Consider the following 288,358-nt stretch of genomic DNA (forward strand, 5'->3'; position numbering starts at 1 on the left):
ATGGTGGTCATGAGAAGGACATCCCTCTTGTCCTTGTACTTGACCACCAGCAGGTGGTCGCTACATTGGGCTCTGCTCTCACCTTTTCTGAGCATCTGCCCAAGTAGCGTCTTTGGGAGGCCTCTCTGATTTTTGCGGACAGTACCGCAGGCTGCGGTACCTCGCGCAGAGAGGGATTTGTAGAGTGGGATGCTGGTATAAAAGTTATCAGTATAGAGGTGATAACCTTTATCCAGCAGTGGGTGCACCAAATCCCACACTATTTTCCCACTCACTCCCAGGACAGGGGGACACTCAGGCGGTTCAATCCTGCTGTCCTTCCCCTCGTAGACTCTAAAGCTGTAGGTGTACCCTGAGGTACTCTCACACAGCTTGTAGAGTTTGATTCCGTACCTGGCCCTCTTGCTGGGCAGGTATTGACGGAATCTGAGCCGCCCCTTAAAATGAACCAAGGACTCATCCACGCAGATGTCCCTTTTGGGCACGTACACTTCACCGAACTTTTTGTTGAAGTGTTCGATGACAGGCCGAACTTTGAACAGACGGTCAAAGTTGGGGTCATCTCGTGCGGGACACTGTGCATTATCGGAATAATGCAGGAATTTATGGATGGCCTCAAAACGCGTTCGGACCATGACCATTCGGAACACTGGAGTGTTGAATAAAATATCAACACTCCAATATTGCCGAACTTCTGGCTTCTTCAGGAGCCCCATATGAAGCATCAGGCCCCAAAACTGCATCATTTCAACTGCGTCTACAGGAGACCAGTTAGAATATGATGAACTGGTGTTTTGCTCCAAAAATTGACGAGCATACAAATTAGTTTGCTCCACCATGAGGTTAACAAAATCCTCAGAGAAAAAGACTTTGAAAAAGTCTATTTCTGTGAGGCCGGTGGTGTCAAAACTGATTCCTGATTCTGCCACAAAATCAGGAATCAGTGGCTCGTAATTTTCGGGGGGCGAGGTCCATACGGGGTCCGAAGAGGGGCGCGCTGGTTCATCTTCAGGAGTGGGCCCTGCCTCATCTTCATCTTCATGAATGATGGGCACTTCTTCTGTCCTGCGGCGTCTGCGTGGCGGTTCCGCAGGGCCGGAGGAGGAAGATGAGGAGGAGGAAGAGGATGAGGAAGAATCAGAAAAATAATGAAAAGTGGGATCCTCTCCCTCGCTATCAGTGTCGGAGGCAAGGAAAGCATATGCCTCCTCCGCTGAATAGCGCTGTTGGGACGAACGGGACGAGCGGGACATTTTTTTTATGAGTATGGTGCTTGGGTGTAATTTATTGGGAACTATGTGTACGTGTGGGGGGATAGTGTTTGGTGCAAACTATTCTTAAAAGAAAAAGCTAAAGGGAAAGAAAAAGTAAAGGGGAGAAAAAAATACCTGTGAAAGGAAAAGTCTAAAACAGCAGGCCCTAGCTCTGATAAGTGAACCGCGTCAAATTTCGGCGCCTGCTGGGTGTACGAACGGGGATGTGGAAAAAACGCCAGGCACGAGAGCTCTAAGTGACACGGTTCACTTATCAGAGTTCGGTGGCTGCTGGGTGTGCGAACGGGGATGTGAAAAGGGAAGGCACAGATTAGACGCGGCGGCTGGGGGAGCGCAAGGGGATGGGGGAAAAAAAAAAGAAAAGGCACGGATTAGACGCAGCGGCTGGAGGAGCGCACGGAGATGGGGAAAGGAAAAAAAAGAAAAGGGAAGGCACAGATTAGATGCGGCGGCTGGGGGAGCGCAAGGGGATGGGGGAAATAAAAAAGAAAAGGCACGGATTAGACGCAGCGGCTGGAGGAGCGCACGGAGATGGGGAAAGAAAAAAAAAGAAAAGGGAAGGCACAGATTAGATGCGGCGGCTGGGGGAGCGCAAGGGGATGGGGGAAAAAAAAGAAAGAAAAGGCACGGATTAGACGCAGCGGCTGGAGGAGCGCACGGAGATGGGGAAAGAGAAAAAAAGAAAAGGGAAGGCACAGATTAGATGCGGCGGCTGGGGGAGCGCAAGGGGATGGGGGAAAAAAAAAAGAAAAGGCACGGATTAGACGCAGAGGCTGGAGGAGCGCACGGAGATGGGGAAAGAAAAAAAAAAGAAAAGGGAAGGCACAGATTAGACGCGGCGGCTGGGGGAGCGCAAGGGGATGGGGGAAAAAAAAAAGAAAAGGCACGGATTAGACGCAGCGGCTGGAGGAGCGCACGGAGATGGGGAAAGAAAAAAAAAGAAAAGGGAAGGCACAGATTACATGCGGCGGCTGGGGGAGCGCAAGGGGATGGGGGAAAAAAAAGAAAGAAAAGGCACGGATTAGACGCAGCGGCTGGAGGAGCGCACGGAGATGGGGAAAGAGAAAAAAAGAAAAGGGAAGGCACAGATTAGACGCGGCGGCTGGGGGAGCGCAAGGGGATGGGGGAAAAAAAAAAGAAAAGGCACGGATTAGACGCAGCGGCTGGAGGACCGCACGAAGATGGGGAAAGAAAAAAAAAAGAAAAGGGAAGGCACAGATTAGACGCGGCAGCTGGGGGAGCGCAAGGGGATGGGGGAAAAAAAAAAGAAAAGGCACGGATTAGACGCAGCGGCTGGAGGAGCGCACGGAGATGGGGAAAGAAAAAAAAAAAAAGAAAAGGGAAGGCACAGATTAGACGCGGCGGCTGGGGGAGCGCACAGGGATGGGGAAAAAAAAAGCGAGCACGAGTGTTGATAGGTGAACTGCGTCACCAATCAACGCTCGGCGGCTGCTAAATTTGGGCACGGATACGGCGCAAGGAGGGGGGATTGGAGAAGGGGGGATGGGAGAAGGGGGGATGGAAGAAGGGGGGATGGGAGAAGGGGGGACGGGAGAAGGGGGGATGAATAGAGATCGGGCCGGGATCGGGGTATCAACACTTACGGTTTGTAGTCTCTCTTCTTTCTTCTCTCTTCTTTCTTTAGCTAGAATTGTGGTGTCACAGGCTACTATAGTAACGCACAGCGCAGGCCCTATTTAACAGTATTTATATCTCAATCTCAAAAAACGGGGTGACAGGTTCCCTTTAAAGTTAGAAGATATTCAAAAAGTCAGAGATCAATATTTTAAAGACAATGACTGTAATAAGGACAGTTGGTGGGCAGACACCTTCTCCTTTCTTAATCCAGCCAATTGGTTTGAGGGACTTGCGGCTGGATAGCTGGAATCTTGCAAAGTTTGTTACACATCGCTGCCTTTATCCTTGTCATGTATGTAATACTAAAATTTGTTCTTTGGTGTATTTCTGTATGTATTAGGAAATTCTGTACTAAGACAACTAATGATGAAACCAAAAGCGTTGCCACCCCTGCTCTTCTCTACACCGATTTCACAAAGTTACCTGATGAAGATGTTGAAGCCAAGCGTATGGCTATCTTCAAAAGATCCCCACCACCGTCATCAATAATTGTTATTCGTAAATTCTAGCACACAGGGGGGATGGGTACGCCGCAACAGCCATGGCTGGTAACATGGCACCAGTCATGTGAAGACCAGTACCCCTCGAGCTTATAGCTTGGGATAGTACCTCTGATGCTGGACATTAACAAAATTTATCTAGGGGGGAATGTGAAGGAACAAATTATGAAAGATTCTCCATTTTGTGCTTTGACTCCATTTTGTTGTTGGTTAAAGATAAATTCTGTTATTTACTTAGGTAGAAGGTTACAGCTGCTATGAAGTAACTGTCCTGTTTCTCACGAAGATAATATTTTGTTATTCAGCTAGTCTATGGTATAAAGACCTTGAGTGTTCTAATTGGAGCCGAGCCAGATAAGAGACTCGTGGGTGTATCGCTATACAAGACTGAGGCATCTGTTAATATGTTTTTCTATGCCAAAAAGACATGACCATATCTGTAGTTTCCATTTTTCCTGTATCCTCATGGGTTAAGTTTTTCCTGTATTCTTATAGGTTAAGAACTGTGAGCGTATTCTTATGCTGATTGGTTGAAGTATAATTTCTATGACTATGAAAACTCATACACAATAAACGGGGGCCCAGAGATCTGCTTGATCCCCCACACAGAGGCACGAGTCTCCGTCTGGTCATTTTCAGTTGCCGGCAACGCCCTTTAGATTAATTTGGAAATCACTGAGTCAACCGTGAGGGATCACTTTAGATCCTCCCTCAACAAAGCCAATGTCGCCACTCCTCAAACGCCCACTTCATAGCCAACAACTCCCGATTGCCGACATCATAATTGCGTTCCGCAGGTGAAAACTTTCTGGAAAAAAAAGCACACGGTTTCATCAAAGAACCATCAGAATCCCTCTGAGACAAAACGGCCCCTGCCCCAATCTCAGAAGCGTCAACCTCAACCTGAAAAGGAAGAGAAACATCCGGCTGACGCAACACAGGGGCAGAAGTAAATCGGCGTTTAAGCTCCCGAAAGGCCTCAACAGCCGCAGAGGACCAATTCATCACATCAGCGCCTTTCTTCATCAAATCAGTAAGGGGCTTAACCACACTGGAAAAGTTGGCAATGAAACGGCGATAGAAATTAGCAAAGCCCAAAAATTTTTGAAGGCTCTTCACAGATGTGGGTTGAATCCAGTCATGAATAGCTTGGACCTTAACAGGATCCATTTCCATAGACGAGGGAGAAAAAATAAAACCCAAAAAAGAGACCTTCTGAACTCCGAATAGGCATTTAGACCCCTTCACAAATAAAGCATTATCACGAAGGATCTGGAATACCATCCTGACCTGCTTCACATGAGACTCCCAATCATCGGAAAAAATCAAAATATGATCCAAATATACAACCATGAATTTATCAATATAATTGCGGAAAATATCATGCATGAAAGATTGGAACACAGATGGAGCATTAGAGAGCCCGAATGGCATCACGAGGTATTCAAAATGGCCTTCGGGCGTATTAAATGCAGTTTTCCATTCGTCACCCTGTTTAATACGAACAAGATTATATGCCCCTCGAAGGTCAATCTTAGTAAACCAACTAGCCCCCTTAATCTGAGCAAACAAATCAGAAAGCAAAGGCAAGGGGTATTGGAATTTGACCGTGATCTTATTAAGAAGACGATAATCTATACAGGGTCTCAAGGAGCCATCCTTCTTAGCAACAAAAAAGAAACCCGCTCCCAATGGTGACGAAGACGGCCGAATATACCCCTTCTCCAAAGATTCCTTAACATAACTCCGCAAGGCGGCATGCTCTGGCACAGACAGATTGAAAAGTCGGCCCTTAGGGAACTTACAACCAGGAATCAAGTTAATAGCACAATCACAGTCCCTATGTGGAGGAAGGGAACTGGACTTGGGCTCATCAAATACATCCTGGAAATCCGACAAAAACTCAGGGACCTCAGAAGAGGGAGAAGAGGAAATTGACATCAAAGGAACGTCACTATGTACCCCTTGACAACCCCAACTAGTCACAGACATAGTTTTCCAATCCAGCACCGGATTATGTTCCTGTAACCATGGAAAACCCAGTACAACAACATCATGCAGGTTATGCAACACCAGAAAACGGCAATCTTCCTGATGTGCTGGAGCCATGTACATGGTCATCTGCGTCCAGTACTGAGGTTTATCCTTGGCCAATGGTGTAGCATCAATGTCCCTCAAAGGAATAGGGCTCTGCAAAGGCTGCAAGGAAAAACCACAGCGCCTGGCGAATTCTAAGTCCATTAAGTTCAGGGCAGCGCCTGAATCCACAAATGCCATGACAGAAAAGGACGACAATGAGCAAATCAGGGTCACAGATAAAAGAAATTTAGGCTGTACAGTACTGATGGTAACAGACCTAGCGACCCTCCTAGTACGCTTAGGGCAATCGGAAATAACATGAGCAGAATCACCACAGTAAAAACACAGCCTATTCTGACGTCTGAATTCCTGCCGTTCTGTTCTAGTCAAAATCCTATCCCATTGCATAGGCTCAGGACTCTGCTCAGAGGACACTGCCATATGGTGCACAGATTTGCACTCGCGCAGACGCCGATCAATCTGAATGGCTAGAGACATAGATTTGCTAAAACCAGCAACATCTTTAAGGGCTTCAGAAAGACCTTTTCTGAAAATAGCAGCCAGAGCATCCTCATTCCATTTATTGAGCACAGACCATTTCCTAAATTTCTGGCAGTATAATTCAGCCGCTTCCTGACCTTGACACAGGGCCAACAGGGTTTTTTCTGCATGATCCACAGAATTAGGTTCGTCATACAATAATCCGAGCGCTTGAAAAAATGCGTCTACATTCAGCAATGCCGGATCCCCTGATTCAAGGGAGAATGCCCAGTCCTGAGGGTCACCACGCAGCAAAAATATGATGATTTTAACTTGCTGAATGGGATCACCAGAAGAACGGGGTTTCAAAGCAAAAAACAATTTGCAGTTATTTTTAAAGTTCAAAAACTTGGGTCTGTCCCCAAAAAACAATTCAGGAGTAGGAATTTTAGGCTCCAAAACCGGAGTCTGGACAACATAATCTTGGATACTCTGTACTCTTGCAGCAAGTTGATCCACACGAGAAAACAAACCCTGAACATCCTGGCCAGAGCATAAATCCTGAACCACCCAGAAATCAAGAGGAAAAAAAAGACAAAACAGAGCACAGAAAAAAAAATGGCTCAGAATTTTTTTTTCCTTCTTTTGAGATGCATTTAATTCATCTTTGGCCACTTGTACTGTTATGAACTGGTGGTTTAGGAGCAACATGGGACGAGCTCTGAAGGAGGTGGTACCTGTACTGACCGCAGTCCCTAAGCTCAACACAACACTAGAAGTAGCCGTGGCATGCTCCTGTCACTCCCTAGGCACCTCGTCACCGCCTGAGAACTAACTACCCCTAAAGATAGAAACAGGAAAACTATCTTGCCTCAGAGAAAATCCCTAAAGGATAGATAGCCCCCCACAAGTAATGACTGTGAGTGGAGAGGGAAAAGACATACGTAGAATGAAACCAGGATGTAGCACAGGAGGCCAGTCTAGCTAGATAGATAGGATAGGACGGAATACTGTGCGGTCAGTATTAAAAACTACAAAAATCCACACAGAGTTTACAAAAATCTCCACACCTGACTAAAGGTGTGGAGGGTAAATCTGCTTCCCAGAGCTTCCAGCTTAACTGAATTAATCCAAACTGACAAGCTGGACAAAACATAGAATGCATAGAACGAATAAGTCCACAACATGTGGACAGAAAAGAGCAAAGAAAGGACTTATCTTTGCTGAACTGGTCAGGATATCAGGAAAATCAAAGAGAGATGTGAATCCAACCAGGAACCAATGACAAGTGGCACTGGCTGAAGGGAAGAGCCAGGCATAAATAGCCGAGCAGAAAGACAATCAGTGGAAGCAGCTGCAGGCTGCTAAATCCAAGGAGCAGCCATTCCACTTAAAACCACCGGAGGGAGCCCAAGAGCAGAACTCACAAAAGTGCCACTTACAACCACGAGCAGCCCAAGAGCGGAATTCACAACACCCTGCACCTATCCCTAAGTAGGGAATTGGCAAGTGTGGACACTGGTCCCACTGCTGCACTAATACAACACAAAGGGAAGGTATGACAGACAAGGTAAAGGGAAAATAACACTTGGCTCACTGCTGCAAAGCACAGCAGGAATGAAACACCAGATTCACCGGACTCAGCTGAAGAACAATTGCTCCCAGCAAGCTCCTTCTCCCAGTTTGGTCACTGCAGAATGAACCAACACCAACAGTCAGCTGATGCATCAGTTGACCTCTTGAAAGACGGTGGGAGTGGTCGCCACCCACATCAGCTGACCCAGCAGCAATGCAACTACACCAGCCGGCCACCGGGGGAAAATGCATTAACCCCCAATGACCTGAAAGGAAAAAATTTTAATCTGAGGGAAACCAGATCTGCAACAAATCCCAAAATAGATCGTGACATTAATTTACTGTGTGACAGGTGAAAGCATGTATCCTTCATGCATTCAGTCACCAGTCAAGCATTAAAAGGGTTTTCCCATCTGTAAGATCCTATTTCAATATGTAATAGGTGTAATAATAGCAATATTAGCAAATCCTCCACTTAGAAATATAGTACACACTGTGTGCAGAATTATTAGGCAAGTTGTATTTTGATCACATGATACTTTTTATACATGTTGTCCAAGCTGTTCAGGCTTGAGAGCCAACTACCAATTAAGTAAATCAGGTGATGTGCTTCTCTGTAATAAGGAGGGGTGTTGTCTAATGACATCAAAACCCTATATAAGGTGGGCTTAATTATTAGGCAACTTCCTTTCCTTTGGCAAAATGAGTCAGAAGAGAGATTTGATGGGCTCTGAAAAGTCCAAAATTGTGAGATGTCTTGCAGAGAGATGCAGCAGTCTCGAAATTGCCAAACTTTTGAAGCGTGATCACCAAACAATCAAGCGTTTCATGGCAAATAGCCAAAAGGGCCGCAAGAAGCATGCTGGGCAAAAAAGGCGCAAAATAACTGCCCATGAATTGAGGAAAATCATGCATGAAGCTGCCAAGATGCCATTTGCCACCAGTTTTGCCATATTTCAGAGCTGCAACGTTACTGGAGTAACAAAAAGCACAAGGTGTGCGATACTCAGGGACATGGCCAAGGTAAGGAAGGCTGAAAAACGACCACCTTTGAACAAGAAACATAAGAAAAAGCATCAAGACTGGGCCAAAAAATATCTTAAGACTGACTTTTCAAAGGTTTTATGGACTGATGAAATGAGAGTGACTCTTGATGGGCCAGATGGATGGGCCAGAGGCTGGATCAGTAAAGGGCAGAGAGCTCCACTCCAACTCAGACGCCAGCAAGGTGGAGGAGGGGTACTGGTATGGGCTTGTATCATCAAAGATGAACTTGTGGGACCTTTTCGAGTTGAGGATGGAGTGAAGCTCAACTCCCAGACCTACTGCCAGTTTCTGGAAGACAACTTCTTCAAGCAGTGGTACAAGAAGAAGTCGGTATTGTTCAAGAAAAACATGATTTTCATGCAGCACAAAGCTCCATCACGTGCTCTCAACTACTCCACAGCGTGGCTGGCCAGTAAAGGTCTCAAAGAAGAAATAATGACATGGCCCCCTTGTTCACCTGATCTGAACCCCATAGAGAACCTGTGGTCCCTCATAAAATGTGAGATCTACAGGGAGGGAAAACAGTCCACCTATCGGAACAGTGTCTGGGAGGCTGTTGTGGCTGCTGCACGCAATGTTGATCGTAAACAGATCAAGCAACTGACAGAATCTATGGATGGAAGGCTGCTGAGTGTCATCATAAAGAAAGGTGGCTATATTGGTCACTAATTTTGGAGGGTTTGTTTTTGCATGTCAGAAATGTTTATTTCTACATTTTGTGCAGTTATATTGGTTTACCTGGTGAAAATAAAAAAGTGAGATGGGAATATATTTGATTTTCATCAAGTTGCCTAATAATTATGCACAGTAATAGTTACCTGCACAAACAGATATCCTCCTAAGATAGCCAAATCTAAGAAAACCCCACTCCAACTTCCAAAAATATTAAGCTTTGATATTTATGAGTCTTTTGGGTTGATTGATAACATAGTTGTTGATCAATATTAAAAATAATCCTCTAAAATACAACTTGCCTAATAATTCTGCACACAGTGTAGTTCTTCAGATTCGCTTTGTTGCTAATCAATATAGAGCATTGCAGGAGCTTAGATATCAATAGTTATGACCACTTCTATAATGACAGTTAGAAAGCCCTTACTGGTCATAACCATGGATACCTAAGGTCCTGCAATACCTGTACATGGGGTAAGCAACAAATCGAACCTGAAGAACTATACTACATTTCTAATTGGAGGTACTGTATTTGTTAATATTATTATAGCACCTACTACATATCCTGTCAGCTGTGCCATCAACTTTGGTCAGTGTTGTGCACCCTGACCTGTGGCTTAGGGAAGCCATCTTATCGTAACAAAAATATGTTTCTTTTAAATATCTTTTGTTTGATTTTTGTTTTATTTGACTTTATTTTTGACCGGTGTAATGGGTGTGACGCCCAGGAGACCGGGATACCCAGCACCGGACCAATGGAGTCTGTCTCTTGAGGGGGATGTCACGGGTGGCTTGACCCGGTGCTGTGGCCTCAGGCAATGCACAGTGTAAGGGGTATCATGAGGGGACAGGCACTTACTTGATCAGCAGCAGGTTCTCCCAGCGGTGACGATCCCGATCCTGGATAGATGGCTATTGTCCAAATGAAAGACTGAGGCACTGAAACGTTTAACCAGTTTACTTTAACATAAAAGGATTTACAACCAGTCCTGTCACCGGAGTCTGTATGGGAACTCTGAGTTACTTTGATCCTGCCGGGGTCTTCGCCTCTTATTGTGCGCAATTTCTGTGTGGCCCTGCTGCTGTATGTGAACTGGCTGCCGGCCCAATCTGTCCCCTCCGGGTCCTGGTTCGACGGGCAACCCGAGTCCTTTTATCGGTTTACCCCCTCTGGGAGTACCGCTGAACTCTGTGTCTGTTGCTGCGTCCGGCCCTAGTGAAGCTGATATCACCTCACGTTTTTCCGGTTGCTGTATTATATATAATGAATACAGCCACGGATCCGGTATCCGTCTTTGCGCCTGTTCTGGGTAGTGATTAATGCTACCCGGTTCTCACAATGTCCTTTTTCTCTATCCCTCTTCTCCTCAGGCCGGTGATTTAGGCCTGGTAACAGTCACAGGGCTGTTAGAGATTCAATTGCATGACCTCTCACTTTCAGCTCCTTAGCCCAACTGCCATTTCTTCTCTCAGACCAGAATGGATCAAGGGGAGTCTCTGGAGCTCCCCCTTCTGGCCGGAGGTGGTAGTGCAGTCTTGCTATTTTAGTATTTGTACTTACTGTCAGTAACTATTTTTGTGGCAAATACCCCTAGGGGTGCCACATTCCCCCTTAGTTAAGAACAGTACTCCGGGACTGTGGGACAATAACATTTTGAAATAACAATTAATATGTACAGAGTCTTAAAAATTAAAAGTTACAAAAACCACTCAAGGAAACAAAAATAGAGTTCTGTAAAATGTCACTTCAAATAGCGTCCATTAATACAGTTCTATCCTTGAAGGTATTAGGAAAGGCACTGTACTTAGTGTCCAGGAATTTAGTTCCATTTTTCCAACGGAGTTATCAATATAAAGTCTAAAGAAAGTTCAAAAAGAGCAAAAAGCAAAGTTCAAAAAGCAGTCTTTCCGGAGCTTTGATTTAGTGCCTCCGGGCTGATAAAAAGTTCAAGAATATGCAATAAGTTCATACAGACAAGTCTCTGTAGGCACTGGGCTTAAACGTTGCAGACTGATAACAATGACTATACTACATTTTCTGTTTAACTATATACGGCATAACATATATACAATTCACATTATGAGCTTTATAGTTGGTAATCTGCATACCTGGCCGGTAATTGACCCTGGGTACTACGCTGTGATCTACGTAATAGCGGTGTCTCTTCATGTGGTGTACTACTGTCTACTGCGGATGTAGTATCTGCCCGCTCTGCTAAAGATAATTCCACGACTATGGAGTTGGCAAGTCCACCGTGAATGGGATTACTCTGACCAGGAATCTGTTCTTCCTGGCCTGGAACCTCCTGTAGTACGGGGTCAGCCTCTTCCTGTCTTGGGACTTCTGGTATTGGGTTCGGTGTTGGGTAAAAGGCCACCATGGGAACCACTACTGCACCATGGTATGTTAGTAGAGTTTTGGGAAAGTCTCCTATACAGGTGTGATACACTTCCTCTTCTTTTTCCTTTACTGGTTGAACCTGTATGGGTTGAATAACTTCTGGTTCTGGCTGGACAACGTCTGGCTCTTTCAATGCTTCCGGACATAATTTAAGATTGTCTCTTGACACTAGTACAGATGTTAAGCCTCCGTTTTTGCTAATGAGACACATTTTAGGATTATCCACTCTTGTTGGTAAAACTGTGTAGGGTACGGCTTCCCACTGATTGTCCAGTTTATTGGTTCGACGATTTCTCTTGAGCACTTGGTCACCCGGTCTTAATGGGGTCGCTAGAGCATTCTGGTTGAAAGTTCGCTCTTGTCTTTCTCTAGTTTGCTGAAGGCTTCTTTCCACACTCTCTTGCACTTGGCGATACTGCTTTTGCCGTATGATATCCCAATTGGAGTCTTGTACTTCTGCGTCTGGTTTCAGAATTCCCATTTCTAGATCGATTGGTAATTGGCCGGGTCTTGCACGCATAAGGTAAGCTGGGGTGCAGTTGGTGGAGCTCACCGGGACATGATTATACAGATCCACCAAGTCAGGCAATTTCTCTGGCCATTGATTCCTTTCTGTCTCAGGTAAAGTCTTTAGTAGGTCTATTACAATATGGTTCATCTTCTCGCATAAGCCGTTTGTTTGTGGATGATAGGCCGTCGTCCGGATCTTTTTGCAACCATACATATTACAGAATTCTCTGAAGATCTCTGATTCAAAGGCTGTACCTTGGTCGGTGAGAACCTGTTCCGGATATCCATGGGGTCTACAAAAGTACGTTTGGAACGCTTTGGCTGCTGTTTTTGCTGTCAGATCTTTTACGGGTACTACTACCAAGAAGCGTGAATAATGGTCCACGATGGTCAAGGCATAGACATAGCCGGACCAGCTTGGTGTCAACTTCACATGGTCCATGGCTACAAGTTCAAGTGGTTGTTTGGTGATTATGGGCTGCAGTGGTGCTCTTTGGTTCTTTTGATCGTTTCTTCTGAGGTTGCACGGGCCACAATTTCTGCACCACTGTTCGATTGATTTTCTCATCCCGACCCAATAAAATCTTTCTCTTAGAAGTACTTCTAACTTTTTCCAACCGAAGTGACCAGCACCATTATGGTAAACTTCGAGGACCATCTTCACATCTTGTTTAGGCACAATAATCTGCCAAACCAATTCATGTGTTTTCGGATTGGTGTATCTTCTACAGAGCTTCCCTTGATACAGGAACATTTTGCCTCTCTCTTTCCAGAGTTGATGCGTCTCTTCTGGGGCATCCTCATCGGGATATGCACTTTGCTCAGTCAACAGTCCTTTCACCAACTTCACAGCCGGATTGCTGTCTTGGGTGTCAGCCCATCTATGGTGTGCTAACGGATTAAAATTCACCTCTTGTTGTTTCTGATAGGTACTTGACTGATGATGTTTTGCCTTGGGACGATGGAAGGCTGGTAGTTCAATTTCTTCAAGCTCCCCCGTTTCCTCTTCTACATCTCTCAAGTGTGGCATCCGGGACAGGGCATCGGCATTTCCATTCTTACGACCTGCTCGATACTTGATTATGAAGTTGTAATTAGATAACCGGGCTATCCATCGCTGTTCTAACGCACCTAATTTAGCTGTGTCCAGGTGGGTCAACGGATTGTTGTCAGTATAGACAATAAATTCTGCAGCGGCCAGATAGTGTTTGAAACGCTCCGTCACAGCCCAAACTACTGCCAGTAGTTCCAATTTGAAGGAGCTGTAATTTTCTGAATTTCTTTCAGTAGGCCGGAGCTTTCTACTTGCAAAGGCGATGACTTTCTCCCGACCTTCTTGCTTTTGTGACAGCACCGCTCCTAGTCCCACATTACTGGCATCGGTGTAGAGGATGAAAGGTTTATGGTAATCTGGGTATGCCAGAACCTCTTCTCCGGTTAGTGCCTTCTTTAGTTGTTCAAAGGAGTCTTCCCTTTCGTCGTTCCACTGAAAAGGAGGGTTTCGGTTTGAAGGTTTCTTCGTCTGCCCTACCAAGGTGTCTTGCAAGGGTGCTGCCAACTTGGTAAATCCTTTTATAAATCTGCGATAGTAACCCACCAATCCCAGGAATTGTCTCACTTCTTTTGCGCTGGTAGGTCTTGGCCAATCCCTTATGGCGCTTATTTTCTCGGGATCTGGTGCTACTCCCTCCGAACTCACGATGTGTCCCAGGTACTGTACCTTTGGCTTGAGAAGGTGACATTTGGATGGCTTGACTTTCATGCCATACCTGGATAAGGCTTCGAACACTTCTGCCAGGTCTATTAAGTGTTGTAAGTCTTTGAGTAGACGATCACATCATCTAGGTACAGGAGGATGGTCTCGAAGTTCTTGTGTCCGAGGCAGCATTCCATCAGCCGCTGGAAGGTACCGGATGCGTTGCAGAGTCCGAACGGCATGCGATTAAATTCACATAGACCCATTGGTGTGGTGAATGCCGTCTTTTCCTTATCTCTCTCAGCCACAGGGACTTGCCAATACCCGCTTGTTAAGTCTAAGGTGGAAAAATAATTAGCAGATTTCAAAGCAGTTAAGGACTCTTCTATCCTAGGCAAGGGGTAGGCGTCTTTATGGGTGATGTTATTAATCTTCCGGTAGTCTACGCACATTCTCATGGTTCCGTCCTTTTTTTTGACAATCACTAGAGGGGCCGCCCAGGGGCTACAGCTGTCTCTTATTGCCCCGGCCTGTTTCATTTCCCTCAGCATATCTTTTGCACATTGATAGTGAGCGGGCGGTATGGGTCTATATCTTTCTTTTATTGGGTGATGGTCACCTGTGGGGATTGTGTGTTCTACCCCTTCTATCCGTCCGAAGTCCAATGGGTGTTTACTGAAGACTTGTTCATATTCCGCCACTAGCCTATACACCCCTTGTTTTTGATGGGTAGGTGTTGAATTTATGCCCACATGTAGCTGTTGGCACCAATCCTCCATTTCTCCATCTGAGCCATTGCCTTCCACCTGACAGGTTGGTTCTAAGGGCTCAATGGTTGTGATGGCATTGTTGTCAACAGTATATAGCTTTGCCATTGTAGCATACCTTGGCAAAGTGACCTCTTCCTCTCCACAGTTCAAAAGTCGTACCGGCACTCGTCCCCGGTGTACCTCGACTATCCCTCGTGCTGTGAGTATAGTGGGCCTGCTGTCGGTGTACACTGGTTCTATTAAGGCTTGATAATCTCGTCCCTTAGTACCAATGGCTGCTCTACACCATACCAGCATTTCTGTTTTTGGTGGGATTACAATAGACGTTGGATCACTTACCCTCACACCAGGGCCGCCATCAGGGCATGACGGCCGTGACTGGCGTATGGGGCCCGGTGAGCAGAGGGGGCCCGCATCGGGCCCCGTCTTATCTGCTCACCGGGCCCCTACCGGCAGCCGCAGGCTGAACCGGGCCCTTAGCGCCGACGCTGCAGCTGTTTAAAGCTATTGACGTGCGGGCGCGGGCCCGCACGTCAATAGTTAACAGCCGCGGCGCCGCCAGCCAATCTGAGGCTGGCAGGCGCTGACGTCAGCCGCACCGTGCGTGCATGTCGCCGGCGTCTGACATCATTGTCAGTCGCCGGCGAGTGCATGCACGCTGCAGCTGCGTGGAGACTTCGCCCACCGCAGGACCGCGGCAGGTAAGAAGAACTTTTTTTTTTTTTTTTCTTGAGAGCGGCGATCCGGGGGCCCAGGGAAGAACACTGGGGCAGAGTGTGCTGGACGCAGAGGGGGCAGAGTGTGCTGGACGCAGAGGGGGCAGAGTGTGCTGGACGCAGAGGGGGCAGAGTGTGCTGGACGCAGAGGGGGCAGAGTGTGCTGGACGCAGAGGGGGCAGAGTGTGCTGGACGCAGAGGGGGCAGAGTGTGCTGGACGCAGAGGGGGCAGAGTGTGCTGGACGCAGAGGGGGCAGAGTGTGCTGGACGCAGAGGGGGCAGAGTGTGCTGGACGCAGAGGGGGCAGAGTGTGCTGGACGCAGAGGGGGCAGAGTGTGCTGGACGCAGAGGGGGCAGAGTGTGCTGGACGCAGAGGGGGCAGAGTGTGCTGGACGCAGAGGGGGCAGAGTGTGCTGGACGCAGAGGGGGCAGAGTGCGCTGGACGCAGAGGGGGCAGAGTGCGCTGGACGCAGAGGGGGCAGAGTGCGCTTGACGCAGAGGGGGCAGAGTGCGCTGGACGCAGAGGGGGCAGAGTGCGCTTGACGCAGAGGGGGCAGAGTGCGCTGGACGCAGAGGGGGCAGAGTGCGCTGGACGCAGAGGGGGCAGAGTGCGCTGGACGCAGAGGGGGCAGAGTGCGCTGGACGCAGAGGGGGCAGGATGGATACGATGGAGACAGATGGGGCAGGATGGGGAGATCATATGGGGCAGAATGGATACTCATGAGGGCAGGATGGGAGAACATATGGCTGGAGCCTGCAATGAGACACACGGGGGCTAGGATGGCGAATATTACCATAGGGGCTAATTAAGGGATATTATTATTGCAGTGATGTATTTATTTTATTTTTTGAGTATACTGTTTTAAATGGGGGGAGGTCCTGTTACTGTGCAGAGTGATACTATGTCACCTTCTTTATGTGGTGTAATGTAGAGGCTGTGAAAATTAAGTAATGTATTCTGCAAGTGGAACTCAAGATAACTGTGTTATTTCTGCAGAGACGAGTCCTGGCTGGCTGGAAGAAATGATGGCGGTCTGTGCTGGATGAAAGATGAAGGACTTCACCTAGAGATGTCACTGGTGAGTCAGTGTTAACTATACACTGACACTATACACTGTATACTATATACAGAGCTCCTGTGTATAATGTCACCGGTGATCACTGTATTACCTGTAGACACTGCTTACTAATTACAGATCTCCTGTGTATAATGGCACTGATGGTGATAGTATTGTGTTTTTTTTTTTTTTATTACTGATCAGTATTGTAGTATTCAGTCACTATGTGGTGGTAATATGCGGTCTGGTCATGGTGTTGTGGTATTTGTTCCTTGTGTTTGATATTATTCGGTCACTGTGGTGGTAATATGTCATCTGGTCATAGTGCTGTGGTATTTGTTCCTTGTATGTAGTATTATAGGTCATTTTAAAAATTGAAAAATAAATAAAAATATACCTAAATTGTATTGCATATTTTAACAAATATTTAGTAGGTTACAGTAGAGTAGGAAGAAGAAGAAGACACAAAAGAGAATAGTAAAACCAAAAACACTCAGTTTGAAAAAATGTTGCAGTAATCCGCAAGTGCTAGTAAAAGATGTAAAAAACAGGGTATTTGGTTGATACGTTTTTTGCAAAAAATGTATACTAAGCTGCTCTACCAATCTTCACGGTATACCCTTATCAGAGCAGTCCTAACTAATGTATGCAATCCCTATCTGATGTATTTAAAAACCTGATCATCTGTATATAACCTGTGTGAACAGGGTTCAGAGAGGAAAAATCCATGTGTGCATACAGGGTAGAACAGCTTTTGTGCAGATAGCCCAAGAGGAGTGGTGGAACTCCCCAGTCTTGTAAACACAAGAGAACAATTATGGAAACAGGAACACATGGGCTACAGTAGAGTAGGGCACGGCCAAAAGTGTCTACCGTGTTCTGGTGGCGGCTTAAAAAATCTTTTGGCCAAAACAAAAGCTGCTGGCTATATGTGTGATCTGGTGATGGGAACTGTTAATGTGTGATAGGTGAGAAGTGGAGATTTTCCAAGAGATGGCGGTGGCACTGTGGACAGTTCGAGGGGTGGAGCCTGGAGGCGGGGCTGGGGTGGAGCCTGGGCGGAGTCTCAAGGGGGCCCCGAAAATTTTGCCAGTATGGGGCCCCGAAATTTCTAGTGGCAGCCCTGCCTCACACTGCCGATTTCTCCACCTGCAACTTCTACCTGTTGCCTTAACATCAATACTTTTATTTCCCTCCGGAGAACTCTCTGCTGGCAGGATTGGGCAGTTTCAGCAATTTGCTGTAAGACAGAAATGACTTCGGAAAAGCAGTTCTCTAACACATTCATTCCTATCAATACAGTTGGTTCACAGTTCCGCCGGTCAACATCAACAACAATTATACCCTGTTTCTTCAGTTCTACTTTACCAATCTTTATGGTCATCTCCCTGAATCCTAGTTTCGGTACCAACTTACCATTACTGGCCCATATATCTAGTTCAACATCAGAGGGCCCTTTATCAATATCTGCATCAGCCCAGTACCTCTTATAAAGGATATACGGTATAGATGAAATCTGGGAACCTGTGTCCAGCAAAGCGTTGAGGGGAATTCCGTCCAGCACGATCGGGATAATGGGTCGTCCTCCGATGTACCTGTCGTGCCAGGGTGTTGGGCCTTGAAAGTTCATTCCTGCGAAGCGGCCCGCATTCCCAGGGGATTCCCGTTTAAATCACAATCTCGTGCAAAGTGGCCTGGCTGCTGGCAACGGCAGCAAATGGGCTGTCCATCCGGTTGGTAGCGGTCGCGGGGTCGTCCTCTCCATGTCGGGTATCTCCGGGGTCTCATCCATGGAACATCCTCTCTACAGTTTGCCAACTCCATCTTGTGTCCTCTCATCTCCTGCATGGTTTTAGCCATTGAAGCAACAACATCAGCTAAAGAGTCAAGCTTTTGTTGAAGAGCCTCATTAGTACTGGGCCCCAGGGGCTTAGCAATGGCCCCAGACATAGCTGATGTCACTGGCACTCCCTGTTGTTGAGGTGCCTCTGCCATGGGTTGCGCAGGATCCTGATCCCGAGGTGCCTCTGCCAGCTGGAGACGTATAGCGCTCTCCTTTAATTGGGCAAATGTCAATTCAGGGTTCTTAAAAACAAGCATGCTCACATGCCCCCGGTGAGAAGGGGTGTAGAGTCCCTCAATAAATTGATCTCTTAGCAGTTTATCCGCTCCGGTGTTAAAAATGGGTTCAGCCAGTGTAAGTGATTTAAGGGCTTCCTGCAGGTTTAAGGCAAAGTCTCTCACGCCCTCATTAGCTTTTTGTTTGCAATTAAAGAATCGTATTTTAGCTTTGCTGCTGGCCGTGGTTTCAAATGTAGCTTTTAATCCAGCAAATATGCGTTCAACAGTGCCTTTTAGATCAGCTGCCCATGCTGTGACTTCTCGCTTAGCATGGCCACTTAACTGCATCATCAGGAGACTAACACGCTGAACTTCACCCACAGGGAACATGTCAAAATGGGCCAGCATCTTTTCTCTGAAATCGTCAAGGGTATTAGGCTCACCTTCATACATTGGAAGCCATGGGCCACCCGGGGTATATGGCATCAGCACCGGCATGATGGGCGCCACTCCTTGCACCGCTGCGCTGCCGGACTCTCTATTGACACTCTGTCTTTCAGCTGCATTAGCGTTGCCGGGTGCTGCGGCGTCTCCGTGCTGCGACATACTGTGCCCCCTTAGTTAATCCGGACCCTTCCGGTCCTCCGCTTCCGTCGGGATAGTGTAGATTCGTTCCGCTGTGCAGCAGGATCGATTTTCCCCTTGCTCTGATGTCAGAGCGCTCAGCTTGGTGCCGCCCACAATGACACGCCCCCTGCTGCTCCCACCCACCGCGCTCTGTAATGGCGGATTCTGAAGTTTTTCAGTTAGACTGGGGCTCAGGTGATGACGTAGCTCAATTAACAGTCTCGTGCCTAACGGTTATGAAGTGATTACCTCAGGGGATGGCGGCCATCTTTACTCCATTATAACCAATGGGGAAAAGTCACTTTCAATAGTTTTCAATGGGGAATAAATTTTTCTTTAATAAAGTCAATTTTCAAGATTTTTCATCCCAGTTTTCATAGTTTTGGGCTCCAATCACGGCACACAATACCCGGTATACGGGCTGGCTAGATCCTGTTCGTGACGCCAATTGTGACGCCCAGGAGACCGGGATACCCAGCACCGGACCAATGGAGTCTGTCTCTTGAGGGGGATGTCACGGGTGGCTTGACCCGGTGCTGTGGCCTCAGGCAATGCACAGTGTAAGGGGTATCATGAGGGGACAGGCACTTACTTGATCAGCAGCAGGTTCTCCCAGCGGTGACGATCCCGATCCTGGATAGATGGCTATTGTCCAAATGAAAGACTGAGGCACTGAAACGTTTAACCAGTTTACTTTAACATAAAAGGATTTACAACCAGTCCTGTCACCGGAGTCTGTATGGGAACTCTGAGTTACTTTGATCCTGCCGGGGTCTTCGCCTCTTATTGTGCGCAATTTCTGTGTGGCCCTGCTGCTGTATGTGAACTGGCTGCCGGCCCAATCTGTCCCCTCCGGGTCCTGGTTCGACGGGCAACCCGAGTCCTTTTATCGGTTTACCCCCTCTGGGAGTACCGCTGAACTCTGTGTCTGTTGCTGCGTCCGGCCCTAGTGAAGCTGATATCACCTCACGTTTTTCCGGTTGCTGTATTATATATAATGAATACAGCCACGGATCCGGTATCCGTCTTTGCGCCTGTTCTGGGTAGTGATTAATGCTACCCGGTTCTCACAATGTCCTTTTTCTCTATCCCTCTTCTCCTCAGGCCGGTGATTTAGGCCTGGTAACAGTCACAGGGCTGTTAGAGATTCAATTGTATGACCTCTCACTTTCAGCTCCTTGGCCCAACTGCCATTTCTTCTCTCAGACCAGAATGGATCAAGGGGAGTCTCTGGAGCTCCCCCTTCTGGCCGGAGGTGGTAGTGCAGTCTTGCTATTTTAGTATTTGTACTTACTGTCAGTAACTATTTTTGTGGCAAATACCCCTAGGGGTGCCACATGGGGAAAAGGGATGATGAGCTAACATTTTACATATATATATATGTATATATATATATACAGTATATATATACAGTGGGGCAAAAAAGTATTTAGTCAGTCAGCAATAGTGCAAGTTCCACCACTTAAAAAGATGAGAGGCGTCTGTAATTTACATCATAGGTAGACCTCAACTATGGGAGACAAACTGAGAAAAAAAAATCCAGAAAATCACATTGTCTGTTTTTTTAACAATTTATTTGCATATTATGGTGGAAAATAAGTATTTGGTCAGAAACAAACAATCAAGATTTCTGGCTCTCACAGACCTGTAACTTCTTCTTTAAGAGTCTTCTCTTTCCTTCACTCATTACCTGTAGTAATGGCACCTGTTTAAACTTGTTATCAGTATAAAAAGACACCTGTGCACACCCTCAAACAGTCTGACTCCAAACTCCACTATGGTGAAGACCAAAGAGCTGTCAAAGGACACCAGAAACAAAATTGTAGCCCTGCACCAGACTGGGAAGACTGAATCTGCAATAGCCAACCAGCTTGGAGTGAAGAAATCAACAGTGGGAGCAATAATTATAAAATGGAAGACATACAAGACCACTGATAATCTCCCTCGATCTGGGGCTCCATGCAAAATCCCACCCCGTGGGGTCAGAATGATCACAAGAACGGTGAGCAAAAATCCCAGAAGCACGCGGGGGGACCTAGTGAATGAACTGCAGAGAGCTGGGACCAATGTAACAAGGCCTACCATAAGTAACACACTACGCCACCATGGACTCAGATCCTGCAGTGCCAGACGTGTCCCACTGCTTAAGCCAGTACATGTCCGGGCCCGTCTGAAGTTTGCTAGAGAGCATTTGGATGATCCAGAGGAGTTTTGGGAGAATGTCCTATGGTCTGATGAAACCAAACTGGAACTGTTTGATAGAAACACAACTTGTCGTGTTTGGAGGAAAAAGAATACTGAGTTGCATCCATCAAACACCATACCTACTGTAAAGCATGGTGGTGGAAACATCATGCTTTGGGGCTGTTTGTCTGCAAAGGGGCCAGGACGACTGATCCGGGTACATGAAAGAATGAATGGGGCCATGTATCGTGAGATTTTGAGTGCAAACCTCCTTCCATCAGCAAGGGCATTGAAGATGAAACGTGGCTGGGTCTTTCAACATGACAATGATCCAAAGCACACCGCCAGGGCAACGAAGGAGTGGCTTCGTAAGAAGCATTTCAAGGTCCTGGAGTGGCCTAGCCAGTCTCCAGATCTCAACCCTATAGAAAACCTTTGGAGGGAGTTGAAAGTCTGTGTTGCCAAGCGAAAAGCCAAAAACATCACTGCTCTAGAGGAGATCTGCATGGAGGAATGGGCCAACATACCAACAACAGTGTGTGGCAACCTTGTGAATACTTACAGAAAACGTTTGACCTCTGTCATTGCCAACAAAGGATATATTACAAAGTACTAAGATGAAATTTTGTTTCTGACCAAATACTTATTTTCCACCATAATATGCAAATAAATTGTTAAAAAAACAGACAATGTGATTTTCTGGATTTTTTTTTCTCAGTTTGTCTCCCATAGTTGAGGTCTACCTATGATGTAAATTACAGACGCCTCTCATCTTTTTAAGTGGTGGAACTTGCACTATTGCTGACTGACTAAATACTTTTTTGCCCCACTGTATATATATTTGTACTATTTTCATATTTTCAATCATTTTTTCATTTGTGCCTTTTTAGTCCCTTTAGCAGACTTGTAACAATTGTTTTCTGCAGTATTATAGTTTACAGTGTAAATGATGGTCTCCTATGAAACCAGGAGTATCAAAATGGCAGCCACTGAGGCCTTCAGCAAGCCCACTGCTGCCTAAATAACCCATTGGTCCCTCTGCTGTCATCACTAGTGTGCATGGTTGTTCCATTTAAATGCATTGTCAATGACAGCAGCATCTAAATAGTAAAACAGCAGCATTAGGAGCTAGCTTTGGTTGCTTCTGTTACAGGCAGATGCAGGCTGTGTGACTCAGCCAGCATCTGAGACGTATGACGATGGCTCAGTACCTGAGCCTGCTCCATACACCCCACATGCAATCTGTGATCAACATATATATCAGAGGTCATTAAGAAGCGAAAGCAGTTGTCCGGGCTTAGAGTATTGATGACCTATCTTTAGAATCTGTGCTGCACTTGGAAGCAGTGAATCTCTGTTTTTAGGTCACTTCACCTTTCAAAAATAAATTAATTAATAAAAAAAGGTCAGAAAGCCATATGGATCCAAAAATTGTACTAAAAAACATAAAATATGCCCTGCAAAAAAAGTCAAGCTCTTGTCTTCCCAGGGTTCAATCTCGTGAGTTACAATCTGAGTGCATAATTGTTAAGCCGAACACTGTACAATTTTACCTAGTGTAGAAAAAAGTAAATATCCCACTTCACTAATGGTGCACTTTGCTAAATTGTTATGGCTGCACCCTTTGACAGGCATTTTGACTGTTTCCAGTGGCAACTAGCCAAATCTGTCTGGCAACCAGCAGAGATCTGTCTGGCAGCCTATATGTATAATTAAAATATATGTCTTAAGGCCCCTTCACATTAAGCGACGCTGCAGCGATACCGACAACGATCCGGATCGCTGCAGCGTCGCTGTTTGGTCGCTGGAGAGCTGTCACACAGACCGCTCTCCAGCGACCAACGATGCCGGTAACCAGGGTAAACATCGGGTAACTAAGCGCAGGGCCGCGCTTAGTAACCCGATGTTTACCCTGGTTACCATCCTAAAAGTAAAAAAAAACAAACGCTACATACTTACCTACAGCTGTCTGTCCTCCAGCGCTGTGCTCTGCACTCCTCCTGTACTGTCTGTGTGAGCACAGCGGCCGGAAAGCAGAGCGGTGACGTCACCGCTCTGCTTTCCGGCTGACCGACGCTCACAGCCAATACAGGAGGAGTGCAGAGCACAGCGCTGGAGGACAGACGGCTGTAGGTAAGTATGTAGTGTTTGTTTTTTTTTACTTTTAGGATGGTAACCAGGGTAAACATCGGGTTACTAAGCGCGGCCCTGCGCTTAGTTACCCGATGTTTACCCTGGTTACCAGTGAAGACATCGCTGGATCGGTGTCACACACGCCGATCCAGCGATGTCAGCAGGAGTCCAGCGACGAAATAAAGTTCTGGACTTTATTCAGCGACCAACGATCTCCCAGCAGGGGCCTGATCGTTGGTCGCTGTCACACATAACGATTTCATTAACGATATCGTTGCTACGTCACAAAAAGCAACGATATCGTTAACAATATCGTTATGTGTGAAGGTACCTTTACTGAAAAGAAATCTCAAGCTGCTCCTTGGTTTCGAAGGTCACTTGGCTAGAGGTCACTCTTTTCTGGAGTCCCAGGGAGCAGTGTAGAGCTCTGTTGTATCATTCTAGTCGCTCATCTTCATCCAAAGGGATTTTTGTTGTTGTGGCTGAAACAAAACCAACACACAATCTAGAATAAACCAAATGTCAGGCTGGCTACTCTAACACATCCTTTAGCGACCACAACAAAACATGGTTTCTCAGTATTGTTGAAGCCAATGTAACAAGCTTAAGATAATAAATTACAATCCATTTAGGGATTTTCATTTTTTTTAAAGATTCTTTTGACTTTAGCAAAAATTATATCTTTTTTTTCTTCAGTGTCGAAAGTGGCTGTTCAGCTGGACAGTTTATTTCACAGATCATTACTTTGGAAGAGTGAACAGAAATTGCAGTGAGGAGAGTGACATTAACCAGCTGAAAAGCAGGCACAAATATAGAAGACATAAATCTCAACAGACACATCCAGGCATAAAACACAAACTGGAATAAAAAAAGCTACACAAGATGAAAACTAGAGATATTCAACTTTGTAACTTTGTCAACAAGCACTACATGGAGAGAAGATCCTTAATTAGGATATTTTAAAAGGGTTATCTAAGTTAGAAAACCCATTTTAGAGATTTTTGTGTACATAAAAGGGCAAAACATTTACAAAGTGCGTGTCCCGTTGCAGAACCCAAAACGATATCCCATTCATTTCTGTGGGCGTGATGCAATTTTTCTGTGGTGGCAATGTTAGAGGATTGAGCACCCCCTCCAGATTACAACTAATCAAAAAAGGTGAAGGATACTCCATGGCCAATTTGTCGTCTAGGTACCCTTTGCACAAAAAGGAATTTTAATCTCATTGGCTGTTATAGGCAACGCTGCTGTTTTGACGCCATAGAGCTGCCATTTCCCGACCTCAGGCAGTCACAAATGTTGGAGACAAAACGACATGGCTACAGGGGGTAAAATTTAACAGTCACACTATGGTCCTGGTGACTGATTTGTCCCACAGGGCATCAATATCGGAAATGGAAAATGGTAGGGGAGGCCCTGTTATAGATTTTACGCTCTGCTTTATGCCTCGCAGGGATAATTACGCAGAAAATTAGTATAATAAAAATAAGTGAAAAAAGTGGATTGCTCAGAGGAAACCAATGTTAAAACCTCTCAAAGGACAATATCGACCAAGACAATCACGTTTAATTTATTGCCCAGTGAAAGATAATTTTATTAGGTTATTCTTAACATTGTACATTGTACGCACAGTTATTCTTCCTAGATATTAGCTGATCAGGCAAAATTTTGCCGTTTTTTTATTTTTTCCAGGGAAATTCTATTTGTTGAAAAGTTATTCTTCGAGAATTTAATGTCTTTTACTATGTTGGGTGTTTCCCCCGACACTTGAGCATAATAAAGATAATATGTGAAAATACAATTTTTATACTCACATTCCACTCACCTCTCTGACACCTGCACTATTCACTGCTATCCATCTGGTCCTCTTCACATCTTCTGATCCTTTGCCACTCAGGTTGGATTCTTCTGTCCTCTTTCACTATGTCGAACTTCTGGATCTCAAGGCACAGGCGCGGGATGTCAACAGCATGCTCCGTGACCTCCAGCTAGCCTGCACATAACCCACCAGTGCTGTGCACCATGACACCCAGAAGTCTGCACAGTACGAGAGGCTGAGGATTCTAACACGAGCGCTGGTAGATCAGAAGATGTGGCCAGGACTGGACAGGTGTCACTGAACAGCAGAAAGACTGAATAGGCGAGAGGTGAGGTGAATATAACGATTTTTTCAAAACCTTTTGATGGCCCATTATGGTTTAGGAAAAGGGCAGCCAACAAGTCTAATCCATGCGGAAGTGCATGACAAATAATCCGCATTTTAGCAAATGCAGATTTTTATCGAATTCAATTCCACTTGAATTTGCTCATCTTTAGTGCCTCCTTTTTCCTGCATTCTCGGCAAAGTCATTGGCTAAGAATACGCAGCATCTACCAGTACAACCACCAATAGTTCGGTCAGGCAGTCTGCTGAAGAAGGGATACACATTTCGAATGACCGTATACATGACTATATATGATCAAATAAAAAATGAGCTTTATTCTCCTTAACCATCTGTGACATTTCCTGATCTGGGAGCACGACCCTGTTGATTGTTTTTCTTCTGGGTCTAATTCGGAGTCACCTTAAGGGCAGCACAGGAAATGAAAACACTGGAAACTCGAAATATAGTGAAGAGGAAAATGTAATGTAATGGAAGAAAAAGATGTCTATATTATGTATGTACCTAATCATGTACAATATAAGATAAAATATCAAATAATCTGGGATGTTTTGCAAAGGTATCACTTTATAATTTGTCTGCAGTGCCTCTTTATTATGTTCCCTATTCTATCTATGTTAAAAACATTATTCACACAAAATTCATGAGTACAATTAAATCAAATACACCCCAAACAGCTTATCTAAGATCCTATATGAGATTATATAAAATAAGTATCATGATTACCATACAGTTTGTGATGGTATAAACATATTTCCACTGCATAACACAACTGACAATGAGGGGTTATGTATACTGCCAGGTATCTGGCTCAACTGTGTTAAAGAAAAATGCTGTTCTCCATGTAATTTTTGCCATTATTTCCCCACCCGTTTTCCCTATAGAGAACAGAAAGATGGTATGATCCGCCCAGTAATTATTCGATAGGGTTGGCTCTATCACTTTTGCTTGCAGCTGGAGTCCTACTCAACTGCCAATTAAATCAAATAAATCTAAGGAGTGACGGGATGCTGCAGCCATTGAAATATAGGGGAAGGTCTATATGTGTATCTATAATGCCTTGAGGGTGATGGGTAGTGTTAGTTTTCTGCGACACATAGCACTTTTCATTTAGCCCAATAAGTTCTAATTTGGTTTAATCTGACCAGAGCACCTTTTTCAACATGTCATGTTGGGGACACAGCTAGTATGTTGAAGATGAGACCAAAAGAGAACTTTGGGGGCTAAATGCAAAAAAAACCAAAATGCTATGTGAGGCAAAAATTAACACTGACCATCACCCTAAAAACATCATCCCCACTGTCAAACATGGTGATGGCAGCATCATACTTTGGGGATGCCTGTCTTCAGCGGGGATAGGAAAGCTGGTCAGAGATAATGGGAATATGGAAGGTGCAAAATGAAGGGCAATCCTGGAGGAAAACCTGTTAGAGGCTACAAAAGACTTGAGACTGGGGCATAGGTTCACAATCCAGCAGGATACGGACCATAAACATACTGCCAGAGTTACAATGCAATGGTTTACAATAAAAGCATATTCATGTATGTGAATGACTCAGTCACAGTCCAAACCTAAATATCAATGAAAATCTGTGGCAAGACATGAAAATTACTGTCCATAGATGCCTCCATCCAATCTCACTGAGGTAGAACGAGTGTGCAAAGAAGAATAGGCAAAAATGTCAGCCTCTAGATGTGTAAAGCTGGTAGAGACATACCCCAAAAGACTTGCAGCAATGATTGCAGCAAACAGTGGTCCTACAAAGTACTGACTTAGGGGGGCTGAATATAAATGCGGGACACAATTTTCAAATTTATCTTTTTAATTAATAAATAGTTAGAAAACCATGTATAATTTCCTTTACACTTCACAAATACTTGCTACTTTGTGTTGGTATATCACATAAAATCCCATTTAGGTTTGTGGGTGTCACATGAAAAAATGTGGAAAAGTTCATCTATTTTAGTCTAGAACAGTGATGAATAAAAGTGAGAGAATTAGATCACAAAAGTGGGACCTCACCTATCAGACATCGATGACACCCTGTTTATTTGTCTAAAAATGTTTTAAAAATTTAACTTAACCCCTTAGTGACAGAGCCAATTTGGTACTTAATGACCGAGCCAATTTTTGCAATTCTGACCACTGTCACTTTATGAGGTTATAACTCTGGAACGCTTTAACGGATCCCGCTGATTCTGAGACTGTTTTTTCGAGACATATTGTACTTCATGTAAGTGGTAACATTTCTTCGATATTACTTGCGATTATTTATGAAAAAAATGGAAATATGGCAAAAAAAATTTAAAATTTTGTAATTTTCAAACTTTGTATTTTTATGCCCTTAAATCAGAGAGATATGTCACGAACAATAGTTAATAAATAACATTTCCCACATGTCTACTTTACATCAGCACAATTTTGGAAACCAAATTTTTTTTTGTTAGGGAGTTATAAGGGTTAAAAGTTGACCAGCAATTTCTCATTTTTACAACACCATTTTTTTTTAGTGACCACATCACATTTGAAGTCATTTTGAGGGGTCTATATGATAGAAAATAACAAAGTGTGACACCATTCTAAAAACGACACCCCTCAAGGTTCTCAAAACCACATTCAAGAAGTTTATTTACCCTTTACGTGCTTCACAGGAACTGAAAAAATGTGGAAGGAAAAAATGAACATTTAACTTTTTTTTGCAAACATCTTAATTCAGAACCATTTTTTTTATTTTCTCATGTGTAAAAACAGAAATGTAACCATAAATTTTGTTATGCAATTTCTCCTGAATACGCCAATACCCCATATGTGGGGGTAAACCACTGTTTGGGCGCACCGAAGAGCTTGGAAGTGAAGGAGCGCCGTTTGACTTTTTCAATGCAGAATTGGCTGGAATTGAGATCGGACGCCATGTCACGTTTCGAGAGCCCCTGATGTACCTAAACAGTGGAAACTCCCCACAAGTGAGACCATTTTGGAAACTAGACCCCTTAAGGAACTTATCTAGATGTGTGGTGAGCACTTTGAACCCCCAAGTGCTTCACGGAAGTTTATAACGTAGAGCCGTGAAAATAAAAAATCGCTTTTGTTTACACAAAAATGATCTTTTCGCCCACAAATTCTTATTTTCACAAGGGTAACAGGAGAAATTAGACCACAAAAGTTGTTTTGCGATTTCTCCTGAATACGTCGATACCCCATATGTGAGGGTAAACCACTGTTTGGGCGCACCGCAGTGCTTGGAAGGGAAGGAGTGCCGTTTTACTTTTTCAATGTAGAATTGTCTGGAATTGAGATTGGACACCATGCCGCGTTTGGAGAGCCCCTGATGTGCCTAAACAGTGGAAACCCCCCAGAAGTGACACCATTTTGGAAACTAGACCCCTTAAGGAACTTATCTAGATGTGTGGTGAGCACTTTGAACCCCCATGTGCTTCACAGAAGTTTATAACGTAGAGCCGTGAAAATAAAAAAATCACATTTTTTCTACAAAAATGATCTTTTTGCCCACAAATTTTTATTTTCACAAGGGTAACAGGAAAAATTAGACCACAAAAGTTGTTGTGCAATTTCTCCTGAGTACGTCGATACCCAACATGTGTGGGTAAACCACTGTTTGGGCGCACCGCAGAGCTTGGAAAAGAAGGAGTGCCGTTTTACTTTTTCAATGTAGAATTGTCTTGAATTGAGATCGGACGCCATGTCGCGTTTGGAGAGCCCCTGATGTGCCTAAACAGTAGAAATCCCCCGCAAGTGACCCCATTTTGGAAACTAGACCCCCCATGGATCTTATCTAGATGTGTGGTGAGAACTTTGAATGCCCAAGTGCTTCACAGAAGTTTAGATTGCAGAGTCGTAAAAATAAAAAATATTTTTTTTTTCCACAAAAAAGATTTTTAGCCCCTAAGTTTTTATTTTCACAAGGGTAACAAGAGAAATTGGACCCCAAAAGTTGTTGTCCAATTTGTCCCGAGTATACTGGTACCCCATATGTGGGGGTAAACCACTGTTTGGGCGCACGGCAGAGGTCGGAAGGAAGGAGCGCCGTTTTGGAATGCAGATTTTGATAGAATGGTCTGCAGGCGTTATGTTGCGTTTGCAGAGCCCCTGATGTACCTAACCAGTAGAAACCCTCCACAAGTGACCCCATTTTGGAAACTAGACCCCCCAAGGAACTTATCTAGATGTGTGGTGAGAACTTTGAATGCCCAAGTGCTTCACAGAAGTTTAGAATGCAGAGTCGGGAAAATAAAAAATATTTTTTTTTCCACAAAAAAGATTTTTTAGCCCCCAAGTTTTTATTTTCACAAGGGTAACAAGAGAAATTGGACCACAAAAGTTGTTGTCCAATTTGTCCCGAGTATGCTGGTATCCCATATGTGGGGGTAAACCACTGTTTGGGTGCACGGCAGAGCTCGGAAGGAAGGAGCGCCGTTTTGGAATGCAGACTTTGATAGAATGGTCTGCGGGCGTTATGTTGCGTTTGCAGAGCCCCTGATGTACCTAACCAGTAGAAACCCTCCACAAGTGACCCCATTTTGGAAACTAGACCCCCCAAGGAACTTATCTAGATGTGTTGTGAGAACTTTGAATGCCCAAGTGCTTCACAGAAGTTTAGAATGCAGAGTCGTGAAAATAAAAAATATTCTTTTTTTCCACAAAAAAGATATTGTAGCCCCCAAGTTTTTATTTTCACAAGGGTAACAGGAGAAATTGGACTGCAATAGTTGTTGTCCAATTTATCCCGAGTACGCTGATGCGCCATATGTGGGGGTAAACCACTGTTTGGGCGCACGGCAGAGCTCAGAAGGGAGGGAGCACCATTTGACTTTTTGAGCGCAAAATTGGCTGTCGTGTTTGGAGACCCCCTGATGTACCTAAACAGTGGAAACCCCCCAATTCTAGCTCCAACCCTAACCCCAACACACCCCTAACCCTAATCCCAACCCGATCCATAATCCTAATCACTAACCCTAACGATAATCACAACCCTTACCCCAAAACAACCCTAATATCAACCCTAACCATAACCCTAATCATAACCCCAAATCCAACACACCCCTAATCCTAATCTCAACCCTAACCTCAAACCTAACCCTAATCCCAATACACCCCTAATCACAACCCTAACCTTAACGCTAATCCCAAACCCTAACCCTAATCCCAACTCTAACCCTAACTTTAGCCCCAACCCTAGCCCTAACTTTAGCCCCAACCCTAACTTTAGCCCCAACCCTAGCCCTAAGGCTACTTTCACACTTGCGTCATTTGGCATCCGTCGCAATCCGTCGTTTTGGACAAGAAACGGATCCTGCAAATGTACCCGCAGGATGCGTTTTTGCCCATAGACTTGTATTGCCGACGGATCATGACGGATAGCCACACGTCGCGTCCGTTGTGCACTGGATCAGTGTTTTGGCGGACCGTCAGCACAAAAAAAGTTCAATGTAATGTTTTTTTGTACGTCGCATCCGCCATTTCTGACCGCACATGCGTGGCCGTAACTCCGCCCCCTCCTCCCCAGGACATAGATTGGGCAGCGGATGCGTTGAAAAACTACATCCGCTGCCCACGTTGTGCACAATTTTCACAACGTGCGTCGGTATGTCGGGCCAATGCATTGCGACGGCCCCGTACCGACATAAGTGTGAAAGAAGCCTAACCCTAAATTTAGCGCCAACCCTAACCCTAAATTTAGCCCCATCCCTAACCCTAAATTTAGCCCCAACCCTAACCCTAAATTTAGCCCTAACCCTAGCCCTAACCCTAGCCCTAACCCTAGCCCTAACCCTATCCCTAGCCCTAACCCTAGCCCTAACCCTATCCCTCTGCTCTTCTCCTGCCGGCTGGCAGATGGAGACAGATGGAGGGCGCACTGCGCATGCGCCCGCCATTTTCTTTTCCCCAGAAGATGCCGGCGGCCAGATGGAGCAGCAGGAGGACCCAGGGACACCGGTAAGTATAATAGGGTCTCTGAATCCCCCTATTTCTCTGTCCTCTGATGTGCGACCACATCAGAGGACAGAGAATTACACTTTGCTTTTTTTTTTCTTTTTGCGGTCGCCGGTAAACAGTTAATTACCGGCGATCGCAAAACAGGGGTCGGTAAAACTGACCCCGATCATGCTCTTTGGGGTCTCGGCTACCCCCGGCAGCCGAGACCCCAAAGATTCTCCCGGGGCCAGCCGGGCGGCGCCCACCGGGAGCCACGAGGAGCACCGGGGGAGATAGGTGAGTATCGGGGGGCGATCGGGGACCCCTTTTCTCTGTCCTCTGATGTGCGATCACATCGGAGGACAGAGAAATTCAAAAGAGATCGCGTTTTTTTTTTTTGCGATCGCCGGTAAACGGTTAATTACCGGCGATCGCAAATGCGGTGTCGGTACAAAACCCCCCGAATCATGTTCTCTGGGGTCCCGGCTACCCCCGGCAGCCGAGACCACGCATAACATCCGACTCTGGGGGGCGCTATTTACTTTTTCCACAGCGCCGTTAATTAACGGCGCTGTGGTTTAAGTACCCTTAGCGGCCGCCGTTAAAAGGCGTATCGGCGGTCGCTAAGGGGTTAAGGTTATGTAACAATAACAACCCTTTTTGTTCTTACAGGTCAGAAGTAAAGTTGTGTCCTTAAGCTATTAGGACCTAATACAAAATCTGTTAGGGGGTCCTCCACTTACCTCGGGAACCACCTGACTACCATTGTCTTCTTTGGGACCCGCTAAGGATCCTGTTCCCATGTGCAAATGCCGCCTTGGAACCCTTTATAGTTATACCGCGGTCAGAAGCGCTGCACCTGTTCTGGACAGACCGTGGGCGCTACATTCACTATACATACATGGACACAGTTAACAAATGAGTGCAGTCAATTAATACAAAAATATGCATCTAAAAATAATTGTTAAGTGGATTAACGGTGACATGTCAATAAATATGCAAATAGAAGTATAAGTGAACTTTGCTTTTTAATTAATTTTCTTCAGAGCGTTAAATAAATTATCTGCCTACATGCAGAGTTTAAAGAATTAGAGTTCTGCTTCTGGTTGCTAAGATAGAGATGCTCAGCAAAACTTCATTAAATGGGGACAGAAAATGATTGAAAGTTCTCCCAGTACATGACACAATACACACCTGTATATTAAAAGGTTCTCGATCTAGGTTTCACTGTGTTTGATTATGATGGAGCAACTCATGCCCCCCATAAGTGTTTGATGGACTAACCTGTCAAAAGTCTACCCATTTTTCTTTGAGTTTAATGTGTATCAATTGAGAACCCATTAGAAGATCAAAATAAAGTTGACTTAAGAGACTAAATGCCAAAAAATAACAACAAAAATAACACGCGCTATACGTTCCCTGCCGATCCTATGGCACCACCTTATTATTATCTGCCTGTCCTTGTTTGCTGTGCTGCATCGATAGCATGTCTATCTACATACACTGCATCTAATTACTGGCCTTTGCAGCATATAACTACCAATAGAGCCAGTGATTCCAAGAGGTACAGTAGGTGGGCACGCATGTTATTGCTGCAGCACAGGAAATAAAGATGTGAAGCAGCTGGGGTAATGGGGGATTTAACAGGTGAATAACGGTTCTCTTATCATTTTACACCATTCCCCACCTACTTATTTTCTGTAAGTACTAGAAATCTCTAAATATTGAAGAAGACTCCACTGCCTAGAGTAATTTACAGCTATTCGTCATTAATTGAATTCATAATGTGTAACGTTATTTTCAGACAGATATATATAATACTAGATATTCATAAAGTATCAACAGAAAAGCAGCACTCACCCATATCCTTAGCCTAAAAGTCCTTTATTGCATTTATGTGGACATCTTCCCAGTGATGTGCAGGTAACAACAACATAAATTCGATGCAAATATGGCACATTCGGATTCGAGATCGGAAACACGAACAAAATTTTAAAAAATTGGTAACATTTGGTAAAAAGTGCGGGAAAAATATTTGTGTTGCCACAAAAGTATTTTCAGCACTTTTGCAACGATAATGGTGGTGTATTATGAGGGCTTTGCATGTGTTTGATGAGGGGAGAGGGTTTGCAGAGCTCAGAGGAGCGGCATTCTTGTAAACTGTTTTTTGTTTGTTTTTTGCTTTTTTTTTCCTAATTTTATGTGTACACATTGCGGCTAGCCAATGAGAGCGCAGGAAACTTCCTAGTGTCATACAGTAGGGGATCTGACTTTAAAATAGTTTGTAGCATTTAGTGTGTTATAGAGGCCTGATCCAGAGGCCACCAAACAATTTTTCTGTTCCTAATGTCGTACAATAGAGGACATCTGACTTTCAAATTGTTTGTAGCATATCTTCTTTGTCATACAGGCATCATCCAAACTTAAACAATTCTTTCTTCTGTGACTAACGCGATACAGCACTCCATATTTCACCTTGGAATTTACTGTCGCTAAAATTCAGCTGTTTGCAGGGTGGTGCAGAGTTTAAAATCTAATTTTTTGTAGCAAATACTGTGCTCCTATCACACTATCTGAGCAACATGCCTGTGTAAAAGAGAGGTCATGGTGGAAGGGGAATTAGGCTTGGTGTTCAAGGTGAATGTGGGGTAGGTGGTAAGGTTAATGAAAGCACTAGTGAACCAACAACGTCAAGTCCTATGCAAAGGCATCTGACAACGTATGTTACTGGACGAGCTACTCCCCTACCTATCTTTGGCAGATGCAGTATGCCTTGCTGATGAGGCCTAGAAAGAGCATGTGCTCGAGTGGATGGCAAGGGCAGCTTCAAGTAGCCAAGCCTCCTGGGGGGAGGTGATCCTGATGAGACTAAGATATCTGAGGCTCATGTGGACTGTACTGTGATGTCAGGGCAGGAAGAGGAGAAGGGGCGACTCCAAGGGCCCAGGGATTCAAGCTTCAGGAGGCTAATTTGCATATTCCAGGTGCCTTCTGGGAGAAGCGAAGTCTCCCTAAGCTAGAAGATCGTTGGGTACAGCCGGGACCAGCTGCTTTGAAAGCATCACCAAACCAGGGATTCAAGCTTCAGGAGGCTAATTTGCATATTCCAGGTGCCTTCTGGGAGAAGCGAAGTCTCCCTAAGCTAGAAGATCGTTGGGTACAGCCGGGACCAGCTGCTTCGAAAGCATCACCAAACCAGGGATTCAAGCTTCAGGAGGCTAATTTGCATATTCCAGGTGCCTTCTGGGAGAAGCGAAGTCTCCCTAAGCTAGAAGATCGTTGGGTACAGCCGGGACCAGCTGCTTCGAAAGCATCACCAAACCAGGGATTCAAGCTTCAGGAGGCTAATTTGCATATTCCAGGTGCCTTCTGGGAGAAGCGAAGTCTCCCTAAGCTAGAAGATCGTTGGGTACAGCCGGGACCAGCTGCTTCGAAAGCATCACCAAACCAGGGATTCAAGCTTCAGGAGGCTAATTTGCATATTCCAGGTGCCTTCTGGGAGAAGCGAAGTCTCCCTAAGCTAGAAGATCGTTGGGTACAGCCGGGACCAGCTGCTTCGAAAGCATCACCAAACCAGGGATTCAAGCTTCAGGAGGCTAATTTGCATATTCCAGGTGCCTTCTGGGAGAAGCGAAGTCTCCCTAAGCTAGAAGATCGTTGGGTACAGCCGGGACCAGCTGCTTCGAAAGCATCACCAAACCAGGGATTCAAGCTTCAGGAGGCTAATTTGCATATTCCAGGTGCCTTCTGGGAGAAGCGAAGTCTCCCTAAGCTAGAAGATCGTTGGGTACAGCCGGGACCAGCTGCTTCGAAAGCATCACCAAACCGAATTTTTGCCTGTAGGACATTATTGCAAGAGAGCTTGGCTGAGTAGATTACACAAGAAGGAAAACACACAGCAAGTCAGCAGGATCTAGGAGCAACATGGCAGATGTGACAACCTACATGGTGAGCTGCAGCATGTGCTACATGTTCACAGATCGACCAGAAGAAGAATCCAATTTCACCTGTCAGAAGTGTAGACTAGTGGCCCTTTTAGAAGAAAAGGTGCGGGGTCTGGAAGAAAGAATAGCAACTTTGAAACTCATCAAAGAGAATGAAGACGTTCTAGACAGAACAGAAGCATCTCTACTGGTCACAGAAGGTGAAAAAAGTGTCAGAGAACCTCCAAAAGCAGATGAGTGGAAGCATGTGACCAAAAGAAGCAAGAAGACCATGGAGAAATCACCAACCACACAACTGAAGAACCGATATCAAATCTTTGTAGAGGATGAAGATGGCACACCTAAGAATGAAGCAATACCAGCAAGCAAAAAAGAAAAGGGCACACAGCAACAAGTGACAGCAAAAAGTACAGCCAAGAAGCAACGAAGAGTGGTGGTGGTGGGAGACTCACTACTGAGAGGCACAGAAGCAACCATCTGCAGACCGGACATAACTGCAAGAGAAGTATGCTGCCTTCCAGGTGCGATGATCAAGGATGTGACCGATAGGATACCAAAGCTCTTCAGCTCCAAGGACGTCCACCCATTTCTTCTGATACATGTTGGCACCAATGACACGGCAAGGAAGGACCTACCGACAATCTGCAAGGACTTTGAAGAGTTGGGGAAGAAAGTAAAGGAACTGGATGCACAGGTAGTTTTTTCTTCTATCCTTCCAGTAGACGGGCATGGCACCAGGAGATGGAACAGGATCCTTGATGCAAACAACTGGCTAAGACGATGGTGCAGACAACAAGGATTTGGATTCCTGGACCACGGTGTGAATTACTGGTATGATGGACTCCTCGCCAGAGACGGACTACACCTCAACAAACCTGGGAAACACACATTCGCCAGAAGACTCGCTACACTCATCAGGAGGGCGTTAAACTAGAAGAAGAGGGGACGGGAAGAAAAACATTAGACTCGAACAAAGACGACCCAGGAAAACATATTCAGAAGGGAGGTAAGAACATTTCTAAAACAATCCACAGTGAGGAGATTGGAACAAAACAAAATCCTCTAAACTGCATGCTCGCAAACGCCAGAAGCCTGACAAACAAGATGGAAGAACTAGAAGCAGAAATATCTACAGGTAACTTTGACATAGTGGGAATAACCGAGACATGGTTAGATGAAAGCTATGACTGGGCAGTTAACTTACAGGGTTACAGTCTGTTTAGAAAGGATCGTAAAAATCGGAGAGGAGGAGGGGTTTGTCTCTATGTAAAGTCTTGTCTAAAGTCCACTTTAAGGGAGGATATTAGCGAAGGGAATGAGGATGTCGAGTCCATATGGGTTGAAATTCATGGAGGGAAAAATGGTAACAAAATTCTCATTGGGGTCTGTTACAAACCCCCAAATATAACAGAAAGCATGGAAAGTCTACTTCTAAAGCAGATAGATGAAGCTGCAACCCATAATGAGGTCCTGGTTATGGGGGACTTTAACTACCCGGATATTAACTGGGAAACAGAAACCTGTGAAACCCATAAAGGCAACAGGTTTCTGCTAATAACCAAGAAAAATTATCTTTCACAATTGGTGCAGAATCCAACCAGAGGAGCAGCACTTTTAGACCTAATACTATCTAATAGACCTGACAGAATAACAAATCTGCAGGTGGTTGGGCATTTAGGAAATAGCGACCACAATATTGTGCAGTTTCACCTGTCTTTCACTAGGGGGACTTGTCAGGGAGTCACAAAAACATTGAACTTTAGGAAGGCAAAGTTTGACCAGCTTAGAGATGCCCTTAATCTGGTAGACTGGGACAATATCCTCAGAAATGAGAATACAGATAATAAATGGGAAATGTTTAAGAACATCCTAAATAGGCAGTGTAAGCGGTTTATACCTTGTGGGAATAAAAGGACTAGAAATAGGAAAAACCCAATGTGGCTAAACAAAGAAGTAAGACAGGCAATTAACAGTAAAAAGAAAGCATTTGCACTACTAAAGCAGGATGGCACCATTGAAGCTCTAAAAAACTATAGGGAGAAAAATACTTTATCTAAAAAACTAATTAAAGCTGCCAAAAAGGAAACAGAGAAGCACATTGCTAAGGAGAGTAAAACTAATCCCAAACTGTTCTTCAACTATATCAATAGTAAAAGAATAAAAACTGAAAATGTAGGCCCCTTAAAAAATAGTGAGGAAAGAATGGTTGTAGATGACGAGGAAAAAGCTAACATATTAAACACCTTCTTCTCCACGGTATTCACGGTGGAAAATGAAATGCTAGGTGAAATCCCAAGAAACAATGAAAACCCTATATTAAGGGTCACCAATCTAACCCAAGAAGAGGTGCGAAACCGGCTAAATAAGATTAAAATAGATAAATCTCCGGGTCCGGATGGCATACACCCACGAGTACTAAGAGAACTAAGTAATGTAATAGATAAACCATTATTTCTTATTTTTAGTGACTCTATAGCGACAGGGTCTGTTCCGCAGGACTGGCGCATAGCAAATGTGGTGCCAATATTCAAAAAGGGCTCTAAAAGTGAACCTGGAAATTATAGGCCAGTAAGTCTAACCTCTATTGTTGGTAAAATATTTGAAGGGTTTCTGAGGGATGTTATTCTGGATTATCTCAATGAGAATAACTGTTTAACTCCATATCAGCATGGGTTTATGAGAAATCGCTCCTGTCAAACCAATCTAATCAGTTTTTATGAAGAGGTAAGCTATAGGCTGGACCACGGTGAGTCATTGGACGTGGTATATCTCGATTTTTCCAAAGCGTTTGATACCGTGCCGCACAAGAGGTTGGTACACAAAATGAGAATGCTTGGTCTGGGGGAAAATGTGTGTAAATGGGTTAGTAACTGGCTTAGTGATAGAAAGCAGAGGGTGGTTATAAATGGTATAGTCTCTAACTGGGTCGCTGTGACCAGTGGGGTACCGCAGGGGTCAGTATTGGGACCTGTTCTCTTCAACATATTCATTAATGATCTGGTAGAAGGTTTACACAGTAAAATATCGATATTTGCAGATGATACAAAACTATGTAAAGCAGTTAATACAAGAGAAGATAGTATTCTGCTACAGATGGATCTGGATAAGTTGGAAACTTGGGCTGAAAGGTGGCAGATGAGGTTTAACAATGATAAATGTAAGGTTATACACATGGGAAGAGGGAATCAATATCACCATTACACACTGAACGGGAAACCACTGGGTAAATCTGACAGGGAGAAGGACTTGGGGATCCTAGTTAATGATAAACTTACCTGGAGCAGCCAGTGCCAGGCAGCAGCTGCCAAGGCAAACAGGATCATGGGGTGCATTAAAAGAGGTCTGGATACACATGATGAGAGCATTATACTGCCTCTGTACAAATCCCTAGTTAGACCGCACATGGAGTACTGTGTCCAGTTTTGGGCACCGGTGCTCAGGAAGGATATAATGGAACTAGAGAGAGTACAAAGGAGGGCAACAAAATTAATAAAGGGGATGGGAGAACTACAATACCCAGATAGATTAGCGAAATTAGTATTATTTAGTCTAGAAAAAAGACGACTGAGGGGCGATCTAATAACCATGTATAAGTATATAAGGGGACAATACAAATATCTCGCTGAGGATCTGTTTATACCAAGGAAGGTGACGGGCACAAGGGGGCATTCTTTGCGTCTGGAGGAGAGAAGGTTTTTCCACCAACACAGAAGAGGATTCTTTACTGTTAGGGCAGTGAGAATCTGGAATTGCTTGCCTGAGGAGGTGGTGATGGCGAACTCAGTCGAGGGGTTCAAGAGAGGCCTGGATGTCTTCCTGGAGCAGAACAATATTGTATCATACAATTATTAGGTTCTGTAGAAGGACGTAGATCTGGGTATTTATTATGATGGAATATAGGCTGAACTGGATGGACAAATGTCTTTTTTCGGCCTTACTAACTATGTTACTATGTTACTATGTTACTATGTAAGGGCGAGGAATGTGATAACACAGAGGATGATGATGATGAGGTGTTAGATTCCAGTTGGCTTGAACATAGAGGCACACAGCTGAATACGTGATCTGAGGAGGAAGATGAGGAGGTTAAATTGCACCATACGTCGCAGACACATAGTGATGCAGCTACAACGAGCAATGCATCCTCAGCCACAACTGTGGTTGTGACCAGCAGGGTCCGTGGGTCTGCAGCTTGCAGGGGTGGCAAGGTTTGCCTACCCTGGGCCTTTTTTGACACTGCAAAGGATGAGGCAACTCACGTAATGTGCCAACTTTGAAAAAAAACTGACTAGAGGTAAAAAGTCAGTTGAGCGGGGAGGCCATATCGAATTTTAGGGTGCCAACCTCCGCTGCTAGGTAGGTCATCAGTGTATAAGTGACTCCTTAGGGCCACTGTAGGACTGCTAAACTACACTGTTTTTAACCCCCTGCCCAGTATCTAGGCAATATTCCTCTATTTCAAGGGCCTGGGAGGTGCTACTTTTATGTCTATTTTCTAGAAAATTGTGAGTGTATTGTTCTTAATAACCTTTAATATTAAATGTTACTTTTTAAGGGTTTTTTTTTTTATTTTTGATTTTTGATCAAAATCACAACCAATATATGCTGGTTTTGGTTTAGTGGACTTCAGTAAGGGCAGTTTCTGTTGAGTGTAAAAGGGAAACCTGATAGTAAAGGGTCACGAAGAGAGTTATCAGAGGGATGCAAGATTAGATGAGAATGGACCAAGTGTTCCAGGAGTTAAGAGATGATACATTAGAGACCGGTCTGTAGTTGGCAGTATAGTTCTGTTTGAGGGCTGATTTTTCTAACAATTGGGCTATGACAGCATGTTTGAAAGTGGAGGGAAAAATACTGGAAGAAACAGATAGGTGAAATATTTTGGTTGGGTAGCGATGGAAAGGGAGAGAGACTGGAGGAGGTAATAAGGTCTCTTGTGAAGGTAATAGGATGAGAAGAAGTGAGGAGCCTGGTAATTTCTTCTTGTGTGACTGGTTCAAAAGCAGAAAGAGCACTGGATGAAGTGCAGGGGGAAAGTGATCCATTCTATTAGGGGTTTGGGAGATAATTTCCTGCCAGATATGGTCAATTTATTCTTAGAAATCAGTAGCAAAATTGTCAGTGCTGAGGTTGGTGATAAGGGCTTGCACATTATGAATCAGGAGGGAGTGAAAAGTGCCAGATAGTCATATTGGATTATTGGATAACGGGGTTATGAGGATGGTAAAGTTGGCTTGTTTGTCGTGTATATAGTTACAAACATAGGTTGTAAGGTCAAAGAAAGAAAGGTAAAAGATTTTGCAAATCTGTATTTATATGAGCTAGAGAGTCAGTAGGGCTCTAGCAGAACAAACATGACCATGCATCAGCCAGATAGCCTATTGTTATCCAAGTTTAACATAATGCTTTATTACTCACTGCTGGGAAATTGAAGACTTGCTGACAAGTATTCACAAAGATAAAAGGTGATTAATGGGAGATTCAGTGGTGACAAATCTTCTAATTAAACTTGAAAAAATAAGCACGGTCACAGGAGCGCAGAGATGAAGCCAGGACAAAAATATTGGTGTAAACCACAACGCGTTTCAAAGATACCCCGTCTTCATCAGGTGGAAGTTCAAGTTTCATTTGTTCCTTCTCGAAGGTGCACAGCTGGAGCTGCATTAAATCCTGCTTTCCCTTTTCAATTCCCTTGCTGCCCTCACAGCACTCCTAAGAGACCGCTATTTTCCTGACTTACAAATCTTCTAATTACCGTATATACTCGAGTATAAGCCGAGATTTTCAGCCCAAATTTTTGGGCTGAAAGTGCCCCTCTCGGCTTATACTTGAGTCACGGTCTGTGGCAGGGTCAGCGGGTGAGGGGGGGAGAGGTCTGAGGCATACTTACCTAGTCCCGGTGATCCTAACGCTCCCCCTGCCTGTCACACTGTCTTCGGGTGCAGCAGTTCTTCCCCTGTACAGCGGTCACGTGGGACCGCTCATTAAACTTATGAATATGGACTCCACTCCCATAGGGGTGGAGCCGCATATTCATTTCTCTAATCAGCAGTAACGGTGACCGCTGATAGAGGAAGAAGCTGCGGCACCCGGAGACCAGCTGTCCGGGAGAAGGAGCCAGGGACGCCGGGAGCAGGTAAGTATGTCAAATTTACCTGTCCACGTTCCACACGCCGGGGCGTCGCTCCATCTTCCCGGCGTCCTGTCCCGGCGTCTCTCCGCTCTGACTGTGCAGGTCAGAAGGCGCGATGACGCATATAGTGTGCGCGGCGCCCTCTGCCTGATCAGTCAGTGCGGAGAGACGCCAGACCGGACGCTGGGGAGCTGCAAGCAAGAGAGGTGAGTATGTGTTGTTTTTTTTTTATTGCAGCAGCAGCAGCGTTATATATGGCACAGATTTATGTGGAGCATCTATGGGGCCATAATGAACGGTGCAGAGCATATATGGCACAGCTTTATAAGGAGCATCTATGGGGCCATAATGAACGGTGCAGAGAATTGTATATGGGGCACAGCTTTATATGGAGCATCTATGGGGCCATAATGAACGGTGCAGAGCATTGTATATCGGGCACAGCTTTATATGGAGCATCTATGGGGCCATAATGAACGGTGCAGAGCATTGTATATGGGGCACAGCTTTATATGGAGCATCTATGGGGCCATAATGAACGGTGCAGAGCATTCTATATGGCACAGCTATATATGGATAATCTATGGGGCAATAATAAACGGTATGGAGCATCTATTTTTATTTTTGAAATTCACCGGTAGCTGCTGCATTTTCCACTCTAGGCTTATACTCGAGTCAATAAGTTTTCCCATTTTTTTGTGGCAAAATTAGTGGGGTCGGCTTATACTCGGGTCGGCTTATACTCGAGTATAAACTGTAGGTGTTTTTGGGAGAGTCATTTTAGAAAAAAGGAATTTCCAAAGCAGATAATTTTTTGTAATATTATGCAACGAATATAACTCAATTCTCAATTTAACCCCACCGGAGGCAAAAAAGCATTTAGAATAGTTCTTTGGTCCATCTCTCAATTGGAATGTGAGTAGTGAATCTTTTGGTTGAGCTTCATTTGAGGAATACGTAATTAATAAGTTATGGAAACCAATCCATTCCCATCCCTTGGTGATATTGTTGTAACATGAATGATTTCATCACTGATCTCCTATAAATTACTCAGCATATGGCCTTGTATTTTTATTTTGTCTTGATACAGGAAAGATATATATCTTGGTACTGTGTTAGCCAGTAGATAGAAAAATATTTAGATTTAGAATTGAGAGGACTCTCAATTCTAAATATTTTTCTATATTGTCTTCATAATTCTGGAGAAATTTTATTGAGGTTGTGTTAGGCCATACATTAAAGAGAAGAGTAAAAGTCAATTCATAGCGATCACTGAAAGCAACAAAAACAAAACTATGTGTATCTCACCCTGTTTTACCTTGGTTTGTACATCTGTGCTTTCTATACTGCAGGGGCGAAGAATGTTTCCATTCAGATGAGGCCCGGTTTGGCGCATGGAGAGGTAGGACATTAGTAATACAGACCATTCATAGTTAGGTACACCTTGATGTGGCTCGATGGCTTTTTTGTTCTTTGATCAAAAAACGCTTAGTATATTTTAATATTGATATCAATAGTGGATTGACTGCCATACATAGGAATGCTGTAGTCATGTTGGTTGCTGGCATTATTGTTATTGGCCAGCAGCAAAGCGTCATCAGGTCTTGTATAAGAGACCGGTGATGCGATGCTCGGCACATTGTCCTTTGGAAGCAGTTCAGGGAGAGTTGATCTAGGGGAGAGAGCTTACATAAGAACAGGCATATAGGCAGTGTTTAATTGATATTGCAGTACTATTATATCGCTGCTGCACCATTAAAACAAGAGTCCTTTTCAGGGATACATACTGTCCTTTCTCTAGTAAAAGCGCTGTTACCTGCATTTAGTATAGGGATAGCTGGTGTAAGAGGGATAATTTTGAATTTGAGTCAAAAAGGCATGGTTTATTGCCTTAGTGCATTTACGCATGTGTTTTTAGCCTTGTTTTAATTAATAAATAATTTAATTAAAAAAATTAAGTGGGGTTCCTCCTATTTTTAATAACCAGACAAGATAAATCAGACAGCTGCAGGTTTATATTATCAGGCTGGGAAATTCCATGGTTATTGGTAGTGACGAGCGAGTATACTCGTTGCTTGGGTTATCCCGAGCACGCTCGGGTGGTCTACGAGTATTTGTAAGTGCGTGGAGATTTCGTTTTTGTTGCCTCAGCTGCATGCCTTACAGATGATAGACAGTCTGAATACATGTGGGGATTCCCTAGCAACCAGGCAACCCCCACCTGTACTCAGGCTGGCTAGCAGCCATAAACCTGCAGCTGCATCAACAAAAACTAAATCTCCGAGCAGTTACAAATACTCGGAGACCACCCGAGCGTGCTCGGGAAAACCCGAGCAAAGAATACACTCGCTCATCATCATAGATATTGGGCCATTCCAAGCATAAAAATACAGGCTTGCAGCCACCCCAGAATTGGCACATCACATTAAATGCACCAATTCTGGTGCTTTTGCCCTGCTCTTCCCGATTGCCCTGGTGTGGTGGCAATTGGGATAATAGTAATAGTAGTTGGGGTTGATGACAGCTGGGATTTGTCAAAAATCACAGCTGCTATCAACCCCTGGGGTTAGTAATGGAGAGGTGTCTATCAAACACCCTTATTACTAACCGGGTAATGAAAAATAAAAACACACACAGAACAAAACAATTTATTTCAATAAAGATTCCTCCACACTATCCCTCGTTCACCAATTTATTGAAAAAAAAAATCCCATGAAGGTCCGAAGTAATCCAACGAATCTAAAGTATACGGGAAAGATAGAAAAAAAAGCAATAGACACTTCCTTGTTCACCACTTTATTACCCAAATTGTTGCCATGCAGGTCCGATATAGTCCACGTTCCCCGATTCTGTCTCCGGTGCCTGTGAATAGCAGTAAAGTGACCGCTATTCACAGGCGCCAGGTAGTGACTATGAATGTCATCAGAGAAGCCGGGTCTCGCTGCACTCAGTGTACTGACATGATATAGACACAAATCTGTTGCAGATTTTACTGTAAATTCCACATCAAAACCTGCATGCTTTACGTATGGATTTGGGGGCGGATATGCCACAGTTTTTAGTTATGTATTGATAACAAAGAGTTGCATCTCAAACCTTATTCTGTCTCACACCGTATATCATTTTACATGCACATATTTTTCAATAGAATGCGGATGACATTTGTGAAAGTCTCCACTTTCTGCAGTTGTAATCTGTTGCTGTTTTCCTCTTACTAATCAAGATGAAAAAATCTGCAGCATTTCTGCCGCGTGTGAATGTAATCTAAGACGGTCATGTCCTTTCTCTAGTTATCAAAGGAGAGGATGTAAAAAAAAAATCAACATTATTTGCACTGCGCTATATTAAATTGGTTGCTAATATACTTTATTTTGCAAGAACCTACATTATTTTATAAAATAGTGAGACAAATCTTACTGGCATTTATTGACTGAACTAGAACCTACCGTAGCAAGTACCACCACCAATTAGTTAAGTGGTAGCGTGGCGGTAAACTGGTAAACTGATTACCGCTGGTAACAATGAAGCTCAATTTCAACCAACAGGGAGTTTTGTGTGTTCTCCAATGTTCCCCACGGTCCAAACACGTAATGGAAGGTTAATTAAATGTCCATTAAGACGACTTTAATTTATGTAAATTGGCCCTGTTGCAGTAACTGTGTGTCTGTGACGGGTAAATTATATTGTATGCTCCTCCAAGGTAACCACCTATGCATTAGAAGAAAATATAGTTTACAAAGTGATGATATTAATTGAAATATAACAATGATGTTAAAGAGGTGGTCTGAAAGTAACATTTATTTTAATCCTAAATGTCTGTCTATTTAATGTAATAATCTAATTTTTTTTTCTAATATACTTTAATTAAAAAGTCTTACTCTAACTGCTTTATTTTTTTTTACCTACTTCCTAAATTATGATGCTTTGTTTGAGAATGGCCAGTGCATCAGGGGGCAGAGGCTGCAGCAGTAACCCTGAAATGAAGGGTCATCAGTGACGTTCGTTTCATTGGCCTGGTCTAGTTCCAGCTGTACTGAGCATGAATCAATTCTTATGTATGCTCAGTCGGATCTTGTCTCTGTGCACTATTCTTTTTAATGCACAGTGACAGTGCACTCCCTCATCAGCTCTAATGAAAAGTGAATAGCTGGCAAGAGAGCGCACTGTCACTGTGCATTGTAAGAAGAAAACCTGGCAAGCGGAGACTAGCCCCAACTCCACAAGTGATGTCACCAAAGTATTATCAAACAGGAAGTAGGTTAGAAAAAATACAATAAAGGAATTAGATAGCACAGTGAGGGAACAGCAGGATTAGAAAATATATTAGATTGCTACATTGAAGAAACAGACATTTAGTATTAAAATAAATGTTAGTTTTATACCCCTACTTTAACTGTATTGAGCAACTTGGTAGATTTATAAAACAGAAAAACATTTGGGCAGAGTTACTAACTTCGTCTAATTTGTTAACAACCTAAACATAAAGTGCATTTATACTCGCAGGTAGAAGTTGACTGGTCGTCCTTTAAAAGCCTGTTTAGATAGACCAACAGCACTTCTGATGCACACAAAACGATCAGTAATATGATAAACTGTCATTGTTCTTGGCAGCACATGTCCTGTTTACACAGGATGAGCATAAAGGAAATCTATCAGCAGGATTTCACACACCAAACTTGGAACTGATATGCAAATAAGGCTCAAGGGCTATGGCAGATCGGAAGCCAATGTCACTTTGGCCCTATTCTCCTGCCAGCGCCGCCTCTTCCTATTTGACTGACAGGCTATGATCTGTGACTTCAGGCAATGGAGCCATCAACCAAGTAGGAGTAGGCAGAGCTGGGTGGGAAATAGAGCCAGAGTGATGAAGGCTTCAGATCTACAAAGATCCCTTCAGCCTTATTTGCACATCAATTCAAACACTGATTTTTCAGTAATGGAGGAACAGATTGGCCATGTAATGGTATTGCTGGACTTATCTTTGAAAGAGCTCCATACACATAGAAATAATTTGAGGTGTGAAATCCTGCTGACAGATTCCCCAATGAGAGGATTGATGGATATTCATTTAATTCGTTCTGCAGCCAGCAGTGTAAACAGCCTATAAAAGCAAAACGTGGCAAATTTTTTAACAAAATCCAATTTCAAAAATTACTTTTATCTGAAAATACATGCACTTAAAAGGAATCTGAAAGTAGGTTTTAGCTATGTAATCTGATGATAGCAGGAGATAGAGTCTGAAACACAGAATTCAGGGATGTGTCACTTGTTAAAGTGCATGCTTTTACTAACTGTGAAGGATTTATCACTAAGAGATTAACATTACTGGACTACATTAGTCTGGCAGTGCCCCCTCCCTCTGTGATAAGCAGCTCACTGTCTATGGACTTTGTACATGGCGAGCCTGGTGTGGGCGGGATTAGCTTTCTCAGCTCTGCTTCGCTCTATATCTATAAGATCTGATTGTGTGAGAACGGCTGCACCCAGTAAACTAAGTGATATATCAATGAATTCAGTTTCTCTCTGCCTATGTTTTGCAGCTCTCAGATGAGGTAGCAAAAACCTGATGACAGATTCCCTTTAAGAAATATAAAAACCTGCCCCAAAGTTGTCTAAGTCTTTTAGTTGCTACCTTTGTGTTTTATCAGAAATACACTATGCACCTTAGGAATTCCCAGAAGCAAATATCGGTGTTATCAAAATATATTTGCCTAATAATCCCACAGACAAAGGAAACATCTTTATTTGAAGCCATTAAAACTTCCCTTTTTAATGAATATTTCTGCTATTGCGAACTATTCTCGGTAGAGCACTGCAGGTATGCATTCTCTCTTCCTTTTTACTGCCATAATTGTGTGTGCAAAGGAAATATTAATGTCACTGGTGCTTTAAATTAGCTCCTTGGAGATAGATATTCCTTACACAGTCCCATATTAACTTTTTTTCTTCTCTCGAAAAAAAAACCCAACCTGTTATTCTGTTGATATTAGATGTATTTATCATTAAATTTCATGTAGGTTCAGAAAAGAACCTTATAAACAGTCCCAATGAGGGCACATTATAATATTTTAATTGAAACATGTTCTTTACACCCAGAAACACCATTCCACATCATAGCGCTTCATATTTTTATTTTGATGGTCCTCCCTTTTGATATCTCACCTCAAGGAGTTAATGCAGTTCCTGAATATATTGTTATAAGCCTAATTATTTTTCATGTCTTCATTTCATTAATGAATTGATTTTTTTTTTTTTTCCGTGCGTCCTCTTCCCTGTTGGTTTTGTTTAAACCTCCTGGTGGGAGAAAAGAGATTCATTTTGTAGTGCCTTAATGAAACTGTATGCTACATTAGATGTAACCATTTGGTACGCTCTGCCAACATCACCATTATGCATAATGAGAGTCTTTGTTGCTATTCCCAAACTAATACCGTCCTTTAATATCTGTAGCACTCATAATATTTGTAATACGTAAAAGCATTTCATAAACATGCCAGTCCAATAACCGCACGATGGACAATGGTACCATACCGATCGTATAGACGTTATCCATGCACTTGCAAACGCTAAAACCTGCAATTGGCTGCAGCGGTTGCATTGGTGTGATGTCATTGCAGGAGGATGCAATGGAATCATGGAAGAAATGTCAGCAGAAGTGACTATTGCATTAACATTTGGGCTACACTAAGGCCGGCGTCACACACAGCGTATGAAAATACGGTCCGTATATTACGGCTGTAATACGCTGAAAAGTCCCGAAAATAGTGGTCCGTAGCTCCTCCGTAGGCAGGGTGTTTCAACGTTTTTTGCGCATGGCATCCTCCGTATGTAATCCGTATGTCATCCGTACTGCGTGTTTTTATCGCAGGCTTGCAAAACCGACATACGGCTATACAAGGGATCCATGTGTTAAAAAAAAAAAACATATATACTGTCTATGTATATATATATATATATGTCAGTAGACACATATATGTATATATAGTAATATTTCATCCAGCGCGATATAGCAGAAAGCCGGTAATTCAATTACCGGCTTTTGCTTTCTCCTTCCTAAACCCGACATGATATGAGACCTGGTTTACATGCAGTAAACCATGTCTTCTCCCCATTTTTTTTTTGCATATTCCACACTACTAATGTTAGTAGTGTGTCTATGCAAAATTTGGCAGTTCTAGCTATTAAATTAAAGGGTTAAATGGCGGAAAAAATTGGCGTGGGCTCCCACGCAATTTTCTCCGCCAGAGTAGTAAAGCCAGTGACTGAGGGCAGATATTAATAGCCTGGAGAGGGTCCATGGTTATTGGCCCCCCCCCCCTGGCTAAAAACACCTGCCCCCAGCCACCCCAGAAAAGGCACATCTGGAAGATGCGCCTATTCTGGCACTTGGCCACTCTCTTCCCATTCCCGTGTAGCGGTGGGATATGGGGTAATGAAGGGTTAATGCCACCTTGCTATTGTAAGGTGACATTAAGCCAAATTAATAATGGAGAGGCGTCAATTATGACACCTATCCATTATTAATCCAATACTAGTAAAGGGTTAAAAAAAAAACACACACACACATAATTAAAAATTAATTTAATGAAAAAATCACAAAGGTTGTTGTATTAATTTATTCTACTCTCAATCCACTCACTGAAGCCCCTCGATCTGTAAATAAAAAAAAAATAATAAACCAACAATATACATACCTTCCTAGGATCTGTCACGTCCAACGATGTAAATCCATCTGAAGGGGTTAAAATATTTTGCAGCCACGAGCTTTGCTAATGCAGCTGCTCATGTCTGCAAAACCCCGGAGAATGTAGGTAAAGTAGGTAATTGACCTATATTTACCTGCATTTGCGGTGAGGCGCCCTCTGCTGGCTGTTCCTAGATCGTGGGAACTTTCCTAGAAAGCTCCCTGGCTCGAGATCATAAGAGGGCGCCCTCTGCTGGTTGTACACCGCACTGAATTGCCGGCTTTTCTCTCTAACACCGCTGCGTATTTCTCGCAAGTCACACTGCTGGTCCGTGTGTAATCCGTATTTTTGGGGCTTCCATAGACTTTCATTGACGTTTTGTTTGCGCAATACGGTGACAAACGCAGCATGCTGCGATTTTCTACGGCCGTAGAAAGCCGTATAATACTGATCAGGAAAATACGCCAGATAGGAGCAGGGGCATAGAGAATAATTGTGCCGTATTTTATGCGAGTTTTACGGACGTAGTTTCTGCGCTCTTACGTCCGTAAAACTCGCTAGTGTGAGGCCGGCCTCAGGGTGTATCAGGTTTGGATTGAACACGCTTTATGTCCTGACAGCATTGGCAATGCTAGCGCCAAAGATCTGGGGCATGGGTACAGGACTTCTTGTCTAGTGCCCTGGATCTCTGGTGAACTGTATCGCCACCAGCATGATACTAATACAGTGAGATCCCTTAGTATCGCAAAGCATAGAGCAACGGACTCCCTGCCCTACGAGTTCCTGCCTGCAGCCTACAAGATGTCAGCATCCTGGCACAGGATGTCATGGCATTGTACCGCCTGTACAAGCATGCTCTTGAGTGTAGAGCAGAAGAGGACAGAGTGCATCAAGGGATCTGATTCGGTGAGCGTAAACTTCATATTATCGAACGATGTGGCACATGAGGCATTATTACTGAAGAGAAAAATATTTAGAATTGAGAGTCCTCAGTGGTTGATACCTTTTAATGGCTAACTGAAAAGATGGTAACAAATTGCAAGCTTTCGAGACTACTCAGGTCTCTTCATCAGGCAAAGACTAAAAGAAATTCTGAAGAATCACATATTTATGCGCAACATAGCACAGAAAAAAAACAAAAACAACAAAAAAAAAACATGGATAAGACAGGTGACATGAAGCAGAATTACCATGAGTGATAAACAGTTATGTCCATAAATATTGGAGCAGTTCTTAGATAAGGAATGTTTAGTAGTCCTCTAATTGGGGTTTGGTTCTGTTGTGATAGTTGTGTAAGTTCCTTATTTCTCTATCTATTGGCTAACACGGTACCAAGATATATATATTTCCTGTATTACTGAAGAGAGCACTGTTGGGGGCATTACTACTGAAAGGAGTAGTCGTAGGGAGCATTATTACTGAAGGGGGCATTCTCGGGGAAGGGGAGGTCATACTGTAATTACTAGAGGAGACACTAGAGTCCTAGAAGAGAAACAATAGGTGGCTTGTCTTCGCTGCTGATGGAGATCTGAAAGAATGGTCAAGGAAACAAAGTAGACTTGATGCGGTTTTATCATCAAAGCGTTAAAATATTCAGATTTATTCATCAGGATCCAAACTGATGTGGTTTTATCTTGATGAAGAAGTGTAGTGTACTGGTATTATTGTTAATAATGGTCTTTTATGTAGTGTGATTTGTTCAAACCAGTATGTAATTAATATTTAGTCCTGGTATAGCAGCAACAATGTTACTAGATATTAAATAAAATTATATACATCTATATAGTTATGTGATGGGGGAATGGGTGTGTGTGGGGGACATCCCCTGGGGCTTGGGCTTAGACCTATAAATACCTTAGCAACACTCCTGACAGACTCACGTTAATTTTGGAATGTTGGTTTCTTAAGGTATCGTCACACTAAGCGACGCTGCAGCGATACTGACAACGATCCGGATCGCTGCAGCGTCGCTGTTTGGTCGCTGGAGAGCTGTCACACAGACAGCTCTCCAGCGACCAACTATGCCGGTAACCAGGGTAAACATCGGGTTACTAAGCGCAGGGCCGCGCTTAGTAACCCGATGTTTACCCTGGTTACCAGCGTAAAAGTAAAAAACAAACAAACACTACATACTTACCTTCCGCTGTCTGTCCCTCGGCGCTCTGCTTCTCTGCCCTGTGTAAGCACAGCGGCCGGAAAGCACAGCGGTGACGTCACCGCTCTGCTTTCCGGCCGCTGTGCTTACACAGGGCAGAGAAGCAGAGCGCCGAGGGACAGACAGCGGAAGGTAAGTATGTAGTGTTTTTTTTTTTTTTTACTTTTACGCTGGTAACCAGGGTAAACATCGGGTTACTAAGTGCGGTCCTGCGCTTAGTAACCCGATGTTTACCCTGGTTACCAGCGAAGACATCGCTGAATCGGCACCACACACGCCGATTCAGCGATGTCAGCAGGAAGTCCAGCGACGAAATAAAGTGCTGGACTTTCTGCAGCGACCAACGACATCACAGCAGGATTCTGATCGCTGCTGTGTGTCAAACTGAACGATATCGCTAGCCAGGATGCTGCAACGTCACGGATCGCTAGCGATATCGTTTAGTGTGACGGTACCTTTAGCCGAATATTAACACATTTTTCTGTTTAACCTCTTTACCCCCAAGGGTGGTTTGCACGTTAATGACCAGGCCAATTTTTACAATTCTGACCACTGTCCCTTTATGAGGTTATAACTGTGGAACGCTTCAACGGATCCCAGTGATTCTGACATTGTTTTCTCGTGACATATTGTACTTCATGATAGTGGTAAAATTTCTTTGATATTACCTGCGTTTGTTTGTGAAAAAAATGGAAATTAGGCGAAAATTTTGAAAATTTTGCAATTTTCCAACTTTGAATTTTTATGCAATTAAATAACAGAGATATGTCACACAAAATACTTAATAAGTAACATTTTCCATATGTCTACTTTACATCAGCACAATTTTGGAACCAAATTTTTTTGTTTGTTAGGGAGTTATAAGGGTTAAAACTTGACCATCAATTTCTCATTTTTACAACACAATTTTTTTTTAGGGACCACATCTCATTTGAAGTCATTTTGAGGGGTCTATATGATAGAAAATACCCAAGTGTGACACCATTCTAAAAACTGCACCCCTCAAGGTGCTCAAAACTACATTCAAGAAGTTTATAAACCCTTCAGGTGTTTCACAGGAATTTTTGGAATGTTTAAATAAAAATGAACATTTAACTTTTTTTCACAAAAAATTTACTTCAGCTCCAATTTGTTTTATTTTACCAAGGGTAACAGGAGAAAATGGACCCCAAAAGTTGTTGTAAAATTTGTCCTGAGTACGCCGATTCCCAATATGTGGGGGTAAACCACTGTTTGGGCGCATGACAGAGCTTGGAAGCGAAGGAGCGCCATTTGACTTTTCAATGCAAAATTGACTGGAATTGAGATGGGACGCCATGTTACGTTTGGAGAGCCACTGATGTTCCTAAACATTGAAGCCCCCACAAGTGACACCATTTTGGAAAGTAGACCCCCTAATGAACTTATCTAGAGGTGTGGTGAGCACTTTGACCCACCAAGTGCTTCACAGAAGTTTATAATGCAGGACCGTAAAAATAAAAAATCTTAATTTTTCACAAAAATTATCTTTTCGTCCCCAATTTTTTATTTTCCCAAGAGTAAGAGAGTAAATTGGACCCCAAAAGTTGTTGAACAATTTGTCCTGAGTACACTGATACTCCATATGTGGGGGTAAACCACTGTTTGGGCGCATGGGAGAGCTCGGAAGGGAAGGAGCGCCGTTTGACTTTTCAATGCAAAATTGACAGGAATTGAGATGGGACGCCATTTTAGAAAGTAGACCCCCTAAGGAACTTATCTAGATGTGTGGTGAGCACTTTGACCCACCAAGGGCTTCACAGAAGTTTATAATGCAGAGCCGTAAAAATAAAACAAAATTTTTTTCCCACAAAAATTATATTTAAGCCCCCAGTTCTGTATTTTGCCGAAGGTAACAGGAGAAATTGGACCCCAAAAGTTGTTGTCCAATTTGTCCTGAGTATGCTGATACCCCATATGTGGGGGGGAACCACCGTTGAGGCGCATGGGAGGGCTCCGAAGGGAAGGAGCGCCATTTGGAATGCAGACTAAGATGGAATGGTCTGCATGCGTCACATTGCATTTGCAGAGCCCCTAATGTACCTAAACAGTAGAAACCCCCCACAAGTGACACCATTTTGGAAAGTAGACCCCCGAAGGAACTCATCTAGATGTGTTGTGAGAGATTTGAACCCCTAAGTGTTTCACTACAGTTTATAACTCAGAGCCGTGCAAATAAAAAATATTTTTTTTCCACAAAAATTATTTTTTAGCCCCCAGTTTTGTATTTTTCCAAAGGTAACAGGAGAAATTGGACCCTAAATATTGTTGTCAAATTTGTCCTGAGTATGCTGGTACCTGACATGTGGGGGCGAACCACAGTTTGAGCACATGGCAGGGCTCGGAAGGGAAGGAGCATCATTTGGAATGCAGACTTAGATGGATTGGTCTGCAGGCATCACCTTGCATTTGCAGAGCCCCTAATGTACCTAAACAGTAGAAACCCCTCACAAGTGACCCCATATTGGAAACTAGACCCACCAAGGAACTTATCTAGATGTGTTTTGAGAACTTTGAACCCCCAAGTGTTTCACTACAGTTTATAACGCAGAGCAGTGCAAATAAAAAATATTTTTTTTCCACAAAAATTATTTTTTAGCCCCCAGTTTTGTATTTTTCCAAGGGTAACAGGAGAAATTGGACCCTAAATATTGTTGTCCAATATGTCCTGAGTACACTGATACCCAATATGTGGGGGGAACCACAGTTTGAGCGCATGGCAGAACTCGGAAGGGAAGGAGGATCATTTGGAATGCAGACTTAGATGGATTGGTCTGCAGGCGTCACATTGCGTTTGCAGAGCCCCTAATGTACCTAAACAGTAGAAACCCCCCACAAGTGACCCCATATTGGAAACTAGACCCACCAAGGAACTTATCTAGATGTGTTTTGAGAACTTTGAACCCCCAAGTGTTTCACTACAGTTTATAACGCAGAGCAGTGCAAATAAAAAATATATTTTTTTCCACAAAAATTATGTTTTAGCCCCCAGTTTTGTATTTTTCCAAGGGTAACAGGAGAAATTAGACCCTAAATATTGTTGTCCAATATGTCCTGAGTACGCTGATACCCAATATGTGGGGGGGAACCACAGTTTGAGCGCATGGCAGAGTTCGGAAGGGAAGGAGCATCATTTGGAATGCAGACTTAGATGGATTGGTCTGCAGGTGTCACATTGCGTTTGCAGAGCCCCTAATGTACCTAAACAGTAGAAATCCCCCACATGTGACCCCATATTGGAAACTAGACCCCCCCAACGAACTTATCTAGATGTGTTGTGAGAACTTTGAGCCCCCAAGTATTTCACTACATTTTATAACGCAGAGCTGTGAAAATAAAAAAATAAAAAATTCCCCAAAAAATAATTTTTAGCCCGCAGTTTTGTATTTTCCCAAGGGTAACAGGAGAAATTAGACCCCAAAAGTTGTTGGCCAATTTGTCCTGAGTACGCTGATACCCCATATGTGGGGGGAAACTACCGTTTGGGCGCATGGGAGGGCACAGAAGGGAAGGAGCGCCATTTGGAATGCAGACTTAGATGGAATGGTCTGCAGGCATCACATTGCATTTGCAGAGCCCCTGATGTACCTAAACAGTAGAAACCCCCCACAAGTGACCCCATATTGGAAACTAGACCCCCCAAGGAACTTATGTAGATGTATTGTGAGAACTTTGAACCCCCAAGTGTTTCAGTACAGTTTATAACGCAGAGCCGTGAAAATAAAAAATCTTTTTTTCCCACAAAAATTATTTTTTAGCCCCCAGTTTTGTATTTTCCCAAGGGTAACAGGAGAAATTGGACCCCAACAGTTGTTGTCCTATTTGTCCTGAGTACGCTGATACCCCATATGTTGGGGTAAACCCCTGTTTGGGCACACGGGAGAGCTCGGAAGGGAAGGAGCACTGTTTTACTTTTTCAACACAGAATTGGCTGGCATTGAGATCGGACGCCATGTCCCATTTGGAAAGCCCCTGATGTGCCTAAACAGTGGAAACCCCCCAATTATAACTGAAACCCCAATCCAAACACACCCCTAACCCTAATCCCAATGGTAACCCTAGCCACACCTCTAACCCAGACACACCCCTAACCCTAATCCTAACCCATTCCCAACCGTAAATGTAATCCAAACCCCAACCCTAACTGTAGCCTTAACCCTAGCCCCAACCCTAACCCTAGCCCTAACCCTAACCCTAGCCCTAACCCTAACCCTAACCCTAGCCCTAACCCTAACCCTAGCCCTAACCCTAGCCCTAATCCTAGCCCTAACCCTAATCCTAACCCTAGCCCTAACCCTACCCCTAACCCTAGCCCTAACCCTAACCCTAGCCCTAACCCTAATGGGAAAATGGAAATAAACCGGATTACATACCGGTAATGCTCTTTTAATGAGTCCACGACAGCACCCCACATGAGAGAGAGGGATCCGCCCATAGGAACAGGAAACCTACAGAATAAAAGGAGGCGGTCCCCTCTCCTCCTCAGTTTAGTTTACAGAGTATAAAAAGGGAACCGCAAAAGTGTTAGTATTCATTCTTATTCAGTAACATAAAATTCTTAACCCTATACAACCATTACTTTTTGAACTTAAAGGAAAGAACTGTGCAGAATTTAGGGAGGGTAATACATGGGTGCTGTCGTGGACTCATTAAAAGAGCATTACCGGTACGTAATCCGGCTTTTTACTCTTCGCCACGACAGCACCCCACATGAGAGATTTTCAGAGAGTCATTATTTGGGTGGGATTACTGTACTAAGAACAGCTCTACCAAAGGTCAAATCAGAGGAAGCAGAAAGGTCAAGTCTGTAATGGTTGTAAAAGGTAGAAGGTGTGGACCAGGTTGCGGCCTTACATATCAGATGGATTGGTACATCCGCATGCTCCGCCCAAGAGGAAGCCATGGCCCGCGTGGAATGCGCCTTTATCCCCACTGGCGGGATTTCGCCCTTCGATGTGTAGGCCAGACAGATAGCTTCTCTGATCCATCGAGAAATGGTAGCCTTTGTAACCCCATGTCCTTTCTTTCGGCCCTGAAAGGAGACAAGCAGAGCCCTACTCTGCCTCCATGTCTGAGACCTTTCTATATACGTCAGGATGGCTCTTCTGACATCTAAGGTGTGCAACTTATGTTGTTCTGGGGTTACAGGTGTATTAAAAAAGGAAGGCAGAATTATTTCCTGAGATCTGTGATAGATGGATGCTACCTTAGGGAGGTATGAGGGATCAGGTTTTAGGACAATTCTATCCTGAAATACCATTAAGAAAGGTAGGTCTACCGATAGGGCCTGGATGTCACTAACCCTTCTAGCTGAGGTTAGGGCTACCAATAAGGCGACTTTGTATGTTAGGACCTTTAGAGGTATGGCATCTAGTGGCTCAAATGGGGAGTCAGTTAAGGCTTCTAAGACTAAATTCAAATCCCACGGAGGTAGACGGGGAATATGTACCGGATTGGAACGTTCACAGGATTTGATAAACCTGGAGACCCACTTGTTAGCTGCTATGTTGTCTCCATACAAGGCTCCTAAAGCTGAGACTTGAACCTTTAGGGTGTTCACCGATAAACCTAATTCTCTACCTTTTTGTAGGAACTCTAGAATCGGAACTATCGGAATCTGCCTAGAGAATGGTCTTGTATGAAAATCTAAGAACTTTTTCCATACCCTACTGTATAATAGGGTGGTAGATCTTTTCCTACTCAACATCAGGGTGTTAATCAGTTGTTCTGAGAACCCTCTTGACTTTAATAACTGCCTCTCAAATTCGACGCCGTCAAGTGAAGACCTTTCACTTGCGGGTGGAAAAATGGGCCCTGAGACAGCAGTTCCTTGTGTAAAGGAAGGATCCATGGATCGCATAGAGACATGCTCTGGAGACATGAGAACCATGGTCTTTTTGGCCAGAAGGGCGCAATCAGGATTACTCTGGCTTGGTCCCTCCTGATCTTCCTGATCACTAGAGGCATCAGAGACATTGGAGGGAAGGCGTACGCTAGCTTGAAGCTCCAAGGATGGTGAAGAGAGTCCAACATGTCTGGGTGATCCATGAGATTCAGGGAAGCAAATCTCTTTACTGTCTGTTGTCTCTTGTGGCGAACAGATCTATTTGGGGTACGCCCCATGCTTTTGTTATCATGTTGAATATGTCCTTGTTTAACGACCATTCCCCTTGTCGTAGCCTGTTTCGACTGGGGTAGTCCGCCTTGGTGTTTTCTGCCCCCTTGATGTGCAGGGCTGTTAAGGATGGAAGATGAAACTCTGCCAACTGGAGGATGTTTGCTGCTACGTTCATCAGGGTTCCTGATCGCGTACCTCCCTGACGGTTTATGTACGCCACTGTGGTGGAATTGTCCGACAGAACTCTCACCTGCATTCCCTGAACCTGTGGAAGAAAATGACTTAGGGCATATTCTACTGCTTTTAACTCTTTCCAATTTGAAGAACACACCAGCTCTGCCTGATTCCAGGTGTCTTGGATCAGACTATCTTCCATATGTGCGCCCCAACCCACGGGGCTGGCGTCAGTGATAATTGTTTTAGAGGGATTTATCATCCATGGTACACCCCCTGAAAGGTGATCCATGTCTAACCACCAGCTTAGGGATTCAATCACGTCACTGGAAAGAGTAATTTTACTCTCTAAATGTCGTACTTCCTTTTGGATGGATAATATTTCATACTGCAATTGACGGGTATGATATTGAGCCCACAGCACAGCTGGTATACATGAGGACAGTGATCCTAGTAAGGACATGGCCTTTCTCAGGGTCATGCAGGGTTTTGACATTGCCTCTGACACCTTTGATTGTATAATTATTCTCTTTGACTGTGGCAGAAAACTTCTCTGACTTACTGAATCTAGTTGAATTCCCAGAAATATCTGGATGGTGTCTGGATTCAACCTGGATTTTTCGTAATTCACGATCCAACCTAGATCCTGCAAGGATGAGATCGCATTAGATAACCGCATTTCACATTGGGATATGGAATTTCCGATAACAAGAAAATCATCCAGGTAGGGTATTATGAGACTGTTCTGCTGGCGTAAGTGAGCCATCACTTCCAGGATCACCTTTGTAAAGATGCGGGGAGCCATAGAAAGCCCAAAGGGCATTGCTACATACTGAAAGTGACGAACCTGTCCTGCCAGGATGACCGCTACCCTTAGGTACTGCTGGTGTTCGGCATGTATGGGAAGATGATAGTAGGCATCTTTTAGGTCTATTCCGGCCATGACACACCTAGGAAACAAGAGCTTGATGGCAGAACTAATAGATTCCATTTTAAAAGTTCGATTATATAAAAAGGAATTTAATTTTTTGAGATTTATGATGGTTCTGAATGAACCATCTGGTTTTTTGATCAAAAACAAAGGGGAGTAGAATCCCTTTCCTCTTTGATCTTGGGGAACTTCCACCAACACCTTTTTAGATAGAAGAGATATGATCTCGGACTCTAGAGCCTCTTGTTGTTCTTGTCCCTTTGGTGATGTTATTATAAAAGAATCCCAAGGGATTCTAAAAAATTCTAATTTTAGACCATCTCTTATAATGTCCAGAATCCAACGGCTGGATGTTATATGTTCCCACTTGGATAGAAAAAATTTTAACCTGCCGCCCACTTCAAGGTTAGCGGTACTTGCCACGTTTTGAGTTGTAAGATCCGGTAAACAGAGCTCCTTTTTGCTTAGGGTCTTTCGCTTCCCAGCGATCCCTTTGCTCAAACGGTTTCCTGGAAAAGGGTCGTCTCTTGAATGCTCTCCCTGGCAGGGGAGCGCACAAAGCTTTGCCTTTGCTTGTGCGTCCCCTTTCCAGTTCTTCAACCAGAGTGCTCGCCGGGCTGTATTTATTAAGCCGGCTGACCTGGCTGCTAGGCGTAGCGAATCTACTGAGGCGTCTGCCAGGAATGCTACAGCCTCCTTCATTAGAGGGATCTTTGGTAGAATGGAGTCTCTTGCAGTTCTACCTTTGATCTGCTCCTCCAGTTGTTCCATCCAAACCAGCAGCGATCTCGCCGTACAGGTAGCAGAGATGGCTGGTCGGAATGCCCCTGTATTGGCCTCCCAAGATTTTTTAAGCAAGGCTTCTGCTTTACGGTCCAATGGGTCAGTTAGCATCCCTGAATCCTCCACAGGCAAGACCGATTGCTTCGAGGTTGAGGCTACGGCTGCATCTACTTTTGGCACTTTTGCCCAAGTATTCAGCTCCTCGTCACTAAAGGGATATCGCCTTTTAGAGGATGATGGTAAAAATCCTCTTGCGCTCTGTTTGTCCCACTCCTTTTTAATTAACTCCTTTACAGTGGTAACAACGGGGAAAGACCTACGTTTCCTTTGTCCTAACCCCGCGAACATAATATCCTGAGCTGACTTTTTCCCTTTTTCATCCGGACACCCCATCGTGTTTCTGACTGCTTTCACCAAGTTGTCCACGCTGCTGTTAGGCAGACATAACCCTCCTTCATCTTCGGATGAACTTGGCCGAGATTCTGACTCATCTGAGGACTTATGCACCTCCTCTGATTCTGGATTTTCCGGAGATGGGGACTTGCTAGGTTGGCGGGAACTGGTGCTACTAGCCTGCGTCAGTCCCTGCATCTCTTCCCGAATCATGGCTCTAACGTCAGATGGAGTCATAATGTTTTCCTGACGTAGGGTCAGTATGATGCAATCTGAGCATAACCTCTTCATATAGGAATCTGGTAGGGGCTGTATACATAAAGCACATTCTTTGTGCTTGGATTTGTGTGCCTTTTTCCTGGACTAAAGGAAGGGGACATAGGAGGAACATACATCAGCATATAGGTAGAGAAGTCTTTAAACTCACCCAGAGAAGCTGACAGGTACCGGATCTGGAGGCGGATTCTTTGAGGGATCTTTTTGTTTGGTGGAAGATCGCTCCTGTCGACCACCATCTTTAATGCTGCTCCTGGTACTTTTCTCCTAACTGGGAGAACGCTCTGGCACAGCAAGGTGCGTTTCGTCGGCCGGTGAAGCCATACTCACATACACACCGGCCGACGCTAGCGCTGCAGTTTTAAATATGGCGCCGAATCTCCTGCCTCCCCGGCCTGAACCCGGAAGTGCTCCAGCGACTTTCGGGTTAGACGCGCCGCTCATCTCTCCATGCGGCGGCTGCGTTCATTTAGCCGGCCGCTTGAGCGCGCGCGCCCTCATGGAGCCGGGCGGACCAGCGGTGACCGGACCCGGACCATGGCTACCGACCAGACGAGGGGGGAGGCTGAATAGAGTGGCTCCCCCGCCGCTGCTTCTGGAACCGCAGCCCCTGCCGTTACCACAGATACCGACGCAGGCGGGTGCATGGCCCAGGGATCCTCTTCATCTGTAGGTAAGCTGGGTCCCTGTAGGAACAGGAAACCTAAACTGAGGAGGAGAGGGGACCGCCTCCTTTTATTCTGTAGGTTTCCTGTTCCTATGGGCGGATCCCTCTCTCTCATGTGGGGTGCTGTCGTGGCGAAGAGTAAAAAATACATTTTTTTAATTTTTCCCTAACTAAGTGGGTGATGAAGGGGGGTTTTATTTACCTTTATAGCGGGGTTTCTAGCGGATTTTTATGATTGGCAGCCGTCACACACTGAAAGACGCTTTTTATTGCAAAAAATATTTTTTGCGTTACCACATTTTGAGAGCTATAATTTTTCCATATTTGAGTCCACAGAGTCATGTGAGGTCTTGTTTTTTGTGGGACGAGTTGACGTTTTTATTGGTAACATTTTCGGGCACGAGACTATTTTTGATCGCTTTTTATTCCGTTTTTTTGTGAGGCAGAATGACCAAAAACCAGCTATTCATGAATTTCTTTTGGGGGAGGCGTTTATACCGTTCCGCGTTTGGTAAAATTGATAAAGCAGTTTTATTCTTGGGGTCAGTACGTTTACAGCGATACCTCATTTATATCTTTTTTTATGTTTCGGCGCTTTTATACGATAAAAACTATTTTATAGAAAAAAGAATAATTTTTGCATCGCTTTATTCTGAGGACTATAACTTTTTTATTTTTTTGCTGATAATGCTGTATGGTGACTCGTTTTTTGCGGGAGAAGATGACGTTTTTAGCGGTATCATGGTTATTTATATCTGTCTTTTTGATCACATGTTATTCCACTTTTTGTTCGGCGGTATGATAATAAAGCGTTGTTTTTTGCCTCGGTTTTTTTTTTTTTGTTTCTTACGGTGTTTACTGAAAGGGCTAACTAGTTGGACAGTTTTATAGGTTGGGTCGTTACTAGTGTTGAGCATTCCGATACCGCAAGTATCGGGTATCGGCCGATACTTGCGGTATCGGAATTACGATACCGAGATCCGATACTTTTGTGGTATCGGGTATCGGTATCGGATCCATAGGGATGTGTAAAATAAAGAATTAAAATAAAAAATATTGATATATTCACCTCTCCGGCGGCCCCTGGACATCACGCTGGTAACCGGCCGGCTTCTTTGTTTAAAATGAGCGCCTTTAGGACCTGAGAATGACGTCGCGGCTTCTGATTGGTCGCGTGCCGCCCATGTGACCGCCACGCGACCAATCAGAAGCCGCGACGTCATTCTCATTCACTAAACTCCTAATTCTAGGAATTGAGGACCTGCGAATGACGTCGCGGCTTCTGATTGGTCGCGTGGCGGTCACATGAGCGGCACGCGACCAATCAGAAGCCGCGACTTCATTCGCAGGTCCTAAAGGCGCTCATTTTAAACAAAGAAGCCGGCCGGTTACCAGCGTGATGTCCAGGGGCCGCCGGAGAGGTGAATATATCAATATTTTTTATTTTAATTCTTTATTTTACACCTCACTATGGATCCCAGGGCCTGAAGGAGAGTTTCCTCTCCTTCAGACCCTGGGAACCATCAGGATACATTCCGATACTTGATGTCCCATTGACTTGTATTGGTATCGGATATCGGTATCGGCGATATCCGATATTTTTCGGGTATCGGCCAATACTATCCGATACCGATACTTTCAAGTATCGGACGGTATCGCTCAACACTAGTCGTTACGGACGTGGCAATAATAAATATGTGTACTTTTATTGTTTTTTTATTATTTAGATAAAGAAATGTATTTATTGGAATGATTTTTTTTTCTTTATTTAGGATTTTTTTTTTTTTTTTACACATGTGGAAATTTTTTGGGGGACTTTTTTACTTTGTCCCATGGGGGGGACATCACAGATCAGTTTGCACAGTTTGCACGGCACTTTGTCAGATCAGCGATCTGACTTGCAGCAGTGCAGGCTTACCAAGCGCCTGCACTGAGCAGGCACTTGGTAAGCCACCTCCCTCACTGCAGGACTCGGATGCCGCGGCCATTTTGGATCGGGCCCTGCTGCAGGGAGGAAGGTAAGAGACCCTCGCAGCAACACGATTACATCATCACATCGCGTTGCTGCGGGGGTCTCAGGAAAGCCCGCAGGGAGCCCCCTCCCTGCGCGATGCTTCCCTATACCGCCGGCACACCGCGATCATGTTTGATCGCGGTGTGCCGGGGTAAATGTGCCGGGGGCGGTCCGTGACGGCTCCTGGCACATAGTGCCGGATGTCAGCTGAGATAAGCAGCTGACACCCGGCCGCGATCGGCCGCGCTCCCCCCCATGAGCGTGGACGATCGCGCTGGATGTACTATTCCGTCCGTGGGAATTAAGGCCCACCCCACATGGACGGAATAGTACCTCCAATGACTGAAAGGGGTTAAGACCCAATTACTGTTTAATGAAATGAGAAAAGTTGTTTTGGAATATTATCACCAGATACGCACTATTGTGCATCATGGGCTATGTAGTATGTGTATGTGCATGCTATATGTGCAGTAATTGGAGCTATATAGACCTCAACTATGGGAGACAAACTGAGAAAAAAAAATCCAGAAAATCACATTGTCTGTTTTTTTAACATTTTATTTGCATATTATGGTGGAAAATAAGTATTTGGTCAGAAACAAAATTTCATCTCAATACTTTGTAATATATCCTTTGTTGGCAATGACAGAGGTCAAACGTTTTCTGTAAGTCTTCACAAGGTTGCCACACACTGTTGTTGGTATGTTGGCCCATTCCTCCATGCAGATCTCCTCTAGAGCAGTGATGTTTTTGGCTTTTCGCTTGGCAGCACGGACTTTCAACTCCCTCCAAAGGTTTTCTATAGGGTTGAGATCTGGAGACTGGCTAGGCCACTCCAGGACCTTGAAATGCTTCTTACGAAGCCACTCCTTCGTTGCCCTGGCGGTGTGCTTTGGATCATTGTCATGTTGAAAGACCCAGCCACATTTCATCTTCAATGCCCTTGCTGATGGAAGGAGGTTTGCACTCAAAATCTCACGATACATGGCCCCATTCATTCTTTCATGTATCCGGATCAGTCGTCCTGGCTAGGGTTGAGCGACCTTAACCTTTTTAGAGTCGAGTCGTGTGGAATCGGCCGATTATGGCGAAAAGTCGGGTATCGCCCGAAACACGAAACCCAATGCAAGTCAATGGGGGAGCATAGTCGGCAGTGAGTGGAGGCCAGGAAAACACCTACACTGCCCATTTTAATGGCAAAAACATCCATTCTTGTTACAGAAGCTTGTCAATCGTAATTTAGCTTATAATAATTGGAAGGCATTTGAAATTGGGGGTCATTTGGCTAAAGTTGTGGGGGGTAGGGCTGGTTCAAGTAATTAGTGGGCCCAGGAAATCTGGACCACGTCACGGCAGTGGAGCAGGGAGAGGTAAGTATTTCAACTTTGCAAGTGCTGTGATCCTGAGCAAGCAGGGGGGGCCCACTCGTTGGCATTGGCACTGGCACAGGGCCCCTCAAAGTACAGCGGTGTGTTTGCACGGCGGGGGCGCCTCCCACCGGCAGCAACACTTTTGTGTACTATGAGAGGCCCTGTGCCAGTGACGTCGCCAACTAGTATTCCTCCCCCCACCTGATGAAGGAACCTGCACTTTCATCTGCACCTTCCTCTTTGTCCCCGTGTAAGGTGGTATGGTATGCGGGAAGAGGAACCTGACTTTCAGCAGGGTCACAATCTTGCTGTGTAGCGTGCACGGGGAATTTTGCATTATGGGTCAATGTACCAGCAGACTCATCTATCACTGGCTGGGCAATGGGCAGGATGAGGAGGAAACACAGATATAGGCCCAAAGAATAAAGTTGGCTAAATGCAGTTCAAAATTGGTAACACAGGACTAACCAGGGGGCATTGCAGTGGAGGACAACTGGAATGAGAGGCTGACACAGAGAGTAGGCCCAAATCAGTAAGTAGTCGAAATGCAGTTCAAAATTGGCAACCGTAGTAAACAGGCGGCACAGCTTTGTTCAGTGGAGGAGAACAGCAAGGAGTGGCAGACACCGATAGTAGGCCCCAACCCAACTAGTAGGCCAAATGCAGTCTAACATTAACAACTACTTAACGAGAGCCTGAAAATGGAATTTCAGGACAGGAAACCAGGAGAACAGCAAGGAGTGGCAGACACCGATAGTAGGCCCCAAACCAACTAGTACGCCAAATGCAGTTGTTCCATTTAACCACAATTTAATGAGAGCCTGAAGATAGAAGTTCAGGAAAGGCAACCTGGAGAACACCTTGGAGTGTAACACACTATCTCTCTACACCCCATACCCAATTTGTAGGCCTAATGCAGTGTAGTTTTCAACAACTACTAAACGAGAGTCGGAAGATCGAAGCAATGTGGACGAAACCTGGGGAACACCTTGGAGTGTAACACACCGTCTCTCTACACCCCATACCCAATTTGTAGGCCTAATGCAGTGTAGTTTTCTACAACTACTAAACGAGAGTCAGAAGACCGAAGCAATGTGGACGAAACCTGGGGAACACCTTGGAGTGGAACACACCATCTCTCTACACCCCATACCCAATTTGTAGGCCTAATGCAGTGTAGTTTCCAACAACTACTAAACGAGAGCATGAAGATCGAAGCAATGGACAGGAAACCTGGGGAACACCTTGGAGTGGAGCACACCATCTCTCTACACCCCATACCCAATTTGTAGGCCTAATGCAGTGTAGTTTCCAACAACTACTAAACGAGAGCATGAAGATCGAAGCAATGGAGAGGAAACCCGGGGAACACCTTGGAGTGGAACACACCATCTCTCTACACCCCATACCCAATTTGTAGGCCTAATGCAGCGTAGTTTCCAACATCTACTAAACGAGAGCCAGAAGATCGAAGCTCAGGAAAGGCAACCTGGAGAACACCTTGGAGTGGAACACACCATCTCTCTACACCCCATACCCAATTTGTAGGCCTAATGCAGCGTAGTTTCCAACAACTACTAAACGAGAGCATGAAGATCGAAGCAATGGAGAGGAAACCTGGGGAACACCTTGGAGTGTAACACACCATCTCTCTACACCCCATACCCAATTTGTAGGCCTAATGCAGTGTAGTTTCCAACAACTACTAAACGAGAGCCAGAAGATCGAAGCTCAGGAAAGGCAACCTGGAGAACACCTTGGAGTGGAACACACCATCTCTCTACACCCCATACCCAATTTGTAGGCCTAATGCAGCGTAGTTTCCAACAACTACTAAACGAGAGCATGAAGATCGAAGCAATGGAGAGGAAACCTGGGGAACACCTTGGAGTGTAACACACCATCTCTCTACACCCTATACCCAATTTGTAGGCTTAATTCAGTGTAGTTTCCAACAACTACTAAACGAGAGCCGGAAGATCGAAGCTCAGGAAAGGCAACCTGGAGAACACCTTGGAGTGGAACACACCATCTCTCTACACCCCATACCCAATTTGTAGGACTAATGCAGCGTAGTTTCCAACAACTACTAAACGAGAGCATGAAGATCGAAGCAATGGAGAGGAAACCTGGGGAACACCTTGGAGTGTAACACACCATCTCTCTACACCCCATACCCAATTTGTAGGCCTAATGCAGTGTAGTTTCCAACAACTACTAAAAGAGAGCCGGAAGATCGAAGCTTAGGAAAGGCAACCTGGAGAACACCTTGGAGTGGAACACACCATCTCTCTACACCCCATACCCAATTTGTAGGCCTAATGCAGTGTAGTTTCCAACAACTACTAAACGAGAGCATGAAGATCGAAGCATTGGCAAGGAAACCTGGGGAACACCTTGGAGTGGAACACACCATCTCTCTACACCCCATACCCAATTTGTAGGCCTAATGCAGTGTAGTTTCCAACAACTACTAAACGAGAGCATGAAGATCGAAGCATTGGCGAGGAAACCTGGGGAACACCTTGGAGTGGAACACACCATCTCTCTACACCCCATACCCAATTTGTAGGCCTAATGCAGTGTAGTTTCCAACAACTAGTAAACGAGAGCATGACGATCTAAGCAATGGCGAGGAAACCTGGGGAACACCTTGGAGTGTAACACACCATCTCTCTACACCCCATACCCAATTTGTAGGCCTAATGCAGTGTAGTTTCCAACAACTACTAAACGAGAGCATGAAGATCGAAGCAATGGAGAGGAAACCTGGGGAACACCTTGGAGTGGAACACACCATCTCTCTACACCCCATACCCAATTTGTAGGCCTAATGCAGTGTAGTTTCCAACAACTACTAAACGAGAGCATGAAGATCGAAGCATTGGCGAGGAAACCTGGGGAACACCTGGAGTGGAACACACCATCTCTCTACACCCCATACCCAATTCGTAGGCCTAATGCAGTGTAGTTTCCAACAACTACTAAACGAGAGCATGAAGATCGAAGCAATGGAGAGGAAACCTGGGGAACACCTTGGAGTGGAACACACCATCTCTCTACACCCCATACCCAATTTGTAGGCCTAATGCAGTGTAGTTTCCAACAACTACTAAACGAGAGCATGAAGATCGAAGCAATGGAGAGGAAACCTGGGGAACACCTTGGAGTGGAACACACCATCTCTCTACACCCCATACCCAATTTGTAGGCCTAATGCAGTGTAGTTTCCAACAACTACTAAACGAGAGCATTAAGATCGAAGCAATGGCGAGGAAACCTGGGGCACACCTTGGGGAGGCAGACACCGTTAGTAGGCCCTACCAAAGTTGTACCCCCAATGCAGTTTTAAAATTCCTAGAGGCTGAAAACAAGACTATTGACGCTCAGCTTTTTTCAAAGGAACACAGCTGAATTGAGTGGCGCAGACAGACACAGGTAGTAGGACTTAAACCAAAAATGTGGCTCACTGCAGCTTAAAAAAGTTACAGGGGTACACAAGCAGCAGTGCTCTGGGCAGTGGAGGACAATTTCAATAGTGGACCGCAGACAGACTTTGTACGCCTACTATTAAAAAAAGGATGCTCTATGCAATTAAAAATAGGTTCCAGGGGTCCACGGGCAGCAGTGGTGTGGTCAGTGGACGAGTTTTGGAAGGAGGGACCGCAGACAGGCGTAGTAGGCCTAACATAACAAAATTAGGCTGTAGACACTGTAAAATTGGTTCCAGGGGTACACGGGCAGCAGTGGTGTGGTCAGCGGAGGAAAATTGGAATTAGGGACTGCAGACAGACTTTGTAGGCTGTCCCCTGTGGACCATGCATCCAACACATTAACCCAGTGCGCCGTAATGGACACGTAACTTTTTGTGGACATGCCTACTGGTCCATGCGTCTCTTGTCAGGTGCACCTTTCTACTGTTTGATTGCCTGAGTGCTATGACAATGCAGACTTTTTCATGCCGCTGGAGGGCTGGGATGGCTTTTCTCGCAAAAGAAATGTCGACTGGGTAGCTTGAACCGTTGCACAGCGTAGTTCATCTGGGCTTTCTAAATATAAAACAAAGAAAAAAAAGGAGGCTACATGCACTTTCAGCTGGGTTCCAGGGGTACACGGCCAGCATTGGTCTGGTCAGTGGAGAACTATTGGAAGTAAGGACCGCAGACAGGCTTCGAAGGCCTAACATAATAACAGATGGCTGTAGGCAATTTTAAATTGGTTCCAGGGGTACACGGGCAGCAGTGGTGTGGTCAGTGGAGGCCTAGTGGAAGGAGTGACCGCAGACAGGCATCGAAGGCCTAACATAATAACAGATGGCTGTAGGCAATTTTAAATTGGTTCCAGGGGTACACGGGCAGCAGTGGTGTGATCAGTGGAGGCCTAGTGGAAGGAGTGACCGCAGACAGGCATCGAAGGCCTAACATAATAACAGATGGCTGTAGGCAATTTTAAATTGGTTCCAGGGGAACACGGGCAGCAGTGGCCTGGTCAGTGTAGTAGTAGTAGAAAGAACGGACCGCAGACAGGCTTCAAAGGCCTAACATAATAAAATTGGGCTGGCTGTCGGCAATTTTAAATTGGTTCCAGGGGTACACGGGCAGCAGTGGTGTGGTCAGTGGAGGCCTAGTGGAAGGAGGGACCGCAGACAGGCTTCGAAAGCCTAACATAAAAAAATAGGGCTGTTGGCAATTTAAAATTGGTTCCAGTGGTACAAGGGCAGCAGTACAATGGTCAGTGGAGGCCTAGTGGAAGGAAGAACCGCAGACAGGCTTCGAAGACCTAACATAAAAAAATAGGGCTGTTGGCAATTTAAAATTGGTTCCAGGGGTACACTGGCAGCAGTACAATGGTCAGTGGAGGCCTAGTGGAAGGAGGGACCGCAGACAGGCTTCGAAGGCCTAACATAAAAAAATAGGGCTGTTGGCAATTTAAAATTGGTTCCAGTGGTACAAGGGCAGCAGTACAATGGTCAGTGGAGGCCTAGTGGAAGGAGGGACCGCAGACAGGTTTCGAAGGCCTAACATAAAAAATTAGGGCTGTTGGCAATTTAAAATTGGTTCCAGTGGTACAAGGGCAGCAGTACAATGGTCAGTGGAGGCCTAGTGGAAGGAGTGACCGCAGACAGGCATCGAAGGCCTAACATAATAACAGATAGCTGTAGGCAATTTTAAATTGGTTCCAGGGGTACACGGGCAGCAGTGGTGTGGTCAGTGGAGGCCTAGTGGAAGGAGTGACCGCAGACAGGCATCGAAGGCCTAACATAATACCAGATGGCTGTAGGCAATTTTAAATTGGTTCCATGGGTACACGGGCAGCAGTGGTGTGGTCAGTGGAGGCCTAGTGGAAGGAGTGACCGCAAACAGGCATTGAAGGCCTAACATAATAACAGATGGCTGTAGGCAATTTTAAATTGGTTCCAGGGGAACACGGGCAGCAGTGGCCTGGTCAGTGTAGTAGTAGTAGAAAGAACGGACCGCAGACAGGCTTCGAAGGCCTAACATTAAAAAATTTGGCTGGCTGTAGGCAATTTTAAAATTGGTTCCAGTGGTACAAGGGCAGCAGTACAATGGTCAGTGGAGGCCTAGTGGAAGGAGTGACCGCAGACAGGCATCGAAGGCCTAACATAATAACAGATGGCTGTAGGCAATTTTAAATTGGTTCCAGGGGAACACGGGCAGCAGTGGCCTGGTCAGTGTAGTAGTAGTAGAAAGAACGGACCGCAGACAGGCTTCGAAGGCCTAACATAATAAAATTGGGCTGGCTGTAGGCAATTTTAAATTGGTTCCAGGGGTACACGGGCAGCAGTGGTGTGGTCAGTGGAGGCCTAGTGGAAGGAGTGACCGCAGACAGGCATCGAAGGCCTAACATAATACCAGATGGCTGTAGGCAATTTTAAATTGGTTCCATGGGTACACGGGCAGCAGTGGTGTGGTCAGTGGAGGCCTAGTGGAAGGAGTGACCACAAACAGGCATCGAAGGCCTAACATAATAACAGATGGCTGTAGGCAATTTTAAATTGGTTCCAGGGGAACACGGGCAGCAGTGGCCTGGTCAGTGTAGTAGTAGTAGTAGAAAGAACGGACCGCAGACAGGCTTCGAAGGCCTAACATAAAAAAATTGGGCTGGCTGTAGGCAATTTTAAATTGGTTCCAGGGGTACACGGGCAGCAGTGGTGTGGTCAGTGGAGGCCTAGTGGAATGTCATGATCCCAATGGCAGGGGATCACAAAAGGACAAGCACAAAAAACAAAACAAGCTCTAGGGTGATGGAAACTGAGCTGACCGCGATCCTGAACCTAAACACACAACTAGCTGTAGCCGGGGAACGTGCCTACGATGATTCCTAGACGTCTCGCGCCAGCCGAAGGACTAACTTCCCCTATTAGAAGAAACACAGACCTCCCTTGCCTCCAGAGAAACACCCCACAGAAATAGCAACCCCCCACATGTAATGACGGTGAAATGAGAGGAAAGCACATACGTAGTTATGAAAACAGATTCAGCAAAATGAGGCCCGCTAAAGCTAGATAGCAGAGGATACAAAAGTGAACTGCGCGGTCAGCGAAAAACCCTACAAAAAACCATCCTGAAATTACTTGAACTCATGTGCCAACTCATGGAACATGAGGAGTAATATCAGCCCACTAGAGCAACCAGCAAAAAGGAATCACATATCTGCAAGCTGGACTAAGACAAAAATTAAGCAAAACGTGGAACAGGAAAATCAAAAACTTAGCTTGTCCTGAAGATTACAGAAGCGGGAAGCAGAGGTAACAAGACACACTGATTACATTGATAGCCGGCGAGGAAATGACAAGAAAGCCAGGTTAAATAGGAAACTCCCATATCCTGATAGAACAGGTGGACACCAGAGACCGCAGAAAACACAAGTCACCCAGTACCATCTGTAACCACCAGAGGGAGCCCAAAAACAGAATCCACAACAGTGGAAGGAGTGACCGCAGACAGGCATCGAAGGCCTAACATAATAACACATGGCTGTAGGCAATTTTAAATTGGTTCCAGGGGAACACGGGCAGCAGTGGCCTGGTCAGTGTAGTAGTAGTAGAAAGAACGGACCGCAGACAGGCTTCGAAGGCCTAACATAATAAAATTGGGCTGGCTGTAGGCAATTTTAAATTGGTTCCAGGGGTACACGGGCAGCAGTGGTGTGGTCAGTGGAGGCCTAGTGGAAGGAGTGACCGCAGACAGGCATCGAAGGCCTAACATAATAACACATGGCTGTAGGCAATTTTAAATTGGTTCCAGGGGAACACGGGCAGCAATGGCCTGGTCAGTGTAGTAGTAGTAGAAAGAACGGACCGCAGACAGGCATCGAAGGCCTAAAATAAAAAAATTGGGCTGGCTGTAGGCAATTTTAAATTGGTTCCAGGGGTACACGGGCAGCAGTGGTGTGGTCAGTGGAGGCCTAGTGGAAGGAGTGACCGCAAACAGGCATTGAAGGCCTAACATAATAACAGATGGCTGTAGGCAATTTTAAATTGGTTCCAGGGGAACACGGGCAGCAGTGGCCTGGTCAGTGTAGTAGTAGTAGAAAGAACGGACCGCAGACAGGCTTCAAAGGCCTAACATAATAAAATTGGGCTGGCTGTTGGCAATTTTAAATTGGTTCCAGGGGTACACGGGCAGCAGTGGTGTGGTCATTGGAGGCCTAGTGGAAGGAGGGACCGCAGACAGGCTTCGAAGGCCTAACATAAAAAAATAGGGCTGTTGGCAATTTAAAATTGGTTCCAGTGGTACAAGGGCAGCAGTACAATGGTCAGTGGAGGCCTAGTGGAAGGAAGGATCGCAGACAGGCTTCGAAGGCCTAACATAAAAAAATAGGGCTGTTGGCAATTTAAAATTGGTTCCAGGGGTACACGGGCAGCAGTACAATGGTCAGTGGAGGCCTAGTGGAAGGAGGGACCGCAGACAGGCTTCGAAGGCCTAACATAAAAAAATAGGGCTGTTGGCAATTTAAAATTGGTTGCAGTGGTACAAGGGCAGCAGTACAATGGTCAGTGGAGGCCTAGTGGAAGGAGGGACCGCAGACAGGCTTCGAAGGCCTAACATAAAAAAATAGGGCTGTTGGCAATTTAAAATTGGTTCCAGTGGTACAAGGGCAGCAGTACAATGGTCAGTGGAGGCCTAGTGGAAGGAGGGACCGCAGACAGGCTTCGAAGGCCTAACATAAAAAAATAGGGCTGTTGGCAATTTAAAATTGGTTCCAGGGGTACACGGGCAGCAGTACAATGGTCAGTGGAGGCCTAGTGGAAGGAGGGACCGCAGACAGGCTTCGAAGGCCTAACATAACAAAAATGTCAATACAATGGTATTGTCAGTGCCAGGCATTGAAGGATGTCAGCGCATAGATTAAACATTGGTGGAGCTGTGAGAGATAATTTTGCAAGTGGTAGAGCACTGTTTGAGCTGGGGGGGGAACTGTCTTGTGGCCGGCGGTACAGGCCCAGGGCCCCTCATATTACAACGGTGTGTCTGACGTTGGGTGCGCACCACTACCGCCAGAGACACTTTATTGTACTATGAGGGACCCAGTGGCAGTGCCATCGACCAAAAGCGGGCACACCCACCTCTTCAGACAAACAGCACTCTCACGGGTGCTGGCGCCAAGTGGCGATACCACGGCCCCGTGTGGGGAGTTTGGCCATTTAGTGAGGTGTAAACATGTCGTATGCTGGACAATCAGGTGCAGAAAATTACGAGATTGGAAAAGTCATTCAGAATAGTCCACAGGCAAGACCTTTTCATAGGAAATCTAGGTGTCAGCCGGGCAAGGTGGGGCAAAAGATTTAGAAATCCAGTTCTGGTTCATTTTAATGAAGGTTAGATCATCTACATTTTGGGTAGCCAGACGAGTCCTTTTTTCTGTTAGTATTGAACCTGCAGCACTGAATACTCTTTCTGATAGGACACTAGCTGCCGGGCAAGCAAGCTCCTGCAATGCATATTCTGCCAATTCTGGCCAGGTGTCTAATTTGGATGCCCAGTGATCAAATGGGAATGACGGTTGAGGGAGAACGTCGATAAGGGATGAAAAATAGTTTGTAACCATACTGGACAAATGTTGTCTCCTGTCACTTTGAATTGATGCTGCAGTACCTGTCCTGTCTGCGGTCATAGCAAAATCACTCCACAACCTGGTCAGAAAACCCCTCTGGCCAACGCCACTTCTGATTTCTGCCCCTCTAACACCTCTGGTCTGCTGGCCCCTGCAGCTCGTGTGAGAACGATCACGGGCGCTGTGTGCAAGGGAATGCCAGAAGCAAACGGTCAACAAGAGTTGATTGTTTGATTGCTAATATTATTTCCAAGTTGTCATGTGGCATTATATTTTGCAATTTGCCTTTATAGCGATGATCAAGGAGGCAGGCCAACCAGTAATAGTCATCGTTCATCATTTTAGTAATGCGTGTGTCCCTTTTGAGGATACGTAAGGCATAATCCGCCATGTGGGCCAAAGTTCCAGTTCTCAAATCTGCGGTTGTGCTTGGTTGAGGGGCAGTTTCAGGCAAATCCACGTCACTTGTGTCCCTCCAAAAACCAGAACCCGGCCTTGCCGCGCCAACAATTTCCAGTGGCCCCGGAAAAGCTTCCTCATTAAAAATATAATCATCCCCATCATCCTCCTCGTCCTCCTCCTCCTCTTCGCCCGCTACCTCGTCCTGTACACTGCCCTGGCCAGACAATGGCTGACTGTCATCAAGGCTTTCCTCTTCCTCAGCTGCAGACGCCTGATCCTTTATGTGCGTCAAACTTTGCATCAGCAGACGCATTAGGGGGATGCTCATGCTTATTATGGCGTTGTCTGCACTAACCAGCCGTGTGCATTCCTCAAAACACTGAAGGACTTGACACATGTCTTGAATCTTCGACCACTGCACACCTGACAACTCCATGTCTGCCATCCTACTGCCTGCCCGTGTATGTGTATCCTCCCACAAAAACATAACAGCCCGCCTCTGTTCGCACAGTCTCTGAAGCATGTGCAGTGTTGAGTTCCACCTTGTTGCAATGTCTATGATTAGGCGATGCTGGGGAAGGTTCAAAGAATGCTGATAGGTCTGCATACTGCTGGAGTGTACGGGCGAACGGCGGATATGTGAGCAAAGTCCACGCACTTTGAGGAGCAGGTCGGATAACCCCGGATAACTTTTCAGGAAGCACTGCACCACCAGGTTTAAGGTGTGAGCCAGGCAAGGAATGTGTTTCAGTTGGGAAAGGGAGATGGCAGCCATGAAATTCCTTCCGTTATCACTCACTACCTTGCCTGCCTCAAGATCTACAGTGCCCAGCCACGACTGCGTTTCTTTCTGCAAGAACTCGGACAGAACTTCCGCGGTGTGTCTGTTGTCGCCCAAACACTTCATAGCCAATACAGCCTGCTGACGTTTGCCAGTAGCTGCCCCATAATGGGAGACCTGGTGTGCAAAAGTGGTAGCTGCGGATGGAGTGGTTGTGCGACTGCGGTCTGTGGACGAGCTCTCGCTTCTGCAGGAGGACGAGGAGGAGGAGGAGGGGGTGCGAACGGCTACAGCCAACTGTTTCCTAGACCGTGGGCTAGGCAGAACTGTCCCAAACTTGCTGTCCCCTCTGGACCCTGCATCCACCACATTCACCCAGTGTGCCGTGATGGACACGTAACGTCCCTGGCCATGCCTGCTGGTCCATGCATCTGTTGTCAGGTGCACCTTTGTGCTCACAGATTGCCTGAGTGCATGGACGATGCGCTCTTTAACATGCTGGTGGAGGGCTGGGATGGCTTTTCTGGAAAAAAGTGTCGACTTGGTAGCTCGTAGCGTGGTACAGCGTAGTCCATCAGGGCTTTGAAAGCTTCGCTTTCAACTAACCGGTAGGGCATTATCTCTAACAAGATTAGTTTAGCTATGTGGGCGTTCAAACCCTGTGTACGCGGATGCGAGGCTAAGTACTTCCTTTTTCTAACCATAGTCTCATGTAGGGTGAGCTGGACTGGAGAGCTGGAGATCGTGGAACTAGCGGGGGTGCCGGTGGACATGGCAGACTGAGAGACGGTGGGAGATGGTATTGTTGCCACCGGTGCCCTAGATGCAGTGTTTCCTACTACGAAACTGGTGATTCCCTGACCCTGACTGCTTTGGCCTGACAAAGAAACCTGCACAGATACTGCAGGTGGTGCGGAAAATGGTGGCCCTGCACTGCCGGAAGGGATGTTGCGTTGATGACTAGCTTCATTGGCCGAGGGTGCTACAACCTTAAGGGACGTTTGGTAGTTAGTCCAAGCTTGCAAATGCATGGTGGTTAAATGTCTATGCATGCAACTTGTATTGAGACTTTTCAGATTCTGCCCTCTGCTTAAGGTAGTTGAACATTTTTGACAGATGACTTTGCGCTGATCAATTGGATGTTGTTTAAAAAAAATGCCAGACTGCACTCTTTCTAGCATCGGATACCTTTTCAGGCATTGCAGACTGAGCTTTAACCGGATGGCCACGCTGTCCTCCAACAGGTTTTGGCTTTGCCACGCGTTTTGGGCAAGATACGGGCCCGGCAGATGGAACCTGTTGCGATGTTGATGCCTGCTGCGGCCCCTCCTCCTCCGCTTCAGAACTGCTGCCGCCTGCACCCTGTTCCCCCAATGGCTGCCAATCGGGGTCAAGAACTGGGTCATCTATTACCTCTTCTTGTAGCTCGTGTGCAACTTCGTCTGTGTCACCGTGTCGGTCAGTGGTATAGCGTTCGTGATGGGGCAACATAGTCTCATCAGGGTCTGATTCTTGATCATTACCCTGCGAGGGCAATGTTGTGGTCTGAGTCAAAGGACCAGCATAGTAGTCTGGCTGTGGCTGTGCATCAGTGCACTCCATGTCAGATTCAACTTGTAATGGGCATGGACTGTTAACTGCTTCACTTTCTAAGCCAGGGACGGTATGTGTAAAGAGCTCCATGGGGTAACCCGTTGTGTCGCCTGCTGCATTCTTCTCTGTTGTTGTTTTTGCTGAAGAGGACAAGGAAGCGACTTGTCCCTGACCGTGAACATCCACTAACGACGCGCAGCTTTTACATTTACCAAATTCACGAGAGGAGGCAAAAGAGCTAGAGGCTGAGTCAGCAAGATAAGCCAAAACTTGCTCTTGCTGCTCCGCCTTTAAAAGCGGTTTTCCTACTCCCAGAAAAGGGAGCGTTCGAGGCCTTGTGTAGCCAGACGACGAACCTGGCTCCACAGCTCCAGACTTAGGTGCAATATTTTTTTTCCCACGACCACCTGATGCTCCACCACTACCATTACCCTCATTACCAGCTGACAATGAACGCCCCCGGCCACGACCTCTTCCACCAGACTTCCTCATTGTTTTAAAAACGTAACCAAACTAACGGTATTTGTTGCTGTCACACAACTTACACGGTGAGCTATAACTTCAGTATGATTTAGCTACCCCTTTACAGGTGGGTGAGACCACAACGAAAATCAGGCACAATGTTACACACTCTGTTTTTGGTGGCACCAAATGAGAGAGATGCCACACATGCAGGACTGTCACTGAAGCACAAATGTTAATATTAATTAATTAATTTTTTTATTTATTTATTTTTTTTTTCAGGGAGACTTTAGAAACAAAATAAAATAAAATGATTTTTTCAGGAAGAATTTAGAAACCAAATAACATTAAATGATTTTTCCAATGACAATTTAGAAACCAAATAAAAAAAAAAAAAGGCTTTCTATGCCCCACTGAGTGAGAGATGCCACACACAGGAGTCAGGAGTGGCACACAAGCCCAGAGGCCAATATTTTTCTCCCAATGATTGATGTAGTGATTTTTCAGGTAGATTTTGGAACCCAAATCAAGCTATAAAAATAATAGGCTTTCTATGGCCCACAATTGGAGAGAGAGAGAGAGAGATGGCACACCCAGGAGTCAAGACTGGCACACAAGCAGAAAGGGCAATATTAATCTCCCACTGATTTTTTTTTTTTTCAGGGAGACTTTAGAAAAAAAAAATAATAGAATAAAATGCTTTTTTCAGGAAGAATTTAGAAACCAAATAAAATAAAATGATTTCTTCAGGGAGAATTTAGAAAACAAATAAAACAAAAAATAGGCTTTCTATGGCCCACTGAGTGAGAGATGACGCACACAGGAGTCAGGAGTGGCACACAAGCCCAGAGGCCAATATTAATCTCCCACTTTTTTTTTTTTTTTTAGGGAAAATAATACAATGATTGATGTAGTGATTTTTTCAGGTAGATTTTGGAACCCAAATCAAGCTATAAAAATAATAGGCTTTCTATGGCCCACTGAGTGAGAGATGACGCACACAGGAGTCAGGAGTGGCACACAAGCCCAGAGGCCAATATTGTTCTCCCAATGATTGATGTAGTGATTTTTTCAGGTAGATTTTGGAACCCAAATCAAGCTAAAAAAATAATAGGCTTTCTATGGCCCACAATTGGAGAGAGAGAGAGAGATGGCACACCCAGGAGTCAAGACTGGCACACAAGCAGAAAGGGCAACATTAATCTCCCACTGATTTGTTTTTTGTTTGTTTTTTCAGGGAGACTTTAGAAAAAAAAAATAATAAAAAAAAATGATTTTTTCAGGAAGAATTTAGAAACCAAATAAAATAAAATGATTTTTTCAGGGAGAATTTAGAAAACAAATAAAACAAAAAATAGGCTTTCTATGGCCCACTGACTGAGAGATGGCACACACAGGAGTCAGGAGTGGCACACAAGCCCAGAGGCCAATATTAATCTCCCACTTTTTTTTTTTTTTTTAGGGAAAATATATAAACCCAATAAAAAAAATTATAAATAGGCTTTCTATGGCCCACTATCTGAGAGAGAGAGATGGCACGCTTAGGACTGGCACACAAGCCCAAAGGCCAATATTAATCTCCCTTTTTTTTTTCAGGGAGAATTTATAAAACCAAAAAAAAAAAAAAAATAGGCTTTCTATGGCCCACTATTTGTGAGAGAGATGGCACGCTCAGGACTGGCACACAAGCCCAGAGGCCAATATTAATCTCCCACTTTTTTTTTTTTTTTCAGGGAAAATTTATAAACCCAATAAAAAAAATAATAAATAGGCTTTCTATGGCCCACTATCTGAGAGAGAGAGATGGCACGCTTAGGACTGGCACACAAGCCCAAAGGCCAATATTAATCTCCCTTTTTTTTTCAGGGAGAATTTATAAAACCAAAAAAATAAAAATAAATAGGCTTTCTATGGCCCACTATTTGTGAGAGAGATGGCACGCTTAGGACTGGCACACAAGCCCAAAGGCCAATATTAATCTCCCACTGATTGATTTATTGATTTTTTCAGGTAGAATTTAGATCCCAAATAAAGCAAAAAAAAAAATAGGCTTTCTATGGCCCACTGAGTGAGTGATGATGCACACAGGAGTCAGGAGTGGCTCACAAGCCCTGAGGCCAATATTTTTCTCCCACTGATTGATGTAGTGATTTTTTCAGGTAGATTTTGGAACCCAAATCAAGCAAAAAAATAAATAGGCTTTCTATGGCCCACTGACTGAGAGATGGCACACACAGGAGTCAGGAGTGGCACACAAGCCCTGAGGCCAATATTTTTCTCCCACTGATTGATGTAGTGATTTTTTCAGGTAGATTTTAGAACCCAAATCAAGCAAAAAAATAAATAGGCTTTCTATGGCCCACTGAGTGAGAGATGGCACAGACAGGGATGGCACTCTAGCAGAAATGCCAATCTTAATCTCCCACAAAAAAAAAAAAAAAAAGGAACTGTCCTTCAATTACTATCTCCCTGCAGTAATCTCAGCCAGGTATGGCAGGCAGCAATAAGGAGTGGACTGATGCACAAATTAAATAAAAAGTGTGGACAAACAAACAAGATAGCTGTGCAGAAAGGAAGGAACAAGAGGATTTGTGCTTTGAAAAAAGCAGTTGGTTTGCACAGCGGCGTACACACAGCAATGCAGCTATCAGGGAGCCTTCTAGGGCAGCCCAATGAGCTACAGCGCTGAGGAAAAAAAAAAAATGTAGCTTCCACTGTCCCTGCACACCGAAGGTGGTGTTGGACAGTGCAAATCGCTACAGCACAAGCGGTTTGGTGGTTAATGGACACTGCCTAACGCTATCCCTGCTTCTGACGAAGCGGCAGCAACCTCTCCCTAAGCTCAGATCAGCAGCAGTAACATGGCGGTCGGCGGGAACGCCCCTTTATAGCCCCTGTGACGCCGCAGACAGCAAGCCAATCACTGCATTGCCCTTCTCTAAGATGGTGGGGACCAGGACCTATGTCATCACGCTGCCCACACTCTGCGTTTACCTTCATTGGCTGAGAAATGGCGCTTTTCGCATCATTGAAACGCGACTTTGGCGCGAAAGTCGCGTACCGCATGGCCGACCCTGCACAGGGGTCGGATCGGGTTTCATGAAACCCGACTTTGCCAAAAGTCGGCGACTTTTGAAAATGAACGACCCGTTTCGCTCAACCCTAGTCCTGGCCCCTTTGCAGAGAAACAGCCCCAAAGCATGATGTTTCCACCACCATGCTTTACAGTAGGTATGGTGTTTGATGGATGCAACTCAGTATTCTTTTTCCTCCAAACACGACAAGTTGTGTTTCTACCAAACAGTTCCAGTTTGGTTTCATCAGACCATAGGACATTCTCCCAAAACTCCTCTGGATCATCCAAAAGCTCTCTAGCAAACTTCAGACGGGCCCGGACATGTACTGGCTTAAGCAGTGGGACACGACTGGCACTGCAGGATCTGAGTCCATGGTGGCGTAGTGTGTTACTTATGGTAGCCCTTGTTACATTGGTCCCAGCTCTCTGCAGTTCATTCACTAGGTCCCCCTGCGTGGTTCTGGGATTTTTGCTCACTGTTCTTGTGATCATTCTGACCCCACGGGGTGGGATTTTGCGTGGAGCCCCAGATCGAGGGAGATTATCAGTGGTCTTGTATGTCTTCCATTTTCTAATTATTGCTCCCACTGTTGATTTCTTCACTCCAAGCTGGTTGGCTATTGCAGATTCAGTCTTCCCAGCCTGGTGCAGGGCTACAATTTTGTTTCTGGTGTCCTTTGACAGCTCTTTGGTCTTCACCATAGTGGAGTTTGGAGTCAGACTGTTTGAGGGTGTGCACAGGTGTCTTTTTATACTGATAACAAGTTTAAACAGGTGCCATTACTACAGGTAATGAGTGGAGGAAAGAGGAGACTCTTAAAGAAGAAGTTACAGGTCTGTGAGAGCCAGAAATCTTGATTGTTTGTTTCTGACCAAATACTTATTTTCCACCATAATATGCAAAAAAAATGATAAAAAAACAGACAATGTGATTTTCTGGATTTTTTTTTTCTCAGTTTGTCTCCCATAGTTGAGGTCTACCTATGATGTAAATTACAGACGCCTCTCATCTTTTTAAGTGGTGGAACTTGCACTATTGCTGACTGACTAAATACTTTTTTGCCCCGCTGTAAATGCTCGCCACCCGGGCGTAGAACGGGTTCAATAGCTAGTATATATATATATATATATATATATATATAGTAGTCTGTAGGGAGAGTTAGTTAGTTGCCGGCTGAGCTCTGCTCAGTTATTTCCAGACAGCCGTCTGAGGAGGACAGAGGGTTATATAATGGAATGTACGACATGTCATCTTAAATACGTTGGTAGCACCATACGCCCACTAAAAACTAGAATACGTGAGCATATTTATGATATAGATAATGCCAATACTCACAGAAATATATCCCAGGTGTCACAACATTTTATTAATTTTCATCAATCCAATCTTGATTCCCTCAAAGTCTATGCAATTGAAAAAACACATAGACCCCTCAGAGGAGGGGACACTGAAGTGACCCTGAGAAACAGAGAAACATGGTGGATATTCAAATTGGGAACCAGAACACCTAATGGTCTCAATAAGAGAAAAGACATCATGCTTTTTTATTAGTTACATCATTTCTTATATTTACCTTATCCCCTTGAATGTCTTCTCTTTATTGGCACATCATGTGTTCTCGTGCTGGCCCGATCATGTATGACGTTGCACTGCCCAGCATACACGACTACCCAGTTTTTTTTGGGGGGGTGTTTTTTTTTTTTTTTTTCATAGGTTATCGCTCTTGGGATGTACTCCAATTAATAAATATTTAGTAGCGTTACAGTCTGCAGGTTTTTCACCCTTCTCATGTAACTATTTGTCCATTGCTCCTGAAGGGTATCTGAGTTATTGTATGTATACATCGGAGCCTGCAAACTCTTTAGTCAGCAGACTATCCTATTGTATTGCATTGTCTTATTCGTTATGTCACTTTTATGCTTACGTTATGTTTATGGGTATACACTTTTTATAGTCATTTAGTTTCTCTGTTCACCAACCATATCATATTTGTGTTTGCATATATGCTTCTCAGATTTGTGTTTGTATATTATTTTTACAGGTTTTGGATTAGTTAATTATTTCGAGAAATTTGTTTGTTTAGAAGAAAAAAAAAAAAAGAATTTTTTTTTTTTTCCTTTTCTCTTGTGATGGCATCTCCTAACACTGATTAAGGTGACATGCATGCTGATTATCCAATGAAGTCTTCCTCTTCGGATTCCGCTCAAGTTCTGCTTTTTTCCAACTCAAGAAAAATTTACCATCATGCAGTTTGCGTATTTATGCATTTTGGACATTTGTCGTTGCATAAGATCATCATTGTTACATTATTTAGTGACAAGATTTGTTGTGTTCCATATATTCTTGTATTATGTTTAGTTAAAGTACATATGTGTTTCCTTTTTTTTTTTTTTTTTTTCTATTTCTGCCTATTCCGTGAACTTTTTGTTTCATGTGGCCAATTGCTGGTTCACATTCACCACCAGGTGTTTTCATTCTCAGTGGATTACTTTTCCACCTGATCATTGCACCGGTGTGTTCAATGGATTCTTACATAAAAAGCACGTAACAGTCTAGACACTAGATATCATGATTAAGGGTGCTTTGCCACCTGAAACGCGTAGATAGATAGTGTTTTTATCCTTATTGTGCTGATGTTTTTATCCTCTGCTTCTATATGAAGTGAATAAAGTACCAAGTTTTTACTTTTCACTGTCTCGTTGAGCTGGATATTCTTTTTTTGCTTTTTGGATTCCCCACGCCTTGACACAGCGTTTCCGTGCTCCGAGTGGAACTGTTACTATGGTGAGCTGGATTTTCTTTTTCGTTACTATGTATACCAGTGTCTCCGTGCTCGCATAGTTTCTCCCCAAAAAAACTTTTTTATTGTTATTATCAAGAGGATATAGTATTTATTTTTCATCAGCACAATCAACTGTGGCTTATAAATATGAATACATCTGGAAGACAAAATAAAGCCGAGAAACTGTTTGCGGCAACAGCCACAGAGGATATTTCACCGCCCGGTAACGAGGATGCATTGTTGGACAATTTGTTATCATTAATGCTGAAAGAAAACCGTGTGTGGTGGGATCTCAGCTCACTTAAGAACTATAAAGACAAAAATGTGATCCCGAGAGGGCTGAGATTAAAGAAAATCCCTAGTACCATTTATTCAGATACATTTGTCAAAGAATGGAACACAATTTTATCTGATTGCTCTTTAAAGCTTATTGCACTAATCATTCATCATGAGGAAGAAATGTTACTAAATCTGCAAAAGGACATTGAAACTGCAACCAAAGACGCTAAAGAAAAAATGACATCTGCCCAATTTGATGAGTTTATGAACACCAGCAACTCTAAAATTGTGAAAGCAGAGGTAGACATCATGGACATGAAAAAACGTAAACTGGATCGCGATTTATATGACTATGCTCACGAACAGGTCTACGAGTGGGGAAGGTGGGATAGGACGACTCAATCCCAAAGACCTATCCTTAAATACCATAAACGTCGTGCATCGCAAAATCGCATGCAAAGACAGGTTACTTTTAGTTCATCTGAATTGGACACATCCACTGGAGTCACTGAAGATTCAGACTCAGAACCTTTACAGGCATCAAAAAACTCTTATTTCAAAAAAAGCAAGCCTCCACTGAACAACAACAGAAAAAGGTTTATCGGAGAAAGGGAAGGAAACATCGATGCCAACAAAAATCCTCCAAGATATCATCTCAGACATCAACGTTAGGACAATTTGATGTGATTAATCTTTCCTCGTCTCCTCTAACAAACGATCAAAAAGAACTCCTGTCTTATGGTTTGAATTTTGTGCCTAGCTGTAACTTCAATCTTTTTTCCACTATTTGTGATGTAAACAGGTTTATTAGGAACATTGCGCTCAAGCTACACTTTAAGGACGATTTGGCTGAGACTGAAGGTAATTCATATGAATGTGATAATGTTTTTAAATCCTTCAATTTTGCTGACCAATTGTCACTTATTTGTTTATTAGAACTACAGGAGGATAGTCTAAGTTCTAGCAATAGTTCTAATCCTTCCAGGAATCGCATTAAGGTATCCAATCCCTATTATTATCCTATACAAGCACGCAGATCTGTGATGGACAGGTTTCAAACTGTCATGGAAACACAGCTGAGGCTTCTTTCCGAGACCACCTCTGATGCACGCTTTTGTAACAGCAATCTAAAACCCAAATTGCAACGGGCACTACGAGAACTACGTGACAATGATGATCTTGTCATCAAAAACGCCGATAAAGGCGGTTCCGTTGTAGTTATGGACAAAAATAACTATATAGCTTGGGTTGACAAAATGTTATCAGATTCTGCTGTATATAAATGTCTATCTGCCAATCCCACTTTACCTATCAGGGATAAAATCTTTGGACTTATTGATGAGGGCTTTAGTCTGGGCTTTTTCAACAAAAAAGAGAGTGATTACCTCAAGGTTGCGACCCCCATTACCCCAGTACTATACGCTCTGCCCAAAATGCATAAAAATGCATATCCTCCACCTATGAGACCTATTGTTTCAGGTATTGGGTCCCTGGGTGAAAGACTGGGGGAGTGGCTTGACCAGCTCCTTCAGCCTCTCGTCCGGAGAACACCTGGCTATCTGGGTGATAGTACAGATGTACTTAATGTTATGAAAGATCTTATATGGCAGACTGACTTCTCATGGATCACCTCAGATGTTGTCTCATTATACACGTCCATACCTCCTGAAATAGCACTTCATGCATTGAAATTTCACATGGAAAAATACAGTGATTTTCCCTCAGATCTCCAAACCTATGTAATAGAAGTTACTCAATTCCTCATCACTACTAATTTTTTTTGCTTTAATCAAACCTATTATATGCAAATCAGTGGTGTTTCAATGGGGGCCAAGTACTCACCTTCTCTCGCCAATTTGGTTATGAGTTGGTGGGAGGAGTCTTATATTTACAATGTGGAGAATCCATTTAGGGATCACATATTTTGGTACGGTAGATATATCGATGATATGATATTAATTTGGAATTCCGATGTATCTACCGTGCACAGACTAATTGATTATTTCAACAATAATCCCTTTAATCTCAGTTTTACTGCTCGTCAAGAACATACATGCATAGAGTTTTTGGATTTAAAACTTAAAGGTGTGAATAATTTTCCTGTAGTCACAACTACATTCAGAAAAACTACAGCGGGGAACACAATCTTGAGGGCAAACAGCCATCATCCAAAACACACAATTAAAAGTATACCTGTAGGTGAAATGACCAGAGCAAAACGTAATTGCAGTATTCAGGAGGACTATTCTAAAGAAGTCGAGGACATTAAAGATAGACTCACACAGAGAGGTTATAGCCAATGGTGCCTACAAAGGGCAGAAAAAATAGTTGACAAAAAACCTCGGTTCAAATCCCCACAAACGAAAACAACATCTTCCATCAATCCTATTACTTTGGTTTTTCAATACAGCAATCAATTTTCTTCTATAAGCAAATTAATTAGAAATAATTTAACTATCTTAAGAGAAGATCCTGACATCGCTGCTGTACTTAAACATGGATGTAGAATCGTATCTAGAAAAGCACCATCTTTAGGTAATAGTCTCTCCCCTAGTTCCCTCAATATCCCTCATGTGCAATCCTCCAATTGGCTCAGTGTAAAGGGCTTTCACAAAGGTGGTGCTGCAGTATGCAAAACCTGCAAATTTGCACAGAAGCGTTCCGATTTTACGGACGCAAATGATCAAAACACATATCAAATAAAAACATTCCTTAATTGTAATACCAATAACGTAGTTTATATAATGGAATGTACGACATGTCATCTTAAATACGTTGGTAGCACCATACGCCCACTAAAAACTAGAATACGTGAGCATATTTATGATATAGATAATGCCAATACTCACAGAAATATATCCCAGGTGTCACAACATTTTATTAATTTTCATCAATCCAATCTTGATTCCCTCAAAGTCTATGCAATTGAAAAAACACATAGACCCTTCAGAGGAGGGGACACTGAAGTGACCCTGAGAAACAGAGAAACATGGTGGATATTCAAATTGGGAACCAGAACACCTAATGGTCTCAATAAGAGAAAAGACATCATGCTTTTTTATTAGTTACATCATTTCTTATATTTACCTTATCCCCTTGAATGTCTTCTCTTTATTGGCACATCATGTGTTCTCGTGCTGGCCCGATCATGTATGACGTTGCACTGCCCAGCATACACGACTACCCAGTTTTTTGGGGTTTTTTTGGGGTGTTTTTTTTTTTTTTTCCTTTTCTCTTGTGATGGCATCTCCTAACACTGATTAAGGTGACATGCATGCTGATTATCCAATGAAGTCTGCTTTTTTCCAACTCAAGAAAAATTTACCATCATGCAGTTTGCGTATTTATGCATTTTGGACATTTGTCGTTGCATAAGATCATCATTGTTACATTATTTAGTGACAAGATTTGTTGTGTTCCATATATTCTTGTATTATGTTTAGTTAAAGTACATATGTGTTTCCTTTTTTTTTTTTTTTTTTTTCTATTTCTGCCTATTCCGTGAACTTTTTGTTTCATGTGGCCAATTGCTGGTTCACATTCACCACCAGGTGTTTTCATTCTCAGTGGATTACTTTTCCACCTGATCATTGCACCGGTGTGTTCAATGGATTCTTACATAACATAGTAACATAGTAACATAGTAACATAGTTAGTAAGGCCGAAAAAAGACATTTGTCCATCCAGTTCAGCCTATATTCCATCATAATAAATACCCAGATCTACGTCCTTCTACAGAACCTAATAATTGTATGATACAATATTGTTCTGCTCCAGGAAGACATCCAGGCCTCTCTTGAACCCCTCGACTGAGTTCGCCATCACCACCTCCTCAGGCAAGCAATTCCAGATTCTCACTGCCCTAACAGTAAAGAATCCTCTTCTATGTTGGTGGAAAAACCTTCTCTCCTCCAGACGCAAAGAATGCCCCCTTGTGCCCGTCACCTTCCTTGGTATAAACAGATCCTCAGCGAGATATTTGTATTGTCCCCTTATATACTTATACATGGTTATTAGATCGCCCCTCAGTCGTCTTTTTTCTAGACTAAATAATCCTAATTTCGCTAATCTATCTGGGTATTGTAGTTCTCCCATCCCCTTTATTAATTTTGTTGCCCTCCTTTGTACTCTCTCTAGTTCCATTATATCCTTCCTGAGCACCGGTGCCCAAAACTGGACACAGTACTCCATGTGCGGTCTAACTAGGGATTTGTACAGAGGCAGTATAATGCTCTCATCATGTGTATCCAGACCTCTTTTAATGCACCCCATGATCCTGTTTGCCTTGGCAGCTGCTGCCTGGCACTGGCTGCTCCAGGTAAGTTTATCATTAACTAGGATCCCCAAGTCCTTCTCCCTGTCAGATTTACCCAGTGGTTTCCCATTCAGTGTGTAATGGTGATATTGATTCCCTCTTCCCATGTGTATAACCTTACATTTATCATTGTTAAACCTCATCTGCCACCTTTCAGCCCAAGTTTCCAACTTATCCAGATCCATCTGTAGCAGAATACTATCTTCTCTTGTATTAACTGCTTTACATAGTTTTGTATCATCTGCAAATATCGATATTTTACTGTGTAAACCTTCTACCAGATCATTAATGAATATGTTGAAGAGAACAGGTCCCAATACTGACCCCTGCGGTACCCCACTGGTCACAGCGACCCAGTTAGAGACTATACCATTTATAACCACCCTCTGCTTTCTATCACTAAGCCAGTTACTAACCCATTTACACACATTTTCCCCCAGACCAAGCATTCTCATTTTGTGTACCAACCTCTTGTGCGGCACGGTATCAAACGCTTTGGAAAAATCGAGATATACCACGTCCAATGACTCACCGTGGTCCAGTCTATAGCTTACCTCTTCATAAAAACTGATTAGATTGGTTTGACAGGAGCGATTTCTCATAAACCCATGCTGATATGGAGTTAAACAGTTATTCTCATTGAGATAATCCAGAATAACATCCCTCAGAAACCCTTCAAATATTTTACCAACAATAGAGGTTAGACTTACTGGCCTATAATTTCCAGGTTCACTTTTAGAGCCCTTTTTGAATATTGGCACCACATTTGCTATGCGCCAGTCCTGCGGAACAGACCCTGTCGCTATAGAGTCACTAAAAATAAGAAATAATGGTTTATCTATTACATTACTTAGTTCTCTTAGTACTCGTGGGTGTATGCCATCCGGACCCGGAGATTTATCTATTTTAATCTTATTTAGCCGGTTTCGCACCTCTTCTTGGGTTAGATTGGTGACCCTTAATATAGGGTTTTCATTGTTTCTTGGGATTTCACCTAGCATTTCATTTTCCACCGTGAATACCGTGGAGAAGAAGGTGTTTAATATGTTAGCTTTTTCCTCGTCATCTACAACCATTCTTTCCTCACTATTTTTTAAGGGGCCTACATTTTCAGTTTTTATTCTTTTACTATTGATATAGTTGAAGAACAGTTTGGGATTAGTTTTACTCTCCTTAGCAATGTGCTTCTCTGTTTCCTTTTTGGCAGCTTTAATTAGTTTTTTAGATAAAGTATTTTCTCCCTATAGTTTTTTAGAGCTTCAATGGTGCCATCCTGCTTTAGTAGTGCAAATGCTTTCTTTTTACTGTTAATTGCCTGTCTTACTTCTTTGTTTAGCCACATTGGGTTTTTCCTATTACTAGTCCTTTTATTCCCACAAGGTATAAACCGCTTACACTGCCTATTTAGGATGTTCTTAAACATTTCCCATTTATTATCTGTATTCTCATTTCTGAGGATATTGTCCCAGTCTACCAGATTAAGGGCATCTCTAAGCTGTTCAAACTTTGCCTTCCTAAAGTTCAATGTTTTTGTGACTCCCTGACAAGTCCCCCTAGTGAAAGACAGGTGAAACTGCACAATATTGTGGTCGCTATTTCCTAAATGCCCAACCACCTGCAGATTTGTTATTCTGTCAGGTCTATTAGATAGTATTAGGTCTAAAAGTGCTGCTCCTCTGGTTGGATTCTGCACCAATTGTGAAAGATAATTTTTCTTGGTTATTAGCAGAAACCTGTTGCCTTTATGGGTTTCACAGGTTTCTGTTTCCCAGTTAATATCCGGGTAGTTAAAGTCCCCCATAACCAGGATCTCATTATGGGTTGCAGCTTCATCTATCTGCTTTAGAAGTAGACTTTCCATGCTTTCTGTTATATTTGGGGGTTTGTAACAGACCCCAATGAGAATTTTGTTACCATTTTTCCCTCCATGAATTTCAACCCATATGGACTCGACATCCTCATTCCCTTCGCTAATATCCTCCCTTAAAGTGGACTTTAGACAAGACTTTACATAGAGACAAACCCCTCCTCCTCTCCGATTTTTACGATCCTTTCTAAACAGACTGTAACCCTGTAAGTTAACTGCCCAGTCATAGCTTTCATCTAACCATGTCTCGGTTATTCCCACTATGTCAAAGTTACCTGTAGATATTTCTGCTTCTAGTTCTTCCATCTTGTTTGTCAGGCTTCTGGCGTTTGCGAGCATGCAGTTTAGAGGATTTTGCTTTGTTCCAATCTCCTCACTGTGGATTGTTTTAGAAATGTTCTTACCTCCCTTCTGAGTATGTTTTCCTGGGTCGTCTTTGTTCGAGTCTAATGTTTTTCTTCCCGTCCCCTCTTCTTCTAGTTTAACGCCCTCCTGATGAGTGTAGCGAGTCTTCTGGCGAATGTGTGTTTCCCAGGTTTGTTGAGGTGTAGTCCGTCTCTGGCGAGGAGTCCATCATACCAGTAATTCACACCGTGGTCCAGGAATCCAAATCCTTGTTGTCTGCACCATCGTCTTAGCCAGTTGTTTGCATCAAGGATCCTGTTCCATCTCCTGGTGCCATGCCCGTCTACTGGAAGGATAGAAGAAAAAACTACCTGTGCATCCAGTTCCTTTACTTTCTTCCCCAACTCTTCAAAGTCCTTGCAGATTGTCGGTAGGTCCTTCCTTGCCGTGTCATTGGTGCCAACATGTATCAGAAGAAATGGGTGGACGTCCTTGGAGCTGAAGAGCTTTGGTATCCTATCGGTCACATCCTTGATCATCGCACCTGGAAGGCAGCATACTTCTCTTGCAGTTATGTCCGGTCTGCAGATGGCTGCTTCGGTGCCTCTCAGTAGTGAGTCTCCCACCACCACCACTCTTCGTTGCTTCTTGGCTGTACTTTTTGCTGTCACTTGTTGCTGTGTGCCCTTTTCTTTTTTGCTTGCTGGTATTGCTTCATTCTTAGGTGTGCCATCTTCATCCTCTACAAAGATTTGATATCGGTTCTTCAGTTGTGTGGTTGGTGATTTCTCCATGGTCTTCTTGCTTCTTTTGGTCACATGCTTCCACTCATCTGCTTTTGGAGGTTCTCTGACACTTTTTGCACCTTCTGTGACCAGTAGAGATGCTTCTGTTCTGTCTAGAAAGTCTTCATTCTCTTTGATGAGTTTCAAAGTTGCTATTCTTTCTTCCAGACCACGCACCTTTTCTTCTAAAAGGGCCACTAGTCTACACTTCTGACAGGTGAAATTGGATTCTTCTTCTGGTCGATCTGTGAACATGTAGCACATGCTGCAGCTCACCATGTAGGTTGTCACATCTGCCATGTTGCTCCTAGATCCTGCTGACTTGCTGTGTGTTTTCCTTCTTGTGTAATCTACTCAGCCAAGCTCTCTTGCAATAATGTCCTACAGGCAAAAATTCGTTTGGTGATGCTTTCGAAGCAGCTGGTCCCGGCTGTACCCAACGATCTTCTAGCTTAGGGAGACTTCGCTTCTCCCAGAAGGCACCTGGAATATGCAAATTAGCCTCCTGAAGCTTGAATCCCTGGTTTGGTGATGCTTTCGAAGCAGCTGGTCCCGGCTGTACCCAACGATCTTCTAGCTTAGGGAGACTTCGCTTCTCCCAGAAGGCACCTGGAATATGCAAATTAGCCTCCTGAAGCTTGAATCCCTGGTTTGGTGATGCTTTCGAAGCAGCTGGTCCCGGCTGTACCCAACGATCTTCTAGCTTAGGGAGACTTCGCTTCTCCCAGAAGGCACCTGGAATATGCAAATTAGCCTCCTGAAGCTTGAATCCCTGGTTTGGTGATGCTTTCGAAGCAGCTGGTCCCGGCTGTACCCAACGATCTTCTAGCTTAGGGAGACTTCGCTTCTCCCAGAAGGCACCTGGAATATGCAAATTAGCCTCCTGAAGCTTGAATCCCTGGTTTGGTGATGCTTTCGAAGCAGCTGGTCCCGGCTGTACCCAACGATCTTCTAGCTTAGGGAGACTTCGCTTCTCCCAGAAGGCACCTGGAATATGCAAATTAGCCTCCTGAAGCTTGAATCCCTGGTTTGGTGATGCTTTCGAAGCAGCTGGTCCCGGCTGTACCCAACGATCTTCTAGCTTAGGGAGACTTCGCTTCTCCCAGAAGGCACCTGGAATATGCAAATTAGCCTCCTGAAGCTTGAATCCCTGGTTTGGTGATGCTTTCGAAGCAGCTGGTCCCGGCTGTACCCAACGATCTTCTAGCTTAGGGAGACTTCGCTTCTCCCAGAAGGCACCTGGAATATGCAAATTAGCCTCCTGAAGCTTGAATCCCTGGTTTGGTGATGCTTTCGAAGCAGCTGGTCCCGACTGTACCCAACGATCTTCTAGCTTAGGGAGACTTCGCTTCTCCCAGAAGGCACCTGGAATATGCAAATTAGCCTCCTGAAGCTTGAATCCCTGGTTTGGTGATGCTTTCGAAGCAGCTGGTCCCGGCTGTACCCAACGATCTTCTAGCTTAGGGAGACTTCGCTTCTCCCAGAAGGCACCTGGAATATGCAAATTAGCCTCCTGAAGCTTGAATCCCTGGTTTGGTGATGCTTTCGAAGCAGCTGGTCCCGGCTGTACCCAACGATCTTCTAGCTTAGGGAGACTTCGCTTCTCCCAGAAGGCACCTGGAATATGCAAATTAGCCTCCTGAAGCTTGAATCCCTGGTTTGGTGATGCTTTCGAAGCAGCTGGTCCCGGCTGTACCCAACGATCTTCTAGCTTAGGGAGACTTCGCTTCTCCCAGAAGGCACCTGGAATATGCAAATTAGCCTCCTGAAGCTTGAATCCCTGGTTTGGTGATGCTTTCGAAGCAGCTGGTCCCGGCTGTACCCAACGATCTTCTAGCTTAGGGAGACTTCGCTTCTCCCAGAAGGCACCTGGAATATGCAAATTAGCCTCCTGAAGCTTGAATCCCTGGTTTGGTGATGCTTTCGAAGCAGCTGGTCCCGGCTGTACCCAACGATCTTCTAGCTTAGGGAGACTTCGCTTCTCCCAGAAGGCACCTGGAATATGCAAATTAGCCTCCTGAAGCTTGAATCCCTGGTTTGGTGATGCTTTCGAAGCAGCTGGTCCCGGCTGTACCCAACGATCTTCTAGCTTAGGGAGACTTCGCTTCTCCCAGAAGGCACCTGGAATATGCAAATTAGCCTCCTGAAGCTTGAATCCCTGGTTTGGTGATGCTTTCGAAGCAGCTGGTCCCGGCTGTACCCAACGATCTTCTAGCTTAGGGAGACTTCGCTTCTCCCAGAAGGCACCTGGAATATGCAAATTAGCCTCCTGAAGCTTGAATCCTAAAAAGCACGGAACAGGCCAGACACTAGATATCATGATTAAGGGTGCTTTGCCACCTGAAACGCGTAGATAGATAGTGTTTTTATCCTTATTGTGCTGATGTTTTTATCCTCTGCTTCTATATGAAGTGAATAAAGTACCAAGTTTTTACTTTTCACTGTCTCGTTGAGCTGGATATTCTTTTTTTGCTTTAGTGGCACACAAGCCCAGAGGCCAATATTAATCTCCCACTTTTTTTTTTTTTTTAGGGAAAATTTATAAACCCAATAAAAAAATTATAAATAGGCTTTCTATGGCCCACTATCTGAGAGAGAGAGATGGCACGCTTAGGACTGGCACACAAGCCCAAAGGCCAATATTAATCTCCCTTTTTTTTTCAGGGAGAATTTATAAAACCAAAAAAAAAAAAAAAATAGGCTTTCTATGGCCCACTATTTGTGAGAGAGATGGCACGCTCAGGACTGGCACACAAGTCCAGAGGCCAATATTAATCTCCCACTTTTTTTTTTTTTTTCAGGGAAAATTTATAAACCCAATAAAAAAAATAATAAATAGGCTTTCTATGGCCCACTATCTGAGAGAGAGAGATGGCACGCTTAGGACTGGCACACAAGCCCAAAGGCCAATATTAATCTCCCTTTTTTTTTCAGGGAGAATTTATAAAACCAAAAAAAAATAAATAAATAGGCTTTCTATGGCCCACTATTTGTGAGAGAGATGGCACGCTTAGGACTGGCACACAAGCCCAAAGGCCAATATTAATCTTCCACTGATTGATTTATTGATTTTTTCAGGTAGAATTTAGAACCCAAATAAAGCAAAAAAAAAAAATAGGCTTTCTATGGCCCACTGAGTGAGTGATGATGCACACAGGAGTCAGGAGTGGCACACAAGCCCTGAGGCCAATATTTTTCTCCCACTGATTGATGTAGTGATTTTTTCAGGTAGATTTTGGAACCCAAATCAAGCAAAAAAATAAATAGGCTTTCTATGGCCCACTGACTGAGAGATGGCACACACAGGAGTCAGGAGTGGCACACAAGCCCTGAGGCCAATATTTTTCTCCCACTGATGTAGTGATTTTTTCAGGTAGATTTTAGAACCCAAATCAAGCAAAAAAATAAATAGGCTTTCTATGGCCCACTGAGTGAGAGATGGCACAGACAGGGATGGCACTCTAGCAGAAATGCCAATCTTAATCTCCCACAAAAAAAAAAAAAAAGGAACTGTCCTTCAATTACTATCTCCCTGCAGTAATCTCAGCCAGGTATGGCAGGCAGCAATAAGGAGTGGACTGATGCACAAATTAAATAAAAAGTGTGGACAAACAAACAAGATAGCTGTGCAGAAAGGAAGGAGCAAGAGGATTTGTGCTTTGAAAAAAGCAGTTGGTTTGCACAGCGGCGTACACACAGCAATGCAGCTATCAGGGAGCCTTCTAGGGCAGCCCAATGAGCTACAGCGCTGAGGAAAAAAAAAATGTAGCTTCCACTGTCCCTGCACACCGAAGGTGGTGTTGGACAGTGCAAATCGCTACAGCACAAGCGGTTTGGTGGTTAATGGACACTGCCTAACGCTATCCCTGCTTCTGACGAAGCGGCAGCAACCTCTCCCTAAGCTCAGATCAGCAGCAGTAACATGGCGGTCGGCGGGAACGCCCCTTTATAGCCCCTGTGACGCCGCAGACAGCAAGCCAATCACTGCAATGCCCTTCTCTAAGATGGTGGGGACCAGGACCTATGTCATCACGCTGCCCACACTCTGCGTTTACCTTCATTGGCTGAGAAATGGCGCTTTTCGCGTCATTGAAATGCGACTTTGGCGCGAAAGTCGCGTACCGCATGGCCGACCCCGCACAGGGGTCGGATCGGGTTTCATGAAACCCGACTTTGCCAAAAGTCGGCGACTTTTGAAAATGAACGACCCGTTTCGCTCAACCCTAGTCCTGGCCCCTTTGCAGAGAAACAGTCCCAAAGCATGATGTTTCCACCACCATGCTTTACAGTAGGTATGGTGTTTGATGGATGCAACTCAGTATTCTTTTTCCTCCAAACACGACAAGTTGTGTTTCTACCAAACAGTTCCAGTTTGGTTTCATCAGACCATAGGACATTCTCCCAAAACTCCTCTGGATCATCCAAAAGCTCTCTAGCAAACTTCAGACGGGCCCGGACATGTACTGGCTTAAGCAGTGGGACACGACTGGCACTGCAGGATCTGAGTCCATGGTGGCGTAGTGTGTTACTTATGGTAGCCCTTGTTACATTGGTCCCAGCTCTCTGCAGTTCATTCACTAGGTCCCCCTGCGTGGTTCTGGGATTTTTGCTCACTGTTCTTGTGATCATTCTGACCCCACGGGGTGGGATTTTGCGTGGAGCCCCAGATCGAGGGAGATTATCAGTGGTCTTGTATGTCTTCCATTTTCTAATTATTGCTCCCACTGTTGATTTCTTCACTCCAAGCTGGTTGGCTATTGCAGATTCAGTCTTCCCAGCCTGGTGCAGGGCTACAATTTTGTTTCTGGTGTCCTTTGACAGCTCTTTGGTCTTCACCATAGTGGAGTTTGGAGTCAGACTGTTTGAGGGTGTGCACAGGTGTCTTTTTATACTGATAACAAGTTTAAACAGGTGCCATTACTACAGGTAATGAGTGGAGGAAAGAGGAGACTCTTAAAGAAGAAGTTACAGGTCTGTGAGAGCCAGAAATCTTGATTGTTTGTTTCTGACCAAATACTTATTTTCCACCATAATATGCAAAAAAAATGATAAAAAAACAGACAATGTGATTTTCTGGATTTTTTTTTTCTCAGTTTGTCTCCCATAGTTGAGGTCTACCTATGATGTAAATTACAGACGCCTCTCATCTTTTTAAGTGGTGGAACTTGCACTATTGCTGACTGACTAAATACTTTTTTGCCCCGCTGTAAATGCTCGCCACCCGGGCGTAGAACGGGTTCAATAGCTAGTATATATACAGTATATATATATATATATATATATATATATATATATATAGTAGTCTGTAGGGAGAGTTAGTTAGTTGCCGGCTGAGCTCTGCTCAGTTATTTCCAGACAGCCGTCTGAGGAGGACAGAGGGTCGACGGAGCTGTGCATGCCCTAAGAGCTGCAGCTCGCAGAAGGAGACATTTCAGAAAGCAGAATACGTTGCAGTGAGCATGAGGGAGGTCAAAATAAAGTAGAGGATACCAGAAGGGGACCAGCCCCGAACATGCTGCCTCCTTCTGAGGTGCAGAACACCCGTAGCCGGAACACCGAGGGAGTAAGGACCTCTACGCCTTATTTCAGAGACTGGCAGGACAGCTAATTGCAGGTTACCTGTCCGCACCTATACCCAGGAGGCATGGTGACACCGCACAGAGCCGGGTTATCTAAGAGGACCCTATAAACAGGCTCAAGTCACCAGTCATATGGGTTTTGTCCTATCCTATATGGGGGACAGAGAGAGAGAAACTCCACATCTGTGAGACCCTTATGTGAAGCCATAGGCAGTAAGGGACTACACCACTGCAGCGCAACGGAAGGCTATTGATTTCCACCTGGACAAGGGGACTCTGGACTAATAATAATAATCTTTATTTTTATATAGCGCTAACATATTCCGCAGCGCTTTACATTTTTGCACACATTATCATTACTGTCCCCGATGGGGCTCACAATCTAAATTCCCTATCAGTATGTCTTTGGAATGTGGGAGGAAACCGGAGTGCCCGGAGGAAACCCACGCAAACAACTCTTTGCAGATGTTGTCCTTGGTGGGATTCGAACCCAGGACTCCAGCGCTGCAAGGCTGCAGTGCTAACCACTAAGCCACCGTGCCGCCCAGGACTAGCCTCCGACCCGGCTGGACTCTGCCTGCCCTGTGATCTGGTGCTCTGGACTGTGGATGCTGAAGTCTTTAGTAAAAGGTAAAGAGAGTGCAACCGTGTGTCCTCGTTCTTATCTGTGCCTCTCACCATACCACCATCTACACACTGGGAAGCCCTGGGGATGTACTTCACCTGTCGGAAGGTATAACATCCAGCTGCCATAACATCACCCCAGCGGACACCTTAAAGCAGCGTTGGTCACCCTGACCGAATGCCACAGGTGGCGTCACGAACATAAACTTTATCCCTTTAAAGACCTTTCCCTTTTATACAGACGTCCCAGGGCCACGGACTGGGTCAGTCACTGTGACATCCCCTTTTGAGCCGACCGGACCCGGTACCGAGTACCCCACGGCCCCTGGGGGCAATCCATGGGGACCACAGACCACATCTCAGTACCAATGCTTTCTGGCTGATGTTTTGGTCACTTTTGAATGTTGGTTGTGCTTTCACACTCGTGGTAGCATGAGATGGACTCTACAACCCACACAAATGGCTCAGGTAGTGCAGCTCATCCAGGATGGCACATCAATGCGAGCTGTGGCAAGAAGGTTTGCTGTGTCTGTCAGCGTAGTGTCCAGAGGCTGGAGGTGCTACCAGGAGACAGGCCTGTACATCAGGAGAGGTGAAGGGGCCGTAGGAGGGCAACAACCCAGCAGCAGGATCGCTAACTATGCCTTTGTGCAAAGAGGAACAGGATCAGCACTGCCAGTGCCCTGCAAAATGACCTCCAGCAGGCCTCAAATGTGCATGTGTCTGTACAAACGGTTAGAAACCGACTCCATGAGGATGGTCAGAGTGCCCAACGTCCACAGATGAGGGTTGTGCTCACAGCCCAACACCATCCAGGACACTTGGCATTTGCAACAGAACACCAGGATTGGCAAATTCACCACTGGCGCCCTGTGCTCTTCACAGATGAAAGCAGGTTTACACTGAGCACATGTGATAGACGTGACAGAGTCTGGAGACGCCGTGGAGAGTGATCTGCTGCCTGAAACATCCTTCAGCATGACCGATTTGGCAATGGGTCAGTAATGGTGTGGGGTGGCATTTCATTGGAGGGCCGCACAGCCCTCGATGTGCTCGTCAGAGGTAGCCAGACTGCCATTAGGTACCGAGATGAGATCCCCAGACCCCTTGTGAGACCATATGCTGGTGCGGTTGGCCCTGGGTTCCTCCTAATGCAGGACAATGCCAGACCTCATGTGGCTGAAGTGTGTCAGCAGTTCCTGCAAGATGAAGGCATTGAAGATATGGACTGGCCCACCAGTTCCCCAGACCTGAATCCGATTGAACAAGTCTGGAACATCATGTCTCGAACCATACACCAATGTCACATTGCACCACAGACTGTCCAGGAGTTGGCGGATGCTTTAGTCCAGGTCTGTGAGGAGATCCCTCAGGAGACCATCTGCCGCCTCATCAGGAGCATGCCCAGGTGTTGTAGGGAGATCATACAGGCACATGGAGGATCATGAGGCATCATTTCCTTGTCTTGAGGCATTTCCACTGAAGATGGATCAGCCTGTAACTTCATTTTCCACTTTGATTTTGAGCATCATTCCAACTACAGACCTCCGTGGGATATTAGTTGTGATTTACATTGATCATTTTTAGTTTGTATTGTTCTCAACACATTCCACTATGTAATGAATAAAGATTTACAACTGGAATAGTTCATTCAGTGATATCTAAGATGTGGGATTTTAATGTTCCCTATATTTTTTTGAGCAGTGTATGTATATATATATATATATATATATATATATATATATATATAAATATATATATATATATATATATATATATATATATATATATATATACAGTACGGACCAAAAGTTTGGACACACCTTCTCATTTAAAGATTTTTCTGTATTTTCATGACTATGAAAATTGTAAATTCACACTGAAGGCATCAAAACTATGAATTAACACATGTGGAATTATATACTTAACAAAAAAGTGTGAAACAACTGAAAATATGTCTTATATTCTAGGTTCTTCAAAGTAGCCACCTTTTGCTTGGATGACTGCTTTGCACACTCTTGGCATTCTCTTGATGAGCTTCAAGAGGCAGTCACCGGAAATGGTTTTCACTTTACAGGTGTGCTCTGTCAGGTTTAATAAGTGGGATTTCTTGCCTTATAAATGGGGTTGGGACCATCAGTTGTGTTGTGCAGAAGTCTGGTGGATACACAGCTGATAGTCCTATTGAATAGACTGTTAGAATTTGTATTATGGCAAGAAAAAAGCAGCTAAGTAAAGTTCCCTATACAATTCCCCAAACAATTTTGCCCCTATCTACATAATGGGGAAAAAGTGAAAAGAAAAGTGTTGGGGGCGTCGCAGCTACAGCCACAAAATTTTGCACAGTCACACGTCTGGACCCCGAGAGCGTCATAGGCTATGTTGTGAGGTGAAATTTTAACCCCACGCTTTACAATTCACCAAACAATTTTGCCCCTATCTACATAATGGGGAAAAAGTGAAAGGAAAAGTGTTGGAGGCAAATTGACAGCTGCCAGATGTGAACAAGGGGGACTTAAAGAGTGAGAGCGATGGCACCAAAGAGTATATGCCGTACAGATGCTAAGGTGGGGCCCCGACATGGGATACTCACCACACACGGGGATATGAACACACACACAAAAGGTGCCACAAACTACCACGTGCTTGAACGCATATACCACCCTTAGCACACATTTCACCACACATACACCAACCTCGCCACATAAAGGTCGAAACACAAAAGTCGCCGCTCAAAACTCGCCACATGCAAAACTAGGCTCACGCAAAACTCGCCACACGTGCAAAACTCACCTCATGGAAAACTCGCCACACGCAAAACTTGCACATACTCAAAACGCACCACACATAAAACTCGCCACGCGCAAAACTCGCCATGCGTAAAACTTGCTGCACACAACTTGCTACACTAACCTGTCACATGCAACTCGACACACAAAAAGTTGCTACATGCATGTCGCCACACAAAACTCATCTCACAAAAGTCGCTACATGCATGTCGCCATATGCAACTCAACACACACAACTTGACACATGAAACTCGCCCTAAAACACACACAAGTCTGGTATTATCCTTCAAAAATAAAAATCTGATTAATAAGCAGACAAACTACAAGAGCAACAAATGTACCATATAGGAAATACGGCAGCGGTCAGTCACATGACATGTCTATTATGTGTATGTGTGAGCTAATATATACTGCCAGGGGGGAGGGCTTCCTGTTGGCTGGGGATTTATCAGGCTGACAATTTAGTACTATATACAGGAGAGATGACACACAGGTATATACTATATACAAGAGGATGACACACAGGTATATACTATATACAGGAGGAGATGACACACAGGTTTATACTATATACAGGAGCAGATGACACACAGGTATATACTATATACAGGAGCAGATGACACAGGTATCTACTATATACAGGAGGAGATGACACACATATATACTATATACAGGAGGAGATGACTTACAGGTATATACTATATACAGGAGGAGATGACAAACAGGTATATACTATATACAGGAGGAGATGACACACACATATATACTATATACAGGGGAGATGACACACAGGTATATACTATATACAATAGGAGATGACATACAGGTATATACTATATACAGGAGGACATGACACACAGGTATATACTATATACAGGAGGAGATGACATACAGGTATATACTATATACAGGAGGAGATGACAACCTGGTATATACTATATACAGGGGAGATGACATACAGGTACATACTATATACAGGGGCGATGACACGCAGGTATATACTATATACAGTGGAGATGACACACAGGTATATACTATATACAGGAGGAGATAACATACAGTTATATACTATATACAAGAGGAGATGACACACAGGTATATACTGTATACAGGAGCAGATGATACACAGGTATATACTATATACAGGAGGAGATGACTTACAGGTACATACTATATACAGGAGGAGATGACACACTTATATACTATATACAGGAGGAGATGACATACAGGTATATACTATATAAAAGAGGAGATGACACATAGGTATATAGAGGAGGAGATGACATACAGCAGGTATATACTATTTACAGGGGAAATGACATACAGGTATATACTATATACAAGAGAAGACATACAGGTGTATACTATATATAAGGGAGATGACAAACATGTATATACTGAGGTGAAAATGAGGGGTGTGAAGTGAAAATGAAAAGGTGTGAGTGCAAAATGAGAGGAGTGAGGGAAAATAGTGGAGTGATCGGAAAATGACAGATGTGAGGTCAAAATGACAAGTGTTAGGGGGGAATAAGAGGAGTGAGGGGGAAAATAAGAGGAGTGAGGGGGAAAATGAGAGGTGTAAGGGAGAAAATGAGAGGTGTAAGGAAGAAAATGAGAGGCATGATGGGAAAATAAGAGACGTAAGGTGCTGTAACTAACCACAGATAATTACTATGCCCAGGCAACGCCGGGCTCTTCAGCTAGTATAAAATATAAAGCTAAATGTGTGTGTGTGTGTGTGTATGTATGTATGTATGTATGTATGTCCAGGATTGGCATCTGCACCGTCGCAGCTATAGCCACAAAATTTTGCACATTCACACGTCTGGACCCCGAGAGCGTCATAGGCTATGTTGTGAGGCAAAATTTTAATCCCGCGCTTTCCAATTCACCAAACAATTTTGCCACTATGTACATAATGGGGAAAAAGTGAAAGGAAAAGTGTCGGAGGCAAAGTGACAGATGCCAAATGTGAACAAGGGGGACTTAAAGAATGAGAGCGATGGCGCCAAAGAGTATATACCATACAGTTGCTAAGGTGGGGCCCCAACATGGGATACTCACCACACACGGGGATATGAGCATACACACAAAATGCACCACACACCACCCTCAGCACACATTTCACACATACACCAACCTCGCCACATAAAAGTTGAAACACAAAAGTCACCGCTCAAAACTCGCCTCACGCGAAATTCGCCACATGCAAAACGAAGCTCACGCAAAACTAGCCACACGTGCAAAACGCACCTCAGGGAAAACTCGCCACATGCAGAACTTCGACACTCGGAAAAATTGCCACATGCACAAAAGTTGCAACACATGCAAAAGTTGCCTCACACAAAACTTCCACATACTCAAAACGCACCACACATAAAACTCGCTACGTGCAAAACTCGCCATGCGCAAAACTTGCTGCACACAACTTGCTACACTAACCTGTCACATGCAACTCGACACAAAAAGTTGCTACACGAATATCACCACACAAAACTCATCTCACAAAAGTCGCTATATGTATGTCGCCACACGCAACTCAACACACACAACTTGACACATGAAACTCGCCCTAAAATACACACAAGTCTGGTATTATCATTCAAAAATAAAAATCTGATTAATAAGCAGACAAACTACAAGAGCAACAAATGTACCACATAGGAAATACGGCAGCTGTCAGACAAATACAGAGGTAAAAATACTGATCAAATAATGTGTGAACGAGGTCTAATTACAGGAGGAGATGACACACAGATATATACTATATACAATAGGAGATGACATACAGGTATATACTATATACTGGAGGCGATGACATACAGGTATATACTATATACAGGAGGAGATGACATGCAGGTATATACTATATACAGAAGGAGATGACACACAGGTGTATACTATATACAGAGGGAGATGATATACAGGTATATACTATATATAGGAGATGACACACAGGTATATACTATACACAGGAAGAGATGACATACAGATATATACTATATACAGGGGTGATGACGTACAGGTATATACTATATACAGGAGGAGATGACACACAGGAATATACTATATACAGAGGAGATGACATACAGGTACATATTATATACAGGGGAGATGACACACAGGTATATGCTATATACAGAAGCAGATGACACACAGGTATATACTAATATACAGGAGGAGATGACATACAGGTATATACTATATATAGGAGGAGATGACACACGTATATACTATATACAGGAGGAGATGACATACAGGTATATACTGTACAAAAGAGGAGATGACACATAGGTATATAGAGGAGGAGATTACATACAGCAGGTATATACTATATACAGGGGAGATGACATACAGGTATATACTATATACAGGAGATGACATACAGGTATATACTATATATAGGAAGAGATGACATGCAGGTATATACTATATACAGGAGGAGATGACACATGGGTATATACAATATACAGGAGGAGATGACATACAGCAGGTATATACTTTTTACAGGGGAGATGACATACAGGTATATACTATATACAGGGGAGATGACATACAGGTATATACTATATACAAGAGATGACATACAGGTGTATACTGTCACGGGGCTACCGCGACAGAGAGGTTCCAGAGAACCGCATCGCTCTGGGCCTCGTTCACACACAGTGAACAGAAGCTCTTCACCTGTATTCTGACCTGGCTGCTTTGTGCCAGCAGTGCAGGAGTTAACCTTATTACTGAGTTGCTGAGAGCTGGGTCTCTCTCAGCTGAAGTGGATTTTGTAATCTGATCCTCTATATAGACCCAGTCCTGACTTCAGCTATTGTCAGTGATCAGTTCCACTGCCTGGCTTGGAGGTTGAAGGGGCGTAGTGTTGGTGTTGGAGGTTTATTTACAGAGATTGGTGTCTGCTGTTTTGGTTGCATGTTTAACCTATTTTCCTTCCTAGTTTATTTCTTCTCTTCCCTTCTCTGTGTTTCCTCTGTGGTTGTGTGAGCATTTGCTGAGTTTGAGACTTTCATTTACCTTGTCTGTATACCCTGTTATTTGTTGTATTATTACACTGGTGCACTCCACCTCTTTTGGGGGGAGAGGGGGCCACTGATAGGGCCTGCACAGGAGACAGGGAAATGCTGGCGGCTCGGGCCTCCTAACCATCATAGGTACCCCCGAGATAAGGGAAAGCCAGGGCCCCATTAAAGTGGTAGGGACAGGTGCGGGTCCCAGTACGCTGTCCTGCCCGTTTAACGCCGCTTACGGCGTGACAGTATCACTGACCTTAAAAAATTTTCTTGGTCCAATATGGACCCCATTACTGCTTTAGCTGGACAAATGCAGCAACTCAGTCTAGAGGTGGCTGACCTCCCCTCGGCGGTTGTGCAGCACACTCCAGTGGCCACTGCATGGGTTGCTACACCTCCACAAGCTTCGCTGGAGCTGAAAATTGCGTTACCTGACAGTTTCTCAGGGGGCGTGACAAATTTGTTACATTCAGGGAGGCCTGTAAATTGTATTTTAGGTTGCGTCCTCACACTTAGGGTTCAGAGGAGCAGAGGGTTGGAATTATAGTATCGCTCCTACAAGGTGACCCTCAGGCCTGGGCATTTTTACTTCCCACTGATGCTTTGCCGTTACGGACTGTGGAGGAGTTTTTTCGAGCCTTAGGTCAGGTGTATGATGATCCTGACTGCGTCTCCCTCGCTAAATCCACAATACGCCATCTTACACAGGGAGAGCGGCCAGTAGAGGAGTACTGCTCTGAGTTACGGAGATGGGCTACTGACACATTGTGGAATGACCCTGCACTCCGTAGTCAATTTTATCAGGGTCTATCTGATAAAATAAAAGATGCCTTCGCCCTACAGGTGACGCCAACCACACTGGAGGCAGCAATGTCTCTTGCGATCTGTGTGGACCGCCGCCTGCGCCAGAGACTTAATTAATCGCCGCTATTCAAGGGTAATTCAGATTTGAACTCACCAGAATCTGAGTCTCTAGGAGAACCTATGCAGTTGGGTGGTGCTTCTCGTTCTAAGGGGGCTGTAGTAGTACGGCGTAAGGAAGGTGCATGTTTTTTTGTGGCAGAAGGGGTCATTATGTGAATGTGTGTGTTAAGGACAGGCGGAACGCACCAAGTACAAGATGAAATGGAACTAGGTGCATTCGCAGTCCGAGGTCCACCGTGCAGGTAAAAACCCTGCTGCTAGTAAGACGGACTATATGGTGGTACTATAAGTATACACGCATGGGTTAACTTCACCCTGCGTGAAGGAAGCGATCCTGTTGCGTCACAGGACCACGGTACCGCACATAGAGCGCGAGCAAAAAGTCAGCGAACTCAACCCCAACTAGGATTGAAGTCCGATTAGACACTTGCTGGCACAACACCGCAACTGGGTGTGTAAGGAAACTAAATAATAATATAAAGGCACAAGAGTGCGTGCGGTGCCGCACTGACGGACGCCACTAACCACCCAGGCTGGGGTCAGGAAAGCGCAGAGCAAGCGCACGGCACCGTACAGGCGGACACAGCAACTGGTAGCTGTAATGTGTGTTACGTGCTGTTGGATAAGTCGGGAGCTAGATAGCAAACATACACCTTCCGCGAACAATCATTCAATAGGGAGGGTTATTTAAAGAGCGACTTTCACTCACAACACACACACATATTTACAAGACAATACTAGTGCATGGCCGTGCGGTCATGCGCAGTTTATATAGCTGCAGCACAGGAAACAGCTACAGACGTTTTGCCCTTTCAGGACCTGCCAAAAGGACCAATGGGATGTGCTGCAGTACCTGAGCATGTGACCCTCGATCTCCAACGGGAGATTCTGCCTGGGCATGCTCAGACAGAGAAAAGCAGGCCTTAGATCCAGAAACGTCCACTCACCGCTGCCCAGCACTGGCTTCAATGGCAGAAGCAGGAAAAGCAGCAGTAACTCTTCGCACAGAGTCAGACTGAGCGAGACGCTGGGATCGACGTCCCTGCTGAGCAGACTCCACTGCGGCTGGAGAAGAATGGGAGACCGCAGCGGAGACGGATCGAGATTCCCCCTGTGCAGCAGAGGAAACTCGACTCCTAACATTCCCCCCCCCTCCTTGGGCCTCGCTACGTTCGAAGGCAGCAATGAGCTGCGGGGCCCGAATGTGCTCAACAGGCTCCCAGGACCTGTCCTCGGGGCCATAACCCTTCCAGTCTACCAAATAAAATTTTTTGCCACATACCACCTTGAACCCCAAAATAGCGTTCACCTCATAATCGTCCGTAGACGAACCCGATGTCCCAGCAGATGACTCAGAAAACCGGGACATATACACGGGTTTCAAGAGGGACACATGAAAGGTGTCGGTGATACCCTGGCGTGGCGGAAGGGCCAAACGATAGACCACAGGATTAACCTGCTCGAGGACCTTGAACGGACCCAATTAGCGAGGAGCAAATTTAGTGGACTCAACTCGCAGCCTGATGTTACGGGCGGAGAGCCACACCAAGTCGCCAGGAGCAAAGGTCGGAGCGGGGCGCCGATGAGCATCGGCGGAGGACCTCATTCTCTCCTTAGAGGCCCGAATGGCATCCTGAGTGCGGTCCCAAATATCCCGTGCCTCCACAGCCCAGTCTGCCACCCTGGAGTCGGCGGAAGACACGGGCATAGGCACAGGTACCCGTGGATGCTGACCATAGTTGAGGAGGAATGGGGTTTGTCCAGTGGAGTCGGCTACGGCGTTGTTCAGTGCAAACTCTGCCCATGATAGCAAGGATGCCCAGTCATCCTGCCTGGCTGAAACAAAATGTCGCAGGTATGTGACCAAGGTCTGGTTGGCCCTCTCTACCAACCCATTCGTCTCGGGATGATAAGCGGAAGAGAGATTCAACTCAATACTGAGAAGACGACAAAGCTCTCTCCAGAACCGAGACGCAAACTGGGGACCCTGGTCACTGACAATTTTGTCAGGCATACCATGTAGGCGGAAGATGTGTTTAATGAACAACGCTGCCAAGGCCCGTGCAGAAGGTAACCGTGGTAGCGGCACCAAATGCACCATTTTTGAGAAATGATCGGTGATGACCCAAATGATGGTACAGCCGCGAGACTTGGGTAAACCCACAACAAAGTCCATCCCGACCATCTCCCAGGGCCTACCTGCCACCGGCAAGGGATAGAGCAACCCAGCTGGCCTTTGACGCGGAGATTTATTTTTGGCGCAGGAGACACACGCCAGAATATAATCCCTGACCATATGCGGCCACCAGTATGTCCTCGCCAGTAGCTCAGATGTCCTCTTTGTTCCAAAATGTCCACCCACCCTGGACGAATGAGCCCAAGAGAGAACCTCTGGTCGCAAATTAATGGGCACAAAAGTCTTGCCCGGAGGCACAGACTCTAGCGAAACCGGCGCTATGGTTCTCAGGCTCTCGGAAGGGACAATTAGCCGAGGCTCCTCTTCCTCCTCCTCAGTTGACATAAGGGAGCAAGAGAGAGCGTCAGCACGGATATTCTTCTCCCCGGCGACATAATGAAGGGAAAAGTGGAACCGGGAGAAGAACAGGGACCATCTGGCCTGGTGAGAATTTAGCCGCTGGGCTGTTTGCAAATAGACCAAATTTTTGTGGTCCGTGTAAACTTGGAAGGGAAACCGCGCACCTTCCAGAAGGTGTCTCCACTCCGAAAAGGCCAACTTCATTGCTAGCAACTCCCTGTCCCCGATGGAGTAGTTTCTCTCCGCTGGCGTGAAGGTCTTAGAGAAGAAGAAGCATGGATGCTTCCGACCTTGAGCATCCTTTTGATAGAGGACTGCTCCAGCACCAACGGACGAGGCATCCACCTCCATTAGGAATGGCTTATCCACATCGGGACGATGTAAGATGGGAGCGCTAGCAAAGTGGGACTTAATAGAAGTGAAGGCCTTGGAGACCTCTTCCGACCACAATTTGGGATTCGCTCTCTTCTTGGTGAGGGCTACCAAGGGAGCTACCAGAGTTGAGAAGTGGGGAATGAACTGTCGGTAATAGTTTATGAACCCCATAAAGCGCTGCACCGCTTTAAGAGAATGGGACTCTTGCCAGTCCATCACAGCCTGTAGTTTGGCAGGATCCATAGCCAATCCCTGGGCGGAGGTGATATAGCCCAGGAAAGGTAAGGACTCCTGCTCAAACACACACTTCTCCAACTTTGCATAAAGAGAGTTTGCCCGTAGGAGGTCGAAGACTCTGCCAACATCTCTCCGGTGGGAGTCAATATCTGGAGAAAAGATGAGAATATCATCCAGATAGACTACAACCGAGGTGGAAAGCATATCCCGGAAGATGTCGTTGACAAAGTCTTGGAAAACGGCAGGTGCATTACAGAGCCCGAAGGTGGAAAGCATATCCCGGAAGATGTCGTTGACAAAGTCTTGGAAAACGGCAGGTGCATTACAGAGCCCGAAGGGCATCACCAGATACTCATAGTGCCCATCTCTGGTGTTAAATGCCGTTTTCCATTCGTCCCCCTCACGGATGCGAATCAGGTTATAAGCACCCCGCAGATCTAGTTTAGTAAACACTCTAGCTCCCCGAAGCCTATCGAAAAGCTCAGATATCAAAGGCAAAGGGTACTTGTTCTTAACTGTGATAGCATTAAGACCCCTGTAGTCTATGCATGGACGTAGTTCTCCATTCTTCTTCTGCACGAAAAAGATCCCTGCCCCAGCAGGTGACACTGACTTCCTGATGAACCCTCTTGCCAGATTCTCTTGAATGTACTGAGACATTGCCTCCGTTTCCGGGAGAGATAATGGATAGACTCGACCCCGGGGAGGCTCAGCACCAGGCAAGAGATCAATAGGACAGTCATAGGGGCGATGGGGCGGAAGGGTCTCCGCTGCCTTTTTGGAGAACACGTCTGCATAAAACCAATATTGCTTGGGGAGAGAGGAAAGATCTGCGGGTACCTCTGTAGTAGCAACCTGAACACACTCTCGATGACACCTGTTCCCACAAGATTCACCCCATCCCAGAATTCTGCCTGAGGACCACTCGATGTGAGGAGAGTGGTACCGTAACCAAGGTATCCCCAAGAGAACCTCATCAATTCCCTCAGGAATGACGAGTAGAGATATAATCTCCTGATGAGATTAGTACAGCCTGCAGTGATCCTCAACCTACTGAACAGCCGTACAGCCAGCTCTTCCCTCTCCTAGTGTATCCTCACCCACCCCCTGCAGACTGTGAGCCCTCGCGGGCAGGGTCCTCCCTCCTTATGTACTCGTGTGCCTTGTTATCTGCTCATGTTTAATGTATTTGTCTATATTTGCCCCGTATTCACATGTAAAGCGCCATGGAATAAATGGCGCTATAAAAATGTATAATAATAATAATAAATGAGATGGTGACATGGACAGAGTAAAAGGGATAGTTTGATGTGTAATCTGTGCAGGCAGTGTCGACCCATTCACCACTCGTACCGTTACTGGTTGAGATAGCATGACCAGAAGAATTGCGTGACATTGGGCGAAGGCTGAAGACATAAAATTGCCCTCCGCCCCAGAATCCACGCAGAGTTCTACCGAGTGAGAGGATGAGCCCAATGTTATTGTCCCCTTAAAGGACAATTTGGAGGCAAACTTCGCCGTGTCTAGTGCACCTCCACCAACTACCACTAGACGCTGACGTTTCCTCGACCGCTGGAGACATCTGGAGGCAAGATGTCCTGTCTGTTGGCAAAGATGACAAATCTGGAGTGCACGAGCGGTCCGGGACTTAGATCCCGCTCGTGACTCTACCACAGGCTCATGGGGCTCAGGAGCCTGGTCTGGAGATTCCAAAGGTTTGGCGAAGGTGGGAGCCAGCCGAAACCTCTGCTTACACTGGGCTCGCTCTAACCTCCGCTCGTGAAAATGGAGATCAATACGAGTGGATAGAGTTATTAATTCCTCCAGTGTGGCGGGAATCTCACTAGTGGCCAGGGCGTCCTTAACGTGGTCAGCCAGCCCCCTCCAAAATATTGGAATGAGGGCTTTATCCGACCACTCCAGCTCAGATGCTAAGGTGCGGAAGTGGACGGCAAAATGACTGACCAAGGACGAGCCCTGAGTCAATGCCAACAATTGGAGCGCCGTATCATGGGTGACACGAGGTCCTAAAAAGACCTGTTTCAGAGTGCTCAGAAACAACGGAGCACTCTGCACCACATGATCGCTACGCTCCCATAGCGGCGTAGCCCACTGCAACGCCCTGTCCGATAGAAGAGACACTATAAATCCCACCTTAGCCTGCTCTGTAGGGAAACGAGAGGCCAGAAGCTCGAGATGGATAGAGCACTGACTCACGAAACCCCTACAAGACTTACTGTCACCAGAGAATTTCTCTGGAACTGGGAGGCGAGTTAGAGTCGGGACAGGAGCGGCAGTGGACAAGGTGGCTGCAGCAACACTAGCAGCCTGAACAGCAACAGCAGTGACATCCACAGCTGAGGTTGAACGCTCAAGAGCCACCAACCTTCCCTCCAGCTGCTGGATGTACCGCTGTGAACGCTGATCGTCCATCATTTACTAGCCAGACCTTGGCGCTAGTATTATGTTAAGGACTGGCGGAACGCACCAAGTACAAGATGAAATGGAACTAGGTGCGTTCGCAGTCCGAGGTCCACCATGCAGGTAAAAACCCTGCTGCTAGTGTCGGGATCACACTCAGTCGGAGCAGCCTTTGGAAGTGGGGAATCACGAGAAATAATACACAAGACACGTCTTGTATAGTGTATCACTGGGAAGTCTCTGAAGCACGCCTGCCTTCAAAGTGCTATCCCTTCTTTATATAGTTGTTAGTGGTTATACAAGTTTTGCATGTTTAAACAAAGAGACAAAACAGGAAAGAAAGAAAAGAAAAGAAAACAGTTTCGTGGGCGGCAGTTTCACAACAAACAGTACAAAGGCAATTCCACAGACAAGAAAAACAGGATTTCATACTATAGCTAAAATGTCCTTGAATGGACAGGTCAATGTTTATCACAAATTCTTTTTTTTTTTATTTTTGTTCATTGAGGTAATCATTTTTGTTCTGCTCTTCACAATCCCCCCTTTGACATATTCCATTCAAAACCTTGTCGATCATTTTAGTCATTCTTTTTGTGATATTACAAAAAAAACTTTATATTCTCGCATCCATTACACAAAATTTATTTGTGCATACCGAGATACCCTTGAGTACAACCTTGAATAATACATATATAATTACAATAACCATAACTGTATGTATTAGGCTTTGCATAATCCCGGTAACCCACCCACCGATCCCTGAGTCGTTGTACGTCTTTTAATTTAAATCTCATACTCATAGTACTATTCGGGTCTATATAATGACAGCAGGTGGGTCCGATGATTTGACACATACCCCCTTGTGAGGCAGTTAGGTAATCCAATACCAGGGTATGTTGGTTAGTGACTATTATAAGCTGATTCTGTACAGCTATACTAGTATTTAATATGTCCAATATATCCCAAATCTGATCATCTAGATAATCCGTGGCTCTAACTAATTTATCCCACATCTGTGTTAACATAGGATAAATAAAAATGGTACTAGCAATTTTGTTGGGAATTCCCATTTGTACTATATGCGGCCTCCCCGAGGGACGTGGTGAGTTATCTGCAGCTCTTTTATACAGTGTGTGCTTGGGCACGGCTTGCATATTCACTTGTTTATTTGAAATTATGAAAGTAGCCGGGGTTAGGCGTCCTAATGTACAAGTACCCTTTATACCTACGGGAAGCCATTTATATGCTCCTTCTCCGCATATCCAAAATGTACCCTCAGGCAGATCCCACAAAGCTGAGTGCTGCAATACCAATCTGTGAGCCAAATCCACAAAACTAGATACATTCTGAAGCATACACCAAGAGGGTTTTTGTCCCAAGGGGCTACAGTACCCGGCTGCGGGATTCCCACATACATGCATTCCGTTGACATACTCATTGGATTCATTACAAACCAGGTTCCCCGGCTTACTTGTACAACTGTCTGCATCACCTTGGGGGAACAACTCAGAATGTTCCCATTTTCTATTATGTATGTATCTTTCCAATACTGTAGGTTTGAAAGCATCAGAGGAAGGGGTGGTTGTACTGAAACTGAGCTGTAGATTTTCAGTGGGGACCTGTCCTAAATCAGTTAATCCAGTCTTATTCCTAGGTACCCATTTTCCTCCCTTGAATGCTAAATATTGTAAGTTGTCTATTTTTCCTGTAAGATTGCCCTGCCACCAAGGAAATTCTACCCATCCCACAATTGGTATGGCGATTGTAGTATTCCATAGTCTAGTATTGCCAGGTTGGTTGTTGGCCAGGTTGTCTGAACAATTAGGCCAAGCGAATATTTCTTCAGCTGACACGGGAACTGCTAGAAAAGGTATACTTGTGGCTGATACTGGTGAATGGGTACAGATCCAACAATCTGCCAGGGGTTGCGTATTATTTAACAAGTCATGCACTAATTTTCTATGATGTTGTACGAATCTATTGTTCAAAGGGGCTAGAGAATTCAGTCTTTCCCATGCCTCCGTTGAGGTTAACATTATTAACATCAATATCATGAGTCTTATACTGCTTTTTTGCAATGGCTTGCATGTATCCATGATGCCTTTCCTTCAAGCTTGACTGCTGTTGGAGTTGTTAACAGGACTTGGAAAGGTCCGTCAAATCTCGGTTCCAGAGTCTTTCTGGTGTGTCTTTTCACGTAGACTTGATCACCAGGTTCCAACTTGTGGCCTCCTTCGAGATTTTCTGGATCTGGAAGGGAAGCAAAAACTTGCGAATGCACTTTAGTTAAACGTTTTTGTAATTCTTGTACATAAGCAGTTAAAGTCTCAGTATTCAACATCAGTTGTTGTGGAAAATAACAACCCAAATTTGCTGCTCTACCAAAAAGAATCTCATGTGGTGACAGCTTAGCCTTCCCCCTTGGGGTGTTTCGGATGGAATACAGGGCAAGTGGTAGACACTCGGTCCAAGGCTTTCCTGTTTCTGCCATGGCCTTCTGGATTTTTAATTTTATTGTCCCATTTAATCTTTCCACTTTACCTGAACTCTGTGGATGATATGGAGTGTGAAACTGGTTTTCTACTCCCAACATTTTCATAACATTCTGGAATATTTCCCCAGTAAAATGGGTACCCCTATCTGACTCGATCACCTCAGGCATGCCGTAACGGGGTATCAGTTCATGTGCTATTTTAATGGCAGTAGTTTTTGCTGAGGCTTTACGAACTGGATAAGCCTCTGGCCACCCTGAGAACATGTCCACACACACAAGCACATATTCGTATCCATTGTACCTAGGAAGTTGGATGTAGTCGATCTGGAGTCTTTGAAAGGGATACAGTGGTCTTACATGATGCTTGGTTGGGGTTTTAATGGCCTGACCTGGATTGTGTGCCAGGCATATAGCGCATGCAGCACACATGTTCCGAGCAAAATTACCAAAACCTGGAGCCAACCACCTTTCTTTTACCTTGAGCGTCATACCATTTGCCGACACATGCGTGGGTAGGTGGAGGTCACTTGCCACTGCGGGGTACCAGGCTCTGGGTAAACACAACAAAGTTCCTTTTTTCCATAATCCTTGCTGATCTTCTGCCCCTTTTTTCTGCCACTGCCCTCGTTCTTCGTCGTCTACCTGTTTCTGAGCTTCCTTCAATCTTTCCTCATCATCTTCAGAGCTATCTAGTGTGTGGGCATGATGTAAGGGTTTACGTGCTGCCTGTTTTGCTGCCTTATCGGCTTTATTGTTACCCCTGGCTTCCTCGGTGTCGAGTCTCACATGTGCAGCTACCTTTATCACCGCTATTTCTTTAGTTTCTTGTGCTGCCTCCAGAATCTGTCTAATGAGGGAGGCATGTTTAACAGGTTGGCCTGAAGCAGTCATATAACCTCTGGCTCTCCATATTACGCCAAAATCGAAAATAATGACATGTGCATATCTAGAATCAGTGTATATGTTTGCTGTCTGATCTTTGGCTATTTTTAGAGCTTCAACTAATGCCGTAAGTTCTGCTTCTTGTGCAGACTGATTAGCAGGGAGAGGTTCTGCTTTCAGCACTTCATGCTGAGTTACTACCGCATAACCTGTATGAAATTGTCCATTCATATCTGCATATCTACTGCCATCTATGAAAAGTTCAAATGTAGCATTACAGAGTGGCTTGTCACGTACATTACATAAGCCCTGAGTCTCTTGTTCCATTAATTGTACACAATCATGCATTGACTTTGATGGGTCAAAGGAGTTGGAGAGTGCAGTTTCCTCAGGTATGGTACCCCCCTCAGACTCTAAAGGGAGCAAAGACGCGAGATTAAGAGTCTGAATCCTGGCAAAGGAAATGTTGGGCGGCAGTAGTAGGGAACATTGGAGACGGAGGTGTCTGGCCATTGAAATATGTTTAGGTTGGACCTGGTTAAGAATGCCATGTACATCATGAGTGGTCTGAACTAGAAGTGGGTGATCAAGAACAATCTCAGAAGCTTTATCTAATAACAGTGAAATTGCGGCTACTACTCTTACACAAGAAGGTGCGGCTCTAGCTACAGGGTCCAGATGAGCTGATATGTATGCCACAGGTCTCTGTTTGTTTCCATGTTTTTGTGTGAGCACCCCTGTAGCATGTGAGGATATCTCAGCTGCCATCAATTGAAAAGGTTTAGTGTAGTCTGGGAGTCCCAAAGCCGGAGCTGATACCAGTGCTGTTTTCAAAGAGGAAAATGACTGTTTAGCCTCTTCACTGAGTGAATATGGTGTGTTGGCAATACAGTCATATAAAGGCTGCATGAGTTGACTTGCATGTATGATCCACTGTCTACAGTGTGAAACAATACCTAGGAAAGCACGCAGCTGTTTGTGATTCCTGGGTTCAAGCATGTTACGTATGGCTTCCGTACGTTGAGGTGTGAGGTGTCTGATGCCCTGTGATATGCAGTGACCTAAAAACACGACTGTTTGTTGACAAGCCTGGAGTTTCTGTCTATTTACTTTACAGCCTTCTTGCGCTAGGAAAATTAAGAAATTAACAGTTGAGGTAACTGCCGTCTGCTCATCAGGGCAACAAATAAGTAAGTCATCTACATACTGTAGAATGACTACTCCTGGTTCTGGGATGAAATTTTTTAGCACGGTCTGCATTGCTTCAGAGTACAAAGTTGGTGAGTGTACCATACCTTGTGGCAATCTTGTCCATGCTAATTGTTTACCCTTGAATGTAAAGGCAAACAAATGCCAACAGTTCTTATGTAGTGGCACAGAAAAAAATGCGTTTGATAAGTCAATTACCGTAAAATATGCAGCAGTGCTGGGAATTTGAGACAGTAAGGTATGAGGATTCGGTACCACAGGGGTGACCGGTGCCAAAACCTTATTGATTTCCCATAAGTCGTGCACCATGCGATATTTCACCATAGTTTCTTTGGAGGACACTTTCTTTTTAACAGGATATAAGGGTGTATTGGCGGGTGACCTGATTTCTACCAAAACACCTTGTAACACATAATCCTGAATTTGTTGAGAAATCGCCTGTTCTTGCTGGGCGCTGATGGGGTATTGCCTAAGCTGAGGTAATATGGTTCCCGGGGCAGTTTCTAACAGTATAGGAGCTACTGATAAAAATCCTACATCAGTGTCTCCTTTTGCCCATAGGCTGTCAGGAACCCGAGACAAGTCAATTTTTGCTTGTTGAGTGTAAATTTCGGGAAAATCCTCCATTGCCTGTATTCTAACATATGGTTCCAGAGTTTCTGCATCTTCAGGGATGGTCAGCATAACTGTGCCATCTTCTCTAAAATGGATGTTTGCATGCATTTTACTTAAGACATCAGTACCCAACAAGCAGGTAGGTGCACCTTTAGCAAATAAAAATTTGGATACAAAAGTTTTAGGGCCAAAGCTCACATTTAAAGGTTTTGTAAAGGGCAACGCCTGAATTTTACCATCATACCCTTCTGCATATGTAACCTTTGAGGATATATTGTCAGGATATGGTAAAAAGTCCTGATTTAAAATGGAGGATGTTGCTCCCGTATCTATCAGAAAAGGTACATTTTTACCCTCAACTTCAACTTGTATTATTGGTCTTCTAGAAGGAAGAGAGACCTGCATAACTTTCAGTCATTCTGAGCTGTCTGTTTGATCAGGCACTGGGTTATTTATCCTATTTTTGGGTACAAAGGTTCCTGAATCTATATCTGCTTTTCTCTTCCTACATTCCCTTTGGAAATGTCCTGGCTTCTTACAGTAATGACAAGTAAACTTTTGATTAGCAGAGCCAGTATTAGCCTGTGCAATTCTTACTGGCTTAGAATTTTCTCTTAAGTCCATTTCTATCCCTACAGCTTTCTGTCTAGCCAGGTGTGGGTCTTCCAAGGTTCTCCAATCAGGGGTTGCGGCCTTAAGCTTTTCCTTCACTTTTGGAGACAATCCATCTATAAAGGTTTTTGTAACTAACCTCATCATTCCTGGAGCGGTTAGATCCATGCCTTCATCTCTGAAATTATTTTCTACACTTAGATAATATTCGTCTACTGATTGTCCAGATTTCTGAGCCACCACTCCCGTTGTTCCTCTCTGCCTCTGTCTCTCCCTCATGAAAACCATTAAGTGATCTACAAATTGTGTACCTGATTCTATCGTTTGTAAGGCACCATCTCCTGCTTGGGGCCTATGTACCTGTAGATTTGCTAATAGCTCCTGGAAGAGTCCAGGAGTCATTTTCATTCTACATAATTCTTCTCCATCTGCCCAAACTCCAGCGTGAGTCTGCATAATTTGCTGTATATATTGTGCAAATCTAACTGGACACTGGGTGGGATCTGGTGCGTTATGCAAGAGAGACATGCCTTCAGCGGGGGACCAAGGGAAATATTGTCGAGTTTGGTGATATCTAGTTCCCATTACTCCGTCAGCACCAGGTTCCCTAAAGGGTCTTGGTACTACCCTAACAGGGGCAAGTACAGCGCCATGTCTAGGTGTACCACAGGCTAGGCAATCATTTCTCCAGTCTGGATTTTGTTGTCCACAGTGCGGACATACCCATCCTCCTGGTCCGGCTAAACTTTGAGGTGGTGTTTGGAGAAAAGATGGGGCATGTGGGTTAAGGTATGGGGGTGGGGTATTTTTAGATTCCACATTTTGTTTTTCTCCACAGCCTGTGGGTCTAATACACCACTTTTTACTTTTGATTATATGTCCATCCCTCATTTTCTGCTACCCTAGAGACATCAATCAATGCTTGGATCTGATCTATCCATTTCTTGTCTCTGATTATGCCTTTTTTCCTTTCCTGAATTCCTTCCCATAGTTTTCTACTAAAAGCTTCTGCCCTAGTAACTCCAAACTTACTAAAAATCTTTTTCAGCCCCTTAGTGGCATCTTCACCACTTCTCTCCTTTATGATAGTATAGATATCTAATTCTTCTGGTTCCGACTTTGTTTGCTTATTCCCCATTTTCTTATCCTGAGCTTTCTTGCCCTAGGTGGCGTTTGGGTATGAGAATACCTCGTTACCTTCTTCCTAAGGAGCTAGGATGTCTTTTTCTTGCCCTAGGTGGCGTTTGGGTATGAGAATACCTCGTTACCTCGTTACCTTCTTCCTAAGGAGCTAGGATGTTTAAACTGTGTTGATGTAAGAAAATCCTGATTCCTACACCTATAGCAAACAACACAAATGCAACCAGACAGAAAAACAAAAAGAACATACAACGTATCTTGTCCCAGGCTAATTTATCTGTCCTGGGCTTATACTATCACATACAACGTATTCTTGTCCCAGGCTAATTTATCTGTCCTGGGCTCATACTATCATACACTTATCCGTCACCAGGTTTTTGTCAAAGACAGGATCAGAGATTGAACATAGGCGCGGAGGTCTCTCCGAAAGGACGCAACCACGTTGCCCAGTGGGACAGTCACTTCTTCTGTTTCAACCCCCTGGGCGGCTTATAGGGCTATTCCCAACTTCCACACACCTTCTATTCACATTCACTCTCATTCAATGCCGTACTCCGTGAGGTGATCAATTCCTAAATAGTTCAAGAACCCGAGCTATAGGTATCCTCCTCTACTAGAACTACCCGCTAAAGAACACGACACAGAAAATCTTACGGACAGTGCAGGGCAGATATAAGAGATCTAACAGTGTCTCTTACCTGGCCAGGTTTTTGTTCATCTGCCGTCCATTATCCCAGATTCTCTTTTCGTTCGTATTCTGCCGGTGTTCTTGAAGGAATACACAGACCTCGGGTCCCTGTTCAGGCGCCAGGTAATGTCGGGATCACACTCAGTCGGAGCAGCCTTTGGAAGTGGGGAATCACCAGAAATAATACACAAGACACGTCTTGTATAGTGTATCACTGGGAAGTCTCTGAAGCACGCCTGCCTTCAAAGTGCTATCCCTTCTTTATATAGTTGTTAGTGGTTATACAAGTTTTGCATGTTTAAACAAAGAGACAAAACAGGAAAGAAAGAAAAGAAAAGAAAACAGTTTCGTGGGCGGCAGTTTCACAACAAACAGTACAAAGGCAATTCCACAGACAAGAAAAACAGGATTTCATACTATAGCTAAAATGTCCTTGAATGGACAGGTCAATGTTTATCACAAATTCTTTTTTTTTTTTTTTTTGTTCATTGAGGTAATCATTTTTGTTCTGCTCTTCACACTAGTAAGACGGACTATATGGCGGTACTATAAGTATACACGCACGGGTTAACTTCACCCTGCGTGAAGGAAGCGATCCTGTTGAGTCACAGGACCGCGGTACCGCACATAGAGCGCGAGCAAAAAGTCAGCGAACTCAACCCCAACTAGGATTGAAGTCCGATTAGACACTTACTGGCACAACACCGCAACTGGGTGTGTAAGGAAACTAAATAATAATATAAAGGCACAAGAGTGCGTGCGGTGCCGCACTGACGGACGCCACTAACCACCCAGGCTTGGGTCAGGAAAGCGCAGAGCAAGCGCACGGCACCGTACAGGCGGACACAGCAACTGGTAGCTGTAATGTGTGTTGCGTGCTGTTGGATAAGTCGGGCGCTAGATAGCAAACATACACCTTCCGTGAACAATCATTCAATAGGGAGGGTTATTTAAAGAGCGACTTTCACTCACAACACACACACATATTTACAAGACAACACTAGCGCATGGCCGTGCGGTCATGCGCAGTTTATATAGCTGCAGCACAGGAAACAGCTACAGAAGTTTTGCCCTTTCAGGACCTGCCAAAAGGACCAATGGGATGTGCTGCAGTACCTGAGCATGTGACCCTCGATCTCCAACGGGAGATCCTGCCCTGGGCATCAGGGCTGCCACTAGAAATTTTCGGGGCCCCCTTGAAACTCCGCCCAGGCTCCACCCCAGCCCCGCCTCCAGGCTCCAGACTGTCCACAGTCCCATCACTCTCTCTTGGAAAATCTCCACTTCTCACCTATCACACATTGACAGTTCCCATCACCAGATCACACATATAGCCGGCAGCTTTTGTTTTGGCCAAAAGATTTTATAAGCCGCCACCATAACACGGTAGACACTTTTGGCCAGGCCCTACTCTGCTGTAACCTATTAAATATTTGTTAAAAATGCAATACAATTTAGGTATATTTTTATTTATTTTTCAATTTTTAAAATGACCTATAATACTACATACAAGGAACAAATACCACAGCACTATGACCAGACCACATATTACCACCACAGTGATCGAATAATATAAAATACAAGGAACAAATACCGCTACACCATGACCAGACCGCATATTACCACCAATGACTCAATACTACAATACTGATCAGTAATAAAAAAAAACCCACAATACTATCACCATCAGTGCCATTATACACAGGAGATCTGTACTTAGTATGCAGTGTCTGTGTAGAGGTAATACAGTGATCACCGGTGACATTGTACACAGGAGCTCTGTATATAATGTATAGGTAATACAGTGATCACTGGTGACATTATACACAGGACCTCTGTATATCATATACAGTGTATAGTGTCAGTGTATAGGTAACACTGACTCACCAGTGACGTCTCTAGGTGAAGTCCTTCATCTTTCATCCAGCACAGACCGCCATCACTTCATCCAGCCAGGACTCGTCTCTGCAGGAAATAGCACAGTTATCTCGAGTTCCGCTTGTAGAACACATTACTTAATTTTCCCAGCCTTTACATTACACCACATGAAGAAGGCAACACAGTATCACTCTACACAGTAACAGGACCGCCCCCCATTTAAAACAGTATACTCAAAAAATAAAATAAATGCATCACTGCAATAATAATATCCCTTAATTAGCCCCTATGGTAATATTCGCCATCCTAGCCCCGTGTGTCTCATTCCTGGCGTCAGCCATATGTTCTCCCATCCTGCCCCATATGATCTCCCCATCCTGCCCCATCTGTCTCCATCGTATCCATCCTGCCCCATCTGTCTCCAATCCTGCCCCATCTGTCTCCATTCTGCCCCATCTGTTTCCAATCCTGCCCCATCTGTGTCCAGCACTCTGCCCCATCTGTGTCCAGCACTCTGCCCCATCTGTGTCCAGCACTCTGCCCCATCTGTGTCCAGCACTCTGCCCCATCTGTGTCCAGCACTCTGCCCCATCTGTTTCCAATCCTGCCCCATCTGTGTCCAGCACTCTGCCCCATCTGTTTCCAATCCTGCCCCATCTGTGTCCAGCACTCTGCCCCATCTGTTTCCAATCCTGCCCCATCTGTGTCCAGCACTCTGCCCCATCTGTGTCCAGCACTCTGCCCCATCTGTGTCCAATCCTGCCCCACCTGTGTCCAGCACTCTGCCCCATCTGTTTCCAATCCTGCCCCATCTGTGTCCAGCACTCTGCCCCATCTGTGTCCAGCACTCTGCCCCATCTGTTTCCAATCCTGCCCCATCTGTGTCCAGCACTCTGCCCCATCTGTGTCCAATCCTGCCCCATCTGTGTCCAGCACTCTGCCCCATTTGTGTCCAATCCTGCCCCATCTGTGTCCAGCACTCTGCCCCATCTGTGTCCAGCACTCTGCCCCATCTGTGTCCAGCACTCTGCCCCATCTGTTTCCAATCCTGCCCCATCTGTGTCCAGCACTCTGCCCCATCTGTTTCAAATCCTGACCTGCCCCATCTGTTTCCAATCCTGCCCCATCTGTTTCCAGCACTCTGCCCCATCTGTGTCCAGCACTCTGCCCCATCTGTGTCCAGCACTCTGCCCCATCTGTTTCCAATCCTGCCCCATCTGTGTCCAGCACTCTGCCCCATCTGTGTCCAGCACTCTGCCCCATCTGTGTCCAGCACTCTGCCCCATCTGTGTCCAGCACTCTGCCCCATCTGTGTCCAATCCTGCCCCATCTGTGTCCAGCACTCTGCCCCATCTGTTTCCAGCACTCTGCCCCATCTGTTTCCAGCACTCTGCCCCATCTGTTTCCAGCACTCTGCCCCATCTGTGTCCAGCACTCTGCCCCATCTGTGTCCAGCACTCTGCCCCATCTGTTTCCAATCCTGCCCCATCTGTGTCCAGCACTCTGCCCCATCTGTTTCAAATCCTGACCTGCCCCATCTGTTTCCAATCCTGCCCCATCTGTTTCCAGCACTCTGCCCCATCTGTGTCCAGCACTCTGCCCCATCTGTGTCCAGCACTCTGCCCCATCTGTTTCCAATCCTGCCCCATCTGTGTCCAGCACTCTGCCCCATCTGTGTCCAGCACTCTGCCCCATCTGTGTCCAGCACTCTGCCCCATCTGTGTCCAGCACTCTGCCCCATCTGTTTCCAGCACTCTGCCCCATCTGTTTCCAGCACTCTGCCCCATCTGTGTCCAATCCTGCCCCATCTGTTTCCAGCACTCTGCCCCATCTGTTTCCAGCACTCTGCCCCATCTGTGTCCAGCACTCTGCCCCATCTGTGTCCAGCACTCTGCCCCATCTGTGTCCAGCACTCTGCCCCATCTGTTTCCAGCACTCTGCCCCATCTGTGTCCAATCCTGCCCCATCTGTGTCCAGCACTCTGCCCCATCTGTTTCCAGCACTCTGCCCCATCTGTTTCCAGCACTCTGCCCCATCTGTGTCCAATCCTGCCTCATCTGTGTCCAGCACTCTGCCCCATCTGTGTCCAGCACTCTGCCCCATCTGTGTCCAGCACTCTGCCCCATCTGTTTCCAATCCTGCCCCATCTGTGTCCAGCACTCTGCCCCATCTGTTTCAAATCCTGACCTGCCCCATCTGTTTCCAATCCTGCCCCATCTGTTTCCAGCACTCTGCCCCATCTGTGTCCAGCACTCTGCCCCATCTGTGTCCAGCACTCTGCCCCATCTGTTTCCAATCCTGCCCCATCTGTGTCCAGCACTCTGCCCCATCTGTGTCCAGCACTCTGCCCCATCTGTGTCCAGCACTCTTCCCCATCTGTGTCCAGCACTCTGCCCCATCTGTGTCCAGCACTCTGCCCCATCTGTTTCCAGCACTCTGCCCCATCTGTTTCCAGCACTCTGCCCCATCTGTTTCCAGCACTCTGCCCCATCTGTGTCCAATCCTGCCCCATCTGTTTCCAGCACTCTGCCCCATCTGTTTCCTGCACTCTGCCCCATCTGTGTCCAGCACTCTGCCCCATTTGTGTCCAGCACTATGCCCCATCTGTGTCCAATCCTGCCCCATCTGTGTCCAGCACTCTGCCCCATATGTTTCCAGCACTCTGCCCCATCTGTTTCCAGCACTCTGCCCCATCTGTTTCCAGCACTCTGCCCCATCTGTGTCCAATCCTGCCCCATCTGTTTCCAGCACTCTGCCCCATCTGTTTCCAGCACTCTGCCCCATCTGTGTCCAGCACTCTGCCCCATCTGTGTCCAGCACTCTGCCCCATCTGTGTCCAGCACTCTGCCCCATCTGTGTCCAGCACTCTGCCCCATCTGTGTCCAGCACTCTGCCCCATCTGTGTCCAGCACTCTGCCCCATCTGTTTCCAGCACTCTGCCCCATCTGTTTCCAGCACTCTGCCCCATCTGTTTCCAGCACTCTGCCCCATCTGTTTCCAGCACTCTGCCCCATCTGTGTCCAATCCTGCCCCATCTGTTTCCAGCACTCTGCCCCATCTGTTTCCAGCACTCTGCCCCATCTGTGTCCAGCACTCTGCCCTATCTGTTTCCAATCCTGCCCCATCTGTGTCCAGCACTCTGCCCCATCTGTGTCCAGCACTCTGCCCCATCTGTGTCCAGCACTCTGCCCCATCTGTGTCCAATTCTGCCCCATCTGTGTCCAGCACTCTGCCCCATCTGTTTCCAGCACTCTGCCCCATCTGTTTCCAGCACTCTGCCCCATCTGTTTCCAGCACTCTGCCCCATCTGTGTCCAATCCTGCCCCATCTGTTTCCAGCACTCTGCCCCATCTGTTTCCTGCACTCTGCCCCATCTGTGTCCAGCACTCTGCCCCATCTGTGTCCAGCACTCTGCCCCATCTGTGTCCAATCCTGCCCCATCTGTGTCCAGCACTCTGCCCCATCTGTTTCCAGCACTCTGCCCCATCTGTTTCCAGCACTCTGCCCCATCTGTGTCCAATCCTGCCCCATCTGTTTCCAGCACTCTGCCCCATCTGTGTCCAGCACTCTGCCCCATCTGTTTCCAGCACTCTGCCCCATCTGTTTCCAGCACTCTGCCCCATCTGTGTCCAATCCTGCCCCATCTGTTTCCAGCACTCTGCCCCATCTGTGTCCAGCACTCTGCCCCATCTGTGTCCAGCACTCTGCCCCATCTGTGTCCAGCACTCTGCCCCATCTGTTTCCAATCCTGCCCCATATGTGTCCAGCACTCTGCCCCATCTGTGTCCAGCACTCTGCCCCATCTGTGTCCAGCACTCTGCCCCATCTGTGTCCAGCACTCTGCCCCATCTGTTTCCAATCCTGCCCCATATGTGTCCAGCACTCTGCCCCATCTGTGTCCAGCACTCTGCCCCATCTGTGTCCAGCACTCTGCCCCATCTGTGTCCAGCACTCTGCCCCATCTGTGTCCAGCACTCTGCCCCATCTGTGTCCAGCGTTCTTCCCTGGGCCCCCCGGATCGCCGCTCTCAAGGAAAAAAAAAAAAAGTTCTTCTTACCTGGCCGTGCTCCTGCGGCGGGCGAAGTTCTCTGTCTCCACGCAGCTGCAGCGTGCGCTCGCCGGCGACTGACAATGACGTCAGACGCCGGCGACATGCACGCACGCTGCGGCTGACGTCAGCTGCCAGCCTCAGATTGGCTGGCGGCTGTTAACTATTGACGTGCGGGCCCGCACCCGCACGTCAATAGCTTTGAACAGCTGCAGCATCGGCGCTAAGGGCCCGGTTAGCCTGCGGCTGCCGGTAGGGGCCCGGTGAGCAGATGAGACGGGGCCCGGTGCGGGCCCCCTCTGCCCACCGGGCCCCATACGCCAGTCACGGCCGTCATGCCCTGATGGCGGCCCTGTAAAATGCTCACATATATACATACAGTATACCAGTATATGACGTCTTCTCACGCATTATAGGTGAGGTGTGTTATTAAAGATAATTCATAAAAATACACACATGCATTGTGTGCTGGCATTAGGGTACAGAGTGCAGCACTCCTCTGTAGACATGGCATCTCTACACTGATAGAACTATTATACATACACATACACACACACTGTACACTATACATTACGTACAATATATACTACAGATACAAGGATCATATATATATACTAGTGTTACGCTCACGCCCTGACTGGTGGGCGTGAGCTCGGGGGTTTTGTGGCCCCACTGTGCCACAAACCAGACTACCCTGGAAGGGGCGTGACTATGACAGCTGCCTGGGTTTTCACTGGAGCCTCTGATGGTGAGGTCAGGCTTGTGCAGCAGGCAGCTGCCAGGTGCTACTCCAGGGTGGTGTCTGGCTGTGGCTGCTGATCCCACTTGGGAGACAGGAACACCAGGATTGGTGCGGGCATTAGGCAGGACTGGCAGAAGAGCACGGCTGGAACACAGACGAGTAGGCTGGCACGGCTGAGACAGGGCTGGCAGAGACACGGCAGAGAACACAGGGCTGGCAGAGACACGGCAGGAAACAGGACTGGCTGGGACAGCAGGAACACAGGACTGGAAGGCAGGGCAGGAACGGCAGGACTGGCAGGAACACAGGATTGGGAGGCACGGCAGAGAACACAGGACTGGTTGATGTGGTATATGAAGGAACAGGTAAGGGCCTGTTCACACTGGACGTGCAGGTACAGATATGTAGTTTGGAACACAGGGCTTGCTAGGACGGCAGGAGACACAGGACTGACTTAGGACGGCAGGAGACAGGACTGGCTAGGACGGCAGGAAACACAGGACTAGCTGATGAGATATTAGAATCAGGCTGCACTCAGATGACACCCGAGTGCAGTCCAATTGTGAGTGAGATGAAGGAACAGGTAGGGATATATAGTTTGGAGGAACAGGTAGGGACCTGTTCACACAGGAGAGGAGTGAAAGACTGCAGATAGGAATGGAAAAGCAGCAAGAGATAGCGTAGCGACAAAAGTTGAGCAGAGCCACAAAGAATGTGGAGAGAAGCTGCAGCAAGAGATACTGCAGAAGCTAAGCAAAGTGGAACCGCAAGGATTGCAGAGGGGAACTGCAGCAAGAGGTTTCTGCAGCAACGGGAGCGGAGCAGAGCAAGACGGAGCAGAACCGCAGAAGTGCGGATCAGCGGCAAAGCCACCAAGACGCAGAGCAGGCAGAGCTGCAAGAGTGCGGAGTGCAAGCAGACCGAGAACACAAGGAAAGACACAGCAGGGAAGGAAGGCACACACAAGGAGACCGAGACAAGACTAAGTACAGACAAGGCAATGGAACAAGACACAAGGACAAAGACACAGGGACAAAGACACAGGGACAAAGACACAGGGACAAAGACACAGGGACCAGGATATTCTGCCTCCTGGAGGGCGGACAAAGATAAAGGCAAATGCACAGAGAAAAGCCTCCAGAGAGGGAGCAACACAGAGCTAGACCTGGCAAACTCAGAAGCAAAACACTAACTGAGCTAACACATTGCACAGGCCCAGAGCACAGGGTGGAGCTGCACTATATACAGGAGGCCTCTTGGTAATTGGTCAGGAACTGATTGGACAGGTGCACCTGATTCCTATAAGAACCAGAGAGTTCAGGCGCCGGCCCCCTATACACATAGCCATGAAGCATGTACAGAGCAGAGACATAGAACATGGAGCTGGCATTAAAGAGAAAGCACATCATGGCCTGGAGCAGTGGGTAAGATTGTGTAAGAGATGTGAGGCCATGCTGTGATGCCAGCAGATGTTACAGTACTCCCCCCTTTACGGCCCCTCCTCTTCAAGCCCGCCAGAACAACCTGTAGAAGAAGGATAGGAGGACACATAGTCATAGCCATCACAACATTCCTCTCGTAGAATGAGGTATTTGAGACATTAGAGATCTCAGGATGCTCAGTCTCTTTGAGTCCAGTACGATCAGCTTCCCACACAGATGACACAAGGGACAGGACTTCTTTCACCTGGTTAATTGAAAGCAGGGACTTGGAAGCTTGCGATTTGACCACAACATAATGTGATTCCTTGGAAACTGAAGACACGTTCACTGGATCCAACTTAAGCCCATCATTACAAGAAAATTGGACCTTCTCCTTTAGACCGGTGGGAAGCAGAGATGAGAATACTTCTGTCTTGGGATCTTCACCAAATAGCCAGATGGAAACTGGAGGCATACATACAGGAAACATCTTCAGCCTGGTACCCTGAAAAAACTGGACCTCCTCTTCAAGATTAGAGGATGAGTAAGTCTCTGTCTTAGTATCAAGTAGCCACTTGGAAGCAGAAGACATACATTCAGGAAGCCCCATCAGCTTGTTACTCAGACAAAACTGGACCATCTCTTCCTCCGGACTGGTGAAGAACAGAGATGCAAGAGCTTCAGCTTCAACTTCTTCATCCACCTGCCACATGGAATCTGAAGGCATCATTACAGGAAGCATCTTCTTCCCAAAGTTCAGGGAAAATTTTTTAAGTGACAGGGATGTTCCTGGGAACTGGTCACTGGAGGTGTGCGGAGAGGACGCCACTGCTTTCTTTACTTCAGTGAGGTCAGCACACCGTGACTCAATAGCCAGCTGTTCAGGTGGCGAAGATATCAACACTGTAGATTGACCTAGCAGTTTAGGAACAAGAAACTTCTGGAGACTTGATAGTTCCAAACGCAGAACCACGCTGGGTCTTTGGACCGGAACGGGCAGCAGAGTATCCGGTTCAGAACGACCGACGGGCGGACTGGTCAACAAGTGGAAAACAAATCTCTCCGCATATAATGCTCCGATTTGGAGCTGTAGTTGTCCCTTCAACACTGGACTGTTCATAAGTAGGACTCGGCAATCACCAAACACCTTCACAGGATTCTGGAGCAGTGGAACAGGAATCACACTTAGACTCCGTCTGGTTAGCAGCTTTAACACATCTGCAGGACCGAAGCTCCCACAAGGCACTGGAACAGACTCAGACTTTAGCGGAAGGGAGTTATTCTCACCAAGGGCAGTCTCTCCTACTGGCCCGAGGTTTTGGAGCTTTAGATCCCCTGGACAGAGGTCTTCCAGGTGTTCCTCACAACAGCAGCAACATAGTAAGCCCTTCTTACGACTGGTTTTAGACTGACGCTTTGCCAGTCCACTCTTGACAGTCTTTTTGGGTTCTATTAGAGTAGCTGCTTTAACGGGTAGAGGAACTGGGGGATCACAGACGGTCATGGCTTGACGTGGAGGTTTCTTCACAGGTTTCGCCCGTCTGGAGCGCCTCTCGGATCTTGATGGGGAAGACTTCACAGGAGCAGCAGGACGAGGCTTGTCAAAGACTTTACGGAAGGCCACCAGGAAGGCCCCAAGACTCAAGACGATAGGATCCCCTGCTTCCCAGAGGGGACAAATCCATAATAAAGCATCTCCTGCTAGGTAGGACATGATGTAGGCCACCTTAATCCGGTCAGAGGGAAAACAAGCTGCATTCTGCAGGATGTAGCGCAAGCACTGTTCCAGGAAGCTTTGGCATTCCTCTGGATTCCCATAGAACCTAGGTGGGTCTGCTGGGTTGTGCTCTTCCTCATAGGCCCGGAGTTGATCGTAGAGAGCGTTTGAAATTATGATTGGGCCCGAGGTCTCCTAAATCGGAACGACACAGGGCGAAACAAATTCTTCAGCTTGCTCATACCGGTAGACAGAAAGTTCATCATGCTCTGCGAGCGGTAGGACATGGGATACAGCGGAGGCCATGGCCTGTGCAAACTGTTACGCTCACGCCCTGACTGGTGGGCGTAAGCTCGGGGGTTTTGTGGCCCCACTGTGCCACAAACCAGACTACCCTGGAAGGGGCGTGACTATGACAGCTGCCTGGGTTTTCACTGGAGCCTCTGATGGTGAGGACAGGCTTGTGCAGCAGGCAGCTGCCAGGTGCTACTCCAGGGTGGTGTCTGGCTGTGGCTGCTGATCCCACTTGGGAGACAGGAACACCAGGATTGGTGCGGGCATTAGGCAGGACTGGCAGAAGAGCACGGCTGGAACACAGACGAGTAGGCTGGCACGGCTGAGACAGGGCTGGCAGAGACACGGCAGAGAACACAGGGCTGGCAGAGACACGGCAGGAAACAGGACTGGCTAGGACAGCAGGAACACAGGACTGGAAGGCAGGGCAGGAACGGCAGGACTGGCAGGAACACAGGATTGGGAGGCACGGCAGAGAACACAGGACTGGTTGATGTGGTATATGAAGGAACAGGTAAGGGCCTGTTCACACTGGACGTGCAGGTACAGATATGTAGTTTGGAACACAGGGCTGGCAGAGACACGGCAGAGAACACAGGGCTTGCTAGGATGGCAGGAGACACAGGACTGACTTAGGACGGCAGGAGACAGGACTGGCTAGGACGGCAGGAAACACAGGACTAGCTGATGAGATATTAGAATCAGGCTGCACTCAGATGACACCCGAGTGCAGTCCAATTGTGAGTGAGATGAAGGAACAGGTAGGGATATATAGTTTGGAGGAACAGGTAGGGACCTGTTCACACAGGAGAGGAGTGAAAGACTGCAGATAGGAATGGAAAAGCAGCAAGCGGTAGCGTAGCGACAAAAGTTGAGCAGAGCCACAAAGAATGTGGAGAGAAGCTGCAGCAAGAGATACTGCAGAAGCTAAGCAAAGTGGAACCGCAAGGATTGCAGAGGGGAACTGCAGCAAGAGGTTTCTGCAGCAACGGGAGCGGAGCAGAGCAAGACGGAGCAGAACCGCAGAAGTGCGGAGCAGCGGCAAAGCCACCAAGACGCAGAGCAGGCAGAGCTGCAAGAGTGCGGAGTGCAAGCAGACCGAGAACACAAGGAAAGACACAGCAGGGAAGGAAGGCACACACAAGGAGACCGAGACAAGACTAAGGGTACCGTCACACTATACGATTTACCTACGATCACGACCAGCGATATGACCTGGCCGTGATCGTAGATAAATCGTAGTGTGGTCGCTGGGGAGCTGTCACACAGACAGCTCTCCAGCGACCAACGATGCCGAGGTCCCCGGGTAACCAGGGTAAACATCGGGTAACTAAGCGCAGGTCCGCGCTTAGTTACCCGATGTTTACCCTGGTTACAAGCGTTAAACTAAAAAAAAACAAACAGCACATACTTACATTCTGGTGTCCGTCAGGTCCCTTGCAGTCTGGTTCCCGCATTGTGACTGCCGGCCGTAAAGTGAAAGTGAAAGCACAGCCGCTGTGCTCTGCTTTCACTTTACGGCCGGCCGTCACAGTGCTGGAAGCAGACAGCAAGGGACCTGACGGACACCAGATGTAAGTATGTGCTGTTTTTTTTTTTTTAGTTTAACGCTTGTAACCAGGGTAAACATCGTGTAACTAAGCGCGGTCCTGCGCTTAGTTACCCGATGTTTACCCTGGTTACAAGCGAACGCATCGCTGGATCGCATCGCTAGATCGCTAGATCGGTGTCACACACACCGATCTAGCGATGACAGCGGGAGATCCAGCGATGAAAGAAAGTTCCATACGATCTGCTACGACGTACGATTCTCAGCAGGATCCCTGATCGCTGCTGCGTGTCAGACACAGCGATATCGTAACGATATCGCTGGAACGTCACGAATCGTACCGTCGTAGCGATCGAAATGTTATAGTGTGACGGTACCCTAAGTACAGACAAGGCAATGGAACAAGACACAAGGACAAAGACACAGGGACAAAGACACAGAGACCAGGATATTCTGCCTCCTGGAGGGCGGACAAAGATAAAGGCAAATGCACAGAGAAAAGCCTCCAGAGAGGGAGCAACACAGAGCTAGACCTGACAAACTCAGAAGCAAAACACTAACTGAGCTAACACATTGCACAGGCCCAGAGCACAGGGTGGAGCTGCACTATATACAGGAGGCCTCTTGGTAATTGGTCAGGAACTGATTGGACAGGTGCACCTGATTCCTATAAGAACCAGAGAGTTCAGGCGCCGGCCCCCTATACACATAGCCATGAAGCATGTACAGAGCAGAGACATAGAACATGGAGCTGGCATTAAAGAGAAAGCACATCATGGCCTGGAGCAGTGGGTAAGATTGTGTAAGAGATGTGAGGCCATGCTGTGATGCCAGCAGAGATGTTACAACTAGATTGTGGCCCGATTCTAACGCATCGGGTATTCTAGAATATGCATGTCCCCGTAGTATATGGACAATGATGATTCCAGAATTCGCGGCAGACTGTGCCCGTCGCTGATTGGTCGAGGCAACCTTTATGACATCATCGTCGCCATGGCAACCATTATGACATCTACGTCGATACTGTGCCCGTCGCTGAATCAGAAACGTGAGATGTCTACGTCCTTTATGACATCATCGTCGCTGTGCCCGTTGCTGATTGGTCGAGGCCTGGCGGCCTCGACCAATCAGAGACGCGGGATTTCTACGTCGATGCTGTGCCGGTCTCTGATTGGTCGAGGCCTGGCGGCCTCGACCAATCAGAGAGCATGGATTTCCAGGACAGACAGACAGACAGACAAACGGAAAAACCCTTAGACAATTATATATATAGACTAGATTGTGGCCCGATTCTAATGCATCGGGTATTCTAGAATATGCATGTCCCCGTAGTATATGGACAATGATGATTCCAGAATTTGCGGCAGACTGTGCCCGTCGCTGATTGGTCGAGGCAACCTTTATGACATCTTCGTCGCCATGGCAACCATTATGACATCATCGTCGCTGTGCCCGTTGCCGATTGGTCGAGGCAACCTTTATAACATCATCGTCGCCATGGCAACCATTATGACATCTACGTCGATACTGTGCCCGTCGCTGAATCAGAAACGTGAGATGTCTACGTCCTTTATGACATCATCGTCGCTGTGCCCGTTGCTGATTGGTCGAGGCAACCTTTATGACATCTTCGTCGCCATGGCAACCATTATGACATCATCGTCGCTGTGCCCGTTGCTGATTGGTCGAGGCAACCTTTATGACATCATCGTCGCCATGGCAACCATTATGACATCTACGTCGATACTGTGCCCGTCGCTGAATCAGAAACGTGAGATGTCTACGTCCTTTATGACATCATCGTCGCTGTGCCCGTTGCTGATTGGTCGAGGCCTGGCGGCCTCGACCAATCAGACGCGGGATTTCTACGTCGATGCTGTGCCGGTCTCTGATTGGTCGAGACCTGGCGGCCTCGACCAATCAGAGAGCCGGGATTTCCAGGACAGACAGACAGACAGACGGAAAAACCCTTAGGCAATTTATATATATACTAGATCGTGGCCCGATTCTAATGCATCGGGTATTCTAGAATATGCATGTCTCCGTAGTATATGGACAATGATGATTCCAGAATTCGCGGCAGACTGTGCCCGTTGCTGATTGGTCGAGGCAACCTTTATGACATCATCGTCGCCATGGCAACCATTATGACATCTACATCGATACTGTGCCCGTCGCTGAATCAGAAACATGAGATGTCTACGTCCTTTATGACATCATCGTCGCTGTGCCCGTTGCTGATTGGTCGAGGCCTGGTGGCCTCGACCAATCAGAGACGCAGGATGTCTACGTCCTTTATGACATCATCGTCGCTGTGCCCGTTGCTGATTGGTCGAGACCTGGCGGCCTCGACCAATCAGAGACGCCGGATTTCTACGTCGATGCTGTGCCGGTCTCTGATTGGTCGAGGCCTGGCGGCCTCGACCAATCAGGGACGCGGGATTTCCAGGACAGACAGACAGACAGACGGAAAAACCCTTAGGCAATTATATATATAGATATATATATACACACACTGTACGCTATACATTAACTACACTATATACTGCAGATACACTATTACATATACAAGGATCATCTCCAGTATATCCATACACTTATTTACAAACAAGAAAATACATATACTGCACACTATATATTACATACACTATATACACATAGTATCATACGCACACTATTATATATACTTACCTATCCTGCAGGGCCTTCACCACCTGCACCATTATCCCAGGACAGCAGACAGCCAGGGCAGAAGTCAATAGGAGCCCCCAGCACAGCAGGAGACTATAAAAAGAGCGGCTGCTTCCTCTTCCAGTGCACACTCTTGGTCACCCCCTCCCCCGGTCCCAACTGCAAGTGATGAGTACAGGGAGACTTCCTGCACAGCAGTTTCCTAGCACTGGTGTTATGGAGGGACAGTGTAGTGTAGCCTAGTGCCGGCAGCTTGATCCCACAGGAATAGTGGGGCCCCGGGGTCCCTCCTGCAGCCCAGTGAAGCCCTAGTTCTGGAGCCACTAGGAGGCAGCATCACAGAATTGCTGACCTTTACTGGCTTCAATCTCTTCCTGCAGACTCAGAGCTCCGGTCACTGTTGCTGTTATGTTCTGGAGTAGGTGAGGGTGAGAGAAGATGGAGGCGGAGCCTCTGCTGGAGGCGGCACCGAGCTCTGCACAGAGCAAAAGCCCAAGTCCTTGTGCAGCGTCTGCTGCAGTGAGTGCGGCCACATCAGACAGGAGCGATGCAATCACCTCATAATGCCTCCAGACCAGCAGGAAAAGATGTGGGGCCCAAAGTGTATGAGACATGCTGACTGCGTGTCTGGTCAGTCTGGGCCCTCCCTCCTTACCTCTCCTCACCGGGCCCCTTACACATGTAATGTTTGTAATGCCCTGATGGCGGCCCTGCTGGGCATGCTCAGACAGAGAAAAGCAGGACTTAGAGCCAGAAACGTCCACTCGCCGCTGCCCAGCACTGGCTTCAATGGCAGAAGCAGGAAAAGCAGCAGTAACTCTTCGCACAGAGTCAGACTGAGCGAGATGCTGGGATCGACGTCCCTGCTGAGCAGACTCCACTGCGGCTGGAGAAGAATGGGAGACCACAGCGGAGACGGATCGAGATTCCCCCTGTGCAGCAGAGGAAACTCGACTCCTAACAGTGTGTCCTTCTAGAAGACAACTGCCGGAAAACTATTGTGCCCGGGATGCGGGGAGGTTGGCAACTCGGGTGTACTAATTTCCTCCTTAGGTAAACCTCAATTTTTCCTACCAGCCGAGATTCGTCTTGGTGAAAATAGGTTCAATATCTCTGCCTTTCTGGACTCTGGGGCAGGGTTTAATTTAATTGATGCTGGTCTTGTTCAGGCACATGGGCTTAAGACTCAAGAGTTGTCTAGACCCATACCTATAATTGCCATTTATTCTGCACCTTTGACCAAGGGGACTTTCACTCAGATCTTCCGTGGGGTGAGCCTACAAATAGGGGCGTTACACTCTGAGTCATTAGATTGTTATGTGTTGGGGGGTTTGCCGTCACCTGTAGTTCTCGGTTTACTATGGCTCACGTTACACAACCCGATGTTAGACTGGCAGACTCGGGAGATTACTAGATGGAGTGAGTTTTGTCAGGAACATTGCTTGGGTACTCGGCTGGCCGGATTGAGTTCTCAGGTTTAGCCAGAGTTCATCTCAGATTTTGAGGATGATTCTCTGAGGAGGGGAGTTGAGAGCTACCTCCACACCGTCCTTATGATTGCGCCATACGTCTCATTCCTGGTGCTAAACTGCCTAAGAGTAGGCTATATAACATCTCTGCCCCAGAGAGACAGGCCATGAAGGACTATATCACGGAGAGTCTGGCCAAGGGTCATATCAGACCCTCGTCATCACGCATTGCTGCCGGGTTCTTTTTTATTAAGAAGAAGCACAGGGGTTTACGCCCATGCTTAGACTTCCGTGAATTAAATCAGATTACGGTCCGGGATTCTTTTCCGCTCCCTCTTATTCTGGACCTCTTTAACCAAATTGTGGGGGCTAAATGGTTCTCCAAATTAGACCTCAGGGGGCATATAATCTCATTTGGATGAAGGAGGGGGTGAATGGAAGACAGCGTTTAATACTCCAGAGGGACATTTAGGAGAACTTGGTTATGCCTTTTGGGTTAAGTAATGCTCCTGCTGTGTTTCAACACTTTGTCAATGATATACTTAGTCACTTAATAGGTAGGTTTGTGGTGGTATATCTCGATGACATCTTAATTTATTCCCCTGACCTCGAGTCTCATCAGGATCATGTACGGCAGGTCCTTCAGGTACTCAGGGACAATAAACTGTTTGCCAAACTTGAGAAATGCATGTTCGCGGTCAAAGAGATTCCGTTTCTGGGTTATTTCTTATCCTCCACAGGTTTTCGTATGGATCCGGCTAAGGTCAAGGCGGTCTTGGAGTGGGATTGTCCTGAGAACCTTAAGGCTTTACAGAGGTTTTTAGGTTTTGCAAATTTCTATCGCAAATTTATTAAAGACTTTTCAGTGGTAGCCAAACCATTGACAGATATGACCAAGAGAGGCACGGATTTCTCTGTATGGTCCAGTGCAGCCAGTAAAGCTTTTGAAACTTTGAAAAAGTGTTTTTCCACTGCACCCATATTAATACAGCCTGACATCACTCAGCCATTTGTGGTAGAGGTGGATGCCTCTGAGGTAGGGGTGGGAGCTGTATTGTCTCAGGGGATTTCTCCGAGTAAGTGGCGTCCGTGTGCATTTTTCTCGAGAAAATTAACTCCTACGGAGAAGAATTATGACATTGGTAAAAGGGAGCTGTTGGCAATTAAATGGGCATTTGAGGAATGGCGTCATTTTTTGGAGGGAGCACTTCACCCTGTCATGGTGATCACAGATCACAAAAATCTGTTATATTTCGAATCTGCAAAGCGTCTTACACCTAGGCAGGCAAAGTGGTCTCTGTTCTTCACCAGGTTCAATTTCTACATTACATACCGGCCAGGAAATAAGAATGTCAAGGCTGATGAGTTATCCCATTGTTTCCCGGGGGGTGGGGATAATTGTGAACCAGGTCCTATACTGCAGAAGGGTGTAGTAGTTGCCGCAATTAATTCTGATCTTGAGAAAGAGGTGCTAGAGGCACAGGGGGACGCCCCAGCAGCCTGTCCGTTAGGTAAACTTTTTGTTCCAGCTAATCTGCGTCTCAGGGTCACTAATGAGCATCATGACTCGGTTTTGGCCGGACACCCTGGAAGTAAGGTTACCGCGGACCTACTCACTCTGCGTTTTTGGTGGTCTGGGGTAAGACATGATGTACAGGAATATGTCGCTGCCTGCAGTGTGTGTGCGCGTTCCAAATCCTCTAGTTCTCGCCCGTCTGGGTCTCTCCAACCTTTGGAGATTCCCAATAGACCTTGGACTCATTTGTCAATAGACTTCATCACTGACTTACCGGTTTCGGAGGGTAATACAGTTATTTTAGTCGTAGTTGATAGATTTAGCAAGATTTCTCATTTCATTGCGCTCCCCGCATTACCAAATGCTAAGACTCTGGCACAGGTCTTTTTTAAGGAGGTTGTGAGACTGCATGGTATTCCTTCGGATATTGTCTCAGACCGGGGGGTGCAGTTTATTTCTAAGTTTTGGAGGGCTTTCTGCAGCCGGCTGGGAACTCATTTGTCATTTTCTTCAGCTTTTCATCCTCAATCCAATGGTCAGACTGAACGCGTAAATCAAAAGCTTGAGACTTATCTCAGGTGTTTCATCTCAGAGAATCAGGAGGACTGGGTTAAATACTTACTGCTAGCAGAATTTGCTATAAACAATCGTACTCATGAGTCTACTGGTAAGTCCCCGTTTTTCGGGGCATATGGTTTTCATTCTCAATCTAGTTCATTTAATAGGAGGGATTCCTCAGGTGTTCCTGAAGAGGAGAGGTTTTCTTCATCCATCACTTCTGCATGGCAAGGGGTTCTTGAAAAATTAAAGAGTATGGGCTCCAGGTATAAGAATGCGGCTGATCGGAGACGTGTGGAAGGTCCAGACCTGTGTGTGGGTGGTTTGGTTTGGTTGTCCTCAAAAAATATTAAGCTGAGAGTTCCCTCATGGAAATTGGACCCTAGGTTCATTGGCCCTTATAGGATTGTGGCCGTCGTGAATTCCGTTGCTTTTCGGCTGGCTTTGCCTTAGTCATTTAAGATCCATAATGTTTTTCATCGCTCCTTACTCAAAAAGGTTGTGGCGTTATCTAATCAGTCCCCTTCACCTCCATCTCCGGTCCTTGTTGATGGAAATCTCGAGTTCCATATTTCCAGGGTTATGGATTCTCGTTTAGTTTGTCGATCTTTACAATATCTGGTACACTGGAGAGGGTACGGTCCTGAGGAAAGGACGTGGGTACCTGCTGCTGATGTCCATGCAGTTAGGTTGGCTCAGGCATTTCATACAGCTCATCCTGAGAAACCTGGTCCTGAGGTTCCGGAGGTCCCTCGTAGAAGGGTACTGTCACGGAGCTACCGCGACAAAGAGGTTCCAGAGAACCGCAGCGCTCTGGGCCTCGTTCACACACAGTTAACAGAAGCGCTTTACCTGAATTCTGACCTGGCTGCTTTGTGCCAGCAGTGCAGGAGTTAACCTTATTACTGAGTTGCTGAGAGCTGGGTCTCTCTCAGCTGAAGTGGATTTTGTAATTTGATCCTCTATATAGACCCAGTCCTGACTTCAGCTATTGTCAGTGATCAGTTCTACTGCCTGGCTTGGAGGTTGAAGGAGCGTTGTATTGGTGTTGGAGGTTTATTTACAGAGATTGGTGTCTGCTGTTTTGGTTGCATGTTTAACCTGTTTTCCTTCCTAGTTTATTCCTTCTCTTCCCTTCTCTGTGTTTCCTCTGTGGTTGTGTGAGCATTTGGTGAGTTTGAGACTTTTAGTTACCTTGTCTGTATACCCTGTTATTTGTTGTATTATTACACTGGTGCAGTTCACCTCCTTTGGGGGGAGAGGGGGCCACTGATAGGGCCTGTACAGGAGACAGGGAAACGCTGGCAGCTCGGGCCTCCTAACCATCATAGGTACCCCCGAGATAAGGGAAAGCCAGGGCCCCATTAAAGTGGTAGAGACAGGTGCGGGTCCCAGTACGCCATCCTGCCTCTTTTACGCCGCTTACGGCGTGACATATACTATATATAAGGGAGATGACAAACATGTATATACTGAGGAGAAAATGAGAGGTGTGAGGTGAAAATGAGAGATATTAGGTGAAAATGAAAAGGTGTGAGTGCAAAATGAGAGGAGTGAGGGAAAATAGTGGAGTGATCGGAAAATGGCAGATGTGAGGTCGAAATGACAAGTGTTAGGGGGAATGAGAGGAGTGAGGGGGAATGAGAGGAGTGAGGGGGAAAATAAGAGGAGTGAGGAGGAAAATAAGAGGAGTGAGGGGAAAATGAGAGGTGTCAGGGAGAAAATGAGAGATGTGAGGGGGAAAATGAAAGATGTGAGGGGGAAAATGAGAGACGTGATGGGAAAATAAGAGAAGTGAGGTGCTATAACTAACCACAGATATTTACTATGCCAAGGCAACGTCGGGCTCTTCAGCTAGTATATATATTATATACAACCCCTGGCAAAAATTATGGAATCACCGGCCTTGGAGGATGTTCATTCAGTTGTTTAATTTTGTAGAAAAAAAGCAGATCACAGACATAGCAGAAAACTAAAGTCATTTCAAATGGCAACTTTCTGGCTTTAAGAAACACTAAAAGAAATCAAGAACAAAAATGTGGTAGTCAGTAATAGATACTTTTTTAACTAAGCATAGGGAAAAAATTATGGAATCACTCAATTCTGAGGAAAAAATTAAGGAATCACCCTGTAAATTTTCATACCCAAAACTAACACCTGCAAATTTTCATACCCAAAACTAACACATGCATCAACTTAGATCTGTTCGTTAGTTTGCATCCAAAAAGGAGTGATCACACCTTGGAGAGCTGTTAAACCAAGTGGACTGACATGAATCATGGTTCCAACATGAGAGATGTCAATTGAAATAAAGGAGATGATAATCAAACTCTTAAAAGAGGGTAAATCATCACGCAATGTTGCAAAAGATGTTGGTTGTTCACAGCTGTGTCTAAAATCTGGAGCAGAGACAAACAACATGGGAAGGTTGTTAAAGGCAAACATACTGGTAGACCAAGGAAGACATCAAAGCGTGAAGACCGGAAACTTAAATCAATATGTCTACAAAACAGGAAATGCACAACAAAACAAATGAGGAACGAATGGGTGGAAACTGGAGTCAATGTCTGTGACCAAACTGTAAGAAATTGTCTAAAGGAAATGGGATTTACATACAAAAAAGCTAAATGAAAGCCAACATTAACACCTAAACAGAAAAAAACAAGGTTACAATGGGCTAAGGAAAAGCAATGGTGGACTGTGGATGACTGGATGAAAATCATATTCAGTGATGAATCACGAATCTGCATTGGGCAAGGTGATGATGCTGGAACTTTTGTTTGGTGCCGTTCCAATGAGATTTATAAAGATGACTGCCTGAAGAGAACATGCAAATTTCCACAGTCATTGATGATATGAGGCTGCATGTCAGGTAAAGGCATTGGGGGAGGTGGCTGTCATTACATCTTCAATGAATGCACAAGTTTATGTTGATATTTTGGACGCTTTTCTTATCCCATCAATTGAAAGGATGTTTGGAGATGATGAAATAATTTTTCAAGATGATGATGTATCCTTCCATAGAGCAAAAATTGTGAAAACATCCCTTGAAAAAAGACACATAAAGTCAATGTCATGGCCTGCAAATAGTCCGGATCTCAATCCAATTGAAAATCTTTGGTGGAAGTTGAAGAAAATGGTCCATGACAAGGCTCCGACCTGCAAGGCTGATCTGGCAACAGCAATCAGAGAAAGTTGGAGCCAGATTGATGGAGAGTACTGTTTGACACTCATTAAGTCCATGCCTCAGAGACTGAAAGCTGAAAGCTGTTATAAAAGCCAGAGGTGGTGCAACAAAATACTAGTGATTTTTTTTGTCTGTTTGTTTTTCATGATTCCATAATTTTTCTTCAGAATTGAGTGATTCCATAATTTTTCCCTATGCTTGGTTAAAAAAAATAACCATTACTGACTACCACATTTTTTGCTCTTGATTTCTTTTAGGCTAGGGTCACACTGGGTTATGGCGGTACGTTTAACGGACTACGTTACACCGCGGCATAACGCGGTGTAACGTAGTCCGTTAACACCGCCATTGATTGTAATGGTGAACGCATCGCTAGCGCACGCCCACATTGGGCGTGCGCTAGTGATGTGCTGTCATTTGAGTGATGGACCGCGAACACTGCTTGCAGCCTTCGCGGTCCGTTCATCACTAGCGCAGATCGGTGATCTGCACTAGCGGGATCGGCTAACGCGATCCCTTTTGGCACATTGCGTTAGCGCAGTCCGTAGCGCTATGCGCTAAACGGACTGCCCTAAGGCAATGTGACCCTAGCCTTAGTGTTTCTTAAAGCCAGCAAGTTGCCATTTGAAATAACTTTAGTTTTGTGCCATGTCTGTGATCTGCTTTTTTTCTACAAAATTAAACAACTGAATGAACATCCTCCAAGGCCGGTTATTCCATAGTTTTTGCTAGGGGTTGTATATACAATATGTGCAATATGTGGAAAACTACATGGAAAATCCCTTTATCATTTGCCCAGTTTTAACTTAATGAAAAAAGAAGAAATAAAAGTGAAATGACTTTTATAACTGTCATAGAAGTAGTTTCATTGTATCTGATGTAAAGTAAAGTAAACCTGACATCTCTATAATTGTGAGTGATTGCTAATTACATATTAGGGAAGTTACTGGTGCTGCACTAAATATTCAATCTAAAATGAGCAAAAGTATTTATCCCAGTTTCTGTGAATTTTGCAATAAATGGAAATAAAAAAGATTTGTTATAATATATGCTAACCGAAGAATATCTTATTATTGTAATGAAAATATTCTCAGGTTAGCCATGTCAATCTCAGAAGATTTCATTTACTGTGGTTATATCACCACTGATAAAAAAAAAGGGTTTTTTTGTTTAAAGGGAACACCCGCTTGAAAATAATAATTCATATAATTCTGATAAAATCTCTATATAAATGCTTAACTTTACTTGTCTTGTGCTGTAGTAAAGGGGCTTTACACTTTAGTGTATACTTGTTATGATGAGTCGGTTGTTCAACTACTATGACCCCTAGTGATAATTTGTAATTGGTGGTGTAAATCAGCAACAAGACTCCGATTTCTCTAGGGGAACCAAAGGTGACATCAAGCATTATAAGACGTCTAATGAAATCAAAGGAATGTCCATGTAATGCAAAGATGTGCCTGGTCCTCCAGACTAAAGATACTCATTGTAGCTGCTCCCCATACTGGCTAAAGGCTAATTTTCACCATCAAAACTTACCACTAGAGTTGAGCGACTTTTACTTTTTTAGGATCGAGTCGGGTTTCGCGAAACCCGACTTTGTCAAAAGTCGGGTCAGGTGAAATCGGTCGATTATTGCGAAAAGTCAGCGGCTGACCGAAACACGAAACTCAATGCAAGTCAATGGGGAATCAAAGTCGGCAGTGAGTGGAGGACAGGAAAACACCTACAGTGTTCATTTTAATGCCAAAAACATCAATTCTTATTTCTTAAGCTTGTCAATCTAAATTTACTTTATAATAATAGTTAGGCATTGAAAACAGGGGGTCATTTGGCTAAAGTTGTGGGGGGTAGGACTGGCTCAAGATTTTCATGGGCCCAGGAAACGTGGAATACTTCACGGCAGTGGAGCAGGGAGAGGTAAGTATTTCAACTTTGCAAGCGCTGTGATCCTGAGCAAGCAGGGGGGGCCCACTGGTTGGCACTTGGCACTCACACAGGGCCCCTCATAGTACGGCGGTGTGTTTGACGGCGGGTGGCGCCTTCCACTGCCAGAGACACTTTTGCGTACTATGAGGGGCCCTGTGCCAGTGACGTCGCCGAGTATGCACCCCACCTGATAAAGGAACCTGCACTTTCATCTGCACCTTTCTCTTTGTCCCCATGTAAGGTGGCATAGTATGCGGAAAGGGGAACCTGACTTTCTGCAGGGTCAGATTCTGACTGTGTAGAGTGCAAGGGGAATGTGTTATGACCTGGTGGCTAGGAGCACTCGGAATGACCTGATAATTAAACCTCATACAGGACGAGCTCTGGGATGTGGGAACTCTGCTGACCGCAATCCCTAATCCTATCACACACACTAGAAATAGCCGTGGAGCGCTCCTGACCAGACCTAGGCGCCTCGTCACAGCCTAAGAACTATCTAGCCCTAGAGATAGAAAATAAAGCCTACCTTGCCTCAGAGAAATTTCCCAAAGGTAAAGGAAGCCCCCCACATATATTGACTGTGAGTAAAGATGAAAGTCACAAACGCAGAAATGAAACAGGTTTCAGCAAAGGGAGGCCAGACTTACTAAATAGACAGAGGATAGGAAAGGTAACTTTGCGATCAGCACAAGAACCTACAAAAGACCACGCAGAGTGTGCAAAAAAGAGGGGCCTCTCTGCATCCCAGAGCTTCCAGCTAGCAAGACAAAATCATGAAAACCAGCTGGACAAGAAAACAGAACAAAATAAGACAATAAGGAACTTAGCTTCTGCAGGAGAAGGCAGGTCACCAGAGAGATCCAGGAGCGAACTGAACGAATGCAAAAACATTGACAGCTGGCATGGAGTAACGATCTGAGAGGAGTTAAATAGAGCAGCCAACCAAAGGATAAGCCACGTCACCTGTGTAAGGAACCTTAGAAGCAGCAGCTTCACTCATAGCCACCAGAGGGAGCCCATAGACAGAACTCGCCGAAGTACCATTCACGACCACAGGAGGGAGCTCAACAACAGAATTCACAACAGGAATGTAGTGGTCTGGGTCAATGTACCACCAGACTCATCTAGCAGTGGCTGGGCAATGGGCAGGATGAGGAGGAAACACAGATATAGGCCCAAATAATAAAGTAGGCTAAATGCAGTTCAAAATTGGTAACAGGACTAAACAGGCAGCATTGCTTTGTTCAGTGGAGGACAACTGTAATGACTTGCGCAGACAAAGTTTGTAGGCCCACAATAAAAAAGTAGGCTAAATGCAGCTCAAAATTGGTAACAGGACTAAACAGGCGGCATAGCTTTGTTCAGTGGAGGACAACTGTAATGAGTGGCACAGACACAGTTAGTAGGCCCAAAATAAAAAGTAGGCTAAATGCAGTTCAAAATTGGTAACAGGACCAAACAGGTGGCATTGCTTTGTTCAGTGGTGGACAACTGTAATGAGTGGCGCAGACACAGTTTGCAGGCCCACAATAAAAAAGTAGGCTAAATGCAGTTCAAAATTGGTAACAGGACTAAACAGGCGGCATTGCTTTGTTCAGTGGAGGACAACGCTAATGAGTTGCGCAGACACAGTTTGGAGGCCCACAATAAAAAAGTAGGCTAAATGAAGTTCAAAATTGGTATTAGGACTAAACAGGCGGCATAGCTAGGTACTGGGGTGGGCTCCTCTGCTGAGTAGCAGACAGTGGTAGTAAGCGCAAAGTATTAACTGGTCTAAATGGAGGCCAGGGCCCCTGTATATTTTAACTATCATCTATCATTTCAACAAATTTTTATTGGCAGTGCCATTGAAGGATTTAACAGCACAGACTACACAGTGGTGGAGCAGGGAGAGGTAAGTATTGCAAGTGGTAGAGCACTGTTCGAGCTGGGGGGGAACACTCTCTCATGGGTGGTGGTACTGGCACAGGGCCCCTCATATTACAACGGTGTGTCTGACATTGGTTGTGCACCACCACCGCCAGAGACACTTCATTGTACTATGAGGGACTCTGTGCCAGTGCCATCACCCAAGAGTGGGCGCACCCACCTGTCCAGGCAAACAGCACTCGCACGGGTGCTTGTGCCAGGTGGTGACCACGGCCCTGTGGGGGAGTCAGCCCCTTTAGAGAGGTATAAAAATGGCCTATGGTGGACATTCAGCAGCTGCAAATGGCGGAATTGGAGAAGTCAGTAAGAGGACGCCAAAAGCAAGACATTTTTCAGGCAAGCTAGGTGTCAGCAGGAGAAGGTGGGGCAAAATAATTTGAAATCCATGATTGGTTCATTTTAATGAAGGTTAGATCATCAACATTCTGGGTAGCCAGACATGTCCTTTTTTCGGTCAGTATTGAACCAGCAGCACTGAAGACTAGAGTTGAGCGACCTTGACCTTTTTAGAGTCGAGCCGGGTTTCGCGAAACCCGACTATCTCAAAAGTCGGGTCGAGTGAAATCGGCCGATTATGACGTAAAGTCGGGATCGACCGAAACACGAAACCCAATGCAAGTCAATGGGGCAGCATAGTCGGCAGTGAGTGGGGGCCAGGAGAACACCTAGAGTGCCCATTTTAATGTCAAAACCATCCATTCTTCTTAATGAAGCTTGTCAAGCGTAATTTACCTTATAATAATTGGAAGGCATTTGAAATTGGGGTTCATTTGGCTAAAGTTGTGGTGGGTAGGGCTGGTTCAAGTAATTAGTGGGCCCAGGAAATCTGGACCACGTCACGGCAGTGGAGCAGGGAGAGGTAAGTATTTCAACTTTGCAAGTGCTGTGAACCTGAGCAAGCAGGGGGGGCCCACTCGTTGGCATTGGCACTGGCACAGGGCCCCTCAAAGTACAGCGGTGTGTTTGCACGGCGGGGGCGCCTCCCACCGGCAGCAACACTTTTGCGTACTATGAGAGGCCCTGTGCCAGTGACGTCGCCAACTAGTATTCCTCCCCCCACCTGATGAAGGAACCTGCACTTTCATCTGCACCTTCCTGTTTGTCCCCGTGTAAGGTGGTATGGTATGCGGGAAGGGGATCCTTCCAGTAGACGGGTATGGCACCAGGAGATGGAACAGGATCCTTGATGCAAACAACTGGCTAAGACGATGGTGCAGACAACAAGGATTCGGATTCCTGGACCACGGTGTGAATTACTTGTACGATGGACTCCTCGCCAGAGACGGACTACACCTCAACAAACCTGGGAAACACACATTCGCCAGAAGACTCGCTACACTCATCAGGAGGGCGTTAAACTAGAAGAAGACGGGACGGGAAGAAAAACATTAGACTTGAACAAAGAAGATCCAGGAAAACATACTCAGAAGGGAGGTAAGAACATTTCTAAAACAATCCACAGCGAGGAGATTGGAACAAAACAAAATCCTCTAAACTGCATGCTTGCAAACGCCAGAAGCCTGACAAACAAGATGGAAGAACTAGAAGCAGAAATATCTACAGGTAACTTTGACATAGTGGGAATAACCGAGACATGGTTAGATGAAAGCTATGACTGGGCAGTTAGCTTACAGGGTTACAGTCTGTTTAGAAAGGATCGTAAAAATCGGAGAGGAGGAGGGGTTTGTCTCTATGTAAAGTCTTGTCTAAAGTCCACTTTAAGGGAGGATATTAGCGAAGGAAATGAGGATGTCGAGTCCATATGGGTCGAAATTCATGGAGGGAAAAATGGTAACAAAATTCTCATTGGGGTCTGTTACAAACCCCCAAATATAACAGAAACCATGGAAAGTCTACTTCTAAAGCAGATAGATGAAGCTGCAGCCCATAATGAGGTCCTGGTTATGGGGGACTTTAACTACCCGGATATTAACTGGGAAACAGAAACCTGTGAAACCCATAAAGGCAACAGGTTTCTGCTAATAACCAAGAAAAATTATCTTTCACAATTGGTGCAGAATCCAACCAGAGGAGCAGCACTTTTAGACCTAATACTATCTAATAGACCTGACAGAATAACAAATCTGCAGGTGGTCGGGCATCTAGGAAATAGCGACCACAATATTGTACAGTTTCACCTGTCTTTCACTAGGGGGACTTGTCAGGGAGTCACAAAAACACTGAACTTTAGGAAGGCAAAGTTTGACCAGCTTAGAGATGCCCTTAATCTGGTAGACTGGGACAATATCCTCAGAACTAATAATACAGATAATAAATGGGAAATGTTTAAGAACATCCTAAATAGGCAGTGTAAGCGGTTTATACCTTGTGGGAATAAAAGGACTAGAAATAGGAAAAACCCAATGTGGCTAAACAAAGAAGTAAGACAGGCAATTAACAGTAAAAAGAAAGCATTTGCACTACTAAAGCAGGATGGCACCATTGAAGCTCTAAAAAACTATAGGGAGAAAAATACTTTATCTAAAAAACTAATTAAAGCTGCCAAAAAGGAAACAGAGAAGCACATTGCTAAGGAGAGTAAAACTAATCCCAAACTGTTCTTCAACTATATCAATAGTAAAAGAATAAAAACTGAAAATGTAGGCCCCTTAAAAAATAGTGAGGAAAGAATGGTTGTAGATGACGAGGAAAAAGCTAACATATTAAACACCTTCTTCTCCACGGTATTCACGGTGGAAAATGAAATGCTAGGTGAAATCCCAAGAAACAATGAAAACCCTATATTAAGGGTCACCAATCTAACCCAAGAAGAGGTGCGAAACCGGCTAAATAAGATTAAAATAGATAAATCTCCGGGTCCGGATGGCATACACCCACGAGTACTAAGAGAACTAAGTAATGTAATAGATAAACCATTATTTCTTATTTTTAGGGACTCTATAGCGACAGGGTCTGTTCCACAGGATTGGCGCATAGCAAATGTGGTGCCAATATTCAAAAAGGGCTCTAAAAGTGAACCTGGAAATTATAGGCCAGTAAGTCTAACCTCTAATGTTGGTAAAATATTTGAAGGGTTTCTGAGGGATGTTATTCTGGATTATCTCAATGAGAATAACTGTTTAACTCCATATCAGCATGGGTTTATGAGAAATCGCTCCTGTCAAACCAATCTAATCAGTTTTTATGAAGAGGTAAGCTATAGGCTGGACCACGGTGAGTCATTGGACGTGGTATATCTCGATTTTTCCAAAGCGTTTGATACCGTGCCGCACAAGAGGTTGGTACACAAAATGAGAATGCTTGGTCTGGGGGAAATTGTGTGTAAATGGGTTAGTAACTGGCTTAGTGATAGAAAGCAGAGGGTGGTTATAAATGGTATAGTCTCTAACTGGGTCGCTGTGACCAGTGGGGTACCGCAGGGGTCAGTATTGGGACCTGTTCTCTTCAACATATTCATTAATGATCTGGTAGAAGGTTTACACAGTAAAATATCGATATTTGCAGATGATACAAAACTATGTAAAGCAGTTAATACAAGAGAAGATAGTATTCTGCTACAGATGGATCTGGATAAGTTGGAAACTTGGGCTGAAAGGTGGCAGATGAGGTTTAACAATAATAAATGTAAGGTTATACACATGGGAAGAAGGAATCAATGTCACCATTACACACTGAATGGGAAACCACTGGGTAAATCTGACAGGGAGAAGGACTTGGGGATCCTAGTTAATGATAAACTTACCTGGAGCAGCCAGTGCCAGGCAGCAGCTGCCAAGGCAAACAGGATCATGGGGTGCATTAAAAGAGGTCTGGATACACATGATGAGAGCATTATACTGCCTCTATACAAATCCCTAGTTAGACCGCACATGGAGTACTGTGTCCAGTTTTGGGCACCGGTGCTCAGGAAGGATATAATGGAACTAGATAGAGTACAAAGGAGGGCAACAAAATTAATAAAGGGGATGGGAGAACTACAATACCCAGATAGATTAGCGAAATTAGGATTATTTAGTCTAGAAAAAAGATGACTGAGGGGCGATCTAATAACCATGTATAAGTATATAAGGGGACAATACAAATATCTCGCTGAGGATCTGTTTATACCAAGGAAGGTGACGGGCACAAGGCGGCATTCTTTGCGTCTGGAGGAGAGAAGGTTTTTCCACCAACATAGAAGAGGATTCTTTACTGTTAGGGCAGTGAGAATCTGGAATTGCTTGCCTGAGGAGGTGGTGATGGCGAACTCAGTCGAGGGGTTCAAGAGAGGCCTGGATGTCTTCCTGGAGCAGAACAATATTGTATCATACAATTAGGTTCTGTAGAAGGACGTAGATCTGGGGATTTATTATGATGGAATATAGGCTGAACTGGATGGACAAATGTCTTTTTTTCGGCCTTACTAACTATGTTACTATGTATGTTACTATGTTACTTTCAGCAGGGTCACAATCTTGCAGTGTAGCGTGCACGGGAAATGTTGCGTTATGGGTCAATGTACCAGCAGACTCATCTATCACTGGCTGGGCAATGGGCAGGATGAGGAGGAAACACAGATATAGGGCCAAAGAATAAAGTGGGCTAAATGCAGTTCAAAATTGGTAACACAGGACTAATCAGGGGGCATTGCAGTGGAGGACAACTGGAATGAGAGGCTGACACAGAGAGTAGGCCCAAATCAGTAAGTAGTCGAAATGCAGTTCAAAATTGGCAACAGTAGTAAACAGGCGGCACAGCTTTGTTCAGTGGAGGAGAACAGCAAGGAGTGGCACAATATAATAGAACAACCTCCAGCACTCTCATAAGAAAAAAAGTCTTGTGTCAAGTGATAAATTCTTTATTATGATAATTGTAGTCATTAGTTCTGGGAGTTCACAGCCATGACAACAGGATATAACAGAAAATTTTCCCAACGTTTCGACCATAAAATGGTCTTTGTCAAGGGTACAATCTATATGAAAAAAACATAATACAGTATAAGTACAAAATTATATATAGAACAAAATACCTCTCATAATAAACATAAACTTCAATACTACTGTTACGCAATAATCTTACATATATGTGAACTCTCAAAAGAAAAAATAATAAGAAAAAGAGACTTGTATATATTAAAATGCGTATATACACATAAGATATAATATATTCAAACCAATAGATATTGTATGTGTTTCAATCCAGGATCTATATGGGCAAAAGAAAATCCGGTTCACAAAAACCGCTCTATCAAAATAAATAAATAATAATGATGAAACATGTAACCCCATAAGAGGTCAGTATCGTGAAAAATCTGGTAAGAAACTAGATACATTGACAAACCAATTGACAAAGTAATCGCACCGCAATCTACGGGTCCTAAGCAAATTACGTGGTATATCAGCCACAAAATAGATGAACATGAGGGAGCTAATGGAAATGTATCCCCAATAGTGGGCCCAAAGAACCGAAAGAAAGAGATAAATTGCAAACAAAAAAGTCCAAGTGTGCTAGTAGAAATAATAGTATTTACCTGTAACAGGAGCAAAGTTCCAAGCGGCCGTCCCAGAGCAGTGGTATACCGGCGTGAGAAAGGACCTTAAATAAGGCCGTGATGTAATATCCTCCTTGTCACGTGATAGAGCCGAGAAGACCCGAAACATGCCGAAGTGGAGTACAATGTAATGCGCATGCGTCAAAATAACCGAAGAGAGCCAAAAAAGAAAAAGAACGGCGCAAGCGCGGAAGAGTAAAGAACTACGGAGAAGTGCGCATGCGTCCAAGCATAAATCCGGAAACAGCCGAAAAGAGCCGAGGAGCGCAGAGGAGAAGTAGGAGAAGGAGAGACAATGTGCAGCCGCAGACGAATGGAATGCATGAGTTGCCGCAGATAATAAGGGAAAGGAGTAAGCACTATAAAGAGAAAGAATGTACAGAAAGGGCAAAAGGGAAAAAAAAGAAAAGAAAAGATGTGCCCAGGAAAAAGGAGGGGGATACATTACCAGTGCGTTACGAAACCTATAATAATGAAACAAAAGAAGCGAATTAATAAAATTAAAAACAGATTGTACAATGTTATATATATCAAATCACATATTTAATAGCTAATCTCATACTCCCTATTTAGCCCCCACGGTTCCAGTGTTTGTAGTGTGAAAATCCAATAAGATTCCCTGGATTTAAGTCTCTTAATCCTGTCTCCCCCCCGTCTGGACAAAGCTACGTGCTCTATCACCTGATACTTCAATTGTGACACGTTGTGTCCAGCAGTCGCAAAGTGTGCTGGGATAGGTAACATGAGTTTCTGACACCTAATGGTGGATTTGTGCTGAGATATACGGTCTCGGATATGTTGAGTAGTTTCCCCAACATATCCGAGACCGCAAGGACACTTGATCAAATATACAACATAAGAAGAATTACATGTAAAAAAGCCATTTATATTAAACAACTTTCCAGACCGGGGGTGTGAGAAGGTCTCACCCCTTGTAATGTTCGAACATTGCAAACAATGAAGACAGGGGAACGTGCCCCGTTTCTGTGTGGCAAGAGTCCTCTGTGTATAACTGGGTCTATCAGAACCAATGTCAGCTCTCACCAAGAGATTTCTAAGATTAGAAGGTTTTTTATAACACATAATTGGAGTGTCCTTGAATTCGGGTATATTCGGATAAGCCTTACCCAGCAAATCCCAATGACGTAAAATACAATTTTTTATTTTATAAAGATAAGGATGGAATGTGCTGACAAAGGGTATTCTCTGTCTCCCCAAACTTTCTTTATTCCTAGTGATATTAGTTCTGGCCTTCTGAAGTGTTCTCAAAGGATAACCACGTTGTAAGAATTTAACTGACATTTCCTGATGTCGTATAGCCTGTTTGCCTTCATTGGATATTATCCGTGATAATCGATGATATTGAGAGATGGGTAAAGACTGTTTGACATGTCGAGGATGACAACTGCTATAATGCAATAAACTGTTCTTATCGGTAGGTTTGCAATATAGATCCACATCAAGATTACCGTCAGCTTCCAATGTTATCATAGTGTCCAAAAAATTGATAGATGTTGTACTCTTTTGTATAGAGAACGATAAATTGGGAACACAGGAATTCATATCACTTACGAACTGAAGGAGAAGATCCTCATCCCCCTTCCAAATCATAAAAACGTCATCTATATACCGTTTCCAGTATATGGAATGTTTCTGAAATAATAGATGTGTGTAGACATAGGTCTCCTCAAAAGCCGCCATAAAAATGTTGGCATATGGTGGTGCCATATTTGAACCCATGGCCGTCCCAGTCTTTTGTATATAGTATTGATCACTAAACAAGAAAAAATTCTTGTGTAAAACAAGAACCAATAAATCCATACAAAATTGAAGTTGGTCAGGAGAAAAGTTTGTATATTCCGTTAAAAACCATTGGACAGCATCAATACCCCTTTGATGGTTAATACACGTATACAGACTATTCACATCTAACGTAACAAGTGTACACCCAGAGGCCACTGGAGTAATAGCATGTAATTTAGAAAGAAAGTCTGTGGTATCTTTAAGGTATGAAGAGATGTTCTGTAATAAGGGAGTAAGGATGCGGTCCAGGGTAATAGCAAGAGGAGAGAGAAGAGAATTCGTCGACGCCACAATGGGTCGTCCAGGTGGATTCATTAAATCTTTATGCACTTTCGGCAATATATAAAACACCGGTGTCATAGGTTGAGTATTAATAAGATATTCACTGAGTTTGACATCAATCATACCTTTGTCTTTATATTTTTCCACAGTCTGGCGTATCTCTCTCGCTATATCGAAGGTAGGATCTCTATCGATTGGTTGGTAAGTAGTCCTATCACTAAGTTGCATTTGTATAATGGAAGTATAATGAGATCTGTCCATGACAACTATAGAGCCCCCCTTATCGGCAGGTTTAATTATTATCCGCTTATTCTCTTGTAAGCTCCTCAATGCCTCTTTTTCTATCACAGATAAATTTCTATGAATGCGCATAGAGCCTTTTTGAATGGATTTTAGATCGGATTCAACATCCCTTTTAACCAAAGAAATGTATGTCTCGATAGGATGATAGACACGTGGAGGATTATAGGTACTTGGAATTCTGAGGCCTAATTGTTTCAAATGAAATACTGTTGTAGATTGACTAGGACCAGTAACATCAGTAATCCTTTCTTCAACTGGATTACTATCAAAGTGTACTTTGAGTCTCAAGGACCTGAAAAAACGATGTAACTCCTGATCTAATATGAAGCCGTTGAAGGAGGGGGTGGGGCAGAATGATAGTCCTTTTTGTAGGACATTGTACTCAGTGGGTGAGAGATTATAGGATGATATATTGTAGACAATCTGGTTGTCCCTACCTGCGATCGTGTGCGTATCCGTGAACCCTCGAAGATTGTGTTGTCTGCGGCCCCTCCTCGTCGGCTTTTTGTACTTCGCCCCCGCCTTTGTTCTAAAAAAGGAAGGGGAGTGCGTGGCACAAATTCGCTTTCGGAACCTGATGACGTTGAGGAGTTGCCACGACGGTAACTCCTTCTTTCCTTGAAATAATTTGAATCTCGCCATCTATAAACCTGTTCACGATGGTAGTCCTCAGCGTCGCTTAAGAATTTGGACCGTTTTCGCTCTTGGAGTTGGGATCTGAATTCCTCAATAGTCTTGTTAGTTTTCTGCAAAATAAAGTCAAATTTGTCAGTAGTTAACGTACTACTCAGTTGTTGTTGAATAGAGCTGATCTGTTCTTCGATCGTTGAAAGTTCCTTGTGGAGATACTCAATGGTAAGAATGATTATGTCCATCGAACATTTGTTCAAAATACTTTCGAATTTTTGACAAAAATCCGGTTTATCCTGGAAGAGTGTGGGTCTAAGGGAAACTCGAAGTCCTCTAGGTATCCTCTTGACCTTGTGATATTCCGCTAATGTCACATAGTGTAATTCCAGAGCTGTTTTTCTTCTTAGCTCTCTCTCCAAATCACGAGATCTGATCTCTTCCGAAGGGGTATGTAAAAATTCCCCTGGAATAGTGACACGAGAAATAATTTCTTCTGCCTCTGCTGGGCCATAAGATAAAGTATTAAAAGACATATCAGGTTTATAAGGTGCGGTGAATCCAAAAAAATTCAGTTATAAATGACCAGGGTCACACGCACACTTGATATACTGGTGCTTAGGAGGAAAAAAATGGTACAATATAATAGAACAACCTCCAGCACTCTCATAAGAAAAAAAGTCTTGTGTCAAGTGATAAATTCTTTATTATGATAATTGTAGTCATTAGTTCTGGGAGTTCACAGCCATGACAACAGGATATAACAGAAAATTTTCCCAACGTTTCGACCATAAAATGGTCTTTGTCAAGGGTACAATCTATATGAAAAAAACATAATACAGTATAAGTACAAAATTATATATAGAACAAAATACCTCTCATAATAAACATAAACTTCAATACTACTGTTACGCAATAATCTTACATATATGTGAACTCTCAAAAGAAAAAATAATAAGAAAAAGAGACTTGTATATATTAAAATGCGTATATACACATAAGATATAATATATTCAAACCAATAGATATTGTATGTGTTTCAATCCAGGATCTATATGGGCAAAAGAAAATCCGGTTCACAAAAACCGCTCTATCAAAATAAATAAATAATAATGATGAAACATGCAACCCCATCAGAGGTCAGTATCGTGAAAAATCTGGTAAGAAACTAGATACATTGACAAACCAAGCGAATTTGTGCCACGCACTCCCCTTCCTTTTTTAGAACAAAGGCGGGGGCGAAGTACAAAAAGCCGACGAGGAGGGGCCGCAGACAACACAATCTTCGAGGGTTCACGGATACGCACACGATCGCAGGTAGGGACAACCAGATTGTCTACAATATATCATCCTATAATCTCTCACCCACTGAGTACAATGTCCTACAAAAAGGACTATCATTCTGCCCCACCCCCTCCTTCAACGGCTTCATATTAGATCAGGAGTTACATCGTTTTTTCAGGTCCTTGAGACTCAAAGTACACTTTGATAGTAATCCAGTTGAAGAAAGGATTACTGATGTTACTGGTCCTAGTCAATCTACAACAGTATTTCATTTGAAACAATTAGGCCTCAGAATTCCAAGTACCTATAATCCTCCACGTGTCTATCATCCTATCGAGACATACATTTCTTTGGTTAAAAGGGATGTTGAATCCGATCTAAAATCCATTCAAAAAGGCTCTATGCGCATTCATAGAAATTTATCTGTGATAGAAAAAGAGGCATTGAGGAGCTTACAAGAGAATAAGCGGATAATAATTAAACCTGCCGATAAGGGGGGCTCTATAGTTGTCATGGACAGATCTCATTATACTTCCATTATACAAATGCAACTTAGTGATAGGACTACTTACCAACCAATCGATAGAGATCCTACCTTCGATATAGCGAGAGAGATACGCCAGACTGTGGAAAAATATAAAGACAAAGGTATGATTGATGTCAAACTCAGTGAATATCTTATTAATACTCAACCTATGACACCGGTGTTTTATATATTGCCGAAAGTGCATAAAGATTTAATGAATCCACCTGGACGACCCATTGTGGCGTCGACGAATTCTCTTCTCTCTCCTCTTGCTATTACCCTGGACCGCATCCTTACTCCCTTATTACAGAACATCTCTTCATACCTTAAAGATACCACAGACTTTCTTTCTAAATTACATGCTATTACTCCAGTGGCCTCTGGGTGTACACTTGTTACGTTAGATGTGAATAGTCTGTATACGTGTATTAACCATCAAAGGGGTATTGATGCTGTCCAATGGTTTTTAACGGAATATACAAACTTTTCTCCTGACCAACTTCAATTTTGTATGGATTTATTGGTTCTTGTTTTACACAAGAATTTTTTCTTGTTTAGTGATCAATACTATATACAAAAGACTGGGACGGCCATGGGTTCAAATATGGCACCACCATATGCCAACATTTTTATGGCGGCTTTTGAGGAGACCTATGTCTACACACATCTATTATTTCAGAAACATTCCATATACTGGAAACGGTATATAGATGACGTTTTTATGATTTGGAAGGGGGATGAGGATCTTCTCCTTCAGTTCGTAAGTGATATGAATTCCTGTGTTCCCAATTTATCGTTCTCTATACAAAAGAGTACAACATCTATCAATTTTTTGGACACTATGATAACATTGGAAGCTGACGGTAATCTTGATGTGGATCTATATTGCAAACCTACCGATAAGAACAGTTTATTGCATTATAGCAGTTGTCATCCTCGACATGTCAAACAGTCTTTACCCATCTCTCAATATCATCGATTATCACGGATAATATCCAATGAAGGCAAACAGGCTATACGACATCAGGAAATGTCAGTTAAATTCTTACAACGTGGTTATCCTTTGAGAACACTTCAGAAGGCCAGAACTAATATCACTAGGAATAAAGAAAGTTTGGGGAGACAGAGAATACCCTTTGTCAGCACATTCCATCCTTATCTTTATAAAATAAAAAATTGTATTTTACGTCATTGGGATTTGCTGGGTAAGGCTTATCCGAATATACCCGAATTCAAGGACACTCCAATTATGTGTTATAAAAAACCTTCTAATCTTAGAAATCTCTTGGTGAGAGCTGACATTGGTTCTGATAGACCCAGTTATACACAGAGGACTCTTGCCACACAGAAACGGGGCACGTTCCCCTGTCTTCATTGTTTGCAATGTTCGAACATTACAAGGGGTGAGACCTTCTCACACCCCCGGTCTGGAAAGTTGTTTAATATAAATGGCTTTTTTACATGTAATTCTTCTTATGTTGTATATTTGATCAAGTGTCCTTGCGGTCTCGGATATGTTGGGGAAACTACTCAACATATCCGAGACCGTATATCTCAGCACAAATCCACCATTAGGTGTCAGAAACTCATGTTACCTATCCCAGCACACTTTGCGACTGCTGGACACAACGTGTCACAATTGAAGTATCAGGTGATAGAGCACGTAGCTTTGTCCAGACGGGGGGGAGACAGGATTAAGAGACTTAAATCCAGAGAATCTTATTGGATTTTCACACTACAAACACTGGAACCGTGGGGGCTAAATAGGGAGTATGAGATTAGCTACTAAATATGTGATTTGATATATATAACATTGTACAATCTGTTTTTAATTTTATTAATTCGCTTCTTTTGTTTCATTATTATAGGTTTCGTAACGCACTGGTAATGTATCCCCCTTCTTTTTCCTGGGCACATCTTTTCTTTTCTTTTTTTTCCCTTTTGCCCTTTCTGTACATTCTTTCTCTTTATAGTGCTTACTCCTTTCCCTTATTATCTGCGGCAACTCATGCATTCCATTCGTCTGCGGCTGCACATTGTCTCTCCTTCTCCTACTTCTCCTCTGCGCTCCTCGGCTCTTTTCGGCTGTTTCCGGATTTATGCTTGGACGCATGCGCACTTCTCCGTAGTTCTTTACTCTTCCGCGCTTGCGCCGTTCTTTTTCTTTTTTGGCTCTCTTCGGTTATTTTGACGCATGCGCATTACATTGTACTCCACTTCGGCATGTTTCGGGTCTTCTCGGCTCTATCACGTGACAAGGAGGATATTACATCACGGCCTTATTTAAGGTCCTTTCTCATGCCGGTATACCACTGCTCTGGGACGGCCGCTTGGAACTTTGCTCCTGTTACAGGTAAATACTATTATTTCTACTAGCACACTTGGACTTTTTTGTTTGCAATTTATCTCTTTCTTTCGGTTCTTTGGGCCCACTATTGGGGATACATTTCCATTAGCTCCCTCATGTTCATCTATTTTGTGGCTGATATACCACGTAATTTGCTTAGGACCCGTAGATTGCAGTGCGATTACTTTGCAATTGGTTTGTCAATGTATCTAGTTTCTTACCAGATTTTTCACGATACTGACCTCTTATGGGGTTACATGTTTCATCATTATTATTTATTTATTTTGATAGAGCGGTTTTTGTGAACCGGATTTTCTTTTGCCCATATAGATCCTGGATTGAAACACATACAATATCTATTGGTTTGAATATATTATATCTTATGTGTATATACGCATTTTAATATATACAAGTCTCTTTTTCTTATTATTTTTTCTTTTGAGAGTTCACATATATGTAAGATTATTGCGTAACAGTAGTATTGAAGTTTATGTTTATTATGAGAGGTATTTTGTTCTATATATAATTTTGTACTTATACTGTATTATGTTTTTTTCATATAGATTGTACCCTTGACAAAGACCATTTTATGGTCGAAACGTTGGGAAAATTTTCTGTTATATCCTGTTGTCATGGCTGTGAACTCCCAGAACTAATGACTACAATTATCATAATAAAGAATTTATCACTTGACACAAGACTTTTTTTCTTATGAGAGTGCTGGAGGTTGTTCTATTATATTGTACCATTTTTTTCCTCCTAAGCACCAGTATATCAAGTGTGCGTGTGACCCTGGTCATTTATAGCAAGGAGTGGCAGACACCGATAGTAGGCCCCAACCCAACTAGTAGGCCAAATGCAGTCTAACATTAACAACTACTTAACGAGCGCCTGAAAACGGAATTTCAGGACAGGAAACCAGCAGAACAGCAAGGAGTGGCAGACACCGATAGTAGGCCCCAAACCAACTAGTACGCCAAATGCAGTTGTTCCGTTTAACCACAATTTAATGAGAGCCTGAAGATAGAAGTTCAGGAAAGGCAACCTGGAGAACACCTTGGAGTGGAACACACCATCTCTCTACACCCCATACCCAATTTGTAGGCCTAATGCAGCGTAGTTTCCAACAACTACTAAACGAGAGCCGGAAGATCAAAGCTCAGGAAAGGCAACCTGGAGAACACCTTGGAGTGGAACACACCATCTCTCTACACCCCATACCCAATTTGTAGGTCTAATGCAGCGTAGTTTCCAACAACTACTAAACGAGAGCATGATGATCGAAGCATTGGCGAGGAAACCTGGGGAACACCTTGGAGTGGAACACACCATCTCTCTACACCCCATACCCAATTTGTAGGCCCAAAGCAGCGTAGTTTCCAACAACTACTAAACGAGAGCATGATGATCGAAGCATTGGCAAGGAAACCTGGGGAACACCTTGGAGTGGAACACACCATCTCTCTACACCCCATACCCAATTTGTAGGCCTAATGCAGCGTAGTTTCCAACAACTACTAAACGAGAGCATGATGATCGAAGCATTGGCGAGGAAACCTGGGGAACACCTTGGAGTGGAACACACCATCTCTCTACACCCCATACCCAATTTGTAGGCCTAATGCAGCGTAGTTTCCAACAACTACTAAACGAGAGCATGATGATCGAAGCATTGGCGAGGAAACCTGGGGAACACCTTGGAGTGGAACACACCATCTCTCTACAGTGGAACACACCATCTCTCTACACCCCATACCCAATTTGTAGGCCTAATGCAGCGTAGTTTCCAACAACTACTAAACGAGAGCCGGAAGATCGAAGCTCAGGAAAGGCAACCTGGGGAACACCTTGGAGTGGAACACACCATCTCTGTACACCCCATACCCAATTTGTAGGCCCAATGCAGCGTAGTTTCCAACAACTACTAAACGAGAGCATGATGATCGAAGCATTGGCGAGGAAACCTGGGGAACACCTTGGAGTGGAACACACCATCTCTCTACACCCCATACCCAATTTGTAGGCCTAATGCAGCGTAGTTTACAACAACAACTAAACGAGAGCATGATGATCGAAGCATTGGCGAGGAAACCTGGGGAACACCTTGGAGTGGAACACACCATCTCTCTACACCCCATACCCAATTTGTAGGCCTAATGCAGCGTAGTTTCCAACAACTACTAAACGAGAGCCGGAAGATCGAAGCTCAGGAAAGGCAATCTGGAGAACACCTTGGAGTGGAACACACCATCTCTCTACACCCCATACCCAATTTGTAGGCCTAATGCAGCGTAGTTTCCAACAACTACTAAACGAGAGCCGGAAGATCGAAGCTCAGGAAAGGCAACCTGGGGAACACCTTGGAGTGTAACAAACCCTCTCTCTACACCACGGAAGGGCTGATTCTTAGGAAGGAAGGCTGTCGGAAAGAAGCAGGGCACGTCCGAGGGTGATTATATTCTTATTAGGTATATACTCACCCTCGGACGCGCCCTGCTTCTTTATTTGTAATGAATGTTTATTTGCAATGTGGTTTTGACTTACTCTATTTTTTTGGTAAATAATGATTTTATTATTTTCATTGTTTTGCATCTTCTTGGCAATAATATAAAGAAGACGCGACAGGACAACACTCGGTGGATGCCATATCTGTGTTTTAAATTGAAAAAACCTTTCAGTTAACTACTTGCAGGAGAAAGTTATTGTAGCTGGTGGCCATTTTTAGTACTGTACCAGATTTTTGTTGTATGTGTTTGTTTTTAATGTTAAAATGTCTGCATTTGATATCTCTCCAGTATTTTCTTTTTTATAAGCAAAATACTTATTTTTATATTTTCTGATGTTGGTTCCAGGGGTACACGGGCAGCAGTGGTGTGGTCAGTGGAGGCCTAGTGGAAGGAGTGACCGCAGACAGGCATCGAAGGTTTAAAATAATAACACATGGCTGTAGGCAATTTTAAATTGGTTCCAGGGGTACACGGGCAGCAGTGGTGTGGTCAGTGGAGGCCTAGTGGAAGGAGTGACCGCAGACAGGCATCGAAGGCCTAAAATAATAACACATGGCTGTAGGCAATTTTAAATTGGTTCCAGGGGTACACGGGCAGCAGTGGTGTGGTCAGTGGAGGCCTAGTGGAAGGAGTGACCGCAGACAGGCATCGAAGGCCTAAAATAATAACACATGGCTGTAGGCAATTTTAAATTGGTTACAGGGGTACACGGGCAGCAGTGGTGTGGTCAGTGGAGGCCTAGTGGAAGGAGTGACCGCAGACAGGCATCGAAGGCCTAAAATAATAACACATGGCTGTAGGCAATTTTAAATTGGTTCCAGGGGTACACGGGCAGCAGTGGTGTGGTCAGTGGAGGCCTAGTGGAAGGAGTGACCGCAGACAGGCATCGAAGGCCTAAAATAATAACACATGGCTGTAGGCAATTTTAAATTGGTTACAGGGGTACACGGGCAGCAGTGGTGTGGTCAGTGGAGGCCTAGTGGAAGGAGTGATCGCAGACAGGCATCGAAGGCCTAAAATAATAACACATGGCTCTAGGCAATTGTAAATTGGTTCCAGGGGTACACGGGCAGCAGTGGTGTGGTCAGTGGAGGCCTAGTGGAAGGAGTGACCGCAGACAGGCATCGAAGGCCTAAAATAATAACACATGGCTGTAGGCAATTTTAAATTGGTTCCAGGGGTACACGGGCAGCAGTGGTGTGGTCAGTGGAGGCCTAGTGGAAGGAGTGACGGCAGACAGGCATCGAAGGCCTAAAATAATAACACATGGCTGTAGGCAATTTTAAATTGGTTCCAGGGGTACACGGGCAGCAGTGGTGTGGTCAGTGGAGGCCTAGTGGAAGGAGTGACCACAGACAGGCATCGAAGGCCTAACATAACAAAAATGTCAATACAATGGTATTGTCAGTGGCAGGCATTGAAGGATGTCAGCGCATAGACTAAACATTGGTGGAGCTGTGAGATAATTTTGCAAGTGGTAGAGCACTGTTTGAGCTGGAGGGGGGGGAACTGTCTTGTGGCCGGTGGTACAGGCCCAGGGCCCCTCATATTACAACGGTGTGTCTGACGTTGGGTGCGCACCACCACCGCCAGAGACACTTTATTGTACTAGGAGGGACCCAGTGGCAGTGCCGTCGACCAAAAGTGGGCACACCCACCTCTTCAGACAAACTGCACTCTCACGGGTGCTGTCGCCAAGTGTCGATACCACGGCCCCGTGTGGGGAGTTTGGCCATTTAATGAGGTGTAAACATGTCGTATGCTGGACAATCAGGTGCAGAAAATTACGAGATTGGAAAAGGCATTCAGAATAGTCCACAGGCAAGACCTTTTCATAGGAAAGCTAGGTGTCAGCCGGGCAAGGTGGGGCAAAAGATTTCGAAATCCAGTTGTGGTTCATTTTAATGAAGGTTAGATCATCTACATTTTGGGTAGCCAGACGAGTCCTTTTTTCTGTTAGTATTGAACCTGCAGCACTGAATACTCTTTCTGATAGGACACTAGCTGCCGGTCAAGCAAGCTCCTGCAATGCATATTCTGCCAATTCTGGCCAGGTGTCTAATTTTGATGACCAGTAATCAAATGGGAATGACGGTTGAGGGAGAACATCGATAAGGGATGAAAAATAGTTTGTAACCATACTGGACAAATGTTGTCTCCTGTCACTTTGAATTGATGCTGCAGTACCTGTCCTGTCTGCGGTCATAGCAAAATCACTCCACAACCTGGTCAGAAAACCCCTCTGGCCAACGCCACTTCTGATTTCTGCCCCTCTAACTCCTCTGGTCTGCTGGCCCCTGCAGCTCGTGTGAGAACGATCACGGGCGCTGTGTGCAGGGAATGCCAGAAGCAAATGGTCAACAAGAGTTGATTGTTTGGTTGCTAATATTAGTTCCAAGTTCTCATGTGGCATTATATTTTGCAATTTGCCTTTATAGCGAGGATCAAGGAGGCAGGCCAACCAGTAATCGTCATCATTCATCATTTTAGTTATGCGTGTGTCCCTTTTGAGAATACGTAAGGCATAATCCGCCATGTGGGCCAAAGTTCCAGTTCTCAAATCTGCGGTTGTGCTTGGTTGAGGGGCAGTTTCAGGCAAATCCACGTCACTTGTGTCCCTCCAAAAACCAGAACCCGGCCTTGCCGCGCCACCAATTTCTAGTGGCCCCGGAAAAGCTTCCTCATTAAAAATATAATCATCCCCATCATCCTCCTCGTCCTCCTCCTCCTCTTCGCCCGCTAACTCGTCCTGTACACTGCCCTGGCCAGACAATGGCTGACTGTCATCAAGGCTTTCCTCTTCCTCAGCTGCAGACGCCTGATCCTTTATGTGCGTCAAACTTTGCATCAGCAGACGCATTAGGGGGATGCTCATGCTTATTATGGCGTTGTCTGCACTAACCAGCCGTGTGCATTCCTCAAAACACTGAAGGACTTGACACATGTCTTGAATCTTCGACCACTGCACACCTGACAACTCCATGTCTGCCATCCTACTGCCTGCCCGTGTATGTGTATCCTCCCACAAAAACATAACAGCCCGCCTCTGTTCGCACAGTCTCTGAAGCATGTGCAGTGTTGAGTTCCACCTTGTTGCAACGTCTATGATTAGGCGATGCTGGGGAAGGTTCAAAGACCGCTGATAGGTCTGCATACGGCTGGAGTGTACGGGCGAACGGCGGATATGTGAGCAAAGTCCACGCACTTTGAGGAGCAGGTCGGATAACCCCGGATAACTTTTCAGGAAGCACTGCACCACCAGGCTTAAGGTGTGAGCCAGGCAAGGAATGTGTTTCAGTTGGGAAAGGGAGATGGCAGCCATGAAATTCCTTCTGTTATCACTCACTACCTTGCCTGCCTCAAGATCTACAGTGCCCAGCCACGACTGCGTTTCTTTCTGCAAGAACTCGGACAGAACTTCCGCGGTGTGTCTGTTGTCGCCCAAACACTTCATAGCCAATACAGCCTGCTGACGTTTGCCAGTAGCTGCCCCATAATGGGAGACCTGGTGTGCAACAGTGGCAGCTGCGGATGGAGTGGTTGTGCGACTGCGGTCTGTGGACGAGCTCTCGCTTCTGCAGGAGGACGAAGAGGAGGAGGAGGGGGTGCGAACGGCTACAGCCAATTGTTTCCTAGACCGTGGGCTAGGCAGAACTGTCCCAAACTTGCTGTCCCCTGTGGACCCTGCATCCACCACATTTACCCAGTGTGCCGTGATGGACACGTAACGTCCCTGGCCATGCCTACTGGTCCATGCATCTGTTGTCAGGTGCACCTTTGTGCTCACAGATTGCCTGAGTGCATGGACGATGCGCTCTTTAACATGCTGGTGGAGGGCTGGGATGGCTTTTCTGGAAAAAAGTGTCGACTGGGTAGCTCGTAGCGTGGTACAGCGTAGTCCATCAGGGCTTTGAAAGCTTCGCTTTCAACTAACCGGTAGGGCATCATCTCTAACGAGATTAGTCTAGCTATGTGTGCGTTCAAACCCTGTGTACGCGGATGCGAGGCTAAGTACTTCCTTTTTCTAACCATAGTCTCATGTAGGGTGAGCTGGACTGGAGAGCTGGAGATCGTGGAACTAGCGGGGGTGCCGGTGGACATGGCAGACTGAGAGACGGTGGGAGATGGTATTGTTGCCGCCGGTGCCCTAGATGCAGTGTTTCCTACTACGAAACTGGTGATTCCCTGACCCTGACTGCTTTGGCCTGGCAAAGAAACCTGCACAGATACTGCAGGTGGTACGGATGGTGGCCCTACACTGCCGGAAGGGATGTTGCGTTGCTGACTAGCTTCATTGGCCGAGGGTGCTACAACCTTAAGGGACGTTTGGTAGTTAGTCCAGGCTTGCAAATGCATGGTGGTTAAATGTCTATGCATGCAACTTGTATTGAGACTTTTCAGATTCTGTCCTCTGCTTAAGGTAGTTGAACATTTTTGACAGATGACTTTGCGCTGATCAATTGGATGTTGTTTAAAAAAATGCCAGACTGCACTCTTTCTAGCATCGGATACATTTTCAGGCATTGCAGACTGAGCTTTAACTGGATGGCCACGCTGTCCTCCAACAGGTTTTGACTTTGCCACGCGTTTTGGGCAACATACGGGCCCGGCAGATGGAACCTGTTGCGATGTTGATGCCTGCTGCGGCCCCTCCTCCTCCGCTTCAGAACTGCTGCCGCCTGCACCCTGTTCCCCCAATGGCTGCCAATCGGGGTCAAGAACTGGGTCATCTATTACCTCTTCTTGTAGCTCGTGTGCAACTTCGTCTGTGTCACCGTGTCGGTCGGTGGTATAGCGTTCGTGATGGGGCAACATAGTCTCATCAGGGTCTGATTCTTGATCATTACCCTGCGAGGGCAATGTTGTGGTCTGAGTCAAAGGACCAGCATAGTAGTCTGGCTGTGGCTGTGCATCAGTGCACTCCATGTCGGATTCAACTTGTAATGGGCATGGACTGTTAACTGCTTCACTTTCTAAGCCAGGGACGGTATGTGTAAAGAGCTCCATGGAGTAACCCGTTGTGTCGCCTGTTGCATTCTTCTCTGTTGTTGTTTTTGCTGAAGAGGACAAGGAAGCGACTTGTCCCTGACCGTGAACATCCACTAACGACGCGCTGCTTTGACATTTACCAGTTTCACGAGAGGAGGCAAAAGAGCTAGAGGCTGAGTCAGCAAGATAAGCCAAAACTTGCTCTTGCTGCTCCGGCTTTAAAAGCGGTTTTCCTACTCCCAGAAAAGGGAGCGTTCGAGGCCTTGTGTAGCCTGACGACGAACCTGGCTCCACAGCTCCAGACTTAGGTGCAATATTTTTTTTCCCACGACCAGCTGATGCTCCACCACTACCACTACCCTCATTACCAGCTGACAATGAACGCCCCCGGCCACGACCTCTTCCACCATACTTCCTCATTGTTTTAAAAACGTAAACAAACTAACGGTATTTGTTGCTGTCACACAAATTACACGGTGAGCTATAACTTCAGTATGATTTAGCTACCCCTTTACAGGTGAGTGAGACCACAACGAAAATCAGGCACAATGTTACACACTCTGTTGTTGGTGGCAACAAATGAGAGAGATGCCACACACGCAGGACTGTCACTGAAGCACAAATGTAAATATTAATCTCCCACTGATTTGATTTTTTATTTTTTTTCAGGGAGACTTTAGGAAAAAAAAATAATAGAATAAAATGATTTTTTCAGTTAGAATTTAGAAACCAAATAAAATAAAATGATTTTTTCAGGGAGAATTTAGAAAACAAATAAAACAAAAAAAGGCTTTCTATGGCCCACTGAGTGAGAGATGACGCACACAGGAGTCAGGAGTGGCACACAAGCCCAGAGGCCAATATTTATCTCCCACTGATTGATGTAGTGATTTTTTCAGGTAGATTTTGGAACCCAAATCAAGCTAAAACAATAATAGGCTTTCTATGGCCCACAATTGGAGAGAGAGAGAGAGAGAGATGGCACACCCAGGAGTCAAGACTGGCACACAAGCAGAAAGGGCAATATTAATCTCCCACTGATTTGTTTTTTGTTTGTTTTTTCAGGGAGACTTTAGAAAAAAAAAATAATAAAAAAAAATGATTTTTTCAGGAAGAATTTAGAAACCAAATAAAATAAAATGATTTTTTCAGGGAGAATTTAGAAAACAAATAAAACAAAAAATAGGCTTTCTATGGCCCACTGAGTGAGAGATGACGCACACAGGAGTCAGGAGTGGCACACAAGCCCAGAGGCCAATATTTATCTCCCACTTTTTTTTTTTGTTCCAGGGAAAATTTATAAACCCAATAAAAAAATTAATAAATAGGCTTTCTATGGCCCACTATCTGAGAGACAGAGAGAGATGGCACGCTTAGGACTGGCACACAAGCCCAAAGGCCAATATTAATCTCCCTTTTTTTTTTAAGGGAGAATTTATAAAACAAAAAAAAAATAAATAAATAGGCTTTCTATGGCCCACTATTTGTGAGAGAGATGGCACGCTCAGGACTGGCACACAAGCCCAGAGGCCAATATTAATCTCCCACTTTTTTTTTTTTTCCAGGGAAAATTTATAAACCCAATAAAAAAAAAATAAATAAATAGGCTTTCTATGGCCCACTATCTGAGAGAGAGAGATGGCACGCTTAGGACTGGCACACAAGCCCAAAGGCCAATATTAATCTCCCACTGATTGATTTATTGATTTTTTCAGGTAGAATTTAGAACCCAAATAAAGCAAAAAAAAAAAAAATGGGCTTTCTATGGCCCACTGAGTGAGTGATGATGCACACAGGAGTCAGGAGTGGCACACAAGCCCTGAGGCCAATATTTTTCTCCCACTGATTGATGCAGTGATTTTTTCAGGTACATTTTAGAACCCAAATCAAGCAAAAAAATAAATAGGCTTTCTATGGCCCACTATTTGTGAGAGAGATGGCACGCTCAGGACTGGCACACAAGCCCAGAGGCCAATATTAATCTCCCACTTTTTTTTTTTTGGTTCCAGGGAAAATTTATAAACCCAATAAAAAAAGAAATAAATAGGCTTTCTATGGCCCACTATCTGAGAGAGAGAGATGGCACGCTTAGGACTGGCACACAAGCCCAAAGGCCAATATTAATCTCCCACTGATTGATTTATTGATTTTTTGAGGTAGAATTTAGAACCCAAATAAAGCAAAAAAAAAAAAAAAAGGGCTTTCTATGGCCCACTGAGTGAGTGATGATGCACACAGGAGTCAGGAGTGGCACACAAGCCCTGAGGCCAATATTTTTCTCCCACTGATTGATGTAGTGATTTTTTCAGGTAGATTTTAGAACCAAAATCAAGCAAAAAAATAAATAGGCTTTCTATGGCCCACTGACTGAGAGATGGCACACACAGGAGTCAAGAGTGGCACACAAGCCCTGAGGCCAATATTTTTCTCCCACTGATTGATGTAGTGATTTTTTCAGGTAGATTTTATAACCCAAATCAAGCAAAAAAATAAATAGGCTTTCTATGGCCCACTGAGTGAGAGATGACACAGACAGGGATGGCACTCTAGCAGAAATGTCAATCTTAATCTCCCACAAAAAAAAAAAAAAAAACAGGGAGTGTCCTTCAATTACTATCTCCCTGCAGTAATCTCAGCCAGGTATCGCAGGCAGCAATAAGGAGTGGACTGATGCACAAATTAAATAAAAAGTGTGTACAAACAAAAAAGATAGCTGTGCAGAAAGGAAGGAACAAGAGGATTTGTGCTTTGAAAAAAGCAGTTGGTTTGCACAGCGGCGTACACACAGCAATGCAGCTATCAGGGAGCCTTCTAGGGCAGCCCAATGAGCTACAGCGCTGAGGGGGAAAAAAAAAAATGTAGCTTCCACTGTCCCTGCACACCGAAGGTGGTGTTGGGCAGGGGAAATCGCTACAGCACAAGCGGTTTTGTGGTTAATGGACCCTGCCTAACGCTATCCCTGCTTCTGACGAAGCGGCAGCAACCTCTCCCTAAGCTCAGATCAGCAGCAGTAACATGGCGGTCGGCGGGAACTCCCCTTTATAGCCCCTGTGACGCCGCAGACAGCAAGCCAATCACTGCAATGCCCTTCTCTAAGATGGTGGGGACCAGGACCTATGTCATCACGCTGCCCACACTCTGCGTTTACCTTCATTGGCTGAGAAATGGCGCTTTTCGCGTCATTGAAACGCGACTTTGGCGCACAGGGGTCGGATCGGGTTTCATGAAACCCGACTTTGCCAAAAGTCGGCGACTTTTGAAAATGAACGACCCGTTTCGCTCAACCCTACTGAAGACTATTTCTGATAGCACACTAGAAGCAGGGCAAGCAAGCTCCTGTAATGCATATTCTGCCAATTCAGGCCAGGTGTCTATTTTAGATGCCCAGTAATCAAAGGGGAATGACCTGTGAGGTAGAACATCGATAAGGGAGGAAAAGTAGTTCGTAACCATACTGGACAAATGCTGTCTCCTGTGACTTTGAATCGATGCAGCACTACCTGTCGTGTCTGCTGTCATTGTGAAATCACTCCACAACCTGGTCATAAAACCCCTTTGTCCGACACCACTTCGGATTTGTGCACCTCTAACACCTCTGCCATGTTGCCCCCTACGGCTCATGGGAGAACCATCACCGCCGCTGTGTGCTGGGAATGCCTGAAGCAAACGGTCTACAAGAGTTGCTTGTTTGATAGCCAATATTTGCTCAAGGTTCTTATGTGGCATGATATATTGTAATTTTCCTTTATATCGTGGATCCAGGAGGCAGGCCAACCAGTAATCATCATCGGTCATCATTTTGATAATGCGGGGGTCCCTTTTTAGGATACGCAAGACATACTCAGCCATGTGGGCCAATGTTCCAGGTGTCAATTCACTGCTTGCGCTGGGTTGAGGAGCACTTTCTTGCAAATCAACATGCCCCCTGAGAAGCATCCTCCTCCCATAAATATTCATCCCCATCATCCTCCTCCTCCTCTTCGTCCGCCACCTCATCCAGGAGAGTTCCCTGAGCAGACAATGGCTGACTGTCATCAAGGCTTCCCTCCTCCTCGGCTGCAGACGCCAGCTTCTTAATGTGCGTCAAACTTTGCATCAGCAGACGCATTAGTGGGATGCTCATGCTTATGATGGCATCGTCTGCACTTACCAGCCCTGTGAATTCCTCAAAACACTGAAGGACTTGACAGAGGTCTTGTAGCTTTGACCACTGCACACCAGACAACTCCATGTCTGCCATCCAACTGCCTGCCCGTGTATGTGTATCCTCCCACAAATTAATTACAGCACGCCTCTGTTCGCACAGCCTCTGAACCATGTGCAGTGTGGAGTTCCACCTTGTTGCAACGTCGATTATTAGGCGGTGCTGGGGAAGATTCAGCAATCGCTGATGGTTCAGCATACGGCTGGAGTGTACGGGCGATCGGCGGATGTGCGAGCAAAGTCTTTTCACCTTCAGGAGCAGGGCTGGTAGCTCCGGATAATTTTGGAGGAAGCACTGCACCACCAGGTTCAAGGTGTGAGCCAGGCAAGGTATGTGTTTAAGTTCTGAAAGGGCTATGGCAGCCATAAAATTCCTTCCGTTATCACTGACTACCTTGCCTGCCTCAAGATGTACACTGCCCAGCCATGACTGAGTTTGTTGCTGCAAGTACTCGGCCAGTACTTCTGCGATGTGTCTGTTGTCGCCCAAACACTTCATTTCTAACACAGCCTGCTGACGCTTACCACTAGCTGTTCGATAATGGGACACCTCGTGTGCAACACTGACAGCTGCGGATGGAGTGGTCGTGCGACTGCGCTCTGTGGACGAGCTTTCGCTTCTGGAGGAGGAGGAGGAGGGGTGGCAAACGCCTACAGCCAACTGTTTCCTAGACCGTGGGCTAGGCAGAACTGTCCCACTATGGCTGTCCCCTGTGGACCCTGCATCCACCACATTAACCCAATGTGCTGTGATGGACACGTACCATCCCTGGCCATGCCTACTGGTCCATGCATCTGTTGTGAGGTGCACCTTTCTAATGACTGATTGCCTCAGTGCATGGACAATGTGGTCTTTGACATGCTGGTGGAGGGCTGGGATGGCTTTTCTCGCAAAGAAGTGTCGACTGGGTAGGTCATAGCGTGGTACTGCGTAGGCCATCAGGGCTTTGAAAGCTTCGCTAGATTAGTCTAGCAATGTGGGCGTTCAAACCCTGTGTACATGGATGAGAGGATGAGTACTTTCTTTTCCTATCGAGAGTCTCTTGTAGGGTGAGCTGGACTGGAGAGGTGCATATGGTGGAACTAGCGGTGGTGGTGGTGGTGGACATAGCGGATTGAGAGAGGGTTGGTGATGGTATTCTTGATGTTGGCCTACATACAGTGTTTTCTACCAATAACCTTGTGATTCCCTGACTGCTTTGGATTCCTCCACATTTGCTGCTGGTGGTGTCCTACCCGGTGGGCTTACAGTGAGGGAAGCAATGTAGCGTTGCTGACTACCTTCATTCTGAGCAGGTGCACCAACGGTACGGGACGTTTGGTAGTTAGTCCAGGCTTGCAAGTGCATGCTGGTTAAATGTCTAAGCATGCATGCTGTATTAAAATTTTGAAGATTCTTCCCTCTGCTAAAGGTCTTTGAGCATTTCTTACAGATAGCTTTTGACTGATCTTTCGGATCTTGGTTAAAAAATTGCCACACTGCACTCTTCCTACTATGGAATACCTTTTCAGGCATTGCACGCTGTGCTACTTTCACTGGATGGCCACGCTGTCCTAAAACTGTTTTTGTTTTTGACTAACGGTTTTGGCCTGATATGGACCTGCCAGATGACAGCTGTTGCGATGTAGATGGCTGCTGCGGATCATCCTCCTCCGCTTCTGAGCTACTGGCAGCCGCACCCTCTTCCCCCAATGGCTGCCAATCTGGGTCAACAACTGGGTCATCTATCACTTCCTCTTCAATGTCATGTGCACCTTCCTCTTTGTCACCATGTAAGGTGCTATAGCATTCGGGACGGGGCACCATAGTCTCATCAGGGTCAGATTCTGGCTCAGTACACTGCGAGGGCAATGTAGTGATCTGAGTCAATGGAACAGCATTATAATCTAGATGTGGCTGTGCATCAGTGCACTCCATGTCCGATTCATCTTGTAATGGGCAGTTAACAATTTCCCGTTCTAACCCAGGCACGGTATGTGTAAAGAGCTCCATGGAGCAACCTGTAGTGTCGCCTGACGCATCCTTCACTTTTTGTTTGAGTGAAAGACACAAGGAAACGCCTTGTTCCTGACCGGGGGCATCCACTGACGACTCGCTGCTTTTATATGTGGAACTTTCTGAAGAGGAGGCGAAAGAGCTAGAGGCTGAGTCAGCAAGGAAAGCCAAAACTTTTTCCTGCTGCTCTGGCTTTAAAAGCCGTTTTCCTACTCCCAGATAAGGGAGTCTTCGAGGCGTTGTGTAGCCAGATGATGATGCTGGCTCAACACCTCCAGCCTTATGTGCTATTGTGCTTTGGCAGTACTACCAGATGCACCATCAGTACCAGCTCGCAACCACCGCCCATGGCCTCTTCCACCTGACTTCCTCATTTTTTGGAAAATCTAACCAAAATAACAACCGTTATATGGTACTGTAAAACAAGGTAGAAGGTGTATAGAAACGTGTTGAGATTTTAAATCTCCCTTTTTTTGGGGGGAGACTGAACAAAAAATCAGGCCCTGTGCAAAAAACAACACAATGTAAGTGGCTGAAAGTGGCTGGCTGATATACGACAAACTAACAGGACAGAACTATATCAACTTTGCGAGACTTTGAATCTCCCCTTTTTTTTGGGAGACTGAACCACAACTTAGGCCCAGTGTATATAACAACGCAATCTAAGTGGCAGAAAGTGGCTTGCTGATATACCACAAACTAACAGGACAGAAGTATATCCACTTTGTGATCATTTGAATCTCACTTTTTTGGGGGGAAAAACTAAACCAAACCTCAGGCCCTGTGCATAAAAGAACACAATGTAAGTGGCAGAAAGTGGCTGGAAGATATATGAAAAAATACAAGGACTGTAGTACAATTTCAATCTCCCTACAATGATCTCAGGACAAGTATGGCAGCAATAAAAAGAACTGCTGCACACAAAAGTGTGGACAAATAAACAAAATAACTGTGCAGAAAGGTGCAACAGGATTTTTGCTTTTAAAAAAGCAGTTGGTTTGCACAGCGGCGTGCAAACAGCAATGCCATACCTCCCAACTTTTGAAGATGGGAAAGAGGGACAAAGTTTGCGGCGCGCAAACCCATTCACCCATTCATAATTAGTCACACCCATATCCACGTCCCAACCACACCCATTTAGCACTGCTGATCACACTGTTTCATATACAATAATTATAAACAAATATGGCCACACAGTGCCCCATACTGTATAATGGCCACACATGATGCTCCATACTGTATGATGACCACACATGATGCTCCATACTGTATAATGAACACACATGACGCTCCATACTGTATAATGAACACACATGATGCTCCATAATGTATAATGACCGCACTGATGCTTCATACTGTATAATGGCCGCACATGATGCTCCATACTGTATAATGACTGCACATGATGCTCCATACTGTATAATGGCCGCACATGATGCTCCATACTGTATAATGACTGCATATGATGCTCCATACTGTATGATGACCACACATGATGCTCCATACTGTATATTGGCTGCACATGATGCTCCATACTGTATAATGGCCACACAGTGCTCCATACTGTATAATGGCCACACAGTGCTCCATACTGTATAATGGCCGCACATGATGCTCCATACTGTATAATGACTGCACATGATGCTCCATACTGTATGATGACCACACATGATGCTCCATACTGTATAATGAACACACATGACGCTCCATACTGTATAATGACTACACATGATGCTCCATACTGTATAATGACCACACATGATGCTGCATACTGTAGAATGACCGCACATGATGCTGCATACTGTATAATGGTCCCACATGATGCTCAATACTGTATAATGACCGCACATGATGCTCCATACTGTATAATGACCGCACATGATGCTCCATACTGTATAATGGCCACACAGTGCTCCATACTGTATAATGAACACACATGATGCTGCATACTGTATAATGACCACACATGATGCTGCATACTGTATAATGGCCACACAGTGCTCCATACTGTATAATGACCGCACATGATGCTCCATACTGTATGATGACCACACATGGTGCTCCATACTGTGTAATGAACACACATGATGCTCCATACTGTATAATGAACAGACATGATGCTCTATACTGTATAATGACGGCACATGATGCTGCATACTGTATAATGACCCCACATGATGCTCAATACTGTATAATGACCCCACATGATGCTCAATACTGTATAATGACCGCACATGATGCTCCATACTGTATAATGGCCCCACATGATGCTCAATACTGTATAATGACCGCACATGATGCACCATACTGTATAATGACCGCACATGTTGCTCCATACTGTATAATGACCGCACATGATGCTCCATACTGTATAATGACTGCACGTGATGCTCCATACTGTCTAATGACCGCACATGATGCTCCATACTGTATAATGACCGCACATGATGCTCCATACTGTATATTGACTGCACATGATGCTCCATACTGTATAATGACTGCACATGATGCTCCATACTGTATACTGGCTGCACATGATGCTCCATACTGTATAATGGCCACACACTGTTCTCCATACTGTATAATGATCCCACATGATGCTTAATACTGTATAATGACCCCCCTCCTGTATGCATGGCTCATATTCCCCCCTGTATGCATGGCTCATATCCCCCCTCCTGTATGTATGGCTCATATTTCCCCCCCTGTATGCATGGCTCATATTCCCCCCCTCCTGTATGCATGGCTCATATTTCCCCCCCCCTCCAGTATGCTTGGCTCATATTTCCCCCTCCTGTATGCATGGCTCATTTCTAAACACCCCCCCCCCCGCGCTCTCCCCGCGCTCCCCCCACGCTCCCATCTTGAATGGCACGGCTACCGTCCTCCTTCATCCCCCCGTCCCTCATACTTACCTGTTCCTCACCGCGCGGCCATCCCTCTTGCTCTGTCCCGACTCCCGGCTCAGCACCTTCTTACTGGGTGAGCGGTTATGTGATACCGCTCATTAAGGTCAATGAATATGCGCATATTCATGACCTTAATGAGCAGTACAATGTGACAGCTCATTCAGGAGCGCTGCAGAAGCCGAGACCATCGCTGGAGCAGGGTGAGTATCGTCTTCAAGGAGGGTGGGTGGGAGGTGGCCGGGGGGCGGGCATTTGGGCGGGGCCGGTCGGGAGGTGACCCAGCTTTTATTAAAAAAAAAAACAGCCACAAACCTTGCTCAGGTGCTGCCCCCTGCATTGTCCCCGCCCTAGGCACGCAGTGCAGGACAACTGACGGTCAAAATCAAGACAGTCCCGCGGGATCCGGGACGGTTGGGAGGTATGAGCAATGCAGCTATCAGGGTGCCTTTTAAGGCAGCCTAATAAGCTACAGAGCTGATGCACAAAAATATAGCCTCCACTGTCCCTGCAAACAAATGGTGGTGTTGAACAGTGGAAATCGCTACAGCACAAGCAGTTTCGGGGCTTAATCTTCCCTCCATAACTGTATCCCTTCTTCTGATGAAGCTGCGGCAACCTCTCCCTATGCTACGATGAGCAGAAGTAAGATGGTGGTCAGCGTGCACGCCCCTTTATAGCCCCTGTGACGCCGCAGAAAGCAAGCCTTTCACTGTCATGCCCTTCTCTAAGATGGTGGGGACCGAGACCTATGTCATCACGCTGCCCACACTCTGCGTCCTCCTTCATTGGCTGAAAAATGGCGCTGAAAGCGTCATACAAAACGTGACTTTGGCGCGAAGATCGCCGACCTCATGGTCGATCCCACACTAGGATCAGGTCGGGTTTCTTGAAACCCAATTTTTCCGAAAGTCGGCGATTTTTGAATTTGTTCGATCCGTTTCGCTCAACCCTATATCAATGTTATAAATTTCGGTGAAGCACCTGAGGGTTAAAGGTGCTCTCCACATATCTAGATAGGTTCCCCGAGGGTTCTATTTTCCAAAATGGGGTAACTTATGGGTGGTTTTCACTGTTCAGGCACATCAGGGGCTCTCCAAATGCAGAATGGCGCCCGCTAAGTATTCCAGCAAATTTTGCATTCAGAAAGTGAAATGGCACTCCTTTTTTTCCAAACCCTGCCGTGGACCCATATAGTAGTTTTCCTCAACATTTTGGGTATCAGCGTATCCTGGAGAAATTGCACAACAAATTTTACAGTGTAATTTCTCCTGTTACACTTGTGAAAATGCAAAATTTGGGGCTAGAAATCATTTTTGGGAAAAATGTGATTTCTTCATTTTCACAGCTCAACAAATTTTTGGGTCCATTTTCTCCTGTTACCCTTGTGAAAAAAAAAAAGTGACTAAATTAAACTTTTTGGGGAAAAAGTTAAATGTTCATTTTTTCCTTCCACATTGCAAAATTCCCTGTGACGCTCCTGAAGGGTTAAAAAACTTCTTGAATGTGGTTTTGAGAACCGTGAGGGGTGCAGCTTTTAGAATGGTGTCACTTTTTGGTACTTTGCTATACTGACCTATCAAAGTCACTTCAAATATGAAGTGGTCCCTACAAAATGGTCAACTTTTAACCCTTATAACTTCCTAACAAAAAAAATTTAGATTTCAAAAATTGTTCTGATGTAAAGTAGACATGTGGGAAATGTTATTTATTAACTATGTTGTGTGACATAACTCTGATTTAATTGCAAAAAAAATTCACAAATAAATGCAAGTGATATCGAACAAATTTTACCACTATCATGAAGTACTACATGTCATGAAAAAAAAAACATTCTCAGAATCAGTGGGATCTGTTCAAGTGTTCTAGACAGTAACAAAGCTACCGGGGGGGCAGAGGGTGTGTGCGTTCCGGGCCCGGTGCTCTGAGTGGGCCCACCCGGAGCTACACTACTGTAACTGTATCGATGCGCACAGCCTGCCGATACAGTTACATTATGCGACAGAGCAGGGAGAATCGATCTCCCTGCTCTGCCGCTGGCCGCTATAGGCCCCTGAGCAGGCGGGGGGACCCGATGCCAGCAGTGGGCCCCCCGCTGTCAGCGGAAGATCAGCTGTACCGGCATTAAGCAGATACAGCTGATCGCAATGATGGCAGAAGGAGCGATACGCTGCGCTCCTTCTCCCATCATCCCCCTGTCAGTGTCGGCGTCTGACGTCGCCGACACTGACAGCGGGTGCGATGACGTCACTGCCCGGCGCCCGCTCTCAGGAGATCAGCGGGAGCAGTGCAGGAACCAGGATGAAGAAAGGTGAGTAGTTATTTATTTCTTTTTTAATGGGTGCTGCTGCCTTATTACAGGGTCTGCCTATGTGGGTGCTGCTTTATTACAGGGTCTGACTAAGGGGGCTGCCTTCTAACAGGGTCTAACTATGGGGGCTGCCTTACTACAGGGTCTGCCTATGGGGGTGCTGCCTTATTACAGGGCCTGACTATGGGGGTGCTGCCTTATTACAGGGTCTGACCATGGGGGGCTGCCTTATTACAGGGCCTGACTATGGGGGTGCTGCCTTATTACAGGGTCTGACTATGGGGGGCTGCCTTATTACAGGGTCTGACTATGGGGGTGCTGCTTTATTACGGGGTCTGACTATGGGGGTGCTATCTTATTACAGGGTCTACCAATGGCGGTGCTGCCTTATTACAGGGTATGACTATGGGGGCTGCCTTATTACAGAATGTGACTATAGGGGTGCTGCCTCATTACAGGGTCTGACTATGGGGGTGCTGCCTTATTACGGGGTCTGACAATGGGGGTGCTGCCTTATTACAGGGTCTGACTATGGGGGCTGCCTTATTACAGGGTCTGACTATAGGAGTGCTGCCTCAATACAGGGTCTGACTATGGGGGCTGCCTTATTATGGGGTCTGACTATGGGGGTGCTGCCTTATTACAAGGTCTGCCTATATGGGTGCTGCCTTATTACAGGGTCTGCCTATATGGGTGCTGCCTTTTTACAGGGTCTGCCTATGGGGGTGCTGCCTTATAATACAGAGTCTGCCTATGGGGGTACTGCCTTATTACAGGGTCTGTCTATATGGGGGTGCTGCCTTATTACAGTGTCTGCCTATGGGGGTACTGCCTTATTACAGGGTCTGTCTATATGGGGGTGCTGCCTTATTACAGTGTCTGCCTATGGGCGCTGCCGTATGCTATAGAGTCTGCCTATGGGGAGTGCATTATACTGTATTGTGGACTATTTGGTGCATTATGCTACTGTATATGGAGATTATCTAGGGGGCCATCATACAGTATGGAGATTACAGAGTGGGGGTCATTATACATTGTTGGAGCCATCAAACAGTTTGAGGGCTACTGAGCATCATGCTGTGTATAGGGGAGCTGTACAGGGGGGACTTGGGACTTTATTAAATGTAAAGTGGACACTTATTGTTATAGGTGAACTCAGGTTACTGTGGCTATCAAAGGGGCACACAGGGCATTATTACTTTCTAGGGGCAAAATATGGGCACTGCTTTCAAGGGCACTTGCACCTGGCATTACTATATTGTAGAGAGTTGCTTTTGAATTTAGAGGGCACAGAGAACCGCACAGCAGGGGCAGTAATAGGGACACATATGGCAGCAGCGGCTCAGTATTGGGGTATCAAGTGTAGTAATAGGGACACATACGGCAGCAGCGGCTCAGAATTGGGGTATCAGGTGCAGTAGTAGGGACACATACGGCAGCAGCGGCTCAGTATTGGGGTATCAGGGGCAGTAATAGGACACATACGGCAGCAGCAGCTCAGTATTGGGGTATCAGGTGCAGTAATAGGGACACATACGGCAGCAGCGGCTCAGTATTGGGGTATCAGGTGCAGTAATAGCGACATATATGGCAGCAGCGGCTCAGTATTGGGGTATCAGCAGGATGAGGAGTTTGTGCAGATTGGGAATAGATGGTGATGGGGCTGGAATATGTGAAGTGAAATGTGTCTTTGTTGTATTCTCTGCAGACAGGTTGTAGCTGGAAGAAGTTGTCATGTCGGTCTGGGCCAGATGGAAAAGACGGGAAAAATGAACGATTCCATCAGAAAGGACGTCAACAGTAAGACATCTCTAACTGTGCAGTGATCTGTTATATGTTCTGTAGGGCTTGTATCTACCACTGACCATATGGCGGTAATATCCATATTGGTCTTTAGAAAGAGATTATCTTCAGTAACAGCACGGTCATCTGCTGAGGTTCTCCTCCAGTATTAGGGTGCATCATCGAGTTGTAATCAAGGTTGCCTGGTTAGGGGCCCACTCAGAAGTTTCGCCCCCCTGAACCAAAACCCTAGCTACACCTCTGGTTCCAGAGTTATTACCACATAAAGTGACTCTGGTCAGAATTGTAAAATTTGGCCTGGTCATGAAGGTGAAAACAGGCTTGGGGGTGAAGGGGTAAAATAAAATAGGTTACTTGCATTTTTTCCAAAATATATAGTGTAAAAAACTCACCAAAACCTCATTGTGGGATTGTAGCCTTATGAGGGAAAATCTGATGCAGAAAACCAACCTAAATGTGTACCATAGATATAAAGGGAATCTCTCAGTAGGATCAACCCTCCTAACCATCTATATGGGCATGCAGGTCATAGAAAGCTGAATAAATTGATACCTTGATATCTGTGATCCAATATCTTATTCCAAAGTAATCCACATTTTATTAATAAGTAAATGAGCTGTTATGATCTGTGGGCCGGTCATAGATCTTCCTGAGAATCTGCCTCCAGAGATTATTTTATTTTAAATGAAAGGGGGTTACCAGTGTGAGACATGTAGATCAGGAGAGCAGACTGTCAGTCATTACGTGTTTCACACTTGTTTTTGACTGCCTGAAAAAAAAACCATGTGAACATACCCTTAGGTAATGAATAAAATGCTGGTGTTCTTAAATTGTAAAAAAAGAACTTTTTAAGAAAAGACAGCCAGACATCCTGTAAAGAATGGGGCAGCATCATAGCAAGCAATGCCTGAAGAATGCACAACTCATTTTTTCTAAATGCTTTGCAGTTTAGCTTTGCTGTTTTGGAAACCTGAAGCCAAATAAAAAACGCAAAAAAAACAAGCTTACCGTATGTCTTTCAAGCTTTTTTATGTATTCCCCTTAGCATCAGGGGCAGGAGAATTACGGACGAACTACTAAGGAGGGAATCCCGGTGGATTTACAAGTTAAAAAGCCTGGCACCATGTGGCCTAAATGAGGAGTTACTATATACAGGTTTTTATAGGAGACTATAATGTGGATTGACATGACTGAGGGGAGGAAAGAAAAAAAAGGAGGGGGTATATATTTCCTTGTTTGTTTATGCAGGTTGTTATTTTTGTTTTTCTTTCTTTACTGTTTCATTTCTTTTTATATTTTTATACTTTTGATGTTTTTGCAGCAGTCTCTTTTTTTGGGCTTGGACATCGGGGACCATGGATGATTACTAAGTCCCATTCCGGGGCCAACATAAATATGAGTGCATCAAGATATTCGCCAGACTCTACTGGGGATGTGACCCTGGACTCAGATCCCTTTCCTTCTGGAGATCTAGTAAAGGATGGGGACTTTCCCATGAACTCCGATGCCTTTACCTATTAATATTAACTTTATATACATTATTGATTGTTGTATTTAGTTGGTGTTTTTTCCCCCCTCCCCCTCTGTGCATGCTGTCCCGCCAATTATGTATACTATTTGTCTCCTTAAGTAACTCACCTGTTAGCTTTTGGGCCTTTTGGCTCTTGTCGGGTTTAGCCTCCTGTAGTTTCTACTATCATTAGTTATGGCCTTTATTTGGCCCTCGCTTTGTGATTCTTATCCGTCTTCTGCCACCTTTAGTTCTGTATTGTGACCTGGGGAAAGGGAGTGTCCTTATGCTATTCTCTGTGTACTACTGGTTTGCCAGTTTTCACCTAGCCCATTATTCAATATTTGTCTTGTTAGGCTCTCTGTATACCCATATTGGAGTGTATTTGCCCTGTATGAGTATGCCTCCATCTTTTGATGGACACAATTAAATGGGATCTCAGTTGAAAATATCACATCAAGTGTTTTTTTCAGATTATGCCTCACTGTAATATAATGTTTTTTTTGTTTTTTTTACATACCTCGCCGCATACTAGTGCAATTTTTTGCCTAGTTATCTACTGCGCTTGCGCATAAGGCATGGGGTTTATGTGTGATGATAATACTTGCTTGATCAGTTTCTAACAAATGTTATATGGGGTTATGCTGGGGGCGCGTCCACATGGGCACTAGATTTTTTTATCTTAAGGGCTTTGGTACTATGTCACTTTCTTTGGGCCAGGTGACTTAGTGTGACCGGATGTAATTTCTGCGCGCCTGTAATCTGTGGCAGTGTATTAACTTATATGCTCGCTGATGTGGCGGACTGACGCCTGCGCAGTGCTTACTCCTCTCTATGTCTGACGCCAGCGTAGCATAATGATTACTCTCATATCTCTGGTCTGAGATCTAGAACAGATCGATCAAGATATTCCTCAGGCGGGTAGGTGCAGCACTTGTACCTTATTCGTTTGGGAGCAGGGTGGCACACGTGTGTGATGGCTCTAGCTTTTGTGTACAGTTGCCGTGGTTACATGGGTCTCCTAGGCAACTATTACGTTCAATCAGCGTCTGCGTTGTTGTACTTTGGGTGGCGCCTGCGCACACTGTTTATGCCGACGCCACTGCCTCGCGCCGTTTGCTGGGTCGCCTTGGTAACCTTATATGCCAAACAGATGCACGATGGTTATTGTCCCTTGCGCCTGCGCCCTGTGCTTATGTGCACGCCATTTGGACTTCCTGTAAACCATGGCCGCAACCTTGCTGCTCACCTGGTATGTGTTATTTAATCCCATATATACTATATAAAGTAGGTCCACGCCACCAGATGATTGTGGACCTTGAGGAAGACGCCTCCAGCGTCGATACGCGTGGGTCATGCATTATTAGGGTCTTTGAATTTATTTATACCGGCTATATGTTCTTGCTGTGGGTAGGGTACTTTACTCTGGGCGGCTCTTTGTTCACCTTGTAGTCGACCCCAGTTAGGTCCCCTTGGACTTTTTCAGTACACCCTTACAAGTCTGTATAGACAGCATATGTCCCATACCTTTGATGTATTGGTGGGGAGGCTAACCAGATTATTATAGGTGACACAGCATGCACATAGGGGTTGTGATTTATGTATACCTCACTATTGTTTCTTTTACCCCATTATCTAGACTGTTTAGCCGGTTCCATTTTGCTGTGATTAGACTCTAATATGCCTTTGTAGTATTATACTGTGTATTGCATGGACCCTTATCTCCTATTGTTTGTAGGAGTTTTTAATTGCTTTTACTACGGTTGTTTGTGTGGTGTGGTTCTAAAAATAAAATTTGATATAGTTTTGTGTTATTGATTTGTGGTGATCCCATCTTTGTGATGCTGCCCTTTTTCTGGTTTTGTGTTTGATGACTTTTGCATGCATCAGGTGATCCCCTTTTTAATCTAATAGTGGATGGTGCCCGCTCTACTTCTGGTATCCTAAGCTTTTTTATGTTATTTCACTTGAAGAGTGAGCCCTCTCCAAAAGACTACTCAAAAACTCTGAACAAACCCTATAATATAAAGGATGCCGGTCACAGGCAGAAGACACAGCAAATTAGCTAGGAACGAATTTGGTAGGAAGCGTGATTTGTCTTATAAAGTCTTGGATATCCCTTGAAGTATTGAAATCATTTTTGCTGAAACTGAAAACAATGGTGTACCCTCCCTGATGAGACTAATTGTATTTTCTGATATAAAGTAGCAATTAAAACAAATGAATTGTAAAAACAATGAAAATGTACTCTAGATGCTAACACTGTATAGCACATAAGTGACAGCAATAATCTAGAAATAATGTATTGTGAGATATGCCCTTGGGCAAGAGATTACATCTTGATTAACATGGTATAATTCAGTTTTTTTGCAGACAACATAATAACTATTATGGATTACAGGGTCAGAGACAAAGCAAAAGATGCAGATGGCAGCCATAGTGCTTCTCCTGAACCTCTTTAATCAAATGCAGAGATAACTATTAGGCTAGGTTCACATTGCGTTAGTGGGCATCCGCTAACGGAGTCCGTTACATAGCGCCACTAACGCAATGTAACGGATACGTTAGCGCACCCATTGACCGCAATGTATGTAACGCATCCCTAACGCATGCCATTTTTGGCATGCGTTAGCGATGCTCCGTTATTTTGTGATGGACCTCGAACGCTGTCTGCAGCATTTTGGGGTCCATTCTCGCTAAACGCGATACCTTTTTGGACATTGCGTTAACGCAGTCCGTTAGCGTATGCGCTAAACGCAATGTGAACCTAGCCTTATGCTTTCACAAACTATTGTGAACATTGTATACCATAGCAAACGTATAGTTTGTCACAATCCAATCTTGGTCTGGGGGAACAATGAATGCTTGGTCTGGGGGAACATGTGTGTAAATGGGTTAGTAACTGGCTTAGTGATAGAAAGCAGAGGCTGGTTATAAATGGTATAGTCTCTAACTGGGTCGCTGTGACCAGTGGGGTACCGCAGGGGTCAGTATTGGGACCTGTTCTCTTCAACATATTCATTAATGATCTGGTAAAAGGTTTACACAGTAAAATATCGATATTTGCAGATGATACAAAACTATGTAAAGCAGTTAATACAAGAGAAGATAGTATTCTGCTACAGATGGATCTGGATAAGTTGGAAACTTGGGCTGAAAGGTGGCAGATGAGGTTTAACAATGATAAATGTAAGGTTATACACATGGGAAGAGGGAATCAATATCACCATTACACACTGAACGGGAAACCACTGGGTAAATCTGACAGGGAGAAGGACTTGGGGATCCTAGTTAATGATAAACTTACCTGGAGCAGCCAGTGCCAGGCAGCAGCTGCCAAGGCAAACAGGATCATGGGGTGCATTAAAAGAGGTCTGGATACACATGATGAGAGCATTATACTGCCTCTGTACAAATCCCTAGTTAGACCGCACATGGAGTACTGTGTCCAGTTTTGGGCACCGGTGCTCAGGAAGGATATAATGGAACTAGAGAGAGTACAAAGGAGGGCAACAAAATTAATAAAGGGGATGGGAGAACTACAATACCCAGATAGATTAGCGAAATTAGGATTATTTAGTCTAGAAAAAAGACGACTGAGGGGCGATCTAATAACCATGTATAAGTATATAAGGGGACAATACAAATATCTCGCTGAGGATCTGTTTATACCAAGGAAGGTGACGGGCACAAGGGGGCATTCTTTGCGTCTGGAGGAGAGAAGGTTTTTCCACCAACATAGAAGAGGATTCTTTACTGTTAGGGCAGTGAGAATCTGGAATTGCTTGCCTGAGGAGGTGGTGATGGCGAACTCAGTCGAGGGGTTCAAGAGAGGCCTGGATGTCTTCCTGGAGCAGAACAATATTGTATCATACAATTATTAGGTTCTGTAGAAGGACGTAGATCTGGGTATTTATTATGATGGAATATAGGCTGAACTGGATGGACAAATGTCTTTTTTCGGCCTTACTAACTATGTTACTATGTTACTATGTTACTAATCTGCCAATCAAGCCCCTTTTGAAAACTATTGATGAAGGTCAAAACAACACGAGTCAGATGCAAATTGCCTAATTCTTTCCTAACTCCCCGTATGGTAATCAGGCGAGTTCCCTGGATCAATGTCCCATTTACAAAATAACCTGTAATTATTACGTTTTTCAAGAAAGGCATCCAGTTCTTGTACGTGATTCAACAATGACATCTTCCTGTGGTAGAGAATCCCATAATTTCACTGCTCTTACAGTTAAGAATTGTCACCTTGGATTATGATTAAACCTTCTTTCCTCTAAACCAGGAATCCCAATCTTGTGGCTTACGGGTTTATGTTGTGTGGCTCTTGTTTGTCTGCCAACTTGGTGCATTAGAGTCTAGCAAATGGCTATGAAGACAAGATCTCCAGATGTTGACTTTTACAAGTAGTTCTGCACAGAAGAGCAGATCTGGATGTGCATATACTGGTGGTGGGGGGATAAATGTGATAAGTTGGAGATAGGAAGATACTGTTAAGGTACCGTCACACTCAGCAACTTTACAACGAGAACGACAACGATCCGTAACGTTGCAGCGTCCTGGATAGCGATCTTGTTGTGTTTGACACGCAGCAGCGATCTGGATCCTGCTGTGACATTGCTGGTCGGAGCTAGAAGTCCAGAACTTTATTTGGTCGTCAGGTCGGCATGTTTGACATCAAAAGCAACGATGCCAGCAATGTTTTACATGGAGCTAACAACCAGCGAGAACGATAAGTGAGTCGCCGTTACGTCACAGGATCGCTCCTGCATCGTTCTGGAGCTGCTGTGTTTGACGTCTCTACAGCGACCTAAACAGCGACGCTCCAGCGATCCGGTCGTTGTTCTCTAAATCGCTGCAGCGTCGCTGAGTGTGACGGTACCATTAGTTAGAGAGTCATTCCACCCAGCTGCGATAGTTTGATGGGAATGTCTCATGTGAGAATTCTAAATGAGGGTAAAGTTCGAATTCACTGAAAACAAGGGAGAGTAGCACAAGGTGCTTTCTGTGGGAAACTTTGACTGCCAATTTATCGGGAATCAGGGCTGTGGCTCACAACCATCTCTCAGAACTGAATGTGGCTCTCAAGGTAAGAAAGGCTTGGGACCACTGGTCTAGACGTAAAGGAAGCTCAGTTGCAGGATGAGGTGTAATATGATCAATATAAAGATCTCTGTATTGTCTCCTCCTATATTTGTACATTGTAATAAGATCGCCTCTAAGCCTTAGTTTTTCCAAACCAAATAACAAGGTTTAATAGCTTGTCTTGTTACTGGAGTCCACCCATTCGCCTAATAACCTTTGTTGCCCGTCTCTGCACCCGCTCTAGGTCAGCTACGTCCTTCGCATACACTGGAGCAATATTGTTCACAGTATTCTAAATGCGGACTTGTATAGAGGCAAAACTATGTTCTTGACACGAACATCTATGCCTCTTTTAATGTCTCCCATGATTTTATTTGGCTTTTTAGCAGCTGCTTGGTACTGGTCATGAAATTTTAGTTTGCCATCCACCTATACACACAAATCTCTATCAGTGACAGATTTACTCAGTATTTCCCTATTTAGTACATAATTATACATTTTATTACCTTGGCCCAAATGCATGACCTTACATTTATCTACATTAAAATTTAATTGCCATTTCTCAGCTGAAGTCTCCAGCTTATAGAAATCCCTCTGTAATATTAAATTATCCTCCTCACTGTTGATTATTGTGCAGTGTTTAGTATCATCTGCAAATAATGAAATTTGACTCTGTATGCCCTCTACCAGGTCATTAATAAATATTATAAAAAGAACCCTTCCCGCAAATAGGCATAAATCAAATTCCAGATTGCAATTAGGCTACGTTCACATTAGCGTTGCGTTGGGCGCATCCGCAGCGACGCATGCGTCATGTGCCCCTATATTTAACATGGGGGCGCATGGACATGCGTTACACTTGCGTTTTGTGACGCATGCGTCACTGTGGCGCATGCGTCAGGGCGCAGAGGACGCTGCATGATGCAGTTTTTTCTGCGCCAAAAACCATGCAAAAGTGGACGCATGCATCACAAAATGCTTCGTTGTGCATGCGTTTACATTTGCGTTGTGCGTTGCGTCGCCGACGCTGCACCGCACAATGCACGTAGCCTTAGATGTATAGATACGTCTCAGGGATGGCACAGGAGTTTTTGCCGCGCCATCTATAGTAGGAGCAAGCTGTTACACCGAGCTCATCTCCTGCTGAGTGTGCTGGGACCAGAACTCGCTCCAGTTACAGCACTTTAACCCAATAAATGCTGCTACTCATCATGATATTGGCATGTGAGGAGTTTGACAGGGGGAGATCTTTCTTTATCAACCCATTGGCACCCCCCTACAGCACAATAGCTGACTGCCAATGGGTTGGTATGGCGGCCAGAGACCTACCAGCAGAGTCCATGTCTGCCATATCCCACAGCCTATCAGATCATGAGGCCCTATCTACTAGTAATACATGAGACCAAAACACCTGACCACCATAAGATAGAGAATCACCAGAAAGTCTTAAAGCTCAGGAATCAATAATATGCCTTTATTTAATACTATGGCAATTTATACATATATATTTAAAAATATGTGTTATGCAATAAAAACTAAAAATCGCCCTGACGAAGGAAAGATATCCGAAACGCGCATCGGGCGCACGCAGGTCCTGGACCCAGCCTCTTCCTCAAGGTATTTATAAAAAGTTATATCGCTGCATTATTTCTTTATATATGGCCTATATGTCTATTGCCCTCTAATAGGTCTATGCACCTGGGCATTTTCAATTGAGTGAGCTGCTATAAACTCCCCCATATATTTATAGTATCCATTTCGCTGTGCTTGCACGTTTGACTTCACGGTCACTTGGTTCCTGCCCCTATATAGGGCGTAGCACTTTTTGCACTTTTATAAAAGAGTTGTGTCTTTTTTTATTTATTGTGCACTTTATTTTGGTAAACACCTTTTTAGATAAAGCTATTTTGCTGTTGTCATTTACTCACATATATAGAGCTTTATACCATTTTTTGCTTTGTACAGTTTTTTATATATTTTACTCTTGGTTTTATATAAAAGATATATGTATATTATATATTTCTTTATAATTTTTTACTAATTTCTGGCACAGCGATTAAAGGAAACAACCCTTTCCTCCCTGTTTTTCTGGGGGACCACCCCTTTAAGTATGGGTACCATATAAACATTGTTCCTGCGATTTTTTGTTTTTATTGCTATAACACATATTATATATGTATAAATTGCCATTGTATTAAATAAATGCATATTATTGATTCCTGAGCTTTAAGACTTTCTGGTGATTCTCTATCTTATGGTGGTCAGGTGTTTTGGTCTCTCCATTTCAGTGATCTTTTCACTGATACTTTCACAGTGCACCTTACTCCCGGTATATTCTTTGAATTAATTAATATCTTTAGAGATATAGAATTGTGGTTATAAAAGGTGCTTACTGTGTTCTACTTAATAGTAATACATGAGTACATACTGCAGAATTAGCAATTTACTGGGAATTAATGGGGTGTCTCTATATCAAGATCACAATCATATATTGGAGTCTCACGTATGTGTTATATCTGCATTTTTCAAGGATAGATACATGCCCATTTAAGTCTATGAGCCTTATTGATGTGTCCATTTTTTGTGGACCAAAATACAGGAGAGTTCAAATTTGGTTTATTTTGGGGAGCATAGTAGACTTTCAGTTGCAGGGGTCCGCAAAGACATACAGCGCATGGATGACATTTTTCATTTTTACCAACTTATTTTAGGAGAAGGTCAGGAAACTCCATCAGTTTTTTTTCCTCATATAAGCAATCCGATAAAAAACGAATGGTAAAAATGGAGACCAAGACCAAAAATAGATGAAAATTGGATCCTGCATACTGATGAGAATCTGTGTTTTGCTTCCGAGAAAAAATGTAATTTTTAAATTTGACATGACTTGTAATACAAACCTTGGCATATAATAGGATATACAGTATTTTGGTATTGTGTGGCTAATTCTGACCCTATATATACACAGTTCAAACAAGCAATATTTAATAAAAAACAAAGCATGTAAAATATATCAATTAGGTAAATTAACCATTAGACAAAATGCTAATTTGATGCTTCTGGCTTATAATTAGCACATTCTCTATGCAGCAACCATCTTTGCTTTTAATCTTCGAAAATTAAAATGAACTAATCATTAGTTGAAGCCCATAGTGATATGGTGTGGGAGCTATACATCATTAAGCTTTACATTCATTTATATCAACCTTCTTCATAGATAATATACTGCCAGGACTACAAATTACTAAATGCTCAAATATTAATAAAATTATTATTCATTTAGATTTATTCTCATGTAAATTAAATACCAGTACCTTTTTAGTAAAAATAAAACTTAAATACTGTCAATTTTTTCGGGACTATATTAGTATAGCCAATGTTTTTATGTTTTTCATGAGTACTTTACACAAGACGGTCAATGTAAAAATTAATAAATTGGTTGTCATCACTATTTTCAATTATTATACTCCAGAACATATCAAAAGCTGATTTGGCCTTATGTTGAATGAAGCTGTGAACAGTATTGTCACGGGTGTGTCAGGTGTGACAGACAGTCATGCTGGATCCGACTGCAGAAGATCTTTGAGTTTACCTCAAGCAACTTCTTGATTTTTGTATCTCTTTTATGGAGCAATATCCTTCTTCTTCTAGGATCCAATAGTTACCTCTACCTTCTACTGCTAATCACACACCTGTGCTGAAGGTTTAAATACATTAAATTTCTGCAGCATGGTGTGGGTGCTAATTTATACTTGCCTCAGTCTTGTTGGAAGTTCTAGCAGTTGGTTAGTGTATTTCCCTGAGGACCCCTGGAGGATTGCTGCCGTGACATCTCGGTTGTCTTCTCAACCTAATTGTTTACACCCATCCGTCTTCCCTTTCTCTCTTTAGTTTTAGTGGGGACTGACTAGTTACTTCCCGTCCCCTCCCTATGTAGGGCTTATTGCTAGGGTCAGGCAGGGATTGAGTTCCTGTTTGGCTACAGGTGCAGAACCTATATAGGGACGTTTCGGCAGACAGGGTGATTTTTGATCTGCCTAGGGGTCTCCACTCCCCTCTTCCCTAGTGTTTGAACTCCCCCTTTCCTTTTCCCATTGTTGTGCACTTACATATCCTTCACCCAGCATGACAGGTAAACACAATGACTGATGTTGGTCATCCAATGTTATTCTACATGTGTCCAGGCTCTGCCCTTTGGTTCTCCTCATATTCCTCTTTCACTACTCACTCCCAACACCTGGGGCTCACATAGTAAGGTGGATCTTCAAAGATCTTGGTCCAGATGTGCAATTGTCTTGCAGCATAAAAAGATTACTTTGGTCCAGCAGGGAAATTCATATGGAAAATGGTAGCTATTGTGACAGAAAAGCAACATGAGGAACAAACAGGAGCCATTAGATCCAATGAAGCAAATGTGAGTCGCACGGTGGTTTCAAAGGCAGAGTTTGTCTGGCAACATAGCAGACTTTAATTAGCTTTGAAGAACTAGAGAGGCATAGCTGAGTTGCACAATGATAAGCAGAGTTACCCAGCAAAGTATCAGAAGTAGCACAGCTGAGTTTGTCACAGAATTCAGTGCTGAGTTGACACAGAGGTATAGCAGATCGATGCTGCAGAGCTTGGTTTGTCACAAGGTTCAAGGAAAAACTGGCCAAAGCCATAGAAGAGTTACCAAGTGATGTAGCATGATCTGGCCTGAAAGTGTGATGCCACAGGAGCATGCCGTATTACCGTGATAAGTTAACCCAACACTCAGTAGAACAGAGAGCAGGCTAAAGCAGGAAGAAAATGAAGAGCACTGCTCTAAAACTGGGACAGGTAAGTAACACAATGTTCTGCTAACCCAGTTTTCTTCAAATACTCCCCACTGTATCACTCCTTGCTTAAACAGCAGGGTTTTAGTAGTTTCTGTTTGTGTGGGTTACTAACCAGCTTGTATTCTGATCCTGACCTACCTGCCCTAACCTTCTGCTTCTCTTCTTCATTGAACAATTTTTACTTGTTCTGTCCCCAGTTGGTTTAACTACTATTCACAAAAAACATATTTGCCACACATCTCAATTAACAACTTAACAACTGTGAGCTGTTATCATGGGAAACCCAACTGAGGTCCCACTTTAGTGTGCCAAGTCCTTCACAACCCAAAGGGTTGCACAAGTTCTAGATAGGCTTCATGTCCAGGGCCGGCATCAGCACCCGGCGCACCCGGGCAAGTGACGGGACCCTGGCGAGACGGGGGGCCCATTCACGGTACAGTACACTGAGGCTCCGGAGGGCCCCTGCAGGCATGGCCGGCATTAGGGGCAGTGTGTGTCAGGCAGTGTAGCCACTGAGACAGGAGCAAGGAGCAGCGTGGGCACAAGGAGAGGTGAGGAGTGTGTTTTTTTGTTTTTTTACTATAACAGTGAGTACTGGACTGTGGGGCCATTCTCGGGGGGAGATGCAGGCTGTGCTATATACTACATGGCTGTGCTATATGCTACGTGGGCTGTGTTATATACTATGTGGACCATGTTATATGCTACGTGGCTGTGTTATATACTATGTGGCTGTGCTATGTGCTACATGGCTATGCTATGTGCTACGTGGCTGTGTTAAATACTACATGGCTGTGCTATATGCTACATGGGCTGTGTTATATACTACGTGGCTGTTATATACTACGTGGCTGTGCTATATACTACATGCCTGTGCTATATGCTACATGGCTGTGTTATATACTACGTGGGCTGTGGTATATACTATGTGGCTGTGCTATATACTACGTGGCTGTGCTATATACTATGTGGCTGTGCTATATACTACATGGCTGTTATATACTATGTGGCTGTGCTATATACTACATGGCTGTGTTATATAGTACGTGGTTGTGCTATATGTTACCCATTTTGCACTTTTACAAATGTTCTATGTTAATACTTTCTAATGTTTACTTTAAAAAGTTTTCCATTAAAAAATTGTCATATTCAATGTATGCGTTTTTTTCTTTGCAGCTAACAATAAAATGCCTACTGGTAACTTAGGAAGAGGGTGAAGGTCACAAAAATTGGCATATAAGAGGTTGACTTATATAAAGCCCCTCTGCTGTATGATATTTTAGAATTTACAATAGCTATCACTCATGTAAGAAGTGAAATCTGGCATTGTACTATACCTATATTTCTCTTCTGTATCTATGCATCATGAATCGTGGTATGTGTTAAAGGGGAGGGGGCACTGAGACTCTTTCGCCGGAAGCCCTCGAAAACCTGGAGCCGGCCCTGTTCATGTCGCAGTATCATTAACAGTGCCATACAATTTGTTCGCCAAATAATTCTTCCAAACATTTATCTAAGTAAAACTGCTATACAGTGCCACTACTGCAATAAAGTGCTGAAATAATAGCAACAAATAGTCACCAAATACCAAGTTTAAAGAAATGTAATATACAATACTAGTAACAATTTAATAACTACTGTGCAATTAATATTTAGATTCCTGGTGGTTGCAAGCCTTGGAAGAAAATTACAGTTGAGCAAAAATTTTTACAGGACCCTTGTCCAGATACCACAATGGTAGCCCATAGTTGTTAGTGCATTTGTATTGAGGCCCAGTTAGATGGGTAAGCATCCCTGCCTGTTTTTAGGTTTTCTAGCCCATAGTTGCAAAACTAAAGCCCTGTGAACCCCCTCTAACCTGCCGGCATTCTCAGCAACTTTTCAAAGTAGTAGACCAGGCGCAATGTCATGTGTGCATTGTACCACAACCATGAACTCATGCCGGACCAATCAGATGAAATGCCAGGGATGAGGTTTCCAAAGCTCTGGTCCAGCATCCACCTATGAGCTAGGTTCGATGAGCCAGGACTTTTTCTCAAGCTGTTTTCTTTTATACTTCTGGTGGCAAATTCGCAGCATCACATACTGTATTACAGTACATCCATGTGCGAGAGGAGGATAACCCATTGCATGAGCTTTGTTTTTATATAACTTTATAACTATTGGAAATGTAAGATTTCTGTACTCTATGTGAAATATGACTAGATAATATATAGAGTAGTTTTTAAATAATGGGTCATGAACTATTTTGCAAACATAACATTATGAATGTCTCCATATTATGTGATGAACCATGAATGGCTCTAATACGTGAATTAAACAGGTCAGACATTCAATGCAAACATAATTCTTTTTCGTTGTTTTTTGTCAAATTTGTTTATACATTTTTGGTGTTTACGTCTCATCATCCACTGACTGATCAGATCTGAAAGAGCAGAGAAGAGACGTAGCAAGAAGTCATGCAATCCAAGGGTAAATGAAAAGTCAAGTTGGTTAATCAAACTGTCTGCAGCCGGTACTACTGCAAAATCTGGAATCAGGCTGCACAAAGGGCAGGACAAAAGAGGCATATGCCTAAGATTTTACTGTCATGAAAAATCTCCACTAAAATGACTGCAGCATGTAAAGGTTATTACATGCTAATTAATTTTTAGATTGCACTTTACTGTTAAATCTTCAATTAAAAAAAGGTTACTGTCCTACATCCAAATCATCTGTGTCAACAATATGAGCAGCAATAATGCAAAAACTTTTATGAAATTCTATTAGAATCCCAGCATTTTTTGCATTTTTGGGATAGTGTTTAGGCAATAGGTATGTGTTATAATACATTTTTTTAACTCTATTTGGTAAACCCTTGTGTGAACTCCAATTTGTTAGGCCTTACGTCAACTAAGGGTTACAAAGCCAAAATCACAAAAATGCAAAATGCCACACAATTTGTTTGGAGTTCCACTACAAGATACTTTGTACTCCAACTTTCTAATGGATGTAGTCTGTAACACTATACAGAATGCCAAAGCCAGAATTACTCTGTCACTTAAAGAGATTGCCCACTAACTTTTCAAGTTTTTTTTTAAAGATAGCCCATCAATATGTGGTTGATGGGGTTATGACACCTAACACCTACACCGGTCAACTGTTAATGGCGCCAGCAGTGGATGGAACTTGTCATATGGTACACAGCAGCTCCGTCAAAACCATATTGACAGTGGGCAGGGACTATAGACCCATCCTGGGGTGGATCTGCAGTACCTATAGAAATTGGTACTGTGTACCGGCAGCATTCAAGAGCTTCCAGCTGCCACCAACACTGGTAACAGCTGATCAGTAGGGGTGTTAGCTGTCGCAACCCCACCAATTAGATATTGATGGGCTATCCTAAGAAAAAGTCATCCCTAAAAAAATTAACAGGATTGACTTCATATGCAGTTAGTTGGGCTTCCCTATAATGCCCTGCAACTCTTACATGATACATCACATGTAGCTCAGCCCATCAGGAGGGACTATCATAGTGAAAAGAAGAGGCAGAGATGCAGCCAGTGGCGTAACGACGGCGGATGCCGCTGCGACCGGGCCCGACGGGTCAGGGGACCCTCCAATGCCAGCAGAATCTTCAACTGGATGCGCATCCTCGAATGAAGAAATACGTTGATTCCGAAACGCGTAGGAATTGGTCCACCGCGCTTTCCCTAGCCAGTCACATGAGTTATCACGTGACCATGATGTCACGCAAGGTCCTGCATTGACAGAGAACCAAGCGGCTGAAGTTGGCTGCGTTCATTAACTCCACGTGGAAAACGACTTTAGGGTGTCTTGCCGCCGTCCGGGGCAGCACCCACAGTCCGCTCATCTGAAGACAATATGCTCGACTCCCTTAAACTGGATTTCCATGATAGACACAAGTAGAGAAGCTGAAGACTTCATACCACTTTTGCAGGTGCATCAGGTAAACTCACTACAGTTGTTTCTGATATGTGGGTTTTACCGTCTCTAGGTTTTTATTTATCGGTAATGTAATTTTTAATATAATTTTAGCGAACCCAATAGAGGAAGCGTCTTTTTACTTTTTGCAATCTATGTGCCACTTAACTGGGTCACTTTTATTCATTTGAAAGCGGGTGCTTTTTACTGCTGGTCTAAATTATTAGTGAGGGATTGAATCTAGCGCAGATATAATACTATTTATTACATGGATATATATATATATATAATGTTACTAGATGGTGGCACGATTCTAACGCATCGGGTACTCTAGAATATGTATGTATGTATATAGCAGCCACATAGTATATAGCACAGGCCACGTAGTATATAGGAGCCATGTAGTATATAGCAGACAAATACTACGTGGTCTGTGCTATGTACTATGTGGCTGCTACATACATACATACATACATATTGCAGAATACCCAATGCGTTAATACAGGCCAAGCAATATGTAACAGTGGCCACGCAGTATATAACACAGCCCAAATAGTATATAACACAGCCCATGCAGTATATAGCAGCCACACAGTATATAACACAGGCGACGTAGTGTATAACAGAGGCCATGCAGTATATAACACTGGCCACGTAATATATAGCACTTGCCACGCAGTACATAACACAGCCCACATAGTATCTAACACTGGCCACGTAGTATATAGCAGCCACGCGGTATATAAAGCAGCTCACGTGGTATATAACACTGCCCATGCAGTATGTAACACTGCCCACATAGTATCTAACACTGGCCACTTAGTATATAGCAGCCACGTAGTATATAACGCAGCCCACGCGGTATATAACACTTCCCATGCAGTATATATCACTGGCCACGTAGTATATAGCAGCCACGCTGTATATAACGCAGCCCACGTGCTATATAACACTGCCCACGTAGTATATAGCAGTGTGGGCACATATCCGTGTTAAAAAAAGATAATTAAAATAAAAAATAGTTATAAACTCACCTGCCGGGATCCAGCGAAGCTCTGGCGATGCGAGCGCGGCTGCCGCCATCTTCCGTTCCCAGGATGCATTGTGAAATTACCCAGATGACCTAGTGGTCTCTACGGAAGGTGAGAATAGCAGGTTTTTTGTTTTTTTATTATTTTTAACATTACATCTTTTTACTATTGATGCTGCATAGGCAGCATCAATAGTAAAAAGTTGGGGACACACAGGGTTAATAGCAGCATTAACGGAGTGCGGTACCCGCGGCCCCTTACCGCTGGCATTAACCCTGTGTGAGCGGTGAGTGGAGGTGAGTATGCGGGCGCCGGGCACTGACTACAGGGGAGTAGGGAGGGAATAATCGGACTGTGCCCATCGCTGTTTGGTCGCGGCAGCCATGACAGGCAGCTGGTGAGATCAATCAGCGACGCGGGATTTCCGTTACGGAAGTTGCAGACAGACAGACGGAAGTAACCCTTAGGCAATTATATATATAGATTCAGGAAGGGGAGAGAGGCCTGGTCCAACTCTTGCACTAGGGCCGATCAGACTCTAGTTGTGTAGTTATGCCATTGCAGCAGCCATTTTGGGGTGAATCTGGATAGTGAGAGGAGACATGTCTCACAGCTTAGCAATTAATATATGGATATATGGAAAGAAAGCTATTAAACACTGGAGAAACTGTACATATAATGTGTGACAAAACAAGAGTCACAGTCACTATATGTTTACACAGAGACATATTTAGAATTGAGAGTCCTCAGTGGTTGATACCTTTTAATGGCTAACACGGTACCAAGATATATTTCTTTCCTGTACACAGAGACATAAATTTTAAGGATACCCATTTTTGAAATTACCATGTCTTTATTTCCATTAAAGAGCTTGAAACGGGTTGGACACAGTCCTAGGAAACTTCAGAATGCCATACATGTTTTTTCTTGCAGCACTCAACTAATTGATTTAACACAATCCAAATTTTTTGGGAAAAAATCTGGTGATGCTGGCAGTTTAGAATTTCAAAATATTTGCTCATCTCTAACTAAAAGTATATTTTTCATGGTCACTTTTACAAATTTTTGGTTGCTCTCATTTTGAATTTATCAATATCTCTCTATATATTTCAATACCAACATATATTTATTAAGGGATGTTACAGGGGATTTTTAAAAGAGGTATTACAATATTTTGCATTGATGATCTCTGGGATAGGTCAGCAATATCAAATTGTTGCAAGGCTGACATCCCCACCAATCAGCTGTTTTCACCTCCGAAAGCACTTGTTGGATACTGTAGATAAGTTGCTATTGAAAAGAATAGCAGGTAATCTGCAGTACCGGCATAAATCCCTAAACTATTTTCAGAATCGTGGTGTTCCACTTTGTACACGGTTTGCATCCAACCGCTGCCAGAAGTGACATCAGCTGATTGATGGGGGGCCAGGTGTTGGACACCCACAAGTCTTCTACTGGATAACCCCTTTGAAGTGAATCTCTCATTCGATTTCTATGAAAATCCACAGATTAGCTGCATAATTTTTTTTTAAAAGTATATCTGTCTAATTTTAACATGTCAATATTATCCAGTTTGACTCCTAAAATACTCATTTTAAGCCATTTTGACAATGATTTCAAGGTATGTACATCAACCTCATCAGGTCTAAGAGTAAAAGTTGTATTGTGAAATCTACTTTAATTATAATGGAGCAATATTGCAGTTTTCCAGCTATCCAGAATTACAATGCAAAAAAACACCTATACATAGTGGGGAAAAAAAGTACCGTATATACTCGAGTATAAGCCGGCCCGAGTATAAGCCGACCCCCCTAATTTTGCCACAAAAAACTGGGAAAACTTATTGACTCGAGTATAAGCCTAGGGTAGAAAATGCAGCATTTACTGGTGAATTTCAAAAATAAAAATAGATGCTCCATACCGTTCATTATTGCCCCATAGATGCTCCATATACAACTGTGCTATATAGAATGCTCTGCACCGTTGATTATGGCCCCATAGATGCTCCTTATAATGCTGTGCCCCATATATGCTCTGCACCTTTATGGCCCCATAGAGGCTCCTTATAATGCTGTGCCATATATGCTCTGCACCTTTGATTATGGCCCCATAGGTGCTCCTTATAATGCTGTGCCCCATATATGCTCTGCACCTTTATGGCCCCATAGGTGCTCCTTATAATGCTGTGCCCCTTATATGCTCTGCACCTTTATGGCCCCATAGGTGCTCCTTATAATGCTGTGCCCCATATATGCTCTGCACCTTTATGGCCCCATAGGTGCTCCTTATAATGCTGTGCCCCATATATGCTCTGCACCTTTATGGCCCCATAGATGCTCCTTATAATGCTGTGCCCCATATATGCTCTGCACCTTTATGGCCCCATAGGTGCTCCTTATAATGCTGTGCCCCTTATATGCTCTGCACCTTTATGGCCCCATAGGTGCTCCTTATAATGCTGTGCCCCATATATGCTCTGCACCTTTATGGCCCCATAGGTGCTCCTTATAATGCTGTGCCCCATATATGCTCTGCACCTTTATGGCCCCATAGGTGCTCCTTATAATGCTGTGCCCCTTATATGCTCTGCACCTTTATGGCCCCATAGGTGCTCCTTATAATGCTGTGCCCCATATATGCTCTGCACCTTTGATTATGGCCCCATAGGTGCTCCTTAGAATGCTGTGCCCCATATATGCTCTGCACCTTTGATTATGGCCCCATAGGTGCTCCTTAGAATGCTGTGCCCCATATATGCTCTGCACCTTTGATTATGGCCCCATAGGTGCTCCTTAGAATGCTGTGCCCCTTATATGCTCTGCATCTTTATGGCCCCATAGGTGCTCCTTATAATGCTGTGCCCCATATATGCTCTGCACCTTTGATTATGGCCCCATAGATGCTCCTTAGAATGCTGTGCCCCTTATATGCTCTGCATCTTTATGGCCCCATAGGTGCTCCTTATAATGCTGTGCCCCATATATGCTCTGCACCTTTATGGCCCCATAGGTGCTCCTTATAATGCTGTGCCCCTTATATGCTCTGCACCTTTATGGCCCCATAGGTGCTCCTTATAATGCTGTGCCCCATATATGCTCTGCACCTTTATGGCCCCATAGGTGCTCCTTATAATGCTGTGCCCCTTATATGCTCTGCACCTTTATGGCCCCATAGGTGCTCCTTATAATGCTGTGCCCCTTATATGCTCTGCACCTTTATGGCCCCATAGGTGCTCCTTATAATGCTGTGCCCCTTATATGCTCTGCACCTTTATGGCCCCATAGGTGCTCCTTATAATGCTGTGCCCCTTATATGCTCTGCACCTTTATGGCCCCATAGGTGCTCCTTATAATGCTGTGCCCCTTATATGCTCTGCACCTTTATGGCCCCATAGGTGCTCCTTATAATGCTGTGCCCCTTATATGCTCTGCACCTTTATGGCCCCATAGGTGCTCCTTAGAATGCTGCTGGTGCTGCCATAAAAAAAAAAAAAAATCACATACTCACCTCTCTTCTCAGGACGCCGGCGCTTTCAATAATTACCTGCTCCTCTGCGGCTCAGTCTCCAGCACTGACGATCAGCAGAGGGCGCGCACTGACTACGTCACAGCGCCCTCTAACCTGAGCGTCACTGCTAGAGGACGCTGCAGACGGAGCCGGAGCGAGGAGCAGGTAATTATAGCGCTGCGCTCCCCTTACCTGCTGCGGCGCGGTCCCTGCAGTCCCTGGCTTCTCCGGCGCTGCAGCTTCTTCCTGTAATTGAGCGGTCACATGGCACCGATCATTTACAGCAATGAATATGCGGCTCCTCCCCTATGGGGGTGGAGCTGCCTATTCATTTCTGTAATGAGCGGTGCCATGTGACCGCTCAGTGCAGGAAGAATCTGCAGCGCCGGAGAAGCCAGGGACTGCAGGGACCGCGCTGGGAGCAGGTAAGTATAACTACACAGCCCCCGCTCCCCCTCCCCTGCTGACACCCGGGTATATGACTCGAGTATAAGCCGAGAGGGGGACTTTCAGCCCAAAAAAATGGGCTGAAAATCTCGGCTTATACTCGAGTATATACGGTATTTAGTCAGCCACCAATTGAGAAAGTTTTCCCACTGAAAAAGATGAGAGAGGCCTGTAATTGACATCATAGGTGACCACAACTATGAGAGTTAAAATGAGAAAAGAAATCCAGAAAATCACCTTGTCTGATTTGGCAAGATTTGTTTTGCAAAATATGGAGGAAAATAAGTATTTGGCCACCTAAAAACATGCAAAATTTTGGGCTCTCACAGACCTGTAACTTCTTATTTAAAGAGAACCTGTCACCTGAATTTGGCGGGACTGGTTTTGGGTCATATGGGCGGAGTTTTCAGGTGTTTGATTAACCCTTTCCTTACCCGCTGGCTGCCTGCTGGCCGCAATATTGGATTGAAGTTCATTCTCTGTCCTCCGTAGTACACGCCTGCGCAAGGCAATCTTGGAGTATGGTATGACATTCCTCTGAACACTCACTAATGTATATTAACTGTGCCTTGATTTATTTCTTCAAATATGATTGTCTCGATTATCTTTATTGTCTGCCAATGATAGGTTGAATATACTTTTGTTGTAAGTTTTTTGCTTTTTGTCCTTTCCACTAAGTCCCCCCTAGATGAAGGTCTATGTCTGAGACCGAAACGTTTTGATTGACGTACCACTTTGATTGATGTACCAATGTCTGGGATTGAATAAAAACAGTTGTTTCATATAAATATAAGTTGAGTGCGAGGTTCCTCTTATTGACATATTGTCACAGTTTGGGAACCTACCTCGGCACCACTCTATAGTTGTGCACACGTTTACCTCTGAATACAAGGGGGCATGCCACTCTTTTGTCAAAGTCAATAAGCATCTCAGTTTGTTGTTTTCTATGCACCATGAGGTAGATGTAAATCAAGGTGGCCAAAAAAAACAATATTTATCAGTATCTGGTTTTAATTTGCAAATAAAAATAAAACTGGTACACTATTAAGGCTGATTTCACAGGTCACGCAGTATGAACCAAAATGACTCAACTGCCTGTAGCTTTCGAGGTTGTTGAGTTGGGGTGAGCAGATCTGTGGACTGTCTGGACATGTAGGTCCAAACTTTGACTGTGAATGTTGGATGTGGAAAACCGGCTTGACGTGACCATACACATGGGCTGAAAGTCAGCCAAATATTATTCTGACTTGGGTCCTACTGACCTCACTGTATGTATGAACAATTGGCTGAGCTTGCAATCTTTTTAATAAGTTGAGATGAACAAGTCTACAGCTAATGTTCATTATACCCAGAACACCTAGGATACCATGTATTTTACGGAACTAAATTGAGATCAGTGTAAAACCGATTTTTACAGTGGGTATGGAAAGTATTCAGACCCCTTTACATTTTTCATTCTTTGTTTAATTGCAGCCATTTGGCAAAATTCAAAAAAGTTCATTTTTTTCTCATAAATGTACACTCTGCACCCCATCTTGACTGAGAAAAACAGAAATGTAGTATGTTAGGTGTTGATTTCCTGCCTCTGCACAGGGGGAATCTCGAACCACCTCCGCTGCGGTACCCCATTCTTCTCCAGCCTCAGTGGAGCCTGCTCAGCGATGTTGGTCCCAACGTCTGGCTCAGGCTGATACTGGGCGACTGGTTACTACTGTTCTTCCAGGCTCTGCCTTTGTAGCCAGTATTGGTCAGCGGCGAGCAGACGTCTCTGGGACTAAGTCCTGCTTTTCCCCTTCTGAGCATGCCCAGGGTAAGATCTCTCATTGGAGATTGGGGGTCACATCCTCAGATACTGCAGCAGCTCCCATTGATCCTCTAGGAAGGTCCTGAAGTAGCTGCAGCTATAAAAGGTTCGCATGGTCGCACAGCCATGCGCTAGTATCAAACCAATGTCTATGAGCTCAGCGCCAGTGTGGTCATGTCTGGATGCGGTTAGGGTTTGGCTGAAATAAGCCCCTAGAATGCCAGTACCTCCGGTGAGGAGTTTGTATGAATGTATTCAGGGCATTGACTGAAATAAGCCGCTAGAATACCGGCACCTCCGGTGAGGAGTTGTTTGTCTGTTTTCTTTGACTGCATGACCACAGTTTGCTCTGGTTGGTAGCTGTGTACCTCTGTGAGCATCTTGTTCCTAGCGACTCTGTGGAGTTAACAGAGTTCGCTTATGCCGCCATATAGTGCTGCCATTTGTCAGCAGCAGGTTTCTCTCCTGCACGGTGGACCCCGAGTTGCGAACGCACCTAATAATACATATAGATATATATACTCGGTGCGTTCTGCCAACCCTAACAATAGAAATTTTTGCTAATTTATTAAAAAAGAAAAACTGAAATATCACATGGTCACAAGTATTCAGACCATTTGCTCAGTAAAGAGTAGAAGCACCCTTTTGAGCTAGTACAGCCATGAGTCTTCTTGGGAATGATGCAACAAGTTGTTCCCACCTGGATTTGTGGATCCTCTGCCATTCTTCCTTGCAGATGCTCTCCAGTTCCATCAGGTTGGATGGTGAACGTTGGTGGACAGCCATTTTCAGGTCTCTCCAGAGATGCTCAATTGGGTTTAGGTTGTTCTGAAGCCACTCCTTTGTTATTTTAGCTGTGTGCTTAGGGTCATTGTCTTATTGGAAGGTGAACCTTCAGCCAAGTCTGAGGTCCAAAGCACTCTGGAAGAAGTTTTCATCCAGGATCTGGGGATTTATTATGATGGAATATAGGCTGAACTGGATGGACAAATGTCTTTTTTTGGCCTTACTAACTATGTTACTATGTTACTATGTAGGATATCTCTGTACTGGGCCGCATTCAGGTTTCCTTCAATGGCAACCAGTTGTCCTGTCCCTGCAGCTAAAAAACACCCCCATAGCATGATGCTGCCACCACCATGTTTCACTGTTGAGATTGTATTGGGCAAGTGATGAGCAGTGCCTGGTTTTCTCCACACACGCAGCTTAGAATTATCACCAAAAATGTCTATCTTCATCTCATCAGACCAGAGAATCTTATTTCTCATAGTCTGGGAGTCCTTGTGTTTTTTAGCAAACTCTAAGCAGGCTTTCATATGTCTTGCACTGAGGAGAGGCTTCCGTAGGGCCACTCTGCCATAAAGGCCCGACCGGTGGAGGGCTGCAGTGATGGTTGACTTTGTGGAACATTCTCCCATCTCCCTACTGCATCCCTGGAGCTCAGCCACAGTGATCTTGGGGTTCTTCTTTACCTCTCTCACCAACGCTCTTCTCCCACGATTGCTCGGTTTGGCTGGATGGCCAGGTCTAGGTAGACTTCTGGTGGTCCAAACTTCTTCCAGATAAGGATTATGGAGGCCACTGTGCTCTTAGGAACCTTGAGTACTGCAGAAATTCTGTTGTAACCTTGGCCAGATCTGTGCTTGCCACAATTCTGTCTCTGAACTCCTTGGCCAGTTCCTTTTGACCTCATGATTCTCATTTGGTCTGACATGCACTGTGAGCTGTGAGGTCTTATATAGACAGGTGTGCGCCTTTCCAAATCAAGTACTATCAGTTTAATTAAAGACAGCTGGACTCCAGTGAAGGAGTAGAACCATCTCAAGGAAGATTACAAGGAAATGGACAGCATGTGACTTAAATATGAGTGTCTGGGCAAAGGGTCTAAATACTTATGACCATGTTATATTTTAGTTTTTCTTTTTTATTAAATTTGCAAAAATTTCTACATTTCTTTTTTTTCAGTCAAGATGGGGTGCAGAGTGAAAATTAATGTGAAAAAATGAACTTTTTTGAATTTACCAAATGGCTGCAATGAAACAAAGAGTGAAAAATTTAAAGGAGTATGAATACTTTCCGTACCCACTGTAGTTGGAAAATCAGTTAATACGGTTGAAAAATATGACCATAATCAATAAACCCAATTATAGATGTACATAATAAATGTATTATGTTTAATCAGCTCTTCTGCACATTTCTGAACTCTTTCATATGTATCTGCACACATATGACAATGCTTCACATCTTTTCAGCTTCTATGTGGGAGCATCTGAACTGCCATTTTAATCAGCTTAGAGTGCAAAGAATAACTGAATGGTTAATTGAGTCATGAAACTAGCAATTCTCCTTTGAATAGAATACCCTAGCTGTCTTTATAAGAAGTGTTGGATGATTTTCTAACACCTATCATTCAATATGCTCTAACAATAGAAGACATTCTGTACAATGCGAGAGCACAAAATACATCTCAATGTTAGGAAAACGAATTATTCTAGTTTTGTTCTTGTTTAAATGTTTTAGATTAGAAAATCTGCGTTTTGGATTCTACTAAAGTTTCCTTTTTGCTGGCATCGTATTAGTCCCAAGGACTGACTAGAAAATGTTATTGATAATCAATTAAAGGCAATGATATTAGGGTTTAAGAAGTAGGTGGAGCTTAAAGGGAACTGTCAAATAAAAAAACTATTAATCTACAGATATGGGGCTTAGCCGCAGGTTAATAGTGTTCTGAAGCAGCCCAGAGCCTGCACTGAGAGCAGCCTCGGACTTTCAGTCATAGGGGTGCGCTTGCATGGCTTTAGTCACTGCTCAGTACATACTGAGCAGCGGCATTCTCTAAAGGCAGCTTTGTCTGCAGATTTAGTTCCTGGTTCTATCCATTGAGCTATTGATCCAGCTAGTTAAACGACCCTTGCCTCAAGCTTGCTCCTCTGGTCAGCAGCTACTCCATTGACGCAACCCAGAGTGCCCAGTTGTAAGTCTAGATCCCTGTTTAGGTGTTTAAAAATTGAAGGTCAGGGTTCCTCTAAAGGTACCGTCACATTTAGCGACTCTGCAGCGATATAGACAATGATGCCGATCGCTGCAATGTCGCTGTTTAGTCGTTGTGTGGTCGCTGGAGAGCTGTCACACAGACAGCTCTCCAGCGACCAACGATGCCGAAGTCCCCGGGTAACCAGGGTAAACATCGGTTTACTAAGCGCAGGGTCGCGCTTAGTAACCCGATGTTTACCCCAGTTACCATTGTAAATGTAAAAAAAACAAACACTACATACTTACATTCCGGTGTCTGTCGCGTCCCCCAGCGTCAGCTTCCCTGCACTGTGTAAGCGCCGGCCATAAAGCAGAGTGGTGACGTCACCGCTGTGCTCTGCTTTACGGCCGGCCGGCGCTGACACAGTGCAGGGAAGCTGACGCCGGGGGACGGGACAGACACCGGAATGTAAGTATGTAGTGTTTTTTTTTTTTTACATTTACAATGGTAACCAGGGTAAATATCAGGTTACTAAGCGCGGCCCTGCGCTTAGTAACCTGATGTTTACCCTGGTTACAAGTGAAGACATCGCTGGATCGGCGTCACACACGCTGATTCAGCGATGTCATCGGGTGATCCAGCGACGAAATAAAGTTCTGGCCTTCTAGCTCCGACCAGCGATGTCACAGCAGGATCCTGATCGCTGCTGCGTGTCAAGCACAACGATATCGCTATCCAGGACGCTGCAACGTCACGGATCGCTATCGTTATCATTCTAAAGTTGCTCAGTGTGAAGGTACCTTTAGATCTGCTAGATAGAATAAATGGCATCAACTTTGTCCGAGGTAACCTTTCTGGCGTTAAGGCAAAGAATTAGACAATGTTCTCATGTTCCGCATACTGTTAGATGCAGATTCTAAAATACATAAGGTAATATGTACCCTATTTCCATGCACAAAAGAAATCAGCGCATATTTTAAAATCCATAGAATGCACATTTTTGCAGCTGATTTTGTATGTAAAAGCCACAGATTATCCCTACTGAAGGTCATGGGACTGTTTGAAATTTGTCAGCCATACAGTGGTTTAATATATACAGTGCGGTGGAATACAGTGTGGTATATATGGGTGGATGAAGACTGAATACACTTGAACTCATGAGCTCTATCACTCATTAGGTGGACTCACAAAATGCTAATTTTAATATCAAAATTATACAGCCATTGTCACATAGATTTTCACAGTAAGTACACCAGATTTATCAGGTGTGAGAAAGCTATATAATAGTGTATGCAGGTTGTTTTGCAAAATCTGGTGCCAGCTCTGCTTTAATTGGTTGACATGGGATTTCATACTAGAGTGGGACAACATTGGGACAGAGTTAAGGTTGTGAAAGTTTTCTGTTTTTTCTTACGTTTTAGTGAGAAAATTAATATTTTTATTATTAAAAAAATGTATTTTTTTTTTAATTTTTATAGTATTTAACAGGATCAGCCAACAAGCTGCCAGGTATGAGGCCAGTTCTCTTTCTACCTAATACACAAACATCTCCAGCTGAGTGAGAAGAATGACTACCTAATTGTACTCAATTACACTATTCTGAAACTATCAATACACCTAAAATTTTGCATTTTGTAGGAAAAATGAACAAAATACAACTTAAGAATTCCTGAAATTGTGGTCAATTAACATGGTTACAGTAGCTAAATACTTCCTAATTATAAATTACACAATTCTTCTAACCACATTCTTCTTGTTAATTATTTAATAATTAAAATTATTTCTACATATAATTAGCATCTTAAATCTGGAGTTAACTGCTGTTTCTGTTCAGTTAACATGGTGTGATTAGCACTAATTTATGTCTGCCTAGTGAACCTTGGCATATATTTCTGAAAGCTGTTTCCCTATTCAAAATGAGGGGATTGAAAGGTCTTTAGATTACTGCTTCCTCACTGCTGGTGCTGCCAGTGCATTGGTCCATTGTCTACAACTCGTCCAAAATTTCCATAAAAAAAAAAAGAGAGCCCCCAAGGGCCGTGGGGTACTCGGAACCGGGCCGGTTCTTAAAGGGATGTGTCACGGTGGCAGTGATCCGCTCCGTGGACCTGGGCATCCAATAAAAGGGGAAAAATGAATTGGGAAATAAAGTCTATTGTGATAGCGTTCGTGACGACACCTGTGGTATTCAGCCAGGAATGGCCGACGCTGTTTAAAAGGTGTTCTGTGGTATTGTTCCCCACAGGTAGAACTCAGTCCCCATGGCTAGAAGGCAAAGATGACAGACGGTGTAGTGCTGTAAAGAATTGGATGACACAAGGTTGCAGTCTCTTTACCTTTTACTGGTGGTATGCAGCCACAGTCTAGGGATACGGATCACAGGTGGTGGTGAGGTCCGGCCAGCCTGGAAGCGATTCGGAATCCCCCCTAACCAGGTGGAGTTGGAAGCCTTCCTTACTGTGCTGTGGTTTAAGTCCCTTGCTGCCTAAGGCTTCACATAAGGTCCTCATTTTCTCTCTGTCCCCTTTCGGTAGGACACTACCTGCATGGCAGGCATCTTGAGCCTTTTTACAGGTGTCCCTGGTTGCGGCGACTCCGTGCTCTATATTCTGCTGTGCCTTCGGATGTCATGGTGGACAGGCGACTTGAAATCTCCTTCCCGTTGTTTTCTGCTGTGAGGCATACAGTTTCCCCCACAACCTCGGAATTCCGGCTTCCGGTTACTTGCACTGATTCTGGAGTGAGCCTTCTCGCAGCTCCACTCCCAGTATCTTTCCTCTCCTTTGCCTCTTCTGCCCTTGCAGTCTCTCACAGACTGCTCTGTCCCTATCTTCTCTTTCCAGGAGCTGCAGAACCACATCTCTGCACGGCCCCAGCTTTCCACTCCTCACTCGTCTCTGACAGACTGACTAACTCCTCCTCCAGCCTGAATATATAGGGAAGCCATCTACAAACTGGATCAGAGCTCCCCCTTCTGGCCTGGAGTCAGAACAGTGTTGTGTGTACATGCTACCTGTTAAAAAGGGCCTGCCTCGCTTCCAAGCATGGCATCACCCTCCCCGTGAGGACGGCAATACCACTGTGACAACCGAAATCCTGGGGTTTCACGCAATCTATATCTGTAGTGGTAAGTTACACACCTATATAGGAGTATTGGACAAAAGACGTGAATGCTAGAAAAGTTTCAGCTTCCAACTTTGATATTACTTGCATAGTCTTCTTGTTAAGCAGAAGGTTTTGGAAATGTTGGTAAATTTTGGTAAATCTAAAGATATTATTAAGGAGATGTTTGAGTGACACCGAATTAGACGTATGACTTATATTGCAAATTATTATTTTCTACATGCTTTACAGAGATCTGATTTTTTTTTGTAATTTTTAGCAGGATGAGCAAACAAGTTAACACATATTGAAACAGTTCTGTGGTCCGGAAGTGTCGGACAATTTGTTATCCCCTCTTCTTTTTAGTTAACATATCAAAGATGATAAGAAATTTAAGGATGGTAGAAAAATGGCTGACAATTTTAGAGTTTGATTTTACTTGGTTCTCCTCTGACCTATTTACATTTTTTAAATGCTATGGTCATGAATAAGGGACAACAAAATTCAGAAATTCTTAATTGGCTATTTGAAAATAGGTTCTTTGAACCTGGCAAATTGAGGTTCACTTTACAACTCTTCCACTCCCACGATGTGCATGGTCTCACTGTTGAAGAATAGTGTGACGCTAGTCACTTCTCATGGCCAAGCCGTGAGTGAGAATAGTGAAGGAGTCCTGGGTCAGAAGCCAGGAGGGTATATCATGAACAGAAGGAAGAGACAAAAGCGTAGTCAGGTAGCGTTCCGAGGTCAGAGTACCGGGAGGTTGATGGATCAGAGCTGAAGTGGTTAAACAGGCGGATGGTCAGAATGAAGTCCAAGGTCAGGCAACAGATCAAGCATATAGAACTCAAGGCACAGAGAGCACAACACAAACCTCACAGGCTGAATGTACTGTACGTCTGGCAGTGGTCTTGGAGAAGCTGCTCAGTTAAGTAGCATGGCAATAACCTGGGATAGTGAACACTTGAAGACAGCTGATGCCTCCCAGTCACAGATTAGTTAGTCGAGCTGTCAATAAACACACTGACAGCTCAACACGCCCCTGTACCAGACTGGATGGCCATGCTGTCCATAAAAGTACTGACGGCTTCAGCATGCCTCTGTACCGGATTGGATGGCCGAGCTGTCAGTAACTGCTTCCCAGACACCCTGAGGGGTGGAACCGTGACAAATAGCAGTAGCATTTAATAAAGAAAATATTCATTTTGTATAATAGTAAGTTCAGCTGACCCATTTATGTGTAATATTGCAGACACACACATTTCTATCATTGTAATTCCTAAGGATACACATTATTGAAGAAGACCCCTAATATTGTTTGTTTATGGGACTGGCTATCCATCAAAGGTTTTACCTGTTTGGTTTTACAAGGGTCTTCCTCCACTATCTATGGAGACTGCATAATTTCTGCCTAATTATCTCCATCAAAATAAGGGTTTATATCCTATTACAGTGCATTTCCCTTTGATCATTATATGTTGTTTTATTATTTGCACATTGTTACCGTGTCCAGCATGCTAAGGGATACAAGTTTGCTGATTTTCTAGAAGGCATTGATCTGTTGTTACCTCTGAGCACCCTACCCTGCAATGAATACAAACGACCAGGATAGCATTTTCTTCTGCATTAACATTCCCATTTCATTAAAACTAGATTGCATGCAGGTGTTGTACATTAATCAGATGCATTTATATTATAAGAAGGCTGGCAAATGGAAAAATAACAACAAAGAGACAAACAGAGCTCTACATCTAAATAGTTGGTTTGAGATGTGCAAAAGCTCCTGGGACCCAATGTTAAATGTCCTACTGTATAGAAATATAATTACCGTATATATCTAAGATTTCTTCTCTCAGTTCTGTAACATCCATATCTGAACTTGCTCCTTCTGCTTCAGCATATGTCACTAGGTGTCGCACCTTCATTGCAGACAACACGATGTGACACTGGAGCAGTTCTGTTTAGTATTCTGGAACTTGTGATGCTATTTGGGATATTTCCTGAACCTTTTTGTCTCATTCGCTCCCTTCTGTGAACCTTGGGAAGGGCTATCCTATCAGCCCTGTTGGCAGTCATAGGCGATACTCTGGCTCTCTTATGTTGCACTGCATTGACTTAAAAGCAGCAACCAAAGAATAAACCAACAGTGTAAAATTTAATAATTTATTGAATATATACACAATGCAAGAAAAATATATACGCCCCCTGTTGAGGAAGCTACATGGCGAAACGGCGCTGTCGGGGTGCCCGAGGCAGTACATACGAGGTTTAAGGCCACATGTAAGTTACATGACATTGTATTAGTTACCTGATTCTGGCGGTTATAGAGGTTCAATTTGCACATGCAGTGCCACTTTATTATTAGGATCCTGACATTGAGCAGTTTCTATATGAAGGTGTGGAATTTACATTTATACTACCTTGCCTTTTTTTGCACATATGCATTATCACTTTACTAATAGGATTCTGGTATTTAGCAGTCTCTATTTTTCTTGCATTGTGTATATATTTAGAACAGGTTAGCTGGGTGCTGCTTGCGGATCATTACATGTGTGCATTGTTACCTATGTGTTATTTTTGGTACTGTCCTCGGATGATCTTGTGATTTTCCCTTTGTTTAATTTTATTAACCCCTTTCTGCCATTAGACGTACTATTGCGTCCATGTGGGGTGGGCTTTACTTCCCAAGGACGCAATAGTACGTCATATGCGATCGGCAGCGCTCACGGGGGGAGCGCCGCCGATCGCGGCCGGGTGTCAGCTGTTTATCGCAGCTGACATCCGGCACTATGTGCCAGGAGCGGTCACGGACCGCCCCCGGCACATTAACCCCCGGCACACCGCGATCAAAGATGATCGCGATGTGCCGGCGGTGCAGGGAAGCACCGCGCAGGGAGGGGGCTCCCTGCGGGCTTCCCTGAGCCCCCCGCAGCAACGCGATGTGATCGCGTTGCTGCGAGGGTCTCACCTCCCTCCCTGCTCCCTCCAGCCCCGGATCCAAGATGGCCGCGGATCCGGGTCCTGCAGGGAGGGAGGTGGCTTCACAGAGCCTGCTCAGAGCAGGCACTGTGAAGCAGCCTGCACTCCTATCAGATCAGTGATCTGACAGAGTGCTGTGCAAACTGTCAGATCACTGATCTGTGATGTCCCCCCCTGGGACAAAGTAAAAAAGTAAAAAAAAAAAATTTCAAATGTGTAAAAAAAAATAAAAAAAATATTCCAAAATAATGAAAAAAAAAATAAAAATATTATTCCCATAAATACATTTCTTTATCTAAATAAAAAAAAAAAAACAATAAAAGTACACATATTTAGTATCGCCGCGTCCGTAACGGCCCGACCTATAAAACTGGCCCACTAGTTAACCCCTTCAGTAAACACCGTAAGAAAAAAAAAAAAAAAAACGAGGCAAAAAACAACGCTTTATTATCATACCGCCGAACAAAAAGTGGAATAACACGCGATCAAAAAGACAGATATAACTAACCATGGTACCGCTGAAAACGTCATCTTGTCCCGCAAAAAACGAGCCGCCATACAGCATCATCAGCAAAAAAATAAAAAAGTTATAGTCCTGAGAATAAAGCGATGCAAAAATAATTATTTTTTCTATAAAATAGTTTTTATCGTATAAAAGCGCCAAAACATAAAAAAATGATATAAATGAGGTGTCGCTGTAATCGTACTGACCCGAAGAATAAAACTGCTTCATCAATTTTACCAAACGCGGAACGGTATAAACGCCTCCCCCAAAAGAAATTCATGAATAGCTGGTTTTTGGTCATTCTGCCTCACAAAAATCGGAATAAAAAGCGATCAAAAAATGTCACGTGCCCGAAAATGTTACCAATAAAAACATCAACTTGTCCCGCAAAAACCAAGACCTCACATGACTCTGTGGACCAGAATATAGAAAAATTATAGCTCTCAAAATGTGGTAACGCAAAAAATATTTTTTGCAATAAAAAGCGTCTTTCAGTGTGTGACGGCTGCCAATCATAAAAATCCGCTAAAAAACCCGCTATAAAAGTAAATCAAACCCCCCTTCATCACCCCCTTAGTTAGGGAAAAATTAAAAAAATGTATTTATTTCCATTTTCTCATTAGGGCTAGGGTTAGAGTTAGGGCTAGGGTTAGGGCTAGGGTTAGGGCTAGGGTTAGGGCTAGGGTTAGGGCTAGGGTTAGGGCTAGGGTTAGGGCTAGGGTTAGGGTTAGGGCTAGGGTTAGGGCTAGGGTTAGGGTTAGGGCTAGGGTTAGGGCTAGGGTTAGGGCTAGGGTTAGGGCTAGGGTTAGGGCTAGGGTTAGGATTAGGGTTAGGGCTAGGGTTAGGGCTAGGGCTACAGTTTGGGTTGGGGCTAAAGTTACAGTTAGGGTTTAGATTACATTTACGGTTGGGAATAGGGTTGGGATTAGGGTTAGGGGTGTGTCAGGGTTAGAGGTGTGGTTAGGGTTACTGTTGGGATTAGGGTTAGGGATGTATTTGGATTAGGGTTTCAGTTATAATTGGGGGGTTTCCACTGTTTAGGCACATCAGGGGCTCTCCAAACGCGACATGGCGTCCGATCTCAATTCCAGCCAATTCTGCGTTGAAAAAGTAAAACAGTGTTTCTTCCCTTCCGAGCTCTCCCGTGTGCCCAAACAGGGGTTTACCCCAACATATGGGGTATCAGCGTACTCAGGACAAATAGGACAACAACTTTTGGGGTCCAATTTCTCCTGCTACCCTTGGGAAAATACAAAACTCGGGGCTAAAACATATTTTTTGTGGGAAAAAAAAAGATTTTTTATTTTCACGGCTCTGCGTTATAAACTGTAGTGAAACACTTGGGGGTTCAAAGTTCTCACAACACATCTAGATTAGTTCCCTGGGGGGTCTAGTTTCCAATATGGGGTCACTTGTGGGGGGTTTCTACTGTTTAGGTACATTAGGGGTTCTGCAAACGCAATGTGACGTCTGCAGACCATTCCATCTAAGTCTGCATTCCAAATGGCGCTCCTTCCCTTCCGAGCTCTGCCATGCGCTCAAACGTTGGTTTCCCCCAACATACGGGGTATCAGCGTACTCAGGACAAATTGGACAACAACTTTTGGGGTCGAATTTCTCCTCTTACCCTCGGGAAAATACAAAACTGGGGGCTAAAAAATAATTTTGGGGGGAAAGATTTTTTTTTTTAATTTTCACGGCTCTGCGTTACAAACTGTAGTGAAACACTTGGGGGTTCAAAGCTATCACAACACATCTAGATGAGTTCCTTAGGGGGTCTAGTTTCCAAAATGGTGTCACTTGTGGGAGGTTTCTACTGTTTAGGTACATTAGGGGCTCTGCAAATGCAATGTGACACCTGCAGACCATTCCATCTAAGTCCTCATTCCAAATGGAGCTCCTTCCCTTCCGAGCCCTCCCATGCGCCCAAACAGTGGTTCCCCCCCACATATGGGGTATCAGCGCACTCAGGACAAATTGGACAACAAATTGTGGGGTCGAATTTCTCCTTTTACCCTCGGGAAAATACAAAACTGGGGGCTAAAAAATAATTTTTGTGGGAAAAAATGTTTGTTTTATTTTTACGGCTCTCCATTATAAACTTCTGTGAAGCCCTTGGTGGGTCAAAGCGCTCAGCACACATCTAGATAAGTTCCTAAGGGGGTCTACTTTCCAAAATGGTGTCACTTGTGGGGGGTTTCTACTGTTTAGGTACATTAGGGGCTCTGCAAACGCAATGTGACACCTGCAGACCATTCCATCTAAGTCTGCATTCAAATGGCACTCCTTCCCTTCTGAGCCCTCCCATGTGCCCAAACAGTGGTTCCCCCCACATATGGTGTATCATCGCACTCAGGACAAATTGGGCAACAAATTTTGGGGTCCAATTTCTCCTGTTACCCTCAGGAAAATACAAAACTGGGGGCTAAAAAAATAATTTTTGTGGGAAAAAAATTTTGTTTTATTTTTACGGCTCTGCATTATAAACTTCTGTGAAGCACTTGGTGGGTCAAAGTGCTCACCACACCTCTAGATAAGTTCCTTAGGGGGTCTACTTTCCAAAATGGTGTCATTTGTGGGGGGTTTCAATGTTTAGGCACATCAGTGGCTCTTCAAACGCAACATGGCGTCCCATCTCAATTCCTGTCAATTTTGCTTTGAAAAGTCAAACGGCGCTCCTTCCCTTCCGAGCTCTCCCATCCACCCAAACAGTGGTTTACCCCCACATATGGGGTATCCGCGTACTCAGGACAAATTGTACAACAACTTTTGGGGTCCAATTTCTTCTCTTACCCTTGGGAAAATAAAAAATTGGGGGCAAAAAGATAATTTTTGTGAAAAAATATGATTTTTTATTTTTACGGTTCTACATTATAAACTTCTGTGAAGCACTTGGTGGGTCAAAGTGCTCACCACACCTCTAGATAAGTTCCTTAGGGGGTCTACTTTCCAAAATGGTGTCACTTGTGGGGGGTTTCAATGTTTAGGCACATCAGTGGCTCTTCAAACGCAACATGACGTCCCATCTCAATTCCTGTCAATTTTGCATTGAAAAGTCAAACGGCGCTCCTTCCCTTCCGAGCTCTCCCATCCGCCCAAACAGTGGTTTACCCCCACATATGGGCTATCAGCGTACTCAGGACAAATTGTACAACAACTTTTGGGGTCCAATTTCTTCTCTTACCCTTGGGAAAATAAAAAATTGGGGGCGAAAAGATAATTTTTGTGAAAAAATATGATTTTTTATTTTTACGGTTCTACATTATAAACTTCTGTGAAGCACTTGTTGGGTCAAAGTGCTCACCACACCTCTAGATAAGTTCCTTAGGGGGTCTACTTTCCAAAATGGTGTCACCTGTGGGGGGTTTCAATGTTTAGCCACATCAGGGGCTCTCCAAACGAAACATGGCGTCCCATCTCAATTCCAGTCAATTTTGCATTGAAAAGTCAAATGGCACTCCTTCGCTTCCGAGCTCTGCCATGCGCCCAAACAGTGGTTTACCCCCACATGTGGGGTATTGGCATACTCAGGACAAATTGTACAACAATGTTTGGGGTCCATTTTCTCCTGTTACCCTTGGTAAAATAAAACAAATTGGAGCTGAATTAAATTTTTTGTGAAAAAAAGTTAAATGTTCATTTTTATTTAAACATTCAAAAAATTCCTGTGAAGCACCAGAAGGGTTAATAAACTTCTTGAATATGGTTTTGAGCACCTTGAGGGGTGTAGTTTTTAGAATGGTGTCACACTTGGGTATTTTCTATCATATAGACCCCTCAAAATGACTTCAAATGAGATGTGGTCCCTAAAATAAAATGGTGTTGTAGAAATGAGAAATTGCTGGTCAACTTTTAACCCTTATAACTCCCTAACAAAAAAAAATTTTGGTTCCAAAATTGTGCTGATGTAAAGTAGACATGTGGGAAATGTTACTTATTAAGTATTTTGTGTGACATATCTCTGTGATTTAATTGCATAAAAATTCAAAGTTGGAAAATTGCGAAATTTTCATAATTTTCGCCAAATTTCCATTTTTTTCACAAATAAACGCAGGTACTATCAAATAATTTTTACCATTGTCATGAAGTACAATATGTCACGAGAAAACAATGTCAGAATCACCAGGATCCATTGAAGCGTTCCAGAGTTATAACCTCATAAAGGGACAGTGGTCAGAATTGTAAAAATTGGCCCGGTCATTAACGTGCAAACCACCCTTGGGGGTAAAGGGGTTAATATGTATTCAATAAATTATTAAATTTTACACTGTTGGTTTATTCTTTGGTTGCTGCCTCTATATTTCCCATGTTTGATGGGAGATGTTGATTAGTTGCATTTTGAGGGAGGTGTTGCCTGATATAATGGATTTTGGTAATGTACTGCACTGACTTAGTCTCTTTATTGCGTCCTTGACCTCGGCTTGTGTTTATACTTCTCCACTGCTTTGTAATTTTATTCCCTAAACTTCATTATGATTTTGTTCCTGATTATTTGTTCCTGATTTTGACCTTTTGGAACAGATCTAACATTCTGAGCAATTATCCAACACATGAGTATCGGGACCTGGCTTCCTTTACCCAATAGTCTGACTATCTTCTGCAAGTCCACCCTACCAGCCAGCTGCCACTCCATAGACACATTGCAGGGAGCCCTGTGTAAATCCAAATCCCTGTGTAGGGGTTAAAGGGTGAAGGTCTGGGTTCCCCTTGGACCTGCTAGATCAAGTAGCTTGCGCAAAACCTGTCCATTGAAGCCCCTTAAAAAGCTGCAGGCTTCCAATGACATTGCTCTGTTAAAATATAACTAGCCCATTTAATATGAATCAATGCCAAGCTGTGGTCAATCAAATGCAGGGCTTGGTCCTGTTGGTTCAGGACTTTGCAGAGCAAATTCAACATCATGAAGTCGCTCTGACCTAAACAGCGGTAGCACCTTGACTATTTCTGAATCCAAAGTGAATACCATGATTCACTTTTAGGGAAAGTTGTTGCTTGTACTTCAGGCTTTGACCACATTCTTGGTAGGCCTGTTGTGTAATGCTAGGACAGTGATAGGTAAGGTGGAGCGAACTAGTTTAACCAAGGACACCTTGGCAGTCCAAAACCAAGAAGGAGGGGGTCAGGCGGTTCCACTACACTGCCAAGATGAATGATGGTAGTACTCCGGCTCTTTACCTACTGTTCACTTGCATGAAAAGTGTTATGGACTGACCTGGGTTGGAGTATTGGTATTACAATGTAAGGCACTAGAAGGAAAGCGGGATGCAGTGACGAGCAAGAAGCAGAGCAAGAGTTAACAAATTTTATATCAGAATATGTCCCAACAGTAAATACTCCACACAGGGAGTAAGGGGGTGTAAGCATACTGGCCCACAAAATGTATTTATCAATAAAGGAATTGCAACAGGTATAAAACAATGGGTTAACTTATCAGTCTCTGGTTCCTGGATGATAGTGGTTGGAAGATCCCACGATGGCGCCGTAGGTGGCGCGTGACGTCTCGGAGCTGGTCCTGGAGGAAGGTGAAGCACTGTCTCTGTATGGCGGCGTATCCTGATTTTCTTATACGTGGTCTGGTGATCCTGGCACAAGGTGCAGTACAGGGGAAGGATTGGTGCACAGTCAAAGAAGTACAAAGTCTCAGGGTGAAGGCCACAGTCACAAAGCTACGGACCGCACGTGTCGCTGGATCAGCGTTGCAAAAAGAGTCAGTGGGTGTAAGTTGCACCGAACAGTTGGTGTCGTTAGGGTCAGGGGTTAATGGGGAATTAGTCTCTGGAATTGCACAATCTGTATGCGCAGGGGATGTAATGCTGTAAAGCGGGCCTGTAAGCTTGCGTAGGTGTGCGGAGAGGGGTCAACCTTCTCTTGTTGCACACGCTGGGTCCCTGCCAAAAGCCCTGTTTTCATGCGCGCAGTCCCCTTTATTTCACACCTGTCCCCAGAAGTCAGGTGCAAAGGTCTATCCCAGTCAGTAAGTGCTTCTCCCGGCAACAAAGGTGACAGACCTGATAGTTCCGGCCCAGACACGCAATAGAGACTATTATTCTGGTCCATCTTCCTACAACAACCACTAGGGGCAGCACCGGCAGGTACCGTAGTCACATTACTCATAATATATGACATTTGATGAATATTACACATAAAACAGGACAATTATAATTTACATATAATTTGTTACATCTACATATTACAGGTGATAAAAAATCAATGGGGATCATTAAGCCTAAAGGGGCATTTACATTGCAAAATAATAATGAACGAGTGTTCTTAAAACCGCTCTTTTCATGAATATCTTGCCTTGTAAACAGACTGCCTTTCACCCAATGAACAAGCAAATCACTCATTCATCTGATGAAATTATCTTTTGTGCAGCACAAAAGACCATCATTGTCAGCGGTGCATTATCCCGCGTGAGCAAGACTCGTACCAACGAGAACTATGGCAGCCTATGTGCACTGAGCATCTAATACACTAATATACTGTAGATCATTCAATGAGCATCATTTTCTTTATTCTGCCTACGTAAACACAGAAACAACCTTCAATAGGTAAAGGTATACCGATTGGTGGTAGTATCATGCCACCAGTCGGTCCTGATCTTTAGGCTAAGCCTGCACTCAACATCAACTAGGGTAAGCTGCAGCTTATATTTGGCTTTAAAACAGGGTTGTGCTTGGAAGATGCACGTCTCTCTAAATTGAGCATACTACCATATGCCTTTACTGTCACCCTTCACCAACCCTACTTGAACAATACCTGCCCTACAAGAGCACCCTGCGTTTTAATTCTCTTCATAGGTTTATGTGGCCTGGAGAGATGGTCCTGGATTGTATTGTACTGTATGGAGTAGACAGTGAGATCAATGGCATAGCTAGAGAAGAACTAAGTGGATGGCTGCCGAGCTGCCATGCTGGTGTGACAGGAGTGGACCTGAGGGCAGGCAAGTTTGTACGCCTTTAATGAGAGAGACGACCCTCATGTTCAAAAGATGGAGGTCCTCAAGTAAGTTTGCTGTTTCCCTGTAATGTTATTCACAAGTTATGTGCCAATGCCTGTAACCAAAAAAGTTTATGCCTTCATTGTGTGCAGAAGACGAAACCTTCAAGAACAATTCCTGCCACCTAATGTGTATATTTTTGTTGTATATATTCAGAAAACAACAGTATATTTTCGTTTCCCCATCTGTCTTCTTCATCATGAAGTCATTGGGTCCTGGTCTGCCATAACATTTGTCAGGATGCGGTCTGGAAATGAATACAACTAGAAGAACAACACACACAACCAGGGACCAAGGTATATGGTGTTGGGGGCTTCTGAATCACAACTCGGCCAGCATTATCCCTTACACTCTTCTTCCAACTCTCCTGAATTTGTGCCTGACCTTTGCCTCTAACAGATGTCTTCTAAGAAAACGAACATAAATCTGACTCCAGTAGTGATAGGAAGCCACTTCTGTAACTCCGTTATATAAATCATACTGACTACTTCTGAGGAATTGGTTAGAAGCCTCTAAATCATCAGTGTAATGTATCGGTGCTCGTTATTTACTGTGTGTTGAAGTTTATCATATTAGATTAACCTCTTCACTCTACACTGATTGTATTCTGTAGTAAGCAGCTCATTCTCATTAACCACTATACTATTACATCATGGTTATAGCGCTGGCACAAAAAGAGCCATCCCCAACAAATTGTCATTGCTTGCTTATCTCCAATTTTAGTCAATTAAAATAGTATTCTCAAGTTTGGAAGTTATCCCTTATCCACAGGACAGGAAATATCTTCCTGATCGCTGGATGTCCGACCGTTGGGACCACTACCAATCCCGAGGACTTTACAGAACTAAGAGTGAGTAGAGCAGTGGTTGATCATGTGCACATCGTCTTCATTAGTGTTGAGCGATACCTTCCGATATCGGAAAGTATCGGTATCGGTTGGGATCGGCCGATATTCAAAAAATATCGGATATCGCCGATACCGATACCCGATCCCAATGCAAGTCAATGGGACCAAAATATCGGAACTAAAATAAACCCTTTCTTTCCTTGTAGGTTCATTCTACATCAAGGAAAACAACTAAGAATAATGTAGGATGTATTGTGGGAGGTGGCGGAGACATTAAAGGCAATGAGGTTTAGCCCAATCAAATAGAATAGCATGTTTTTTGTTTTTTTTAAGACGTTCGGAGTGAAAAAGATATTGAGTATGTAAATTTTTTTTTATTTTGTCAGATATTGATGTTTCACTATTCCATGCCCTTCCCCTTCTTTTTTTTTCTTTTTTTTTTTTACTTTTCCCACACTTTCATCTTCATCATCATCAGCATCTTTGACATCAACTTCTTCTTCACCTTATTCATCTTCTTCTTCATCTTCTACCTATTTTTTTTTTTTATTACATTCTTCATATTCATTTTATTCAACTATTATTATTCTTCCTATTCTACATATTCTTTTTATTCCACTGTTATTATTCTTCCTATTCTACTTCTTCATCATATTCTCATTTGTGACAGGCATTCCCGTAGTTGTTATCTATAAAAGTTGGAAGATTACACCTTCCGTTCTGCCAGTCACAAAAGTTACATTTGTCCGCGTTCAGTTTGGCCTGCAGCATCAGGCTTTATCCAGGGGCACCACGAGGAGGAACGGACTCACCCCCATACACTGCTTAGTCTTCTTCTGCATATAATTTAGATAATATCTTTTGCTCTGATATTAAGTCTTATGCTTAATGTTCTTCTGCTCTTTGTTCTGCAGCCTCTTGTTCTTCTGCTTCTCGGTCTTCCATGTCGTCGTCTCCAGGGTCGTCGTCTCCAGTGTCGTCATCTCCGCCGTCGTCGTCTCAGCCGTCGTCGTCTCCGCCGTCGTCGTCTCCGCCGTCGTCATCGGGGTGGTCTTCCGGGTCGTCGTCGTCGTCATCGGGGTGGTCTTCCGGGTCGTCGTCATCGGGGTGGTCTTCCGGGTCGTCGACTTTAGGGTCTTAAACTTGGAAATGTAGCAGAAGGTACAAGAAGGCTGAGAAAATGCCAAGAACCAAAGGCTCTGCCCGGAACCAGCTGACGTTACTGGAACCAGGATGGGGAGCAGAAGGTACAAGAGCAAAAGACACTGCCGAGAACCAGCTGACGGTACTGGAACCCGGATGGGTAGCCGAAGGTCCAAGAGCCAATGGAACTACCGAGGACCAGCTGACGTTACTGGAACCCGGTTACTAAGCAGGAGGTACCCGTGCCTGAAAGCACTACCAAGGACCACCTGACGTTGGTGGAACTTGGATACCCAGAAGGAGGCACCTAAGCCAAAGGCTCTGCCCGGAACCAGCTGACGGTACTGGAACCAGGATGGGGAGCAGAAGGTACAAGAGCAAAAGACACTGCCGAGAACCAGCTGACGGTGCTGGAACCAGGTGGTGGACCCGAAGGCCCACAGGAGAGGAGAGAACAGCTAGGCCGCGAGGCAGCCGCAGTTACCGAACCCCAACAGTCCTACAGGGGGAGCTGGGCCTACTGGCACTACAGAACCAGCCTTGACTACCAGTTCACGCAGCCCACATAGGAAGCTCCTAAACTGGAGGCACCCTGGAGTTGGCTAACCCGACCGCACCACGACGGGGCAAGCATAGGCGTCTCAGCGAGCTTGACACAACCCGGAAACAGCTGACGGTGCTGAAACCAGGCTTGGCACGAGGGAGTACCTGTGACAAGAACACTGCCGAGAACCAGCTGGCGGTACTGGAACCCAGATGCGTTGCCCCAGTGTGCAAGAGCCAATGGCACGACCGAGGACCAGCTGGCGGTGCTGGAACCCGGTTACTAAGCTGTAGGTGCCCGCGCTTAAAAGCACTACCAAGGACCGCCTGACGTTGGCGGAACTCGGATACCCAGGAGGAGGCACCTAAGCCAAAGGCTCGGCCTGGAACCAGCTGACGGTGCTGGAACCAGGTGGTGGACCCCAAGGCCCACAGGAGAGGAGAGAACAGCTAGGCCGCGAGGCAGCCGCAGTTACCGAACCCCAACAGTCCTACAGGGGGAGCTGGGCCTACTGGCACTACAGAACCAGCCTTGACTACCAGTTCACGCAGCCCACATAGGAAGCTCCTAAACTGGAGGCACCCTGGAGTTGGCTAACCCGACTGCAACACGACGGGGCAAACATAGGCGTCTCAGCGAGTTTGACACACCCCGGAAACAGCTGACGGTGCTGAAACCAGGTTTGGCACGAGGGAGTACCTGTGACAAAAACACTGCCGAGAACCAGCTGGCGGTGCTGGAACCCAGATGCGTTGCCCCAGTGTGCAAGAGCCAATGGCACGACCGAGGACCAGCTGGCAGTGCTGGAACACGGTTACTAAGCTGTAGGTGCCCGCGCTTAAAAGCACTACCAAGGACCGCCTGACGTTGGCGGAACTCGGATACCCAGGAGGAGGCACCTAAGCCAAAGGCTCGGCCCGGAACCAGCTGACGGTGCTGGAACCAGGTGGTGGACCCCAAGGCCCACAGGAGAGGAGAGAACAGCTAGGCCGCGAGGCAGCCGCAGTTACCGAACCCCAACAGTCCTACAGGGGGAGCTGGGCCTACTGGCACTACAGAACCAGCCTTGACTACCAGTTCACGCAGCCCACATAGGAAGCTCCTAAACTGGAGGCACCCTGGAGTTGGCTAACCCAACCGCACCACGACGGGGCAAGCATAGGCGTCTCAGCGAGCTTGACACAACCCGGAAACAGCTGACGGTGCTGAAACCAGGCTTGGCACGAGGGAGTACCTGTGACAAGAACACTGCCGAGAACCAGCTGGCGGTGCTGGAACCCAGATGCGTTGCCCCAGTGTGCAAGAGCCAATGGCACGACCGAGGACCAGCTGGCGGTGCTGGAACCCGGTTACTAAGCTGTAGGTGCCCGCGCTTAAAAGCACTACCAAGGACCGCCTGACGTTGGCGGAACTCGGATACCCAGGAGGAGGCACCTAAGCCAAAGGCTCGGCCTGGAACCAGCTGATGGTGCTGGAACCAGGTGTTGGACCCCAAGGCCCACAGGAGAGGAGAGAACAGCTAGGCCGCGAGGCAGCCGCAGTTACCGAACCCCAACAGTCCTACAGGGGGAGCTGGGCCTACTGGCACTACAGAACCAGCCTTGACTACCAGTTCACGCAGCCCACATAGGAAGCTCCTAAACTGGAGGCACCCTGGAGTTGGCTAACCCGACCGCACCACGACGGGGCAAGCATAGGCGTCTCAGTGAGCTTGACACAACCCGGAAACAGCTGACGGTGCTGAAACCAGGCTTGGCACGAGGGAGTACCTGTGACAAGAACACTGCCGAGAACCAGCTGGCGGTGCTGGAACCCAGATGCGTTGCCTATTAAAGATTGTCTTCCTAGAGCCCCAACTAGCGGTGTTGGAGCTAAGGGTAAGCAGGGGGAGCAGAGTGTAGGCCGAAGCCTGCACTGGAGGCAGCTTTGTGTCTGCGTTGCGTTTGCAGGACACTTTGCCGGCTACACAGTGGGGGAACAGCTGGCGTTGCTGAACCCCACTAACACAATGGCGTGTGTTTTTCTCTGTGCAGCTAGCACTTGCGGTCAAAAACTAGCGATGTTAGAGCCCGTGTTGAAGCAGGAGGAGGAGGAGAGGAGCAGAGTGTAGGCCGAAGCCTATTTGAACCAATTTCAAAGGAAACTTTTAACAAAGGTGTTACAAAGTACAAGAGACACACCTTGTGCAGTATTAATGCTGCACAAGTGAAAGGTTGCTCTATTAATTTGTCTACTTGCACACGCTGAATGAAAGACGTACACAATTTAGCCCATTCTACAGTCAAACTGTAGTGGATGCGTGACTTGGCTTTTTAAGGAGATGCAGCACAGGTGTCCCAAATAACGCCTTGGTGCTTGGCGCAGCTTCCTGAGCGTTGTTATTTGCTGTACAGGAGTCTGCGCTCTTGTGTTATCCCTTGGCAATGCCCTGTTAGAGCTGCCCGTCTTATGACCTCATTTCATGTTGGCCGGTGCGGTTAACGATGGCCATAAATCCCAGACCCACAGTGCCTTTTCATAAAGTCACACTGCGGTGCTGTGATTCGTGGCCTTGAGCAGTAAATATTTTGGCCGCTCACACACGTCCTTACACCTGCTTCAGACTGGGCGGCCTCAGCTGATCCCTTATCGCATGCCGCGGCCATGAGGCTGCACAGTCTGAAGAAGGCGGAAGGAGATGAGTTAAGACAGGTGAAGATATGCACTGCTCGTGCCCATCAATCACACCCTCGCAGTCAAAATAAGACAACGAGGAGCATTGTTTCAGGCAGGGCGGACGCACAGGCGCAACAAGACAACCAATGAAGTCAGAAGACGGGAAGCGCTACCAAGGGGGGTGCTGCGTATCATTAGAAAGGAAAGTCACACCTCAGGGACAGTGGAATGGTCTCAATGAGACACATTTTGTACGTTTTGAGTTCCACGTGGGCAAGGACAAAAAGTCAGCCACCTTGTACAAATGCAGCAGTACTGCTGTACAAGGTGGCTGTTATACATAGAAACACCTGGGGGTGGGGGGCAGGCTCCCTTCAATTTCAGTTCATGTGCCTGCGTGGCGTTTGCAGGACACGTTGCCAGCTACACAGCAGGGGAACAGCTGGCGGTGCTGAACCCCACTAACACATTGGCTGGTGTTTTTCTCTGTGCAGCTAGCATGTCCGGGCAGAAACTGGCGTTGTTTGAGCCCAGGGTCAGCAGGAGGAGGAGAGGAGCAAAGTGTAGGCCGAAGCCTGCACTGGTGGCAACTTTTGTTCAGTTGTGCCAGCGTGGCTTGTGCTGGACACGATGCCGACTACACAGCAGGGGAACAGCTGGCGGTGCTGAACCCCACTAACACATTGGCTGGTGTTTTTCTCTGTGCAGCTAGCATGTCCGGGCAGAAACTGGCGTTGTTTGAGCCCAGGGTCAGCAGGAGGAGGAGAGGAGCAAAGTGTAGGCCGAAGCCTGCACTGGTGGCAGCTTTTGTTCTGTTGTGCCAGCGTGGCTTGTGCTGGACACGTTGCCGACTACACAGCAGGGGAACAGCTGGCGTTGCTGAACCCCACTAACACATTGACTGGTGTTTTTCTCTGTGCAGCTAGCAGTTCCGGGCAAAAACTAGCGGTGTTTGAGCCCAGGGTCAGCAGGAGGAGTAGAGGAGCAGAGTGTAGGCCGAAGCCTAGTTGAACCAATTTCAAAGGTTACCTTTAACCCCCCCCTCAGGTGTTGCAAGGTACAAGAGCCACACCTTGAACAGCATTAATGATGCACAAGTCAAAGGTTGCTCTATTTAATTTTGCTCCTTGCACACGCTGAATTAAACACGTACACTATTTAGCCCATTATACTGTCAAACAGTAGTGGAGGCGTGACTAGTCTACTAGTCTTTTTAAGGAGACGCAGCACAGGTGTACAAATTTACACCTAGGTGCTGTGCGCAGATTCCTTACCGTTGTTATTTGCAGTACAGGAAACTGCGCTCTTGTGTTATCCCTTGGCAATACCCTGTTAGTGCAGGCCGTCTCATGACCTCATTTCATGTTGGCCGGTGCGGTTAACGATGGCCATAAATCCCAGACCCACAGTGGCTTTTCCTAAAGTCACACTGCGGTGCTGGGATTCGTGGCCTTGTGCAGTAAATATGTTCGCCGCTCACACATGTCCTTACACCTGCTTCAGACTGGGCGGCCTCAGCTGATCCCTTATCGCATGCCGCGGCCATAAGGCCGCACAGTCAGAAGAAGGCGGAAGGAGGGGAGTGAAGACAGGGGAACATATGCACTGCTCGTGCCCATCAATCACACCCTCGCAGTCACAATATATGAGACAACGGGGGGCGTTGTGTCGGGCAGGGGGGACGCACAGGCACAGCCAGCCAACCAATGATGTCAGGATACGGGCAGCGCTAACAATGGGGGTGCTGCGTGTCATTAAAAAGGAAAGTCACACCTCAGGGACATTGTAATGGTCTGTAATGAGACACATTTTGTACTTGTTGAGTTCCACGTGTGCAAGGAGAAAAAGTCAGCCACCTTGTACAAATGCAGCAGTACTGCTGTACAAGGTGGCTGTTATACATAGAAACACCTGGGGGGGTGGGGGGCAGGCTCCCTTCAATTTCAGTTCATGTGCCTGCGTGGCGTTTGCAGGACACGTTGCCAGCTACACAGCAGGGGAACAGCTGGCGGTGCTGAACCCCACTAACACATTGGCTGGTGTTTTTCTCTGTGCAGCTAGCATGTCCGGGCAGAAACTGGCGTTGTTTGAGCCCAGGGTCAGCAGGAGGAGGAGAGGAGCAAAGTGTAGGCCGAAGCCTGCACTGGTGGCAGCTTTTGGTCAGTTGTGCCAGCGTGGCTTGTGCTGGACACGATGCCGACTACACAGCAGGGGAACAGCTGGCGGTGCTGAACCCCACTAACACATTGACTGGTGTTTTTCTCTGTGCAGCTAGCATGTCCGGGCAGAAACTGGCGGTGTTTGAGCCCGGGGTCAGCAGGAGGAGGAGAGGAGCAGAGTGTAGGCCGAAGCCTGCACTGGTGGCAGCTTTTGGTCGGTTGTGCCAGCGTGGCTTGTGCTGGACACGATGCCAACTACACAGCAGGGGAACAGCTGGCGGTGCTGAACCCCACGAACACATTGACTGGTGTTTTTCTCTGTGCAGCTAGCAGTTCCGGGCAGAAACTAGCGGTGTTTGAGCCCAGGGTCAGCAGGAGGAGTAGAGGAGCAGAGTGTAGGCCGAAGCCTAGTTGAACCAATTTCAAAGGTTACCTTTAACCCCCCCCTCAGGTGTTGCAAGGTACAAGAGCCACACCTTGAACAGCATTAATGATGCACAAGTCAAAGGTTGCTCTATTTAATTTTGCTCCTTGCACACGCTGAATAAAACACGTACACTATTTAGCCCATTATACTGTCAAACAGTAGTGGAGGCGTGACTACTAGTCTTTTTAAGGAGATGCAGCACAGGTGTCAAAATTTACACCTAGCTGCTGTGCGCAGATTCCTGAGCGTTGTTATTTGCTGTACAGGAGTCTGCGCTATTGGGATCCCTTGGCCATGCGCTGTGAGCGCTTCCTGTCTTCTGACCTCATTTAATGTCGGCCGTTACGGTTAGCGATGGACATGAATCCCAGACCCACAGTGTGTTTTCAAAAAATCACACTGCGTGGCTGGGATTCGTGGCCTTGTTCAGTAAATATGTTTGACGCTCACACATGTCCTTACACCTGCTTCAGACTGGGCGGCCTCATCTGATCCCTTATCGCCTGCCGCGGCCATGAGGACACCCAGTCTGAAGAAGGCGGAAGGAGATGAGTGAACACAGGCAAACATATGCACTGCACATGCCCATCAATCACACCCTCGCTGTTCAAAAAAATAAGACACCGAGGGGCGTTGTTTCGAGCAGGGCAGACGCACAGGCGCAGCCAGCTAACCAATGATGTCAAAAGACGGGCAGCGCTAACAAGGGTGGTGCTGCGTATCATTAGAAAGGAAAGTCACACCTCAGGGACAGTGGAATGGTCTCAATGAGACACATTTTGTACGTGTTGAGTTCCACGTGGGCAAGGAGAAAAAGTCAGCCACCTTGTACAAATGCAGCAGTACTGCTGTACAAGGTGGCTGTTTTACATAGAAACACCTGGGGGTGGGGGGCAGGCTCCCTTCAATTTCAGTTCATGTGCCTGCGTGGCTTGTGCTGGACACGTTGCCGACTACACAGCAGGGGAACAGCTGGCGTTGCTGAACCCCACTAACACATTGACTGGTGTTTTTCTCTGTGCAGCTAGCAGTTCCGGGCAAAAACTAGCGGTGTTTGAGCCCAGGGTCAGCAGGAGGAGTAGAGGAGCAGAGTGTAGGCCGAAGCCTAGTTGAACCAATTTCAAAGGTTACCTTTAACCCCCCCCTCAGGTGTTGCAAGGTACAAGAGCCACACCTTGAACAGCATTAATGATGCACAAGTCAAAGGTTGCTCTATTTAATTTTGCTCCTTGCACACGCTGAATTAAACACGTACACTATTTAGCCCATTATACTGTCAAACAGTAGTGGAGGCGTGACTAGTCTACTAGTCTTTTTAAGGAGACGCAGCACAGGTGTACAAATTTACACCTAGGTGCTGTGCGCAGATTCCTTACCGTTGTTATTTGCAGTACAGGAAACTGCGCTCTTGTGTTATCCCTTGGCAATACCCTGTTAGTGCAGGCCGTCTCATGACCTCATTTCATGTTGGCCGGTGCGGTTAACGATGGCCATAAATCCCAGACCCACAGTGGCTTTTCCTAAAGTCACACTGCGGTGCTGGGATTCGTGGCCTTGTGCAGTAAATATGTTCGCCGCTCACACATGTCCTTACACCTGCTTCAGACTGGGCGGCCTCAGCTGATCCCTTATCGCATGCCGCGGCCATGAGGCCGCACAGTCAGAAGAAGGCGGAAGGAGGGGAGTGAAGACAGGGGAACATATGCACTGCTCGTGCCCATCAATTACACCCTCGCAGTCAAAATATATGAGACAACGGGGGGCGTTGTGTCGGGCAGGGGGGACGCACAGGCACAGCCAGCCAACCAATGATGTCAGGAGACGGGCAGCGCTAACAATGGGGGTGCTGCGTGTCATTAAAAAGGAAAGTCACACCTCAGGGACATTGTAATGGTCTGTAATGAGACACATTTTGTACTTGTTGAGTTCCACGTGTGCAAGGAGAAAAAGTCAGCCACCTTGTACAAATGCAGCAGTACTGCTGTACAAGGTGGCTGTTACACATAGAAACACCTGGGGGGGTGGGGGGCAGGCTCCCTTCAATTTCAGTTCATGTGCCTGCGTGGCGTTTGCAGGACACGTTGCCAGCTACACAGCAGGGGAACAGCTGGCGGTGCTGAACCCCACTAACACATTGACTGGTGTTTTTCTCTGTGCAGCTAGCATGTCCGGGCAGAAACTGGCGGTGTTTGAGCCCAGGGTCAGCAGGAGGAGGAGAGGAGCAAAGTGTAGGCCGAAGCCTGCACTGGTGGCAGCTTTTGGTCGGTTGTGCCAGCGTGGCTTGTGCTGGACACGATGCCAACTACACAGCAGGGGAACAGCTGGCGGTGCTGAACCCCACGAACACATTGACTGGTGTTTTTCTCTGTGCAGCTAGCAGTTCCGGGCAGAAACTAGCGGTGTTTGAGCCCAGGGTCAGCAGGAGGAGTAGAGGAGCGCGCATGGCAACCCCAACACGACCACATCATGCAGATTATGCAACACCAGAAAGCGAATAACTTCCTGATGTGCAGGAGCCATGCACATGGTCAGCTGGGCCCAGTATTGAGGCTTATTCTTGGCCAAAGGTGTAGCATCAATTCCTCTCAATGGAATAGGACACCGCAAAGGCTCCAAGAAAAACCCACAACGTTTAGCATAATCCAAATCCATCAGATTCAGGGCAGCGCCCGAATCCACAAACGCCATGACAGAAAACGACGACAAAGAGCATATCAAGGTAATGGACAGAAGGAATTTGGACTGTACAGTACCAATGACGGCAGAACTAGCGGACCGCTTAGTGCGCTTAGGACAATCAGAAATAGCATGAGTGGAATCACCACAGTAGAAACACAGACCATTCAGACGTCTGTATTCCTGCCGTTCAACTCTAGTCATAGTCCTATCGCACTGCATAGGCTCAGGTTTAACCTCAGGCAGTACCGCCAAATGGTGCACAGATTTACGCTCGCGCAAGCGTCGACCGATCTGAATGGCCAAAGACAAAGACTCATTCAAACCAGCAGGCATAGGAAATCCCACCATGACATCCTTAAGAGCCTCAGAGAGACCCTTTCTGAACAAAGCTGCCAGCGCAGATTCATTCCACTGAGTGAGTACTGACCATTTCCTAAATTTCTGACAATATACTTCTATATCATCCTGACCCTGGCACAAAGCCAGCAAATTTTTCTCAGCCTGATCCACTGAATTAGGCTCATCGTACAGCAATCCGAGCGCCAGGAAAAACGCATCGACACTACTCAATGCAGGGTCTCCTGGCGCAAGAGAAAATGCCCAGTCTTGAGGGTCGCCGCGCAAAAAAGAAATAATAATCAAAACCTGTTGAATAGGATTACCAGAAGAATGAGGTTTCAAGGCCAGAAATAGCTTACAATTATTTTTGAAACTTAGAAACTTAGTTCTATCTCCAAAAAACAAATCAGGAATAGGAATTCTTGGTTCTAACATAGATTTCTGATCAATAGTATCTTGAATTTTTTGTACATTTATAACGAGATTATCCATTGAAGAGCACAGACCCTGAATATCCATGTCCACACCTGTGTCCAGAATCACCCAAATGTCTAGGGGGAAAAAAAAAAGTGAACACAGAGCAGAAAAAAAAAAAAAAAAAAAATGATGTCAGAACTTTTTCTTTCCCTCTATTGAGAATCATTAGTTTGGCTCCTTGTACTGCTATGTTTGCTAATGACAGGTGTTATGAAGGCAATCCAGAAACACAGTGTGCTTAGCGATCAGAGCGCACACAGTGATCTGACAAATACCCAAAAATACAAGAACGAGCTCTGAGACGTGGAAACTCTGTAGACTGCACACCTGATCCTATCCTAAACACAACTAAAAGCGGCTGTGGATTGCGCCTAACAACTACCTAGGCAACTCGGCACAGCCTAAGAAACTAGCTAGCCTGAAGATAGAAAAATAGGCCTGACTTGCCCCAGAGAAATTCCCCAAAGGAAAAGGCAGCCCCCCACATATAATGACTGTGAGTAAGATGAAAAGACAAAACATAGGGATGAAATAGATTCAGCAAAGTGGGGCCCGATATTCTAGGACAGAGCGAGGATAGTAAAGCGAACTTTGCAGTCTACAAAAAACCCTAAAGCAAAACCACGCAAAGGGGGCAAAAAAAACCCACCGTGCCGAACTAACGGCACGGCGGTACACCCTTTGCGTCTCAGAGCTTCCAGCAAAACAAAAGACAAGCTGGACAGAAAAAAAGCAACAAAAAAACAAAAAGCACTTAGCTATACAGAGCAGCAGGTCACAGGAACAAACAGGAGAAGCTCAGATCCAACACTGAAACATTGACAAGGAGCAAGGATAGCAGCATCAGGCGGAGTTAAGTAATGAAGCAGTTAACGAGCTCACCAGAACACCTGAGGGAGGAAGCTCAGAAGCTGCAGTACCACTTGTGACCACAGGAGTGAATTCAGCCACAGAATTCACAACAGTACCCCCCCCTTGAGGAGGGGTCACCGAACCCTCACCAGAGCCCCCAGGCCGACCAGGATGAGCCGCATGAAAGGCACGAACAAGATCGGAAGCATGAACATCAGAGGCAAAAACCCAGGAATTATCTTCCTGAGCATAACCCTTCCATTTAACCAGATACTGGAGTTTCCGTCTAGAAACACGAGAATCCAAAATCTTCTCCACAATATACTCCAATTCCCCCTCCACCAAAACCGGGGCAGGAGGCTCAACAGATGGAACCATAGGTGCCACGTATCTCCGCAACAACGACCTATGGAATACATTATGTATGGAAAAGGAGTCTGGGAGGGTCAAACGAAAAGACACAGGATTGAGAACCTCAGAAATCCTATACGGACCAATAAAACGAGGTTTAAATTTAGGAGAGGAAACCTTCATAGGAATATGACGAGAAGATAACCAAACCAGATCCCCAACACGAAGTCGGGGACCCACACGGTGTCTGCGATTGGCGAAAAGTTGAGCTTTCTCCTGGGACAAGATCAAATTGTCCACTACCTGAGTCCAGATCTGCTGCAACCTATCCACCACAGAATCCACACGAGGACAGTCCGAAGACTCAACCTGTCCTGAAGAGAAACGAGGATGGAACCCAGAATTGCAAAAAAATGGAGAAACCAAGGTAGCCGAGCTGGCCCGATTATTAAGGGCGAACTCAGCCAACGGCAAAAAGGACACCCAATCATCCTGGTCTGCAGAAACAAAACATCTCAGATATGTTTCCAAGGTCTGATTGGTTCGTTCGGTCTGGCCATTAGTCTGAGGATGGAAAGCCGAGGAAAAGGATAGGTCAATGCCCATCCTACCACAAAAGGCTCGCCAGAACCTTGAAACAAACTGGGAACCTCTGTCAGAAACAATATTCTCAGGAATGCCATGCAACCGAACCACATGCTGAAAGAACAAAGGTACCAAATCAGAGGAGGAAGGCAATTTAGCCAAGGGCACCAGATGGACCATTTTAGAAAAGCGATCACAGACCACCCAAATGACTGACATCTTTTGAGAATCGGGAAGTGAGAAATGAAATCCATCTTAATATGTGTCCAAGGCCTCTTTGGGACCGGCAAGGGCAAAAGCAACCCACTGGCACGAGAACAGCAGGGCTTAGCCCTAGCACAAATCCCACAGGACTGCACAAAAGTACGTACATCCCGTGACAGAGATGGCCACCAGAAGGATCTAGCCACTAACTCTCTGGTACCAAAGATTCCAGGATGACCAGCCAACACCGAACAATGAAGTTCAGAGATAAGTTTATTAGTCCACCTATCAGGGACGAACAGTTTCTCTGCTGGACAACGATCAGGTTTATTCGCCTGAAATTTTTGCAGCACCCGCCGCAAATCAGGGGAGATGGCAGACACAATGACTCCTTCCTTGAGGATACCCGCTGGCTCAGATAAACCCGGAGAGTCGGGCACAAAACTCCTAGACAGAGCATCCGCCTTCACATTTTTAGAGCCCGGAAGGTACGAAATCACAAAGTCGAAGCGGGCAAAAAATAACGACCAACGGGCCTGTCTAGGATTCAAGCGCTTGGCAGACTCGAGATAAGTCAAGTTCTTATGATCAGTCAATACCACCACGCGATGCTTAGCTCCTTCAAGCCAATGACGCCACTCCTCGAATGCCCACTTCATGGCCAGCAACTCTCGATTGCCCACATCATAATTACGCTCAGCGGGCGAAAACTTCCTGGAAAAGAAAGCACATTGGTTTCATCACTGAGCAATCAGAACCTCTCTGTGACAAAACCGCCCCTGCTCCAATCTCAGAAGCATCAACCTCGACCTGGAACGGAAGAGAAACATCTGGCTGACACAACACAGGGGCAGAACAAAAACGACGCTTCAACTCCTGAAAAGCTTCCACAGCAGCAGAAGACCAATTAACCAAATCAGCACCCTTCTTGGTCAAATCGGTCAATGGTTTGGCAATGCTAGAAAAATTACAGATGAAGCGACGATAAAAATTAGCAAAGCCCAGGAACTTTTGCAGACTTTTCAGAGATGTCGGCTGAATCCAATCCTGGATGGCTTGGACCTTAACTGGATCCATCTCGATAGTAGAAGGGGTAAAAATGAACCCCAAAAATGAAACTTTCTGCACACCGAAGAGACACTTTGATCCCTTCACAAACAAAGAGTTAGCACGCAGGACCTGAAAAACCATTCTGACCTGCTTCACATGAGACTCCCAATCATCTGAGAAGATCAAAATGTCATCCAAGTAAACAATCAGGAATTTATCCAGATACTCACGGAAGATGTCATGCATAAAAGACTGAAACACAGATGGAGCATTGGCAAGTCCGAACGGCATCACTAGATACTCAAAATGACCCTCGGGCGTATTGAATGCAGTTTTCCATTCATCTCCTTGCCTGATTCTCACCAGATTATACGCACCACGAAGATCTATCTTAGTGAACCAACTAGCCCCCTTAATCCGAGCAAACAAGTCAGATAACAATGGCAAGGGATACTGAAATTTAACAGTGATCTTATTAAGAAGGCGGTAATCAATACACGGTCTCAGCGAACCATCCTTCTTGGCTACAAAGAAGAACCCTGCTCCCAGTGGTGATGACGATGGGCGAATATGTCCCTTCTCCAGGGATTCCTTCACATAACTGCGCATAGCGGCGTGTTCGGGCACGGATAAATTAAATAATCGACCTTTAGGGAATTTACTACCAGGAATCAAATTGATAGCACAATCACAATCCCTATGCGGAGGTAGAGCATCGGACTTGGGCTCTTCAAATACATCCTGATAATCAGACAAGAACTCTGGGACCTCAGAAGGGGTGGATGACGAAATCGACAAAAATGGAACATCAACATGTACCCCCTGACAACCCCAGCTGGATACCGACATGGAATTCCAATCCAATACTGGATTATGGGTTTGTAGCCATGGCAACCCCAACACGACCACATCATGCAGATTATGCAACACCAGAAAGCGAATAACTTCCTGATGTGCAGGAGCCATGCACATGGTCAGCTGGGCCCAGTATTGAGGCTTATTCTTGGCCAAAGGTGTAGCATCAATTCCTCTCAATGGAATAGGACACCGCAAAGGCTCCAAGAAAAACCCACAACGTTTAGCATAATCCAAATCCATCAGATTCAGGGCAGCGCCCGAATCCACAAACGCCATGACAGAAAACGACGACAAAGAGCATATCAAGGTAATGGACAGAAGGAATTTGGACTGTACAGTACCAATGACGGCAGAACTAGCGGACCGCTTAGTGCGCTTAGGACAATCAGAAATAGCATGAGTGGAATCACCACAGTAGAAACACAGACCATTCAGACGTCTGTATTCCTGCCGTTCAACTCTAGTCATAGTCCTATCGCACTGCATAGGCTCAGGTTTAACCTCAGGCAGTACCGCCAAATGGTGCACAGATTTACGCTCGCGCAAGCGTCGACCGATCTGAATGGCCAAAGACAAAGACTCATTCAAACCAGCAGGCATAGGAAATCCCACCATGACATCCTTAAGAGCCTCAGAGAGACCCTTTCTGAACAAAGCTGCCAGCGCAGATTCATTCCACTGAGTGAGTACTGACCATTTCCTAAATTTCTGACAATATACTTCTATATCATCCTGACCCTGGCACAAAGCCAGCAAATTTTTCTCAGCCTGATCCACTGAATTAGGCTCATCGTACAGCAATCCGAGCGCCAGGAAAAACGCATCGACACTACTCAATGCAGGGTCTCCTGGCGCAAGAGAAAATGCCCAGTCTTGAGGGTCGCCGCGCAAAAAAGAAATAATAATCAAAACCTGTTGAATAGGATTACCAGAAGAATGAGGTTTCAAGGCCAGAAATAGCTTACAATTATTTTTGAAACTTAGAAACTTAGTTCTATCTCCAAAAAACAAATCAGGAATAGGAATTCTTGGTTCTAACATAGATTTCTGATCAATAGTATCTTGAATTTTTTGTACATTTATAACGAGATTATCCATTGAAGAGCACAGACCCTGAATATCCATGTCCACACCTGTGTCCAGAATCACCCAAATGTCTAGGGGAAAGAAAAAAAGTGAACACAGAGCAGAAAAAAAAAAAAAAAAAAATGATGTCAGAACTTTTTCTTTCCCTCTATTGAGAATCATTAGTTTGGCTCCTTGTACTGTTATGTTTGCTAATGACAGGTGTTATGAAGGCAATCCAGAAACACAGTGTGCTTAGCGATCAGAGCGCACACAGTGATCTGACAAATACCCAAAAATACAAGAACGAGCTCTGAGACGTGGAAACTCTGTAGACTGCACACCTGATCCTATCCTAAACACAACTAAAAGCGGCTGTGGATTGCGCCTAACAACTACCTAGGCAACTCGGCACAGCCTAAGAAACTAGCTAGCCTGAAGATAGAAAAATAGGCCTGACTTGCCCCAGAGAAATTCCCCAAAGGAAAAGGCAGCCCCCCACATATAATGACTGTGAGTAAGATGAAAAGACAAAACGTAGGGATGAAATAGATTCAGCAAAGTGGGGCCCGATATTCTAGGACAGAGCGAGGATAGTAAAGCGAACTTTGCAGTCTACAAAAAACCCTAAAGCAAAACCACGCAAAGGGGGCAAAAAAAAACCACCGTGCCGAACTAACGGCACGGCGGTACACCTTTTGCGTCTCAGAGCTTCCAGCAAAACAAAAGACAAGCTGGACAGAAGAAAAGCAACAAAAAAACAAAAAGCACTTAGCTATACAGAGCAGCAGGTCACAGGAACAAACAGGAGAAGCTCAGATCCAACACTGAAACATTGACAAGGAGCAAGGATAGCAGCATCAGGCGGAGTTAAGTAATGAAGCAGTTAACGAGCTCACCAGAACACCTGAGGGAGGAAGCTCAGAAGCTGCAGTACCACTTGTGACCACAGGAGTGAATTCAGCCACAGAATTCACAACAAGCCACACCTTGTGCAGCATTAATGCTGCACAAGTAAAAGGTTGCTCTATTTGTTTTGCTCCTTGCACACGCTGACTAAAACACGTACACTATTTAGCCCATTATACTGTCAAACAGTTGTGGAGGCGTGACTTGTCTTTTTAAGGAGACGCAGCACAGGTGTCAAAATTTGCACCTAGGTACTGGGCGCAGATTCCTGAGCGTTGTTATTTGCTGTACAGGAGTCTGCGCTATTGTGATCCCTTGGCCATGCGCTGTGAGCGCTTCCTGTCTTCTGACCTCATTTCATTTCGGCCGTTGCGGTTAGCGATGGACATGAATCCCAGACCCACAGTGTGTTTTCAAAAAATCACACTGCGTGGCTGGGATTCGTGGCCTTGTGCAGTAAATAGGTTTGCCGCTTACACATGTCCTTACACCTGCTCCAGACTGGGCGGCCTCAGCTGATCCCTTATCGCCTACCACGGCCAGGAGGCCGCACAGTCTGAAGAAGGCGGAAGGAGATGAGTTAAGACAGGCGAACATATGCACTGCTCGTGCCCATAAACCACACCCTCGCTGACAAAATAAATATGACAACGAGGGGCGTTGTTTCTAGCAGGGCGGATGCACAGGCGCAGCCAGCTAACCATGATGACAAAAGACGGGAAACGCTACCAAGGGGGGTGCTGCGTATCATTAGAAAGGAAAGTCACACCTCAGGGACAGTGGAATGGTCTCAATGAGACACATTTTGTACGTGTTGAGTTCCACGTGGGCAAGGAGAAAAAGTCAGCCACCTTGTACAAATGCAGCAGTACTGCTGTACTAGGTGGCTGTTATACATAGAAACACCTGGGGGGGTGGGGCCAGGTTCCCTTTAATTTCAGTTCATGTGCCTGCGTGGCGTTTGCAGGTCACGTTGCCGGCTACACAGCAGGGGAACAGCTGGCGTTGCTGAACCCCACTAACACATTGGCTGGTGTTTTTCTCTGTGCAGCTAGCACTTCCGGGCAAAAACTAGCGGTGTTTGAGCCCAGGGTCAGCAGGAGGAGGAGAGGAGCAGAGTGTAGGCCAAAGCCTGCACTGGTGGCAGCTTTTGTTCTGTTGTGGCAGCGTGGCTTGTGCTGGACACAATGCCGACTACACAGCAGGGGAACAGCTGGCGGTGCTGAACCCCACTGACACATCACCTATTGTTTTTTCTGTGTAGACAACACTTCCAGGTGGCAACTGACAGTGTTGAAACCCAGGGAATCAAAGAGGAGCAGAGTGTAGGCCGAAGCCTGCAGTGGAGCAAGTTGAAAGGGAACCTTTAACCCCCCCCCAGGCATTTGTTGCTGAAAGAGCCATCTTGTACAGCAGTAATACTGCACATGGAAAATGGTGGCTCCGAAAATTATGCTCCTTGCAAACGCTGAAGTACACACTCATATAATGTGTCCCCTCACACCGTCAAACCATCCCAGAAGTGGGACTTTCCTTTGTAATGTGACACAGCACAGCCGTCATTCCAACCCCCTTGGTGCCGGGCGCCACCTCCTCAACGTTGTTTGGTTCTGTCACGGAGCCCGCGCTGTAATGTTATCCCTTGGCCATGCACAGTTAGCGGTGCCCGTCTTCTGACATCATGTAGGTGTCAGGCTGGCAGTCCCTGTGCGTCCAAGCTGCCCGAGATCCAACCTTGCAGTGTCATCTAATGTAGTCCCACTGCGGGCCAGGGATCCATGGGCATGCGCAGTGCATATCATCGCCTCTCACTCACCTCCTTCCTGCTTCTTCAGACTGTGCGGCGTCACGGCCGTGGCATGCTATTAGGGATCAGCTGACGCCGCCTAGTCTGAAGAAGCGTGAAGAAGGGGAGTGAGAGGCTAGTATATGCACTGCGCATGGCCATGGATACCAGGCCCACTGTGGGATCACATTAGACGACACTGCGAGGTGTGATTTCGGGCAGCGTGGACGCACAGGCGCAGCCAGGATGACAACAAATGATGTCAGAGGACGGGCAGCGCAAACTGTGCATGGCCAAGGGATAACATAACAGCGCAGGGTCCATGACGGAATCAAACAACGCTAAGGAGGCAGCGCACGGTGCCAAGGGGGTAGCAATGACGGCTGTGCTGCGTCACATTACAAAGGAAAGTCCCACCTCCGGGACGGTTGGACGGTGTGAGGGGACACATTACATGAGTGTGTAGTTCAGCGTTTGCAAGGAGCATAATTTCAAGAGCGACCTTTCCCTTGTGCAGTATTAGTGCTGCACATGGTGGCTCTTTCAGTAACAAACGCCTAGGGGGGGGGGGGGACAGGTCCCCTTACATTTTAGTTGTGCCAGCGTGGCGGTCGCATGACACGTTGCCGGATACACAGCTGGGGATCAGCTGACGTTACTGAACCCCAATAACAGAGGAGCGACTGTTGACTGTGCACACAGCACTTCCAGGCACCAACTGGCGGTGTTAGAGCCCAGGGACAGCAGGAGGAGCAGATTGGAGGTATTGCCGCACACACAGCTGGGGATCAGCTGACGTTACTGAACCCCAATAACAGAGGAGCGACTGTTGACTGTGCACACAGCACTTCCAGGCACCAACTGGCGGTGTTAGAGCCCAGGGACAGCAGGAGGAGCAGATTGGAGGTATTGCCGCACACACAGCTGGGGATCAGCTGACGTTACTGAACCCCAATAACAGAGGAGCGACTGTTGACTGTGCACACAGCACTTCCAGGCACCAACTGGCGGTGTTAGAGCCCAGGGACAGCAGGAGGAGCAGATTGGAGGTATTGCCGCACACACAGCTGGGGATCAGCTGACGTTACTGAACCCCAATAACAGAGGAGCGACTGTTGACTGTGCACACAGCACTTCCAGGCACCAACTGGCGGCGTTAGAGCCCAGGGACAGCAGGAGGAGCAGAGGAACAGAGTGTAGGCCGAAGCCTGATTGGAGCAAGTTGAAAGGAAACCTTTAACCCCCCCCCCCCAAGACGTTTGTAGCTGAAAGAGCCATCTTGTGCAGCACTAAGGATGCAAAAGGAAAAGGTTGCTCTTTTAATTATGCTCCTTGCAAACACCGAAGTAAACACTAAAAATGTGTCCCTTTATACCATTAAACCGTTCCGGAGGTGCGAATTTCCTTCGTAATGGGACACAGCACAGCTGTCATTCCTATCCCCTTGATGCCGTGCGCTGCCTCCTCAGCGTTGTTTTAAGCTGTCACGGAGCCTGCGCTGTTCTGTTAGCCCTTGGCCATGCCCAATTAGCGCTGCCTGTCTTCTGACATAATTTGGTGTCAGGCTGTCAGTGCCTGTGCGTCCACGCTGCTCCAGATCCCACCTCGCAGTCTCGTCTAACGTAATCCCACTGCGGGCCTTGGAACCATGGGCATGCACAGTGCATAACCTCGACTCTCACTCCCCTCCTTCCCTCTTCTTCAGACTGTGCGGTGTCACGGCCGTGGCATGCTAGGGATCAGCTGACGGCGCACAGTCTAAAGAAGGCGGAGGGAAATGAGCGAGAGCCCGAGGGGAAGATATGCACTGCGCATGCCCATGGATCCCAGGCCCACAGTGTGACTCAATCAGAAGACACTGCGAGGCGGGATCTCGGGCAGCGCGGCCGCACAGGCGCAGCCAGCCTGACACCAAATTATGTCAGAAGACAGGCAGCGCAAATAGGGCATGCCCAAGGGATAACAGAACAGCGCAGGCTCCGTGACAGCTTAAAACAACGCTGAGGAGGCAGCGCATGGCACCAAGGGGGTAGGAATGACGGCTGTGCTGCGTCACATTACGAAGGAAAGTCCCAGCTCCGGGACGGTATAACGGTATCAGTGAACACATTTTATAAGTGTTAAGTTCTGCGTGTGCAAAGAGCTAAAAAAAAAGAGCTACCTTTTCCTTGTGCAGCATTACTGCTGCACAAGATGGCTCTTTCAGTAACAAACGACGGGGGGGGGGGGGCAGGTTCCCTTACATTTAGGTTGTTGTGCCAGCGTGGTGGTCGCAGGACACATTGCCGGCTACACAGCTGGGGATCAGCTGACGTTACTGAAACCCAATAACACTGGGTCATATGTTTTGCACTTCTGAGCCGCAACTGGCGGTGTTGGAGCCCAGGAATAGCAGTTCAGGTGGTAGAAAGATGAACACAGCAGGAGACCTGGATGACACCCAATTACTTAATCAGGCAGAGGAGTGGCAAATTCCTGCGAGATCCAGGCCTGGTTCATTTTCAGGAAAGTAAGCCGGTCAACGTTATCGGAGGATAGTCGCATGCGACGGTCTGTTAGTACACCACCTGCGGCACTAAAGACACGTTCCGATAAGACACTAGCCGCAGGGCAAGCCAGCACCTCCAATGCATACTGGCTTAGCTCTGGCCATGTATCCAGCTTAGAGACCCAAAACTTGAACGGGGAAGAGCCGTCTGGGAGTACAGTAAGAGGGCAAGCCATGTAGTCTGTCACCATCTGACGGAACCGTTGCCTCCTGCTGACTGGAGCCGCCGGTGATGGTGTAGACATTTGGGGCGGGCACACAAAAGTGTGCCAGAGTTGTGCCATACTGGGCTTGCCTTGGGCAGAGGCACTGCTTCTGCTCCCTCTTTGGGCAGAGCCTCCCCCACTGCCTCGACGCACTGAGCTGCTTTGTAAAGCACTAGCAGCACTCCTCTCAGTTGGACAGGAGAAGATGATGGAATTCACCAGTGTGTCGTGGTACTCCCGCAATTTACGCTCCCGGGTCAACGCAGGGATGAGGTTTTGGACGTTGTCCCGGTAGCGAGGATCGAGGAGGGTGAACACCCAATAATCAGGCATGTTGAGAATGTGGTCGATGCGGCGGTCGTTTCTCAGGCACTGCAGCATGAAATCCACCATGTGCTGCAGAGTGCCAACTGGCCCAGAAACGCTGTCCCCTGCTTGAGACATGATCTCTGCCCGCTCGTCATCACCCCACCCTCGCTGTACACACTGACCACTGGACAATTGTGTCGCTCCCTCCTCTGGACGGAGCTCTTCCTCCTCCATTGACTCCTCCTCATCCTCCTCACAAATTGGCCCCTGCGTACCCCTTTGTGAGGAACCACGTGGCGCTGACTCTCCAGAAGCTGATGGAAAAGGTGACTCCTCATCCTCCACCTCTTCCACCACATCATCCCTTAACCCTTGCAAAGTTTGCTGAAGCAGGCAGATAAGGGGGACAGTCATGCTGACTAGTGCATCATCTGCACTTGCCATCCGCGTGGAATAATCAAAAGGACGCAAAACCTGGCAGACGTCCTTCATAGTGGCCCACTCTGTGGTTGTGAAGTCTGATCGGCGCTGACTGCGACTTCTTTGCGCCTGATGCAGCTGGTACTCCATAACTGCTTGCTGCTGCTCACACAACCGCTCCAACATATGTAACGTGGAATTCCACCGGGTAGGTAGGTCACATATGATGCGGTGTTCCGGAAGGCGGAATCGGCGCTGCAGAGCAGCAATGCGGGATCTGGCCAAGCTGGAACGCCGCAAGTGAGCACACTCTAGGCGGACCTTGTGCAGCAGGGCATCAAGATCCGGATAGTCCCTCAGAAAACTCTGCACAACCAAATTGAGCACATGTGCCAGACATGGGATGTGAGTGAGGTTGCCAAGGGCCAAAGCTGCCACCAGATTTCGGCCATTGTCACACACTACCATGCCTGGCTGGAGATTCGCTGGCAGTAACCACACATCGCTCTCCTGCTTGATGGCATTCCAGAGCTCCTGCGCTGTGTGGCTTCGATGCCCCAATGAAACTAGTTTCAAGACGGCCTGCTGACGTTTGGCCACGGCTGTGCTCATGTCGGTCATAGGTAAACGTTCACGGGTCCATGTGGAGGTGGACTGTGACGGATCCTGCAGAGAGGAATCAGAGGAACTGGTGTAAGAGGAGGAGTCGATGCGTACAGACTGGATTCCTGCAATCCTTGGAGTGGGCAGGACACGTCCTGCGCCACTCGCACGATCTGTACCTGGCTCAACAACATTAACCCAATGGGCAGTGAGGGAAACATATCGACCCTGTCCATGCTGACTGGTCCACACATCGGTGGTGAGGTGGACCTTGCTACTGACGGCGTTCAGTAGCGCATGTTTTATGTTTGCCTCAACATGCCTGTGCAGGGCAGGGACAGCCTGCCTGCTGAAGTAAAAGCGGCTGGGCACCTTGTACTGTGGGACTGCCAATGCCATCAAGTCACAGAAGCTGTCAGTCTCCACCAGCCTGAACGAGAGCATTTGCAGGGACAACAGTTTGGCAATGCCTGCATTCAGAGCCTGTGCTCGGGGGTGGTTGGCCGAGAATGCCCGCCTTTTCTCCCATGCCTGGACTACCGATGGCTGTAGAGTAAACTGGGAGTGTGAGGATGACTGGGAAGGTGGTGCTGTGGGTGGAATTACACTAGGTCTCTGGACAACAGTGGAGGAAGAGGCAACACGAGATGAAGAGGTGGTAGCTGCCGCTGTTGGTTGGCCTACGTCTTCACTGTGTTTCTGTAACTCCACCGCGTGCCTGTTCCGCACATGTTTCCACATATTTGTGGTATTGAGGTTGCTGACACTTTTACCTCTTTTTACTTTCTGATGACACAGCTTGCATTTGACAAAACAAATGTCATCTGCAACTGTGTCAAAAAAGGACCAGGCACTGCAAGTCTTGGGAGCGCCCTTTTTGGCTTTGGAAAGAGACAGGCTCCTAACGGGTGCCAAAGTGGAGGCTACAGGCTCCGCAGTCTTCCCCCTCCCTCTCCCTCTTTGGCCCGTAAGGGGAAGCTCTTCCTCAGGGCTGCTCCCACCACCTTCCTGTTCCTCACGCCACGATGGGTCAAGGACCTCATCATCTCCACTACCCTCTGCCACCAACTGCTCCTCCTGGGTAGTCTCGGCAGCACAGTACGCATCAGAAAGCGGCACCTGAGTTTCATCATCAGATGCGTACTGCGCTGTGGTCACCGGAGGCACTGGCCCACCTGCCTCTTCAGAGTCAGAGAGATAAAGCTTTTGGGCATCACTGCACACTGCCTCTTCTTCCATTTCTCCAATGCTGCTTGGCTGGCCCCCTGTTTCCAAGCCAAGAGATTCAGAGAACAGAAGTAGAGACGGCTCCTGTCCTGGGCTCTCTGACTGCCTGGCCAATTTGGCAGGTGGTGAAGAGACAGATGGCTGCTCTCCAGTGCTCTGTGCCTGAGAGGATGTGGCACTAACTGAAGTCGATGCCGAGGCGTTAGCTGCCATCCACCCGACAACGGCTTCAATTTGGTCTTCACGTAGCAGCGGTGCACGGCGCTCTCCGACAAAGCTGCGCATGAAGGACTGTTCCCTGCTGAAACTGAGTGACGACGAGTCACCGGCGCCCGCAGCAGGCACAGAATCACCACGTCCTCTCCCTGCTCCTCTCCCTGCTCCGCGCCCACGCCCACGTGCCTTACTCCCTGCCCTCTTCATCTTGGTTGACAGATAAAGATAAGCAGAAAAGTACTAAGGCCTTAGTGTGCTTATTCCTGAAATGCTCCTCCTAACAGGTGTAAGAAACACTAATGTTGTAAATTGTGGACTAAACTTTATTATTTTTCAAATGTGGCCTACACAAGTGTTAAGTTGTGTTTGGTGAACTTAACTTTTTTTTTGGTGCAGATCGGGCTACAGAGCTAGTTTAAATCACACGGAGACCGTGTAGACAGCCGTAAACGGCGCTGCAAGGCCAAAAAACCCTCCTCTCGGTTATCCTATATAGTGTTTTTCCACTATTTAGCTGGATACGAGTGGAAAGACACTAATAGGAATTTTTTTTTTCAAATTTTAAACTGGCTGCACTATTTGAAAAAAAGGAAATTGTTTTTCAAGGTATGAGGCAGTAACGCACCCTGAGCTGAATCCAACCGGCTATGGCTGCACACAGACTACAGGGCGAGCTGCGCTCACACAGAGACCGTGCAGACAGCCGTAAACGGCGCTGCAAGGCCAACAAACCCTCCTCTAGGTTATCCTATATAGTGTTTTTCCACTATTTAGCTGGATACGAGTGGAAAGACACTAATAGGAATTTTTTTTTTCAAATTTTAAACAGGCTGCACTATTTGAAAAAAAGTAAAATTTTTCTCAAGGTATGAGGCAGTAACGAACCCTGAGCTGAATCCAACCGGCTATGGCTGCACACAGACTACAGGGCGAGCTGCGCTCACACAGAGACCGTGCAGACAGCCGTAAACGGCGCTGCAAGGCCAAAAAACCCTCCTCTAGGTTATCCTATATAGTGTTTTTCCACTATTTAGCTGGATACGAGTGGAAAGACACTAATAGGAATTTTTGTTTTTCAAATTTTAAACAGGCTGCACTATTTGAAAAAAAGTAAAATTTTTCTCTAGGTATGAGCCAGTAACGAACCCTGAGCTGAATCCAACCGGCTATGGCTGCACACAGACTACAGGGCGAGCTGGGCTCACACGGAGACCGTGCAGACAGCCGTAAACGGCGCTGCAAGGCCAAAAAACCCTCCTCTAGGTTATCCTATATAGTGTTTTTCCACTATTTAGCTGGATACGAGTGGAAAGACACTAATAGGAATTTTTTTTTTTCAAATTTTAAACAGGCTGCACTATTTGAAAAAAAGTAAAATTTTTCTCAAGGTATGAGCCAGTAACGAACCCTGAGCTGAATCCAACCGGCTATGGCTGCACACAGACTACAGGGCGAGCTGGGCTCACACGGAGACCGTGCAGACAGCCGTAAACGGCGCTGCAAGGCCCAAAAACCCCCCTCTAGGTTATCCTATGTAGTGTTTTTCCACAATAGAGCTGGAGACTGGTGGAAAAACACTAATAGGAAATTTGAGAAAAAATGTGCAGCAGGCTGCACGAAGAGCAAAAAAGGACAAGTGTGTGAGGCAGTGTGAACCCCCCCTGAGCTGAATACAACCGGGTATATGGCTGCACACAGACTACAGAGTGAGCTGCACACACACACAGAGACCTTGCAGAACGCTGTTAAAACAGCGCTGCAAGGCAAGAGCAAGGTGAACAGTGAAGAACACACAGCGTTTTGCTAAATTAGCCTTTGGAAAAGAAAATAAAGCAATTAGCTAGCTCGACTGGCCCTCAGTTAGAACACAGCGTCCTGTCCCTAACTGAAATCACAGCAGAGTGAGCGCAAAATGGCGGCAGCGTTTTTTATAGTGCAGAGTGACATCATTTCAGCAGCCAATCCAAGCCTTGCCAGTACTTACATGCCCACCATGCTAAACAGGATGTGCCCACACTTCTAATCATTCCTCATTGGCTGCTGCGTTCAGTTTGAATTCTGGGAACTTCCGATTCCGGTATCCGATACGCGGGAAGTATCGGAATTCGGTATCGGAATTCCGATACCGCAAATATCGGCCGATACCCGATACTTGCGGTATCGGAATGCTCAACACTAGTCTTCATACATTCTTATTAGGCCCACCAGAGTTAGCTGAGTGCTACAGTAGGCTAGTATTTGGCACTTACATAAGAATGAATGGCGTGGCAGTGCACATGATCAATCACTTTTCCATTCACATGGGGCTCTACAGACCTCGGCTCTCAAGATCAGTTGGTGTTCCAGCTGTATGATCCCAGCGATTGGGAAGTTATCCCCTATCCAATGAATAGGGGGTAAATTCCAAACATGAGAATGCCTCTTTAACAGGACTTAGAATACAATTAACAGTCACCATAGCATCGAAGTGGCTTAATAGTGGTCATCATAGCAGTTTGGGGCCTAACAGAATTTGACAATTACCCTGTCAGTCATTTGGTGTGTATGTTTGAGACCTCCATCGTAGCTGTGAACACCCAATATTGGCAGCAGAGCAGTGCATTTTCCTTCATCACAGCCATGAAATAAGCTAGTGTGGTATTAACGCTTTCACTTTATTAACCACAATCAAATGGATAGAAGAAACTATAGAAGAAATGCTGGAGTACATTATCACAAAGTAATAGTTCAAATATGACAAACTGAACGGAATAACGAGGATCATTTATTTTCCGGAAGTCATACTTTTTTCCTTCCAGAACGTCGCCACTGTAATACACAGCGAAATGTAATGGCTTCAGTTGTAAACCAAAGAGTACAGTTCTGTATAGAGGGAATGTATTACACAGAGAAGGCTGTTAATCAATAATTGTAATCCACATGGCACTGTTGTATCCTGAATGTGTGTCTTTTCTGTCAAGATGACTGGAAAAGAAATGGACAGATATGTACAGAATGCTGCACCAAGGAATTAAACCCAAAGCCAACGGGGATGATTATGGTTGCAGTGGGTCAGACTCTGGTGATTTTAAAGGGAAGTAAGTTGACGTTTTGTTTGGTGGCAGGCATGGTGGCTGCTCTAGGGACAATCCTTGCTGGTTCACAGTAAGTTTCTTGAAACTCCCTAGGTGCTACAGTCTGGAAATATTGTGATGGTGGATAGTCTCTGTAGTCCAAAAGTAGACTTCCTCTCACAACTCACCTCCTGATTGTTTTTCAAGACTAATGATCTCTCAGAGGATAGTAACATAGTAACATAGTAACATAGTTAGTAAGGCCGAAAAAAGACATTTGTCCATCCAGTTCAGCCTATATTCCATCATAATAAATCCCCAGATCTACGTCCTTCTACAGAACCTAATAATTGTATGATACAATATTGCTCTGCTCCAGGAAGACATCCAGGCCTCTCTTGAACCCCTCGACTGAGTTCGCCATCACCACCTCCTCAGGCAAGCAATTCCAGATTCTCACTGTCCTAACAGTAAACAATCCTCTTCTATGTTGGTGGAAAAACCTTCTCTCCTCCAGACGCAAAGAATGCCCCCTTGTGCCCGTCACCTTCCTTGGTATAAACAGATCCTCAGCGAGATATTTGTATTGTCCCCTTATATACTTATACATGGTTATTAGATCGCCCCTCAGTCGTCTTTTTTCTAGACTAAATAATCCTAATTTCGCGAATCTATCTGGGTATTGTAGTTCTCCCATCCCCTTTATTAATTTTGTTGCCCTCCTTTGTACTCTCTCTAGTTCCATTATATCCTTCCTGAGCACCGGTGCCCAAAACTGGACACAGTACTCCATGTGCGGTCTAACTAGGGATTTGTACAGAGGCAGTATAATGCTCTCATCATGTGTATCCAGACCTCTTTTAATGCACCCCATGATCCTGTTTGCCTTGGCAGCTGCTGCCTGGCACTGGCTGCTCCAGGTAAGTTTATCATTAACTAGGATCCCCAAGTCCTTCTCCCTGTCAGATTTACCCAGTGCTTTCCCGTTCAGTGTGTAATGGTGATATTGATTCCTTCTTCCCATGTGTATAACCTTACATTTATCATTGTTAAACCTCATCTGCCACCTTTCAGCCCAAGTTTCCAACTTATCCAGATCCATCTGTAGCAGAATACTATCTTCTCTTGTATTAACTGCTTTACATAGTTTTGTATCATCTGCAAATATCGATATTTTACTGTGTAAACCCTCTACCAGATCATTAATGAATATGTTGAAGAGAACAGGTCCCAATACCGACCCCTGCGGTACCCCACTGGTCACAGCGACCCAGTTAGAGACTATACCATTTATAACCACCCTCTGCTTTCTATCACTAAGCCAGTTACTAACCCATTTACACACATTTTCACCCAGACCAAGCATTCTCATTTTGTGTACCAACCTCTTGGTACCCTTCAGCCAAGTACCTACTGATGCTTGGTTCAGTGGGTTGTCCACCACTTACTTTCTCATTCCAGGTTTTCTCCCAGCTTTTCCTGATGATCCTTTTGACACCTTGCTCAGAGCTCTATATTATTCCACACTGACTCCTCCGTAGACCTTGTATTTATCCATTTTGTCTCCTGATTGGTTGGTCTGCGAATAGAGTGTTGTAGACTGCTCAAACTCCCCCACATGTCCAAGCGGTTGTTACAGTTTCCAATATCAGAAATATCTAAATAAACCAATGTGGCTGTTTTTATCAGTGAATGAGGTCATTAATGTATGATTAATGCGGATTCCACATCTATGAACCATATAATCATCATGAAGGGGCAATGGTGCTTGCTGAACCCCTGAGGTCCAATCATTGTAGTATTTGGAGCACACTCAATATGTGTGAAGGTGCCTTCTATTGCAACTCAACATGCTCAACCCCATTAACATGAGTGAAGTCCTGCATTACCTGGCACAGTCACACTTACATGCTGTGTACCCTGATGAAGCCACCTCTTTTGACGATAGACATGGGGTCCTCATTTCCAATTTCCATTTGATGCTCTTTCTATAAGTCAACTCACCTGGGTGAATGTGTACATGGCAATTTATTGCAGTCTTGCTCTTACTTCTTTTTATATCTTTATGATACGGTTTTATTTTTGTTTTGTTATCTGTACTTGTGTGCTGCACATTTTGCATTATAAAATACTACATTATTTCTATTTCATATACTCAATATACTGACATGGCTTATTATACCTGTCCACTAAGCAGGGGCGTAACTACAGTGGGTGCAGGATTTGTAGTCCTTCCAGGGCTTGGTGCCTAAGAGGCCCAAAATGGTCTTTTTCACCCATATAAGAACAATATTAATGAACTGTGATAGTTGGGGGTCCTGTTAAACATTTTGCATTGGGGCTCATGAGCTTCAATGTACAGTATCTACTGCATAGGGGTTGTATCGCAGTGCAATGATGGCTTAGAAAACAGCTTTTGGCTCAATATGCGCACCTTTCTAAAATCGGTACTGTAGTCAATCCCCTTAGATTCTGCTCATCAGTGGACGTACCTCTAATTCCAGTGGCATGTAAAAGTTTGGGCACATCTGGTCAAAACGACTGTTATTGTGAACAGTTAAGCAATTTGAAGATGTAATGATCTCTAAAAGGCCTAATGTTGAAGATGACACATTTCCTTTGTATTTTAGGCAAATATATATATTCATCTTTTACAAATGTTTTAAAAGTTACAAAAATGAAAATGGACCTATGCAAAAGTTTGGGCACCCTTGGAGATTTGTCTGCTCAGATAACTTTGACCAAGGTTTCAGACTTTAATTAACCTGATAGAATTATTATTATTATTATTATTATTCATTATTATAGCGCCATTTATTCCATGGCGCTTTACATGTGAGGAGGGGTATACATAATAAAAATGAGTACAGTAATCTTAAACAAGTCACGACTGGTAGAGTAGGAGAGAAGATCCTGCCCACGAGGGCTCACAAGCAACAAGGGATGGGTGAGGATACATTAGGCGAGGGTAGAGCTGGTTGTGCAGTGGTTTGGTCGATTGGAGGTTACTGCAGGTTGTAGGCTTGTCGAAAGAGGTAGGTCTTCAGGTTCTTTTTGAAGGTTTCGATGGTAGGTGAGAGTCTGATGTGTTGTGGTAGAGAGTTCCAGAGTAGGGGTGATACGCGAGAGAAATCTTGTATACGATTGTGGGAAGAGGAGATAAGAGGGGAGTAGAGAAGGAGATCTTGTGAGGATCAGAGGTTGCATGCAGGTAAGTATCGGGAGACGAGGTCACAGATGTATGGAGAGGACAGGTTGTGGATGGTTTTGTACGTCATGGTTAGGGTTTTGTACTGGAGTCTCTGGGCAATGGAGAGCCAGTGAAGGGATTGACAGAAGGGAGAGGCCGGGGAATAGCGGGGGGACAGGTGGATTAGTTGGGCAACAGAGTTTAGAATAGATTGGAGGGGTGCGAGAGTTATCGCTTGTTCACTATCATCATTAGGAAAAGCCAGGGGACGCAAATTTCCCAGATTTATAAAAAAAATCCTCATTAAACCTTGTGCCAAAAACCAGCAGCCATGTGTTGTTTAAAACAGCTGCTTAGCACTTTGAAAATGGTGGAGGCCCTTAAAGCAGGAGAAGGCTATAACAAGATAGCAAAGCGTTTTTAAGTTGCCCTTTCCTCAGTTCAAAATGTAATTAAGAAATCGCAGTTAACAGCAACAGTGGAGGTCATGATAAGGTTTGAAGACCAAGATAGATGTCAGTGAGAGCTGCTCATAGGATTGCTAGAGAGGCAAATCAGAACCCCTCCTTAGATCCTAAAGACAGGTCAAAACCCACACTAAATGACCTCAAAAGGTGCAAGCGAAGGTTTTACAATGGCCCTCACAGTCCCGTGATCTGGACATTGTTGAAAATCTTGTGTCTTGACCTCAACATAGCAGTGATGAAATGGATACATATCTCTCAAACAAGAATTGACAGACTTGTCTGGCTACAAAAAAGCATTTACAAGCTGTGATACTTTCAAAAGGGGGTGCTACTAGGTACTAACCATGCAGGGTGCCCAAGCTTTTGCATCGGACCATTTTCATTTTTGTAATTTTGAAAAGGTAAAAGATGATAATGTGTATATATATATATATATATATATATATATATATATATATATATTAGATTGTGGCCCGATTCTAACGCATCGGGTATTCTAGGATATGCATGTCCCCGTAGTATATGGACAATGATGATTCCAGAATTCGCGGCAGATTGTGCCCATCGCTTATTGGTCGAGGCAACCATTATGACATCTACGTCGATACTGTGCCCGTAGCTGAATCAGAAATGCGGGATTTCTATGTCCTTTATGACATCATCGTCGCTGTGCCCATCGCTGATTGGTCGAGGCAACTTTTATGACATCATCGTCGCCATGGCAACCAATCAGAGACGCGGGATGTCTACGTCCTTTATGACATCATCGTCGCTGTGCCCGTCGCTGATTGGTCGAGGCCTGGCGGCCTCGACCAATCAGAGACGCGGGATTTCCAGGACAGACAGAAAGACAGACAGACAGACAGACAGATGGAAAAACCCTTAGACAATTATATATATAGACTAGATTGTGGCCCGATTCTAACGCATCGGGTATTCTAGAATATGCATGTCCCTGTAGTATATGGACAATGATGATTCCAGAATTCGCGGCAGACTGTGCCCGTCGCTGATTGGTCGAGGCAACCTTTATGACATCATCGTCGCCATGGCAACCATTATGACATCTACGTCGATACTGTGCCCATCGCTGAATCAGAAACGTGAGATGTCTACGTCCTTTATGACATCATCGTCGCTGTGCCCGTTGCTGATTGGTCGAGGCCTGGCGGCCTCGACCAATCAGGGACGCGGGATTTCTACGTCGATGCTGTGCCGGTCTCTGATTGGTCGAGGCCTGGTGGCCTCGACCAATCAGAGACGCGGGATTTCCAGGACAGACAGACAGACAGACATGTAACACCTGCACTGGGAACTGTTAGGGCAGCTACTGGTATACTGGGATTTACAGACACTAAGAAGAGCTTTGCAGCTGCTGTTATACCAGGACCTACAGACATTAGCAGATTTTCCTCTGAGCTGCAGTGGACTACAATTCCCAATGACCCCTGGACTACAATTCCCAGGGATCCTTGTTTGAGTCAGATGACACAGCTTGGATTGGAGGAGGAGGGACTTGGAGGCAGGAGCTGGGGAGAAAGTGAAACTAAGAATTCAGAGGAAGAAAAGAGCGTGGTATCTTGTTGGGAGAGACGGAGCACGGGGGACTTGCCTGGCCCCATGCTGCAGGGTTGCTGTCCTCCCGGATATACTCGTGTTGCTGGAGAGAGCGCGACTTTGTTTTACCCTCTGGAGCAAGTTGCATCAAGAACTTGGAGAGTTCTGCCTGCACTCCCACCGTATAAAGGACTGAATCCGGCCGCCCCCAGCTGGTGTCCAGAGAACCATCCGACCGTTAGAGACGTGCCGTGAGTGACTTTCTGAGACTTGTGGTCCTACCAGCGTTATTTACAGTGAGTACATTACAGCCCAGACTATTGCCAGTTATATTCGTCTAAGTGCACCAACTGTTTTAATTTGCGCGCCTGCATCCGCGGCAACTGGGCCCCAACGTTTGGACTGAGTTAAACTAGAAGAAACAAACAAAAAACCCTACTGCATTATACTTGCAGGGTTGAAGTAGAATTAGAGTGAGATGTGTATATGACCTTGACTGAGCACAGTTATTTGTATTTCATGTTATTCTTTTAAATCCATCTAATTTATGCTGCATAGCAATAAACCTGTTAAACTGTTTTACTCCTGATCCCTGTGAGTGTGTACTGAGAGTGGCAGGGGCTTCCCGAATCAGCCCCTGGCTGAAGATAATAGCCCTTCTGCAGTCCCAGAGAGAGAACTCCAATCAAGATTCGGGTGGAGGCACTGCGCCCTGGAGAGGTGAGACCCCCCATAACACCCAGTGTACCGTGGTAGCCCTAAAGGGGTGTTACAGTGGAGGCACTGCTGAGATCTAGAACTAACACAGGAGTATTTACTATGGAGACTTCAACAAAACAAGAAGTGTATTTATGGTGTGAAGAGATGGATGTTCCCGCCAAACAAAGCTTTGCAGTGAGTGGTGAGCTCTGTGATGCGTCTGATGAAGAGATACTGAAAATAGTTAACCGACTCACTGAACTTGCCCACCCTAAAGTGGTTGATCGCCGGAAGGAAAAGGGGGGACAGTTACCCACAGCCCTGATTTCAACCGGGCAGATCTTGAGGAAAGAATACTTCCCCTCTATGGTAGTTGTGTCTTCAGAGTATGGTCGACAATGGCAGATCACTTGGCCTACTGAGTCCGAAGTTGAGACCCGGCAACAGGAATCAACCACTCAGCCTAGAAAGACTAGTATATCTCCACCTTCTACTCCACCTAGATTCCGTCCTGAAGAGACAGCGGCCCCTGCTGATGTGCTTATGACAGCTATGGAAAAGTTAGTCAGTCAGTTTGCCAAGATGCAGCCAGAAGGGAACTACCGTCGTCTAAGAATTTTCTCGGGTGCCCTCCCCACCCCTACTGGAGAAGAAGGATATGATACTTGGAGGGATGTCACTTTACAGTGCCTGGAAGAGTGGCAGTGTACTGATGCTGTAAAGAGGCAGAGAATAGTAGAGAGCTTGAAGGGTACTGCTATGGAGGTGGTGCAGGCTACTTGGCGGAGCAAGCCTCTGGCAACTTATCAAGATTATATGAGTGCTTTAGAAGATGCTTTTGGATCCCCTGAAGATGCTACTGATCTACTCTTTAAACTCCGTACCACCTACCAACAGCCAGATGAGAAGATGTCCGACTATTTATACCGACTAGATAAGCTGGTTCATAGAATAGTAGCTAAAGGTGGCATCAGCCCTCAAGAAGTTGATCAGTGTTGCCTGGAACAAGTACTCAGAGGAGCTCTCACTCATGATCCAATTGCCCAGCGGATCACAGGTCTTGTGATAGAGAGAAGATTCCTGGATCTTTTCATGAGTTGCTTAAGGAAGTTCGGAAGGAGGAGGTTATTTTGGCCGCAAGAGAGAAGGCATCCCCTCGGGTGACTACTGTTGCCTTGAAGCCAGAAGCCGACTGCCGACACATAGAACTGTTGAAAGTCATCGAGAAACAGGGGGAGCAGATTACACAACTGTTAAATGCTCAGGCCAAGACAATACAGCGACTTCAAAGTGTTGCGGAGGTAGCCGAGCAGAAAACACTGGTTTCAGGAAGAGAGAAAGAAGATCTCGGTAGAGTGGAGAGTAGGAAACCAGAAGGGTGCTTCGTCTGTGGGAGTCCAGGCCATATAGCTCGTCAGTGTCCAAAGAGGTGGAGCTCAAAGAACTCTTCACAGCTTCCCCATCACCCTCAGAGGCAGTCGGGAAACGGGAAAGGGGGCCAGTAGAACCCCATACTGAGCCCCCATCAGCAACTAGGACCTACTCTACCGCCCCATCTAATAGTGCATCATCGAAAACCCTGCCTGAAGGTTTAGTGGGACCATCCCCACATGTCCCCGCATATATCAATGGTCAACCTTGTACAGTATTACTGGATAGCGGGTCTCAAGTATCTATCATCTTTGAAGGATGGTATAAGAGATATTTATCCAAAGTGCCTCTGAAACCGTTGTCTGGACTCGTGGTGTGGGGACTGAGTGAGCACAGCTACCCCTACAGAGGATACGTGTCCGTGACGCTACGATTCTCAGAGACTGTTGTTGGAGTGGATAAAGAGATACCCATCATAGCGCTAATCTGCCCAGAGGCCGAGGCAGATGAGAGACAAACACCTGTCATAGTGGGAACAAATGCCAACATCTTCCGTACGTTAGCTCAGTGGTGTCGGGAAGTTGGGGGAGAAAATTACTCGCAGACCCTATCCATCCACCCAGTCTGCCTGGAGGCCTATGTGAGAACGGAGGAGGAGAAGAGGGAACTACGGCCTGAAAGCTTTGACCCTTGTTTTGAAGGAAGTGAGCTAAAAGGAGAAGAGAGGGGGTTGGTCATTGATGGCCTGATGATGCGAGGTGCAGTTTTTTCTCTAGGTGAATGGGACATGGGCCTCGCTCATGGAGTGGAGCATCACATTCGGTTGAAGGATCAAAAGCCTTTTCGAGAGAGGTCCCGAAGATTGGCCCCAGCAGATATCGAAGATGTCAGGCAGCATCTACGCGGTATGTTAGACACAGGAGTCATCATAGAATCTAGTAGCCCTTATGCTTCCCCCATTGTGATAGCTCGAAAGAAAAATGGAGCTATTCGGATGTGTGTGGATTATCGAACCTTGAATAAGCGTACGATCCCCGACCAGTACACTGTGCCCAGAATCGATGAAGATTTGGATTGCTTGCAAGGGAGCCAATGGTTTTCTGTGTTAGATCTCCGGAGTGGCTACTATCAGATACCCATGTCAAAAGAAGATCAAGAGAAGACTGCTTTTATCTGCCCCATTGGGTTCTTCGAGTTTCAGAGACTGCCTCAAGGACTGACAGGTGCTCCGGCCACTTTTCAGAGATGTATGGACAAAGTAGTGGGGGACATGCACTTATGTGAGGTCCTGGTTTATCTCGATGATCTAATTGTTTTTGGGAAGACTCTGGAAGAACACAACCAGCGTTTGTTCAAGGTGCTGGATCAGTTGAAGGAGGCTGGGTTGAAGTTGTCCCTTGATAAGTCCCGGATTTGCCAGACGACTGTGAAATATGTGGGGCACATAGTCAGCAGAGAAGGAATTTCCACCGACCCCGCCAAAGTGGAGGCTGTTGTAAACTGGCCAAAACCCACCAAACTGAAGGAGCTTAGGTCCTTTTTAGGATTTTGCGGATACTACCAAAGATTTGTACCCCAGTACTCTCGGATTGTGAAGCCGTTAACTGCCCTTACTCAGGGGTATCCCCCTTCCGGGAGGACAGCCCATTCCTCAAGGTCAGGAAAGAAGGTCTACTTCAAAGTTAACGAACTTTTTGGAGATAGATGGACACCGGCATGCGATGAGGCATTCGAGAAATTGAAGTCATGCTTGACCCAAACCCCAGTGTTGGCCTATGCAGACCCCAGCAAACCATATGTGTTACATGTAGATGCTTCTCTTGACGGGCTAGGAGGGATTCTTTATCAAGACCATGAAGGCTGTCTGCATCCCGTCTACTACATTAGTCGAGGATTGACTCCCAGTGAACGCAACTACCCAGCCCACAAACTGGAGTTTCTGGCCTTGAAATGGGCTGCAGTGGACACGCTGCATGACTACCTCTATGGGGTACCCTTTGTGGTTCATACCGACAACAATCCATTAACCTACGTGAGAACCACGGCAAAACTGGATGCCACGGGGTACCGGTGGCTTGCCGCACTCTCTTTGTACGATTTCAGATTAAAATATCGACTGGGGATCAGTAACATCAATGCAGACACACTCTCTCGCCTGCCTAGGGAACCCTTAAATGAAGAAGAAGAAGGAGGATGGATAGAGGTCCCTGCCCCTGAGGTGAAGACTCTGTGCCATAGACATCAAACTAATGCTCTCCCTATGCAGGGTTGTGCTGAATTCCTAGGAGTATCCAGTGAAGCGCTCCCGTTGTTGTACTGCCAAGTGACAAATGTAACCCCAGACTTTCTCCCTCAACTGACTCGTAATCAAGTCCAAAAGGCGCAGCAGGAGGATCGATCAGTGGGGGTGGTCCGATGGTGGGTTAAGAGGGGCTGGAGGCCTGAAAAGAATGCATTACGAACAGAGGAATCTGTCCTGCTGACGCGGCAGCTAGAGTCTCTGGTAGTAAGAAATGGACTACTATACCGGGAGGCAAAGCGCCAGAAGGAAGGAGTCCACCGACAGCTTGTGTTACCCACCCGATTCCGGAGGATGGTCATGAAGTCCCTGCATGATGACCATGGACATCTTGGCATCGAAAAGACCACGAGTCTTGTGGCTGACCGATTTTACTGGCCTCGGATGGAAGCGGATATTGAAGACTACTGCAAATCATGCTCCCGATGTGTGTTGAGAAAAACCTTGCCTTTGAGAACAGCCCCCCTTGTGAACATTACCAGTGATGGCCCACTTGAGCTAGTGTGCATTGATTTCCTCTCCATCGAGCCTGATGAAAGCAATGTCAGTAATGTGTTAGTGGTCACTGACCATTTCACCCGATATGCCCAAGCCTACCCCACCAAAGATCAAAGAGCAACTACTGTAGCAAAAACACTATGGGAGAAGTTATTCGTGCATTATGGGCTGCCTGCCCGCATCCATACCGATCAAGGAAGAGATTTCGAAAGTAGACTAATCAAGGAGCTATGCGCTATCTGTGAGATCAAGAAATCCAGAACCACCCCGTATCACCCCCAAGGGGACACTCAACCTGAGAGGTTCAACCGTACCCTTCTGAACATGTTAGGCACTTTGGATCCCAGGAAGAAGGGACAATGGAGCAGGCATGTGAGTCAGTTGGTTCATGCCTACAATTGCACCACAAATGAGTCAACGGGATACTCGCCCTATTTTCTCATGTTTGGAAGAAAAGCTCGACTACCAGTGGATATTAGTTTTGGGACATCCTTTGAAAATTCTAATGGGATGACCTATTTAAAATATGTGTCCCAGCTAAAAGAAGATTTGGAAAAAGCGTACAGATTGGCAGAGCAGGCCTCTGGTCGGTCAGGGAAGCGCAATAAGACTCGCTACGACTGTAGAGTTCGGGAACAAGTTTTACTACCTGGAGATAGAGTTCTTATCCAACTTCTAGGTCTTCCTGGGAAGCATAAGCTTGCTGATCGGTGGTGTACTGACCCTTATGTGGTGATGGAGAAGCTGCCTGGTGTCCCGGCCTACAGAGTGAAGCCCGAGAAAGGGAGTGGAGCTGTCAAAACCTATCATCGACACCATTTGTTGCCTGTGGGAAAAAACATCCTGTTACCGCCATTGCCAACCCAAGGAGGTCATACAAACCTTCCATGCAATAGGAGAAGTCGTAGGTGTCAACAACCACCCCAGCCTGGAGTTGCTTCAGGAGGAAGTGACAGCGAGTCTGGGGATGAATGGGGATCTGAAGGTCAATGGAGCTACAGGTGGACTGAGGACCCATGCTCCATAGGGGGGGCCCCTGAAAACCAGACTTCTGAAGTGGAAGCACAAAAAAAGGACATTCGTCAGGAGGCGAGTGCGCTCTGCCCACCATTGGGGGAGAGTTCAGAAGAGGGACATTTATTAAATGAAGAGATCCACCTAGAGGAGCCCGTTCTTGACCGACAAGAGTCGGGAGCTGAGGAGGGGGCCCCCTCAGTACACACTCGTCCCAAACGGGACACTAGGCCACCCATGATGCTGATGGGACATACCACTGAGGTCCCCAGGCTGATACACTTTAATTCAAAATCTGTTTGGCCTTATTTCCCAGTATCTCCTATGTGTCCAGGAGGTGGTTTGCGTGCATGTAAATTTGGTGTTAGTCAGGATGCTTTAACCCCCATTCATGTTTCAGGTGGTGAGTCCTCATGTCGTGATGGGACACTTTCAATGACTCACCAGGGAGAGAGTGTAACACCTGCACTGGGAACTGTTAGGGCAGCTACTGGTATACTGGGATTTACAGACACTAAGAAGAGCTTGCAGCTGCTGTTATACCAGGACCTACAGACATTAGCAGATTTTCCTCTGAGCTGCAGTGGACTACAATTCCCAAGGACCCCTGGACTACAATTCCCAGGGATCCTTGTTTGAGTCAGATGACACAGCTTGGATTGGAGGAGGAGGGACTTGGAGGCAGGAGCTGGGGAGAAAGTGAAACTAAGAATTCAGAGGAAGAAAAGAGCGTGGTATCTTGTTGGGAGAGACGGAGCACGGGGGACTTGCCTGGCCCCATGCTGCAGGGTTGCTGTCCTCCCGGATATACTCGTGTTGCTGGAGAGAGTGCGACTTTGTTTTACCCTCTGGAGCAAGTTGCATCAAGAACTTGGAGATTTCTGCCTGCACTCCCACCGTATAAAGGACTGAATCCGGCCGCCCCCAGCTGGTGTCCAGAGAACCATCCGACCGTTAGAGACGTGCCGTGAGTGACTTTCTGAGACTTGTGGTCCTACCAGCGTTATTTACAGTGAGTACATTACAGCCAGTTATATTCGTCTAAGTGCACCAACTGTTTTAATTTGCGCGCCTGCATCCGCGGCAACTGGGCCCCAACGTTTGGACTGAGTTAAACTAGAAGAAACAAACAAAAAACCCTACTGCATTATACTTGCAGGGTTGAAGTAGAATTAGAGTGAGATGGGTATATGACCTTGACTGAGCACAGTTATTTGTATTTCATGTTATTCTTTTAAATCCATCTAATTTATGCTGCATAGCAATAAACCTGTTAAACTGTTTTACTCCTGATCCCTGTGAGTGTGTACTGAGAGTGGCAGGGGCTTCCCGAATCAGCTCATGGCAGAAGATAATAGCCCTTCTGCAGTCCCAGAGAGAGAACTCCAATCAAGATTCGGGTGGAGGCACTGCGCCCTGGAGAGGTGAGACCCCCCATAACACCCAGTGTACCGTGGTAGCCCTAAAGGGGTGTTACAGACAGAAAGACAGACAGACAGAAAGACAGACAGACGGAAAAACCCTTAGACAATTATATATATAGATATTTGCCTTAAATACAAAGGAAATGTGTCATCTTTAACTTTAGTCCTTTTAGAGATCATTTCATCTTCAACTTTCTTAACTATTCACAATAACAGTAATTTTGACCAGGGGTGCCCAAACTTTCACATGCCACTGTATATATTGATCACCTATCCTATGAATAGGCCATCAATCTGATATCGTAGAAAACACTATTCAATATTTTTTTGCAGGGAAAATATGTAAAATTAGCCAAAAGAAGATGATATAATGCAGTCATACTAGATTTTACAATTTTTAATGAAGCTTTCCTTTAAAATAATCAGTCTCTGAAATGATACCGAGACCACCACCTACAGATCAGCAAGACTTTTAATCAATGAACCAAAATTGAAGCCACATAGCGGTATAATAAAAAACTTGGTAGGTGGGGGATGAACTATAACCATGATGAGTATCTGCATAACAAACACCTTGTAAAGAGCACATTTCAATGCAAACTCATTTATAATGCGAGCATGATAAAAATGATTAATTACTGTTGCTTTTCCCTGTACAAGAATGAGCATTTCACAATGTGATGTTGTTAATGGTGCTAAATAAATCAATGTATGATAAAAGAGAAATCTGAATTAAATTAGCCAGGCTGTTTTCATTTATGTTATACCATAAAGGCGCGTAATGTTTATAATAATTCTTTTTATCTGGGAGAAGAGCAGTATATAGGGAAATGAAAAGGAAGAACAAACAAGCCGTGTTCTAGAACAGAGCGCTGTCTTATCCAGCTCTGTGGAATAACCCAAGACAAATGCGATTGTTCGGCACCTGAAATGTCTGTTAATAATACTCCAACTAGCCGCTATAAAGTGTAATTAAGCATCTGAGCACTCGGCAACCTGGAGAAGAGTTGTGGGAGCTACGGTAAACGGCATTCATCTAAGCCTGGATCCAGAAATTGTGCTGAAGATAAGCTGGCCAAAAGACGGAGTTTCACCGACACCTATCATCATTGAATCGCCTTCTTTTGTCACATTGTGAACGATTCATATTCCAAAAATATGATGTTTTCAGCAATCACTTTTTGTAAGAACTCGAGCACATGACCATATGTTCGGTCCGAGTGCAATCCAACAAAACATTAGGTCGCACTCAGGCCAATGTTATTCTCTGGGGACGTGCACGTCAGATTCTTTCCTCAGTCGATGCCGAAAAATTGCACCATACCTGAGTTTGATCCAATATTCAACCACCCATCAGCCTATGGTGGTTTTCATTTCAGCAGGATCCTGTCTGTCCATATAAATGGACAGCACGGTGGCGTAGTGGTTAGCACTGCAGCCTTGCTGGGGTCCTGGGTTCTAATCCCACCCAGGACAACATCTGCAAAGAGTTTGTATGTTCTCTCCGTGTTTGCGTGGGTTTCCTCTGGGCACTCCGGTTTCCTCCCACATTCCAAAGACATACTGATAGGGATTCTAGATTGTGAGCCCCATCGGGGACAGTGATGATAATGTGTGCAAACTGTAAAGCGCTGCGGAATATGTTAGCGCTATATAAAAATAAAGATTATTATTATTATTATTATAAATGCAGGCTTCAGCCTAGGAGAGGATTCACAACAGGAGCAACAGGAGATTTCCTTGTCGATGGCTGCTGGGCATGCATGAATTAGCCAAATTATGGTATCTCCATATTTTCTTATTATCTAGAGCAATAAGGCTATTCAAATTTCAGATATTTCATGTTTTCATGCTGTATCGCTACGGAGTGCATCTTTATTTGTTAGTTATGTATAAAGATGGCTACTCTTAGTTTGCACCTGTACGCACCAGTTTTCTGTTTGGATGTCACAGTCAGTTTTTTGTTATTTGTACTCAGATGACATCTGAGTGCAGCAAGATTTCCACGGACTGACACAATGGAGACGATGGAGATGAAGGATAGGTCATCAATGAAAAAGTAGTGGACAAACTCTTTAAGATGACAACAGTCAAGTGGATAATGACATGACCACTTCCGTGTCTGTTTTTTTTTTTTTTGCACTGGCAAAGAATACATTTTGTACCGACAGCAGATTCTGCTGCCTGTACTTGTGTGAAGTGGCAAAGGCAGTCGTCATGGCGAGGGGCTGTGGTGGTCCCACACCATGGCAGCCCACACAGGAAAAATAATGTCCTATCTGTTGCATGTGGAATGTGCACAGCAGGACACTTACAGTAAACACCGTGATTCCCTCTGGCTAAATATTACTGACTTCCAATTCCGGGATTGCACAAATAACTCCAGACTCCATGTCCATACTTAACAGTTCAACTTTACAAGACAACAGGGTTCTTATTACAGATGCAGCACAGTTCACACACAATGGCATTCCTAGAGCTTTCCTTGCCTTCTGTGACAACTTCCTTCCAGAAGACACTTATAACCCTGTCTCGTCCAACAATCTCTGTCTCACCCAGCAATCCCTGCCTCTTCTGTCAATCTCTCTCTCTCCCGGCAATCTTGTTCCCGCAGATTCTTATTTCCCTTTTGCGCGTCTGTGCACTTAGGCCCACCAACTTCCTCCCATTCCCCTTGTCTGGTTTCAATAGGAAAAGTTAAAAGGTGCACTCAGCTCTGCTTTATCCCAGCCATAGGCCCTGGATCCACCTTGGAATGGTTACCGCATAAGATGATGACCACTTGCACGCTGCTCAGCCTGGGGTCCCTGCTTGCCTCAGTAACTTCACCCCCACGGCTATCTGTCTGCTCTCTCTCTCTGCTACATCACTTCTCCCACAAAACAGGAAGTTTCCTCACTATCTATCAATACATTGCACTACACCCATCTGTAACTCCTCCCAGCCTGGAAAACCCCTTATGCTGCATGACCAGCTCTACCCTCACCTACTGTATTCTCACCCATCCCTTGTAGATTGTGAGCCCTCGCGGGCAGGGTCCTCTCTCCTCCTGTACCAGTTATGACTTGTATTGTTTAAGATTATTGTGCTTGTTTTTATTATGTATACCCCTCCTTACATGTCAAGCGCCATGGAATAAATGGCGCTATAACAATAAATAATAATAATAATAAATGCTAACAGTCATGAACCAAGGCCGGGTTTTTTTTTCTTGCTATGCTATCCCTGGCCTGGTCATGCAGGGGTTAACTTTCCTCTGCCTCATTCTGGGACCTGTTTGGCTATTTTTCCCCGCTGCTGTCTGCAGACAGCGTCAATTATCGTTCCTGCCCAGGCTTGAGCGGCTGACCCCGTTATTCCCTGATTTGTCCTCTGCCCATTTGCTCAGTCCTTATGCTTTCCCACTCCTGCTACCCCGCTTGACTTAGTGTTTGTTCCCCATACTCTCACTTCATGGTATCTGACCCGGCTTGACCGCTAACTCGTTTATCTGTCTTACGTCTCTGGCATTTCTGTTCTTCTTTGGCTTTGACTTCTCTGGCTTCCATCTGACCACGTTTGTTGCTTGTTCCTCTGGTACTGCATTACCTGATCATTACTGACTTGGCTTGTGTGACCACTCTCTCTCACCACCTAGTGGCATCTGCGCTGCCGCACTGTGGTGCTACACTGTTAGCGCAACCTTTCTTCCTCCACCAGCTCCCCCTGGTGGAGGCTGTGAATACTGCGCTGCAGCAGCATTGCATTAACTATGCTGGTGCTGACACTGTCATTCCCATTCTCTAGTTTGCCCCACTATTCTCCTATGCTATTGCTACCCTTCTATTCTGTCCCTGATCCTATACACAATACATGTAAAGTACATGCTTTCAAAAGTGTATGCAGCTGGGGTAGCAGTCAGTATGGTCACCGATATGACCACCACCATGTTAAGTGCTAGCTTCTTTCCCATGTTCACACCACTGATCCATGGGCAGCAGATTGTTTCTAAGCGGCTGTAAGCAATAGGGTGTATTCATGAATGCTAATTCCTGTACAAAACAGTTTATGGCAGTTTAGGAAATGCCCATTGCGACAGTTTGGTTTTAAGCTACTAAAACATATTGTTATATTTCTTTTTTTACATTAGGAAATGCAAACAATTTTAATTGAAAAGATTATTCTTATGTCCACAAAGTCACATTTCTTTTTATTTTAATAAATGCTGAGCCCGTGTGTGAATGGAATCATATCTCAGACTTTTCCCTGTAATCAGCTCCCAGGAGCCTAAAACTGGGAATTTGAACACAGTGTCTGACCATTCCCAAGTAATGCAAACTCAGTGCTTTAAATGATCTGTGTTAAATCTATAAAACCTATGTTTGTAAAGCTGTAAGCAAATATGTGCAATGTGCTGAACAAGATGTTCATTATGTTTAGTTAAAAATTCAGCTCTGCTAAACTGAAGGCTCAACAAATGAAATTGCATTACTACCATATTGACGGATTCTGGAGAGTCATCAATGAGATTAGGGGAAATCGAGACAATTTGCCTTGACCTTAATTAACGCTGTGTATTAGTTTAGGGAAGCAATATATTTGGCGAGTCCTTTTGTTTTAATGATTTGTAAAGGTGGTAAGGTCAATAGACTGGACTACAGCAGAATGTATACGACATGACTGGAACAACAGCAGCTGATAGATCGAACCACATTTATACAGAAATTACACCGAAGCGGTTGTTTATTTCTCTCCAATGACCATGCTGCAAAAGACTAGAATGGACAATATTTCCATGCTACGAAATAACAGCATTATATAAGACTACATTCACAGGTTTTTTGCTCATTTTGTTTCTTATAGGTTTTATGCACTTTATGGCCAATGTGAACAAAAATAGCATCAAAGCCATCCCACCATCACAGTACACAGCTGTGTGTAGTCGAGAGAGAATTTCCTGTAGTGGCCGAGCAAGGACCGACAGAGGTTCTGGACAAATGTCAACAAGTGTCCATTGGATATTTCCAACTGTGACATATTTATTAAAAGGACCGCGCCTGGTTGGCGCAAATTACTCCAGCTTGGTATAAGATGCATAAAATAAGATATTCCAGTTTTAGGAAATGTACAGTACAGAAAATAAATATTTAATACTTCCGATTATTCAAATTTTCCCACCTACAAAGAATGGAGAGATCTGTAATTTTCATCATAGGTACACTTCCACTGCGAGAGACAGGATCAAAAAATAGAAAATCACATTGTATGAGTTTTACATCATTCATTTGCATTTTATTGCTCAAAATAAAGTAAAAGTATTTGATCACCTACCAAGAGGCAAGAATTCTGCCTCTCACAGACCTGCTAGTTTTTTTAAGAAGCCCTGTTAGTCTGCACTTATTACTTTTATTAATTGTACCTGTTTGAACTCTTTACCTGTATTATAGACACCTGTCCACACAATCAATCACAGTCCAACCTCTCCACCATGGCCAAAACCAAAGAGCTGTCTGAGGACACCAAGGACAAAAGTGTAGACCTGCACAAGGCTGGGATGGGTTACATAGTACAATAGGCACGCAGCTTGGTGAGAAAGCAACAACTATTGGCACAATTATTGGAAAATGGAAGAAACACAAGATGACTATCAGTCTTCCTCGGTCTGGGGCTGCATTCAAGGGAGGCATATGGGGTAAGGATGAATGTACCATTAGTAACACACTATGCTGTCATGGATTAAATCCTGCAGGGCACGCAAGGTCCCCCTGCTCACTCCAGCATATGTCCAGGTCCGTTTGAAGTTTGCTAATGACCTTCTGGAAAATCCATAGGAGGCATGGGAGACGGTCATGTGGCCAGAGGCATCCAATATAGAACTTTTTGGTCTCAACTCCACTCGCTGTGTTTGGAGGAAGAAGAATAAGTACAACCCCAAGAAGACCATCCCAACCGGGAAGCATGGTGGGAGAAACATCATAGTTTGGGGGTTATTTCATATTTTGGGGGGAAAGGACAACTGCTCCTTATTGAAGGGAGGATGAATGGGGTCATATATCGTGAGATTTTGGCCAGCAACCTCCTTCCCTCAGTAAGACCATTAAAGATAGTTCGTGGCTGGGTTTTCCAGCATGACAATGACCTAAAACACACAGACAGGGCAACTAAGAAGTGGCTCCATAAAAAGCCTTTCAAGGTCCTGGAGTGGCTTATCCCATCTCCAGATCTGACCCCAAAAGAAAATCTTTGCATGGAGGCTGGAGCTGAAACTCAATGTCGCAGTTTAAATTGAGAGAAAATCTCTTGGCCAGATATGCACATAACATGAAGAAATTCAAGACTAATCTATATGCCGCAGGTGATAGGGCAGGTGCACTCCTGGCGCGCAGAGTACGTAAGAGGGAAGCTAAATCAAGAGTGGACCATATCTTAGATAAAAATGGGAAGGTCCTCAGGAACCCTCAGGACATAGTCCAAGCTTTTGCAGAATATTATACCGGCTTGTATAATTTAAAAGATGACCCTTCTACTCCCCAGCCGGATCACCAATCTATTTATAAATATCTAGACTCTATAAAATTACCCCGTATTACATCTGAGCAGCTAAACTACCTTAATTCTCCCTTCACAGATGTAGAAATTAACTCAACGATTAAACAAACTAAATCTCATAAGGCCCCAGGCCCAGACGGGTTGACGAATGACTATTATAAATCCTTTATCTGTTGCTGACTCCATATTTGCAGAGATTGTTCTCGGTGTGGAGAGACTCGGGTACTGTGACGGCTCCTGGTTTGGAAGCTACCATATCTACCATACCCAAGCCTGGGAAACCCCTCACACACCCTGGTGACTTTAGACCCATTGCTCTGCTCAATTCGGATGTCAAAATATTCACTAAAATTATAGCGTCCAGACTAAAGCTTATTATCCCAACTATAATTTCACCGGACCAAGTGGGTTTTGTGGCCAGACGTGAGACGAAAGATGGGGTGCGGCGCATGCTGAATCTGATTAAAATAGCCGAGCTGTCTGGCCTACCCAGTGCATTCCTGTCGCTTGATGCTGAGAAGGCTTTTGACAGGGTGCACTGGGGGTATCTTCGGGCAGTATTGGAAAGGTTTGGACTGTCGGGCCCAATATTCTCAGCAATCTGTGCCATGTACTCGACTCCTTGTGCCAGGGTCTTGACGTCCGGTTTTTTATCTGGTCCGTTTCAGATCATGAATGGCACTCGTCAGGGTTGCCCACTCTCTCCTATTATTTTCGCACTGTGCATGGAGCCGCTCGCTGAACGCATAAGGACCTCTATTAATATCACCGGCATCAGGGTTGGACAGATGGAGCACAGAATTGGCTTGTATGCTGATAATGTTATTCTATCCTGTGTCAACTTGGAGACATCCTTGACAGCTATTACCTTGGAACTCAGGGAATTCAGTAATGTGTCATACTACAGGTTGAATCCCACGAAGTCCTTGTTGTTTCCGGTGGCGGTTCCGTGCGCGGCCAAGTCGAAAATGGAGGCTGAGTTTCCATTTAAATGGGTGACAGAGGGTATCCCGTACTTGGGAGTTATATTGACGGGCTCTGAACAGATTGTCGAGAAGAATTTCTCTAAATTGATCACACAGGTTAGGGCACAACTTGACCATTTTCACAAAGTTATGACATCCTGGATTGCCAGGATTAATGTTTTCAAAATGATGATCCTGCCTAAAATACTGTATCTCCTTAGGTGTATCCTATTAAAAATCCCCAAACGTTTGATTTTGAAATTACAAACTATGACATACGATTATATTTGGTCACACAAAAAATCTAGAATCTCTAGGACCTTGATGTACTATCCGTACAAACGGGGAGGGCTGGGAATGCCGAACCTCATGCTGTACCATAGAGCGGCCATACAAACTGGACTTAGAGACTGGTGGCAGGCGGACAAAGACCATAGATGGCTCCAAATAGAAAACTACTATGCCAAAACTAGGTCTACCCGCACAATTCTTGAGGCTGAATCTATTGCAATCACTGATTATTCCCCTCCCTTACCAACCATGAAAATCGCGCTCCACTATTGGAGGACACTAGTCCCTTCCTTGATTAAATTATCTCATGACTCCCTATCCTTAAAAGCCCTTGAGACACACATCCCATTTATTAATCTCCAGCCTTGGGTTGATGCTGGAATTGTAACATTACGGCAGATATTGGATGCCGCAGGCCTTGTCCCCTTTGATCGCTTGGCCTCCAGCTTCCCGAATGTCCGGAGATATTTCTATCAATATTTGCAGATACGTCATCTACTTCATAATTCCCCAAACTCGCCTTTCTTCAACTCCCATTTAAATAACAGGGTTAATGGTTATTTCTTGTTGCCTGACTCTGGCCCGAAGGGAATTTCAATATTATATAAAGCCTTAAACGACCCAGCAGAAGATGTTAAATTGCCATATATGATCAAGTGGGAACAAGATCTGGACTTCCTATCGGACCCGATAGATTGGGAGGAGGGACTGGGTGAAGTATTACGGGTATCTGCCTGCGTCAATCATCTCGAACAATTGAAAAAAGTACACCTTAGATGGTATCAATATCCGGTTCAGGTGGCTCACTATGACCCTGCCGGGTCGGACAAATGCTGGCGGGGGTGCGGTCACAGGGGAACTCTGGAACACACCTGGTGGTCGTGTCCAATTCTTCAGCCCTGGTGGAGAGATATGGACCTTTTAATTGCACAGGTCTTGGGGATCCAGCTGACTCTGTCACCTAGGCAGGCCATTCTTCACATCGGCCTGGAGGACATTCCACACATACTTCGAGGTACACTATCACATATTCTAATAGCTGCCAGGTTATTAGTCGCCTCAAGATGGAAAGACACTAATCCTCCCAATATTAGTGAATTAATAAACTTAATGTCCACTGCCAATATGAACTCGCTTTGGCTCACTCCATGACTGCCAAAACCAAAAGACAAAATATTTGGCACCCTTGGTTACATAGTGGTCATTCCTCTATTGACCCGCACCACCTTGTTTGATCGTTTACTTGAGTGGGAATAAGTAAGCATAATTGACATGTCTGTTTTTGTGTTTGTAATATTCTTATTCTGCCATAGTTTGCCAGGACCCCTTGTCTATAACTGAATTGCTAGATAATGTCTTGTGAATGCCTATACTCCTTTCCTCCCCCCCCCCCTTTTCCCCCTACTGTACCTATCCCTCCCCCCGCCTCTCTCCCCTACTTCTTCCTTTCTGATTGGTTTGGTTTTTCTCCTTACTTATTTCTGGTCATTTTTAGTTGACCTCTGTTACTGTTATTACTGTTTGACTGCACTGTATTGTTTTGGAAATCTTCAATAAACACTAATTGATTAAAAAAAAAAAACAAACTCAATGTCGCCCAGTGACAGCCCCGAAACCTGAAATATCTGGATAAGATCTATATGGAGAAGGGGGGCAAAATCCCTGCTGCAGTGTGTGCAAATTTGGTCAAGAACTACAGGAAACGTCTGACCTCTGTAAGTGTACATAAGATAAAAATTACAGACGTCTCCACTCTTTGTAGGTGAGAAAACTTGTAAAATTGGCAGTGTATCAAATACTTATTTTCCCCGCTGTAGGACACCAGGTGCTAATAGTGGCCATTGCTGAGTAGAAGCCCACATAATCATAAGGTGACTGTCGACCAAACCATGCCTTGGCCAATCATTCATCCCACAGCCATCTGAGCCGACCCCCCCATCAATACATAGGAGCGCTCACTCGGCCGAGTGCCCCTGTGTTCTCTATAAGAAAGCCACCACCTGACACTTCGGCCTACGGTTCATTAACAGAAGAACAATGCAGTTGGAAGTCTGTATTGGTGAGCTCAGCCAACCTTAGTCTAATATGTATGGGGCCTTAAGACGTAGCTCCAGGTTTTGTCCTAGAGCCAATTGTTGCAGACCTCATTATGTCAGTCGGCCGAGTGCCCCTGTATTCTCTGTGAGAAAGCCACCGATTGACACGTCAGCTGACGGCAACAGAAGAACAATGCAGTTGGCTATCCGAAATTGGTCTGATCGACATCTTCCATGACTATGTGTTGGCCAGCGTCCTCATACACATTAGATTGTCCACCGAACCCATTGATATCTGAGTCCAGCCAACCTCAGTCTAATATGTATGGGGCCTTAAGACTTAGTTCCAAGTTTTGTCATAGGGCCACTTGTTGCAGGCCTCTTTAGGCTGTTTCCTGATTTTATGTAAGACCCCATGTGTCTCTTTCATTCATTCAGCTGCTTCGTGTCTGTCTTCTGTCAGGTAGTTTGCTCTGTAGCACATACACTATTCTAGTTCCCTCATTGCAGAGATTGGCCCCATAACACTTATAATGTAACTTAGGAGTTGACCTTACGACATTACAGTGGGTGGAGATATTTGATCTGCCTTCTGGATATGGCACCCCCTACAGTTCCTAGTTGTTGCTGTGGTGTTATGTGACTGCATAAGGACAAGAAACACACATGACGCCATATTTTTTAAATATTTTTTTATTAATTGGAATAGCAATAAGCAACATTGTAATGAAAATATTACTGGCCCTTTAAGAAACTAAGCAATGATCACAATGACTCTCAGGTCAGACTCTATGGAGAATACAGAATTAGCTATGGTCATTGAGGACCGGCTGAGAACCACAGGACCCAGAGATCCAGAGGAAGGCAAAGAAACCCCCTGGAGAATTCTGCCTCAGGGGGGAAAAAATTCCTTCCTGACCCCAGTTATGGCGATCGGATATTTCCCTGGATCACATCTGTCCTGCTGCATATTGCTGTATATTTGCATGTAATTATAAGCTCAGGAGAGCCGACCTAGGGAAGGAAAAGACAAATACACCGTGCTCCTAGGAGCTTTCAATATAATATACACTATACATGCTGCTCCTCAGAGCTTACAGACTAATATACACCCTGCTCGTAGGAGCTTACAATCTAATATGCACTATACAGACTGACCCTGAGGGCTTACTGACTAATATACACCCTGCTCCTAGGAGCTTACAATCTAATATGCACTATACAGACTGACCCTGAGGGCTTACAGACTAATATACACCATGCTCCTAGGAGCTTACAATCTAATATACACTATACAGACTGCCCCTGAAAGCTTACAGACTAATATACATCCTGATCCTAGGAGCTCACAATCTAATATGCACTATACAGACTGCCACTGAAAGCTTATAGACTAATATACACCCTGCTCCTAGGAGCTTACAATCTAATATGCACTATACAGACTGCCCCTGAAAGCTTACAGACTAATATACACTCTTCTCCTAGGAGCTTACAATCTAATATGCACTATACAGACTGCCCCTGAAAGCTTACAGACTAATATACATCCTGCTCCTAGGAGCTTACAATCTAATAAGCAATATACAGACTGCACCTGAGAGCTTACAGACTAATATACACCCTGCTCCTAGGAGCTTACAATCTAATATGTATTATACAAACCGCCCCTGAGGGCTTACAGACTAATATACTCCCTGCTCCTAGGAGCTTACAATCTAATATACACTATACAGACAGCCCCTGAGAGCTTACAGACTAATATACACCCTGCTCCTAGAAGCTTACAATCTAATATGCACTATACAGACTGCCCCTGAGGGCTTACAGACTAATATACACACTCCTCCTAGGAGCTTACAATCTATTATACACTATACAGACTGCCCCTGCGGACTTACAGACTAATATACACCCTCCTCCTAGGAGCTTACAATTTAATATGCACTATACAGACTGCCCCTGAAAGCATACAGACTAATATACTCCATTTAATTCCCTTGATTCTGCTCATCATATCCTGTGGTTCCAATTTTACTCCGCTTCCTGTCTAGCTGCTTCCTTATCCATTGCTCCTGCTCTTCCACCCGCTCATCCGGAGCAAGGTCGTAAGACCTATCATAAAAACATAAATAAATTAAAAAAAATTAAATGATAGGTTCCCTTTAAGCTATATCCCAATTAGCCGAAGAGAACACATTACACTGAGGTGTTTGCTGACTTTTTTAGGGGTTAGTAATGCAGTTCTGGATCAGAATTGTGTACATTTTTTACCAATTGTGATGTCATGTACTCTGTGATGTCATAATAACTTGCAGTTTTATGCATCAAGTTTCCAGTATAAAGTCACAGATTGCAAATAACCCCCAGCCTCATTTTTAATTAAGTCCATGATGCGCTTCTAATATATAAACATGTACATGTTTTAATTCCCTTATTTTAATGCATATCACCTACTTCTCTATGAAATAAATTAAAATGCCAGATTCCTACTGCAATTACTGATCACAATAAACTTCTAGTTCCAGGTCACATCCTAATCCAAGAGAGCTGACAATGGAGAACAGTAGCATTTTAGTGTTAGAGGACTTTCTAACCAGTTTAAGAATGTTTATCTGGCCACATGGGATAGCTGCTTCAGAGCATGTTGCTCATAAAGTTTGTTATAATTTGTTATAGCTCATATGGGCTTTACCAGAAATTTGTCTCTGGGGGCGTGTACTTCTTCCCCTGCATGAGTTTGTCCAATCATCAGCAGGCAGTGTCATGCAGGAGAGAAAGGACATGTTCTCACTGATCTCTGCTGCTACTGTGGAGAAATACAACAGAGCTGAGTTATATATCATTACAAACACTTCCAGATGTTCTCTCAGTGTCGTCAGCTCTCTCCATTTTCCTACACTCATTGCCGTGAGATGAGATTTGGAAGTGTTTGTAATTATATAGATTTCAGCTTTGCTATATTTCTACACATTAGGCACTGAGATCAGTAAGGAGAGATAGACGTGTTCTTTTTCTGTATGATGCCACCTGCTTACGATTGGTCATCCTCTTGCAGGGAAAGAACTGCAAGTCCCCATAGACAAATCACTGGTAACATAAAAAAAAAATATAGCCTAAACTTTAAAAGTACGGTAAATCTCTCTGCAACAGAGATGCAATATTTAAAAAAAAATAAACTATACATCTTACCGTCACAGAATTCTCATGATAATCACAGCAAGGGACACTTTACACAGGGCTTTTTCCTGAGATTTTCAGGTAATGACAAAGTTCTGAATTCCACTATAATTACCCCCAGCTATATAATGTATGAATGAGATCTTGCAGGAAGAGTTCCCTACCTGGACTTGTTCTCTTCAAGCTTCAGGCTCTAATGAAACAAGATGGCTCAGGTGTTGAGCTTTCCACATTCTATTCCGTTTGTGATGTCATCTGATTACTTTGATGTCATGTGTTTTGTGATGTCATCAAAACTGACTGTTTTACCTCTTTCCTGTCCAATGAAATACTTTTGCTTCATAGAATGGGAACAGGTATAAGGCTCAGGAGTTGAGCCTGCTCCACAAAATGCAGATGCTGGCTTGTTAAACAGCGGGCAGATCTGCTATTAACCCATTAAATGATGCTGTCAATCATTGAAAGTAGCTTTTACACCATGTGATCCTGCCAGGGTATCTGTTCCAGCACCCATCTGTCTGCCTTGACTGTGCATAAGGCCCCCATTGCTGTCATGTTAGTACTCCTGTGAAACCCAGCCTGTGGCAGAGTGTCCTAGGAGAAGTATTGCAGCATATGGTATATAAATCATGAAATGATCGCATGTTCAAGTACCCAATGGGATCTAAAATAAAAAAAATAAAAAGCTTAACCCCTTCCCTACCTGTGACACAGCGTATGCGTCATGAAAGTCGGTGCCAATCCGACCTGTGACGCATATGCTGTGTCACAGAAAGATCGCGTCCCTGCAGATCGGGTGAAAGGGTTAACTCCCATTTCACCCGATCTGCAGGGACAGGGGGAGTGGTAGTTTAGCCCAGGGGGGGTGGCTTCACCCCCTCGTGGCTACGATCGCTCTGATTGGCTGTTGAAAGTGAAACTGCCAATCAGAGCGATTTGTAATATTTCACCTAAAAAAATGGTGAAATATTACAATCCAGCCATGGCCGATGCTGCAATATCATCGGCCATGGCTGGAAATACTAATGTGCCCCCACCCCACCCCTCCGATCGCCCCCCCAGCCCCCCGATCTGTGGTCCGCTCCCCTCCGTCCTGTGCTCCGCTCCCCCGTCCTCCTGTCCGCTCCCCCGTGCTCCAATCACACCCCCCCGTGCTCCAATCAAACCCCCCCGCACTCCGATCCCCCCCCGTGCTCCGAACCACCCCCCTGCACACCGATCCCCCCCCCCCGGCACACCGATCCACCCGCCCGCACACCGATCACTCTCCCCCATGCTCCGATCCCTCCCCCCCCCGTGCTCCGACGCCCCCCCGTGCCCTGATCTCCCCCCCCTGTGCCCTGATCTCCCCCCCCTTATACTTACCGATCCTGGCGGGGTCCGTCAGTCTTCTTCCCCGAGCACCGCCATGTTCCAAAATGGCGGGCGCATGCGCAGTGCGCCCGCCGAATCTGCCGGCCGGCAGATTCGTTCCAATGTGAATTTTGATCACTGTGATATAATCTATCACAGTGGTCAAAATAAAAAAACAGTAAATGACCCCCCCCATTTGTCCCCCATAGATAGGGACAATAATAAAATAAAGAATTTTTTTTTTTTTCACTAAGGTTGGAGTTAGAACTAGGGTTAGGGTTAGGGTTAGGGTTAGGGGTAGGGGTAGGGTTAGGGGTAGGGTTAGGGTTAGGGGTAGGGTTAGGGTTAGGGGTAGGGTTAGGGGTAGGGGTAGGGTTAGGGGTAGGGTTAGGGTTAGGGTTTCGGTATGTGCACACGTATTCTGGTCCTCTGCGGATTTTTCTGCAGCGGATTTGATAAATCCGCAGTGCTAAACCGCTGCGGATTTATGGCAGATTTACCGCGGTTTTTCTGCGCATTTCACTGCGGTTTTACAACTGCGATTTTCTATTGGAGCAGTTGTAAAACCGCTGTGGAATCCGCAGAAAGAAGTGACATGCTGCGGAATGTAAACCGCTGCGTTTCCGTGCAGTTTTTCCGCAGCATGTGTACAGCGATTTTTGTTTCCCATAGGTTTACATTGAAATGTAAACTCATGGGAAACTGCTGCGGATCCGCAGCGTTTTCCAAAGCGTGTGCACATACCTTTAGAATTAGGCTATGTGCACACAGTGCGGATTTGGCTGCGGATCCGCAGCGGATTGGCCGCTGCGGATCCGCAGCAGTGTTCCATCAGGTTTACAGTACCATGTAAACCTATGGAAAACCAAATCCGCTGTGCCCATGGTGCGGAAAATACCGCACGGAAACGCTGCGTTGTATTTTCCGCAGCATGTCAATTCTTTGTGCGGATTCCGCAGCGTTTTACACCTATTCCTCAATAGGAATCCGCAGGTGAAATCCGCAGTAAATCCGCAGGTAAAACGCAGTGCCTTTTACCCGCGGATTTTTCAAAAATGGTGCGGAAAAATCTCACACGAATCCGCAACGTGGGTACATAGCCTTAGGGTTAGGGTTGGGTTGGAATTAGGGTTGTGGTTAGGGTTAGGGGTGTGTTGGGGTTAGGGTTGTGGTTAGGGGTGTGTTGCGGTTAGGGTTGTGGTTAGGGTTACGGCTACAGTTGGGATAAGGGTTAGGGGTGTGTTGGCGTAAGAATTGAGGGGTTTCCACTGTTTAGGCACATCAGGGGGTCTCCAAACGCAACATGGCGCCACCATTGATTCCAGCCAATCTTTTATTCAAAAAGTCAAATGGTGCTCCTTCCCTTCCGAGCCCCGACGTGTGCCCAAACAGTGGTTTACCCCCACATATGGGGTATCAGTGTACTCAGGACAAACTGGGCAACAATTACTGGGGTCCAATTTCTCCTGTTACCCTTGAGAAAATAAAAAATTGCTTGCTAAAACATCATTTTTGAGGAAAGTAAAATGATTTTTTATTTTCACGGCTCTGCGTTGTAAACGTCTGTGAAGCACTTGGGGGTTCAAAGTGCTCACCACATATCTAGATAAGTTCCTTGGGGGGTCTAGTTTCCAAAATGGGGTCACTTGTGGGGGGTTTCTACTGTTTAGGCACACCAGGGGCTCTGCAAACGCAACGTGACGCCCGCAGACCATTCCATCAAAGTCTGCATTTCAAAACGTCACTACTTGACTTCCGAGCCCCGACATGTGCCCAAACAGTGGTTTACCCCCACATATGGGGTATCAGCGTACTCAGGACAAACTGGGCAACAATTACTGGGGTCCAATTTCTCCTGTTACCCTTGAGAAAATAAAAAATTGCTTGCTAAAACATCATTTTTGAGGAAAGAAAAATGATTTTTTATTTTCACGGCTCTGCGTTGTAAACGTCTGTGAAGCACTTGGGGGTTCAAAGTGCTCACCACATATCTAGATAAGTTCCTTGGGGGGTCTAGTTTCCAAAATGGGGTCACTTGTGGGGGGTTTCTACTGTTTAGGCACACCAGGGGCTCTGCAAACGCAACGTGACGCCCGCAGACCATTCCATCAAAGTCTGCATTTCAAAAGTCACTACTTCCCTTCTGAGCCCCGACGTGTGCCCAAACAGTGGTTTACCCCCACATATGGGGTATCAGCGTACTCAGGAGAAACTGGACAACAACTTTTGGGGTCCAATTTCTCCTGTAACCCTTGGGAAAATAAAAAATTCTGGGCTAAAAAATTATTTTTGAGGAAAGAAAACGTATTTATTATTTTCACTGCTCTGTGTTATAAACTTCTGTGAAGCACTTGGGGGTTCAAAGTGCTCACCTCACATCTAGATAAGTTCCTTTCGGGGTCTAGTTTCTAAAATGGGGTCACTTGTGGGGGGTTTCTACTGTTTAACCACATCAGGGGCTCTGCAAACGCAACGTAACGCCCGCAGAGCATTCCATCAAAGTCTGCATTTCAAAATGTCACTACTTGACTTCCGAGCCCCGACATGTGCCCAAACTGTGGTTTACCCCCACATATGGGGTATCAGCGTACTCAGGAGAAACTGTACAACAACTTTTGGGGTCAAATTTCTCTGTTACCCTTGGGAAAATAATAAATTGCAGGCTAAAAAATCATTTTAGAGAAAATAAAATTTTTATTTTATTTTCATGGCTCTGCGTTATAAACTTCTGTGAAGCACTTGGAAGTTCAAAGTCCTCACCACACATCTAGATTAGTTCCTTTGGGGGTCTAGTTTCCAAAATGGGGTCATATGTGGGGGATCTCCAATGTTTAGGCACACAGGGGCTCTCCAAACGTGACATGGTGTCCGCTAATGATTGGAGCTAATTTTCCATTTAAAAAGCCAATTGGCGTGCCTTCCCTTCCGAGCCCTGCCGTGCGCCCAAACAGTGGTTTACCCCCACATATGGGGTATCAGCGTACTCAGGACAAACTGGACAACAACATTTGCGGTCCAATTTCTCCTATTACCCTTGGCAAAATAGGAAATTCCAGGCTAAAAATCATTTTTGAGGAAAGAAAAATTATTTTTTATTTTCATGGCTCTGCATTATAAACTTCTGTGAAGCACCTGGGGGTTTAAAGTGCTCAATATGCATCTAGATAAGTTCCTTGGGGGGTCTAGTTTCCAAAATGGGGTCACTTGTGGGGGAGCTCCAATGCATAGGCACACAGGGGCTCTCTAAACGCGACATGGTGTCCGCTAACAATTGGAGCTAATTTTCCATTCAAAAAGTCAAATGGCGCGCCTTCCCTTCCGAGCCCTGCCGTGTGCCCAAACAGTGGTTTACCCCCACATATGAGGTATCGGCGTACTCGGGAGAAATTGCCCAACAAATTTTAGGATTCATTTTATCCTATTGCCCATGTGAAAATGAAAAACTGAGGCGAAAAGAATTTTTTTGTGAAAAAAAAAAGTACTTTTTCATTTTTACAGATCAATTTGTGAAGCACCTGAGGGTTTAAAGTGCTCAATATGCATCTAGATAAGTTCCTTGGGGGGTCTAGTTTCCAAAATGGGGTCATTTGTGGGGGAGCTCCAATGTTTAGGCACACGGGGGCTCTCCAAACACGACATGGTGTCCGCTAACGATGGAGATAATTTTTCATTCAAAGAGTCAAATGGCGCTCCTTCCCTTCCGAACCTTACCATGTGCCCAAACAGTGGTTTACCTCCACATGTGAGGTATCGGTGTACTCATGAGAAATTGCCCAACAAATTTTAGGATCCATTTTATCCTGTTGCCCATGTGAAAATGAAAAAAATTGAGGCTAAAAGAATTTTTTTGTGAAAAAAAAGTACTTTTTCATTTTTACGGATCAATTTGTGAAGCCCCCGGGGGTTCAAAGTTCTCACTATGCATCTAGATAAGTTCCTTGGGGCGTCTAGTTTCCAAAATGGGGTCACGTGTGGGGGAGCTCCAATTTTTAGGCACACGGGGGCTCTCCAAACGTGACATGGTGTCCGCTAAAGAGTGGAGCCAATTTTTCATTCAAAAAGTCAAATGGCGCTCCTTCCCTTCCAAGCCCTGCCGTGCGCCCAAACAGTGGTTTACCCCCACATATGAGGTATCAGCGTACTCAGGACAAATTGGACAACAACTTTCGTGGTTCAGTTTCTCCTTGTACCATTGGGAAAATAAAAAAAATGTTGCTAAAAGATAATTTTTGTGACTAAAAAGTTAAATGTTCATTTTTTCCTTCCATGTTGCTTCTGCTGCTGTGAAGCACCTGAAGGGTTAAAAAACTTCTTGAATGTGGTTTTGAGCACCTTGAGGGGTGCATTTTTTAGAATGGTGTCACTTTTGGGTATTTTCATCCATATAGACCCCTCAAACTGACTTCAAATGTGAGGTGGTCCCTAAAAAAAATGGTTTTGTAAATTTCGTTGTAAAAATGAGAAATCGCTGGTCAAATTTTAACTCTTATAACTTCCTAGCAAAAAAAAATGTTGTTTCCAAAATTGTGCTGGTGTAAAGTAGACATGTGGGAAATGTTATTTATTAACTATTTTGTGTCACATAACTCTCTGGTTTAACAGAATAAAAATTCAAAATGTGAAAATTGCGAAATTTTCAAAATTTTCGCCAAATTTCCGTTTTTATCACAAATAAACGCAGAATTTATTGACCTAAATTTACCACTAACATGAAGCCCAATATGTCACGAAAAAACAATCTCAGAACCGCTAGGATCCGTTGAAGCGTTCCTGAGTTATTACCTCATAAAGGGACACTGGTCAGAATTGCAAAAAACGGCCAGGTCATTAAGGTCAAAATAGGCTGGGTCATGAAGGGGTTAATAACTAAAAATAAAAAAAAAGTGCATATGGTATTGCTGTGTCTGTAAAAGTCCATTCTAATAAAATATGAAATTGTTTAAGCTGTATTGGAAATAAAAAAGAAACAAATCTGCAAGTTATGTTATTACCAAACCATCTACAAAAAATGCAAAATAAGTGATCAAAACATGGTATAATTAGCACTACAGCCTTGCAGCGCTGGAGTCCTGGGTTCAAATCCCACCAAGGACGACATCTGCAAGGAGTTTGTATGTTCTCCCCGTGTTTGTGTGGGTTTCCTCCGGGTTCTCCAGTTTCCTCCCACATTCCAAAGACATACTGATAGGGAATTTACATTGTGAGCCCCAATGGGGACAGCGATGATGTCTGTAAAGTGCTGTGGAATAAGATAGCGCTATACAGGTCCTTCTCAAAAAATTAGCATATAGTGTTAAAATTCATTATTTACCACAATGTAATGATTACAATTAAACTTTCATATATTATAGATTCATTATCCACCAACTGAAATTTGTCAGGTCTTTTATTGTTTTAATACTGATGATTTTGGCATACAACTCCTGATAACCCAAAAAAACCTGTCTCAATAAATTAGCATATCAAGAACAGGTTCTCTAAACGACCTATTACCCTAATCTTCTGAATCAACTAATTAACTCTAAACACATGCAAAAGATACCTGAGGCTTTTATAAACTCCCTGCCTGGTTCATTACTCAAAACCCCCATCATGGGTAAGACTAGTGACCTGACAGATGTCAAGAAGGCCATCATTGACACCCTCAAGCAAGAGGGTAAGACCCAGAAAGAAATTTCTCAACAAATAGGCTGTTACCAGAGTGCTGTATCAAGGCACCTCAATGGTAAGTCTGTTGGAAGGAAACAATGTGGCAGAAAACGCTGTACAACGAGAAGAGGAGACCGGACCCTGAGGAAGATTGTGGAGAAGGACCGATTCCAGACCTTGGGGAACCTGAGGAAAGAGCCACCGTGCACAGGCGTGTGCAGGAAATGGGCTACAGGTGCCGCATTCCCCAGGTAAAGCCACTTTTGAACCATAAACAGCGGCAGAGGCGCCTGACCTGGGCTACAGAGAAGCAGCACTGGACTGTTGCTAAGTGGTCCCAAGTACTTTTTTCTGATGAAAGCAAATTTTGCATGTCATTCGGAAATCAAGGTGCCAGAGTCTGGAGGAAGACTGGGGAGAAGGAAATGCCAAAATGCCTGAAGTCCAGTGTCAAGTACCCACAGTCAGTGATGGTGTGGGGTGCCATGTCAGCTGCTGGTGTTGGTCCACTGTGTTTCATCAAGGGCAGGGTCAATGCAGCTAGCTATCAGGAGATTTTGGAGCACTTCATGCTTCCATCGGCTGAAATGCTTTATGGAGATGAAGATTTCATTTTTCAGCATGACCTGGCACCTGCTCACAGTGCCAAAACCCCTGGTAAATGGTTTACTGACCATGGTATTACTGTGCTCAATTGGCCTGCCAACTCTCCTGACCTGAACCCCATAGAGAATCTGTGGGATATTGTGAAGAGAAAGTTGAGAGACGCAAGACCCAACACTCTGGATGAGCTTAAGGCCGCTATTGAAGCATCCTGGGCCTCCATAACATCTCAGCAGTGTCACAGGCTGATTGCCTCCATGCCACGCCGCATTGAAGCAGTCATTTCTGCCAAAGGATTCCCGACCAAGTATTGAGTGCATAACTGAACATTATTATTTGATGGTTTTTTGTTTGTTATTAAAAAACACTTTTATTTGATTGGATGGGTGAAATATGCTAATTTATTGAGACAGGTTTTTTGGGTTATCAGGAGTTGTATGCCAAAATCATCAGTATTAAAACAATAAAAGACCTGACAAATTTCAGTTGGTGGATAATGAATCTATAATATATGAAAGTTTAATTGTAATCATTACATTATGGTAAATAATGAAATTTAACACTATATGCTAATTTTTTGAGAAGGACCTGTATAAACAACGCAATAATAAACAAATGTATCCCATTACAGAACCAATTAAATCTATGATTCGTTGCACAAAAACAAACCAAGAAATAGCTCCATTGACAAAAAAATTTAAATTTTAAGTCTCAAAAGATGACACAAGCCAATAATTTATTTTTCAAGGTTCAGAGAGTTTTTTTGAAAAAAAAAAAAGTATGCCTATTTGGCACAGCTGTAATTATACTAAACTGGAGAATCAATTTCTGCCGGAAATAGGGCAGGCTTATCGTTAAGGAATTAAGGGCCCTCTGTGGTTGATTAGTAGTATAATAATAATAAAAGTGTGAGTCTATCAGGCATCTGGGTGGTAAGATCATTGTAGTGACCGTGCATGTGGATCTCTTTGCCAGCCCATATGAATGTTGTGTTACTGCTGTTCCAAAGTACATGTTCATGGTAGTATTAAAAAGATGACACCTTGTTCTAAATGCCCTTTTGGCTTGAGTTACCTTCCAGTTGCATAAGTTGCGGGTGGCATGCATATTTGTATGTACACAGCTGTGTGTAGTCGAGAGAGAATTTCCTGGAGTGGCCGAGCAAGGACCGACAGGTTCTGGACAAATGTCAACAAGTGTCCATTGGATATTTCCAACTGTGCCATATTTATTAACAGGACTGCGCCTGGCTGGCACAAATTACTCCAGCTTGGTATAAGATGCATAAAATAAGATATTCCAGTTTTAGGAAATGTACAGTACAGAAAATAAATATTTGATACACTGCCAATTATTCATATTTTCCCGCCTACAAAGAATGGAGAGATCTGTAATTTTCATCATAGGTACACTTCAACTGTGAGAGACAGAATCAAAATAATAGAAAATCACATTGTATGAGTTTTACATAATTCATTTGCATTTTATTGCTCAAAATAAGTATTTGATCACCTACCAACCGGCAAGAATTCTGCCTCTCACAAACCTGCTAGTTTTTTAAAGAAGCCCTGCACTCATTACTTGTATTAATTGTACCTGTTTGAACTCATTACCTGTATAAAAGACACCTGTCCACACAATCAATCAAAGTCCAACTTCTCCACCATGGCCAAAACCAAAGAGCTGTCTGAGGACTCCAAGGACAAAAGTGTAGACCTACACAAGGCTGGGATGGGCTATAGTACAATAGGCACACAGCTTGGTGAGAAAGTAACAACTATTGGCACAATTATTGGAAAATGGAAGAAACACAAGATGACTGTCAGACTTCCTCAGTCTGGGGCTGCATTCAAGGGAAGCATATGGGGTAAGGATGAATCTACCATTAGTAACACACTACGCTGTCATGGATTAAATCCTGCAGGGCACGCAAGGTCCTCCTGCTCACTCCAGCATATGTCCAGGTCCGTTTGAAGTTCGCCAATGACCTTCTGGAAAATCCATAGGAGGCATGGGAGACGGTCATGAGGCCAGAGGCATCCAAAATAGAACTTTTTGATATCAACTAGAGTTGAGCATCTTTTACTTTTTTCAGATCGAGTCGGGTTTCGCGAAACCCAAGTTTGTCAAAAGTCGGGTCTGGTGAAATCAGCCGATTATTGCGAAAAGTCGGGGGCCGACTGAAACTCGAAACCCAGTGCAAGTCAATGGGGAATCAATGTCGGCAGTGAGTGGAGGACAGGAAAACACCTACCGTGCCCATTTTAATGCCAAAAACATCAATTCTTATTACTTCATTACATCAATCTTAATTTACTTTATAATAATAGTTAGGCATTGAAAACTGGGGGTCATTTGGCTAAAGTTGTGAGGGAGTAGGGCTGGATTTCCGTGTGCCCAGGAAACGCGGAACACGTCATGGCGGTGGAGCAGGGAGAGGTAAGTATTTCAACTTTGCAAGTGCTTTGATCCTGAGCAAGCAAGGGGGGCCCACTCGTTGGCACTGGCACTGGGCCCCTCATAGTACGGCGGTGTGTTTGACGGCGGGTGGCGCCTCCCACTGGCAGAGACACGTTTGCGTACTATGAGGGGCCCGGTGCCTGTGACGTCGCCAACGAGTATGCCCCCCCACCTGATGAAGGAACCTGCACTTTCATCTGCACCTTCCTCTTTGTCCCCGTGTAAGGTGGTATAGTATGCGGGAAGGGGAACCTGACTTTCAGCAGGGTCAGATTCTGGCTGTGTAGAGTGCAAGGGGAATATAGTGGTCTGGATCAATGTACCAGCAGACTCATCTAGCAGTGGCTGGGCAATGGGCAGGATGAGGAGGAAACACAGATATAGGCCCAAATAATAAAGTAGGCTAAATGCAGTTCAAAATTGGTAACAGGACTAAACAGGCGGCATTTGTTGTGAACTCTGTGGCTGAATTCACTCCTGTGGTCACAAGTGGTACTGCAGCTTCTGAGCTTCCTCCCTCAGATGTTCTGGTGAGCTCGTTAACTGCTTCATTACTTAACTCCGCCTGATGCTGCTATCCTTGCTCCTTGTCAATGTTTCAGTGTTGGATCTGAGCTTCTCCTGATTGTTCCTGTGACCTGCTGCTCTGTATAGCTAAGTGCTTTTTGCTTTTTTGTTGCTTTTTTTCTGTCCAGCTTGTCTTTTGTTTTGCTGGAAGCTCTGAGACGCAAAGGGTGTACCGCCGTGCCGTTAGTTCGGCACGGTGGGTTTTTTTTGCCCCCTTTGCGTGGTTTTGCTTTAGGGTTTTTTGTAGACTGCAAAGTTCGCTTTACTGTCCTCGCTCTGTCCTAGAATATCGGGCCCCACTTTGCTGAATCTATTTCATCCCTATGTTTTGTCTTTTCATCTTACTCACAGTCATTATATGTGGGGGGCTGCCTTTTCCTTTGGGGAATTTCTCTGGGGCAAGTCAGGCCTATTTTTCTATCTTCAGGCTAGCTAGTTTCTTAGGCTGTGCCGAGTTGCCTAGGTAGTTGTTAGGCGCAATCCACAGCCGCTTTTAGTTGTGTTTAGGATAGGATCAGGTGTGCAGTCTACAGAGTTTCCACGTCTCAGAGCTCGTTCTTGTATTTTTGGGTATTTGTCAGATCACTGTGTGCGCTCTGATCGCTAAGCACACTGTGTTTCTGGATTGCCTTCATAACACCTGTCATTAGCAAACATAACAGTACAAGGAGCCTAACTAATGATTCTCAATAGAGGGAAAGAAAAAGTTCTGACATCATTTTTTTTTTTTTCTGCTCTGTGTTCACTTTTTTTTTTCCCCTAGACATTTGGGTGATTCTGGACACAGGTGTGGACATGGATATTCAGGGTCTGTGCTCTTCAATGGATAATCTCGTTATAAATGTACAAAAAATTCAAGATACTATTGATCAGAAATCTATGTTAGAACCAAGAATTCCTATTCCTGATTTGTTTTTTGGAGATAGAACTAAGTTTCTAAGTTTCAAAAATAATTGTAAGCTATTTCTGGCCTTGAAACCTCATTCTTCTGGTAATCCTATTCAACAGGTTTTGATTATTATTTCTTTTTTGCGCGGCGACCCTCAAGACTGGGCATTTTCTCTTGCGCCAGGAGACCCTGCATTGAGTAGTGTCGATGCGTTTTTCCTGGCGCTCGGATTGCTGTACGATGAGCCTAATTCAGTGGATCAGGCTGAGAAAAATTTGCTGGCTTTGTGCCAGGGTCAGGATGATATAGAAGTATATTGTCAGAAATTTAGGAAATGGTCAGTACTCACTCAGTGGAATGAATCTGCGCTGGCAGCTTTGTTCAGAAAGGGTCTCTCTGAGGCTCTTAAGGATGTCATGGTGGGATTTCCTATGCCTGCTGGTTTGAATGAGTCTTTGTCTTTGGCCATTCAGATCGGTCGACGCTTGCGCGAGCGTAAATCTGTGCACCATTTGGCGGTACTGCCTGAGGTTAAACCTGAGCCTATGCAGTGCGATAGGACTATGACTAGAGTTGAACGGCAGGAATACAGACGTCTGAATGGTCTGTGTTTCTACTGTGGTGATTCCACTCATGCTATTTCTGATTGTCCTAAGCGCACTAAGCGGTCCGCTAGGTCTGCCGTCATTGGTACTGTACAGTCCAAATTCCTTCTGTCCATTACCTTGATATGCTCTTTGTCGTCGTTTTCTGTCATGGCGTTTGTGGATTCGGGCGCTGCCCTGAATCTGATGGATTTGGATTATGCTAAACGTTGTGGGTTTTTCTTGGAGCCTTTGCGGTGTCCTATTCCATTGAGAGGAATTGATGCTACACCTTTGGCCAAGAATAAACCTCAATACTGGGCCCAGCTGACCATGTGCATGGCTCCTGCACATCAGGAAGTTATTCGCTTTCTGGTGTTGCATAATCTGCATGATGTGGTCGTGTTGGGGTTGCCATGGCTACAAACCCATAATCCAGTATTGGATTGGAATTCCATGTCGGTATCCAGCTGGGGTTGTCAGGGGGTACATGGTGATGTTCCATTTTTGTCGATTTCGTCATCCACCCCTTCTGAGGTCCCAGAGTTCTTGTCTGATTATCAGGATGTATTTGAAGAGCCCAAGTCCGTTGCTCTACCTCCGCATAGGGATTGTGATTGTGCTATCAATTTGATTCCTGGTAGTAAATTCCCTAAAGGTCGATTATTTAATTTATCCGTGCCCGAACACGCCGCTATGCGCAGTTATGTGAAGGAATCCCTGGAGAAGGGACATATTCGCCCATCGTCATCACCACTGGGAGCAGGGTTCTTCTTTGTAGCCAAGAAGGATGGTTCGCTGAGACCGTGTATTGATTACCGCCTTCTTAATAAGATCACTGTTAAATTTCAGTATCCCTTGCCATTGTTATCTGACTTGTTTGCTCGGATTAAGGGGGCTAGTTGGTTCACTAAGATAGATCTTCGTGGTGCGTATAATCTGGTGAGAATCAGGCAAGGAGATGAATGGAAAACTGCATTCAATACGCCCGAGGGTCATTTTGAGTATCTAGTGATGCCGTTCGGACTTGCCAATGCTCCATCTGTGTTTCAGTCTTTTATGCATGACATCTTCCGTGAGTATCTGGATAAATTCCTGATTGTTTACTTGGATGACATTTTGATCTTCTCAGATGATTGGGAGTCTCATGTGAAGCAGGTCAGAATGGTTTTTCAGGTCCTGCGTGCTAACTCTTTGTTTGTGAAGGGATCAAAGTGTCTCTTCGGTGTGCAGAAAGTTTCATTTTTGGGGTTCATCTTTACCCCTTCTACTATCGAGATGGATCCAGTTAAGGTCCAAGCCATCCAGGATTGGATTCAGCCGACATCTCTGAAAAGTCTGCAAAAGTTCCTGGGCTTTGCTAATTTTTATCGTCGCTTCATCTGTAATTTTTCTAGCATTGCCAAACCATTGACGGATTTGACCAAGAAGGGTGCTGATTTGGTTAATTGGTCTTCTGCTGCTGTGGAAGCTTTTCAGGAGTTGAAGCGTCGTTTTTGTTCTGCCCCTGTGTTGTGTCAGCCAGATGTTTCTCTTCCGTTCTAGGTCGAGGTTGATGCTTCTGAGATTGGAGCAGGGGCGGTTTTGTCACAGAGAGGTTCTGATTGCTCAGTGATGAAACCATGTGCTTTCTTTTCCAGGAAGTTTTCGCCCGCTAAGCGTAATTATGATGTGGGCAATCGAGAGTTGCTGGCCATGAAGTGGGCATTCGAGGAGTGGCGTCATTGGCTTGAAGGAGCTAAGCATCGCGTGGTGGTATTGACTGATCATAAGAACTTGACTTATCTCGAGTCTGCCAAGCGCTTGAATCCTAGACAGGCCCGTTGGTCGTTATTTTTTGCCCGCTTCGACTTTGTGATTTCGTACCTTCCGGGCTCTAAAAATGTGAAGGCGGATGCTCTGTCTAGGAGTTTTGTGCCCGACTCTCCGGGTTTATCTGAGCCAGCGGGTATCCTCAAGGAAGGAGTCATTGTGTCTGCCATCTCCCCTGATTTGCGGCGGGTGCTGCAAAAATTTCAGGCGAATAAACCTGATCGTTGTCCAGCAGAGAAACTGTTCGTCCCTGATAGGTGGACTAATAAACTTATCTCTGAACTTCATTGTTCGGTGTTGGCTGGTCATCCTGGAATCTTTGGTACCAGAGAGTTAGTGGCTAGATCCTTCTGGTGGCCATCTCTGTCACGGGATGTACGTACTTTTGTGCAGTCCTGTGGGATTTGTGCTAGGGCTAAGTCCTGCTGTTCTCGTGCCAGTGGGTTGCTTTTGCCCTTGCCGGTCCCAAAGAGGCCTTGGACACATATTTCGATGGATTTCATTTCTGACCTTCCCGTTTCTCAAAAGATGTCAGTCATTTGGGTGGTCTGTGATCGCTTTTCTAAAATGGTCCATCTGGTGCCCTTGGCTAAATTGCCTTCCTCCTCTGATTTGGTACCTTTGTTCTTTCAGCATGTGGTTCGGTTGCATGGCATTCCTGAGAATATTGTTTCTGACAGAGGTTCCCAGTTTGTTTCAAGGTTTTGGCGAGCCTTTTGTGGTAGGATGGGCATTGACCTATCCTTTTCCTCGGCTTTCCATCCTCAGACTAATGGCCAGACCGAACGAACCAATCAGACCTTGGAAACATATCTGAGATGTTTTGTTTCTGCAGACCAGGATGATTGGGTGTCCTTTTTGCCGTTGGCTGAGTTCGCCCTTAATAATCGGGCCAGCTCGGCTACCTTGGTTTCTCCATTTTTTTGCAATTCTGGGTTCCATCCTCGTTTCTCTTCAGGACAGGTTGAGTCTTCGGACTGTCCTGGTGTGGATTCTGTGGTGGATAGGTTGCAGCAGATCTGGACTCAGGTAGTGGACAATTTGATCTTGTCCCAGGAGAAAGCTCAACTTTTCGCTAATCGCAGACGCCGTGTGGGTCCCCGACTTCGTGTTGGGGATCTGGTTTGGTTATCTTCTCGTCATATTCCTATGAAGGTTTCCTCTCCTAAATTTCAACCTCGTTTTATTGGTCCGTATAGGATTTCTGAGGTTCTCAATCCTGTGTCTTTTCGTTTGACCCTCCCAGACTCCTTTTCCATACATAATGTATTCCATAGGTCGTTGTTGCGGAGATACGTGGCACCTATGGTTCCATCTGTTGAGCCTCCTGCCCCGGTTTTGGTGGAGGGGGAATTGGAGTATATTGTGGAGAAGATTTTGGATTCTCGTGTTTCTAGACGGAAACTCCAGTATCTGGTTAAATGGAAGGGTTATGCTCAGGAAGATAATTCCTGGGCTTTTGCCTCTGATGTTCATGCTTCCGATCTTGTTCGTGCCTTTCATGCGGCTCATCCTGGTCGGCCTGGGGGCTCTGGTGAGGGTTCGGTGACCCCTCCTCAAGGGGGGGTTACTGTTGTGAATTCTGTGGCTGAATTCACTCCTGTGGTCACAAGTGGTACTGCAGCTTCTGAGCTTCCTCCCTCAGATGTTCTGGTGAGCTCGTTAACTGCTTCATTACTTAACTCCGCCTGATGCTGCTATCCTTGCTCCTTGTCAATGTTTCAGTGTTGGATCTGAGCTTCTCCTGATTGTTCCTGTGACCTGCTGCTCTGTATAGCTAAGTGCTTTTTGCTTTTTTGTTGCTTTTTTTCTGTCCAGCTTGTCTTTTGTTTTGCTGGAAGCTCTGAGACGCAAAGGGTGTACCGCCGTGCCGTTAGTTCGGCACGGTGGTTTTTTTTTGCCCCCTTTGCGTGGTTTTGCTTTAGGGTTTTTTGTAGACTGCAAAGTTCGCTTTACTGTCCTCGCTCTGTCCTAGAATATCGGGCCCCACTTTGCTGAATCTATTTCATCCCTACGTTTTGTCTTTTCATCTTACTCACAGTCATTATATGTGGGGGGCTGCCTTTTCCTTTGGGGAATTTCTCTGGGGCAAATCAGGCCTATTTTTCTATCTTCAGGCTAGCTAGTTTCTTAGGCTGTCCCGAGTTGCCTAGGTAGTTGTTAGGCGCAATCCACAGCCGCTTTTAGTTGTGTTTAGGATAGGATCAGGTGTGCAGTCTACAGAGTTTCCACGTCTCAGAGCTCGTTCTTGTATTTTTGGGTATTTGTCAGATCACTGTGTGCGCTCTGATCGCTAAGCACACTGTGTTTCTGGATTGCCTTCATAACACCTGTCATTAGCAAACATAACAGGCATTGCTTTGTCCAGTGGAGGAAAACTGTAATAGAGTGGCAGACATAGTAGGCCCAAATAATAAAGTGGGCTAAATGTCTGCCAAAAAATTGTTCATAAATAAACAGGAGACATTGCTTTGCTCAGTGCCGGAAAATTGTAATGAGTAGCAGACTAAGTTAGTAGGCCCAAATAATAAAGTGGGCTAAATGTCTGCCAAAAAATTGTTCATAAATAAACAGGTGGCATAGCTAGGTACAGGGGTGGGCTCCTCTGCTGAGTAGCAGACAGTGGTAGTAGGCGCAAAGTATTAACTGGTCTAAATTGAGGCCAGGGCCCCTGTATATTTTAACTATCATCTATCATTTCAACAAATTTGTATTGGCAGTGCCATTGAAGGATTTAACAGCACAGGCTACACAGTGGTAGAGCAGGGAGAGGTAAGTATTGCAAGTGGTAGAGCACTGTTTGAGCTGGGGGGGAACACTCTCTCGTGGGCGGCGGTACTGGCACAGGGCCCCTCATATTACAACGGTGTGTCTGACGTTGGTGGTGCACCACCACTGTCAGAGACACTTCATTGTACTATGAGAGACCCTGTGCCAGTGCCATCACCAAAGAGTGGGCCCACCCACCTGTCCAGGCAAACGGCACTCACACGGGTGCTTGCGCCAGGTGGTGACCACGGCCCTGTGGAGGGAGTCAGCCCATTTAGGGAGGTATAAAAGTGGCCTATGTTGGACATTCAGCAGCTGAAATGGAGGAACTGGAGCAGTCAGTAAGAGGAGGCCAAAAGCAAGACATTTTTCAGGCAAGCTACGTGTCAGCAGGGGAAGGTGGGGCAAAATAATTTGAAATCCATGATTGGTTCATTTTAATGAAGGTTAGATCATCAACATTTCGGGTAGCCAGACGTGTCCTTTTTTCGGTCAGCATTGAACCAGCAGCACTGAAGACTCTTTCTGAGAGCACACTAGCAGCTGGGCAAGCGAGCTCCTGTAATGCATATTCTGCCAATTCGGGCCAGGTGTCTTGATTAGATGCCCAGTAATCCAAGGGGAATGACCTGTGAGGGAGAACATCGATAATGGTGGAAAAATAGTTGGTAATCATACTGGACAAATGTTGTCTCCTGTCACTTTGAATCGATGCAGCAGTACTTGTCGTGTCTGCGCTCATTGAGAAATCACTCCACAACCTGGTGAGAAATCCCCTCTGTCCAACGCCACTTCGGCTTTGTGCACCTCTAACACCTCTGCCATGTTGCCCCCTACAGCTCGTGTGAGAACCATCAGCGCCGCTGTGTGATGGGAATGCCTGAACCAAACGGTCTACAAGAGTTGCTTGTTTGGTAGCCAATATTTGCTCAAGGTTCTCATGTGGCATGATACTTTGTAATTTGCCTTTGTATTGTGGATCCAGGAGGCAGGCCAACCAGTAATCATCATCGATCATCATTTTGATAATGCGGGGGTCCCTCTTAAGGATACACAAGGCATATTCTGCCATGTGGGCCAAAGTTCCAGGTGTTAATTCACTGCTTGTGCTGGGTTGAGGAGCACTTTCTTGAAAATCTACATCACTTGTGGCCCGCAAAAACCCTGTACCTGACCTTGCAATGCCACCAGTTTCTATTGCCCCATGGGAAGCATCCTCCTCCCATAAATATTCAGCCCCATCATCCTCCTCCTCCTTCTCTTCATCCGCCACCTCGTCCCGGAGACTTCCCTGACCAGACAACGGCTGACTGTCATCAAGGCTTCCCTCCTCCTCGGCCGCAGACCCTGCTCCTTGATGTGCGTCAAACTTTGCATTAGCAGACGCATTAGTGGGATGCTCATGCTTATGATGACGTCGTCCGCACTGACCAGCCGTGTGCATTCCTCAAAACACTGAAGGACTTGACAGAGGTCTTGGAGCTTCGACCACTGCACACCAGACAACTCCATGTCTGCCATTCAACTGCCTGCCCGTGTATGGGTATCCTCCTACAAATACATGACAGCACGCCTCTGTTCGCACAGCCTCTGAAGCATGTGCAGTGTAGAGTTCCACCTTGTTGCTACGTCGATTATTAGGCGGTTCTGGGGAAGATTCAGCGATCGCTGATGGTTAAGCATACGGCTGGAATGTACGGGCGACCGTGCGGATGTGCGAGCAAAGTCTGCGCACATTCAGGAGCAGGGCTGGTAAATCAGCGTAATTCTTGATGAAGCACTTCACCACCAGGTGTGAGCCAGGCAAGGTATGTGTTTCATTTCGGAAAGGGCTACGGCAGCCATAAAATTCCTTCCGTTATCACTGACTACCTTGCCTGCCTCAAGATGTACACTGCCCAGCCATGACAGAGTTTCTTGCTGCAAGTACTTCCGCGGTGTGTCTGTTGTCGCCCAAACACTTCATTTGCAGCACAACCTGCTGATGCTTCCCACAAGCTGTTCCATAATGGGACACCATGGGTGCAACATTGGCAGCTGCGGATGGAGTGGTCGGGCGACTGTGCTCTGTAGACGAGCTTTTGCTTCTGGTGGAGGAGGAGGGGCAAACGCCTACAGCCAACTGTTTCCTAGACCATGGGCTAGGCAGAACTGTGCCACTATGGCTGTCCCCTGTGTACCCTGCATCCACCACATTAACACAGTGCGCCGTGATAGACACATAACGTCCCTGGCCATGCCTACTGGTCCATGCATCTGTTGTGAGGTGCACCTTTCTACTGTGATTGCCTGAGTGAATGGACAATGCGGTCTTTGACATGCTGGTGGAGGGCTGGGATGGCTTTTCTCGCAAAGAAGTGTCGACTGGGTAGGTCATAGCATGGTACTGCATAGGCCATCAGGGCTTTGAAAGCTTCGCTTTCAACCAACCGGTAGGGCATCATCTCTAACGAGATCAGTCGAGCAATGTAGCCGTTCAAACCCTGTGTACGTGGATGAGAGGAAGAGTACTTTCTTTTCCTATCGAGAGTCTCTTGTAGGCTGAGCTGGACTGGAGAGCTGCATATGGTTGAACTAGCAGGGGTGGTGGTGGACATGGCAGATTGAGAGATCCTTGGTGATGGTATTCTTGATGTGGCCCTACCTACAGTGTTTCCAACCAAGAATCTTGTGATTCCCTGACCCTGACTGCTCTGACCTTGCGACAATACCTCCACATCTGTTACTGGTGGTGTCATAACCGGTGGGCTTCCAGTGAGGGAAGCAATGTTGCGTTGCTGACTAGCTTCAATATGAGCAGGTGCACCAACGGTACGGGACGTTTGGTAGTTAATCCATGCTTCCAAGTGCCTGCTAGTTAGATGTCTATGCATGCACGTTGTATTTAAATTTTTAACATTCTTCCCTCTGCTAAAGGTCTTGGAGCATTTCTTGCATATAACTTTGGAGTGATCATTCGGATCTTGGTTAAAAAATTGCCACACTGCACTCGTCCTACTATGGAATACATTTTCAGGCTTTGCACGCTGTGCTACTGTCACCGGATTGCAACACTGTCCTACACCTGTTGTTGTTTTTGAGACACGTTTTTGGCCTGATGCGGGCCTGCCAGATGACAGCTTTTGCGATGTAGATGGCTGCTGCACATCATCCGCCTCCACTTCTGAGCTACAGCCAGCGGCACCCTCTTCCCCCAATGGCTGCCAATCTGGGTCAACAACTGGGTCATCTATCACCTCCTCTTCAATGTCATGTGCACCATCTTCTGTGTCACCGTGTAAGGTGCTATAGCGTTCGGGACTGGGCACCATAGTCTCATCAGGGTCAGATTCGGGCTCAGTACACTGCGAGGGCAAAGTAACATAGTAACATAGTAACATAGTTAGTAAGGCCGAAAAAAGACATTTGTCCATCCAGTTCAGCCTATATTCCATCATAATAAATCCCCAGATCTACGTCCTTCTACAGAACCTAATAATTGTATGATACAATATTGTTCTGCTCCAGGAAGACATCCAGGCCTCTCTTGAACCCCTCGACTGAGTTCGCCATCACTACCTCCTCAGGCAAGCAATTCCAGATTCTCACCGCCCTACCAGTAAAGAATCCTCTTCTATGTTGGTGGAAAAACCTTCTATCCTCCAGACGCAAAGAATGCCCCCTTGTGCCCGTCACCTTCCTTGGTATAAACAGATCCTCAGCGAGATATTTATATTGTCCCCTTATATACTGTTGTGAATTCTGCTCTTGGGCTCCCTCCGGTGGTTGTTGATGGCAATGCAGTTGTTCCTGAGCAGCAGTCTTGGACAGGTGTTTCTGCTAATTGCAATTCTGACTGGGGTATTTAGCTGTGCAGGACTCATTAGTCCTTGCCAGTAGTCAATGTTCCTTTGGAAGTGTTGGTCCTCTGCCTGGCCTCTCCTGCTTGCTGCCAATTCAGCAAAGATAAGTGTTTGGCTTCATTTTTTAGACACACTGCTGTGTGTTTATTTTCTGTGCTGATCTTGTTTCTATTTTTGTTCCTGCTAGACTGTGCCTGATGTTTTTCTCAGATTAGTTGGATTCGCTGGAGTCGCAGACATACCCTCCACATCTTTAGTTGGGTGGTGGAGTTTTTGTATTTTTCTGCTGTGGATATTTTGTAGTGTTTTATGCTGACCGCATAGTATCCTGTACTATCTTTTCCTATCTAGGTAGAAGTGGCCTCCTTTGCTTATCCCTGTATTCTGTCGGCGTGTGTCTTTTCCTCTCCTACTCACAGTCATTATTTGTGGGGGGCAACCTATCCTTTGGGGGTCTGCTCTGAGGCAAGAGAGTTTTCATATTTCCATCTTTATGGATATTTAGTTCTCCGGCTGTGTCGAGGTGTCTAGGTCTGGTTAGGCACACCCCACAGCTACTTCTAGTTGCGGTGATAGGATCAGGGTTTGCGGTCAGTAAAGTTACCACTGCTCCAGCGAAGGTCATTTCATGCTGCTCCAAGGCCACCTGTTCATAACAATATACTTATACATGGTTATTAGATCGCCCCTCAGTCGTCTTTTTTCTA

General features: G+C 45.2%; 1 long non-coding RNA gene across 1 annotated transcript; it reads left to right on the top strand.

Annotated features, from left to right (window-relative positions):
- The first annotated feature begins 42,944 nt into the window (after nt 1-42,944).
- LOC138663106 (uncharacterized) lies at nt 42,945-176,809 on the top strand. Its single transcript, XR_011318120.1, has 3 exons — nt 42,945-42,997; nt 149,746-149,797; nt 176,720-176,809. It is a non-coding gene; the product is annotated as an uncharacterized lncRNA (long non-coding RNA).
- The last annotated feature ends 111,549 nt before the right edge of the window (nt 176,810-288,358 follow it).

Source organism: Ranitomeya imitator, chromosome 1 (genome assembly GCF_032444005.1).
Source record: "Ranitomeya imitator isolate aRanImi1 chromosome 1, aRanImi1.pri, whole genome shotgun sequence".
NCBI lineage: Eukaryota > Metazoa > Chordata > Amphibia > Anura > Dendrobatidae > Ranitomeya > Ranitomeya imitator.